Here is a 252891-nt window from a genome sequence, read left to right as displayed (position 1 = left end):
ATTTTTCCCTCTGTGAGTTTAGATGAAAATGTTTTATTAAAAAAAAAACAACAAAGCAACACACGTTTATTTGTAAATGGTTGCCAGGATTTAAATCACTGGAGAGCGAAAAAACACATCGTGCTTCAGCACTTTGAGCACCTTGGATTTGAGTGAGCGTAGAGAAGGCTAGACAGCGTGCAGTCATTCAGGTGAAAGGCCAATTTCAAAACAAAGCTCCAACAAGTCCTCCAAATGTCCCTGTATATCAACGCCCTCACTTTTCCAGGCCATTTGGATGAAAGGGGTGTATGTATGAGCTGGTGCAATAATGTGTGGCCCATTGGCACTGTTCTCTCTTTCTCACCAAAGAGCTGGAGTGTGTTTGTATAACTGACCATGAATGTGTTCTGCTATTTTAAGTTGTTTCTTATGTTGTATATTTTTTTCCCCTTTTCAAAATGTTTGATTTATTTCATAAATATACATGTTCTGTTAATTGAAATTCTGATACTAAACTAATCCTTTACGTCACTGTGAATTGTACAAAACATTGTGGTTTAAATGCTAGGTGAGGTAATGCTTTAAAAATATTTATTAATTACTTGAGACATTAGATACCACTCAAAAATCAACGCTTTTGCCCTGATTGCTTTACTTTGCGTGTGCAGCAATCGTGTGTGTGTGTGTGTGTGTGTGTGTGTGTGTGTAAGAGACTTTTTCGTACAGCAGTGGTTAATTTGCATGCAATGGGGGGGTTATGCATCTTAATCTAATTAAGAACTAATGCCTGAATATGGACTAAGAATTATGAGCTTCAAAATGGGGGAGGGGAACTGTGTTTGATCAAATCGGGTTGCCCAGCAACCCAAACCATTTATTTCAGACAAAAAAGCCCTCTAAGATTTAATAATCAGGTTGTCTGTATTAAAATGCAAAGGTGGCTGTCAGGCTGCACCTGAAGGACAGCAAAAATTAGGCAGGGTAATTTCTCAACTTACAGGTGAATTTCTGACCTTCTGCGCAGAGTGGCTGTCAAAATCAACAATCAAGCTATGAAAGTCAGCCAAAATAAGCTGTTAAATGTAACCCGGAAAAAAATCAAAGTGAATAAAAATGAATCGGCAGGTGCATACAGTGTCTTTTTCTCATTTAGAATTAAATTAAGTGAAGTCTAAACCAAGTCAATATGAACTAAATATGCCGTTCATTTATAATTTTCCACCCAGGCAGGGCCATGGTTTATGTGCCTTGTTTATTTTAGAAAACACAATCAAATATGATAGACAGATGTAATGCAGACAAGGGAAAATATATATATTTTCCAAATTTCTTATATAAAAAATAGCACCTTTTGGTACAATTATCATACAAAATAAGTATTCCAAATGAACACAGTTTTTATTCATATTTCCTCCACATATAATCACAAGCCTTTTAGTGAAACATATTTTTCAAATATCAGCCACTACAAAGGATAATTTCTGATGGCTGCTGGATGTTGAAGTGCTCCTGCTATAATCACCGGCACCCTGCCCTCTTTTGTTTTCCTAATTGCCACCATCCCTTTTGTTGGAGAGCATTCTTATAAGTGCATCCATCCCTGTTGGAGAGCACTGAAGGTTTCCTGTGGACTTCCTGTGGACTTCAACAAAAAGCCCTGTCAGGTGGATCAGCCATTAGTCACCAGCCTACATTGTCTTTGACAAATCGGACATTTAAAGTACACACATAATTCCCAAGCACCCTGTGAGCTCCCTTAAATTGCACATTTTATCCTGAAAAAGTCAGAAACAGGTAGAATTTTTTTTTTTACAGAAAACATCTTATTAGTTATTTCAACAAATAATTCCAATAGAATATATATATATATAAATCAGTATAATTGTTACCAGTGTTTAATATTTTATCAGTATAGGATGACCTAGTTTATTTCCTTACTTAATGTTTTCCACATGAGATTTTAGATTTCAATTTCAGAATTTGTGTTTACCTCATTTTTATAAAATCACATACTGTGATCCTGGAAAACAACAACAATGTAATAATAATAATAATAATAATAATAATAATAATAGCCGTTTTTGTGCAGTCATTGTAAACTTTCCCTGGGTTTGCATGTTTTGTCTTTATTTGAATATGTGCATAGTTTTTCAAGATACAATGTAATCGGTAATAGTTTTTGCCACAATAATTCTGCCACAATGCCCTGATTAAATAATGCCCTCTTGTGGTATTGTATTAAGGTGAAGCAAATATATTAGTAATATGATGAGTAGTGCAAATATATATGTTTTTATGCATTTGTTCATTTAACTTCATCTCCAAGTGTACTATCTGCTTAGAGGATTTGAAATGTATAAAAACTTTCATTAACTCTATTAATTTTATCCGTTGAGAGGTTCTCGACAGACCCCAAACACACACACACACACACACAGACACACACACACACACACACACACACACACACACACACATAATACACACGCACACACACACAGCATCAGTCACTGGTGGGGCTGAATTACTCTTCCTTCTCACTAGATGGGGCAAGAGCATCATTTAATTGGCTTTGAAACTGAGCAGATGTTGCCCCTGTGTGCATTCACAAAAAACATTTTCTTGATAAAATTGTACTTCAATTCTTTTTACATCATCTTCTTGAAGAAATGTGAAGCTGTGTCACCTTACAAAGTTTTGCATGTGTTTAGTCCCTGAAGGAGGTGTTTGATTTTTTTTTTTCTTTCAATTTTTTTATGTCCATGGCTGAGTCAGGAAGTATGCAATACTTAGCAAAGTACTTGAATACAAAAAATGTCTAAATAACTAAACAAGTGAATATTTTGTGTGTCTGTGTTTGTGTCTGTCTGTGTGTGTGTGTGTGTGTGTGTGTGTGTGTGTGTGTTGGATTCCATTAGTATTTTGTAAGTTCAATGTGAAATACTGTAGTTTGAGTGGGTGTTTGTATGTGTTAATACGAAAATAACTTCCTGAAAAAAACATATTTTCCTCCAATACAATATTTCTGAATCCATCTTAAATTTCATTTTATTCTTTTTCCCCATATATTCAGGCTCAAAATTGTGTTTCTCCTCTCTGTCTCTCCCTCATTCTACTTTCCTGGCGCCCCCCCGCCCTTCACACGTTCATTTTAGAGCAGCATATCATTAGCTCATGGTTGTGTTATGGCCCGCTGTTGTTCGTCCGGCCCAGCTCCTCAGCGTGTCTGAATTGGCATGGGAAAGAGAAAGGGAGAGCTTAACCATCAGAACTGTGAGGCTCTGTGGAGATGACAAGTAGCTCCTTGATTAACCCATAGGCTGGCTGAGCAGGCCCACACTTTGCCTGTGTTCTTTATTCATTTTCCTTGTCCTTTTCTTTCAGAAAGAGACCCAATAGGGCCCAGAAGGTGAATGTAAAGAAACGCGAGAGGACTCCCCTCCGATCAGCCTTTCAGACCTAGACAATGGGCCGGCCCACCTCTTGTACAGCTGCGTTAAAACCCTGATTAAAGCTCTTCCTGTTAGCGATTGATTGAGGATGCAAAGCTAAAACCAACAAAAACCAGCACTGCTGAGGCTTCATTATGACTGGGCCCCACCTACAAAGCACAGGCTTCAAATGATTAGTGGGGTTTTGTTTTCTTAGCATGTGTGTAGGAGTATGTGTTCGTGTGTGTGTGTCTTAAAGAAAGAGAGAGAGGTGAGGGAGGAGAGGTTGTCTAACATTACCAGGAGGTCTTCAGACAGATAACGCTAATTAACCAATGGGTATATTTAAAAAAATCTTTCTTTCTTTCTTTGAAGATCTGTATTTCTAATGACAGTGTCCATGTGCATCTGTCACTGCGTTTTGGCCTAAGCTATAGTAAACACAAATCTATGTTGAATATGACCTGTCAGGATTTATATACTTTATTAATAATGAAGAAAATAAATCATCAAGGAATTACAAAAAATATATGTATTAAATATAAATTATTAACTGGATTGCTTAAATGTTCTCTTTATAAATGATGAACATTATTATCATTATGATGATTGTGTGGTCCTGTAACCATAGTCCCTTAATCATCAATACTACTATGAGTGGTAAAAAAAAAATAAAACTCATCTCCCATGTGCTTGAGGTCTGTTAAACCTTTCACATGCTTATCATAATCATGTTTTGAAGTGTGAATTTTTAAACACTCTTGTCATTGTTATGTAAACTGCCTGTTTTGCATGTTAATCCTTTTATGAGAGAACATTAGGGAAACGCATGACGACATGGGAAATGAGTTGGAGAGAAGATCCTGCAGACTTTAACAATATGCATATACAGCCTTAGAATATGCATGTATGTGTGTGTGCGTGTGTGAGAAAAAGAGGTTCTTCAAGAATCCATAAATATTGCATTTCTTTGTTTGACGGATGTTTGACACATTTTCATGTTTCCTCAACAAATTCCACTGTCATATTTTTCCTTTTGTCAGTCATCTTCCAAACAGCAGATCCTGACAATTATCCCAGAGAAACTCCTGATCAAAACCACCTTATTCTGTCTGCTGCTGAGCTCCATTGCACACTGATTCTGCATCACTCTCTTCTTTCTCTCTCACAATCTTTATTTGATTCCAAGTCTGTATATTACACCACTCATCAGTTCAAATGCAGAAATTACATTTACAAAGTGTTTGTGTCATCTATATTTCACACATTTTGTAATGCCTGTTTGTTGATGCTGAGCACAGTTATTATAGTGTTGCTGCAGAGTGATTCTCTTAACTATAACAAAGCGGTAAATTCACAGTTTCAACAGAGGAGGGCATTGTGCCTTTGGCTTAATGTGGGTCGCTGTTAATGATGTGCCTGTCAGCAAAATAATGATAATAATGATGTAAAATTCAGTGAATTCATTTCTGGCTAATTGTTGACCTAATTCACAATTTCAAGAAGAGTCAGGAGTGAATGAGACTTGGAGAATGTATTTTTTTGACCGTAGATAATCAAGTCAAATAGGATCAACACAAAATCTAATCATGATCCGGTATTTATTGAATAAACATCTCAAGTCATGGTCAATTTTCAGAATCATTTGGTTAAAAAAAATGTTACATGTTAAGCCGTGGAATTTCCTGCAAAAAAAAAAAAAAAAAAAAAAAGACAAATTCACCTGCTTGAAACTACAAGAAAACCTTTTTTATTCAGACAACCTTGGAATGTTTCAATATTAGGAGAGTGAAAAATAGAGACAGACAGGTAGAGGAAAGCACTGAGGAGGCCCTCAGGCTACAGTGAGGGTCCTGGGCGGGTTGGCTCAGGGGCTTCACAACGATTCTTACATCCCACACATTTATCAGAATAGGGTTAGCTTGCCACACTCTGCCTACATTTACAATGTGCCCTCGCACATACACACACACACACACACACACACTTAGACCCAAACATCCGCCTACACCCACTGCAAGCCTTATAGCCTTTTTAACTTCTCCTCCGTGCACCTCTTCCTCCCACTCTACTGTTATTAGTTTCAGACAATCAGACTACATGACTCCACCTCCTGGCATATATATATGTGAGTCAGAACAACCTGCAAGTCTCAGTTATTTCCAAGAGCATAATTGTTCCGTACGTTTACTGTGCAGTAAAATGCCATCAGAGAATTAAAGAAATGATGCGGGGGAAAGACATTTGTAAGATATTAGTAAAACATCTAAGACAGCGGAGTCATTAGAGATTCTTTAGGAATAGTTCAATAATAAGCATCTCTATTGTGGTGAAAAAGCACAGGCACAAGTCATTTATTCCTGCACTTTAGCATCACGTTTTTTATGTATGGTCAGGGAATCTTATTTAGTCTTATACGTTTCCAGTGTGGCCTCAGGCATACGAAAGGGGAAAATTCAACTTCTAAACGAGAGTCTAACTCTTTCATTTGCACCTTGTACACCTCTTTGCTCTTTGGAACCTTTTGATTATAGAAATGGACAGGCAGCGAGTGGAATAAGAGCAGGGGTCTGCTGATAAATCCATCTTGGTTTGTTGTTGGACTCTAACAATGTCTACAACAAGCCCTAGGAGTGAAAAGCTATGAAATACTGCTTCTGTGTACTGCTGCTGTTCTGCATTCACACAGCTGATTTATTACAGATAGGACACAGTTTTACTCTTTTCTTCAAGTCTGGGTTTTACATAAATTTGTAGTGGGTCAGAAATGAATGACCGCAAGAATCTCAAAGTGCCATATGGATAAGAGCTGTCAGTTTTTATGAAGCTCATTTGTAATGTCCAAAAGGACATTCACTATTTCGAGATTTGGCAAATAATACCTTTTATAAAAAGTACATCAGTTGTTGTTTCACATGAGTGCATGCATTTTAAAATCCAGATAAATTATTACATTACTCTGTTTTATGTGTTTCTGAAAAGAAGCTGAAAATCAGTGAGTTCTGATGGTGTTTTTCCTTGCCCTACAGTAACCAGAGAGACTGGCAGTCTCGACACAACCCCTGTCCTCAGTTCCAACCCCCACTCTTGTCTTTGCCCCACCAACCCACCCTCAACAAACCATGGTCCTCCGCAGCACATTGTCACACACTCGACCCGTGGTGACAGCACTGGGTCACGGAAGCTGATGACGGGCGGTGTGTACCATCAAACACACATGTCAATGTGAAGGACTGCCAGATTGTCAGTAACTCTTCTCATCCAACCCTAAAATATCTCATAGTCTAACCCCTCTCCTCACACACACACACACACACACACACACGCACACACACACACACACACACACACACACACGCACACACACACACACACACACACAGAGACTGGCTCGGTATCCTGATCTGTCTGACCCTGGTGGATGTGGATCAGTGCAGAAGCACTGACAACTCAGGCTCTGGCATGCCAACATGTCTGGTGCCGATGAAGTGATGCTTTGAATTAAAAGTACGTTTGACGCTAAAGAGGAGCTAACCTGATTTGACTGGCTAACGTGATTTGAGTGGGCTCAGACAGAGATAGAGTGCTACAGTGTGTGCAGAGAAATGGATCTCTGCCAGCTGGATCTGCTTATTCAGTTGATAATGGAAGCAAATGTAGCTAAATGAACCCTGAGGTTCAGCATGGAGCTAATCTGAAATGTTAACAGTTGCCCTTGCATTGACACTATTCTAGGTTTTATCACTGTGGTTATCTAATAGTCTCTGCTAAATGCTCTTGAGCATTACAAGCATTTAGTGTGGTGATCAGTAGTAAGCTCATTCTGATACGTTCTCTGATTTTATTGTCATTCAGTAAGGGAAAGGAATCTAATGTAATCTGAATGCAATTACGTGTAAGTGTTTTCTGTTTAATGGTTTGTATTTTTGGTCCCATTGAACATCTATGTTCATCTCTGTTGCTATACTTGTTTAGCATATTCACTCATAAAATAGTTTTTTTTTTCACCCATACTGTGGCTAATTTTGTTGTGAGAAAAGCCTTTGATGAGAGAGGCTGGGTTTTTGTGGTGTTGTCAGAGGTGAGAGGCTGTCAGAAATGGTGAGATACAAAGTGCAGAAGTGTTGATTGGGCTAAGGTGGGTGTATCTGGAGATCTGGGAAAAAAAGATCTGACTATTTGGATGCCCATTTATATCTGTGTCTACGACATACCAGCAAAATGTGTGTTTCTCTTACCAGCACTTTGTCTGTGGCACTATTGTTTGTGCAGGGAAAAGCAAGGTGTTTTGCTTTGTATGCAAAGAGCATTAATCACTGGTTCGCAAAGACACAGTCTCTCTGAGGAGCAGTCACTCACCCACGAGTGATGAGACACACATGAAAGCTGGGGGGGGGGTTAGGGGGTTCAAGATGAAGTATAAAGAGAGAAATGCATAAAAAAGGGGGAGAGGATTTCCCCTCTCATTAAAGATCAACTCCTTGGCTCTCACCTAACGAGAACTCCTTCTTGAAAGCAAACAAACAAACACTCACTTGGAGAGAGCCATAAAAAGGACAGGAGGTTTTGCACAATAGGCATTACTGCGTATCGTCTGTACCTCCAATAAACTCACTGTGTCGTGCTCCTCAGCATGAGTAGTGGGCAGGTGAGATCTCAGGAGGTAAAATGGGCCAAAGCTGGGCCACCTTCTGCTCATCTCAGGAATGTCTTCATGATCTCCAAGTGTGAGGTGTTGCTCCTGAAGACCCACCCCTGTGGGGGTTTTAATCCTGTCTAAAAGAACCAAGATGGCTTCTCTGCTCCATGTCTGACCTTTGGGATTTCCAACACCTCCAAGTATGTGAGGGGATTAGCAAACCAGGCTTCAAGCATCCCTGCTGTCTCAGTGTGGAGATGACCCTGCAACCCCATGGCCAGGTGGAGATCCTCAATAGGTGGATACTCTGGACTGAATTAGCTTTGCTCTTCCTCTCTAAATAAGGTGTCCTAAAGGGTGCCAGATGAGGTGGATCACGAGGGGTTGGCAAACCCCCGTGGTGTGACACAAGAGATGTAGAAGATCACCTGCTGCTTGCCAGATCAAATGAAGGCTTAAATAGGGGGCTCATCGCTTGTCCTCCTCTCTCCATGAATACTCAGGCAGGCCAGAGTCTACTGTATGGCCTCCCCAAGTCTTGGCCTGCTAAAGACCCAGGACCTCGTTGACTGCAAACACCCCAGTACTTCAACCCAGGTCCCCTCGCAGTAGCCATCAAGCTCTTAATTCCTACTCTCAGCCCATCACTAAGTACTGTGTGCATAATGGACCTATAATCAACCCCTGGCCAATGGAACGCTTTTCTCTCAGCGTGTCTGCACTCATGTTGAGCTTGCATGTCGAGTTGCAATGAGATGCTAATTAGACTTCATATCTACAGGGCTAATCTGTGTGTTCACATTCAGGTGCTTTTAATCCACTTCATAGCTGAGCAGCTTGCTAATTTGCAGGTAGTGTTACCATGGTGGACTGGGAAAAAAGTTAAAATCGAAATATTATGATATAGACATGTTTGTAGAGAGTTGTACCGATATAACACAAAGCAGTAATGCTTAAGCATATGCACAGAGTGTTCTGGAGCTGTAAGGTTAATGGTCAGATGCTGTTTTCTCTACCAAATAACCTCATCAAACCACATTGCATGACAGAGTAAGTGAGGGGTGTGGCAATCTAGGTGCCCAACACAATGCCTCTTGTCAATCAACCTCATTCCTGGGAGTGGAGAGGGGTGAGGGAGGGTGTGATGGAGACAGCCACAGGCCCTTGGGTCTCTGCGATTGGCCTTAATCCGCCAGCTAATAAGTTCAGAGAGGGGCCATATGCTGCAGTGCAATGTGTGGGGAGGGGAGTGTTGCCTCATGTTACTTACACCAGGCCAGCGCTTTCTCAGGTACCGCCCTCCCACGGTCTGTTCCTTTGTACTGGGGGATCAGCCCTCTCCACGCTGTGAATGGTCCGAATTGATTAAACCCCACCGTATAATTGTCAGCAAATCCCAGCGAATCATTTCCCATCCATTTGAAAAGTACAATGTGCTTTTCTCGTTTTCTCCTCGCCTCTTTTCTTCCTCACCATCCCCTCTTATCAATGTCTTTCCCCTCCTGTTTTCTTCTTCTTTCTTTCATTTTTTTTTAAAATCTCAGGTTTGTCCCTGCATGCAACTCCTGGTCCCTTGCATGGGAGAGAAAGCAGTGGCAGGAGGAGGAAGAGGATAAGAGGAGGCAGGGGCGAGGAGGCGTAGGGTATGCCTGGCTGGACATTTGGCCACAGATGAAAGTAGGCAAAGGGGAGATGTTTTTAATCTCTGGCCCAAGCTATAACATGGGGTGCCAATATGATCTGGTACCTGCCTGGGCACAGCCAGGGCCAAGTCTGGTCACAGCATCAGGTCAACGCCAGGCAGTCAAGGTCTGAAGGAGGCTGAAGAGGTGGGACAGGAATCTTTTAAATTTCATGTTGGTTCTTTGTTCAATATCTCTCCGACAAAATGTCCTTCAAATGAGAACAAATCAGGCCAAGTGGATTATTATATTTATGTTCAAATGTCAAAGTCCTCAATCAGCCATTATGATGGCAGCAAAGTCAAGTGATGTTGAATGTAAGTCCATGTAGGGAGGAGGTCAAAGTAGATAAATAGGTCAACATACAAGTCCTCCAGCCAAACAACAATAAACACATTTTGTCTCTATCTTAGAATACTACCTAACCTTCCAGCAGCACACTTATCAGACCATTGTTGTCATGGTAACAACAACATATGCTATCTATGGCCATTACACTGGCAAGCGGACAACACCCTCATCATCATGGAAAACATTATAAACACAAGGGTCAAGTTGACCACATATCTCTTAGGAGAAAACCCTGTGTTCTCTGACCCATTCCTGACTTTGTTGCCCCATGTACTATACCTAATTTAAACCTTTACTGCAGTAAGTATGATGACATGTCATAATAACCTCCTGGCACAAATGCCCTATGAAATAACTAGGTTTTAAACTTCCAATACCATTTTATTTACTCCAAATCAAAGTACAATTATCTGGACAAAAATGGTTCCAGATGTTTTATTTTTTTTACTTCAAATTGTATTATTCTTGAATCAAAGTACTTGTTGGAATTAATGACATATACTTCAGAATATGGATATAGATATATGGATAGCTCATTCTGCTTACCACTCTTACCTGGGGTTTGTAAGCACATGCTATTCAAAGTGAATGGAGTGTTATCTGTTGACTGGACAAAAGGTAGGAAACCGTGACTTACCCTGATTTTATAAAACGACAACAAATTTCAAGGTCAAGAATGAACTTTCACTCTCAACACTGTCATTTAGTTTGTTCTTTCTTTTTAAACGTGTGTTTACCTGACGATCAGTTCAAATGGGTGTTCATGTACCATCATCTGAGCGTCTAACAGAGCAAAATGTCACTCGCTATAATGGATTACAGTATATGTCACACTGTTTCCTATCCAGGACCCTTGGATATCCTCTTTACATAGGGGGTCATATGCATACAAGAGGCCCTGTCAAGACTCTCATAACCTGACATTGATCTTCAACTTTGACGCTTGGCTTTCATTACTGGCTGAAGGGCATTGTTTGTGAGAGTGATCTTCATGTAAAGTACTCATAAACGATCACAGGCCATGCAGACAGATTTATGATCATAGGGGTTAGAGGAGATGTGGGACAATGAAGCATCTCATCTCTACTCATAGAAATAGGACAGTCATGTAGGTTTGGGGTTTGAATGTGGTCGTGCTAGGGGTGATGATGATGGCGATGATGAACAGGAGGTTAAGAAATATGTGGAGACTGGGAAAAGGTGGGATCAGGGCAGCAACAAAAACTGTTATGCAAGGCGTTGTAGTTATATTGTGTTTGGTTGCATAATAGAACCTAACTGCTGGGGCTAATTCATATAAAAAACTACCACATAAATATGGATACAAAACACATATTAACATGCTAATCCTAAATGTAGCTTGTGGTCATGAAAAGCTGTACCTCTGGCCCTTTATTTTCATGCAGAATAGTTAACCTTGAGATCAACGCTGGAAAATACAATCTTCAAAGACTGTCCCTCTAAAGACCCCATCTGGAGGGTTAATTATCGTTTCCCACTCACAACTCTACATTGTTAATGACATGCTGTGCATATTTTTGCCCCTTTTTTACACTAAAATACTTTCTATCATGGTGCTTTATGTTGGCAGGTGCTGGACTGGGAGTTCATTAACAACAACGTGGTCCTAATTTTCTTCTGCTTTAAAACTCAGTGTATTTGCCTACACAGTAACATCACAGTTTATCAAGGTCTTTGGCGGTTTCTGTTCACATTGGCCATGAATGAGAAACCGGTGTAATGCTCTTGCACACAGAGCATTAAAACATGCAAGTGCAATGCAGTTATGATTACAAGCTCCTGATTATTTGCGATCACTATTCTGATCGCAAATACTCAGACCACTTTTCTGCTCATAATTCTAACTACGAGGTCATCTGTGACAAAAATAAATTTAATGGCTCATCATGTCAAGGGTCATTGATCCTTCACTTGTCCAGCCTAACTCCTTAATGGTGTCCACTAACTAGCACAGGAGTCCATCAGCAATAGTCTCCTGGGAATGAGGTCATGGTGTTTGGTTTGCTAACTCTGACCTCTTGTGACCGCCAGCACATGTGCTCTTGCACCAGTGTGGTCGTCAATGGGACCCTGTCAAAGGCCTTAAGCAAACAGGTTAGGCCCACTGTTTGTAAATAGGATGACCAGCTGCCTCAGTGCTCATCACTATAATTATATATAAGTGACACCAAGCCTACTATATTTGGTACTTAAGTGGTAATAATACTTATTTGAAGGACTTGCTTTTAAAGATGTTTTTTTTAGTATAACATAATTTTAATACATAGTTTACATTGCACATTGTTGTTCTCAATGGGCAAGGGTGAAAGAAATTTTTGATTTTACAATTTGTAATGTCAAAAATGGAAAATTCAGGAACTGATTCTAATATCTATCTAATATCTATTCTAGGAGAGAACTTACACCGAAACACGGCTTTCACCCATAGCACATAAATCCTAGCAAACCCAGTCATAGCTAGAGAGGCTGGGGCTAAATCGAGCACTGCTTAGTGCCAATCATTCCCTTGTTAACCCCTGCTCCAAAACAAATTGCCCCCCTACCATTGCTCAGTAACCAGTTTGCCTGTGTCCACCCAGTGCTGGAACCTCACCCCCACTGGGACCCCTTGAAAGGCATGGCGGTCCTCATTTGACCTGCTTCTCCCATATGGAGAGAGGCAGTGGACGGATTGAGAAGAGACACTGGTCAGAGGTTAAATGACCAGGACTGTTTACAAGGCTATGGGGAATTGAGTCTTTGTCCTCATCCTGTTAAAGACTCTGTCAAGTACCATCGTGTACTTTAACTTTCACAGATAAATAACATTAATATAAGGAATAATAGAATTATTGATCTCAATTATTGGTTGATTATTATTGAGTCTTTCAGTAACAGTTTTTAGTGTAACAATATACAGAAGTGTCAGGGAAACAATATAAATATATACATATGCATATTTATAATTTTACTAAAAATGTGTTTAATTCAGTGAGATTGGAGCTACCAGTCCAAATCTAAGCTTTTCATACCTTAGCTTCCATACACACGGGTTATGAATATGATTAGAACAGGGTTTGCTTTTGTTTGGACACCCTGTGTTTACATAAAGAAGCCCAGTGGGACCAGCCCTGGAGGTCAGGGGGTCGAACCTTGGTTGTCAGAGAGCCTTGTGACATTTCTTTCCCACGTTTGCCGGCTCCTATTGTCTGCGGTGAGAAGCCCCCGTTAACGTTTGGCCCTAGGAGGTAGTGTGGCGTGAGAGGGAGGCCTAGGGGTATTGGACCCTCAGCGGGTCCCTGAGAAACGGGCGTAACCAGGCGGGGCTGAGACGAGCGAGGACAGCATGGGGTCATTTTACGGCTTGCTGCCCCTCTAAAGGGCTTTGGAGCACAGTATTGCCCCCAGGAGGAGTGCTGGTGTGGAAGAAGGTACAAAGGGCTTTGTCTGTGTGTGCGTGCATGTGTGTGTGTGTGTGTGAGACAGAAACAGAGAGAGAGAGAGAGAGAGAGAGAGAGTTGGTGATGTCAAACCTCAGTACTGTAGATTTGTGGAAATATGGAAATGATTGTTTTCACATGCTGGCTATAAATTCTAGTCTGAATTTAATAATAACTAATTGTGATAATGGAAGCTGAATGATGTTACGGTGAATAAAGAAGGGCAAGAGCAGCAACCAGTGTTGTAAAAATATGACCAAGGTGAGTGATCACAAAATATGGGATGATGATTCAATAATGATAGTAGCTAATGTTGACAAGTAGTCACAACATAATTTTCCACTGTGAGATTTACAATGCTATAAATGCTACTTTGTTTAATGAGACCTGATTCATTACCTGACTTTATCACTTCAGTTGGACTGTTTGGAGGTGCTTCTGTCATTCACTAACTAAAGTGGAATATTTCATTAAACTGCACATAAACATTTCTACTATCTTACACGATATTCTAATTATAATGTCTTTCCAGTTCTTGCATTTGTTGATGATGAATTTAGTAAATATGCCAAATGTTTATTTATATCACAACATGATATTGCAATATTAACACACTCATTGCTTATTCCTCACACCTTTCTTTTCTAAGTAGATGTGCATTTACATTTTGCCTCTTGTCTTAGGATGTGATTTGAAGCTAACACACTGAGCTATTGAATAATAAATATATATCAGTAAAACGAATAAATAAAACATAGCATGCTGCCATTATCACCCTTTTCTCTGTCTACATGCCAGAAAACTACCCCACATTTCTACTTATGATAAGGTCAGCTTTTTTTTATGTTAGCCTGTTCGTACTGTCAGGGTCTCTGACAGGTTTCCAGGAGTCTGGTGCTGCAGTAGAATCGACATGTACAGTAATGTGAGACTAGGGCTTTGTTGATCTGAGAGGGATGCGTGTTCACTAGCTTTGAGAGATGATAGAAAAGAAAGACCCCACCACCACCACCCACCCTTTACCCACCCACCCACACACACACACACACATACACACATCGGTGCTACTAGTGTTCCTGTGGAGAGGAAAGCTAGGATCAGTAGAGGATCTTGTGGGAGCAATGGTCTCTGATGTACATTGCACAGAGAGGACCTGTGCCATTTCTTTCCTCTTGGTGCAGCTTCCCTGTATGTGATGAATGGCAACCATTTTTTATGCATTAAAGATTCACTGTGCCCCCTCAAGTCTTTAAATATTTTGAGATTGTCCCTGGGGAATACAATACATATAAATAAAATCCACACACCCTAAAATTTGATCTGTTCTTTTCTTTAGGAAATTGTTTTATGTTTTCTAGTTAATTGCCATTATGGTGCCACTATATAATACAAAGCACATATAATACAGCTCACAATTTACAGTTCAAGTTATATATATATATATATATATATATATATATTTATCAGCAATTTCTCTGGTCAGATGGAACCAAAATAAATAGATGCGAAATAGATGCGGTGGGGTCCAGCACTTTTATTCCTTAAAGTAATGAACAAACTTACAATTTGCTCAAGGATTGAAAGAAAAACTTTGGCAGAGATGATCATTTTTGTGCATGGTGTAAAACAGAAAAGCATGGTTTGTTTGTTTTCAACAGACCATGCTAGCTCCTGAGTTTTATATGTAAAAGTTTCAATAAAATGTCTATTCATGCCTCTGTAAGTTTACCTGTGCTGAATGTATTACCAGTAGTATATCAGCCACAAGAACTAGCCAGATAGAATCTCTCCACTCTTCCAATTCGCAGAGAAAACATTGTAATCTAGTGGCTGATTGCAGCTATTTTCTTGCTTCTCTTTTTAGCAGAATTGTTTCCTGGCCCTTATGAATTGAGTTTATCAGGTGCTGAACAATGCTATAGGGTTGGCTTATCAGGTGTTAAACAACAGAATAGAATATTGTAGAGAAGGTCACAACTTTTTACAAAACTCAAAGCCAAACTTTGTTTCAATTTCTCTGTGGGAAGAGGGCACAGATCCTTTCGATTTGAAAAAAAAGAAAGAAAAACAGTTCTGGGTGCTTTGGAATGCACTACAGCATTTCCACGCATCTCTTGTCGAATAGCCCTGACATGTGGGAGGGTGTCATTTTATTTTCAAATGTATTTATTCATGGATCTGACATTTTAAACAACCTCTGGGTGCATGCAGAGTTGCAAAGCAAGCTAATTCTCTATCATATTCCATAGGTTTAAGACTCTATCACATTCCATAGGCTGTTCGATCTGAGGACTATTCACTTGTTGTCTTTCTTTCTTCATCTCCTGCACTCCCAAAGCCTTAACCTGAACCTGGGAGTGCAGGCATAGATTTATATGCATGCCCCTCCTTTGATGGCAGGGTAAATATTCACACAGACAGCCAAGGTGCCCCCGTCATTACCCATGTGCTGTGTGTTTGCCCACCAGTTAAATTCTTAAGGGGATTGTTTGGTGAGATGAATGGGGCCAAAGTGCTGAAGGACATATCGGAGTTCAGCAAACAAAAAATTCCCTGATTGGCTCAGGAACAGCTTGGTCCAATGGGCAAAGTTAGCAGCGAGGAGGTGAGAGGGGGAAAAAAGAGCCATTGTAGGGTTTTTGCCTGTCAATTAATGCTGCTGTGAATGGCTGGGAGGTGGAGAGCGCCCGGTTGTGCTTGCCATCTCTCTGGTCCTGTTGGATCTGTGGAGATAGCTGAGGTGCTGTTCACCTGAAATAGGAAAAACCCTGTCAATATTCATCTATTTAATAACCCTGAATGTGCTGCTCACAGTGCCTTTTGAAGACTGTGGGGTCTGCATTTCCCTTTGATGTACTTTCATTGTCAGACTCTCTATCTGAAATCTTCGAAGACGGAATTGGTGACATTTTCTCTTTTTTCATTCATTCAATCCAACCTCAAAGGTTCCAGCAGTATTTCTCTAGTCCAAGATGCTTTGTTGTATGTGGGGGGTGTGGGTGGTGGTGGTGGTGGGGGGGCATTCAAGTTGGCTGTAGTTCCCCACTAGGATTTCTTTCACTGGGTAATGGAACACCAGGAGATGTTACTGACAAAATATATATTTTTATATGTGCTTTGCCTAAAGCATAGTGCTCAGTGTGTAGATTGCTCCAGTTTAGTTCCTTTTTCTAAAGTCAGAAACACAAAGATTCACAGAAGCACATTTCAAAACACTCTGTCTGGACACACACAGTCAGTCAGTTATCAATAGTTGATTTGTGTACTCACTCACCTTAACTGCATTATAGCATGCCACTTACTATAACACGGTAACTCAATGTTTACACCTACCTTGCAAGATCCTCACTACTCACTGTTAGTACCAGTTGTACTATAGATTTAGGGCTATAAATATAAAATATAAAATGCAAGATGACTCTTGCTATTAGAAATATTATTATTCGTGATCTCATTTAAATAAAGGGAATCATTTCTCTCTTCCTGGTTATGGTAGTGCAGCATTCACAGCTGTTATGATCATATGATATATGACTGCTCTACACTTCAAATCAGAAGACTTTACAGACTTTGTTCATTTGTTCATTAGTAGAATTAAGTTTCTTTTAGTGTTTCTATACTTCAAACCTGTAGTTTTTAGAGACTAACTTCAATAGACTTTTAATGTCACATTAATATAGAGCACTAGAAATGTACCTTGTTAATTAATCAATCAATGCTGAGGTAAACATCTGCTGTGATATTAGATGTTTTACAGCCATTACACTCAAAAATGTATTTGGGAATGACATATTAAGATGAGATTGTAGTTGCAATAGCCAGAGCCACATTATGCAATCACAAATTAAGCTTCGCATTGTATGAAAGTCTAACAGCGTTGGTTTAATGGCAGAATATTTCAAGACTTTGTTAGAACTGGTGGCAAACTAGCTTTTGCAGTAAAGGAAATCACTGAGGTAAAGTTATCTCCTTTGTGCATCCTTAAATATCACTGAATCACCCATATATTAAATTTGAACCATGGTTTAAAAGTATTAAAAATAACATAACATCAGGACACATTGAGCACATTTGCAGGTTTGGCAAATTTCAATAGGTGCAATATATGACATGAGCATGAACAGCTAAAACAATCTATCACTGAATCTATCTGAGACTTTGGATACACTTCACCACTACGTGTCTGTTTCAGTATGTGGATGCATAAAATAAACCCCCTTGGGTGTAAATATTAAAAAAAAGAGTAATGTTTATGGAGTACTAAAAGCTTAGTAGACCACTGGAGTTGGCAATTATATGAATGACATTTTCACGTTTGCTTTGAATTTGAAATTCACTTTTACATTTACTTCAAAGGGATGTTGTTTTATATAACTCTTTAACTTGATGATGGAACAAATTCTTTGACCTGTCACTTCAGTATATCCAATAAAGATGCACAATGTGGTTATTAGGATGCTAATTATCTGTAAAAAAAAAAAAAAAAAAAAAAAAACTTAAAGCACAGCTCTGAGCCAAGGCAGTTGTGGTATAAAGTTTGTGTAGTTCTAGTGCAAGCAGAGTCCCGGAGACATGAATAGCACGGACTCACTATAAAATATCTTTCAAGATCTGTCTGGAGGACGACATAACTATAGAGCCCACACTCCTGAGCGTGCAGTGTAATGTCTAACAACTTCCTCCATTTCTCCTTCTCATATTCAGCTAATTTGAGTTTTCCCGTCTCTCTATGGTGCTGTGTGCTCTATACATCTTCACCCATCATTCCCTCACATTTTCACTCTGTGCACTCTCACTCTGGAGGACCTATACACTGGCAGATAAGAGGAAATGAAGTCTCGTCGGCACAATTTGAAGCGCTGCTTTGAAGCTGAATGTAAAATAGCGGCTCCGTTCCTCTCTGCTCCTCTCTGGCTGGTAAAATAAGGGCCCTCTCGTTAAAAGCACTTTACCTGTGCTCCCTTTATGGATCATTGCTCTCATTAACCAGATTTGGGGTTACATTCAAATCACAATTACTCCAAGCACTAACTGTTAATGGGCACAAGGGTTGAAAGAGTAAGGGAAACGTTTCTGACATTTTTTTTTATATCTCTCTTTGAGCAGCACATCAAAAGGTGTAAGGTGAAGCATAAACTAACCTAAACCGGAATAAGGATTGATTTCAAAGATGTGCGATATTGAACTGTACCTAAAATCAGAGCCAAAAAATTTGAACTTTACATAGATTTTATTCTTATGATCTGCTGGGAACAGTTGCTTATGCAATGATTAGATGTTTAAAATATAGACTCTCCACGCTAAACTACTAGCTGGAGCACATCCTTGCCCTTATGCCACCTCTCGGTACTTACAGAGTGAAACTTTCTGTACTTGAATATGCAACAGACATTACTGTGTGTGAATGTGCGACTGTATGTGTGTGTGTGTGTTTGTCTGGGGAGTGTTGTACATGTACCAGACTGTCGAGAACACCCCCTGGGTCCTACTGCACAATGCCAAGAAGAGTGCAGGCAAGATACTTACTTTCATCTGCTCACCACAGAGATCCTGCTGGGTGTGTGTGTGTGTGTGCGCATGTGTGCGTGCGTGTGTGTTTGTGTGAGTGGTAAAGGAGCGAGATGTCACCTTGGGCACACATTGAGGAAGCATAATATTTTGTATTGCAGATGCCGTAACTATTCCTAATTTGATTGCTTAGATTTGACATGATTTGAAGGACTGTCTGCACTTTGCATCAGCTGTTGCCTCAGATAACATGCCTCTTTAAAGCTCTCAGACACATTCCTCTATGAGCTTCTTCCAGAAGAAACCAGAAACAAACATGATTCCTCATGACACATCTTAGCATTTTGTTATGAAATAAAACATACAATAAACATGCAATTTTGTATTTTGTATCTATTTGTGAGCATGCACGTGGCTGCATCCCATTGCTAACTGTGTTCCAAGTGTTTGTGTATATATGCATTTTTACTGTATGTGTGAGGGCCTCTCCTGTGACTGCCTAGGGCAATAGCACAGGATGTAATCCCATCTATGCTTCCAGTCTCTTAGCTGCCTGCATAGATGTGGAGGAACGTTTTAGCCCCTGCAGTGTGCCGTAGGGCACAAGTGCTCACCCTCCTGTACTGCCAACAGACAGCAGCTGCCTGGTGCCGTTCCAACACAGTTTCTTCCTAACTCTCACCAATTGTGTGTGTGATTCTTTCTACACTCTGTATCTGTGTGGCACAGTTCAATTTGCAGCAATGAGAGATGCCTTAAGGAGGGAGAAATTGACTTTTGACAGCCATTATGTTAAAGTATGCACACTTTCACCAATTTGTATCAATGTCTGGAGGTGACGGGCACACTCTTGCCTGAAAATCAAATCATCTAGTTAATGTATAGCCTTATCTTGATTGGCACTTTGGTGTGCAAAAGCTAAGACATATATTAAATAAAACATACTTATAGTGAAGCTAAATGTTGTGCATTGGTTGGCATAGTGCAGACATCCCTAGTGCTCAATTCAGGCTTCACAGCAAGCAATCAAATTTCATTTGAGAAATGAATCGAAGGAAACTGTCTGATATAAATAGCACTATTCAGTAGGAAAAAAAAAAAGTATCACTTAAAGAAGCTTCAAGGGAAATATCCAGGCTTTTACTCTTCTTTAAATATTTGAAAGAGATTTTATTGTAAAAACTAACTCTCTTGCAAGATTTTTTTTCTCTGAAATTGTATTTGTTATTTTGGCCTAAATCACAAAGTGGGGCTGCAGCAGTAGAATAATTCCTATCTTCCCCTCCTGACATGAATTCTTCTTTTGGGTATTAGTGCTTCACCTTTTGGAAGAAACAAACATAAACCCAAGCCATATTATTATAAACATTGGTACATGACACAACCGTTCTGGAAAACAATCTCCTCGTACTGATCATTTCTGGATCATGTAGAATTAAATAAAAATCGCATGCTTACTGCTAAACTGCATGTGAAGTTTGTTGTAATGTGGTCAATACCCAAAAATATGTCACACCTCATGGCTTCCATTTTTTGCAGCTGAAATTTTGGAATCAAATATATTAAAATAAACCATATGGGGTTTTTCACTGGGGTTGATTGTATAGCAAAAACACCTTTACCCTGCATGATCACTACGTACTGTCAAGGTGTAGCTGATCTGCTGAATTAATCAGATGAGAGAATCGCATTTCCTTGATATTGTCATAGGAGCTTTTACCGTTTGCTGTGAAAGCTGTCATAGCATATTTCCTTCCTGTCTGTGTCCTTATCCTTTCAACTGGTTTATTATTATCATGGCCTGACCTCCTGTGGTGCTTATTGAGAGTTCTGATGAGGTTGTCGAGGAAGGCAGGAGGAGTGACAGGTGGTCTTGATGATAACTATCCATCCACCCTTTCCATCTCACCATGGTGCAAGCCTCAACTACTGATCTCGTCTCTGATGTCTACAGTTGTGACAGAACACAGTAGAAAGGTAGATCAGTAGGTACTATAATCGATAGGTCAGAATGCAGAATCACTGAAAGGTCAGCACCGATCAATTTCCACATTATTGCACTGCAACCTCTCTGCTGTTGCACGTTCATCATTATCTATGAAACCCTGCAGGATACCAGCAGCCCTGCCTGCTTTTAGTAACATCAACTAATCCTAATTATTAGTTCTGCTCTGCCTGGAGGAACAGACGACAACATTTTCTTCATCTGTGTGTGATGTGTTATGGTACGATATGTGCCTGGCTCTCACACCCCTGACCTGTGTCGATGTGAGACAGTTCCTTGTTAGGAGAAAGTTAGCTCGCCCCCTGCTGCCTGGAGCCTCTGCCATCCAACCATCATTAGTGAGTGACAGTGCTGTATGTGACTGCTAGGCCACAAGGTTCTCAAACCAGCGTTCTTGAGCTCCAGGAGGCTATCTTGGAGCTGTATGGGGTGCACATCATGAATCTTACACCACTCAACTCCGAGCAATCCTGGTCCACTATACAGCTTAGCAAGACATCCACCTGAGCTGTCGGCTCTACAGGGGAAGGGGACAGGATCACCCTCAGGAGCCAAATCTGATTTTCACCTCTGTCTAGACTGGTGTGAAGCTATGATGGAGTTTTGACTGGCTTGAGGAATGCACTGTCATGGGAGTGACAGAATGGGTGTCAGGAGTCAGCTTAGCTAAGGTGCCGTATGTCTTGGAATGCTGCCATTCTGAATTTTTAAAACATGAGTGATAGAGGTGCAACCGGGGCCCCGCTCACGTTTCGCTAACAATCTTACGTCCATACAATCATCCATACATATCAAATAAGTCCTTGGTTAACTGTAAGTTAGCACGGGAATTGAATTAAAGGAATATGCAGTACAAATTGAACAAATTGAAAACCAGACATTGACATGCATGTTCGGTGCTGAAAAAAAAGAGGCCTTTACCATGGCCAAGCAGCTATACAGTTTTCTTTTGACCCCTAAACCCGTTTTGTCCAGCACTTCTTCCTTGAAATGGCATTAGCATAAAGCTCCAGCACATAGAGGTAATGATGGTGTGAAATTATGGCTGCCTCAGCAGACCCTGTTCCCCTTTCTGCTCTCCCTCCCCTTGGGTCCAAGGCCTCAACCTTCGAATGAGACCGTCTCCCATATCTTCTTTTTCTTCTTCCGCTCCTTCTCTCTTCTCCCTTGCCTCCTAGTTCCATTCAAAGGGAATGTGTAACTGAATTTGAAATTGCATGCCCCTCTTTCAAGGACCACGGCTAATGAGACATTTTGCCTTGAAATCCAGGCTGGATGGGGGGAGACCCTGATGGGTGAGGCCTGGAGATGATAGCCACCCTGTACATCAGGTGTACGGCTGTCTGGATCTCTCACCGCTGAGAAGGAGAAAGGTGGTTTCTATAGGAGTGAGAAATAAGGATAAGCCTTTATAGATTGAGCACCCTTCTTTGGGTCACCTGGGGCTGCCATTGTGAATCCAAGAGCTGGCCTGAAATAGTACGCCTGTGTGATCTGCATCTATGTGCAAAGAAAAGCTATATTGGGAAAAAAAAAGCCCATAATGGTCTTCTGGAAAGAGATAGGAGGTGACAATTAGATTGAGATGGAAGAAAGTACACTGGAGTGGGTCAGAGTGAGTTGAGGAAGGATGGAGTGTGGCGAGATGGAGAAGAGAGTCAAAGAGAAGGAAAGGGGGTCGAGCCCATAGAAGCAGGTATACTTGACAGTTTGCGGTCCAGGGACCATCCAAGAGACGCTGCATGGGTTCAATGATGAAAGGAATCAAGAGCTTTGCGTCCTAGGGGTCCTCCCTTTAATCAGGGGCCCTGAGGAGAGAACCTTGCAGCCTATGGGCCCCTGGTCGCTGCTAGCCACTATCATGCTAATGAAAGAGGCTCAGGGTGTGAATGGAGAGGCTAGCTTGTTACCAGCGTGCTAATTAATGCATGTGGCAGGGGTGTGTGTGGAGGGTTTTATGCATTTTAATGAGGTGTCTGTGTACGTGTGAGAGTGTGTATGTGTGTCAGGATGACAGGGATTTGAAGCATGGAGTGAGACGGATGTGCGACCAGTTTTAAAAACCCTGGGCTCAAGAGTGCAGAACACAGCAGCTGCACCTAGAAAAAGTGTAGAAATAATTTGGGGATCATCTGAAGTTGAGACAGTCTTGTCTGTAACATTATGTTTTTTCAGCTTCAAATTACAGGTGAAATCACAGAAGGACTCCTGCAGATTCTCCATTCTCTATAAACCCAAAAGAGTGCAGATTAAAACAGTGCCATCATGCATCGTTCATTTTTTTATTACTATTACTGATGAATTCATAGAATCAAAGCTGCAATCTGCCGTCTTGATCATTGTATAGTGGAAACAATTCTGTCTGATTTACTTTCTCATGACTGTTTATCAGTGCACTTGTGTCTGTCACGTCCCAGACTTTATGAAAAAACATTACCCTTGGAGATTTGTTAAGGGTCTCGTCTCAGACAACCCTTTCTGTCTACCCTGCGTTCCCACGGACAAATGGATGGGGGACTTGTGGATGGCCACAGGCGCAGCATATGGCCCTAGGTCGCAGCATTGTCTAAGCTGTTTGCATTGTTGCACGTGTCACTCAGACAAGACATAGGGGCGTGTGTCATGGTAAAGGGAGAGCCACCGAAGTCCCTGACCTTTTAATTTGCTGGTGGCCTCTCCCACAGGCCTCTGTGTTGGCCGTACATGCCCTATTCTGTGATTTGGGACTCTATCAATCTCATCAGTATTGACAGGGGACATGTTTGCTGGATTCGGTTTGACTGATGTAACCCAAGAGAAAGGCCCAGAAGTTTGTTATAAAATACTTTACAGACATATGAAAGTATTAGTTCCACAAGAGATTAATTAGGTTAAATTCTCTGAGGTTATGGCCTGGGAGAGAATTATTACTATGCCTAAAATGAAAAATTAAAATTATTTTTTATAGAAGTAACATGAATATCTCAGAAGTTGTGGCCAAGTACCAATGTGATATACTAATGAAATACAGTCTGCAGTTCTCTATCAATATATACAAATTTAAACAGCCTCTTTCTACATGTTCTATGATATTTAAGGACATTTTTTTGCACAAAAATGTAGGTTTGATGGGCTAGTAGGGTAATAATAACAGAAGATACATATGAAATTGCTGTAGCTGTAAAATAAAAGCACATGTATACATGCATACATTTCTGTTGTGTCCATTTTTAAGGCAGCTGTTTTGAATTGCGTTGAGTAACAAAACACACTCATGTCTTTCTCCATGAGTGCTAAATACAGTGGCGATGCCAATATTTTGTTTCAGTGGTAGTGCCTTCCATATCCCACCCCACCCCCAACCGTGTCCACCCTGTAAAGTGCCATTATAAAAATGTCAAGAGCCCCCTCTCTCTCGTCCTGCCTGTCAAAATCATGTGCCATTATGCAAATCATTGTGTGAACACACACTCTCAAAGATTTACATAGGCTATATGGTCTATAGGCAATGCTGAATTCATACACTTACATAATTAATCTTAGAAATACATATTGCAGATGTATATTTATGAAAATCAAGGAATATTTTAGATCGGTCCTTGAAGGTTAAAACATTATCACACTATTAACATGTATCATTTTTAACAACATAATTCTTCTATTTTTCTTGTGCAAAGGCAAACGCAATTCAATTCATGTGTGCTTATAATATTTTGCCAAGATCTTTTTCAATAATTCTTAATACTAAAAAAAAAAAAAAAATCAACAAAAACTATAAATAAAAAAATTGTCCACGTCATCTAATTTTTCAATCAGAATGTGATTTGTTTAACCTCTTTGAGTCAGTCAGACACAAACTCAAATTCTGACTATATTCTTGAAGGTAAGGAGATTTTCAACCATTGATACTTTTTATTGAACAAATCTTAGTAAATGGTCCAGTACCAGCAGCCCCTCAGAGTGGGTTTAAAGTGATTTTCTGTTACTATTAGGTGGAAGTGCATATGTGATTTTCTCCTTTTACATTTCTTAACTCTTTCTTCTTTCATGGTCTTAAATGTCTGTGCTTGAATTGTATTATGTGGAGTATTTTTTCAGGTCTGCAGAAATGGAAATAATGTTCTTGCAAAAAGAGGAAAAGGACGTGAGAGGTAGAAATATGTCATTTTTGGTGAAAAGCATGAATGTACCTGAAGTAGAGGTCAACCCTATAATGTACCCATTTGGAGGAGGGATCATTAAAGCCATTTACCATGACTTCCACTGCATTGCTTCTTAAGTTATGACAGAGATCCTTCTATCGAAAGCGTACGAAAAGAGCTATGTGTATCCTTCAGCACTGGTACTATACAGAATGTTACATTACAAAAAATCAAGGACAAATAACTTCACTGCTCTATGACACATCAGGGTATCCATTAGCTGCATAAAGTGCAGAAGAGAGAAAAAGACGGTGAGAGGAATAGAGATCGGGCCTTCTGTTTTGACAGTCCTGAACCAGAGCATTGCTCCATTGTTTGTTTCTCAGAGCAGAGAAGTCATGGATGCAGTTTGAGTGACAGTGAGTCCAATGTACGCTGACATGTGGAGCTGCTTCACATTTCCTCTAATTGCTCTGCATTGCCCGAGCTTGGCACACATGTAGAGCATGGTAAGAGGCGCCTCTTTTTAGGTTGAAACAGGGGGTGCTGTGATTTGGCATACAAAGAGAAACAGAGGCATGGGAGGAGAAAGGCTTGAAGAGGAGGCATTCTATTACTCCTGATAGACTACTCTGAAGGACAGAGAGGTGATGGCCTTGTTTGTACAACTCTGTGGCATAATAATGTGCTGCATTAAATCTCTGGCCAGTTAAAGCTCAGATATAGTGCCAGCTGACTAGATATGATATATGACATCAGATACATTGTACCACTCAGGTGCAGACTATAGGGTTTGTGGAAATAACCAAATGTAGAAACAAAGAAGAGGATGTGAGGGGTACAATACAGTGGCAGACATGGTGTCAGTTTTGATTCATGGTGTTCTGAAAAGCACTGAGATTGGAGGAAATCCTTGCAAGGGAGGGAAAAAAGCCTCTATCCTTGCTGATGCTATTTTAATTAAATAGTTGCTAGGTTACATCGTGCAGAACGACAGGGGTGGGTGGTGTGGCATCGGCGCCCGGGTGGAGGGAATAGTGTGTGCGAACACGTGTGTGTGTGTGTGAGGGGACATGTCCCTGAACAATGAAAGCACATCCCTTTTTCCACACCCAATCTATAATAAGGATTTCAAATGTGAGACATATTGACGTGAAATACAGTGAGAGCGATTTTACGCTCTCTAAACTCTCTGTAGCTCTCTTCCTCTCCTTCGCTCTCTCTCCCCATATTCATCTGTTTTTTTTTTTTTTTTTGTCATTTTTCTCTCACAGATCAGAGGACGGGGGGAAGCCCTCTTTCATCTCTGTGACAGTGCTTTTCACCTCCACTGGTGACTTACTGAGGACTAGTGCCCCCATTGCACCCTGGGATGCCAGACGGTGGAGAATGCCACGGGCCTGACTGCCCTGGCAACCATTCCTGTTGCAGATACCCCTCTGAACAACATACATGCACACACACACACGCACGCACACACACACGCACACACACACGCACACACACACACACACACACACACACACACACACACACACACACACACACCCACACACACACACACACACACACACACACACGCACACAACTACTCCAAAATCATTTAGCTCTCCTCTCTCATCCTCTGTCCAGGACTCTGACCACACAGAAGTCCAGACAGGGCACTGATGGATGGGACTGGAGACAGCATAGAACCCCTTGATGTTGGAAATAAATCTGACAGGCCCTATTGGATAAGTCTAATCTTTCTCATTGACTTTAGGCTGAAGGGTGTGTATTTGTTCATGTGTTTGTCCTTTTTTTCTTTATTTTCAACAAACCTCCCTCATTTCCACCTCGGCACTTCTTTCTCCTTCCACTTCTTCCCTCTATGCCAGCAGAGATAATGCCATAATTTACAGCTTTGCATGGTAGAAGATGAATGATAGTTTCTTTTCTTGCTTAATATGCATTCACCACCACCAGATAATAGTCTTTTGTACAAAGAATAAAAGAAATACCTTCAAAAGGAATTGAGCATTTTCATGTTATAGTCTCTCTCTAATGTGCTAAAAGTGATATATAATGCTCAGTCTTTCATTAGAAACAAAATTGATAATGATAAAAGTGTGCTACATTTTTCTATAGCTGTTCCTTTTTCATATTCTTGAGTGAAATATTGAAGGATGAATTTTTTTTTCCCCCCATAGGCATGCTGGCTTTGAAAAAGGGGAAAAACACACACACATCCAGGCACACATACAAATAATTTCACAAACACCCTTTGCAAAAACACCCACTCTTGAAACATATACGACATAAATATGTATGCCATGTCTCAGTCACAAACAGCTATGTCTCTTTTTACGCTCACCCAGGGTAGTAGAAGAGACTGGAACTACAGTTTGTGTGTGTGTGTGTGTGCGTTCTTCCCTAGGAGTGGCTGGGGACCTAATGTCCAGGGGCGAGCTTCCCTTGGGAACACTCCAAATGCCCTGTGACCAGCAGGTCATAGTAAGAGGTCAGAGGTCATTTGAATCAACAGGGTGTCAATATGTGACCTTCTCATAGGCAAACACAGATCAAATGGTAAATGAACTCTCTGAACATGGTCTTGTTTTGTATTTTGTTTGAAGGAATGACAAGTTCACGAACGGAAATTACCTTATATATTTAATATCTGAAGACAAAATATAACTTGGTTATCATCTCATCTCACAAAGAAAATATACAAAGTTTTACTTAGTGTTGGCTTAAAGGCATACAGTGGCATACAGCTTCTAGATAAATAGATCTATTTTTTGAAAGTATAGGTTTTATGATGAATATTTTTCTTCCAATCCTGCGAACTATAGAAAAAAACAATTAAAGTGAACAAACAAAATCCAGATATGGTCAGATAGGCTATAATTGTTTAAATGTCGCTTTAATATCACACAATCAATGAAACACAAACACAGTGCTCTGTGAATGCTTTTAAAATATTTTCGACCATTCCTATTTTTTTTTTTAACCTACAGCTGTCCTGCAGATAAGTGAATATATTGAGATGTGGTATGTAAACACAGTATATGCAGTCATGGAGAAACAATTCACATGGAACAAGCTAAACAAGATGAAAAATAATTAAAAAAAAAAAAAATCCTGCCTTTATCTGGAGTAATGTTCAGAATTTGTCGCTCTTACACCAATCAGTTTTACATTTCCTGAAAACAGAGCAGAGTTACATTGTCTTAATTAGGAACATAGGAAGGTTTTACAGCAATGTGTGGGAGGACTTAGGGGTTGCACACTGCTGCTCGAATGCAATGCGCATCATTAGCCTAATAAAATTTAACACTAAAAATGAAGTCTGCTGGAAGAGAGGCATGCGGAACAACACGATTCCTGAAGTAAAATGATGCAGGTTTCAGCTTGTATATGTGTTTATACAAGTACTTTTGTTAAGAGTTTAGAACCACAAAAGAAGCAATTATAGAAATATGTTTGTTATTGTATTCATTCTTTCTTTGGCATAGAAAGGGGGAAAAAAAACGAGAAAAAAAGTGTGATGTAGGCTGCAGCTTCTTAGTCCTAGTGTTTTGAGCACCTCATCACCAAAGTGCATCAAAGTGTCAGCAATTCAAACATGAAAAATGGATGAAGACAATGGTGCACTTCTCACAATTTTTCTAATAAACTGTCAGTCACACTGCAGCATGAATGACACTAATATTATATGATGCAGCATTCTATATCTAAGATCTCGTCGATGCTCATTCCCCCTTTGGCTCAATCTGAGGCCTGTCCTCCCCTCTTATTATCACCATCATCATTAGAACATGAAAGGAGAGAAACAAGTGCTGCACCATTGCCAAGGAGAAAACCTTGATCTTGGAGCATTTGCATTCGCCACCTAGTTCCACTGGATGTATGAACGTGTTACCAAGGTGCTCTCTGATTGGAAGGCACTGAAAAGCTGGCATTCATCTAATGCTCAAAGCAAGCTGGCTCTCCCCCTCCCCCCTCCGCACACTGTCACACTCGGCCGGTGGCACTAGGGGGCAGTCCTCTCTGTTGGTTGTTATTGTTAAGAAGGCATCCACAGTAGGATTTTCCTTTAGAGAAATGGGCCACAACAAGAGTTTAAATAATATATAATTAATTTATTCATTCATGTGGATCCCTTGTAAAATCTGTTAGGTCTCTGTAAGCCTAATGTTCTGCCTCTTTACTATCAAAATATGAGACAGGCGTTTAGCTGTGCACATTGGTTCTGCTTTTGCTAATTCATTTGGAATGTACCATTAATCAGTTGAGCACAGTTTCTCTAGTAAATCATAGATGAATACATGTACGTTTGTATGAAATAGACTTATTTTCGTAGTGATGCTTTGAGAGAATATTAAGCTGCACTCCCACCATCAGTTTAGTTCTTAATACTGTTAAAAAAGGCCACGATTTATTAGGAACAATAAAAAATGAATAATATATATTTATATATTAAATTAAAAATAGGTCTCTAAAGACACGCAGTTAATTTATGCACTAAATATGTGGATACACACACATGCACATACACACACACACACACACACATTTAAAGGAGTTATACTATAGTGTCTGTATCTGTGTCTATCAAGAGGCTGCTAATTAAAGGGCCTGCAACAAAGAAGCATGGAAACCCCAAAGGAACAATGTTCATCTGGACATAAATTAATGTAAGAGCAGCAGTGATTACTACGAGGGCAGTCGGCCATTTCATATTTCTAGCACGAGGCAGTGGACCTCAAATTTTAACCGTGACGAGGTTTAAATTTACTTTGCTTGGTGAGAGACTTATCGCTGTTTCTTTTTCTTTTTTTTTTCTCCCCTCTCACCAATTTCCCTGTTTTGCAGTGATAACTGGTACACATTATGTACGGGAATAGCTTTATCAATGAACAATATTTCCCAAACGCAGGAGTGTGAATGATGTATTGTTAAGCATTAGTGTGTATGTCACTGGGAAACATGAATAAAAGTAAAAATAAAATTGGTCCTCCTGCTATATTTTGTTGCCCATGTGTCTCTGCTGTCTGTTTATAATGTTGTGTTCCTTGTCAAATATGGAAAACCCAGGTTCATATGGGGTTGATATAATTCTGCTCAGTTCTTCATTGTTCATTATTAAAAATAACCGTCCGTTCTATCTCACTACAATTTCAGTGTGTCTTGATTTCTGTGTTTCCCAGTGGAAATGTGAACCATTTTCTAATGATTCCTGCTCTTTTTTTCTCAGTTGTCTGTTAACTTCAATTACGAATTGCGTCATTGCAGGTCTCTTTTTAACTAGTTTTTCCTGCTTCGTAAAATATATAAGCAATTTTGAATGTGTGTTAAATAAACTCAAAACTATTATCAGCTTTTTCTGAAATGTCAGTTTTCCAAAAGCCTACTTGCTTTAAAGCATCTGAAGATGTGTGTTACCTTTTCATTGGTTGTCATGGTAATGAAAAGATGATAATTCCCCATATTACATTTAAACTGATTGCTTCGTACTGATCAGAGTCAACCGATCTGTAATTGGCACTCATTTCAGTAGGGAACCTTTTCTGTTTTTTCTTATCTTTGTTATAATTTAGAGGTATCCCTGTGAAGAAAGTAAAACATATAAAAAAACAAAAAACAAAAAAAAAACAGGTCAGATGCATTCAAGCAATTTAAAGTGTTCTCTTGTAGTCCATTCACTATGCAAGGTCAGGTCACTCATGAAGTATGGTTTCTGCTTCTCACAATCAGCATGAGGGTGGGATCACCATTCTGTGTCAGACAGAAAGCACATTATTATAGCGTCACCTCTCCACAAGCTCCTCAGTTCTTCTGGCTGTGCTGGGGACGGAGGGGTGGGAGAGGCTCTTCTCCCCTTCCCGATGTGGATCTCCACGACGCTCTATGGAGAAGGGACCTCTGTGAATAGGCCCCACTCAAGGGGAATAAAGGAACCTCTCCACTGGTTTGTTTTGGAAGCTGTCTTATTGATCTGTCTACCTATGAATGAATGCATTGGCCCAGTTTTCCCGCTCATGTGAACAATGGTACTTAAAGCCTGTATTAACTGGCCCAGTGTTATTCCCAGAGAGTGGCGTGCATTAAGAGGAGTTTGGGAGCGATTGTGATTCCATCCCTCTATCAACTCCGCTAACCTTTCCCACAAGAGTAGAGATGGTAGACCAAGAAAAGCAAATCGATGGCTATTGACTGCCTAAATCAATTCCAGTTTCCACAAGGAGATATTCAGTGATGAGAGTGATGCTCAGACACAATTACAGTATTATTCAGCACCATCATACAAAACTACAGAAAACAAAGAAACAAAAAAAAAAAAAAAACACACACAATTTAAAACTTTGCCTGAGACCTTGAAGACTCAAAAGGAACCACCGTACATGGAGAGAAAAGCTTATAAATTAGGAGTATTGCTGTGGAAAAAGAACCGTATGTGCTTGCAGTCCCTAAGAACAGTTCTGTTGTAACTGTAGTCTCCAGAATAAAGCAACGAGGCTTGAGACATGTCTAGATATTGTGACGTGACTACGTGAATGAGACATATAATCAAACGTTCAGGCTTGAATTCCCTGGCAAGGTCATGGCACAAAAAAAAGCAGCTTTGCAGTAAAAGTCAAAAAGAAACACCACTTTATTTGTTATTTAACACACTCTTCACTTGGTATAAAATCAGTCAAATTTTCTTCAGTCTGTAAAAAGAAAAACAAAACACTGTCAATTTTATTTAAGACACAGAACCAAGTATAACAAATAAACAAATTTGCAATCACAACATGCCAAAATTATTGTTCTTAGCCACAGTTGAAATACTTTTTCTCAACAAAGAGCATCAGACTGTGTAAGGGAACTATTTTACAAAAAGGTCTTTGGTGAGGTATCATATCTGAAGGTCTCAGTCATTCTTGTTAGGGCCAGAGTAACATCAAAATTCAATAGGAATACTGACTTGCTGTCATTCTGGTAATTTATTGACTTTGAAATTCATCAAAGTGAATAAGGATGTATTAAATATTCACACTCAGCTTCTCTCTTTGGTCATTTGGGAACAACTGCCAGCAATAAATGATTGTGACCCATCTGAGATGTTTCTGCTTCTTACTGCTGCAAAATTATAAGCTCTTTTATCAACACTAAAAACATAAGCTTATAGATCTTTGTGTCGAGTGTCCCAATATTTCACAAATATGTACCTAAAGTGCCAATTGCATTCGAAGTTCCATAAATGAACCCACCTCCCTGTTGTGCTTGCTCTATAGGCCATATACGAAGCCGGTGAGCTACTGGGGCATAAGGACAAAGTAAAAAGGACATAGTAAAGAGCACAATTTATTTAAGACAAATTCTAAAGCAGAAATAAATACACAAAAGAACAACAATGTGTGTAATTTACTTTGTGAGCCCAACAATGAATAATAAACACTTTCTGTGGTAACAAACAGAAGAAACAATGTCACAACAGGCCAATCAATTCTGAAAGCAGCTACTTCTTAACTGAACGGATCAGACCATTAAAAAAAAAAAAAAAAAAAAAACAAGAAAAAAAAATGGGTTATTTCATAACTGATTCATCAAACACATCCTCAAAACTGATTCAAGTCATTATACACTCCCATGACAAAATACAGTCTCTACTGTTAAAATTAGAAATGTTTACAGGTCTCAACATGTGTAATAAATACAAAGAAAAAACAAAGATAAATCAAATCAAAAATAGTCATTAGGACAGATTAGATTGTGTTTTACAGATTTAACAGATGGTAGTAGCCAAGTAAAGAGTTGAGGAAGTGCAGTGGGTGGGGGGTCTTAAATCAACTGACCATACAAATCATTTTCACGAAAACAATCTAGAAATTAGGCAGGATTGATACATTCATTATGTGCATATCCCCCATCATTTAAAAGAGACAAACTGAACCTAAGACTTTCAACATCAGGAGCTTAAAAATGTGATATGATGTCGCTTGACCTTGTAAAATGTGTTCTATACAAGTCTTTGGAGCTGGAATTTACTTCAGCTCTATGATATATTAAACAAACAAAATGACAAAGTAAAATACCAGAGAACCACAAGACTGTGCGATCTGTAATATAATCTGGCACCATGTACCTACATTCCTGCATGGACTGGACAATCAAACTGGCCCAGTGCATCAGCAGCTCAATGACTACTTGTGCATACGTTTACCCGCCAAAGAATTACAAGGACACCATGTCCTGTTGTGAAGAAGAACTAGTGATTCCCTCTCAGTCAAGATGAATTCCACCCCTCCCTCACAAAAAAAAAAAAAAAAAAAAAAGTAAGGCTGCAGAGTTGTAGTCCATATGTAGTTTTAAACACTAGTGGGCATCAAATCTACAGCCATTGGAAATTGGCACCATTTTAAAAATCAAAAACCTTTTACAAAGCCACAATTTGATCCATTAGAAAAAGAATAAAAATACAAGATTGTTCTCAAAGGAGTTAAAAGCAACGGATGGGTAAAAGTACAAAAAAAGGAAAGCAGAACATAAAGGCAGTAGCTTATCAACAGTAGTTGACATCATCTTCTCTTGATCACAATGCCCTTTCTGATTACAGCCGACTTACAGCAGAGATCATATAGATGTAGACAGACACACGGACACAAGCACAAACACTGACTGAGCCCATAGTGCTGTCCTCCCTTTGAATCATCACTGCTGCTCAAAAAAAAGATTCAAACTCTCTCATCGCTTCTACAAATGGCTCAGTTAAATCCAGGGAGGTTACACTGCAAATTAAACATCACATACTGGAGCGCCTCTCATTTAAAAACCTTTTGTCCTCAATGGCAAGTTCTATTAGACACATTTTAATACATCAGCTTCAAGTCAATGAGATGTCTCCCCATGAGTTTGACATCTGCTCTGCAGGTACAGCTCTTCTTCCCTTATCCACCCTCTAACCCTGGTTACCTAACAGGACTTCCTAACCAGCCGCGACCTCCCCCTCGTACAGACAGACGGCACACAAATTTTAAGACTATTCTGGATACCCTTAAGGGCCGTGGAAATGGAATTTTGACATTTGAGAAAAACAGGCCATATTCTTTTAAACACACATTTTAAAGTTTTGATCAAAAGACAAAAAAAATTCATAAGCTATAGTGCTTATCCAGTAGAGGATCATGGGTGGTGAGAGGCTGGAGCCAATCGTCAGTCTGTCACAGGACTGACACACAACCAGTCCTACTCATACCTATGAACAATTTCGAGTTACCAATTAATCTATCCTGTATGTGTTTGAACCATGCCCACAGAAAATCCACACAGACATGAAGAGATCACGCAAAACCCAACACAGAAAAGCGCTGGTCAGAACTCAAAACCTGTTTACTGTGAGGCGACAGTGAAAACCACTCCACCCCATGTGCTAACCCTTCCATGAACATCTCCAGATTAAATATTTGTATGCCCTAAATGTAGCTTCTATACATTCTGTCAGAGGGAAGTTATGATAAAACAGGATGCCAGACTGTGATAGAGACTGGAATATACGGTCAGGTGGCAATTTATTAGGAAAACTAATGCTGTCTAATATAAGACAGATTTATTTCTGTTACTTAGCCTAACCTCACTGATTTAAAAAGATGGTGGACAAAATAATAGACACACCTGTCTATCTAATGCACTACAAGTTACATCTTCCACGATGATCATTCACCTCAACACCTCAAACACATTTTAAACAGAAAACATTCCTGAAAGGAGGATTTTTTGCAGGATTGTTGCCTTAGCCTGTATTTGTTTTAGCTCAGTGTGTCTAATCAACTGCCAACTGAGTGGAGATGGCTGGTTACATGACTCTGCCATAGTTGACAATTATCAACCTGTACAACTTCAGTGTTAGATCATGTACCCAGTGATTTAGTTAACATTAAAAACAGACAGAGGCTGCATTTAGGGCTTTTCAAAATAAAAGAACTGAATCTGAAGATGTTGATGGATCAAAGCCACTGTATGATCTGTTGTGAATAAATATTAAAACAAACAAACAAACAAAACTCTCCCCATTAGCTCCACTTAACCTGTTGGAACTAAGCAGAATTGCCACACCACATTTCAACATTTAAGATTAACTGCAATCAGCATCTGGGTCACAGTATTATTATTATTTATAGATTATTATTTTTTTTTCACCTAATATCATTAAAATCTTATACAGCAAACTGGATCCGTTTCTCTTTATTATGCCAATACACTGACACTAATTAATCTTCTAATTTATACTTCAGTCCTGTTAAGTTTTATAAATTTTGCTCTTCAGGTAAAAGGTAGTGACCAAAGTAGTAAAAACGACAACAAGAGTTCAGAGTCATCTCTGGAGGAAGCACTGGACGTTGAACCAGGAGCTCTGATGATATGGTCAGTCAGGTGTTTCAAAGGCAGGGAGGAAGTGGTGGAGGAGTTGTGGACCAGAATCATCAATAGGCCTCTGTTGCATCCACTCAGTCCTTTCTGATGAGGCTGAAGACACATACATAAGGTACCGTGCGGGTCGGCCTGCCAGTGCTGGGTTGCCGATGCTATGCCGCCATGAGATACTGATGGTAAAAGAGGCCAAAGAGGGAGGTGGAAAAGAGGCAGGCGGCAATCCACCAAGTAAAGAAGGAGAAGAGGCCACGGAAAAGCAAGGGGCTGAAGACAGTCCGCAGGCCTCCCAGGGCCATTGACAGCTGGGCTACTGATGCCCGAGCTCCTGTTTCTGCCACTGAAACTGGTGTTGAGGCTGCTATTGGTTCTGCCCCCATTACCAAGTCAGAGTTCATTTCATGGGTACAAGGTAGGTCTTCTTCAGGATAGACCCACCAGGAGTGTCCACCTGTAATTAAAACCAAAAAAAAGGCAGAGGAAGAAATTAGCTGGAACTAAAGGAAAGCAAAGAGATATTCTAAACTGGACAATCGTGATGTGTGTGACTGACCTAATGTTTTTAGCAGCAAAGTTGTATGCAGCAGCATCACCAGCGGTGCCACATACTGTAGTGCGATTACACACAAGTAGTAAAAAACACGTGCAACCTGGTGAAATTAAAGAAGAATAACTACGTTACTATCGACTACGACAAATTTTAATAAATCACCTTCTAAGATTCGGATGTTTCAAACAAAACTCATCTTAAAGAATTTATTCATTAACATAATCTAGAGTGGTGATAAAACATGGGTCTCACCTATTGGCCAATAAATTAAGTTCTAAAATTAAATTGTAATTAAGTGTACAGTTTAACAGAAATCCAACGTGATTAAATATCTTAAATATCTTCAAAGTGATCAGTCACCATGAATAACCGAATGACATTTTTAAAAAAAAAAATTAATCTGTTGCAGACTACAACTCTTTCACCAAGTCTGGAAATAAGTGCCACATACTAATTTGGATTCAATTGCCAATTTAACTATTGCAACTGTATACAGCTTGACAGTATCATAGGAGAGGTTGATGACCAGTACTTCTGAAGAGCTTTTGAGTAGGTGGGGTGCATGCCTCTCGCATGATGCTTATTCTCCTCTCTGATTTTCTGCCAACATGCCACGTGTTAAAATGGATAAAGTTTTTTTTTTTTTTTTTTTTAACATCACAACATAACTGTAATTGGGTATAATCAAGTTCAGGAATGAAGGAATTATTATGTACCATCTTCTGCAAGTCAACGGTACTTATCCTCCCCGCCTCCTTTTTCATCTGGTTCACAGCTTTCTGGGCCAGGTTGAGGTAGGCCTGCAAATGATGTCTTATCATTGCGAGCCGGAGCATACACATCAGTATGATGGCCCATAACCGCAGCGTATCATACGTCTGCTCAGTCATCCTGATATTAATAGAAAGACAAGGGTAAGAGAAAGATGATAAAGGGATAATGCCTTTGCTGGCCCGCTAACTCAACACATCATGTATCTGCTCCATTGCTTGGATGGTGGGCAGAGACAATGAGACAGAAAAGAAAGATAGTAAGATCAAAAGAGTCATAAACAACTCATAAGGAAAAGTAAGAGAGGGTGAAATTGAGAGATAAAAAGGTGAAAAGGGGGTACTGTAACATGAAATCAGACTTAATCAGGTTTGACCTTGATGGTATCAGCGTTAGTGTCAGCGGCAGAAAAAAAACTCTGACACATGACAGAATTCAAACTTATACAACAAATGAAAGATGTTATCTTAGAATGAATAACCAGCTAACAAATGACAGCAGTTAAAGATAGAATAAAGAGCTTTCCCTTAGGTATGACTAAATATGTTTACAGTCAAATTTTAACCCAAGCAGACAACGTGCGTATTGTTGTCACTTCATCTGTGAGCTGAATACATTCCTTATCTCATTGAACTGTTGTAAATTCCATTTTCATAACTGCTGTTGCATTCTTTACATCCATTTTCCAGCATAAAAGTCACAATTACTTTTATTTTCACAGCTTGGCAATGTTGTCCCATCCCTCCCATTTGAATGGCAGGTAATTAGCTTGCTAGATATCAAGGGCATCCAACTGGCTTACCTACCAAGTACAGATCAATCAAAAAGAGGTGCGAAGATACTGGTACACTTCTAATATACTTTCAGCATATCTTTGTTTTCATGAAATGTTTGCACAATCGCACATGTGCTAAACTATTTTACGTTTAAATCACTGTCCAGGCTCAAAGATCTAAATTAGCAACTTTAATAGTTAACCTATAGGAAGCTTATTAATTTATTTGCACACTGGTTAAAGCAATTTTCTTAATGCTTCAATGGAAATAACTCTTCTCTGTACAATTTCAACACATATTTTAGCTTTAATTCACAGCTACTGCCTGCAGAACATATCATATTTATGAGTGGGAAATGTGTCTTATTGGCAACAGAACTAGCATGTAGTGTACATCTGGATCAGACAGTTAAAGGATTGTCAGAACCAGATCATTATTTCAACTTACAAAGGCACACTCTCCTTTCCCAGAGTGGGGTTCATTATGTAGTCCTTGGTAATTGGCTTCACCCACAGCAGGACCATAATAAGAGGGGACAGGAAGTTGATATGAAGCAGAGTCCTACAGAAAAGGAGAGGTGAAGGAGAAGGCATCCACTAAAAAAAAAAAAAAAAAATCTATGGGTGATTAAAAAAAATCCAACAACTTGTACATTATCTCAGAACCACCGATAAATCAGTGCATTAAGGAGAAACTTTATAATTTCAATGTGAAGTTAACATTGTGAGATATAAGGTGCATATTATCAATCCAACTTTCTCAAAGAGTGGTGAGAAAATAACTAAGGCACAGATTTTGAAGGGCTTGGAGATAATCCCTGCTAGTGACAGGGTCTCAAAATGTAAGCTTGTGACAGTTAAGAGGGGGAGTGGAAGAGGAGGCCATTTTGGAGAGTCAGTTATGCCAAAGTGGATTATATGGATGCGATGTGCTCCCTGCTCTGCACCCCTATCATGGTTAGAGACATGCCACCCAGTGAGTTCTGAAATAGAAACCTGCCCCAACTGAGGAAGTCTTCGTCTGACTCACAGGGTGCTCCTTAGTAGCTGACACACTCTGAATAGTTGGAGACAAGTACAACTGTGCTATACTTGGATTCATGGTACTCCAAGATAGGACAGTCTGATATTTGAGTACTGTGTTTGTGTCCAATTTAAGCACATCATGTATTAAATAAGCCTAGAACCTGAGATACAGGAGACCAATATAAGCTATATTTATTTACCTTAACAACATTATTATTATATTATTATATTTATTAACATGGGATAATAGTCAAGTTATTTGTGAGGTTAAAAATATGTAACTGGAACAAATAAAAGATAACACACATGATTTTTTTTTTCCTGACCAGGAATTGACCTTAAAGGTCACGTTTCAACAAAGGATTTGACTTTCCGGTTTCGCCATCCTTATTATTAAGAATAAGAAAGAAATCAAATGTATTCAATTAAAAAAAAAAAAATAACGAGTGAACTCCAAAGTGAAGACATTTGCTGCTCTGGACTCACTGTGTTAATTTGGCTGTGGTCAGATTGAGCGCATCTAGGTGCATCTGGGCCAATCGTAGACCAGGGAAAGTTAGGAACGCTCCAATCAGAGAGCAGAGCAGAGCCAGGATTAGCTTGAAGGTGAGTTTAGATATGGGGCCCCTGTGAAAGAGAAAACACAGTGTGATAGTACTGTAGTTTCATAAGTCATAAAGAATTCATGAATGCAGAGAAAACAAAAATGATACAATGAGAATACTGATATTGTACTTACTGGGACTCTAAGCCCTGGTGCACCAGAAACTGCAGAGCGCTGTCAGAGAAGTTTGCAAAACCTAGGAATAAGAAATGTTTGACAACTCACTCACTCACTCAGGCTCCAGGTAATATCATTTGGTTGCTTGTAAGAAGGTCAGCTATGAGAAAAGCATAGAGAAACACTCACCTGTTTCCAGACCAAACTCCAGGTAGCTTTCGGTGACGATGAGAATGGCCATGGCTTTGACAAAAAAGAAGAAAGCAAAAGTAATGCAGAGTGAGCGCTCGCCTCCTTCCTCCAGCTTAAAGTAGTGGGCCGTTAAAGAGAAAAGGGTCTTACTGTAGGGACAGAGTCAAGGAAAACATCCCCAGAAGCACAATGGCATAGAAAGCAAATCCAACTGCTTTGCAGATTTCAATGCTTTTACAGGTTCAAGGGAAAAGCAATGGCAGAGCAATCAGCCATTATTAGGAAAAAAAAAATGCATACACACACAGCAATTCAATGCACAAAGTATTTTCCTTTTTTTCGCACAAGCGTGTGCTCGTGCATACTCACAGATCCCGTGTGAACCGTCAACCCCGTAAACCTTGCTGCGTGGTGTGTGTGGGTACACAACATGTGGGTCTCTGGCACCAGTTTCAGTAATAGTCTTTTATTTTGCCCCCATGACACTGCTTGGTAGGCTAAGGACAGAAGATGTTTTTCCAGCTAACTCTGGTCACCACGGAGATGACACTCTCCGTTTCTGTGACATTTCAGGTGACAGCATGCCAATTTTTCACTCCTTTCAGTCCATTTCAAGAATGGTATTCAACCTGATAGAGTCTTCTTTCTTCCTCTAACCCATATTCAGTGTAGTGAAGACAGCTGTATAAACACCAGTCAGGTCAGAGCCAGCATGAGGCTGAAAAGAGGAACACTCATGTTTGCGCTATCGTGTAGTGGGCTGCAATTATTGTACCACGGAACTGGCCAAAAGATATGCAGTCACATTTATACATTTCAGCAAACTATGGCAGAAAGTGAGGTACGATTACATACAGATACTTGAAGAGCATGTTGCTCCAGTGTAATCAGAGAAAGGTCAACAGAAATAGTGGAGCTGATCTCCAGGGAAACAGTCTTAAATATGTCATCAGAGTTGAAACAGCAAAACTGAAATCAAGTTGCTCATTAACACAATTACTGAGCCAGTATATTCCCTCATTGCCATAGTCCCATTTCATCTGTTCCCCAGTCTGTCCTTTTCCCAGCATATCAGTCTGCTGGGCTGTGAAAACTGGGCCTCCGAACTCGGAGACATTGCCAGGAAATGACAAACCATCTGAACGGCCCAAACAGGAGCACTGCAAAGGTTGATCCCTGTGGTTGGTCTCTCTTATAGGCAAAGAGATGTTAATCTACAACCATCAAAACAGGTTTCTTCAGCTGAAACCTCAAACCTCACCCACAGACATAGTATAAACATGTTAACAATTTAAAGAAAAAAAAAAAACCAAACAAACAACAACAACAACCAAGAAGTAGTGACTGATATAAGGATACATGACAAATGCGAGTACTAGCAGGCACCAGACCACACTGATGTTCATCTCTCCTGAGGGCTGAGCCACACTGTAGTAGAGTTCTGTTATCAGATAGACCGCTGTGGCTGCTACTGTGAAATCCACCAGCCACTGGAACTCTGGGAAATAGTGCAATGCTGTGGAGGATAAAGAGCATAATTAAATCCAAATATTCAAGACCACATCAAAATTGTAGATTTTGAATCGTAGATCTCCCTGATTGGAGGATTAAACTTCCTTTTCCAGACATTTCTCAGCTCAGATTTATACCTAATGTGTCGACTTCTGTGATGCATTTCGTCTCCAGCTGTAAGTCTATGTCCTTGGGAACTGTTAGCGGCTTATTGTCTATGTGACCATTGTATTTCCTAGGGCAAAGAGGACAGAACAGCAAAAATAACCAGGGTCAGGAAAACAAAGCATGAAACTCCAGAATGCAACAGAAACTTCGACCATTTTACCGAAGTAGAAAAAACAGCAATACGTGGAGTTTAGTGGGGTGTGTTCTAGCAGACATATTTGTGTTTTCTCTCACCTTGCCTTTTAAACAGCTGAAAAGAAGTTATGTTTCAGTGACAAATACTGGAAAATTTAGTAGTTAGCAGGAGTCTACTTATTTTATTTATTTATTTTTTAAAATCACTACTCATAGTACTAGAATCTTTCATGGTTGAGGGGGCCCATACATGGGCAGTGCTAAATCGCCAACAGCAGGCGCATGGAGAGCTGTTCTTTAGACTTGAAGAACGGTCTGGTGGGCCTCCTCAATTCTGGGCTTTGTTTGTTCAGCCTTGTGTGTGTGCTGGATACACAGGACAATATCACTGTAAGACTCTAGGGCCAAACATGCCCTGGACAGATTTCATCTCTGAGGCACCTGACAGGAGAAAAGGGGCTCAGCTTCACCCCTCACTGGGGGAGTCAGACGCTTAACAAAGGGAACTTAGCTGCATGGCACGAGCTGGCAAAAGGACAGTGGTCCATCTTTTTCTTCAAGGGATTACTGAACATGTGGTGCTAGAGAGCCTTGACCCACCTCATACAGGGTCAGAGAAAAGACTGTGCTGCAAAACCTCCTGAAGTTAGGAGCTGGACACCATGTGGAACAGAAAGGATTAGCTTTCAGTTGTGACTGAAATTTGAATTCACAGTTAAAAGGAGAGTCTAGAGGAAACGCACTAAATTCACATGTTCAACATATGGTTCAACTTCCACCTGCAGTTCTAAAAAATGAAAAGCAATTTTTTGTTTTTAAAATTGCAAAGCAGTCTTGAAGGAAAATCATCTTTCAGAATCAAAGCTTGACATCTGACCACTTTGAAGATATAATGCTGTTTGAGAAACTTTGATTTCAGAGTGGATACAATCCTTTTAAACTGTCATCTCCTAAAACAGCCTAAATACTAATGGCTCTAAAAAACAGGACCAACTTTTCTCACATCTATTAGACAGGGCCACTTCTAAGCTGAGTAGCTCTGAGCCCAGATGAAGGGCAATAAAGGCAGAAAACAAAAAACAGACTTCTGTCTCCTTACTTCAAACAGGCCTTAAATGAGCCACGTAAACACATCAGCGTCATCTCTTCGCCGACATGCCTGTGGTCTCCATCCATCTCAAACGCCTGCTTCTCATCTTTTCTCTCTTCCCTGATGAAAGAGGTGCCTTTCATACCCACTCTGTGCCACTACCCCACCCTTACCTATGTGCCACCAACCTACCTCTCTTTCCTCTTCTGTCCTTTTTGTTTCCCAGCTAAGCTCCTCAACTCATCTTCCGTAGGATGCTGATACCACCGAAGACTGTGAACAAAAAAAAAAAAAAAAAAAAAAAGAAGTGTGAGATGTGATATTGGGCTCAGTCGTGGACAAAGGAAAAATCAGTGAGAAAAAGGACAATATATTTCAAAGTTGTGGACAAGAAAGTAACAGCCCAAACCGAAGTTTTCTACTTTGCAATTACAGGGACTTACAGAATTGAAATAATGTATCATGCTGATTCTGAAGTATGGAAAGAATAGGTAAGTGTAAAGTAAGCTGGTGAGTGGGTTGCAGCGGTATGAAAAACGCAAAGACATATTAGTCTAATTAGTATAATCACTTCTCTGTTCACTTCCATAAGGACTTCACTCAGCATTAAAAGCTTAAAATTGCCTTTCTATCATTATTTAAAGCAATAATACAACACATCTCAGTGGAAAATGCTCCTGGAAGCATCGACGTGAACTCCATTCCTTGAACATGACTCAGTTTGTAAGAGCTTCATGATTAACTCCCAAACACCACACATACACACAAAACAGATGCTTCCAAGTTTTACTTTACATCAGCAACTGTGATTCATATCTAAAAAGTGAGAAGGTTTAAGGAGCAAGGTTATCCATCGTTAAGGACTGAGCTTGAAATAAGAGCCAACTTAAGAGAGTGCTTTTGAAGAAGAACATTTCAGGCACCCTTCTTTACTTTGTTTAGAATCCCTCATGTCAGAGCATCTTGAAAAGCACTCTGAGGACGACAGAAAGAGGACAGCCTGGTTTTCCCCTTGTACATTTATTTATTATGGAAAGTTAATTATAAATTATTCTGGAGGGACACCCCAGGCCTCCTGCTTAGGGCAAAAGTTTTAGAAAAATGTTTCAACAGTGCCCCAAAAAGAAAATAAAGAATTAATTATTAAATATGCTCCAAGCAGCTGTTTACCGAAAAACATATGTGGCACTAATTAGAGGAAATGAGGCGGGTACTTCTCATGCGTCTTGGGTTATCCTAATATTTGGATACCCTTTGGTTTTTGCTGTATGATTCTTTTTCTTCTTATTCCATCCACAACCTTTGAAACATTTGAGTAAACATTTTGATCCCCATTGTTCTGGGCTCTTTTTGAAACAAACTTCTCCAAAGACAGGAAAACTGAAGAAAATGAAACTGCAGTAACTTTGTAAAACATCATGAACAGTATTCGACATTACCTGCCGCTGCAGAGTAGCCATCTTGCAAAAGAATAATGAGGTATGATTTTTTGAATTACACTGGCCATTACCATGGTAACCACCAGCTGCACACCGATCACACCCTGTGGAAAGATGATGGAGTTTTAAATTCAGTTTAAATAGTAATTATACATGCCATATAGCAATAATGCATATGAAGTGCAGGCATATATAGATTTATACATATTATAGTCATCATTCCCAGAATGGATAAAACCTGTAGTGACCATGCCCTTTGGCCTTCTATAAGATTCTACTTGCAAACAAAAGTCTAGCTGCTCATTGCCATGACATTTGCTAAGCATGTTTAGAGAAGAAGAAGGTAAACTCTTTTCAATCTGAAAAAGAGCAGAGCCGTTTCTTTAAGATCTGGTGCTGGATTAATACTATGTCATGCAATAACACAGCATAACATAGGACAGCATGTTGTCTTTGTTAATAATACTGTAGAGATTGTTAAATGCCTTGTCTCTACTACCTTGATTAAGACCCAGAGCACAAGCCTGATCTTTATTTCTGTATAAACAAAACCCACAGGGTGTGCTCCCTGTAGAACCCAGGAGATAAATATGTCAAGGTTTCTCAGTCAAACCAAAAAACATAAATTAAGCTGTGTCAGCTTTGTCAAAGCAATTCATTTTCTTTGCTATTTTCTCAATAACCAATATGTGTGTAACGTGACAGTTTCTAACTTAAGGGCCCCCAGTGGCGACATAGAACCAAATACAGACCCGCTCTGTTATAAAGCAGTCTTTCAGTACTTGTACTATATTATCATTCTGACATCCATTGCCGAGTGTCATATCTTGATTTAATGACAACACTGACTCACTCATATGACTACCGGGTTACTCCAACAGCCCTTATGTGGCATCAATGTAAACTACATGGCATGTTTAAGTACCTGCAGAACTTGCATGATGGGTAAACTTTAAGTGAACAATTTGCAGTGATGATTAGACCTGATTACCTTATACTGGGTTGAAGTAATTTTAGCTTCTATATTTTTACCTGTTTTTGTCAACATAGTTGTCCCTTGGTTCAGTTAAGCTATTGTTGGCAGTGTGGGACGTTGTAGGACTGTTTCAAGACAGAACTTGATATATTTGTAGGTTTTTAATTTACTGTATTACCAAAAAAAAAAAAAAAAAGAGTATTCAGATGTGGTTATTTTCCAGTTTGATCTATCCAAAGTAAAAATGACAAAGAACTGCTATATATATATATAACTTGATACAACAAATATAATAATTCCTACTTTAAACTCTTCAGCTATTAATACGTTTAATTATCACATTTATTTCTTAGCTAATCGAGTACTGTAACATGAGCAGCTTTAATGGTGTAAATACAGAGTTCAATAAACTACAAACTGTCTGCATCATCTGTGTCTGTGATTCTGCCAGCCAGCTCAATATCACCCCGGCACACTTAGATCAATATTCACTTAGGCTTAAGAGGCCACAATCGTTTCCACCATACTGCGCTTTTATCCATTCACTGTAGGGTAAGGTCTGATCTTGCCCTATCTCTTAGGCACTGGTATTTGTCCTGCACACACTTGAGCAAAAGAACCAATTAGCCAACTAATCCCCAATTGAATATTTTTCTCTCATCCACAAGTCTTACATTTAAGAAAACATATAGATATGCACCGTTTAATCTACTCTTACACAACAAATCACAAGAATATACAGAAATAAATCCCGTTGTTTACTCAACACATTTCCCATCAATAATATTAGGCTAGACAAAACCCTGCCCTGACGTAACTCGACTCAATAAAGTCTAATTACCCTAAAAGGGCAATTTGGATGGTTATTTTTGCAATGTATAATGTGCATCATGATGGCAATTTGAAGAGTCATGTGATTTACATAGCATGGAAAATTAATACAAGACTTCATCTTTTCAAAAAGGAAAATACCAACTCCGCTGATACGCACATTCTGAAAACGTGTTGTTTGGGTCAGTAAATCATCTAGTGGGTGCTTTAGGTATCCTAGCTATCGTGAAACGTAGTCTGTGTCCTTTAGTTGGAGGTATTTTTTTGTCTATGCTTTCTTACTGACCCACACAATTGTTTCTCCTTAGAGCAACTAACCCTTATTAAAATGGTGCCCCAGCTCACCAGCCTCTGCTTCTGGTGAGTGTTTTGCTTAAATTAATTAAAAAAAAAAAAAAACAAGCCTTCAGCATCTTTACTTAGACTTTCAGCTCATTCTTATATTAGACCTATTCCAAAACTGCCCAAAGAAATAGTCATATTCCCAATGACACCCCTTTATTTGAACATTTTACAATAGACTGAGGTTTTGGTTGAAACTCTTATAGCTGATAGCCTAAACCCACACACTATATAAAAAGCAAACATCCATCAAAAGAACAATACTGCACATAATACTAGCAAATGTATCTTGGAATGATGGTTAAATCTATGACAGACCGGAGTAGGTGTAAAAAGAGGAAGTCTACTATGTCAAGAAGGGAGAGATGATGAGTCCAGACCTGTACACTAGACCTAGATTCTGAATTTGCTATGGGGATCCTCAGTGCCATCCAGCATGAGGTAAGCTCCAAAAGCTAAAATCAATACCTCTTCTGGGGAGAGGGAGCCACAAATTTGGCAATTATACTCAATAAGATATGATGCGTGACCAAACACAAGCCTTCTGACTCCAGACATTTCTCCATGTGAGTAATGGTCATGCTATATAGGTCAAAAGCACACAGCCTTAGCTTGGTGGCTGCTGACCATTCTCTGTGGGAGACCTGCAAGGACCGCAGGCCTGAGGGAAATTGAGCCAGCATGGACCCTCTTATCTTGCCCTGTCTGCTTGTCCTCCTCCACACAACAACCAAATGAAATCTGTAGGGAGTGAAGGGTGAGTGTTGTAGTGATAACCACCATCTATAAAAGCCCAAACACCTCACAAACATTTTGCTCATGGAACTAACTTTGAAGCAGTGAAACCCCTGAGTGACCCAAAGCTTTACCAGTCTCATTCATCTTGGGTACTAGTGGCTATGTTCAATCATCAGAAATACTGCAGAAGTACTGCAGATGAGCCATACTGTATAAGAGATGAGTCACACTGTATAGCAAAAATGAGCCTATTATTCATATTGTAGTAAGACACTAGATGACATACAGGATGTTTGTCATGTTGGTGAAATGGGTGAAATGTACCTTTAGTTCCAGATAAACAATAGTGGGAACATTGGATAAGAAAAACTAACACTTATAATAACATTAATAATTATTAATTATTATTAATGACATTATAATAGATGCAATCAAACCTGCTATTTTTCACTTGCAGGCACACAAACATGCACATATTGCAGCTTGCAGTTAACGGTTTCCCTCAGACGTTCATGTTCCTGACATGTTTAACAAAATCACAACACATAAAAGTAGATGTAACTGTATGAGTGCTCTACAGGTACATTGCATCTACATCACACTCACTGAGCCATTGCAATAAATTAACTTCACAGCTCCTCTGAGGCAGGGGTGTCTAGACCTCCAGGGCCACTGTCCTGCAACCCGTCCACCCCCCACCCTCAGCTGCTGATTGGCTGAACATACCTGATACAGGTAATTAGCAGTGGACAGAGCGAGGTTAGCTAGAAAACAAGCAGGACACTGGCCCTCATTGGACACCCCTGTTCTAAGGGCATCCGGAGGTCAAACTCGGGTGACGTCAGGTAAACACACCTTGACCTCTCCCGACAGATATCCTCACATGCTAAATGCTAAGTTTGCAGCTTTGGTACTGGTATATACGCCGTAAACTTATGTGCAACCTCTACCCTGCAGGCCTATCCGATGGCAGCACTCACAAACACTGCATGTGAATGGACACCACTTCAAAACAGTTAGGTACCATGAACATCAGCAGCCTGCACTTAGCGTCCACTGCTAGCTAATGCTAACTAAACAGCTACACCCGGCATCGAGCAGCTGCTCTCGGCTAACGCTAGCACGGCGCTGCAATCACGGTGGAAACATAAACGTCGCAGTGAGCGTCCACACCACAAAATCCCTGGTGTTAGAAGCTGTGTCGGTGTAAACAGGAGCAGCCGATGCGTTCAGGTGCTTACTGTCACACTCACCATGTTGATGCAGTGCAGCTGAAACGGACTCTACCCCGACAACACTGAGCACCCCGAGTCGGAAATCAAGCGACGAGGAGCACATAGGCCCTTCTTACGATGGTTGTGCACAAAATGAAGGAGTTGGTCGTTTCAAATGGTCACCGTTTCTCTACAGAAATGGGTCACATCGTCAAAAATCAATGGATTCAACCTCCGCTCCCAAGTATTTTCAACTGCAGTAGAGGTCACGCTAAAACTCTGGGTGAGAAGGTGTCTTCAAATATGCCTGTGCCCGCAGAGTAAAACACAGAGGCCTACTTATTCACAGCCTCGCAACTTCAAATAGAAAATTTTGTATCTAAAATATACGCAATGTACATGCCATAGGTATATTTTTACATTTAACTTCAAACGACAAACTGTTCGTCATTTTCAATAGGCCCGGATCAGACCACTATAATTGGGCATTAGGACCGCAGCAACCGGATGAGAGCAGCACCACACATGACAGATCGGTACTTAAGTCTTACATGGGCTGCACCATGCCCTCTATTTGTAAATGTTCTGTGTTCAGCTAATAAGAATTCAAAACATTAAAAGTCTGGCAGCGAGCATCCAACAATGTAGAGGCACATGTGATAGTGTTTTCCAGTTTGGGCTTTTATTGATCCGCCTCCTCTGTGATAGCAGACACTGTGCATTGTGGCTGCGTCAGCTGATGGATAGATCAACCTCTATAGGCTGTTTCTGCGCCTCATTAAGGCAGCGACTGCTTCCCCCTCACAGACTGTAGTCATGTGATGTACAGAGTTAGAGTGAAAAGTTAATATGAAGTGATTAAGTCTAAGAGAGGTTCACATTGTTAAAACTGTGGTCGCAGAAAACCAACAGACGTCAAAAAGGGAGACCTTTGTCTTATTGGATCATTTTCCATTACAATGTATGGCAGTTATCGTAAAAGTTTTTTTTTTTTTTTTTTACATTTTTTAAATTTTTATCTACTGATATTAAAAAATGAGACTCAATAATGTACATATGTTACACTGTGAACAATAATTTTAATTTCTTGACATACTTTCCCCTTATCGATTTATGCAATTGAATATATACATGAAAGGTGCTAGATTTGTTTTACAGTCTCCAACATTTGCATGGAAAATATAAGAAATGTGGGCAGCACAGTGTGGCCTGGTGGTTAGCACTGTTGCCTCATAGCAAGAAGGTTCCTGGTTCAAGGGGCCTTTCTGTGTGGAGTTTGCATGTTCTCCCTGTGCTTGTGTGGGTTTCCTCCAGGTACTCTGGTTTCCTCCCACAGTCCAAAAACATGTATGTCAGGTTGATTGGTGACTCTAAATTGCCCATAGGAGTGAGTGTGAGTGTGTGAGGTTGTTTGTCTCTATGTGGCCCTGTGATGGACTGGTGACCTGTCCAGGGTGGACCCCTGCCTTTCACCCAAAGAGAGCTGGGATAGGCTCCAGCAGATCCCTGTGATCCTAAATAGGAATAAACAGATATAGATAATGGATGGATGGATATAGGAAATGAGATATTAAGCACAATTACACATAGTGCACTTTGTATCACATTAAAACACTTAAACAGGAAATTATTAATTTAGTTTTATAATACACAAATAAAACTTTAAAGTAAGTTTTAATTTAATTACATTTGAGGCTGCTGCTCATGTTTAGCTAAACTAGATTAATTTCTAAGTTAATTAATGCAGGCGTATTTATTTATTGAATAAACACTTTTTTATATACCACATCCAATAACATTTGATCTCTTTCATATTGCAATATGATCCCAATAAGGTAACATGGAGTGAGAAATTATTACTAAAATTCAATAATTTGCAGTCATGGTCATGGGCATTATTTACAGTAGCCTTAAGCATTAGATGGGTGTTTCTGTATATCGAATGCCAAACACCTAAAGACAGAGTAGATAGGTTTATGCAGTTGTCTTTGGACCTGTACACGCAGAGTGGCATGCACATCAACCTGTGGGTATATAGGGGCTAGGCTGAATTTGCACATGCGCATACATTGGCTGAGCCCTCCTCTCTTACTGCAGGGATACCTACCCCACCCCCTTTATGCATCGTACCAGCCCCTCATGGCACAGACACGCACACACTGCAGGAGCGTGTTTCCACACTGTCTCAGTATACTCTGTCTTACACATTTTCCCATTGCCATTCTGTCCTGAGGCCTAGAAGGTATCTTTCTTAAGAGTGTTGTTTACTAATGGTGATGTCAACAATGAATACAATTAATTTAAAACAATGCAGCAACTCACATGAGAGAAAACAAACATACCAAGACACATGAAATCTTAGAATTCTGGAAATAGGATGTCATTTCACAAAAGTGGCTCTAGAGAGACACAGACAGTGTTTTATTTTAGAATCTGGGTTATTCCATACATTTCACACTGATTTTCTTTTCATTTATAATTGAAGGGAGTCTCATACTGTACGTTCATCTCGTTGTATTCCATATCACACTCAGCACTATCACTGCTGCTGTTTGAACTCTATTCTCTCTGGAACTTCTGTTTTTTTTTTTCTTTTCTTTTCTTATTCAATGTTGTCTGTTCTTTTTAGTGAGGCTTGTTATTTTTAGATGAAACATAATAGCCAGGATCTTCAGTGTACTGTGAGACTTTCACACCCCTTCCTAGTGTTTAATCCATATGACATCTCCTCTGTGCCTACTGGTTCTTTTGAGTTTCAACTCACAAGCCCTTCACTATAAATAAAGATGATGAGAATGTTACAGTAAAAATCTCAGCCTAGTCAATCAAATAGACTCATTGTTGAATGTCACAATTCATTTTTAATGGCAGGGCTTTTTGTGCATCAGTGCTGGTGAGCATTATACATAGTTTCCTTCTTTTATTAATCAAACAACAGTTTGAAATGTGTGTCACTGATCTCAGCAGTATACCTCCAAGCAGAGGAGGAAAATAGAACAAAAATCCATGTCAGCTCCTCACCAGTAAAACTGAAATGGTTCAGAATATCATTCTCTTTGGTGCAGCACCTCCTTCCCCATTCTCTGTAATCTACAAGAATGCAAATTACAATGCAAATGCAAATACTACTGAATAATTTATGTCATAGAGTTCCTTTACAGAAACCGGGAGCTTTTTGCTTAAATAGATTAATGTGGCATTCGGCGCACACATTTGGTTAACCACAGAAACACACCATAGAAATATCAGTATGTAAAATGATGTCCAACAGTTTAGTAAAGGTTTTGTAGGAATCAGGATTAAATATCTAAAGAATATCTATCTCAGAATCATCTAAAATACAGAACCCTTTGTACTGTGTGTTAACCATATTGCTGAAAGCAGGACAAAGTCTGGACACAAGAATTAACCGATATTTCTTTCTCTTGCTGATCAAATTTTACATCCATAATCATTCTATGGTGTTGGGTGATTTGGCGTACTCTGACATGATTAAACGATAGCAGCAAACCACATTGTACTGTATGTTACAACCAATGGTAGCTGACTTTTTTTCCAGCATTCATTTATTTCTATGTTCACTGCTGCTGATATTTAAATACCGCCTACATACTGTATGTAAATGTCAATCCAGACCACTCTTGACATTAGATCCCATTCGCAGATACTACAATGCTTTTGCATCGAACGCGGTAATAAGGCCTTTCAAGGTCCCCGTTCAATACGTCAATCTAATTTCTGTAAATTAAATTGCAGAATGCCTTTGTCTTTTGTGTGGTGGCAAGGAAAAATATTACTTCCATTACAATTAATAACACTCATATACACTTGATCACATAGGCTACATATTGTCATTTTTTTTAAAAGAAAAAAGGGCTGTTTCTGTTCTAACACGTGGCTGTGTTCACGCTTCTCCCTCAGCGGTTTTTCCATCAGGGATGGTAATTAAGCAACAGCATTCATGAGTAGGCATGCTCATTTAGCCTGTGTCTGGGCTTAGACAGCTTTAGAGGGATGGAAGAACAAATCCTGGTGGAACAAGGCAATGTATGCTATAGCCAAAGTGAAAACATTGCATACAGAATAACAACTACTCCAAAAGTTCATATGTCTCTTTTTTTTTTCATTTTTTTAGAACAGAAATCGACTTATCTATTTACTTTGTTTTCAAAATGTATGTTTGCATAACAAAACCCAAACCATATACATGAAATAGATATTAAATGCATACTTCCATGCATAAAAACTGTCATTACTCTGATTACTTGTAAATTTGGTACAAGGTGTTTGAGCAGGCAAAGCAGCTGATTTAGGATGACGTTAAAGTGAACATAGCTTATTAATAAAAATATAAAACTTCTGGAATTGATGTTTTTATAGCTAAATAAAGAATAATATGTCACCTTAGTATTTAAAATAATGATGCTTTTATATGCCCATTTGAATATAGAGGAGGTATGGAAATTTGATGCTATGCTAGAAATGCTGACTTTGTAATAAAGTGTTCAATTTAAAGCATAATTATGAAATTAGACCAAAAACTCATTGTTAGAGCTAAAGAATTAAGAAATGCCCATGTCTTTCAGGGCCTTGGCTTAAGTCATTTACTCTGCTCCTCAGATGTACTAGAATATAATATTTCTATAGTGTGATGACACAGTTTAGTTTCTTTTGTACTTCTTCTCCTTCCCCTTCTGCTCTTTCTTCTTCTTCTTCTACTTCCATGTCGCACATGAGGAAGATCATTGCCATAAGGCACAATGGCATAGGCTTGGCATCTTATTAGCCTATTGGGAGTGCCAACAACTGTCTGAATTTCACAAAAACAATTAATTGTGTGTGTCAGATTGGGTGTCACTATGGCTGCGTTTATTGTATATTGGTGTTTACTGTATATTTAATTTTCTGTCTATTTATGCCACAGGAAAATGCCAGGTTTCACCCAAAGTGGCACTGCAGCAGCAGAAAATATTAATGCTGATTTTTTTCCCCCCTATTCAATTGAAGACTGATTTATATCAGAATTAGGCAACAGTGTGTGTGTGTCTGTGTGTGTGTGTGTGTGTGTGCGTGTGTGTGTCTGTGTGTGTGCATAGAGCAACAGACACACAGAGAAATAAGGGCAGAGCTAGAGGGAGAGAGCGAGAGAGAGAGAGAAGCTCATTATAATCAGGCAATTATGCTGGCAGAATTAGAAGCGTCCTTATTTTCTCTTGTGGCAGCCTGAGTGTGGAGACGGCTTTTTAAGTGACTGCAGACTAATCCATGGATATGACTGACTATCCTGTGTTAATATGGAGCATCTGTTGTCGTGTATGACAACAAGATTTGGAAGTGAAAGCCTGTGATTTTGGCTTTTTGGAGAACCGGTGAGTCAAGCAAGGCTCCCCAGGTTGTTGGCTCTAATTTGCATTGATGAGGATTTTTTTTTTTCTCCCTCTCCTGGTTGAGGCTTTGGTTCAGCGGTAGCGAGTGAGAGACGAGGCCATACAGAAGGTTATACATGCCTACAACTCAGGACCATGGCTGTACACTATCAGTGCCTTCCAAACATTGGTATATAATCATACTGCATGTTTTTTAGGACACTTTATTCCATTTCATGTAGCATATATACACTGCTATTGTTGATGTTTCTTGTTTATGCTAGTAACAAAGAGTGTGTATGTGTCTTTGTGCATATATGTTTTATACCTAAAACTGTAATATATTTTTAAACTTCAATTATATATTTGAACATTTTACAGACATTAAATTAATTGTGAAAAAAGGGGGTATTAAAATGTTGTAGGTTTAAGAAATATTGTAAAATACATTATGGTTAATTATTCACATTTAATAAAATTTGTAAAAAAAATAAATAAATAAAAGTCTCATTATATATAATCTGGGTGTGAAAATTCTTATCTAAATATATGCACTTTTTTTCACTGCTGAATCAAAATTTGACATACATGTGACTGTGCACCAAAGGCATGTTCACGCTAAAGACTTTGACCTTAGGTCATGGATGTTTGACCAGCATTTGACTCTTGACCTCTAATACATGACTTATCAACTCGCCTGTTAATGTGTATTGATCATCCCTCCCTTGGGAAAGCAGGCTGAAACATATTATTTTCAGTCTTTTTTTTTTTTTTTTTCTTGCTCTGAGTTACTAGGTCTTTCTGCTCAGTTTACACCTGCATTTTTCTTTTTTTATACTTTAAGAAATCTTGACTTGATTTGACAATGTTTGCAACAAAATAATAACACACAATGCCATAATGGTAATTCTGTGCATGGACAAAAGTTTACAGATAAAAATTGATAGATAAAATTGATAAAACAGATAAACACCTTTTAATATTTGTCTTGAGGACACATGGCGTCAACAACCCAGACCTCACCCCCCTTTCCATGTACAAAAAAGGTTGATTTGTGCATGGAATTTGGCAAGGGGCATTGTCTGCGTGTGTGTGTGTGTGTGTGTGTGTTGTCAGGGTCTGGAGGGGGGTTAAGATGAACAGTGGAATGACGACTCACTGAAAGTTCTCAGAGAAGTGCTTGTGTCTGGCCAAGGAGCAGGCAGCTGATTTGGGATAGGGTGTTAGCATAACAAAGGGCCTGAGCCTGTGAACTTGAGGCACCTTTCGACCCCGGTGCTGTGGATATGAATAGTCTCTGGGCCTCCCCATAGAGCTCCCCCATGGCTTGCCTGATCGTGGCTAAATTGTTAATCAGGGTAATTTAATATAGTTTTCAATATGCCTCATCTCTCATCGGGAAAGCATTCACCACCCTCTCGCCTTCTCGCCCAAAAAAAGCCCCCCCTACTTTTAACTAGGCGAGACAGGCAGCTGCTGGTCTTATAGCCCTCAAGGCCTCAGCCCTCTGTTTGTGCATGTGTAGGCATATGTATTCATGTGCATACTCACTGGTGTGAGCTGCCACTATGTCTTACCTCCAAGCTTGAGCATGGAACACTCTTCATGAATGTATAAATATACACACAAACTCACAGTTAGTGGATGACAGTCACAAAGGCCAGTGGTTCACATAAACTTTGACCTGTGGTCAGAAAACGAAAATTGAGGCAGTGTCTTTATTTGCTGACATGACAGGCAACCTCTCATACTTTTCCTCACTATCCTGGATGAGAGTGAGATCACTGTGAGCAGTAATTCTCGGCCTTAGTACAGGTGACGTCAGTTCTCCTGGTGGCAGTAGCTGAGGTGAGTCACTGGACTCTGGGCCCTGGTTTTAGCACCCCCCCCACACACACACACACACCCACACACCTTCACACATGCTTGCACACAAGGCCCAGGTCCCGACTCCACTCTCTATAAATATATACTGTAATCGAGGATGACTCACACACTTTATGGCTTTCTGTAGGAACAATGGAAGAGAAGCTAGCGAGTGTGTACCTTTCATTTCCAAGCTAGCATGGTGGCACAAAATGGAGGACAAAGAACATGAAGCAGGGTTTGCCACATGGTGTCTTGAAATTGGTAAAACCTGTGTGGAACGTATTGCCTGAAAATGCAACATGAAACCAACAAGTATGGTTAACAACGCATATGGCCCTAAAAGAATAAAAACATCCTAAAGATATATTTAATATTATCTCTATTTTGTTTGTTTATTGTAGCTTCATGAATATAAACCTCTTTGTTACCGCTTCATTAAGTATGAATTAGATGATTTTTAAAACATTTTTAAGTATAACAATCAGTATGGAAAGAGTGATAACTGTAACAGTGCATGTTTCACAGAATTTAAGTGCTAAAAAGTTGTGGCTACTTTATTTTTTTGTACTGTTTTTACCAAAATACCACAATTTTTTCACATTTTCTCAGCTTTCCTGTAAGTTGATTACAATATTTTTGTTCAAGACCTGGTCGTTTTAAACTGTTTTTTCTGGTCAGGTATTTGGTGTTTGCATGTAAACAATATAACAGCATACTGACAGGGTGGCAGAGCACACACATGTATGTGCAAACACTAATTAGCATAACACCGAGCCATGAGGAGGCTGTGTGCTAAAATAGTTATTATATGAAGAGTCTCAGGCCAGCAGACTGTGTTCCCTTGTGGCCCACTGAATAAAAGTGGCCTGTTCTTGCGTACTATGTCAAAGGGTCTATGTTAATTTACAGTGTGTGACTGGATGATAATTCAGAATCAGAATCAGAATCAGAATCATAATAATTCCTGACTAGACACCCCCCCACTGAAAATCCAGACATATATCTATGGAAATCAAGCACTCTGCATCAACATAACTCTATTTACATCACCCACCACCAACACGAACCAACTCAGTTAACCAAAGTAAAACAAACTTATTTTGACCAGACGTTGTGTTAACCTCAACACTTACTACAACAAACTTATAGTGTGGTTTCTTTTGTTGATGTATTTTTAACAAATATTTTCAAACTACTTCCTATCTGTAAAATACAACTCCCATGTTTTCTGCACAGAAAGTGATCTCTACTGCTAAGTGTGTGCCCTTAGTCCAAGTTTGAAAGTTTGGATGTCACAGCATTTCTTGTGCCATGAGTACGACAGGAAATAGAATTTATCAACATGGAAACAAAGGTATTATAGGTCCCTGGGGGGACAGGGTCTAACTGGGGTCAGGACTGTGGGGCCTTGTCTAGACGGCCTGATTTTGTGGTTGCAGTGTTTCAGCCTCTATCTCACCCTTTCAATAGGAGAACTTGACCCGTGTCTAGCTGCCGTGGGAGTCCGAGACAGGGACAGATAGACTGACATTCAGAAAGCAATGGAAGTAGCATGTTTCTGGCAATTAAGTTTTGGATAGTTGAACTTTTTGAAATACTTTGAAAGATAAACCAGGTGATTTTGCTGTAGTATTTATTGTATTATTTTCATTTTTTACTCTGGCTTATTTGTGATATTTTTTATATTGTTAAAAATATTTTGACTTTTGAACTCTCAAAATAAAATTTAATCACAGCCTCACATTACCACAAAATGCAGCTTGACTTCCTTTGAGGCTGAGCTTCTATATTTTGGGTATTACTCTAAACAACTTAATATAGAACGTAGTAGTCATAAGGAGTTAAAAACCCAACCAAAGACAATACCATCACTACACAAAAACACCAAAACACCCATTAAATGCCAAATTCAAATCAACCCCTCCTACTGTCTTAGCTTCCATCTCAGTATATGTGGAGGGTGCAGGGTGCTGCTGCTGCGGGGCATGGTATAATTGAAAGGCTGAAGAAGAATACCGCTTGTTTAAACCAACCAGCAGACAGTGAGGGCATGATGGGGAAACAAAGCTGGAGCCCCAGGAGTGGGTGGCACGACATCACTAATAGCGGAGCAGAGAAGAACGCTGCCTCTGTTTTGTTACCCTTAGTCCTTGTGACAATCAGCAGGTTGACGATACTACACAGAATTAAAATCTGAAGTTTGCACAGCTGAATTTAGTTGGTTTGCCAGAATTTAAAATCTCTCCTCCATGCTGATTCAGTAGTAATTTTAATATATTAATATATATATAAATCAATGCATCTGGGTAAATTAATAATAAGTATAAAGGAAGAATTAATTAAAAAAATAATTCATTTGCACTCTGTAGCCATAAAGACTTTACTATATATGATATATTTTTCAGGCTGCCTCAAATATATGATATTAGGACAGAGGGAGCATATATGGACACGTTTGCTCCTGCACATTCAACAAATTCTTTTCATTTCTTCACCTCCTTTCATGTACACTGCCCATAGACTATAAATATATGTAGCTGTGGCCAGTAAGTGATAGGTGAGTGCACAGATTGTAGAGAGTGTGTATAAACTATTCTATTTAAGCAATATTGAAAATCTGTGACGTTCTGTGAGACCTTTCCATTTCACATCTCTGTTGTTTTTTTTTTTCTTTCTATGGATGGGAGTTTGACATGGGCTATATCTCAGAGGTATAAGCTACAGCAGCTGTGAATTTCCCCAAAGCAAGTCACCAGGCATGTCTATCTCTTATTGACCCACATAAGGAATCACCACCCAGCTCCTACAAGATGGTGGCTCATTTTGGCCAGCAATAAATATCAATGTTACATATCAATAAACCATCATAGAGGAGGGTCGAAATAGCAGGGAGGAAAAGGGGTTAGATTGAAAGGGGGATGATTGTGGAGAATGAGGGTAGAAAGGGTTGGGGTAACAGAGAAAGAGGCAGAGAGAGAGAGAAGAAGAAAGTGAAGGCTGCTCGCCTGTTTCGGCCCTGTGGTCTCGTGCCTCCTGGGATAGCTGAACACTCTTGTCAGGATTCCACACTTCAAAATCAATCAATCTCGACTGGGCGCCAAAAGAAAGACACACACGTACACGCTCGTGCATGCAAACAAAGCACGTTCACACAACCTGTTACATGCAATGTCTTCTGTCTTTGTCCCGCTTCAACAACGCAACCTCAGCATGTCACAGCAGTGCGTGATAGCAGGTCATGGTGATGTGAAGTGATGATTATAGAGGAGGAGGAGAGAATGAAAGATTACCAACATCCCCCAAATTTAGGAAAGCACACTTCAATGCTACTGGGCTGTATTACCTTTTCCAAGAACCAGTGAGGTGCAGAGAACACCTGCGTGGTTTCATACCAGGGGTCCAAGAAATCCCCTTTAGGGAATTTTAGCAGTTTCCAGGGGTCATGAAAAGACTGTGGGGTAGCTCAGCTGAAGTATGTAGCCTTACTAGACAAATGCTGAATAGCTAAAAGTATTGGATAAATGGTGACAAAGTTAAAAGTACTAAATGAAATGGCTTGAAGTTTTATTAAGATCCCCCTCAAGTTTCCCAGCGCTGAACTTTACAGATTGGTCAAGTATGCTGGCATTTTCCATAGAATTTTTAAACCCTTGGCATTTTTGCCTTTTTAGTTTGTGGTCAGCAATAATCAGGATGCAGTAGTAGTCTCATGCTTTTACAACTGAAGGACTGACAATGAAGTCCACACACTGTTGTCCATTTTTGCAGAGGACAACAGTCAGATGGAATTTAATATATTGAATAATGTTGCATGTAAAAAAGACATGAAAGGCGACCATCACACTTTCGATATGTCAGCAAACTCATTTGCTTAATCTCTCCAGGGCTTTGGTCCTCCTGTATAAATGCAAATCACAAGATGCTACGAGCACGTTTACCCCTGGGGAAGAACTAGTTCTTGGGATACTAGAGTTCCTGTAACATATGGTGTAAAAGTGGTTGTGGTAAATGAAAACTTGATCAATCCTCCCTAAATGCTGACAGATTGCATTAAACAAAATCCATACAAAGAACACATTTTCAGTGTAATGAGTGTTGATGACAGGGTACCTGAATTCATATGACCAGGCTGTGGAGGTACATCAGTCAAAAAAGCCACTGATCTACAGGATAAATCATGTTGGTTGAGTCACCAGTCAGTCAATCACCATTTTATTTATGATTTTCATTTGGAAACACCTTCTGTTTTTGTCCAAATTTCTGCTAACCTCCACCAACCTTGAATAATCCAATCAAACCTGAGTCTCCAGCACCAGATTTCAGTTATCTTAAACAAACTGCTTTATTTTAGAAACTACAAACCTCTATGTATTTCATTGTGTAGTACTGTAACACTAGGCAGCCCACAGCCACCAAGGTTTCTTCTGTGGGAATAACCAGAGAGTTAAACACACACCAAAGGTAGTTTCAGTAAGACCTCATTTTTCTCACTGTGAAGTTTCCAGACTTGGAGTTCTGTATCTTGTCGTCTGTTGGGATCATGGGGCGGATAGTACTTGTGAATCTTCTCCCAAACAAAATAAGATAACACAAAGTCCTGCTATCTGTAGATAAAAGTGAAATACTGTGCCTTCTAGTGGAAAAAAGAGGAGGGAGACAAAGGAAAGAGTAAAAAAGTTCTATCACGTAATGGAGTTTAGAAGTTTTATTCTTTACTTTTTCTTGCCGGCAGCTACCAAGGTCATGTTCCTGGGCCAAAAAAAAAAAACCTAATGCAAAAAAGAGGTTTTTGTATTTTCTAAGCTCTGTATCAATACTAGATCTTGGATTTATTTTCTTTTTACTTCCTGTAGGAGATCAATCCTAAGGAAGTGACCCTTACACTTTGCATGTTTTTCAGGTAAAGATCTAAGTGAGAAATTTATCCTCAGATTAGAACCCAGGGTCATTAAAGCAGATTAGTATTATTGTCATGACAGGACAACAGCAGGCATGCAACGTATTCGAGGCTCTGGTGAAGAATTAAGCAAAGCATTAACCTAAAAATGCTTAGAAAAAGAGTTTACAGTAATTGTCCTGTAATAATTTTAAAAAAATAGCATATACCAATATTTGTCTGCATATATAGATTGTAATGTGTACATACAAAAAAAACAAAACAACAGAAAACAGACCTGTGACCTTTACTGTGCCAAAGCCTGAGTCCTTGTGTGTCTGAAATCAGTGGCTTTGCTTTCAATGTGCTTTTCTGGAAAGAGGTGCTGTGATTTCTCTGGCTACACAGTGAAATGTTTATTTAAATGTGAATTAGCAAGCAAACTGTCCTATGAGAGCAGCTGTAGACCAAACAATGAAAATTTTTTCAGGTGCTTTTTGAAATGTTGTAATTAAATATTACATGTATGCGATGCAAACATTTTCCCCTTTAGAAGCAGTTAATACACGTCCAATTATCACAACAGTAAGATTTAATTACATGGTGTGACAAAATACTAAATTATTAGCCAGGAATTAGATATGTTAACAATTTGACATTGTCAGAGAAAAGACTGCAGCTGAGTGACAGTTGTAAAAGTCTCAAAGAAAATAATTACACCATACACTCCAGTCTTACGCTGCATTTTGTAGCCATGACCTTATCTGTGCCATCACCACTATTACTTGGATGAATAGAAGTGGATAATCTGAGCATAATGTAAAACAGAAACCATTTTCATTATATGACTAATGTTTTATGGAAGCGAATGATTTTCCATGAGCAACAGGAGAGAGTGGATAGCTGGCTGGAATTTGTGTTGAATCCTTCAACTTCATGCCAAGACAAGTTGGAGCTATTTTAGCACTCCTGCGACACTTTTTGTTGATGTTTCCTTTATTTTGCTAGTTACCTGTAGATTTGACATTGCTGGCTCCAGGGCATCCTTTGTGTCACCACAAAAGCCACTATAGTAGTTGATACAAACATCATTGGACACTCTTGGAATACACACCATCTCACCTGTCACGCTGTAACAATCACGTCAACAACTTGGTGCAAACATGAGGTGTAAAAATGTACACAGACACAGCCATCAGCTTGGATTCCTGTCCCATACGACCACTGACGTGTGTTTTTTTGTTTTTGTGTGAGCTTGGCTGTGTGTGTTCGTGTGAGTCTACAGTATATGTGCATGTCTGTCTGCCTGTGAGGGGATAGGTGGAGGCCATCTTTCATCTCTTGCTGTGATCAGGTATTCTACATGATATGATATGATGATACAGGCCCAATTAAGGGATGGGGTTGTGTGAAAAATGTGATGACAGGGCAAGCGGAAGACTAGACTGTGATCTGACATCTGAAAGGGCGAGAAAGACAAGGGAGAGTGAGAGCAAAAGAGAGAGAGAGAGAGAGAAGAATGGGTAAGGTAGGGGCACATGGGGGGGGGGCTGACAGGACTGACGGTTGTAGGAAAGAAGGGAAGAGTGATACTGGTAAAGGAAATGAAGATGAGATAAGTGTCAGAAAAATAGTGAGAATGAATGTTAAGTAAAAAGGGACAGAGAGAATTAATATGATTAGGAAGGAAAAGAGAAAATGTAGAGACACATGAAGATGAATGGAGAGTAATGAAAGATACAAAAGAGTGAAAAAAAGCTTTTTTCCATAAGAAACAATTTGTCAGAGGGAGATATGGATCCTTCTTTTGAATCTACTTGCTACAGTGTGAAATGTTGCTGGTGCACAAAAGTAAGATTGTTCTTTTTTACTTTCAAAAACATAAACCTGACACACAGCATTGGAAGGAAACCACATTAAAATTGCCTTCTAGTCAGCAAGTAGAAGGGTATAGGTCATATATATGTGGAGATAACAACCATAATTATATTTGTTATTAATTGTTGTTTCGTGGCCTGCACATACATTTGGGATTTGACAGGCACAATGTACTATGCCAAAAACAGCACAAACTATGGAATGAAACAGCTTTTAAACTGGAAGTCTTCGCAGGACTGTCTAAGATCATTTCATAAGTCTATCTGCATAAACTACAACTGTGTCAGGTGTATGATTTTGATCAGGAAGCATGCTGCTTTGATCACCCTGCCATCTTTTATCAGCACGCACGCTCTTTTCATAACCAAATAGGACCCAATTATGTCAAGCGCATTGTTCTTTACCTGGAGTGCCAAGGCTGCACAGAAAGGAGGAAATAACTCACACTTAAAACATCACTTAAAGGAAAGAAGTTGCATTTATTTAGCTGTCAAAAAATATACTTGTTAAAATCAATCAATTACATGAAATAAATACCCTCTCAATGTGTAGAGTATTTTCAACTTATTTTGGGAAGTATTCTTACATAGATAAAAATGTTGCCTGTGAGATCACAGTTTGTCTCAGAATTACTATTTTAAAGTCACTGTGAAGAGTATTTGTAAGTGTGGTCAACAGTGCTTTAGAACCATTTGGCAGAAATACATAAATATAATTACAGTGCAGGTCCAAATGTTACATAATATAAAGAACTCAAAGAGATTTATGAGTGGAAGGTCCGGTCTTGATGAAATTCAGGTTCCTGATCAGGAGGTCTTGTTTACCTAAGAAAAAAAAAAAGAAAGAAAAATATGAAAGTGATTAAATTGATTTAAAGAAAAAATCTCAGTTGATGATTTACATGGTAGTACGTTTTGATAAGATTAAACTTTATGGAAAAACTTTATGTCATCTGCAAAAAAGAAAACCTTCAACAGAAAATTTGCTTTATGAACCACAACAATCACATATCCTCCCTGTGTACATTTCTTTAATGCTAAAGCATCAGGGACAGTGCATTCTGTAGTTTCATCACATCCCAAAGCAAGATCCTCGAATGAAACAAGTTCAGTGACCTGTGAGTTCCTGGTGTACTTGAAGTTGACAAAGGCCTCAACAATAGCCGCTGACATTAGTCCCCCTCATATCACACTGCACTTTCCTCCCATTGTTCCCCCTGCACTTCTCACATGTATTGTCTTACATGATATCCTTAGAACCTGATAAGACGCCTGGTGAAGGGTTTTGTAGCTGAGGACACAGGGCTGGGAGTGTCTCAGGGTTACAGCTGCTTATTATGCTCTCATAGAACAGACGGGGAGACTGTAGGGTCTGGGGAACGCCTTATCGGATCCCCTTTACACCCGGCCTATCGTGGGTTACCTGCACCTCCAGCCCTTCCTTTATTACTCCCATCATACTTGACCCTCCCTTCCTCCAGAAACACATTATGGTATTACATTTCCTTAAAACTACAGCGCTTGCTGACAAGCATGGGAGGGATTCTGGGGCCTAATATGAATGTATAGGCTGTACAGAACATTTGGGGTGTTTTGAGACTGTAAGGACGCCTCAGTGGTTCAGTCGATTTTTTCAGTGTATGGTGTTATTGTCTGCATTAGACAACAAAGACAAAGCAGTACATCATTTTTGAATCTCACACTCGAACCCATTTGTAGATTTATTTTATTAGACACTTGAAATGTCTTAAAAGTGGATGAGTCCCTTGGAAGTCAATAAAAGTCAGTAAGTTCCTTAAGTTTTTTCAAAAAATTCAGAATGTACAAAAATACTGTTTTGGCCAAGCTTGTCTTCTGTAACAAATGTCTCTGATGTTTGGCTGACAGTACAGAACAGTTTGGGGTTAGCAGTGGGTCCCTGGACCATCAGCAGCCAATCTTAGCCCAACTCCAAAAGATGAAGGAAGGCGGATTCAGACAACTGAAGCACACCACCCTGCCTGCTCAGAGCACCTCAAGGGCACATACTGTCTGCCTGGCCTGCCTGTCTATCTGTGGTAGCTGATCTCAGTCAAAGCTACATGTCGCTCCTTCTGCATCCTCGTCTTCTCTGCTGACACCGCAAAAAAAAAAAAAAAGTATATATATATATATATATATATATATATATATATATATATATGTACTGTGGGTCCAGCACTTTAAAAGCTGATGTGCCTAAATATATCTGATTGAAATTTCACAGTTCATTTGCACACTAATCTATTTATTCTACCTGATAAATGGACTAGCTGCGACAATGGTCTTTGGGGGTGATTAACTTAAATATCTGGTATTTTGGGCTATAAATCAGTCAGTAATGTCAAAGCAGATGTTTGCTAATAATGGCAGGTGGAATTACTTCAATCCAGGACAGCAGTGTTCTAGATATAAAGAAGGCGTGGTACGAGATACAGGAAAAACCCCTAAACAAATTCATAATATACTGCACATAAGCAACGACAGCTACTAAAGTGAGCACTTTAAAATAAATATATATTAATTTTTTTGTTCACAGACCTTTGGCTTGCCTTCATGGTTGTTACAGTCAAGCCTTCCCACAGTCCTGCACCTAGAACTGTGGACATGACCACTTCATAACTTTTAATCATCTCGCAACAACAAAATACTGGTTTGAATTCACTAATTAGGATGTCACCTGAAATGTAAAATGCTTGTGTATTTGGAAATCAAAACCAGTATAGCTAACAGCCCATCATAAAACAAATAATAGCATGAAGCTGAAGTAAGCTTTTATAAGCTGATGCATAATGTGCCCCTGCACTGTAATTATATTGTATTATTATATACCTATTGTAATTCTATTACTCTATTATACTATTAAATTTTTTCTCATTCTAATTTGGGTGATTCTTTAGTGTTAGGAGACTCATATTTTCCAAGTCTAGAGCTGCAAGCATGGATAGTTGCTGCTATGCTCTCCATCACAATGCGCATTTATGTGGAAAAATACAGGAATATTTGGGAGTGGTCTCTCCTCATCCACAAAAAAGGGTTTCATGTCAAAGTGTCCCTCGGGAAATCGACAAAGGCAAAAAGTAGTGCCTGGTGTTGTCCTAAGTCTGATAACAGGCTGGATGTGTTGTATGCCTTGCTCTCCTTCTGCTAACTACTCCCACTAGACTGTAGTCAGGTGGCTCCACTCTTCATGAGGAGGCAAGTGATGCTGCAGCTCTTCTGCAGAGAATAAGACTCAACTGAATCAGAACAGGAGGAGCTTCAGTACAGCAAAACTTGATGCATACACATGCATTTCATATGTATACTGCTAAAAAGATGTGCTTGAACTAAGTTTATAACTTCATTTACCTTATATTCTATGGCTGCATGTCTTTGGACACATACTACTATACATACAGATGCCAACAAACTGGGGGCGATATATAGACACACGTGTAAAAAAAAAAAGTAGACATGAATACCAAACAAGAGACAAGATATGACTGACATACACACAAACACATCTCTCCAACATTCCCTTCTCTCTCTCTCCTTCCTTCTCTATCTATCTCTGTCCATGCTTCTGAACCATGAGGAGACATATTCTTTTTCATCTGTCACTATGGATGGAAACAGACATGTTCAAAACACACAACAATGGCCTCGCCAGCACCAAGGAGGCTTTATGTTTTGTATGCTTGAAGCACTGCATTATCTCCTAAGTGTCTAGCAACCCCAGTATAGTAAATAATGGATGCTTCTCTTCCTTCTGAAAAACCCTGCTTTCACTTCAGGGACCAGTCAGGGTTTACCTGTATAAATGCCCTTTCTGTGTCTTTGGAGAAATGGATAGCACTAAAGGATGTGGGTCAGACGATTTCATTAGCACAGCATTTCTCCCTGTGTCTCCTTCAATCAGCCATTTGACAGAAGCAATGTCACTCAAAATGTCTTACAGACACTTTTATATAGAATTCTCTAAGAAAAAGGATGCAGAGACTGCTGATCCATAGAAGAGAATTCATGAAATATAGCCCATATAACAAGAGGGCAGAAACAGTAATGGTTGAAAGGAGAGAGCGCAGTCACCTCTGAGATCAGCTGAATATCCTTGACGTCTTTAGCCTGGAGACTCCAGTCATTATGCCATTTGTTTCTGGGTCACAATCTATGAGGTCGCCATCCAACCTAAAAACACAGGATAGGCATAACGTCAGTGCTGCAAATGTAGCAATACACTCAACAAAGGGCACATACAATAAATAAACATGCAGGATACATATTTTGCCATAAACACTTTACAGATACTACATGCTGACTTTATTAGAGGATAAGAGTTAGGTCTGACCTATTTGGATTTTGACCTGCCTGTTCTGTGATATTTTTCACAGTAGGCAAAACATTAAGTAGGATTGTTTAGGATTTTAGTGTGCCACTACATAACAAAGTCTGCTAGGTCTCCCTCACCCTATTCATTCTGAGGTTACATTGAAAGAGTTTCAGCTGTTGTGAATTATTTACTTGATTCACCATTCAGCCCTTTAACCCCTCACCAAATGTACAGGCATTTGGAGTTAAAAATACACTCCCACAGGATCTGAGTTTGACTCACATGTGCGTTCAGTTTGTATGCGTGCATGTCTGTGGGCAGGGATATAGGTTTAAAATATAAAACAATATATAACCCATGACATATAAAACACCTTCCATTCTATCTCTCATGTATCAGTATCTCTCTCTCTCTCTCTTGCAGACACACACATAGGAACTCGTCAGAGCATCATTATGTGGGTACTTTCTGAGTGAGAATCTAGGCCATCCCAGATGGGATTATTATAACACAGCTTGATCTGTCCAAGAGCTAGGAGTGTGATTGTGCAAGTGTGTGTTAGTGTGTGTGCATTTTGTTAGACAGTATGAGACCCCTGACCTGTGCTTCATGACCTGGGCAAGTGTGTGGGTACACTTTTCTGTGTCAGTAAAAGTATATAATATAAAGTACAAGCATAAAACCCTGACATGCTGAACCATTAGCAAGAAGGCGTTTTCCTAGACAACTTTCAAACTGGCTTATGTGCACCTACAAGAGTGAATATATATACAGTGGGCATATTCATTTTGAGCCTCTGAGTCAAAGGCTGAAATAAAGGTGTCTGAGATACATGTCTGTCCAATAGCAAACTGATTGAGGCTGTAGCAGCTCCCCGTCTGGGTGAGTGAATATTAATGTCACCGAGATATGTGGGCTTTAATAGATCTGCACACACACACCAACTCTACTTGGCCATGTTGCCGTGGTATGTCCCTGGCATGCAGCAGTGTTGTCATGGATACCCCCAGACACATCCCATAAGCGGGGGGATGCTGAGCGCTTCAGAGGGGCTGGCGCCTAGTCTTGTCCCCTCCTCCCCCAAACCCTCAACCCCCTTTCTCTATCCCCTTCCCCCCAAAACTGAATCCCTGTCCCTTATTCTCCCCAAAAACTGGCTCAGCCTCAAAAAGACTCTCTGCTTGGGTAGGCCTGGAATCACACAGAAGCTATCTTGGCCAAGTGTTAGGGGCCTTCCTTGCTCTTAACTGGGATTGGTTCTGATCTAAGTGGCACAATGATAGAACAATGAAGAGTAAGACAAAGACAGAGAATACCACATCAACACCAGTTTAATTCTTGTCAGAGAAAAGCTAAAATAGATGTTGAACAGGGAAATGAATGGAATCATCAAAGTGTGTGTGTGTGTGTGTGTGTGTGTGTGTTAGCCCTCAGGGCTATGGTTAAGCCTGTAGTTCATCCTGAACTGATCCTTTTCATTAGCCATTATCAATAATTGAACATTGCACTTGCTTTAATGGTTTAATGTGGGCAAACCCTTAATACGCACACATCCATACTACCTCACACACACTCTCACACTCTGCTTAATAGCACTCACTCACTTGGCCTACACCCAGTGCCACTGAGGTGAATATAGATGTGTAAATGTGCATGTAACACAGTCAGTGCACCTAAAGCTTTCAAAGGTAAAATACCTATCAATCAGAAACACCATTTTGCCCTGCCAGGCAGTCATGGGATGCCTGGATTTAGGGAAGAAATCATTTATTATTTCCCTACAAAAGTCTTTTTTATTGTATATCAAGTTATATTTGCAATAAAAAGGCACATGAAATCCTCTAGTCTGAGATGAGGACTTAAAAGGGTTAATCTTTTATGACGTGTCCCCTCCCGTCCATGCTCTCTTTTACCCTCCCTTTCATATTCTCCAGCATGGCAATGCTCACTGCTTCCACATATGCTGAAAAAATAATCCTCTTTGATTGGAAGTCTAATTTGAAGTGTCAATTATTCTTATGCAAATGAAGGTACAGTTTCTCACGTCTGAAATGGGCTGGGGCACAGATGGGTGCGTGTGTGTGTGTTTGTGTGTGTGCGCGTGTGCAAATCTCGCTCCAAAAACATACAGCAACCTTCCATCCCCCTCTCCGACTCTTCATCTATACCTCTTAGGGAGGAAAGCTGACACACAAAGACAACTGGCATAATAGGACGAGGATATTTGCATCCACATTGTCCCCACCGAGCACCAAACAGATCATAAGTTAAGAGCACAATGCCAAAACACTAGTTTAGCATAAAACTGCAAGACAGTGCCCAAAACATTTGACAATACAGAGGCATGGCACTATGTTGTAATATAAATAATGAAACGATGTTGGGTAAACAGAGACACAACTAGAGCTTGGTTCTATCATGGGAAGTATTGTGGGCCGACAAAACAATTCACTAAAGCATTTGTCATCTAAACATTTTCTACTAACATTCTCTTTTGCTATTGCCATACCAGAGGTGCAAGTGAGAAATATAATCCTAGAGTCTGTACAGAGAGCGAGGTACAAGAAGAACCTGTTTAAAGAAAAAAAGGAGAGAGAATGAGGAAGAAATTGAGAGCGACAGAGTGTACCTAAAAGCATACGTCGGTGTCTCAGCACAGTATGTGAATGAGTGCACACTCCTCTTTTTTGGTAATTAAAGCTACAGACTCCGAATCTGGATGTGAGATTTAGAATGAAAAAGAGAGACAAAGTAAGGATGAAAAAAGCAAAAGGAAAAAAGACACAGACAGACATAGGACTCTACAAATAGAGTCTGTTGTCTGACCCTCTCAGCTGATGTGGTGGTTCAAGTAAAAGAAAAAAAAAAAAAAGAAAAAAAAAAAAGCTTTTCAGGCCCAAAACAGGATCAAACAACCTGCTGTAGAGTCCAGTTACACCATAACAATGGCTTACATTCAGTCTCAGCCTCAACACACAAGCTTTTACCTCAAAGGGTGTAGAGGGAGAGAGTAAGTCTAGTTTGATGGGTGGGTGCATGCGGGAATGGAGGGAAGTATAGCGATATCTTAGACGATAATGGTGCTCAACAGATTAGACGGTATCATCCTACCATGTTTGTTTTCAACTGTCGACTTTTGCGGCTCTGCTGAGATCCATGGTCAACCCTGCAGGCACTCTCAATCTCAAGGAAACCGGGGAAAGTGAAACACTGATAGATAGCATTCAAAATTCTTAGATAAAGACAACTGGAGAAGAGAGAGCAGCTGAGCGCAGATCATTGTCTATAAAGTGGAATACTGAGACATGTTTAATACTTGCAAACCTGCCATTGTCAGAATCAGTTATTGCCCAACTGATCGCATTAAGCATTTGATGGACTTCCCTTCATTACTCCAGGATTTTAAACTCAGATACATTGACAGATTCTTAAAGATATCATATAGCAGACTACAACGGTGGTTCCTGTAAGCTCCTCTGTCCACAGCAGACAATGTTATTAATCACAGACCCACAATAGACAGCAACAAAGACCCCGCTTCTCAAGCAATGAACAGCTGCCCTGGCAATTTGTATTTGTTTTGCACTGGTTCAGTAGTTCTGGAGAAATTAGTATGCAGTCAGGGATGGGGGAGCTTGTCAAGATCAGGGGGAAAACTCTACCTACCCACTGGGTGGATGTACATTCATGAACAAGGTTGACAAGAAAGCTGACTAGTGTAAAGACAAGGAGCAAATAAAATGGCGGAGAACACCCTGAATATTCTTTTTCATATGAATGCTCTGAGAACACCTTCATAGACAGCCCTGTTCTCTATCTGTCTGTCTTGTATGTCTGTTCATCTGTCAAGACACTCAGTCTCTGTTTTTCTTTCTCACACCCTCTAGCCCCTCTTCTCTTTTCCAAAACTATGTGTCATGCACGTCAAAATGCTAAGGCCAGTCCTTTTGAGGGTGTTCTGCTGGACCATAGAGCGAATAAACATCCATGTCAGGAGAAAGCGATCTGGGGCCCTTCTCTCACTGAGCCCCAGCTCTCCTGGGAAACACACAGCTCATACAATGGATAGAGGAGGCCTTTTGTTGAGTCTCTGGGAGCTGCAGGGCTAGCTCTGGATCAAACAGGGGTGTGTGTATGTGTGTGTGTGTGTGTATACATTTCTGCATTTCACATGCACATGCATGCACACATACTCAAGTAAACTGCACTGACACACCAGAGTGCCCCCCTCCCTCCCCACACACACACACACACACATCACAGACTTCTTTCCTCATCTCCCTAAACTCAGTGTGACTAAGTAAACTTCTTCACCCTTTCCAGTAGTTACCGAGGGCAGGAAGATGAATTTGAAATTGCCAGCAGGAGGAGAGTGAAGAGACAAAGAGGAGAATGGTGACGTAAATCAGTGTTGGATTGATTTAAACTGGTTTAGTGTCAGTCTAAAGGGGCTTTTTGTTGTACTATATACAAATCACAGTTCAAAGCCTGTGGCTGGGCTCCCTCCTGGGGTCCAAGGCAGGGAAATCCTGCAGGGAAGTGTCTAATGCATGCGGGTAGCCTGTGTGTGGCACAGTTATTTGTTACATAGGACTGAGACTTTTCTCAAATAGATGATCTAATATTGGCATGAAATAATGAGGAAGGTGCTGCACAATATGGCAACACAGTAAGAGGACCAGTGTTAAATGAGAACCTGCTATTGTATCCAGGTCTAAAAAACAGACAATTAAAAAAACAGACAACACAGTTGAGTGAATGCACACTATGTGCACATTTGTTAAATGTGTAGCTGTTATGTCACCACTGACTGAAAACTTTGTGTTTATCATGGCTGGATAATATGAGTAAGTGCGGTGGCAGAACACCTGAATACAAAATTGCTACAGTTCCCTTATCCTCGAACGCATTTTAATAAATTTCCATTTGAGCCAGTGCCTTGCTCCTGGCTGTCTGCCCCTCATGTAGGATGTATGGGAATTCTCCTCACCAAAATGAACTCACACCATCTGACCCTATTCATCCAAGCCTGCACTTTCTCTGAGACTCCCCTTTTTTCAGTCCCCGGTTTCCCACAGACCCCCTCTTTTCCTCTCCCGCTCTGCATCCTCCCCTTCTTTCTCCCTACCTTCCCACTGTCCCCCTCCCATCCCAAGTCTCTGCCTTGCTTTCAACTCCAATTTTGGGCACAATGAAGTTGTTCTGGCTGACAGTTTGGCTAGTAGAATAAGTGTTGTTTGAGCCTGCTGTGTGGCCCTGTAGTGGGCCCATTCTCCCCCTTGCCGGCTCAGTTACCGAGAGCCTTGTTGGTGGGACACAGAAGCCATCCGTCCCCACGCTCCCACCCTGACCCAAACAATTAGCCTGAAACCGCACTAAGGCTCACCTGCGCACTCCTCTTTAAATTCTGGAATGCACACATAAACACACAAAAAGAGCTGCTTACTATCTAATCCTCCTCTTTACAATCAATAAAAATGAAATTAAAGTTTGCCACATGAACATTTAGAATGCATAAGGTCTTACATTTGTTCATATCATCTCTGTTATGAGTTCATATGGTTCTGTTCCATATTGCAGCTGTTATTATGCAGTCATTGCTACACCACAGCCACATTGGCCTGATTTACTCAGTTACTCTATGTCTTGTAGGATGTGTCAAAAAGGATTCTGTATTGGGGTCAGCTGGAAAGACAAAGCCTGCAGCCCTCTCTCCTCTGTCGCTTTCAGTAAGCATCAACCACCCTCTCCCCCCTCTGCCTGCCCCTTACTCCCCATGTTTCTTTTCCAGTTTTCTGCTTCTCTGTTCCAATGAGTTATCAAACAAATATAAAAATTCACACTATAAATATTCTTCGTGTGTGCATCCCTATGATATCTTCAGACACACACAAGAGCACACACACACACACACGAAAGCCAGGACTTGAGAAAGTGGCTGGGAGAGGCCCTGATGGGGGGGACCATATGTCCAGGCGTTGTATATCAGTCGGCTCGCCCCCAGCGCTCTGCCAGACCACCATAACTTAGTTTGTCTTCAGCACAAAGTTTGGTCCAAGCTTGGCTGGGTTCATTAGGAACCTATTCTCTGCAGTCAATGAAGCTCAACAGACCTCCAACAAAGGAGCTAATCACACCCACTGCTGCTCGCTCTTTCTCTTCCTCACCTTCACTCTGTTTCTAAAAACCATAATTTCTACAAGCTCTCACTCTTTTACCTAATATAAACCAAATATAAATAATCAGTCAGTTCCAAACAATAGTTTGTGTCAACCTAAACTTAGACAATACAGCACAATCTGTAGACTGTAGAGTATGAAAACTAAACAATTACCACAAAAGAGCTGCAGAATAGATAAATGATGACAAAAACAACAATTTGCCAATAGCCATAGCTTTCATTCTTTTGTGCCTAGACAGTCTATGGTACAGAAACAAACATGGATAATTGTGTTTCCATTGAAGATTCACACCTGAGACTGTTTGTGTACGTGAGTGGACTTACGAAGTGTCATGTTCTCACCTGACAGACACTTCTCTGTCTCAGATGCTAGTGTTAGTGAGAACCGATATGTAGAAAGTACGCCTACCTACAGTGTGTATGCGTTTTAGAGTGCATGTGTGAGCAAAAGGATGTGGTGCACTGACAATGGAGAGCCCCAGGCTGCTGAATGCTTGAAATGACCTTGAACCTCAGCATTCTCCATTCCCATGGCTGCAGGGACGGTGAGCATGTCTGTTTGTGCATGTGTTTGTGTGCGCAAGCATGTGTGTGTGTGTGTGTGTGTGTGTGTGTGTGTTTGAGAAGAAGAACAATGAGACTTTGCACTTTGTCTGTGCACATAATAGCTTTTCCAAAATTTGATGACAGAGAGGGTCAGGGTCGAAATATTTCCAAATATTCTACAATGACTAATTTAAGTGAAATTTTATGGCCATGAAATGTATTTAAAAAGTTTGAAATTTTTACATTTTCTGTAGCAAGAAAGCCATTTTAAGACAGATTTTGTCCTCATTACAATAGACTTCATGCATTCATACTGTTATCATATCAGAGTAACCTCTCCAGTATCAGGTATGGGCCTCACTGCTTCCCAGCCTGCAATAGCTATATTTGCTCACCCTACATCCAGCAGAGAAAGAGGCTTGCTCCATACCACGTCTCCTATTGTGCACACAGGGTACAAGCAAGGATGAATGTGGATGATCTGGGCACAGCTTAAACACACAGACACTGTATACACAGGATGGTCCCAAAGAACCCGAACACATACACATTCATGTGCACACTGATGAGGAGAACTTGGTGGGTAAAGAATGGCAGTAGGGGGCAGGGATGGTGAAGGGAGACCCAGCGTTGGATGGTAAAGGCCATGTCACTGGGCCCTGCTTGGACACAAATGTCAGCAGCATGACTACCTGTACATGGAGACCCAGCAGTGGGAGAGCACAGGAGATGATCAAGAAGAAACAGAAAAACAGATGAAGGATGGATGTTGTTACAAAAGATCGAGAGAAAAACAATATAAAGATTGTTTAATGCAAACCTAACATAAATCCAGATGTAATACAGTACAGCACACAAGCTAAATTTATTTTTTTGGTTAGCTTACAGTATTTTACCATTAGTGGAATATAATAAACTGATCTGACATTAGTCGTTAAAGAAAAGCTGTTTGTAGCATCAACACATGAGGTATTTATCCAAAACCTCAGAGATGCAATACTGTTACCCCTCCCTCTTATGCCCTATGTTACCACTCCTGCTTCTACATCCATTAGATGCTGAACATTTCAACTTTCAAAGTGGAGAGAGAACACAATGCCCTCTGCAGCCTAAAAACACTGAATACATATAGTATTTTGCACCTGCAGATACACATACAAGCATGCAAACACGTGTACAATATACATTGACAGTCTGAGGAACTTTTTTTTTTCTTCTTTGAAAGGTCAAAATGCAGCCCTGTACCATACAGAGGCACTATGAAGACCAACATAACAGCTGTTCACATGCACTCAATGTTAAAAAAGATATAATCCCCTTTACAAGGTTGTTCCTCAGGAAACAACTGAAAGTATATACATTTATGAATTTACTGTTCATCCATACATTTGTGAAGAGGCTCCTATAGGCAATGCCCATTGATTATAAAACCAGGAGCCGTATATTTCATGTACTATGCAATTGAGGTGTGTATTTTTATGCAGCCTGAACAAGTTTAGTCAGATTTCACTTCTAAACTGGAAATACAAACACGTGTATGAACAAGACACACACGAATGCATACACTGTCACATGTGGCGTTAACAATTCAAATTAAATTTCCTTTTAATGACAATAAACGGGCAAAATTGAACATCATAATAAATAAAGTCAGTGGAGAAAGGGTGAATGAGATATGACCTCCATATGGTGTTAACTTCTGCTCTATATTGTAACATACAATGAGAGTCTTTATTTTCTAATGAAGACTGAGTTTTTACATGCAAGGTGATGGCCAAATAAAACAAAAAGGAACAACAGTTCATAGTATTAATATATTTTTCTTCTCTATTTCTACTGTAAATATTATAATTGTTGTCTACATGCAATATGAATCCACTAGGTATGTGCTAAAGTATTTGCCTTGTTATCGACATAAACACAGTTGGAGGAATATCCTTCTATTACTTTCCTGTTGACCTAAAATTGCACTTTTCATTCAAAAAATTAATGTGCTGAATAACAAATTAACATTACTAGAAATACTTCATCTTGTTGCCCTATTTTCAATTTCCTTCCATCATGTCTCTTCAGTCAGCAGCAGTGTCACTATGTGTGTTGACTGCCTCATTATTGAAAACAAATAAAAGTCATTGTTTAGTAGATGTGTGAATTGTTAAAATATTGTTATTCTGTTAGCTGAGCAGATCACTTGACACTACAAATGTACTGGCCACGATAAATATCCAACATCATTCAGAAGGAAATGTGTACACAGCTATACAGCACATTGTGTTCCACATTATTCAGTATTATAGTCCATGGAGTAAAGGGAAATGTTACTGAAATACACACAAACATGTACACACACAGATACACACAATGTCCAGATGGCCATGCTGCAGAGTGCGAGCGCCTTGGCAAACAGAGCATCAACACATTCTGTGAACCCAAACCTGAGGCCATCTTCCTCTCAGCAAGATCTGTCTTCAGAAAAAAAAAAAAAGCTGCCCTACATTCCTAATTCTTAATACAGCTTTCCCTTATCCCACTTTCCCTTCATTTCCTTTTGTTTCCTCCATTTCCAACTTCTGCCTGGAATCACAGCAAAGTTCCTCAGTGAAAGCAGTGTATTCTACTCATCACCGACACTTTCACAGATCCTCAGTCAGACAGGGGTGATTTGTGCCTGTGTTAAGGCAGAACTACTCCTTGCCTCTTTCACAGTATAGATTGCTATCATTATCTGGAGCTATTTCTCTAGCAGACACAAAAGGAAGAAGAAAACATGAGGTTTGGGGGGTATTTTTTGGGGGGGGGGTGAAGGAATTTCACTCAGCCAATGTATGAATTGCTGATGGGACCTGAGTGACAATTTGGTATGCAATTGTCAGTGTCAGTCACAGAGACATTGTCATATCTGATTTCCATCATGGAGAGCTAAGCTTTAGTTTGTACAGGTATTGTCAGAGTACAGTTTAACTTAGGAAGTCCAATCAGCATTAAATGGTTTTTGTTAGCCAATAGGGCTAAAATAAGGTTTAGTTTAGATTAACTTTAGTTAATATATATATGCTGGTATATGTACACACTAATTCAAATGCACATACTCGTTTTATATTGAGCCAGGATCTTTGACTTTAGCAGAACTGGGCTAATATTCCACCTAATGTGGAGTGAATGTGGTGGAAATGCAAATTCAGCGCTGTCCCCTTTCACACCAAGGAATAAAATAAAATCTTTTGTGGCCACAGGGCATTGAGGGTGGGAAAAACGACGAGGCAAGGGTTTTGCTTGGGTCACTTGTTTGGGCTGTGAATGAGCCAGTGCCCAAGCGGGAAAGATGGTGTGCCAGTGCTGTGCGCCCTGCTAATTGATTGCCTCTACTAACAAGAACATAATGTATTCTATTGTGATCATCCTTTGCCTATGTTCATTAAACCAGGAAGCAGTGTGATCTTTTCTTTTTGTCTCGTTCCTGCCCCCGTTCTCTCCCCAACTCCTCTTCTCACCCCTCCCAATCCTCTTTTTCTTTCTTGCTCCTATCTCTCTCCTGTGTGTGGATGGGAAAGGTGATGCAAAGGTGGTATGACAGGCAAAGCATCCCTCACCATACCAAATGCAAAAACAAAAAGGAACAAAGGCCAGATGGGAGGAAGGGAGTAGGTGGCTGGTAGGTGATAAAGGAAGGAAGTATGGATGAAAGAATGAAAGGAAAAGACAGGGAAGAGAGATGATAGCTGAGAAGATAGAGGGACATGGAAACAAGATGGTGGGAAAAGAAGACACAATGAAAGTGAGAAGAAAAAAAAAAAGATCAGGATCAGAGAAGCGCCTCTCACTCCATCCCTTTTCTCCACTTCCCCCTCCCACATTACTGTCTGCCAGGTTCTCACTCTCCCTTCTTTCCTCCACCCCTTTCTCCCCTTTTGCCCCCTTTTCCCTTCCCTGCTTTTCCTCCTCAACCCATCTTTGGTTCTCCTCCTAATGAGAGCTGGTAGGACAATAGGACCATTGTTGCCCATGTTTGAGAACCCTGGACTGAAACATTCACTGTTTACCCAAGCAGTGGCACAGCCTGGACCTTCTTCTTCATTACAGCAGGGCCAGGCCTGTTTAAGTGCTACAATAAGCCACTGAGCCAGCCAGCACGACTCATCCACTCTTCTCTGTCTCTTTCCTCTGCATCCATCTCTTTCTCCAACGCTTCCTCTCCTGGCTTTCTTCTACCCCCCCCCCCCTATGATTTACTTACTCATCATTAATGTCCAGAAGAATCAGATTTCCTGAAGGAGTGTAAGTGAGAGAACAAAACAGAAAGAAAAAGAAGCAGAGAAAAGATGGAGCATAATTGACAAAGTATATTTCAAAAATCATGATTTGATTCTCATCTATTTTCACAATGACCTTCATAATCTAGGACAAAGCTAATTTCTTTATTAAAAAAAAAAAAAAAAAAATCCCACAAGGGGTGAGCATGCTGCAGGCAGTGGCAATATAAGTGACTGAAAGACATAAGAGAAAACTCTCTTTTCATAATGGTCTGAGATCATAATAAAATAGCATGGAGGTTCTGTTATCAAGCTGGTGCTTGTTGCAGAGATGCACTGGATCAGTTTATTGAAACCCTTTTCGTTCATCCACATCCCTCATCTCTGTGGCTTGCAACAGAAGTATGTTACCAGCGCTATGCAAAACAGTATCATGAATATGTGTAATTAGGTGGGACTGGTGTAATTTTTCTGGGTTATGGGATGTGACATTTGTGGGGCAGCAGCATACATCAGCGTAAGCATGACTGACAAATGCATAATCCCTTTCTCTGCAAGAAGGCATTTCACACATTGCTGCACAAAATATAAAGTTTGCCTTCATACACTTAACAGCTGCATGCAAAAATGTACAAAATCATACCAATAAACATACACACTCAGGCACATTTACCCGTGTATAGAAATGCAGTTGGACACATACACAATAAAGACACTGAAACAAGCACTGTGCATCTGGCACTAGACAAAATCTGTAAACAAATGTAAGAATTAACACAACACCAGGGACACAGACTGCAAAGTACATTTGTATTTACTAAAGAACAGGAGAAAATAAAAGTTGAGTTGTAGAAATAAATAATCAAAATATCGTAAATAAAATTGCTCAACAATAGAGAGGGAAACCAAAAATAAATAAAAAATAAAGTAACATATGGCACAGGCTTGGAAAGCAGCAGCTTTTTCCAAGCACCAAGGTTAAAAAAGGACTGATGGTTTTAATCTTTAACATAATAGGCTAGATAACAGTTGCTGAACCCACCAACTAATGCAGCTCAGCTTGTTTTTACACTGAATTACTAAGCATCTGTTATATTATCTGGTATATGTTTTTTTTTTTTTTTTACTTTCTCTCATTTTTGCATTAGTACTCAATTTAGATGACCCTTCCAAAGAACTGAACAGTTGAATGCACAAATAAGGACACTGGCAATAGCATCTATTAATAATTGGATCATATTCTTACACAATCAGCCACACACACACAGACACACACACACACTAACATTTATATATATTGTGCACACACTTTCAACACACCTCTCTAGCTCTTCAGAAAGAGCCAATTTATAGATACTGTACAGAGCACCCCTCACCACCTCTCGTCTCTCTTTGCCTTGCCATGCCCCTTTCCCTTTCCCCATTCACCCATACAGACGCGCACACACAAACACATCTGCACACACAGCACCCAGCCACAATCCACCGCCCTGCCACACACAGCGAAGTGGAGGACACATCCCTCATAGCACCCAGGAAATTAACTTGACATTTGATGCAGACAGAAAAAATATATTTCAGTAGGGGGAGGTAAAAAAAACAAAGTGTACCAAAGCAGAGATAGCATAAACCCATCCCTTGTTCACCCTTCCCCACCCCACCCCCTTTAAGCCCAGGGATGCATTTGAGAGGGATTTCAGCGATCTGCAATGCAGACACCACTGGGTGCCCATGGAAAAATGAGCTTCATCTTTTGCCTGTCCTTCTCAGTGTATGCTGTCTGTCCCTCTTTGTTTCCATCTTTTATGATGCCGGCGCTCCATTTTCATATCCACTTCCCCTCCCTGCGTGTTTGTGTCTTTCAATTTGGGAGGGAGTTGAAAAAAATATATAACAGTATTGGAGGATCACTTGATGGTGCATGCGTATGAAATTAAGGCACACCCTTTAAGCCACTCCTGTTGAATGCAAAAATTCATGTGGTGAGGATGAGGGTGCTTTAAATTGTTGTTGCCATGCCATTTCTTTCAATTTAGCATTTATCTTCTAAAATCCTAGCCACTGATGCACACTAATATTCCTTTATTGAAAATTATTTTATTTAAACATCTTTGGACATCTATGTTAAACACTTTAAAATTAACAATTAATTGAGTAAGAAAACAATAAACATATGTCCACCGGTTATAATTTTGTACAAAGCAATAACAGCAGTCATTGCTGTTCTACAGATTATGATGCACCTACAATTTCATGCAAGCAGAATATAAAATAAAGTGCAATGTGATCTTGCATGAGATTGATGAGATTAATGATCGCATCAGAGGCCTCGTGGTAACCTCAGCAAGGCGCCCAAACACCACGAGCAAGAGCAGGCCACAATTAATACATCATTATGCACTGCTACAGTTTATACCCATGAACACACACAACACACAGCAAGACCGCCGACCAGCTAGCGTCTGTCTCGATATCCTCTGCATTAGACATGCAGGAATGTTAACATCATTATGCACAATTGTGAATGTCTGTCTGTGCCCTCCCCCTTTTCTCCCCTACCATATTGTGTCTGCAGTGAGGCCACGTGTGTGTGTGTCTGTGTGTGTCTGAAAAGGGGTGATGTTATTTAAATATGATTTTTTTTTCTATGCCGGTTGAAACAAATTGCTGATTGCTGAGATTCTCTGGACATGGTATTGTTAAACCATGTTTACATTAATATCAGCATTTTGTCAAGGGGACGTGATGCAGCAGGAATCAATGTCATGGAAAAAATTATATGCTTTTCAAATTAATTCACCTGATGTAGGAGGATTTTATTGTGGAATAAGATATATCCGTTTTACACAAATTAGGATTGAAAAGAAATTTTGATTTATTTTGATACAGAAGAAATACTGACACATTACACACTTTAAACACTGTGCAATACTGTGTCATATTATAAATGATTTAAAATAGGATATATAATTTAGGATCAAAGCAATATGGATTTTAACTTTTAAATAGTCAAATTATTTTGTTTTTCACCATCCCTGTTGATGCATTTGTGATAATGTTGTAATTCTGCTGAGTTTTAATTAACCATAGTGGGAACTAAATGAAATATCAAAGAAAAAAATTACAAACATATAGTTCTTTGTGAGGGCTAGAGGAAAATTGAGGCTGACCTGGGTTGTCATTACCTAATTCCCCCAGTTACTGAACACACTCATGAAAATGTCTCATATTTGATAACGCTGAAGTTTGTGCTGGGAGAGCAAGAAGGAGACGTGACGTTCATTAGCAATACTGTTACTAATATCCGCTCTGCATTTCTCTGAGGCGGTGCTGTCTAAATCATGCTTCATGCAAACACACACACACACACACACACACACACACACACACGCACATACACACACATAGTGCAAAGCTGTTGGCAGCCATTGTCCTGCATTTGCATTCACTGCATTTGAGAATAGACGTTTCAATAAACATTACACATTTTGTTGCAGCACTGAAAAAATAAAAGAACCTATTTCCTGCAAGAAAGAAACAATAGAAAGCTATGTTGCTCAGGCATTGTGGGTAAACAGATCTATCCAGTATTTAAATGCAAGACAATCTTTGCAAATTTAGAATCAGATTTCAAACCCATGTATTTTTTGTTATTTACGACAACTTAAAAGAAGATTGTCCATGTGTTGTATACAAACTACTTAGCATTTCTCCCTCCCTATAGAAATTCTCTTCGTGCAATCACACAGTTCCTGGCTGCTAGCGATTTGCATTCATTTGCATGCTTTTACGATATGCATATCCTTTGTTCTGACTGTATGATGATGCAGTAGAGACCCTCCCTCCGCAGAGCTAGTACACAGCCGGCTGAAAGCTACTTGAACACTAAATAAAAGAAAAATAAATTGATTTAATTTGTTTTTAATTATAAATTGAGAAGATGAAATTTAAGCAAATACCACTCTTCACTGGTACGCTCATGATGATGTAGAGCATCAGAATGAGGGGAAAAAAGATGAGTATATTCTAGTTTCGTGTAAATTTTCAACAACCATGGAAAGGACACATTGTGCTATCCCTAAGAGGCATGGGCATGTGCAATATATAGCATGGAGAAAGGATTGCATTCAAGCATGAAATATGGAATTACTCAACACATAGCGTATGGGAAAAATATAGATGGAAACTAAATCATTCAAAAGAAAAAAGTGTTCACGTATTTTACAATATTTTCATAAATGCTGCACTATTTTTTTTTCCTCAGTTGGCTCTTGGTTTTAGACATTATTTCAAATTGTTTATTATTGTATTACCTGATCATAAAGAAATAAACATTTAGTGCATTCACTGTGCATTTTTTACGGTGCAAAACTGTTATTTTGATATTTGTGAATGGAGCTAATGCAAAGCCTCCCTGTGTGGTGCCAAACACTTCTTAATCATGCAGATGAGTTCATTAATTGCAATGAGCTGGCACCAAAGCTACAGAAGCTGGACTATGAGACTGGATATTTAGGCGTGTGGGCACCACACTGTAAATACTTACTCCCGCTGGCATCCTAATAGTAAGCAGCTGTTCTGCAAATATGTATGCCTGATAGATGCTTATGAGTATAGCATAGGAAATGAACTGATGTAATGTAAACAAACTATACTGTATAGTAAACATTCTGGGTTTTCATGGGTGTTTATCCTACTGTTCTGCAAATGGCACTGACACAACATTTGCAGTTAAATGTTTTTGTTTTTTTTTTTTTTGTATTGTCTAAGTATTTATAAGGACTACAGTTTTGTATTGTGTGTGTGTGTGTGTGTGTGTGTGTGTGTGTGTGTGTGTGTGTGTGTGTGTGTGAGAGAGAGAGAGAGAGACAGAGAGAGGGAGAGAGAAAGATTGAGCGAGACGGATGTCCTCATTTCAAGTTGGAACATTTCGTAATATTGTCAAAGAACATCTGTATCTGCAAAGATGGAAAGCTGTCCTGATTTCTGTTTCAGCTTCAAACCCACGACCTTGACATATTCTGCACACATGCAATGAATGATGGGAGATTAGATAGAGCTGAAGTTGTACTGGAATAACAAGACATATACAGTAAAAAAACATACAAATGCTTTAAGCTCTTCCATTTGAAGTATGGTGGCAAAATGGTAGATTGAATTCTATACAAAGACGAAATCTTTAGAAATGTACAGCAGAATTCATATAAGACACCAGCTCTCTGTGGTATAGTCGCTGACTTTTCCTACCCAGTGACTTACCCTGCCCTTTTAATTGGCTCTTCTGAGCAGTCCACCAAACGTGTGTGAGTACTGGGAGTAATTAGACGAGTAACAAAACTGCACCCTGAGGCCCACAGGCACTGACATATCACCTCTTCACGGGCACCGACATATAACCTCTCCTCTACAGCCTCTTATTTTTTTTAAGCAACACTAATAAATAAACTTTTGCATATGAGAACTCTCAGCACACAGGACATGCAGAGTCACTGGAGTGTTTTTGTTTGGTTTAATTTTTTTTCTTACCAAAATCTGCTACAGTGTGTGTGGTAATGTTTCCAACCACTGATAGTCTAAGCATGCCACGGTACCAAGTGCTACTTAGATTTTCTGCTGACAGTGACAGATGTCAATCATTGTAGTTGTGCACAGTTTGTACATCTAATATAACAACTCGTCTGTAGTCAAAGTTGAAAAAAAAAAAACATTAAATTTGGCAGCTGCCATCAGCTAATACAATACGTATTTTAGTGCCATGCACCATGTTTTCTTTCTAATGACTGGAGGTCTAATTGATAGAGCACGATGTCCTGCACACAATGCAAGTGATGCCAGGGCAGAGGGCAAATGCCGTTAAGACATGGATTTTATTGGATAGAGGAAATTTTTTGAAATCATTTCCTGATTGTAGCTTCTGTACTGTTGGTTTGTGTTGTGTTCTTGTCTTGATGGACACTGAACAGTAACCCCTGTTTCCCCTGTGCTTTTTGTCTTTGGTATGGACCACAGGACAAAGAATGGGTCATAGGATTTGATATTGCCCATGATCACATCGCCTGAGCTCCCTTCAAACTGCTGTTATTCTGTTTACTGTGTCCTCTGGACCACTACTAACATCTATGCTTTTATCCAACACACACATGGTCTAACTTTGCTGCAGGCAAACAGACACACACAGCCACAGACCCACACAACAGAGAGGGGAAAAATACTGCCAATGAGAAATGTTTCTGACATTGGAAATATTGTATTTATTGGGTTAAATGCTATATAAAGTATTGAAAATGTTCAGATAAATAATAGAAGTTTCAGAAAACCACATTTACTGTGGTAATTGAGATTTACACAATTATGGTTTATTAATTTGAAAATGTATGAAAAAAAAAACATCACCTCTTCTTTGAGTTAACACAGGTCTCAGGAAACAACTAGAAAATAATACGATTTAAGTGTGATTAGACAAAATGTAGCTTTTTGCAGTCAAATACAAAATCTAAAGTATGTCATAACATTGTACATGTGCACACCTTTAGCCCATATAGGCAAATGCCAACACACACATACAGGTTTTGGTTTATCGACCCAGGCTCACCTCATGTGGGTCCATTGAAGAGCAAAATCCCTGAGATCTGGTGTTGACCTCCACTCCCTGCAGCCTGCAGTCCTTCACAGCTCCCTTTCTCCATCTATAGAAGACATACACACACACAGGCTGGGGGTGAATATGTTTACCAAGAGGTAACCTTCACATGCTGAATAACTCTTCCTGTGCAAATCACAAATAAAATGTTTCAGATAAAACGAAAGGAAGAAAAGCAAACATGCAGTTATGTGGCATAGGAAGGAAACAGAAGTAGCATTTACCATAGCTAAGTTTACTTGCAAGAATTCAAATTAGCAATAACTTTGTGCAAATGTCGTCTCAACCTTTACACTTTGCCACAAATAGCAAGTCAGTCTTGGGACCTTTATGGCACTGGAGCAATTGGTTTACAGATCATTTGAAGGTCATGGGAGGTATGTTTTTTTTCATACTTCATGATATTAATAAGAAACATTGTTTAAATGTTAACTTAGGAGTGTGAGATAATTTTGCTCTAAGTGGCAAAACCTTCCAGTCTTATTCTGGTGTATGTAAACGCTGTTTCAGCAGCCATGCTGTTGAACCCGACCGCTCTTTAACCTCTGCCTCCTCTCACTGAGGAGTGAGCAGGTCAAAAATGTCAATTGTCAAGGCTAAAGGACAAGTCTTTTGAGGTCAAGGCTAGCCATTATAGATTGCAGCAGTCTAAGGTTAGTTTCAGGCCCCATTTTTAACCTGACACAGCAACGTGCCATTGAACTTGAATATATCCATGTCTTTTTTGTTTGTTTGTCTTCTTTTTATTTTAATCTGTTAACCCTGTAAATAGACGTGACTGCTGACATTCTCTACATGTGAAGATAGATTTAAGAGAGCCCAGTCAAAAACTGGTCAGATGTCAAAATGGTTTAACATGATGGACAAAAAAAAAAAAAATGCACTTTTGACATTAAAGGCATCATCACTTCAATTTCTTTTTCTTTTTTTTAAAAGTCACCAGTTAATAGCCTTCTTGTGGAGTGTTTATGACTCAATACAAGTCATAAAGGAATATACAATATATACTGTATGTAGTTTCTTTCTTCTGGCTTTCTTTCCTGAGGGTTTTTTGTCATGTCAATACCGAACTGACAGATGTCATGTTTTATTAGAGCTCCATTTGAAAGGGCGCACATACTGGCACATCCATGCATAACTACATACTTACAATTGCACTGATATGCATGCTGTCAACATGGCAACACAACCACTCAAGAGCCTTCTGATTTACTTCTCAATTTTATTTATTTAGTTTTATCAAATACAAACTGCAAAAATCCATTAAATCAGTATTCTTGAAAAAAAAATGCAAACATGAATGTGAGTGAAATTGCAGGAGACATAAAGAGAACCAATCAAAACAATCACGATATCTTTACACACCACACTGTTTTGGTTGTGTGGGGTTGTGTGGCAAACCAATGTGTGCGCGAGTGTGTGTGTGTATTTTGAGCCCTACGGCGGGGTTTAGGGTAACTATACAGCACTCTCCCTGTACCTCACCCCGTTCCCTTTGCGGCTTGTGTGGCTTGTCTCATCCCATCTCACTCCTGCTCCTCTCTCTCGCTCCTCTGCCCCCTCAACCCCTCTAAACCCCCCCACCACTACTCTGCTACTAGCCCACATGTGTGTAAGGTTGGGGGGTGGGGGGGTACACTGGCAAAGGCAGTGCCAAGAACCAACCTGCTTTCTCTAAAGCAGCAGCATGGTGATGCAAAGTATGCTAAATCTAATGCAAATTGCATATATACCTCACACACTCGCACACGTAGACACACCACACACAGGCAATATAAAATACCAAAGAGGAACATATATATAAGACCTGCAGGGATCGTTATCATAAGGTGTAAAAATAGAAATGATATTTAAGTGAGGTGCACTGCTTTCAAAAGTGTAAGAAAATTAAAATGGAAAAAAAAAGACATTTATCTTGGAGATGCAGTACTGACTAGGCCTTTTTTCACATTGTGTGACTCCTCACCAATTGCACCTACATATACGACAAAAAGAAGTAGTCATAGAACAAAAGCATTTCCTTTACAGGAGGTGTGTCTATTCTGCACCCCGATGGCTTACAGTGTTTCATTATCCAAAGTCGAGGTCTGCTTTGCCACTCAGCTCCCCCATGCTGCCTGTCTCATTTCCTCCCGGTAACAATCCATTAGCCAACGCCAGGCTCAAACACGCAGCCGTTTAATTATTCTCACTTCTTTGGCAGCACGCCGGGGCGTACCACTCATCAGAGGAAATGGGGAGGTAGGGAAAGGGAACAGCTGATATTGTACATATACTTTATGCATGTCAAAAGAAACAACAGGCTGACTATGCAAGGACTCACAGCTCACATAGGCGCAATTTCCACCTATCCATTCGTACACTTCTATAACATGATGATTTCCCGAGGAATACACACACAGCAAAATATATGTGTCTACAGAAACAAATATGTACATTACCAACCAATTTAAACCAAAAATCTAATTGTAGCAAGAGCCAAATATCTCAAATAAGATTCTTTCCTGAAGTGGTGAACCACATGTGCGTGTGTGTCTGTGTATGTCTGTCTGTGTGTGTCAATGCCCAAAAAATGGGGATGATGTGTGGTATAATTCATCCTGAATAATTTCCGGCACATTCTTCTTCATGCTATGCCTCAGGAGCACTTCAGGATGAAAGCGAATGCTAATGCTGTGTCTCTATCTCAGCGAACATTGTGTGTTTGTGCACTGTACATGTGCGTGTGTGGGTGTGTGTGTGCCACCTCACTAAGTACATTTATGATAATTAACAGATAGAAGAGGTCAGCTGCAATGTGTGGATGTGACAGTGAAAGTCAGAGAGGAGAACGATAGGAAGGAGAATATAGCGTTGATCTACATAAACTGAAAATATTTTCACAGTCTTTATTTTTTTCACTGTATGTTTATGTGTCGTCATTTTTGTGTGAAATAGTTTTGAGTAAAGTATAATACCTTACACTGTCACAAAAAGTGCAAGGTTTCATGGGTAAAATGCTGCACTTTTATCCTTAACGCTCAGGTAATCACACTGATACATTAGTCATCAGCTGACCTTTATTTCTGTGATGTCTTGAACTAACTATGACAAACTGTTTAATTGTTTCAAATTGTTATTCATCACATAAATATATGTAACTTGTTTGTTTCATCAATAGAAATCATTTGTGAGTCCCATTACAATGTTTTTATGTTTATTTTTTTCAAAGTAAGCGCAATATAAACCAACCTACAAGTTGCTTCCTGGGCTTAAAATACACAGAATTGATAAAATGATTTTTTTTTTCAAATATTAGTATATATCAGTTTAATTCTCATAGCTGTTGGACTAGTATTAGCTCCCGTACCAATAAACGCCTTGCAATAGAAAGCTAACCGGTCTGATTTCATAACAGTAATTGAGGGAATTATACATGCAGATGAAATGCTCAGTATGCCTTGCTGCCAATGACAATAAGTGAATAATTGACTTTTGGACCTGTGTGTTCCTGTCCATGTACTGCATTGAAATTTGTATGCGTTAATGTGTATGCGTGCGCGTGTCTATGCCAGCGGACATTTTAGGTCTACCCTCCTCACACTCTCACTACTGCCAAACGCCTTAAGATGGTGGCACCTTGAGGCAGAGAGAGACACTCATAGAGAAAGCCAACCTCCTCCTCCTTTTCCCCCAGTCTTCCACCTCAGGTCCTCATGACAACACAGGACAGGGCCCCCTTCCTAACCCTTAGCCCCCCCTAATAAATATTTAATTCACCCCTCTCTAATAAGGATATTAGGCGAGTATGCCCCAGACCTGGCGTATATGCATGAGTCCTTTCTCATCAAATTTACATAAAAGGGCCAGATGCTAATGTGAGCATAGCAACCACTGCTCACTATTCTATATGCACCGGTACTGGCTCCATAGTCCGAGAGCCCATATAATTTAATTGCCAAACAGCATATATTTTTCAAATGGTTCGCCGTATTCAAATTGCATCTAGGCCTGAATACCCTATGCTTTACAAAGAATGGAAATATGGGCATATTTTCACTGTAGTGGTAGCACATCTACAGTATTTATGCTTATTTAATGTTTTCTGAAGCTCTCACCCCCATCCCCACAAACACACACACACACCCTTCATTTAGGAACTGGTACATAATACTGACATGTTTATGCATAATATGAAAAAAAAGAAATGCATATTTGTATAGTAAATACAGGGACATGGTGTTTTACTGAGTCAAAGGTTCTTCAAACATTATTTGCCATTTCAACAATAAAAGTCGGCTTGGAAATCACATTATGTTGATAGTGTTAGGGATTTACTAATGAGACACTAAGAGAGAACTTAGAGACAATTGGCATTATCATTTAGAAACACGGACCTTGATTATAACAAACCACAGATGTACCAATAGTGTACCAAATATAAAAAATAACATCTAGACCTCATAAATGTAGAATATAGACTATAGAAGATAAATATGAGTGACACCAAATATATTATTTGCATCCTTTCATCTTCCAGCACGATTCAAAGCCTATTTGAGATGCTGTTATACTATTTTATTTATAGTGCATAGTATTTGCATAAACAAAAGCCAGTGGCGGACAGACATGGTAGAGAACAGGCTGGCACTCAGGTGTAGAGCTGTAGTGCAAACATAGCATTTATGCATATAGCATTATTGTGCACTGCCTACCACAGTACTGAAATCAAATCATGCAACCACATGGCTGAAAGTATGGCATACTATTTGTTAGTATTATTGTCATTGTTAATATGAGATGTGTGTATTGTGGCATTTGCATCTCGTTTTACTTAAAGCCCTATGACTTTTGCAGTAAGATTTGTATAACGGTGAAAACAATATACACTGTGTTGACTGAATGAGTAGCTGTATTTCTTATCATTCACAGAACAGTTATTATAGATATATGATTTTCAAAGAACAGAAGAGCTATTCCCCTCAAATCAAAATAGATAATGACCTGTTGTTTAATTCACCTTAAAAATTTTCAGTTTTTTTCATTATCATTCAAGGCTCTAGATTGAGCCTTTGTGCAAAAGAGTGATCAGGTTTTATGGTCAGTGGTAAAATATAAAATGATGTGGCAGACTAGCACTTTCACTGTCACATCCACACACTGCAGCTGACCTCTACTATCTGATGGATATTTTAGATTAATAAGGCACATTGGACAAAATATGGACTAACTTGTTAGCAATATCAATTCAGAGGTTCTGATTTTACATACTGCAATTGTCAATTTGGTAGACAATCAAGGTAATAAAAACCAGCTTGTAATTTTTAACAAGTGTGATGCGTCTGTGCGTTGAAAGAAGTGAGAAATTATCCAAGATTTGTTTTATGGTTCTAGGCTCAGGTTTCACTGATAAAACTATAAAATGAACTGCATATCATTCCGTATGTCATAGCTACTAAAGAGACTATGCCAATACCACAAGAGCTCACTAATCTCGTCATATCATACAACAAATCGACACCATACAAACAACACAATTCTATCACTTTTAAACACAATCACTTCATGTGTGGAACAGATCTTTGACAGTATCTAAGAGGGCAATATGCCTGTCTAACATTTCGGCCACGCATATCCACGTTAGCTAAAGGGGAGGGCCATACAGCATGGGAGAGCACAGCATGCCCGCTGCTCCGCACAAGACGCTCAAGTGGCCATGCATGATGTCATTAAAAAGGGCCCAACCATGACATTCCTCAGTGGATTATTGGAAAGTTATGGCTGACTGGTCTGTTATGGACAGAAGCCAATCAGCTCCCTATTAATCAGCAATGACACCATTAATGAAGCCAATGACATTTTTCAGGGTTAGTCTGTACGTGCACAAGAACAGACTTTGTTTTGTTTTATATAAACAATCTTAGACTCTCAAAAATTCATTAAGCAATTAGATTCATTTTAAGAACTAGAGAAACTTAAACAAAATCCATTAATTAATGCAGAAAACATTTAAACACTATAATATGTGCCTACACTGAGCCACACATAAACACCCACATACACACACAAACAGTAATCAGGAACCTGTCCTGCAATGATGGAGGCCGATGCTGCCATGCGCACGGTGATCTCACCTACCGTTGCCGTGGCGACACCAACCAGAGGGAAAAGCCTTATTGTGTGTGCGCATGTGTGAGTGTGTGCCTGTGATTGTGACAGAAGCTTGAACTAGAGGAGGAGGAGGAGGAGGAGGAAGAGGAGAAGGGCCTGCAGGAATTCACATTGTGCCTGGCTTGTTTAAGGTTTATGCCTCATTCACTTACTACCATTTATTGGAGGAAATACTGCCCTTTCAGTCATGAAGGCAATAAATTCAGCATGCGTGTGTCTTTAAAATAGAGGGCCAGTACTTTAATGGGGAAAGAGCCAGTATATGGGAAGGGAAACTGTGTATGTCAATTAATTTGCTTAAGTTATAAGGTGAGATCGCAGGAAGGAAAACATGCAGGGTTTTCGTGCTTTCATGCTCAAACAGTGAAGAGTATACAGACACAAACAAGCAGGCATTCAACACACATTCATGTTAAGCCCTAACACTGCTAATACACCAATACTCTTATTTGTCCTTAGGCAAACATCCTAAATAAACTGCCCTACTAGCAGCTGGTATTGTTGAATTCTATTAGTGATGAAGAGCTAACTCAGACTATAGGGGTCATCTGCTCATCAATGGGTGGCGGTGGCCTAGGCTTGCTCCACAGCCATGAATGCACTGAATTCATTACTCCTGGTGCACAGATGGTGTCTGGCTGGCTGTCTCAAGTTCAAGTTCATGTCCAGGAGACACACACACACACACATACACGCACACATAGAAAGAGACATGACCAAAGCCAGACAGACAGACGTTGTTGACTGAGACAGAGCTATTGTTCCTTTTCATCAACATGATGTAGTAGCCTCACAAGCTATCTGAGACGCCTCGGTCAGTTAATCGCAAAGACAAATGCACAGGAAGACATGCACACATGCAAAAACAGACATACATATATTGGTGCACATGGAGCCACTCAAGTCATCACAAGCGTCAACATAAATGTAGCCCTGCATTTCTGCTCAGTGAACCTTGCTGAGATAGTTTTCACTGTAGCTGGCTAGTACTTTCAATGATGTTTCAGAGTAGTTTAGAATATGATAACTTTTCCTATTGAAACTTTATGCATATATATATATATATATATATATATATATATGTATGCAATGCCTACATTAACCAATGGCACCAGTATGACGACTATATTCACATCTTTTGTCTGGCACAGAAATTACCCTGGGCTGATACATATTATAAACCTGATACTGCACCTGCCATACACAGCACAGAGGCACAGAGAAAGCACATAAAAACCCTGGGCACGCTCACATAAAATATGCTGATTGCCCATCCAATGAATATGAAAACACCTTCCATGGTTGCCATGGTTTTGTTACTCAACACATCACATGACAACAATGGCTGCAGCACACTATGTGTGAGCACACAGAAGGAGGGCACAGCCAAGCATGTAGGCCCTATGTATAAATATATCTACATATAGGCATGTGTTTGTGTGTGTCCCTCACTGAATAGACAGTATCAGGTAAATATGTAATTCAGATATGGCGGATATCTCATCACCAGAGACAGGAAATATAGTTCATCATTTTAAGGACTCTTGGCAGCAGTAATTACAGGCGAAGGCCATGCAACCATGCAAACCGCTGCCGCCCAATCCGGCATCTCTCTTCCATGCTGCCCAGGAAAACTGAAAGTGGCTAAGGTGCATGCAAGTGTGATTTGCAGCTGTTAGAGACATGTGACACTGCTCTGTCCTGTTGACTGGGTGGTTTTATGTATATATAGCTTCTTAACCTTTTCTTGTTTGATTAAAAACCTCATAAGATTTGTTAGTATTCTAATAAAAATTTTAAAAATAACACTACATTAGGTGCAGATATTGTAAAAAAAAAAAAAAAAAAAAGCATAGTGGATATGTTATTGTAAAAAGTCTGATGAATGATATGTGAGATATGAGATTGTGGATTATGTACAGAACCTACGGGGTTTTTTTCCACCTATAAGTTAACATTACATTTTGTGGACCCCCTCCCTCCCCAGTCTTGAAAACAGTGTTTCTTTCATAAAGCTAGACGACGACTTCAATCGACTTAACCGAGGACAATAAGACTTGTTTTATTCACCGCTGCTCGGCCCAAATTGTGCTCTCAAATTTTCTTTCGGGCAAACGGCCTCGGATTGTATGCCGTCTTTGACAGAGGTCTGGAACAAGAGACACTAGTTTTGTCTGACGGTGTGAGAAAGTCGACAGGAGACCTTTTCAGAAAAGGCAGTGTTGAATTCAGCCACTGTGGCTCTGTTTAACACGGCACTTCAATAATCCTCTGTTGCAAAATAGCAGATTTCAGGAACATATGCTGAACTTGAACTGGGACTTAATCAGATATTTTACAATCTAAAAATTTCAAGGAAACACACACACACACACACACACACTTTGAATGTACAAATGAAGAATAACGAATCTCGAATTGCTGATCCTCTTCATTAAAACAGTCTGACCTGTTCTAAACACGTGGTCTACACCGGAAACAGTCTGTCATCTGACAGATTCAGCCAAATACATAGCATTCACCTTAAGCTCTGTGTGTGTGTGTGTGTGTGTGTGTTGAAAATGCTCTAAGCCACATTATTAGATTTTTTTTAATCAAATCTTATTCTGGTGTTCATTTCATTGTACCTAAATAATAACTTACATCCCTTATGAATGTATATATTATTATAAAGTGAAGTGACTCTATAATAGTCTATTCAATGTTTCATCTGCACACAGATTTGTGTTGCCCAAAGCCTACTAATAATGGTCTCCTAGTACTTTTTCTTCTAGCAGTCTTAATCTCCAATCAGCCTGTGTTCACGGTCAAGTTCAAACACAAAGATTGCACTAAAATGTCACCTGTTCTTTTCGCAATATTATCTGCGCTCAGGAGAAGTAGCCCACCAGGCCTGAATCCGGGCGCTCAAGTGGGACCATGCAAGATTACAGAGCTGTAGCACATCCCTTTCTAATCCATAAACCCGCATAGGTTTAAGATAATGACCCTAAGTCCTCATTAGCTGCTACAACTGGCGAGACATTCAAGACCGTTACTACTCCAAGTTTAGGAGCGCCGCGTCGGCTGGGGCTGGGAAACGTCGCCTCTTTCTTTGGGGATGCAGATGAGTCTGGTGCACTTGACGTCTTTTCATGACCCCTGTCGGCCCCCATCCCCCTCGCCTAGCCCCATCTATCCCCATCCAGGCCCTCACGGCGCTGTCTGTCATATTGGGCCTGGGTATGGCATTGCCACTTGCCCCACCGAGCGTGGGAATGGGATCGTCCAGTCGTTCACATCTCCTGCACTGCGGTTAACGGAATCAATTAAGCAGCCGCCCCCCCCCCCCCCAAAACACTCACACACACACACACATCTCCCCCAATCCCCTCCCTCCTCTCCTCTCTCCTGTCACCTCCCTCCTTCTCCTAACCCCACTCCCCATCTCTCTCTCTCTCTCTCTCTCTCTCGCTCCATTTTTGTCAGTTCAGTATACGTCCTAATTATTAGTGTTTGGGATGCCAGCGCCGTTTCCTGGCCAGACTCGATCATGCTGAAATGAGAAGTATGGAGGTGCACACGTGGGTTTGAACAGAAGCTGTAAATGTCACTCTGTCATCTCCTGGTGCCAATGTTGAAATTTCATTCACTTTAAATAAACACTTAAATTGTATCTCACGTTATAGGATCAAATAGGCGACAAATATTAGGGAGGCTCAGGATAAGTGCGTGTTAACGAGTGTGTGTGCATGTTAAAATGTGTCTGAGTAACCGTGCACACGTGTGTACAGTAATTGTGTTATATTATGCTCCCTGAAAAAAAAAAAGTTCATTATTAGTGCCTGGTGAAAACACTTTAGAAACTGTGTGTGTACTGTGTGTAAAATAAAATGACAGCATAAATCAAGAGTACAATCAAAATGCAGTCAGTCAGCTGAATATTATCTACAATCTCAGGTCCATGGGAAAATTGAGTAATATGCCAAGAGTCCTCCACCAGTCCTCGACGAGTCTGGAAGTAGTTTTTACTTTCGGTTATCTAGCTTTATGACGAGCAGAACACTCATACAGCTAGATAACCAAAGATAACAACCCACTTCCTAATCTTCAGCAATAATCCACATGTCCACATCCTCTTCTGGTCTCCAAGTTTCCATCTCTCAGAGCTCAAAAATAATAAGAAAAGTCATCAGCGTCCTTTATCATGTCACATGGTGCAATATATTCCTTATATTTCCTTTTTTGCCTTCGAGGGCCACTATAACACAGCCTGAACTGTTACAAACCCGGGGAAAAAAAAAAAGCGGCAATTCGTGGAAAAAAATGATATGTAATCCCCATGTTAATGTCATATTCACTTGACATTACCCAATATTACTGAGTTGAAGTAGGCCTTGAAAATCGCGGGTAAGGTGCAGTCATCCTTGCACAGGGGCCCTAATTTGCAATGCAAAATAGCTTCAATCCCACAAAAGGTTCTTTCGCCTCTATTAAGTCGTTGTGGCAGTAGCAATAGATATCCTGTGAGGCCGGCGGAGAAGAATCACGGTAGAGAAGGGACAGAGAAGGAAATCCGGTTTCCTGTGGAAAGTGCAATAACAGCACAGGGAATTACGACGCAACTGTTTCGGATTATGAAGACAGGAGCTTGTTTATTTTTGGCCAAAGAGTGACAAGTTGTCCGTTCACATCCAGCACGTACTTAAGGAGAGATAAAGCTGATGACTCTGAGCCAAAGGGTCCGTTCTGTAGGCTGCGTGGTCGCTCGATCTGAAAAGAGTAGGGGGAAAAGGGCCATCCCCAAAGGATAGGGGGGCTGGGGGTGGTCAAAATATGGACCAACCCCGGTGGGGTCAAAGGCCTCGGACCACGACAATGTAACTGCGGTGATGTCATGAAAAAAAAATCGCATATGCACCCTCCTATCCATGCACAATCTCCATCCATTACACAGCGCGCGTTGGAATAAGTCCGCCTTGCAGCGAGCAGCCTGCACGCCTTCTCTCATCACACATGGATGAAAATGGATGGCAGGGAAACCATATGTTTTTTACACAGCATATGACCGATTCAACTGCTTTTAATGGAAGCTGCGACCCCAAATGGCACCTATTAAACAATAAAACGAAAGAACTCAATGAGAAGAGCATCCCGGGGCTGCCTGAGCGCCAGCGTTCTGTCTGTCCAATCTAGGCTATATTTTTCTATTCGCGATAACACGCCACGCGCTTGCTTATTGCTCTCTTTCTCGAATGAGGTATCACTGTGGGAGTTAAATCGCTCTCACGTTTTCGGTTTTGCGTCGAAATCCTTACTAGCCTCGTGTGTTTTTGTCATCGTCGCATCCGAAGGGTAGACTACAATGGTACTCGAGTAGGCTGCCGATGTCGCTTCGGCGAAATAAAGCCCAAGCGCAGCACCGTGTACGTCTGTTAACCCGCTCACTTTTCCCACAGAAATGTAAGTAGTTAACCGACAGCTCAGCCCAAATGGGTCAACATATAAGATCTTTGTAACTGAGTCAACAATAACAGGCAGTGGAACATGTGATGGATCATGCGCAGGAGCATGCAACTGCAGGTTACCGAGTCAGTTTTATGGTGTATACCCTGTGCACAACTTTGATTCTGTCCGGACCATAAAACATTCACAATTAAAAAGTTAGCGCCTGGCAGTAATTGAATTCATTAACGCGTGTCTCCATGTGACTGGAAAGCTTGTGTGTGTGTGCGCGCGTGCGTGTGTGTAATAAGAGACGTGAAGTATCAGATGGTGATAAATTAACACGGTATTATTTCTCAATGGCATCGTCAGCGTTTTTGTTTTTTTTGTTTGTTTTTTTTTCTCCAGGTGTCCCATTCACTTGCTACAGTTGGGGATCGGTCTTGCAAGTTTACTCTCGTTAGTCGGAGGGAGGGGCAAAGCTGAGGTGTTTTAATGAGAAAATGGGAGGCACAAGGCCTGAGCATTTCAGTAAGGGACTATCATCACTGTTATAACTATTATTGCTTAAATATTCACAGCCACAACTATTGCATTCCTATTTCTATGCTTCAGTCACCCCTTTCCAAATAACATACCACCTGGAGGATATGACACCAGCTAGCAGCCTGAACCTGTCCAAATATCACACACTGTAAAAAAAAGAATACTTAAAATCCATTGATTTACGCACACATTGGCCATCACTTCAGTTGTTGTAATGCATCGCCAATTCTCACACACACCTCATTCCGTCCACTGATGTGGATCTGGTGAATGATAAACTGTAAGGCCAAGCTGATATAATTAGGATCAACATTGCAAAGCGCACCTCATTAGGGTAAAGAAGGCTTCAGAATAGGCCTCCCACACAGAGGCCATGCTTTAATTATAACACACCATGTTTTTTTTTTCTTTAATTTACAACCTGCTGATCCAGTTCAAATAATATTAAGCTGCATATCCGTGAAGGTTATACACCCGAGAAGCCCAAAAATTTCATAAAGGGACATTTCTATTGTCATTATCAGCTATGGTGGTTGAACAAACGGTGCAGTCGTGCGTAATAACACATAAAATAACAATACATTGAACGCTTTGTTTCCAAGACGTCCTGTGACGATTTTGATGACGTTATTCATTCAATGTAAAGTCAACTTCTTACTCTTTTTCAGCACATTTCAACACATGTACTGAAAAAAATGAACTCGCATTTTTATGTGAGTAAAAAGTAAAGAGTCTTCATTTTTGTTCATTTCTCTGAAATGACCTCAAACTCATCGCACCCGAAATCGCACTTCTCCCACTGCATCAAGTTCACACAAACTCATACAGCCAGTGTCTTCGCTGGTACTGAAATCTGCCTTGTGTATACATTATAGTACTAATAATTTCAGCACACTAAGATGCTTGTTTTTTTGTAAGTACAGAAACAAAATCAGAGAAACCCCTGACGCTCTACTGTTTTAGGGCTACTCCCGAATCCACTCTGAAGTGGACTTTAACGCAGAAGGCAAAATATAATGAGCGAGTCCACAAAGTATTAACGTAATGATTATTCAAATATATCACTATGTTTGATGCAGAATTGAGTTACTGGTCGTCTCTAAAAGGTGCCAAGAAAGTCTAATCAGTGCGTCTTGATTCCAAAGTGTGTGAGGAAACATTCGCGTCCACAAACTTCACATTTCCCGATAAATACATAGAATCGCAGCCATTCACCGTCGGTCCATGCCAACTCTTAACGCACCAACAACATCTACTGTCAGTTTCTTCTCAGTACCTCTGTATTATAACTTTTGCGCACACGGGAAATCTTTACGCACATGATAGCCTTTACGCAGCCAATTAAAACAGGCACAAAAGTTGCACTTACTTCTTAAAGGTGAATGAAATCACTGCGATCGTTCAGAAGCGTCCCAAGCAGGAGAAGAACAGCGGTGTTTAGTTGGGTCCGTGTGTACCGTGATGGTGGTATGTGTTCCCCTCAAAAATCCTAGCCGTATTATTTGATGGTGGTGGTGGGGGGGCATCACTTTAAAATTGCCGCTAACACTCAGTAGCCTACTTTAGGCGTGCTACAGCTGCTCTGTGCAAAGCATGAGCATATCCTAAGCACCTGATAGACGAAGAGAAAGGAGAAGGAGGGAGTGACGGGGAGAGGGAGAGATATGTAGGGAGAGAGACAACTTTCCCATAACGTCTACAAGCACCAAATAGAAAAGTGCATGCACAGTTGAGCTCTCAGTGTGCAAGTTTCCTCCCCCCCCACACCCCCACACCCCTGTTGGTGGTGGGGTGGGATGAGGAGGGAGGGGGTGATGATGATGATGTTGAGGAGGAGGAGGAGAAGGAGGAGGTGGGGATGTAAAGTCCATCCTTCTGTGTGAGGAGAGGACGTGCTCTGAAATTCAAACAAGTTCCCTCGGTTCTTTTGTTGCACGCACGAACTGAGGAAGCATTGTTCGCAGTTTGGCGTGGACCTCTCCCCTCCTTCTCCCTGACCAGGTTACGAAGTGAGCCTCACAGTTGGGTGGTAATGAATTTGCTGCAGGCACTTCGCTAACACGCTTTGACAAACGGAACGCATTTACCGGTTTCCAGACAGAGGGGAAATGATTTGTTACATGCAATTCCCAAACTAAGTCTAGGATGAGATCAATAATAAAAAAGAAAAGGGAAACGCAGTACTTTCAAACTTCACTCAAAATGTTTTGATTTGATCTGTGGGTTCAGTATAAGCTTTTACTAGACTTATGAATTCACCTTACTTCCAGTAGGCTACCCTAATAAGAAGTAATCTTATAAGACTCATACACAGGCGCGTGCCCCCTCCCAAACTGGACACACACACACACACACACACACACACTAACACACACACACCGCCTAGAGAGAGAGAGAGGGAAGGCTAAAGAAAGATGAGAGAAATGTTTCACACACAAAAGTTAAAATGAGGTGACCTATTTGTCAGAGGTCTCCTGATGGCCTGTGTCTTCAGCTTATTCTCTCGGTGATGACATAGTCCTACTTTTTTGTTTTCTTTTTTCTGATTATGTTGCAATGCTCGACTTTTGCTGCACAATGAATTAGAGCGCTTTACTCTGCATGATCACCACTTCTCTCCTGTCTCTGGCGCAAACGCACCAGCCTACCCCCTGTATCATTTTCACCGGATACTATATATATATATATATATATTTTTTTTTTTTCTTCCCAAAATGTTCATTTATTTCTTAGAAAACCATCATGTGACTGAACAGACAAAACAATGCTAAGGGTACGCAAAGCATCTTCTCCCATATTACCCCCCACCCCTCCCTTCTTTGCCTAATTGCAGGCGTATCCATTAGATTCAACCGGATTCACGTTTTAGCTTAACAGCGAGGGCACGTTCAATGACGTAGACAAGCATATCAGCTACGTGCAGCCATATTTAAATACATCAAGGCAATTAGCGCATCAAAATATGCAAATCCCGCTTACTACATAGTCCGCCCGGCCGCAGTCGGAGTAATTTCCCCCCAGCCAGCTCTTGGGTGTTTGATTGCCGATTTGAAAGCCAACAAAGCCTTATTTGTTTTTTCCAAGAGGCTTCGTTAACGTGAACGGGACAGAAGGGAGACATGAAGAGAAGGGGAACCGTGGCTCCTGCGTGGAAAACCGCCCATGCGTAATGAGACGACCCGCTCCGCCATTCTCAATTCTCCGACGCCGTTGGCTCTGGTGTGCGTATTGTTTTTAATATTGATGCATATTCAGTGGTTAGATTTGCATTACGTACTTCTAGCTCAGTCTTAATTTCGACAATAGTGTTGCATGATTTTGCGTCTGAATAGACGTAAAGCCCTTGTTCAGTGTGCTATAGCGATGACATTTATCACCTACAAATTCAGACCTCTTATTCAAATTCTAGGCTAATATGACACTGAGCACAATGAGGCAGTATGAGTGGAACTGGGCTCTCCCTAATTAAGATTTCCTTTAATCTGAATAATTTAAATCGACGATAGCTTTTATAATGCTCGCATAGGCTACAGCATGCATGAACAAAGAGCTCTGTGGTGGGCTAACAATAGAGGAGATTCAGGGATAATCCTGAGGAGCTGATGCTTTAAGATCGAGGCGACTGGCTGATAAGAAGAGGGTGACATGGTATATGTGCGAAAACTAATAACCGAAAAGTCTCCTGCCCAGTTTGCAAGAAATCCAGTGACGCAGCGGTGACATTTAGGCAACAATTGCTCAGGCTGTCTCCTTGGCGTCCGTGCACGCGCGCAGCGGTGCCAGCAGGAGCGAGCGAGCGAGGGCGTGCACGCGCGGTGCGCTAAGGAGAACTATATCTCCAATTATCACGTATAATATGACAAACATTTGCATTTAAGTATCTGCACGTTGTCAATTTACCATGTAAGGAAAGAAATGCACCCAGAGCGCATTAGTGATCTTCACAGTGAAAATGTGGTCCTCAGGCGTTTCAACTTACCTCCAGGTAAGAAAATCCAATCACTCTGCTGCTGTTCCTCGCGTTTCGTTACGTGCGAGCTTTCTGTCAAGTTGGTGGGACGTTTTCGAGAAGGGCAAACTTTCTGCTGTAGCAGCTGAGACAGACGCATCCCCTGAAGGCTACTCCCCTCCTCATTGAACCTTGTTCTTAAACTGCTCGTGGCTCAACACCAGTGGTCAGGCGGGCTCACGTAAAGATGTTCACAGCCACGGGAGTCCGCTACCCCACCTATGCTGGGGCTCCTCACACTAAAGCGCGATATCCACAGAAACATTTGCTCTAAAATATTAAGATATTGCCTCACTTGATGCTATAGTTTGCGTCTGGGTGCTTAAAATCATCCTCTTCTGTTGCATTAGGCATTTATTTTTCTTAGACCATCTCCTAAAATATGAAGGTTTCACACACACACACACGCAGACACACACACACACACATCTTTAAAAAGAAAGAAAACTCATCTTCTAAACGGTGTTAAAGCTGTTCAAGCATTTGCTATAGTAAACGCAAATGGTAAGTCTTCCAACAGGCTACACTTTATATTTGTTTTCAGTGTCACGGAGGTGTGAGCGATTATTTTTTTTTAAATTAGGAAAAGGTTTGGAAAGGTGTGGCTGTGCTCAGCGAGTTAAAAAACATAACGCAATGTGAACTCATTTTCTTCGATTGGTGGTTGTAATCTTCCACTAAAAATAACCAAAGCAGAGTAATCCTTTGCCATCATCTCTATTCTGGGAGAGATCCCAATCTCTGCTTATCCTTATCTTTTTTTAAAAAACAAGTGTATTTCTGGTTGACGAGGTGAGCAGGTCGCTGTGCTGTGATCCTCATTTGACTCCTGCAGAGGAGAGACACACGTATGGTTCATCCTCTGGTCCTGATGGGGAAATCACTTGGCTGAACTGCATGTAAAGACGATTTGTGATAATACGAACATCAGGCCGCGAGATAAAGTAAAAATAAAACAAATTAAAATAAATAGATAATCAAATAAAGATGAGACGGTGTGGTTGAAAACAGGGATAAAATAAGACAGATCGACTTTACATGCATCTTTTTTTTTTTTTACTGTAAAGCAACTATGTGGAGGTGTAATCTGAGTCAATAAATCGGCCACAGATTAAACGAAATGTTTCACTGAAAATGAGAAAAGCAAAAGTATAAGTCGTCATTTTCTTTTCAGAAATCATCAGAAACCAAAGTCATACTTTAAATTATATCTTTTTAGGCCACACAGTAGCCTGCGATGAAATCTGTAATGGGAAGAGGGAAGCCTTGAACTGCAAAATGGTGTTTTTTGGTGCAATGCTTTTTAAAAAAAAGCTTTTCCTATCAGGGATCTCCTGCAATGTGAATAATACATTTTCTTTTCCATTTAGTAATAAGGGGCAAGCAAAAACCAACAAATTATTATTATTATTATTATTATTATTATTATTATTATTATTATTATTATTATTATTATCATTATTATTATCATTATTACTATTATATGTCACTGTTGTTATTACTGACATTACTTTTAGATAACAGTTTCCTTCTAATAACATCTCAGGCTCTTAAACAATAATGAGCAGATTGAAACAGTGGTGGAGGAGGAGTCTTGTCTTGTCTTGCTCTGGCCTCAAAGAAAATGTTGCTGGAGCAGTCAGTGGACGACACAGGCTTATTTAGGTCCGGTCTATCTGCATGAACTGCTGTTGAGACAGAGGAAGAGGAGGATGAAGGCTAAGAGGGTGTGGACTAGACGACTAAATGGTGACATCTAGCGGTGATTTTAGAGAATGACGGTGATGATGGAAAAGTCAGCGGTCAGTGAAGCACATGTAGGCTACACCTGCTCGCCTCGTCAGCCAATTCACATTGAATCATCTTGCACATGCTCATTTTAAAAACACAGGTGAATCGTTTCTTAGTTGAGCCACATCCCGTGTTTCTCTCTGCACGCGGCAAATTTACCCTAAACCGGATTAAAATCTAAACATAATCATTAAAAGTATTTCCATTAAACTGTTCTGTAGGGTGTAACATTTCTTGGGCTATTTGAAAATGTAAATATGCCATTGACGCACCTGTTCTTTCATATTATTTACTTATGTTTTTTGCTTTTAACAAGAGACTGTCAGCCTGTTTGCCTGTTTAACATCAGTCTGACCTTTTGATAAACTGTCAAAAGTGGTGTCACACTGGATTATATCTGACAGATAATACATGATATTGCGCACAGTGGTTTTATAAACCTTCTCCTGGATTACTGGAGTTAACGTCTTCCAATTCATTTGAAGGAATTTAGGCTTAATGTAATGAAGCAGTGGAGGAATTTCATGGATGAATTAATTAAAACCTGCGAAAATGAAGTGAAGTGAACGAATGAATGAAAAAACAGTAACCCAAGACAATTTAGAGGAACTCGATCTTTCTGGAAAAAAAAATACTGCAAACTGTACAACTTGTTCTTAAAAAATATAAAGTTACAGTGACGTTACCTAACTGCTTTTAAGCCAATTGTCATAAATTGCTCGATTTCACTTTCACTATAGAAAATTAAACATCAAGGGAAAAGTGCGTTTACCTGTGAGATCAAATCAAAAACCGCTTTATAAGGGGACAATCTACTTGACTGAGCAACCGCATGACGGCCACTGTTTTTATTTGTGTTTACGCATTTTATAAAGAAAAACAATAGAATCTGATGCGTAAAACAAAAAATACAAGGCTGACTAATAACCTGCGTTTTTGTTAGAATAAAAACCCAATTCGATGCCCCCACGAGATATAAACTACGTGACGCTAAACCACCAGGTTTAGGTTGGTATTAAGGTTGGTTTGGAGAAAGCTTTGACTGAAAAACACCTTTTATTTCTAAGAATCTGAGCCTTTACATCGGGATTTGGCTACGAATATTCCAACCTCTAACGAATAACGAAAAACAGAAAGAAACTATGTTGCAATAGGGAAATAGGCAATAGGAAACAAAACGGGAAATAAATAAATAATTACAATTAAAAATTAAAAGAAAAAGAAAAAAACACTCTCTGTAGCAATACATCGCTTATGTGATTGTTTTTGTAGGGAGAAAAAAAATGCACATTTAGCCTGAGAGAAACAAAGGCCTATAGAAAGAACCCAAAACCCCAGCTTGGTTAAAACGTCTAATTTCTGTAATCAGCGTTTGTGTGTCTGCGGCCGTCACCATCGAATAAGCGTGTACTTATTGTTACTGTTACGATTATATTTCAGAAATCATTAACGCTGCATCCACCGCCATCCCAGTTTCTTCTTGTAGCGACACTACAATTTATTTGCATCAATTATTATAATATCGCGATTGTTTCAAGTAAATCAGAAAGAAAATGAAAATGGGAAAAAAAAACATAGATTAGATATTGTCAGTCCTTCCATCATTCCTCTCTTTCTGACCTTTCGTTGTTTTCTCTTCATGACGAATGAATGACACAGCCCTGGATTAGGCCCACAGACCAATCCTGCCTATATCAGAGCGACGTTTTTCATATCTTTCTAATTTGTAGCGGCAGATCACTGTGTTTGCATTGTTTTTTTGTTTTTTTTTTTTCATTTTTTTCTTCTTCAAATTTAAGATCCTCCTGCACTATGTGTAGCATAATTAAATCAGCGCGAGGAAATTATGCCACAGTCATTTTTAAGTGAGATAAACCTTGACTTTAAACGTCAACCAAATGTCTTTTATATAGATCTTTATGATGAAGTGTCAGATTTGTTTCAAATGTGAAAAAGATAGTGTTACCATTATTTTGATGTAATTATGTCTTCAAATGAAACTGCAGTATAAAACACCATCAGTTCTAAGGTGTTGGTGTTGATTTTTTTGTTTGTTTGTTTGTTTGTTTTTTGAGTCTGTATAGTATAAGTATAGCACTGTTTTGGGAAGCATGCAGAAACAAGTCAAACACAATGAAATCACACCAAGTCACATCAGGATAACTAAGAAAGCCAGTAACTTTACTGAAATCTCTGCAAAATACAAATAGCCTTTCCCTCCAGCAGAGGAGACTTTTATTTCATCCTCATACGTTTCCACTACATACAGCTGAATCAAGTCCCTTGAGTTACAGAGATGTGGATTTAATTTAATACCATCTTAGTCTCAAGTGGCGACAAAGGCCAGCTTATGCCGCTGAAAGCCACTCTTGCGTTTCAGAAAACATTAGTTCCAAACCTCCCCCATTTTCAGGTTTATACAAGCTACATTGATACTACAGACTGACTTTTTAAGCATTTTAACACATTACTCCTTTTTTTTTTTTTTTAGATTCCTTTTCAGCTTTTGAATACAACTTAAATAAACCACAAACACGGTGGAACAACAAAGAATCCCATGTGAATGATGGGACCTAAAGCAATGGCTTGTTACTACACTTGGCTGTACAGGTGCTGTACAGGTGTATGGTCTCCCCCTTTGCACTGCAAGTGACTCAATAAAACATCAGCTGAGGTACTGCTTGGGTCAATTTTGAGGTACCAACATGTAGTCTATTATAATGACAAAGAACAACTGATCAACAGGTGATTAAAAAAAAAGAATAGTTTCAAATTGAACAAACACAAAAAGAAAAAAAAACAAGAGTATAAAGAAAATATTTCTCCATGTCTTTGGTTAAAATGGTTGATAAAACAACAGCACTGTAATTAACCATCAGGCCATGTTGGCATGTTTTCTATTAGCGAGCATGTAGGACAGTAAATGGTGTGTAATGTGTTTTGATCAAATGGGCAGTAAGCATGCATTTCACATGATCAAGCCTGAATCATTCAATCTTTTCTAAATGAATAACAAACAACATTTTTCTTTTTTTTGCTTGTATTCTTTTCAGTGCAATGCACAGGGAGACAAATGTGCAACAAGATGGGTAAATTATTGTGGCTGGTACTGACAGTGCAGCTTGATATCTAAAGCTACATATGACTGACTGGAATTGAAATGTGAAACCAATTGTACATTTTGAGCAAATTCTTTTATTGTCTTGTTTCAATGCTTGCAAAAACCATAAATGAATGTGAAAATAAAAGTTGAGTTTACAACACAAAAATGCCACTGGCTTTGGTTTCTCCACACTTATGCTGCCTGAAACATCATGTTTTATTTTTTTCTCAACCTTTTTTGTATTGAATTTAAAAAAAAGAGAGAGAGAGAAGAACACCGTTATAGAGGCTCTGCCCCTGTTTGACTACACAGACTGTATACAGTAACAACATTGTGAACCTGCATGAAATATGCACATAGAAATATCATAACACTTAAGTGACAGCAGATACGGGAGTGGGAGGCAGAGAGATATGTGGCTAGATTCAATCTTTAAAAAAGAGAAAATCAAAACAGCTGTTTATCTAAAATAAACAATTGTGCTTCTCCCATACCAGCATGATCAATTTATCTTTGTGTATCTGACGCTGAACTGTCAGTGACAAATGACGTGGAACCCTGTTTTGAAGAGCGGAACGTGAGGAGTCACAGGAGGACACAATCAAATTACGTTTGCAAATGATCAGGGATAATTAATCACAATGCACTTAGAAAATTACATTACATAAATATGATAGAAGAGAAAATTGTATCAATTGGGCTGGGGCATGTGCAACATCTTCAACACAAGCTAAGGTTGTGGTGAAGATCTGAGGTGGAACAAAAAAATTCTAATGGCAAAAACAATTTTTTTTCCGATTAACTATATTAAATTTGATGATTAGGGTTTAGAATGGCATATATGATGCATAAAATGCATTTAGACAGGGACTGAGGGTCAGTCATATTTCCTCATCAGTGTGACAATCATGTACATCATGTGTTAGCATTCCTCTCTGTGTCATCCCCAGTTCCAGTCTCATGACATTTTCCACTAACAGGCATTGAGGCCTGTCGTTCCTCCACCATACAAACCCTGGCAATGCTTTCCAGCTGGTTTTTAAGGTTAGACTAAATACACCCCCGAACAGCACTGGTCAGGGCTCAAATTAAAACAAACCAGACAACATGTGCAACTGCACATAGAAACTCCACTAATAAACCAACAAAAAAAAAAAATCATTATTATATATATTTATATATTAGAAAGCTATACACAAGCATGTTAATTTCACAGATTTTTTTTAAAGATTCTTAATATTACCATTATTATATATAATTAGAAATACACGTTTAAAAACAAACCTCTACAAAGATAAAACAGTTCAGCAAAGCATTGGATCTCAGTCTGTTTTTCATGGCTTAGGGCTTTGAAGCCCTGTCATTTCCCCATCTGGGTGAACTAACCATCTCTTATTAGCAAAGCTATCAAAAAACACATTCTGGCTTATAGAAACTACAAAAAGCCACAAAAATGCTTTGCATCGGATTCCTTTCATATGAAAATATAAGCAAGTGTATCGTACAATTGTTTTTTCTTTTTTCTTTTTTTTTTTGTTTAATACTGAATAGTTAATACTAGATCCAGAGAGTTTTCTTGATTACACTAACTTAGCTCTTAGATCAAAGGGTGGTCCTCGCTCAGCTCCGTTCTTTAAGAGGAGCGCTAATGTCATCAAAGGTTCCACACGTCTAGCATCGGATTTGCCTGTTTACCTGTACAATCCTTCAAATGTTGCATAATAGCTTGTCATTTAGTGAGTAAATAAATTTTGTAATGTCTGGCAATTTTTTTTTTACCCCTGCCCTTCCCCCCTTGACCCTTTATTTACATAAATACGTTGAACCTGCAACATGACATCATCTAATGTTAACACACATTTTTGCAAGGGAGAACTGCAGAGAAAGTATATAGCAATGAAACTGACACTGTACACATGAATTGTTTGTCCAAATCAAGTGCTAAGGTGTTTTCCACTGGACACACTCACTCTCATGTTAATGTATTTTTTTTTTTTTTTTTTTTTTTTTTTTTTGTTGTTTTGTTTTGTCTCTAGTTACTGATAATATCGCTGAGGCAAATTGTAAGTACGTTTTATGAAACAGAGTACCTGACTATTTTTTTTTTTGTTTATTTGTTGCTATGCATATATGTACACATACACGCACGTGTAAAGATATATGCATATGTGATTCTTTTTATCCACACACAATACAATTTATGCATAGTTCCCCAACAAAAGTAGCCCCCGATCCCATCCCAACCTACACCCACCCTCCCAAACTCCCATTACAACACCCCACTGGTTTACATAATGTCAATATGTATAAGCACACACACACACACTCAGCAAAAAAGAAATAATAAAAAAGGAAAAGAAATTACAAACAGATTTGTGAAAAGGGTTGTCCCTTTTCTTTCCTTCAGCGTTAAGGAGATAAAAGGAGAGAGACCATGGGGTTTGGAGGTGAGTGACTCGTGATATCGAGTGAGAAGAGGAAGGGGAGAGAGCTGGCTTGGGGGGTGGGGGGTATTGTAACGCTGCGTTGGCAGGGACTCAGGGCAACTCGGGGCACTGCCGGGGAGAGGACACACCTATCATGTTGCCCATCCTTCTGAAAGGCGCACCCGCTTGATAGAGGGGCTCTCGCGCTCATCCAGGGCGGGCCGGACCAGTCCCAGAGGTGAATGGAACTCATTCCTGTGCTCATCACGGTCGCTGCCCTCATGGGAGCTGCTACAACTGCTCAGGCTATCAACAGGGGAGCGTCCCGAGTCCTGGCGGGACGAGGGGTTCTGGGGAGGTGGTACCCCACCACCGTAGCCCCCTGGTGTGTTGCTGGTGCGATCTCTAGGAGGAGAAACAGGTTCGGACTTGATGTGCAGGCTTTGAGCAGAGGGCAGGGAGAGATTTGAACCCTGACATAAGTGAGAGCTAGAGCAATTTCTGTAGGAAGGAAAGGAAACGCAAGGGGTTACAGAGTTACAGAGCAAGAAACAAAGTGATTTTAAAGTCAGTGTGTCACACACAAACATGCATGCAAGCATACCCACACACACACACACACACACACACACACACACACACACACTCACACTCATGATAAACAGGGAGGTGTGATGTTTGTGTTGGACCTTCCAGGTGAAGGTTGAAAACAGTTGAGGATTTTTAGATTTTCTGAATGGACCATCTCAAAAATGTTTTTTAGTGATAATGTGTTACATCATGCGTTTCTCAAAACCACACCGGATTTGATGCACTCACCCTAGCTGGCCGAGAGCTGAATGCTGCATGTTCTGAAGGTGTTGCTGCTGCCACCCGCTCATTGAGCCAAGGTGAAGGGAGCTGCCACTGTTGAAGCCTGACAGGGAGGACAGATCTGCACTATTCAGGGAGTACTCTGTAGAAGCACACAGGGAAAAGAACAGGACTGTTCATTGAAGTTCAAACAAAGCTGCAAAGAGACTACATCTCTGATAAACAATGCTGTGATGTTACATGGATGTGGTCTGTCACCCGGTGAAGCAATAGCACCCTCTGCTCTTAGACTGTTGTATAACACTTAAAATTGGGAAAGAGGTTTTGAAAGCAGTGTATGCACTTTGTACTGATGCACATCTAAAATAAAGCTGTTGGCATTTTTGGTATAATACACAAAATTAAACTATATTAAATGTTCTAAAACATATATAAGATAATTACACAGACTGAGCCAGAGAGTTAATAGACAAAGACAAGTTAAACACATGCTGAACACACAGTACATGCACTGTATTACGTACCAGTACCATAAGACGTAGAGATGGCAGATGGGTAACCGCCCATGCCTTGTCCGGGTAGAGTTGGAGTTGCTACTGATACCACTGGGGTGGCCAATGACTGAGCAGACTGAGAGTTGTTTATTCTCTGGTTCTGTGATAGAGGAAAAGGAGACAAGAGATGGGAGAAGCTTGAGAACATGAAATTAACTTCCAGACAAAACAAACAAAAAAACTGCAATAAACCAAGAAAGTTTTTTTTTTATATATAATTTTCTTTCATTTCTTTCTTTCACTCAACAGATGCTGAGAGAATGAATGTGATGCCAACTTCTGGTGAAATTAATCACTTGACATGCGACACGGCCGAACCCTGCCAACCCTATCATTTACCACCGAGGGCTCACTGTCGCTATAGTAACACCATCGGTCTCCATGGCAACGCAGGGTAGCAACAGCGAGGGAGAGGCACTTTACTGTGGCAGAGAGGAGGGTTGGCAGAAAATAATGGCAGTTTGACACAAAATGAAAGTGCACACTTTGTCCTTTATTTCTGAGTAAGAAAACCTGTGATCTATAGGTGCTGAAGTCTATGTGCAGTCATAAAGATAAAAGGAAGGAAAAGAGGAAGGGATGCAGAAAGGCTGAGGCAAAGAGTCCGAATGTGTTTCCTCTGACACACCACTGGGTGGCACTGTATGCTCTCACAAAATGTCATAGCAGGTGACATTGGAGTCTTCAGCACAGTCAGCGACAATAAAAATGCTAGTGAAAGGTGAACGTTTTTGTCAAAAACACTACATACAGCTGTGATAGTATCAGTAATACCAAAAACTGAAATGCAAATTAAGAGGTTAAGAGTCAGGTGACTGCCTGCTCACAGTTATACTAGGGACGATATGCTCTGAAGAACTATCTTAACCACTTTCTGATTAGAAAGCTTTCCCAGTTTCAGTTTGTTAGGGGCCCCTTTAGGGTTGTTTTTGTTTTCTAAATTTGAGTGGCAGTCCGACTTACCAACAGCAGATCAACATCCTCGGACTGCATTAAAAGGGGAGGGTAATAAAGTCAAATTAGTGAGTGTGAGTGAGCATATAAAAGCGATGGCTAACTGTGGTTCTAAGTATGGGGGCTATAAGATCAAGGTAACAGAAACACATCTAATGTTAAAGAGGATGCTAAGAACTATTGTAACTAACGTTATACATTTCATTAGAAAAAGAGAAGGAAAAAAATATATCGGGCCTTGTAGCATAAGCGCAAGCAGATGCAAATTGATACAGCAAAGAAATCTCTGACAGCATATCAGACTCAGGCCAAAAGAACATTTTAAAGAAAAGTGTTGGTTTAAGAAGCAGCCAAAGCACCTCAGGAAACACCACAAATATAATGTACCTAAAGTTAAACTTCTCACAAGCATAACCTCATCAACTCAAGTCTGATATGAAGCGATGAAAACAGTGAAGAAGATCTACAGGAAGGAAAAAGGAGGTGGGAGGGGAGGATATGATGATGATACAAAAAGAGGAATAGAAAGATTACTCACAATAGAGGGCATGTTGTTTTTGGCGCCAGGAGGGATGAGCACACGTAGGTCAGGTTTGCGGTTGTTCATGCCTAAGTTCATGGGCGGGGGAGACTTAGCCTGCATGTTTTTGTTCATGCCACCTGGAGAGACCAGCAGACCGGGCGAGTTGCGGTGGTTCCCATATCCATTTCCTGGGAATCAAAGAAAGGTTGGGGTGAAATGGTCAGAAAAAACATTAAATATACATTTTTTCTTGAATGAAAGTTGAGCCAAAGACACAGCCACATGTTATTAAACCTTTTTTAAAAGTTTAATGAATCTTGGAAATTCTGCCGTCCATGATGTTGTACCCTAATTAAGACCTACAAGAATCCATTTTCACCTTGCGCTCCTTCCCTCGTTTCATCTGCGCTTCCCGCGGTACAAATTTTATTAGCTCACCAGTCTGAGGAGAGTTGTAAATGGTGCTTCATAAAAGTGGTACACACTGGCAGAGAAAAGAGTCAGCCATGCTGTTTTTGCCTTGATGATCACCACTGTTTGTTTGGCATTCATACAATGAAAGCATCCACTTGAGAGGACCCATTAAGGCTACATATGCCCTGCAACAGCCAGCGAATCATGTAAAAACATCTAATTACAGGTAGCAGGACCACAGAGGGATGGGACCCATCATTTGGCCATCAGAGCTAAACATATGTGTGGTTCTTCCAGACAAAGACCCTGGCTTGGGCTTGCATTCTCTTAAGTATGGAGGGCCAAGTGTAGCACCCATTTCTCCCTTAAAAAACCGGTGGGGCAAACTCCTAGCAGCATCGTTAAAAAACTGAGAGTGGAGCATTCTTTCGAGAAACATAGTCTTTGTTTCTAACCCAATCCCGCAGGCTGTTTTTCCCCTTACTTCTCCATCTCTCTTCCAAGGGGTAGAACATAGGGCACTGTGTGGATGTTCCCACTTGAAAGACGGGCAGGAATTATACGTTAGACATAAATGAATTTCCTAATCATATACTCCAGGGGAAAATGAGTCGCAGATGTCTTCCTGGGCAATTTCCCTTGCTGATCTTTGTTTAATTTGAGAGCGAGGTTTTTGTTGTTTGGAAATGAAAAGTCTCAAAAGCTCAATTTGAACAATCTGAAGAGTAAACGACCACTAGCGGTGAGAAAAAATGAGGCTGTCTGACAGAAAACGAGAAAAACAGTGTGTGTGACTGCTAGTGGTGGTGTGTGTTTGTGTCTGCTGGCACGCGTGATGTGCGAGCACGTATACATCGGCGCAGACTTCGTATGTTATCGTATGTTGTGCTATATATAATATTGCAAGCACATCAGTCTATATAAAGACCATTTTTGTGTCATGCCGGGCGTACACAGTAAGCGCAGTATGACTTGTGACTCTGTGAGACATGCTGTATGACAGCTTATGCACGAGCCATGCATATGGATGCACGTGTGTGTTTTGTATTGGACCCTCTTAGTTCCAGTGTCAATCTCACATTAGCAAAGAGGCAGCTGCCTCTTCAGTTTTCCCGCTCTCATTCCCATGGCTGGCCCTTTGTGAGATTGAGTGGGTACATGTGGAGATAGATGAATGAGACCTCATACAGACATAAAACACACACACACAGCACACATACGCACACTTTAGTAAATAGCCCAGCAGGAAGTACATCAGTGTTTCTGTACAGATGAATAAAAAAAGAGACTGAGCTATAGAGACACATTAATACACACTTTGGTCAAGATGACACGGATTTCATCTTGGTGACAGTTAATCAGACATCTGTGTATTGCCACCCTGTAGAGATGGCTGAAGTCCAGTCAATTATCTGGTGGATGACTATGATCATGAGTGGCATAGGCTGGTCCTTAAGTACTTCAGAAGAAAAATCACCAGTTAATTAAGCTAATGAAGCAAGAACTGTGACTCAAATCTTTCCATTCAGTAGCTTGATCTCCCTGACTTCAGGACAGTTGGATTCACCAGCGGCACACTGGGTTGACTGCTATATTAGATGTAGGCATGACATCCAGAGCTCATTTCAACTCTCCACCTTGAATGCTATTTTGCACCATCGAGCTACAGCATCAACTGTTTAGAGGAAGTACCAAAATTAAACACAGCCCAGCTAGGAGTACGTTCTGTCACACAGAGTACAGCATCTGATCAGAGATTCAGATAAACTTTCAGATAAAGCATTTTGCTATTTCTGAAGTGTGAGGGAACCACTGAGGTCAGTGTTGAAAAATTTGACTCTAAAGGTGCCATAGTTACAACCTAGCGCCCTTCGAGATGTTAGACAGAAACCCCCAACCCCCCCAGAGTGATCGTTCTCTCTCTTTCCCTAAAACACACACAGATACGCACACACACACACACACACAAAGAAGAGGTGTGGTTAAACTCATACATTTTACTGTTACTGAACAAATTTGTGATGTCCTGTTGTGGTCTAACAGGCATGTTCCATTCTATTCTCCATACACACACTCTTCCGTTGCGGTTTGGCCAAATGTGCATTCAACCCTGAATTCTCCAACTGAACTAAGGTGTCATACTCGCACTTACAATTTGTACAGTTGGTGTGAGTTGCTGCAAAGACTGAAACAAACATTGTTTGATCTGATGAACCTGACCTGTTGTCTCTGACTGTATGTGTGCTTTTTAACTTGCATTTCTATGTCGTCTGGACCGAAGATGCCCTAACTCGATTTAGGGACTAATTGGTGTGTGATCAGGGTGAGAGGTGACAAGAGTTTCTTGTTAATTCCTCGCAGTGCTCTGGTAAGCAGAGTGCTGATCGGAGCATAGATGACAGCTACATAATTGCACAAATGGAGGTGGGAGGTTTTCATAAGCTGGGGCCTTGGTCCATAGCTGCCTTCATCAGCTCTCTTTCTCTCTCTCGCTCACGTTCAGCCTAGCTCCTCACGCTCTGTCCTATCCAGCAAAGGAGGTGACAGATTGAACACATACTGTATATAAATGAGTGAACATACACACTTCCCACAATATTTCCATAGAAGAGACATGATGACTCAGCCTTTTCAGTAACATGCCCTATTTGCTATGGACTAAAATTACCAGGGGACCTTGTGTGATTTAGAATTTATCTGCTTGTCTGGCTTTCATGCGGTGTATTTGCACAGGATAAACAAAAAGTCTGTGTTTCAATTAAACGTACATGCCAAATCTCATGGATTATCTCCAGATATGTTTGAAACACAGAGTATCTTTGTGCTAATTCTGCACAGACAAGAATTCTCAGGTTTGTATTTTCTACAGTAGAAGTCGAGTACATGCATAGAGTTCAGAACATTGTTCCCAGGCAACTAACAACAAAAATGGACTTGGGCTTGTTCCCTTTTAAATAATTGTAAATGAGTTTGTGCTTACTGCAGCTTCTTCATTAGCAATGGTGAGGGCATCACCGATTCTCATGGAATTTAAGCCCACCTTCAAAAATCCTTTCAACCTACAAGAGTATTCCAGGTAGTGCTAATCTGGGCTTTAAAACTGTCACCTTCTGTCTTTATAGGGAGTGGAACTATGACTGCTGAGCAGTGAGGAGGTTTTCTGTGTATGTGCATGGCTGAAACACACACACCGAAACACACAGAGACACACACAAGGCCCCTCCTATGTCATTTAGTCCGCAGCACTTAAGACACTCATGCACAGGCCAGACAGATACTTGTACAATCAGCTTATCAAAACTTATGGTGAGGAGAAGAGGAGCATTAAAACAGTCTTTGTGGTGCCACAGTGGCTGGGCCACCTCACACTGAGTCACTTAGAAGAACATCATTAAAATGGCTGACCAAGTTCACAGAACACTTCCATCTGTGTTCCCCCACTGTTTCTCCTTTGCACACATGCTTCCACCATCAGTGGATATTCATCACTGGGGTTTCCCCCCCATCCCCCCCCCACACACACACTCTTTCTCTCTCCCATAGATGAGATTTAAGAGAGCTTTGAATGGAATCTTTTAGCTCCCGCATGACTCTCTCTCCACATCATGTTTTTTGCTGCTGCTGAGCGACGCACAGCTCTCACAGAGCGTCTCTGTTCGTTCTGCACAGTGACACAAAGGCTACATTTGAAGCATGCTCTGCAGTACGCCGTCGACAGAACACACGCCACAACAAATGGCCCTGTTGTGTGTATGTATGTATTTGTGTGTTTGATGAGTGAGCAGACAGAGAAACCAGGCAATGACCCCTTGTGATGGAGCCCTAGGGGCCAGACAAGGCTGCCCAGCTGTGCCCCACTGACCCTCTCATTCTCCATTTTTACACTCTGCACTGTACATCAGGCCGTAAAATTAAACCCTTTAAATGGGAGTCACTTTGCCATAAACTTCAGCCCACTGACACAGAAGTTAACACATAAGACTCCTTACACATGTTCCTCCTACATAGGGAGCTCTACTCTCGCTGGATTCATTACAGCATGGCGAGCCATTCCAAACATTGGATCATTTTGGTTGCAGACTTATGATAGCATTTACTGTGTAGTGGTTTTGTTTAGCAAAATAAGTTTCTCCAAATGGCAGCTTTAAAACTTGTAAAAAAAAAATTGAAAAAAATTTCAACTCTACATTTGAGGACAAGACCAGAATTTCTACTGATTGCACTTCTGTCAATCTGCTGCTTCAGTATATAGCACTATTTTATTTCTGTTTGCCCCCACATGCTCTACCATTTTATAACTGAACACAGGCAGGATGTGTCACAGCCCCAGCACTGGGCAAACATTCCCAGATGAACTCTATGACCACTAACATCAACACATCATGGACAAAATCTCCATTTGGGTTTGGGTTACTATTAGTCATGCATTATACAGGCCCAAGTGGATGAGTGGATACCATGTATGTTTGAACGTGGGTGTATGTCTGAGGGGGTGTTAGCAGACAGCTGTGTGTGAAAAGAGGAGACCATTCTTACCAGCACTGGTGCCTGCGCCAGTGGTGAGGTCAGCACCCATGAGGCCACCTGAAACATGAAAGAGCGAAAACCATTAGAGGATAGACACCCAGCTAACACCCGCTGTTCCTCCTGTCTCTTACCTCACTGGCCTTTAAGAAGCCAACTCAATTTTTAATCACAATCCTCTCTGTAAGTGCATTTGTGTGTGTGTCAGTAGATCATATGTGTACCGATACCAGAAGCAATACTGCTTCCCACTCAAACCTTAGCACTGGACACTGAGAGTGGATACATTATGCTGCCATCCAAGAAAAATGACACATTATTATTTTTAAGCCATGTGAGGTGGAAGAGTAGGAGGGTCCAGAACGTGTGCGGTTTGGTGTGGATGCTGCAAGTGCCAAAACTCATATTTAGTTTGTGCTGGCGCTTCTAGCATCCAGTTGTAATGACAGGGTAAGGGTGTGGGCAGCAGCCTTCAGACCAGAGGGACAGAAAAAGGACTTTGGACAACAATAACAAACCAACAGCCCTGATATGCTTATGTCACCAGCAACTCAGTCTCTTTATACCCAGTCGGCCCAGACATCCCATGTGTAGAACCTCACATTAAATCAACAGGACTGTGGGTTGGGATTTAATGGGATATTAAATCATCAACTTACTTTGAACAAAATACTGAGTAGGAAATATGTGAATATATACAGGAGGGGTGTGATTCATTCATTGCCTTTAGGTAGGAATATTGCAGGCAGCTGCCTAAGAAATGTTACATTTGATGTGTGTGTACATGGGCGCATGAGTGCATGTGAGGCCCTACCTGTGTTACCTGCACTGGGGGGTCTGTGTGTAACTCCGGGAGACATGCTGTTTCTCTGTAGGCCATGGTGTGCCAATGGCAACAGGTTGTGGTTGCCTAGGGAACCGCCAGGATGGCTGTAAATGAGATTGTTCTGGTTGCTAACAGGAATGGACACAGGCATGTCGTAGTTTGATGGGGGCACAGCCTGCTGGAAAAGAGAAAGGAAAAGAGAGGCACAGGTTGGATTAGACAATGAAATGCAGAGAGAAACTAAATGAAGACCTTTGAATAAAGGAATGGACACACTGAGACAAAACGAGACGTGAAAAGTTAGAAACACTCCAAGAACACAAAGGAATTTGACTATCTACAGTCCTATTCCAGAAGCGGTCAAAAAAATAGAGACAGCCAAGTTCAAAAAGGAGAACACGGACAACTAACCATACAGAGCCATGCATAGATGAATACTGCAGAGCACGTCTTAGAGCAACGACTAAAAATACAATACCATATGGAGGGTGAAATGGAGCACTGAACAAAACCCAAAGGATATGTGCCGAGAAAACTCCTCTCAGAGTTATTCACTGCCAACCAGATGATATATGATTTGTCATTACAACTTGGTCCAGCATTGGTAGGTTATTTGGAAGCTACCTTCCAAAGTAATCCTCTGTCAGATTTTGTCCTGGACATGTCATGACAATTTTTATTGTGAACGTCAAAAGGTTGATCTGAGAAAATATTGTGCTGTGGTCACTGCATTTATATTCCCTGAAACACATTCCTGGTTTATTACATTAGAAGTAAGAAAGCTTTGGTTTACTGGGAATAAAGCCAATGGCATCCCACTGTTCTGAAAGATAATTCAGTCTGTCTTCACCTTCCTAAAAAGTCTGCAGCATTTCTTTCAGAAGTAGCTTCAAGACCGGAGAACTGAATCTAGTTAGAAATAATTTATTTTCTGTCAATGCAAACTGTTTTAAAGTGGCAGACTCTGATCAGTCAGCAGTCTCATCAGGAACACAAGTAGAGGTAGACTGCTGACCTCAGGCGTCTAGTTTGTCATGTTTATTGTGTCCCTTGGCAGAAGGGCTTAACCCTGGGAGTGCCCTGGAAGTGGTTGATCCTGCATGTTAGCTTTAGGAAGTAGAAAATAGGACCCTAAATTACTGCCATGTGTCTCTGAGCCATGGAGAGAGTGCATCAGGGGGATCATCAGCATGGCTTATATGGAAGTGGGATGTGTGCCTTAGCACCGCTTTGTCTTCTTCAATTTTCTCCCTTTTTGCTAATTTTTCAAGCAAAATATTATTTCAAAATAAAAAAGTGCTTACTTTAATTATATGTCATTGTGGGCTTCTGCACATTTCACTTTTCCTGCAACTTTACACAGGAGTGGGCCAACCAAAAGCTATGGAGGCTGTCTCTGGTTCTGTTTTATTTTTTGAAGACTTAGTAATATCTTCCATTTTTCTCTGTGCGGTGTTTTCCAAGAGTGGGGGAGCGGTCTCTGCGTGCACATTAGCACAGACCTCCTCGCTGGGTGTAAGGGCCCCGTCAGTAAGCTGTCCTTTAACTGGTGCCATCCTTCCTGTTTTCACTCATCTTCCTCCTCTGCCTCTCCCCACAGTCCCCTCAACAGTCCCCTGCAATCCAGAGGCCCAGTGCTTGGCAGCCACTCTGACCACACACTGAACTGCCACTTGTTGTGTGCAGAGCTCCCCCCCCCTGCCCCCCTCCAACACCACCGCCCATGCTGTTCCACCCGCCATCCCCACCCAGCACCGATCCCAAACCCACCCCACCCGAGCACACCACCCCAGCTTACCAAACCCTGCCTTGCCTCTAACCACATCTCCCCTTGCTCCATGTGGCTTAGACACTACTGTTCTTTTCTGACTTATCTACTGTGGAATTATCTTTTTCTGTGTAAGGCAAGCGCGCTAACCATTGCAATATGTTGTTTTCTGAATGAAGGGCAGTTCATAAAAAGCAGCTTTTATTTTGTGGCTTTTGGCAGTTGACTATAGATTCTTCTATATAATATAAATCCAGAAAATGACGTGTCTTGACTAATAAATATGTTTTCTAAAAATGCTGGCAGGTGACAGAAAAGAGTGAAAGGGGCGATAATTGAGTTTTGGGAGTTTTCACAGATATGTGATGAGTTTGTGAATGTCTGCTGCTGTTTCATTGCCACAGTGTCTGTCCTTGTTGCGGGTGACTGAGCGCTGTGTTTTTGTGCAGGAAAAGGAAAAGCTCATGCAGACCCCACCTCCCCAGAGAGCCACACAAGGCATTATGCATAAAAGGTCCAAGGTGGGAACCTAGTAAGGTTAAAATTTGTCATGAAAGAAAGCCTGCAGTTACTGTAGCACAAATGTCTGCTAATTATGGTTACAGTTATGTCAAATTAGAGGACCTTTCATCAACTGTAATCAAGCAAAACTTTCATCTTATTCTCATTTTGACTCTCACTTTGTGAATTTATTCTGGTGATGAACAGTGGTGGTTAGCTGGGTTAGCTCAACTGTTACTGGCCAGTCAGCATTTTGTTAGCTGCTGAGGATGCTGCATGGTGTCAGCCCAGTACTTACAGGTATCTTATGAGTTTTAATCATATGATCAAACTCCTCGTTAATCTGTTTGTATTTCTCCTCAGTGCGTGGGGTGAGGATGAGAGCAGACTCGAGCTCCGGGCTCTCGCCACCTTTGTTCTCCTTCTTGCTCAATGCCTGCCAGGTCCCACAACCACAGAAACGAACGGAGGGACACACAGATGAAGAGACGGAGAGATGGATGGTAGGAACAGATGACGGAAACAAGGGGACGAGTGACAGAAAGCATAAGGGAAAAAAGGGAGAGAGAGGAAAGAAAGGTGAGAGGAAGGCTTGTAGTTCAATGAGAGGTACTTACACACAGTCTCTGTCTGCTGATCATCAGATCAATGTCCTCGTTTATTTTCCTGTACTTGTCCTCTGACTCGGGGCTGTGGCCGACCGAGTCGTCTGCGTCGGGGTCTGGGCTGTCACAGCCGTTTAGGCCCTTCTTTCTCAATGTCTGCAAACAGAGCAGTTGCACAACATAGTTGAAGGGCTTAGGGTTGGGAAGAGTGACCCAGGTGAACAACTTGGGAGGGACAAATGGTGATGAACTGTGAGGAAGTACCTTTTAGAACCTATCCTGATGAAAGATAAATCCAACACCAAGACGTTTGGAAAACACTTCACCAAACTATAACTCAGCTTTTTGCCAATGAAATAATTTCCAAAGAGAAAATGGGTCTGTTTCTGAGAAACTGTCTTCCAAAACACTTTTGCTGAATAACCTTTTGAATGAAACAATTTGCTCCATTTTAATTTCAATATGATGTGACACGAAGATACACTGGCTATGGTTTGTGAACAAGTAAACATGCAGCTACACATTTAAGATGGCACAAAGAATATAATAACATCCAATAACAAGACAAAACAAGTGATCAAACTCTTGACCAAATGACAAATCATGGGACCTTAAAAACCTCACAATTACACAGGAAGGGGGAGAGTCATAAAACATAACCACAATCATCAGTGGCTATGAAACAGAATTAAAATACAGTAGACACGCTTCAATTCATGTCTGTGTTATATGTGCTATCAAAATGTGGTAGTTTCTGTTTTGGCCACCTGATGGCCACCTGCCCCCATTAGAGTGTCCAGAAAAAAGCAGACAGGCGGAAAAGCACACGCTCTACTCGCTCACCACTCCCTGTGAGGGGAAGAGAGGCACAGACAAAGAGAGCATGAGAGGGAGGGAGCGAGGGAGGGAGAGATGCCGCTGTCCTTTTTTAGATATTGTTGACAACCATAACAACAGGGATACGTTTCAGAGCACATTACTGTGTGTGATAGCATGAGGATATGTTTGCTTGAGCAAGCAGGTATGTGCCGATAGGTGCTGTGTTCAAATGCCTTGTAAACTGAGAGACAAAGACAGAGTGGGAGAGAAGAAAAAGTACAGTAGCTGACAGTTAGAGATCTCATCAAAGGCATCCCCTCCTCTTGAACACCCCCCCCCCTTCACTCTTGAACACCCCCCCCCCCCCCCCCCTTTCCTCTCTCCTCCTGGCTTTAATAAAGGGAGATTAGTCTACAGGAGGAATATCACGGGCCTGCTCCTGTCTGTGCAGTCGTCGCTTCACACTGCGCTCTCCTACTTTCATCTGAAGCTCCATATCAGACAGACGTAATTAAATTTACTTTAGCACACCCTGTATTTGATGCTGATCAAGTGTGTGTCTTTCGCTGTATATATTGTAGTGTGTGTATGTGTCTACTGGAGTGTGTGTGTGTGTGTGTGTGTGTGTGTGTGTGTGTGTGGGAGGGGAAAGAGGGGAATGAGTCTGTGTTTGTGTGTGGATGTGTGGGTGTGTGAGAGTGGGTGTTAGCGTCAAGAAAAAAAAAAAGAAAGAGAGACTGAGCAGGAGAAAGGAGAAAGATAAGATCCTAAGATAAGTTAATCTCAGTGAACTTCTTCCTCTCATTTGTTTGTCTCAGTCAGTACTCACTCACAGAAGCGATACGAGTGCTAGCTACTCCATCACAACCAGCAGCAGAAGTGACAGGGAGCGATCTGCCTGTTTAGAAAACAAATAACAATCCAGTCATCTCTCATGTCAGCACAACAAAGGCCTGTTTTGAGTGTGGTTTTAGTGAACTTAGAGGGCTTCTTTTGTGCGTGTGATAACTGTTTGATTCCTGAGGCGTCTCGTGGCGAGGCAGCTACTGTAAGCGTGTCAACATTTGCTGGCTCTCCTCTTCTTTCTCTGAATCCTCACTTGGCCCCTAGAGTGGAAATCTGGAATTCTGAGTTTGAAAGCGACTCTCACATCTTTGACAGTCTTCAGGAAATCACACCAAACAAATCAACCAAGGCGATGCAGGAGATCTGACTTCTAACAGACCTACAGTGAATCAGGCACTCTTACTCTATCTGAGGTGGCTGAATCAAAAGAACAAAGGGGTTGAGAGGTTTAGTATGCTGTCTTTTTAGGCAAAGGCGTGAGATGTAAAACTTTTGCTGTTTCTTTTGTGTAGTTTCATTCTGGCCTTGGTGATGCATCGTATCGAACTGACAAGAGCTGAACCGCTGGCCCTTTTCTCTTCACATGAGAATGCATGGAAGAAAAACAAACAACTTTTCTTCCTTCTTGCACAGATTTCCACCACCTACCGCCACCAACACAGTGTGTGTGTGTGTGACAGATTCATTTCCATTCTAGGAAGCAAACCAATAGGGCATTGCTGGGAAAGGAGAACTAGGGCTGGGGTAAATGTGACACCCATATGGGGCAACTGAGTTGGTGGTCTGGCTCGGGGTGGGGGTGGGGGCAATGGTTGCAATGGGTGTTGATGGGGTGCAGGAAGCCAAAGTGTGAGGGTTATATGACCTATGAAGCATGTGGCCCAGGCTTAGTTTTCTAGCAGGGCTCAGCACATTGAGGGTACAGAACAAGGGCACTATGCCACTCATCCTAGCAATGCCCACCTGTTTGAAGACATCACACCTGTTGCCAAAGACTGACACACAACCCCACAACCAATCAGACCTGTTGGAGCGCTCTCATAGCCATAGAAGGACCTCTCATTCCTTTGCTTTGCACCTCACCACCCTACCGCCCTACACTCGTCATCCTATATATTTTCCCCTTCTCTAATAGCCCACTGCTTTATCTGTGCCCTAAATTTGTTATATATTTCATGGCTCTGCTCCACAGAGTCACTGACTGCTGCTCCAGACAGTGCTTTGAGTCTGTTATTCAGTGACACCATCAGTATATAAGAAACATCAAAGACGTATATCTCAAAATGACTGAGAGAATAATGATCATTGGAAAATGAGCTGCTACCACAATATTGAAAGAAACAGGACTATGGGTATGAAGAGCTGGCATGAAAACTGAGTCTTTGGGGAATATGCTAATAGGATGAGGATTAAACAAAAACACTTTGGTGTGGTTCGCTTGTGCCAGGAATTTTATGCAGAAAACATTCACTCAAGTTATCATTAGTATATAAGAATTATTTAATTTTCCAAGTAACTAGGATTCTCAGTTTTAAAAAAGAAATGTTCATGATTTTATTCTTGCGAAGTGACTGCTGGCACAAAAGGAAGTTTTTTCATAAAGAGTTATTTAGGTTTACCGCATTTTATTGCCTGTGTTTACAAAAGTGACATTTTCAAAATTAATTAATATTTTTCTAATTATCAGACAGGCAAGGTTTTTTTTTTTTTTTTTACAAAAAGACACTAAAAACCAAATAAACACCCCTGTATTCACACTTGAACCGCACTAGTTTAAAGTACCAAACAATGATCAAAGCTGAGCACATTCTAAGTGAAAAACCAGAGAAAGCAAAACTGACGGAGAAAAGAGGAAAAATACACAAAAAAAAAAAAAACTACAAACTACCACACCGTGAACAATAACCAGGTAAATGTGAGACAGAAGGAGAAAAAGTATGACAGAGAGGAAAGACTACAAAAAAAGCTGTGTATGCTTGCATGGCTTGCATGTGTCTTTCGCTGTGGCCCCTTTGGAGGCTTGCTCCTAATTAAACTCCTTCCTCATGATGCTCCCTCATGACTCGACTTGTCACAGGGCCTGTGTGAAGCAGGCACAGCATAGACACGGCGTCCTACATACTTAGACACCTGTCTCATCAGTACCCTTCAGCTCAGCACCTTCAGCTAGGTTGGCCTAGACTGGGCTAGGATAAGCTAAGTTACAGGACTACAGTAACAAGACTATGACAGGTTACCTGGGCCAGAGTGAGGTAATGAGAGGCTAACTGGAGCAGGTACGAGCTGTGAGGGAACTGATTCATGTAGTCTGTTGCTTAACATTAGCACGTTCAAATAATCCATCCAATAATACTTGTTTCATAGTTTGAGGTGTGGGTGATACTCCATGCAGCTTTTGAGAAAAAACAGTGGAGGGTATTTGGGTGTGAATTCTGGGTGGCCCTGGGGGGTCTGCTAGGGACAGCTGATGCCTGCCCACAGCTCCTGTCATACCAGGATTCGTCTGCTCGGCATTCTGCCACCCTGCTCACCCTCTTTTATCCCCCTATCTGTCTTTCTGTCCCCATCTTTCTGCCTCAGTCTGCTGCTCAGTCTGTCTCTGAGTCCTCTCTCTGTTCTCTTTCTCTCATTTTCAGCAAAACTACTATGCATCAACAGAAGCCGAGTCAAAACATTGTTGGCTTGATGGGTACATCTATATTTCTGATAGACTCTGGATAGTTGATGGGTTGTGTTTGCAAAGAGCTTTACTGCTGACCATTCCCCTCTACAGTTATCTTGGCAGTTGCTGAAGGCTATGACACATTCAATATTGTGTTTATGGCTATTGGCGACAGCCAGGCCACTGAATGTTTCTCAATGTCTTCAACCCAATGGCTGACAGCATTAGTGTATAAACCGTCTACAAAAACAGCCAGTTTATAATAGGCCTTTTATATCTTTGCCAACACTGGTCTTCAGACTACACACACTATTGTGAGCAAAACCGAGACTTATGAAGGAAGATAATACAGTACCAGGGCACAAAGAGGTTTCCCCAATAAATGCAGCAGTTTATGGTCTAGCAGTATATTCCAGTAGTTGGTGGAAAACAAGTTGCTGACAGACAAGCACAATATAAAAGGATTTTATAACTGTGCCACTTATGCTTGATCATGTTTGCTGTATTAATAAGATATAATCAAATAGCACTGAATGAGTCAAATTTGTCTTGTAGGATCTCAGGCTCTGTTTGTAATAATGTTAATGGTATAGAGAAGCAGACTGATACTGTATATTTCTTGAAAACATGCAAATTGCATATATGTTTTAAATTTTGCACAATGTACAAATGTCCAAATTGAATACTCTGGGGCTAACTTAACAAATATACAGTATATTTTGATTGAATAGTCTTTAGAATAACTTGTAAACCTAAGATGTAGATCATGATCACTTTGGGGGAAGGGTGACAGAAAGAGAAAAAGTTTGGAAGACCGCAGGACATCAGGGAGCTCCCTTGCATTACCAATTGACAAACTCAATTTTGTCAGAGCCATTTGGTAAGGAGCAATGTGGCTTAGGGTTAGTAAGGGTGAGGCAGTGGGGAGAAACATTGTCCTTTCCCATCGCAAATAACAAGATGGAGGTAGTCATGAAGTGGACCCACTGTGGATTAAGACCCCCCAGCGCCACTGCACAATAAGCACACTCAGGGTGGCCTTGCTGGCGGCAGGGATAGGGTAATAGATAGGGTAATAGTATGTTTGAGATGTGCTCTCATTCTCCTTATTTCTATTTCTTTTTCTGTCTGTGTGGCTCTTTCTTACTTGCTCTCATTTTTTTTTGTCTCTAGCGCTCACACTCTCTTACTCACTCTTTCTTTCTCTCTGCTTTTCAGAGTGGAGGGAACATCAGAGGGATCAGGCTGGCTTAGCTTATTGGAAGCAGATGGCAGACCAAAGGCAAGAAGGCCACAGTTTCACGAAGCGTGGTTTGAACATGCCAGGACCATGTCGAGGGGCATGCCCATGGATGATGGCTACATGGTGTGCATGTGTGCGTATGTTTGTTTGTGACTGAACATTTGGGGGTGGGTGGGATGGTTGAGTTTGTAGGTTACCAATATGAGGAGTGGGACCCCCAAATCACAGCCTGTCCATGCCAGTTTTTTTTATTTTTTTTATTCATCATCTGTGCATCTCTGTGCACTGGTTGAGACGATATTTGAAAAACTATTGCATCAATGACTTTTCAGTGATTTGGTGCCTTTGAAGCCCCTTACTCCCGGTGCCCTGCTGCACTATAATCAGGAATCAAAAGCTAGCATCTGGGGTCCATCATCTCAAAGCAAAGTGGTTGTGTGTTCAGTAATAATGCCAGCTAACTGTGTAATTACTGGATGTCTAAGAATTACTACATTGACTTAACATTTAAAAAGGGAGTGAGAAGTAGAGCAAGAAACAGAGAGAAGTGTTAAATTAATTGAGACAGACAGAAAATGAGGCAGAAAGAAAGGGTACTGCGTGCAACAAGGTTTCTCCACATTTCTCCAAACTGTGATGGTGCATGTGCTAAGAGCCCACTGCAGACGAGAGCCCACTCACAGACAGCCAGTCTTAGCTAGCCAGTACACAGCACAATACCAGATGGTGCAGTGTTTCCCATATGGAAGAGACACACACTAAGCACATGTCAGAATCCAACAGTGTTTGCATCCTAGCCCTGGGAACAAAGTGGTCATTCAGACTAGTCACTACACTGTATAATTACCCAGACAGACACTATGAGACACAATGCCAACTCAGTGAAACCGGATAAAGAGAGCACTTGTGTCTGCACCCTCAACCTACCCATCTTTCATCCCATCTACACTTGAATTGCATAATATGTCTCTATTCAAATGAGAAAAAGGAGAATGTGTATATATGTATTTCTGACTCAACATAAAAATCAATTTTCCAAGGCTAAATTATGTGCAGAAAGCATTTTCATACTTGCTTTATATTCTCTAAAGACCTATAAGCAGTTTATTCAGTAGTGTCATACATGACACTATATGACTCCACTGTGACGGCATCAATAAACGTTTCAATTACATGCTTTTGAGATATCATCAGATAACAATAATATAACATACTAATATCCTTAGTAGAATGAGTTTAGTTCTATTAGGGTGGTAGGTAAAACTTTCAAGTTCCATACCAGCCACCCTCCAGTTCCTCTACATCCTCCCCCCAGCAATCGTCACTTATCGTCTTTTGTCTCTCTTTCTCTTATCGCGTGGTGCCACAGCAGGAAAAAGGAGCCTGATGGAGGCCTTGAGTAACAATGACCAGCCGGTTGACCTCTATTCTGTGACCTTGGGTTTCCACACCCTGCTCCAAAGCAGCAATCATGTCAGGGGAGGAGTGAGGCCAGGGGGGAAGCTCCAGGCAGGGCAGGGAATGCCATCTATAAAAATAGATCTTCATTATTCTGAATTTTCCACAAATAGTTTCAAAGAACAAGGCATCATTTCATCTTAATGGCTGGCGTGAATTGTTTTGGGCTGTGGAGTGGAAAAGCGTTAGCTTTTGGCAGCGTAGCCTCAGAAGTGGCCTGACTTTTTCACCGCTCCGCACCACAGGGACCACATATTGGCACATTTCAAACAGTCTATTTTTAAAACCTCCTTTTGTTGTTGTGTGAGTACCTCAGACTTCCGCTTTAGCATATTGACCTTAAAAAACACCTCTGACAGAGATCCAAGTGCTACTTAGTTTCTTGTGTGAGGTTCTGCTTTTCTGGGCAGCGGGTGTCTGATGTGGAATAAAATGCTGAGCCTGTAGACCATATACATTATCTGTCATCTTGTTTTTAGCCTCTCTTAAAAAGTGGAAGAAGCATATAGTGTGTAAAATCGGAACTGTAAACTTGCTCTCTTTATGTCTGAGGCTGGCGCCGCCGACAGATGTGTTCTAGTGTGCCAGCCTGAAACTTAAAGCAGACGATATTGAGCTGTGTGAGGAGACTAACTGAGTTATGTGACAGTGACACCTCTTCAAGTGTGTTAGTTGACAGAGCTGCTGATTAAATGTAATTAAATGTATATTAGACCATCCAGAAATATGTTTTCAATGTAATAAAAAGTTTTCATAACTACCAGACAGCATCTGTTTGGTAACACGTGAGGTGATAAGGACAAGTAAATTAAATAATAGACTTCTTTATCCAAGGGATCAAATGTTTACAGGCACCGTAGGGTCTCAGACCAATGGTCTTATGCATGTGGTCGCCAAGGGCAATTTTTCATGGTTGATCCTCAGTAAAAAAAGAGAGAGACGGAGGGTGAATGAATAGCCTGACACTTCGCTTACTCACTCCTCTGTCTCAAAAACACTCCCCCACCCACTCTGTTTCAAACACAAGGGTGTGGTGGGAGTGTGTGTGTGTGTGTGTGTGTGTTTGGGAGAGGGGGCGAGAAACAGAGAGAGAGATTCCAAGCCTATTCTTCTACCCTCTCCCAGCAAGGACCGCCAGCTAGTCAACTATTTTTAGCCTCACCACAGACTATTTTTAGACCACTACCACTTTCTGATGCATTTATTAGAAAAAGAATACATCAAATAAAACTAAGTGATGGTGGTGGTTGTTTTTGGGGGTGGTGCTTTATTTTGACCATCTAAAAAAAAAAAAACTTTTTGTGTGGTAAGTTCAGTACACTGTTGTTGCCAAGTGTGAGGAAAAAGTAGTGACTAAAAGTGGATACAGCTAAATGAAAAACATGGACAACTATTTATTTATTTATTTGCTTGGCTGTCTGCTTTTTGTTTTACCACCCTTGTCAATGCATTAGAGCCAGTTATCTTTGATCTTTTTTTTTTCTACCGACCTTGTATGAACTGAAGGTGTGTGTAAGAAATCTTTTTAACAGTATCACAATCTTTCTGACCTGCTGTTCAACATGCAATGAATATGCAGTTGTGCTCATAAAATGCATAGACCTCTGGCACAATGCGAGAAATATTGGCCATTTTTTGGAATATAGAGCTGAGCAAACAAAACATGTTTCTGCCTTATTATAATTGTAATGACAACTACAATTACTAAACACACTATCTGACTAGCACCTTAAAAGTAGATTTATTTTTGTTGTCAAACATACAGGAAATAATCCATCCAATAATACTTGTTAATTGTGCCAGGGGGTATGTAAATGTATGAGCACAACTGTACACATAATGCCATATGCTGACTGGCATCTTTTAAATTTTAAAATCTTTAATTTTTTTTAATTAATGTATTTATTTTTGCAGACATGCTGTAACATGTATACCTCCTGTCATAAGAGTCTTTGTTTTAACAAACTGCTATACTCTTAGCTCGCTAATGTCACAAGGTTAATTTACTTAGTCAGTCAAAGCAGCTCCAGACCTTAATCCTCAGCTCACCGGGAAAAACAAGCCGTGTTGCCGATCTCGCTCTTCACTAGCCCACACTAAGGCTCTGTATTTTCCGTGACAACCCCACCCCTTTATCTCCACCCCGTTTGACACCACATGTACCCTATCTTAAAACCTCCAAATGACTCCACGCAAAATGACTGTGGACAGCTGTAGGACAGGAGATATGATGTGACTCCCTTATTTCTCTTGGATGCAGAGACATGTAGAAGTCAGAGAGGATAAATTAGTGAAGGCATTCAAGCCAGAGTAATTACACAGTCATTGAGAGCCATGAGAAGAAGCCATTCAGTGAGCTGATCAACACAGAAAACTCCTTAAGGCTAATGTTCTCCATGCTGTTTAGAAACCAAATAAGCACACAGAATAGCACACATGCAGAAAAATATTTTCACAAGAGCACACTGGCACTTCAGAGAGGGAGATCACATGTCCTGTTGACTTGAAAGAGTATCATGAGAAACCGAGAAAGAGGCATTTAAATTAATAAAAAAGGAAATTGTTGAGGTAAGTGAAAGTGAAATCAGTCTCTGTAGTACTTAGAATGCATGGAAAATCATGTTTTATTGCCAAATAAAACAACACTGTGTAAGGCATGCAGTGATCTGGTGTGAATATGCTACAGTACATTACTCATTTTCGTTTCGCCATCGCCCATACACATACCTGCTTGATTTACTTTCTCTTTACATTCCCTCATTCCTCCCCCCTACTTTCCCTCCTCCCTCCATCCCTCCAGTGGACTGTCACTGGACTGAAATCACACCTGTGCTTCTCACACATCTCGGCACACGGGTGAAACATACGCAGGGTGAAACATGGTGAGGGAGCTTTGCTGAATCTCATTAGCCAAGCGGGTAGTCATTAACAGAATGACCTTTGGAAATAATTACCAGCCTTCCTCCCTCCGTCCCTCTTTCCCTCCCTCCTTCTCTCCCCGCACTCATCCATTTCTCTGGCCCTCCCCTTCCCCCTCTCATTCAGCAGTTCCTTCTAGGTGAGGACAGAGGGAGATACGGGAAAAAAAAAAGGAAGAAAAATGAGGTGAGGATAGTTGGAGAGGCAGGTCCCTGCTGCTGCTGTTTAAAATTACAGGGTGAGCTGAACTTTCAGATTAGGTTAATCTGCTGGAAATGGGATTGGCCATCGGCCTTTTCTCTGGTAGGTAAGAAAGCAGGCAGATCAGCTCAGTACCAAGAGCCATGTGCCATTCCATGTGATACTTCAGAGTGTGCTGTGCTGGCTGAGGTCAACACAGTGCCGTCAGCTCTGCAGGGTTCAAGCCAATTGTCACCCTATATGTACACATGCATAGACCCATGGAGTGAGCACACTCTCACACAGGCCAAACACACGTTTGTGCCTTATCATTTAACCCATTGATGCACCTTCAAAAAAGTCAATGGGAACGTTAATGTCCCCTCGACACAAAAAATGTGCTTGGGTGAATCAGAGGGTTAAGCCAAATAGGTTATACTGTTCATGCACATACACACAAATTTTAAAACCTCCTTGCTCTCTTCCTCTTGTCCAGGCATTGAGGGGATATAGCTCCCCATCACAGCTCACTCACTGACCCTTTGGTTGTTTCACAAACCTGTGTTCTTTGTTTCAACAGAAGGGAAAACAAACACATTGTGGAACAGGGATTTGGCACGACCCAAGTATGCTGTTGGATTTGGGGCGGTTCAATCACCACAAGAGCCAGCCAGCGCTGCTTAGTTTTGGACTTGATCTGCAATCACTGGGAGGGGAAAGAAAGGACTCTTTCATGTGCTATTGCAATTAACAACTTCCATACTGGCAAAATAAATCACCAGTACGAGCCGAAAGTGATTGTTCTTAAGCAGGAATTAAAAGAGAGGAAAGAGGAGAGATAGATCTATTCACTTGTCATTTCCCAACACGGCTTCCCTTTTCTCCCCTAATGCTGTTCACATGTCCAGGAAACCGGCCTGGCAGACAGCGAGTATAGGAAATCTATCTGCATGTTTGACTGTTTTATCTGGAGCCAGACTCAGAGTGCACTGTAGACCTGCCAGGGCGACACACTTGGACTCTGCTTGGACATCCAGTGATGGAGAATCTGCCTCTGTGTCTGCTTTCCAGAAGAGTCTAGATGTGCTTAGATGTCTCTTTGAACAATTAGCATTCATTTATTGGACCTCACCACTTGTTTATGTAACAGGTGATAAAACTGTGTAGTACATGTTTTTCCACAGTCTCTTGGGGGAGGCTGTGTGAGTTTAGATACCACTCTATCCTACATGGTAATACATGCAGCTTGGGATTAAGTGGAAGCATTCAAAACAGTGAAAAAAAAAAAAAAAAAACCCAAAAAACATGCTGCCACTTTGTTTCGAATTGCCACTGTATTTATCTAAATATAATAGGTTTTGGGCTGTCATGCATTGTGACATTAATAACTTGTAGCCATTTTAATTAGTAATGCTTCTTTTGTTTTGCCACTTGTGCTGAGAGGAGGTTTAGCTTCGGTTTCTTGGTCTTTAGCTTTCACAGATATTTGTGGAAGTGTCATTCCCAGCTGAGACGGTTTTCAAGTGAGTCATCAAGACCTTTTTTACCACTCGTCTCCCCCTTTGCTTTATCTTTCTTTTTCTATGCCTCATTTCTGTGTCTCACATACACTGATGACCCATACATAGATTCAACATATTGTAAAAAAAAAAACTATCTTAGAGATTCTGTATGGAAAAAACTGGATCAAAAAACACAAAAAAAGAGAGAAAAAGACTGAGAGAGAGAGACAGAAAAGCCCTCCAGCCTCTTGTAAACATGCTGTAGCTAGAGAGGCTGTGCAACGCTCTCAGTGCCACTCTCTCAACAACGCTAATTATCAACCAAAGACATGCTAATTACATAGAGCTTTATTGCTAATGTAGCAGGCCTCTATGCCAGCCGCCCACACTCTGAGCTCTGCTCCCCTACCTCTGCCTCTCCTCCCACTACACCTTCAGGCACAGCAGTAACAGAGGAAGAGAGATGAATGCATTTCTGTATACTTTAAAAGACAAGCGCTTTATATATCTTTGAAATTAGATATGTCACTTATAAGTTGTCATTTTTAAGATCTTATTGTTTCTAAGTGGAGGAACCGAGGCTTTCTTTTCTACACCCCTAAATCCAGACTGTCGTCTTGTTGTTGACCTCCTCTTCATCCTCCTTCCATCACAACAGGAAGTCCGCTTCGCTCCTGTCTCCCATCAAAACTCAATAATCCACCCACGTTCCTGCACCTGTGACGTAGCCTAGCAGCGGCACACAAGACACTGTGGGAGAGATCTGACCCCCGGTTCCCCTAGCTGCCCCTCTCCCTCCACACCGCCTCCTAAACGTGCGAGTGCCAGACCTGTGGCCAATCCCGTTAAAATGCCCCAGCTAGGGCTGAGGCCTCTTCAGATCGATTTATCTCGCTGTGAGACGCTCAGAGAGTGTGGAGTCTGAGTCCAGGGATCAGAGTGTAGGTAGAGCTCCACAGCAGTCTCCCCCACTAGGCTCTTTAGCCTCTTCCCCTGACACAGCTGTTTACACGTTAGCCATTCTATGCACTCTAATGGAGACAGTTGAAGAGAGCGCTTCAAAGCAGGGATATATGATCACAGCTAGTTTCTGAAACATGTGACAGTGCTCTACTTAGGTTCATCTGAAGGAGAATAATACACTGCTTAGACAGTGGCTGATGGGCCTGGTGCATACAGGCCACTGGTGCATTTAGGCACAATATAGATATAGATGACTGCTAAATGGGTTAATGTAAATGATGTAATGCAAAGAGGATTATTTTTATCCCTTCTAATACTTGGTAACTGTGGCAATTCATACTAATTTCTAAAAGGGCAAAGTAAGAAGAGTCTCAGTCTTAGCATACATATATGCTGATTATTTAATGTTTGATTAAATATTATCATTTGGCAGCAGCATTTTTTTTTTATTTGAGCTTACAAAGTTATAGCCTTGACTTTACTTTACAAAGACCTCATGCCACGTGGCGAAAGAGATTAAGCTGTTATGCAGTGGCTAGTGGATTTATTTGTGCTTCTAAATACTGTCCATTATAATGCACCCAGTCCATTCCCTTTGTTTTCATCATTAAGGTTAGACATATGTTGAGTGCTGTATTGCTTGATGTATGGGCTGCATTAACATGCTACTTATTTGATTGCACCAAATGGAAATGGCAGTGGAACAAAATAATGACAACAGCAAAGCACTGTTAGGCTTGCAGGACGTTGCAATGCATTAATTTAATTTTTTAACTTTCAAACATGAGATAAAGAAAGATGAAATTATATAAAGTTTGGCCAAATCCTTAAGCTCCTAAATTTCTTCAAAGCAGTAGATATTAGGTATCAATGTGTAAATTCAAAGGGTTTGTAGTCCGGGGCAGAGTGCCTGGAATAGCAGGAGTGTTGCCGGTCGGCCTGTGCACCCTGTGGGTGGGCAACAAGCCCGGGAACACCCTTATGAAAACATTAATACATGTCCCATGTTGTTTGATCCTGTCTTAGCCAGTCAGCTCCACAAATGCATGTGTGGCAGGAGTATACAATTATTATTATTATTTTTATTATATTATTTGGTCTTTTTAAATCCTGAGCTAACAGTTACCTGCATAAATTATGACTGAGTTGACCTTAAAATTAACATGATGCTCCCATCAAGTACCTCTTGAATTACAAACTGAGCATGTATAAAGAATAAAAATAAGTGAGTGTACAAACAGATAAAAATACCAAATGATCTGTGACATATTCATGCATTTATTTATTCAACAATTCTTTGTTGGACAGGTGCGGTTTAGTCAGCAAGAATAGTGTGAGTGTAAATGTATGTGGGCAAGAGAAAAGGATAAATTACATGAATACATGCATGTCTGTGTGTGTAGCCCACCAGGTTTTTCAGAGCTCCAGTGTGAATGTTGCATAACAGGTTCACGTTGAGAGCTTAAGGATCTGGGAGGGTGCGAGCGTCATTTCCTGGTTTATCTACTTGCCTACGGGCTGGCCTGGCAGCACTGTTTAACATTGCCCTGAGCCACACTAGAGACGTGTCCAAAGCAAATCGGACCAAAATCCTCTTCTAAGAGACACATCAGTATTGACAAGACACCCAGGGCCGGTGCTTACACAGGGGACAGACTCAAAGGTCCAGATCAATGACAGGCTACTTTTATGTTACAAAGTGCACATAATGCATGGAGGCACTTCACATAAACTTATTTCCTTTAAATTAATGATCTACTATGGGGTCTTAACACACCTTTTCTAAAAGTGATCAGTGTTAGGACTGAACCCTTGGGAAAGACCAACAAAGTATGGGAGCAATTATTTCTTAGGCTATGTTAGGTGTGAAGATCAAAAGAGAGAAGTAAGGGTTGCTAAATGAGTCATAAATGCTACAGCCATCTGTCTGCTTGTGTGTTTCTGTGTGTTTGCATGAGTGTGCACGTGTGTGTGTGCACGTCTGCGTTTTCTTGTATCTTACCTCCACAATATCGGAGTTGGTCCTGCTCTCATGAGGCTCGTTGTACTCGGTGTATTTAAGCAGGACCTTGTCCATGTCTGTGCTGGCGTACTGGAACAGCTTGTTGGTGCTATTGAAGATGATCAGGGCAATCTCACAGTCACACAGCACACTCAGCTCATACGCCTTCTTCATCAGGCCAAACTTTCGCTTTGTAAATGTCACCTAAAAAGAAAATGAAAAAAAAAGAAAGATTAAATAGGTAAAAACAGTGCACAAATAATTTGTTTTTATTCTCCAGCAGAGTTAGAAGACTGTTCATACATCTCTTAAACTGAATATTTCAGTGGCACCCACCACACAAATCCACCATTTTTCTGGACAGTGGTAATTATTTAATTATAACAAAAAGTCTCCCACCATAGACCTATTCATTCACTAATGCAGGAATAAATAAGAATCTGACATAATAACTTTTTCCTATTTAAAATGATTAGAAACTGTATTGATGGAAAATGAAGTCTGCTGATGGTTCAGCACTGACTGACTCTTACACTCTCTACTGTATCAGAAAAAAAGAAGCTGGGCTTGCATTTAGGGAACTGAAAATACTCTGTCTCAGACAGATAACGGTAAAGAAGATCAGTTATTGTTTGTACATCAAAGCACACAAAAGTTCATCATGGAACATATGTCGGGTTGGCTCATCCCTTTCATATGGGCCGAATGTGCACACTTTGTCACTCCTGATTTTACAGGACAGAAATATAAATATATTTGTAATTATTTTAATTTTAAAAAATTAAACAAATTGATGTCACACGCTGTTTTTTCACACCGATTTTCTGCCTTTTGTATTACCCAGTTAACAGCCTCTATTGTGAATAACACATCACTGATATGAAAAACAGGTTCCCTGACTTGAAGCTGTCGGTGAGTCCTCAAATAGTGACTGTGCAGTCAACATAAACCACAAAAACTGTCTTCTGTAATGGGACCTTTATCTCTCTGTGTGTGTTTGGGGGGTGGTTACAAGAGGCCCAAGACCAGCACCTTTAATAACACATACACACAAGTCCACACATTGTCAAAATAGAACAGCCTCTATGCCGCTATTGTTTGGATCAAAACTAGAGCAGTGAAAGTGAGTTAATTCCAGTGAGCTGCACCTGGTTTCTTTTCCAAGCCATGTGTGCAGGCTCTTTGGCTGTATGGGAAAAAAAGATAAAATGTGCCACTGCCAGCTTCCCTCACTGCTTTTTCTTAAAATTTCTTTTATTTTCTTGTGTGTATTATTTACACTGGAGATCTGTATTGACAAAGCTTTTTACAGCAAAGAAATACTGCCAGATCTATGCCCAGCTGGTAGTTAATGATCTCAGTTTGTTGATTAACTGCATGTTTGTCTATTCTTTTCTGACACTTAAGTGGGCCAAAAAAATACAGAGTGAAAACTTCTAACACTCAGTTAAACATGCTCTGAATACAGTAATAATGACTATGACTGTAGTCTGTCAAACCTTTACAAAGAAAGCCTTTAAAGAAGAGATTTCTGTGTGTGGTTGATCAAGGTAAACCATGTATAGATTTGTGGCATAAATCTATCATGCATTGCCCTTCACGTTTTCTTCTTACAACTTCAGGACCTGAAAGAGGAGAAAGGATTGAATGGATATTGATAGATAGTTTTGGATTACCTGAAATCATATCTCCCAGGATGCACTGGGGAAACTGAATATTAAACTACTCCTCACCTCCACCCCTCTTTCCCTCTGTCTCCCTCTCTGATAAGAGTGGGTAAAACCTTGCATAAACTGTAATATCCTTCCTCACCCTAAAAGTTTTCCAGGGACGTCACCGCATCATGCCGAGCTATCTGTGAGACAGCAAAGGCTGAAACCTGAGATGGCGAACGGATGGCGTTCTGACTCCTGACAACCCGGTGCCTGCAAAGTGCTGTAAGGCTCTTTTACTCGGCACAAACACTCATCTGATTCACGGACGACATACGGAGAAAAAGCTCCCCTGGGCTCTAAATACCATCCTGACATTTACACAGACATACTGGAATGTGAAAAAAACAAGCCTCATTCTTAACGCCTTAAGATCAAAAGGCATCTTGTGACAATACGATTAATTGTCATATCCAGCCCACTCTGAGCTGCATCGCCCAAAACTGAAACGTAAGCCATCTAAAGGGGTCTACAAGTCTTACAACTGCAGACCTAAAGTAGAAATCGTACATGAGCAAGTAAATAAGATGACAGGACTGTAGGACATAAGGTCAAAGCAGAGTATTCAGGAAGAGGACATGTAGAGTGTTGTCTTCCCCTGGTGTTTTGATGCAAGGGGCACAAGGGGCAGACACAGGACACAGCTAGCTGCTGGCCCAGCTCCGTTATCACCCACTCACTCACTCACACACACACTGTGCTGGGGCCATTAATGTTTCAAAAGGTGGCACGTGGTACGCACAGTGGGCTGTGTGTGAGTCCCAGTGGTCCAGAGGTGTTAGTCTCAAAGGGGAGGTATACACATGTTGGCTCAGATAACTTGCATTTTAGTGAACCACTCGCAAACATCAGCATAACCACACACACATACAAACACAGCAGTATAATGTAACAAGCAACTTGGAAGCCACTCCACTCATTATCTGCTTCTCATTTCAACATGTAAAAAAGAAGAGCGGAATCCAGTCCAAGTTGTCTTCAGCCTCACACTTTAAATGGGGATTTGTGCGTGCATTTCCCACATATTATAATTCACACATAGCCTGACTTTAACAACACCACAGGAAGAAAATGAGTGTGATTATGAAAAGCCTTAACTGACCAAACAATAACACCTACATAAATATCACATTGCACCCCCACATCTCAATCTGACACGTACAACCTGCTACCTCCAAATCCCATATATTACTAATGCTATGCACATATGTCCATAAATACACAGCCATATATGGTGCATGCTTGCTTGAGCAAGTACATGAGCACCCATTATAAAGGATAGTTGGCTTGCACATAAATGCTTTCATAATGGTAGGCTAAATACTGGTGCAAACATGTGGGATGTGCTAATTTGTACAGTATCTCTGCTATACGAGCTTATGTTAAATATTAAATTTGAGGTAAGTTTGTCGTTTGACTTCTTGGCCTCTCATGATGATATCTTGTGTCCCTTTTAGCCCATCACCATGATGTCACCAGTAGTCTTTCCTGTACTAGCGCTCAATACAGCAATCTCTCACACCACAGCTGTAGACCTGTATTCAAGGAGCTACTACTCTGCACTCTGAGTGGGTAAAAACAGTTACTAAGAACAGTACACCTCTACAAACATTTACAGATACCCTATGGTATGGGGTCAGCCATTGTAAAGTTTGTATTGTATTGTATAGATCATATCTTAAAATAATAAACTAGTATGGCAGTTAACTTACTTTGTAAACAAAATACATCATTTCATGATTTTTTTAAGTAAAAGAATGAATAATCACTGCTGAAATCAGAGTTATTTATATTTTATTTCCAATTAATAATTTGAATTTGATCCTGTCAATCTGACAGTATATATTGTAGGTTTTGGATTACAACAATACAGATTTCCTTTATTTAGTATGGCCTTCCTTGTTGTTATACCAAAAAACAAAAAACAAACAAAAAAAACCTCACTGTAAACTACCTGTGTGTCAGTGTGGGTGTTGTCTTTGTATCTTTGGTCAGTGAGTGTTAATGACAGACAGCGTGACAATACAGCACGTTTGTATCTGTGTGTAGCAGTAAACAAGACCAGTGCTAGTGTCTGTTTGTGAACCCAGTGTCTTTTCACAGTAAACACAATTTTTTTTTTTCCAACAATCACTGAGGTAAACCCTGAATCATAGCATAATGGGACATTTAACTTTCAAACTACCATTGTAGGACAGTGTCTGTTTATTCCTGTGAAGTGGTTAGAGGCTAAAATTCTAAACCTAGCACATGTTCTTTTGGTAAAAAGATGCAAGACATGTTTTTCAGGATAACTTTCAAAACTCAATTATCACTATCTATTCTGCATTTACAACAAAGACATCATTAAGGAATGTGTGTTTGGCACTTAACTTGCCACTGTTCACTACACTAGCCAAATTTCACAACAACAGCTCAAGAGATTACTCAATTACGGAAAAGCTCATGGCAACAATAAAAGATGGCACATAGTTTTCCTTCAAAATTTAGGCTCCTTTCTTAAATGCTGTGAAAGAGACCAACTCCCCATTCCCCATCAATTCACAACCCCATATCTCCTTAAATTTTATAGAGCAGTTATCTAGTACTACTCTCACTTATTTTGGCATATAACAAGCACTCACTAATAGGCATAAGCAAGACTCATAGTGATACACATGTCTTATTCATTCACCCCTACTATCCTCCTCCACAACCCCATCCCATGAGAGAATTAGATGCATGCTCACACAAATGCATTCAGACACACAACCCTGTAAACACCTAAACATGTTAACATCACATCCCGTCTTCATTCAAGTCGCTCCAGTTCATTTTTGCTTGTATTTCTTTTGCTCCATTCCACATACATTTGTTTGTTTATTTGTATGTAATTATACATATTCTTCCATTGGAAAATTACCAAAAAAAAACATTTCTAAAAATGAAATAGTTAGTTCTGCTCTGCACAATTGACCTGTCATGTTTCGTCCGGCAAAGAAAAGGAGAAAAACGCCCAGAGAAGAAAGGAGGGATAGCCGCTGATTCTCTGCCACGAGAGGGGATAGAAAAAGAGAGTAAGGAGGAGGAGGGAGAAGAGAGGGGGCGGACGCACAGGAAGCACATTTGTATGCATTTCCTCTCATAACAGGAAGAGGCCAGTGGCTTCCCCTTCACAATGGCTTCGCTTCTGCTCCCCACCTCCTGCCTGCTTCCCTGGGGGAGGAGGAGGTGGAGGAAGAGGAGGAGTGGGGAGACAGGCACCAAAAACTGCTGGTTAGCAAACCAAACATGGCTGTTCGGGGACACACTCACGCAAGCACACACACACATCAATGTCAGTCAGCTATAGAGCAGCACAATTTGTCTTGAGACAAACACTTATCCCATTGTCAGGGACCAAGCAGGAAGACACGGGCTTACGCAAAAGGAATAAGCAGAGCCCAAGACCTGGGCCTGAACTCTGTCTCACAGCCAAAGAAGCCGTTAAGAGGGGCATTACGACAAAAGAGGCTTTGTCCTACCTCTAATATATGCTATGCTCTTCTCTCTCCTCAAAACCCCACTTATCATCCTTTTTCAGTGCACATTCATTATACAGTAGGAACAGGAGGCAGCAGACTCAGAACATTTCTTCTTTCAGTGTCTAAATCGAAAGTGTCCACTTTGAGTAGTTAAAAGCTAATCTGTGAAACCGACGGAGACCAGAGTGCTATCTTAATTATGCCAACTTTAGTTTTAGGTGCCTATCCTAAAATACACAGCAGTTTAGACTGTTCTTACCAGAACTAGTAATTACATTTCAGGACATCACTGAAATGGCTGGCTATGCTTCTTCTGTCTATGTTCCTGTTTATGCTGAAAACCGCAACTGGAAAAGGATATACCCACTGACTAAAAAAATGGATGTTACATTGCAAGGCCCAAGTTAGTGGCCGGAATGACAAAAATAACTCTGCAGCCATTCATTTGAGGTAGATAAACACTTTTCCTCTTATAAGAAGCTGAATGATTTAAACCAATTGTCACATAAGTTGTATATCCCCACTCATTTTAGTGATTTCTGCTGCAAAAAGATCCTGTTAACCCTCACAGCTCTGATTTTCCTTCTGGTTGCAGAATGGGAAGACAAAAATGGAGAAAAGATATAAAGGACGTGCAGATTATGGTCCAGTCCCTCAAAGTAATTTTTAAAACACACAAAAAACATTAAATTGTTAAATGCCAGCCTTAAAACTGTACACGCAGTATGTTTTCTAATATGATTTAAATTTTTTTCCCCATGAAATTTCACTTTCTTAAATGTTTAAAATACAACATGATAAACGAAGAGGCATTTATTTTGAAAATTCTAAGTCTAATCAGCCCAACAGCAGACACAGGAAAATAAAGAGAGGAAACTAGACAAACCATTAAGACTTTCTAGTGAGAGAAAAATAAATTGAGAGTGAGGTGAGAGAGCAAAATGAACCATGTGAAGAACATGTGAACCAGAAGCGAAACAAGAAATAAGTTGAGAAGGCAAAAGAGAATAAAAATACAACAGAGAGGAGGTGAGAGCTTAGTGAGCCCTTTTCAGGTGAGGTCTTGCAGTGCTGAACATATGACAGAGACGAGTGCCACTCGCTGTGGTAAAAAGATAGAGATGGTAGAAGGTGGGAAACAGGGAATTAGAGGAGGGGTGCAGGGGTGAGGAGCTACCCTGTGGGCCTCATTATTTTCCTGCTGTTAATTTCACTCGCACATTTTCTCACCCCGGTGCTGTTGATTGGAGAGAAGAATGCTTTGTCGTAGAAACAAAAAAGGCCCTTAGTGTAGATGCAGTGCTGCTGCTAACATAGAAGAAACATGACGTATGTAGCAAGGCATCTAAACATGTACTTTTTTAAAAAAAAAATCTTCTTCTAGCTTAGCATATGTTAGTGTGACTGTTTGTGGGAGTTGGGAGATCCTGTTGTTTTACTTCCTGTCACTGATGACCTGATCCATGTTTAACCTTTGGCCCTGGGTCCCTTCCCCCTTGGAACCAACACACACAGACACACACAGATTTGCACAAACAAGTCATCCTAAATTAAGCCCACTGAGTGTACTGGCTGGAAAGGTAACACTAATTAGACCCAATTGCAGTAAATTAGTTGACCCCCAAGACTGACTCCAGAGAGATACGTGTTTTAGATGTGTACACATGTTTACAAGAGTGTATTGGTCTATGCTGCATAGGCGAAAGACTAAATCTGCCATCGGAGTAAATTTAAAATCTGTTACGTCTCAAATCTATGCACACACAAACACACACACACACCTGCGCATGCATCTGGTACTGTAGGTGTGTGTGCCTGACTATCTGTGTGGCTGTGTGTGCGAGCTGGGGCAAGAGAGTCTGCTCTCTGTGCACAGCCCATGAGTTTATGGCACAGGGGGCTCTTTCATGTGCCCGAGGCTGGGAGAGGGTCTGAGTGGTCTGGGGGCTTAGAGCCAGGGCTCAGACACTGCTGCCCACTGTCCAGAGCACTGGGCAGCCAGTCAACGCCAGGGAGGCCTAACCCTTCTGCCCCTGCTCTGGGAAAGTGTTTCGGGGCCTGGGGGTGGCAGCCCAAAGTGGCCGCCCAGAGAGAGCCAGGCCCGGTGCCCAATATGATCTTACACACGCAGGGAACGCAGCGTAGCCCTGTAGGTGGCAAGGTAGTGTTGACAGCCGCACGGAGTGGTGCCACTCCAATGAGGGCTGCAGTCTAAAATGTGCATGGAATCAAGGGAACTATTAGAAAAAACTTTAAGCTGCCATTTTTAAATTAAACAAATCGTGATATGTACTAATATGTATGTTTTATACAACTTTGTAACATGTTGGATATTCATATTACATCATCAATCTTGCTATATATTATATATTTTGTTCAAAAGCAGAGCCAATCTCTTAAACACTGAAGACCACCAAAAGGCTTTAAGAAGACGCCCAAACTATTTAGACATAAAACAGTAAAAGTATTTAAAGAATTTGAGGTTGAAAGCAACACTACACAAACTCCCCTGGTGTTTATTTGGTTTAGGCTCTGGGATATTTCCTCAAAAAGGAAGTGAAAATATGCAAAGCCAAAGCTTCCGTTTTATTTATTTTTTTATTTTTAAGAAGAAAATTTAAGTTTCTGTGTCTTGTGATGTTTTCTTCTATGAAACGTGGTGATGTCATTCATTTATGCCATAGGTCGAATGACACTGAATTAGCATGCGGTGTTTTCCATATGACTTGATGACATCATATCAGGGGGAATCATTCACGCTAAATAAGTACTGTAAGCTATCATTTTAGAGATCAAAACAACAAATCCAGTGATATATTGATTTTCCCTTCCCGAACCCTGTGTCTCTCCTCTCCTCACACTGCTCTCTTTCCCTCCTCCTCTCCCTGTAAGTAAAGCCCGGATATCTCAGGCATCGATTCCCCTCAGGTGTCCTTCCTGTCTCCCTCTTTCCCTCCTTATCCTCAGGAGCCGAAGTGCCTGGTGCAAATGGCGGGCCAAGCCTAAGGTGGGATGAGAGAGAAGGGCTGAGATAACAGTAAGGAGGACATATGGGTGCCGCTGCAACACGATAGCTGTAGTCCTCATCGAAAACTCTGTGACCTCCTCTGTTCTTTCTCTCTAGACTCTCTTTCAGTACATGATTTAGAATATTTCCACACAGGCACATGCTCTCATACATCCTCCCTGCTTTTTAAATGCATATATTTATGTATGTATTTACAATACATTTTCCTTTCAGGGTTATATCTGTGACCCTAAAGGCACCCTGTTTCCAAGGTGGCACATTGTATATCATCATTACTGCAAGTTGTGTCTTTATCTCAGGTAAACTCACTTTCTCAGTCCTTTCTCATTATTGTCTTGTTACTAGACTTGTTGAGATCAGCCATGACAAAGGTCAAAATCTGCTTCAGTTACTTCTCTGGCATTGCCCAATCAATTCCTCGAGTCTCTTTATGTCACTTGCCTCAAATGACTGTGTATGATAAAAGTGCATTCTGAGAAATGGCCACGGAGCATTATTGTGTAAGTCACACAATAAAGATGTGGGAAATGCAATAAAGTGGGCCTGCTTTCCAGCAAGGAGTACATATATATATGTGTGTGTGTGTGTGTGTGTGTGTGTGTGTGTGTGTGTGTGTGTGTGTATGCACACACATTTTCTTGACCTGTGATCCAGGGGCCACATTAGCAGCGTATGGATCCAATTGGGCTGCCAGGAAGCTGACAAAGTGTCAGTGGTCAGTCGTGCCACAGGAAGTGATCGATAGTGGGCCTCGAGGGCAGTGGGAGAGCTCTGTCTCTATCTATTTCCTGCCACAGATGGTAGTGTCTGCTTGAATCATGCTGTCTACAATTTATTATGACTTTCTCAACTAAATCCAGCTGGTGTTAAAAGTGTCTTGTAAGAATTCCATTGTTGTTAGGTAGCTGTCAAATTACTATGTATTTATCTTTGGTGCTACGCAGAGGAAAGCTACAGCAGTCCTGGGTTTACTGATTTAGCTTAAGAAAAATATCATTTCAGTATTTGTTTCCCAGGCTGCCCTTCACCTCCACCCCATTTGGCCCAATCCAATGTGTCATCCCATCCTATCTCTGTTTGGATGTTTGTTTATATTTTCTCCCACCCTGCCTCTCCAAATCAACCACCCTCTGCCCAGTAATATTCCACTGCCAGTGAGCTAAACTGGGTGGCATGGTGTGAGAGGTTGGGTGTGAAGGGTGCTTCAGTTGTGTGTAGGCTGCATCCATCAAAGCAGGCAGTGATTTACAGACTAGATCTGGAGAATTACAAATTTACAAACGTTCTTATGCAAATCCATTTTTGGAGACTCCTGCTGCACTCGCAGTGGCTTGTGAGATTCAGAAGAAGCAAACCTGTCATTATAAGCCAATGGAACTCTTCCACCCAAAGCAATAACTCTGCTATCTGTGCACACACTCCTCTGTCCCTCAGTTCACATATTGCCCAGACTCCCAGAAGACCGTCACTGTTGAGGACTGTGTGGGGTGTAGGGTGTTTCTCCTTCCTCCCTCCTCCACCCCTCATCTCTCCCACCTTCATACTCATCCATCCTCCCATCCCCCAAGGACTTACCTGTCTGTTGCGTTCATCCATAATCCGCGTGATCTGAATCTTTTTCCTCCCCATCGTCCCCGTCTCTTTCTTTTTCCCCTCTTTCTAAAGAACTTTATGCTTTCTTCTCTCTCCCCTTTCTTCTTTCTCTTCACTCTTCTGCTCTTCCTTTATCTGTCTTTTTTCTGCTTTCTATTTGTTCCAATCAACTCAAAGATTCCAGCATCTGTACCTGCAAGAAAGAAAGGGGGAGGGGGAGGACAGGATAAGCATTAAATGAAATGAAATATAGCAAAATACTAAGAGAAAAAATAATAAAAGTGGCATCATGGCAGCCACAAGGGAGGGTGAAGAAAGACAAAGAATCTGTCAACAGTGTTGTGAGAACTGCTGTGTTTTTCACTGTCGATATCATGCAAATCAGTTTTTGCATTTTTTTCTCAGGCACCAACTATGAGAGGAGACAGCACTGTCAGGATCTCGCCTCGTTCACAGAGAGTTTGACAGTGTTTTGGAAGTGCCGCTAACTTAAATGCTCTAATCACCAACACTGTAACATTACCTCCAGACTGAGAAATACATTTTGTTTCTTCCCACGAAACTGCACTGTATTGACAGTGGAACTGCCAGACACAGCTTTTTCTACTCTATCTGCAGCCCAAAATGGCAGGCATGAGTTGCAGGATGGAGTACAGATGTAAAGCTGAGTTCAGTCTTAGCACATTCTGGCCAAACAAAGCTCAAAAAATAAGAAAAGGAAACGAACAAAGTGCCAAGACTCATCTTTTGAAACACAGTAAAAGTATGTTTCTTAGAAACTGAAATCAAAGAAAATTCCATCATGAACCTAATCCAGTGGGAGATATTGCATGGCAATGACTGCATCTGAGGAGCATCTGGATAAATGCACTTGTGCATTTGCTTGTGTGTGCACACAACGGATTGTGTATGTGTGTGTACCTGTGTTTGAGAAGAGCAGGCCAGCAGCTGATGATCTGGACTGCATGGACGAAGAAGAAAGCTGAGCTCCAAAAAGTTTGCGTGAGTTCCTGTGTGTCCATATGTAACCATGCATGTGTGTGTGCATCTGTTTGTGTGTGTATGTGTGTTCTTGTGTGAGTTTGGCTAAGCCAGAGCTCCAGTGCATCTCTCCAGAGTGCTAAAGTAGGCCAACCCAATCTATCTCAGGGAGGAGCAGAAGAACTGTTGTTGTGTTTTCTTTTGACAGTAGAGGTGATAACGTCCCTCGTTATGCAAATGAGCATCCCATTATTTAAGCTCAGTGCAATGCAGGGGAGCTGTCAGCGCCGTCACATAAAAAAAAATCCTCCATCTACCCTGCATTTTTTTTCTCTACTTTTCCCTTCTTCTCTCTTCTCTCCTTTCTGAACCAGATTTCCGGCACCTGGCAGCACAAGCATCAGACATTGATGTGGAAGACGACACCGCTTCACCAAAAGACATGTCAGTCTAAGTCTCTCTCGCTATCACTCTCTCTCTCTTCTCTTATACACCCTTGCTCTCTTCCTCGTTCTCTCATATTCTCTTTTTCACGCTCCCACACACATATATGCACATTGTAATGCACTTCCTTTCCCCTCCTTTCCTTTTTTTTATCTTCTCCTAACCTGAATCCATGTATTTATTGAGTAACATGCATGAGAAAGCACAAGAAAGCTCAAAACTCCTGAGGTGAGCACAGCACATTGCTATGAACTTGACCTCTTTGTGTTTGAGAGTAGGACATCAATAATGAAAGTGCGTAATAGGGACATTCGGGGAAACTTAGCGACAGACCAAGGCCTGTGGCAGTAGTACAACTACAACTACAATTTTTTTTATTTGCAGCAGAAAACATAGGGTGTGTTCCAGCTGTGCAAGGTTCATAGTGGAGTAGTGCTTAGTTTAGTTGGGACTAAAACTAGAATGAGGATGAGGGCCTTCAGAATCCATATGCATAAATATATTGGACTTAGTAAATATATTCCATTTGTAAAAAAAAAAAAAATAACATCACATTGATTATTTTTTATATTTTAAAATTCTCTGCCAAAAACATCCATCACACAAAAATGGAAAACAAAGTAAGACAATACAATTTGAACAATGATGAAATGCATGACAAAAAACTTCCTGAGTTGATGGTTTGGAATACGCCCACTTATGGAAGAAATGAGATACACACATAAATGAATCATTTGGCAGTTAGGACAACAGCCGGACTGCACCATCATAATAACAAGAAGAATTAAAATAACTCTGTGGCAGCTCTGAAGAGGCTATCTAAAACATTTTAGCATTGCTCTGCGCAAACACACCCATCCATAGACAGAAAAACAAAGAGCTGCCCTCTGGAAGAAAACAAAGAAGGATGTTGTCAGACAAACTAGGATTACAAGCCAACACTAAGGCGCTTGGCACAAGACAGCCAGACAAGGATATCAATCAAGCCGGCATACCTCAATCACAGGCTGACAGCATCATCCCCTCCCAGTCTTTGTGCTCAACACTACCCAGTCCGGGCAACGCTCCAAACAAGGAGGCGTTACCTCTGTGATCCCTGCCTCCTGGCCTCCACCGCCTCCTCGTTCCTCCCACAGCTCACTGAGCAGAGCTGAACCTCTCAATGTCAACACCCACTGGGGCAACACCTTAGGCCTTACGTAACATTAACACTAAGACTAAGCCCATGTCCTGAACATTTAATCCCTACTTTTGGCTCCCAGCACAAGCCAACTCTCCCTGAGGTGAGGCTCTGCTGCCGCTTAGCCTCGTGTTGGTCCCCCCCATCACCCCCACCCTCCCCCCTCAATGTTGCCTCCTCTACCTCCTCCTACACAACAACACAAGTACCCTTCCCTCCATCAGACACACACACACATTTTTTTCCTCGCACCCACCCCCGTCCCAAAGGAGTGCCAGGCAGCTCCTGGATAAGAACCGAATGCCCACCTCCTCACCGGGCTCCCTTTCGTCTCCTTCCCTCATGGATGAATAGCGCATCAGTTAAACTTAACAGATTACCACTGAATCACTCAATCCAATTTAGGCTCATGACGACAAGAGAGCGAAATGGAGGGAAATACATGAAACAAACATTGCTTAGTGAATGCAGTCAGGTGGCAGAGGGCAGTAATCCTCAGCAGGAATTTTTCACAGGGGACTGACACTGACACCCGACCTTGAGAGGGCAAATAAGGTGAGAGAGTAACAAGAGGAAAAATGAAGAGCGGAAGGCGTGACAGTAGAAAGAAGAAGAGATTTTTGTAAACCAGTTTATTAAGAAGTAGTAAGGCATAGGGAAAGAAGGAGTGTGCTTCAGAAAGTGAAGAAAACACAAAAGATCTTCTTTATCTTCTTTGTGGAGTTTGTCCAAAGGTATGCCTGCATTCACACTAGCACAGTAACTGGAAGACTGGACTGCTAAGGTCATAGAGCACACTAGCACCGAGTAGACAGAAGGACAATGGTTGTTCCTCTGCTAGTTTTATATCCTGGGTCCCAAGTCTGTGCTTTGAGTGGGAGAGGTGACAATGAAAGAGAAGGAGAATGGAGAGAGAAAAACAGAAAAACGGAGAGAAGAGAGGGAAATGGAGTGAAGCACAAAGAGGAATCTTCTGAACAGGCACCAGGCCTCTCCAGGGGGAGGGGAAGAGCTGTACCCACGACCCTCCCATCTGTTAAGCAGACGGACGAAGAGAGAAAGCTAGAGAGAGAGGGATGAAGGCTGGGGGAGGATAGGAGAGATGGAGAGGGAGCAACGATTCAGCACATAGATCTAATGAGCATTCTCTGTGTGTGTGTGCGTCTCAGAAGTGGAGCTGAGAGGACGATGAGAACATATACACTCAGTGCACCACAAGGCTTGATTCTAGGTCGCCTCTCTCCCAAGTGTTTAGTCACTAAAAACTAATATACAGCACATGGCGCTTTTTCACATTCTAATAGACAGTCTGTGGGGTACTTGTTAATGTGGCTTTCTTATTGAGGACAGATATTAAAGATGACTCGGAATCAAGGGGGCGACAAAAAGAGGAACTTTACCTTGACTCATGCTCGGAACTAATTCGTCATATTGAAAGACAGCTGCAGAGTTTTGTTTGTTAGCCAGGAGAAGGAACATGAGAGCAACTCAGAAGAACAGCACATGAACTCAAGTTCCAAGAACAAAAGCTGTGTCCATTAATTCAAAACATTATTTCTGCATTCAGAGAATTTAGAGGGAAAATGTTAAAAACGAAACCTCCATTCCCATAAATGCAAAGTGTGCAGAATTCTGCTGCTGCTGATATTCTCAAATCCTAATTCGATGCGTTATAGCAAATTGAGGAAGGTGATTTATCACAACACGATTGCCATGTTATTTTCCACAAAACTCCACTTCGGCAGTACAGCCTCAGCTCATGGTACATCTGTAACACATTTGGTAATCGCAATAAAATCAAAAAATATATATATATATATACATACAGACATATATATATATATATATATATATATACATATATGTCTGTATGTCTGTCTGTATGTATGTATAAAACGCCTGTATCGCCTGTCCTCCAAGGAAATGTAGTTGGGAGGATTTGAAATAACATATTACACTGCATTAAGTAAACCTTTTAGGAGGTGTATCGTACATTAAATAAACGTTCCCTCTTTTAAAATAAACTCCCATTTCCTCATAGAGGAAAAGGAAAAAAACCTCTAATATCATTTTCCAAATACAATCTGAATGTCAGCACACACTTGCAGAGCTCAATTTTTAAATTTGAAATCATTTTTTTACTTTTAGAACCTAATTTTCTTTTTTTTTCAGATGTGTAGAATTTTGGAGGCTTGTTTTTTTTTTTGTTTGTTTTTTTTTAGCTATGTGCTTGGTGCCAGTATACAGGTGGATGTGTTATTGAGTGTTTGTGCTTTTGATTTGGAAATAGTGGTGCACAGCAGTAAGGATGGATGTAGATATACCAGCAGAAATGAGAGCAGGGGAGGGATCAAGCAAAGGAACGAGTCGATGGCCAGGCAGGATGGGAACAGCAAAATGTGTATCAGGTCTCATTGTGCCTCTAATGTCATTACAGGCAGTGACTCCTCTATGTGGCACACCACACTCCCCATCTGTCAGAGCGAGATAGGCAGGGTGACGAATGGCTATCACTGCTACTTCCCTCAACCCCCACCACCCCCACCCAACCCACTCTAATGTCTGTATCTTTTTTTTTTTGAGTGCTGGGGGAGAAGAGTGACCTAAACCTGGGCGGTAGCCCATGCGTAGGTGGGCCTCTACGGCTCTGAATCTCAGCAGATATTAGGGCTAATTTAACATGTTAGCAGCTAAAGAGATTAGCAACACGTACATCTGGGGATTAGAGTGATAGTGGTGGATCATCTTATAATGTGTTCATTCTTTTTTTTTTTTTTTTTTCCATTGAGCGTTCTAGCTAAACTTGAATTTGAGTGACTGCAGTGTCTGTGTGTGTTCTTATGTGTGTGTTGGAGAATATGTCTTCACCTGTCTCTCTCTATTAGCGCATGGTTTAGTTGGATCATTAGCGAGACAGAGACTGTTTCACATGTATTCTATTTTCAATCTCAGTGTGCCTTAGAACTGAGACACCTGTCTATTGATGAGGAGGAAAGTGAGCCAATAGCCTGTGGTTGGCACAAGTTTTATCCAGTCTGTCAAGCACTTGTAAGAGTGATTGACATTATGGAACAAAGTATATTGTTATAAGTAGCAGCTCCAGTGCTACAAGATGAGCTCTCAATTTCTTGCCAACCAATTTCTCAACTTAAAACTTCATATGTCAACTTTAAACTTAATTGATTTTCGTACTAATGAGACTCTGCCAGCTCTGTGTCCCCTCTTATCCTTCAATCCAACAGCTCTGCCCCAGGCTCTTGGAGGACAGAAAGCCAGGAAACACACACACAGCTCAGCGGAAGGATGTGACATCAGCAGGCGCAGACAATCAAAGGTGCTAAAGGTGCTTCCTTCCCCAAATCACTCTGTTAACAGAGCAGAAATTAGCATTCAAAACCTACTCATCACTCTTGCCTTTCATCTCCTATAGCAGATATATAATGCAAATAAACAACAACATACTATCTGAATATGATGATGACCTTCAGCTTTACTTTGAGCTCCCTAAAACAGGCGTTTTGCTTTTTTTGGCCAAAGACCTCATATACTCCCAAAATCTTAACTCATAATGTTTCCATTTATTATGAGGCCGCAGAAAATAGAATTAGATAATTATTATTTGCATTTAATTATTTTCTATAAATATACTGGCTAACTGGCTTCATTGTTTTAATGATATACTAAACAAAATGTTCAACGTATACTTTAAGCACATTTTTGGTAACTACAACAATGTGATTGGAGCAGCACGAAACAAAGTCACAATAGCAGCGTTTAGTATTATTGTACTTTCTACTTTGCTTTAATAGTTTTCCATCACAGCAGTAGTCCAGTGGAAATAGGCTGAGCATTTCTAAAAAAAAAAAGTGACATTTCAATTTTATTGAATTCCACTAAACGAGCAAAAATAGGCTACATAATATGCAGAAGCACTAATACAAGGAATATGATTTGTCAGCTTTTCATGTAAATTGTAAAGTTATGCAACATTTTCATATGCTGTATGTATATCTTTATTTATATTTTTTATGGTGAATTCAAACTAGTTTACTTTTAATATTTAATATCTTTTTCAGATGGAATGCAAATTCTAAATTTATGTTTTAACAGAAAATATTGACTATATAATTTTGAGTTTTCCAATTAATTAAATTCAATCAGGCATGTATTTTTACTTTCTAGATTTCAATATGAAATTGTAGATGATGAGATACATCTACAGCTTTATAGTATCAGATGATTGTAATGAGCGAGTAGAAATAAGGACAGTAGAGCATGAAGTCCTGCCTTTCGTTTGGGCAGCTGCACATCTCACTCAGCACCAGCAAACAAAGGCCTTGGGCCATCAGAGCCCGCAATAGAGACAGGTAGCCATCCGTCAGAGTCAGCATGGAGACAGGTGAGAGCCATGTTTCCATAGCCCGCTGCTGACTTCCCCAAGGACAAAATGACTTGACACAATGTGTCAACCTCCCCCTTTGAAAAGGGGCCAAGGGCTGTAAAGCTGCAGCTGCTAGGCCAAAGGCAGATGAGCAAGAGGGCACACGTGAAAGCAAGGTAACGCCAGACAGATGGGAACAGGGAGGAACAGTAACCTGTGTGGTTAAAAAGGCATTCCCTGTCCATTGTCAGCAGCGTTTTGTTGTGACAGTGGTTTACAAGTACGGGTGATAAACCTAACTTAAAGGATCACAGTGGGAGTCTTGCCATAGACATACCCTTGTGCCATGCTAGGAAAAAATGGTATCAGAAAAAAAAAAGGAGAAGAGAAGAAAAAGCAGAAGCAAAGGCGCACCACAATTTAGAGGCCCCGGAAAGACTGGAATGAATCACTATTTAGTGCATTCAGTCTTTCCACAGCATGAGCATGAGCAGGCCAATGGACACATTCAAGTATAAAGTACTTATCTGTAGATGACAAGAGAAAAAAAAATGGTACAAGCAGGAAAGAGAGGAGTTTGGCATAAAGGATAAAAATGAAAGGTACTAAAATGGTTTTGAACATGGAAGTGGTGCAGATTGTGGTAGTACACACATGTGATGTTTATACATAAATAACTTCACTTAAGTTTCACTTTATTAACATAGTCCTAGCTTCTTTCACTTCTTCCTCTCTATCTCTTCCTCTCTGTCTCTCTCTCGCGCTTTTTCCAGCCATTGTAAGTTATTTACAAAGCTCTGCTGCGGGTCAAGTTTTCCAGTGAGTGTAAACCACTGTCTCAGTTCACATGTTGTCCCGGGTGCCACAGGCCCCAGGTGTAACCAACTGTTGACACCAAAGGAACGGGAACAGAAAACGAGCACACGTGTACACGAACGCAGTCACAAATCACGCACTCACAAATCTACGAGAACAGATAGATCCTCCCCTGCTTATAAATTATCTTCAAAAAAACAAGCAACACAGTAATGAATGAAGAACCAGTGCAGTGAAACTGTTGCATAAACCCTTAAATGAGTGTACCCAGCCCCCACAGGAACAGCCAAGAGTCATGTCACTAAGAACACAAAGCACTGACATATTCACCCAATTATGTTCCCTGCCGAGTATGACAATGTCTCAGGATGTTAGCAATGTTCTCCAGAGGGCGAGAAGGGCAGTGAGAGAGTGTGTGCATGTGTGTGGGTTCATGTCAGAGGTTTGAAACTGAGGGCTCACTGCTTCATGGGGCCACTTATGTTCAAACACAGCAAACTTCATAGTAGTCGCATGCCCCGTCTCCCCCACCACCACCACCCCCTTGCCCCCTCCATCCTCCTCTGTATCAACACCAGGCATCCTGGTTAAGATGATCCACTGATGATTTCATCACACCCCCACTCCTTACTCTTTCTCTTTGCCACAGCATTCTAATCACCCTAATTAAAAGCTTTGTTCATTTAGAAATCTCTGATGACAATTTGTTTCACTCTACCCTACAGCAGTGGTGGCTGTGAAGAGAGGAGAATTAAATTTGATCTTCTGACAGCAATTATTAAATGCTCCCTCCTGGCTTCAATTAAGGCCTGCAGGCTAATGCTAACATGGCTAACCCTCACGCAACCACGAGGTGCCAGCTCACTTCCTTTTTCTTCACCCGCTTCACTTTGTCACCCTTTTCAGCATGTACACGTACATGCGGTGGGTCCTTCTGTATTTATGTGTGACAGTTTGGTGGCTTGGAAATGAATGCGTACTTATGGGTTACTGTCTCTTTTGCATAATTGCTGATGGGAAGGGGTAAATAAAATGCTTTCCTTTTTTCAGTGTTTGTTGTAACCACGTCTGGATACTGGCAGACCTATAGGGAAGTTGTGGAATTTACTATTTTTCTTGGCCTCATCAGCAACTTTCCTTTTCAAAATAATGCTGTTACTTGAAGTGATTCTCATTATTATTATTATTATTATTATTATTATTACCTATAACCATGACAAGCAGATAATAAAGCTGTTGAACACTGGTGATCTCCTTTGTCTTCTCTTTTTTTTTTCACTGTGCTGAGGGCTTCAAATTTGAGCATAAAAATTGACAAAACAGACACTTGTCATAATTATCGCACTAATAACGTGTAGGTTCATGTTTGGTTGTGTGTGTGCCTCACAGGGATCAGATTAATCCTTAGAAACAAAGACCACAAAATTGTAAACAGTTAGCACTCTAAACAACACTGCCTCTCCCTGTTGTTTTGACACTCCAACCATATTACATGTCATGGTCGCAGCCTTGCTAAACTGAAGTGAGAGCCACACTTTTGAGTCTATGCACAGTGTGTGGGTAATTTGCAGAGAAGTAGAAGGTTGCACACTTCAACAAGGATGTCCTTCATAGAGTCGACCTTCTCTTTTTTTTTTCTTCTTCTTCTTCTGGTCCCTGTGCTCTGCAACGAAACCGAGTAACCTAGATCGTAGAGCAGGGAGAGAAGGGGATTGCGTGTGACAGACAGAAAGGAGGAGAGACAGAAGCAGAGAGATGAGCAAAAGAAAGAGTAGGACACGTTGAAGGAAGATAGAGTCACACTTTGACATCACACAACAGACCTCAACACTTAAAATGCTAAAAAAAAAAAAAAAAAACCCTCTACTAAGATGATGTCAGGTTCACTCCTCTTTTTTTTTTTGGTTACCACAAGCTGATTGTGCTGATTATTGGTGAGCATTGTTTTCCTGTTGATGCTGTGCATCATTAAACAGAAATTAGTCCACTGTCAGTGTTTGTTTAAGTGAGATTTCCAGGCAATGTCTCTTTACCACAGACTCACACATGCACACATACACTCACACAATGTAAACTTGAGACACAAGCTGTATGCTCTACATTTATAATTTATGTTACCCCTGTGATTTGTTTCAAGTCCAATTCAAGTGCCTTCAAACCTAAGTAAATAATATATGGTACATTAAAACTTTTTTAATCTTTGTTATAAAAAATGGACATAAAGTCCATAAAAATATGAATCTCCCTCAGCACAAAGCTTGAACGTTTCTACTTTCACGCTGCTTTACACGTTCCCAGAGGAGTTCTGGGGGTAGGGTGTATGAGGAAAAAGGTTGTATGGAGTGTGGAGGGAGTGTGGCGACATCCAGTACCTACAGATCTGCCTCTGTTTAGGGGAGTGGCCCCATCAAGGCCAAAGCCGGGCCAGACCAAGTCCAAGCCTCTCATTAGTCATCGGCTGGGTGCCGCGCTCCTTTTTGGAGTGGTTAAGGGGGAACCGGCAAGGGTCTGGCAGTTACACTGTACTCCACTCCCAGCACCATCACAACCCGACCTCATCAAAGCGAGCGCTCGTAATTTGTCACAGAAAGCAGCCAATTAACATATGTTAAGGGAGGAGGGAGGACAAGAAGAAGGGAGGAGAGGAGGGGAGGGCGAGTGAAAAAAGATAGTGTATGATTAAAGAGTCTGCACAGCTGCACAAAATCAAGATGGCAAAGAGAGGTTTGAAAGAGACCTCAGACCCAGTAATCTGATAAAGCTTACTGTTACTTAACCCCCATAAGCAAGGGAGAGAAGGAGAGACGGGGAGAATGAAATAATAGAGACAAACAAATATTAAATTACTGCTGTGAAGCTACAAGCTTTGGCAGAGCTCCTCTGCTCACAGTATGTGGCTACAGTGAAGGCCACTGTATCACATGGAGATGACCCCTCTTGCCAAAGCACTACTGCTGTTTGACCATGCTCTATTTTTAGCTCTGTGCTCACCATTATGCTAAAATCTGCTTTTTTAAGCTCTTCCTTTATTTTAAAACGTGAACGCCAGGTGCAGTGCCACAATTTAGCTCCCTTTCTCATGAAACAAAGACGTCCTTTTAATTTTTCATTTATTTTTCTGTCACAAAGTCTCAGACAAGTTGCTTACATTCTGACTTGTTTGTTTGCTTTCAAATTCTTGTTCCTCATGGTTGGTTTTTAACATGCTGTGTGTGGTTATTTATGCATGTGTGCATGTCTGTGTGTGACTGTGCGTCTAGACGCATGTGTCTGTGAGTGTGTGTGTGTGTGCATTTACATGTCTGTTTTTGTTGGTGTTGTAGGAACATCTTGTGAAGTGAGTTGTGTGATAGTTTGCCTTGTTGTTGGATACGGTGGCAGGCTGAATGCATTAGCAGTGCACACCGATGCCATTCTGTGTTCTGTCGTCTCTCAGCCACCTCTGCCTTGTCTCTCTACAGCAACTGATCACACGGGCTGACAAACAAGTTTGGGTCTTCGTCTGCCGCACCATCCTTCGCTACGTGGGCTCCGACTCTTTCAGTGAGAAAAATAAGAGAGGCAGAGAGGAAGCTTTAAACAAATTTGAGTGATTTTGGAATTGTACGTCAAGTCGTGGGGAAATCCCCCAAACAAAAAGGCAGCAAACTTGAACAATTCTGCATTCCTGTCGTCTTCTTCTTATTGTCATTATTATTGCTGTTCATTTAATAAAAGTTATTTTGTCTGAAATATGAGATGAAAATGGAAAGTAATACCGCAAAGGGGCAACAAAACAACCATACCCGATACTATATATAAATAATTTCTTCTCCCTCCTCTTCCTCTCTTTTGCACTCTTATCCTTGCCATCGAGCATCAATCGTTATTTATTTATTTTTTCCTATTTGGGAAGTAAAGGACTAGAGTGGAGAAGTGGAGGAGTGAAGGCCTGAGGGATTGAGAGACGACGGACAGAGGGGGCGGCGACGAGTTGTGTTCGGTTCACATGGCTCGCTCCTTCGTTGAATTTTTCTCTTCTCCTCTGTGTTGCGAGCTGGTGGTTCAGTGAAGGACCTGGCTGCCTGGAGTTCCCCCCCCCCCCACACTTAAATCCCTCTGCTGCGAGCACAGCTGCACCGTTCACATAACCTCGCCTGCCCCCTCCTACTCCCCCCACCCCTCCCAGCTAATGATAGCAGAGCACGTCCCCTTCACAAGGCAACAGCTTTTTCCACTTCATGTACATACACACAAACCTGGCGCGCACGCACACACATAAGCATCGGACACACGCGCAGACTAGCGGGCACATCATATCCCTTTTCTCTCTCTTCTCCTCCTCTCCTGTTCTTTCCCTTCAGTTTTCTCATATCATTCAATTTCTTCCCCTTCTCTTCACCCTGAGAAAAAAGTCCCCCAGCCTTATGACCCAAGGAAGGCCTGAGAACGTCCTCCCCCCACACCCCCACCCACACACAACAACATATACACGCACACACACACACACACACACACACACACACACAGCCTACTTAACCCACCCCTCCAACCCCAAACTCCACATTTGTCTCTCCCTGCACAGCAAGTGACCTGCATCACAGCTGTGTGTGGGAATTTGCATGGGTGGGTGTGTTTGTAGGAGGGTTGAGTGTGTGAATGTATGTATTTTCACATACCTGCACACGTCACTGTTAACACCACGGACGCTGCATGTACTGTGCTGCACATTTTTCCACTGTGTGTGTGTGTGTGTGTCCATATGAGCATAGGAGGAGGGAGCTGAGGGCAACTCTGGGCTTCTGCTGCGCTTACAGTGCATTATCCCAAATAAACAACTCATTACACGTGTACTTAACCAAGGGGAGCTGGCGAGCAGTGGAAGCTAATCCCCGTTATCGTTCCCAGCGTTTCACTTCCGATTAGACTACAGGGAACAGGAGTCCAAGAAGGTAGGCTGCTTAGTGCAGGAGGAGGAAGAGTGAGGAAGAGGCGAGAGGAAGAGAGAAGAAAGAAAAGCATCTGAGTTAACTTCTCACTGGTGTCTCTCTTTCCTATAATATCCTTTCTCACTCTATCTTCCTCTCTCACTCTCCCACTACCCTCTTGCCTTCTCTCCTTCCCTGTCCCTGTGGATTTTGCACAGCTCTTCCTTGTTTTCGACCATCTCTCAGAACTGGGTCATCGACAGACTGTGCAGCAACATTTTGAAGAACATGGGAGCGGGGGGGGGGACGTATTCTTTCTACAGTAGGAGAACAATCCAAGGCTTCTTTAACAAGTAGCCCGCTTATCAAATTAAGCTGTCAAAAGCACATTATTAACAGGCTGCACAATTCCCTTCACATAGAGAGGGGGGAAAAAAGCACATTCAGAAAAAAAATGAATGATTTCTCTTTTGCTGTGTAAAGAGACGGTCCACCAAGGGCTGTTAAGCTTTTCAAAGATTTCTCTCTCCCTGTATTTCACTCTTTCTGTTCCACACTTAATATGATTACAGGGCCCCTATTAGGGGCCAAGATGCAGAGAGCAACTCATTTCCAGGGTGAACAATATATCTGTCTAGGATGCGGCAGGAATGACACTCATTTTTGAAAGAATTAAAAGCTTTCCATGGACTATTTTTCCACCTTCTACTAGATGGAAACAAATACTTGTGCCAGGTGACAGTTAACTTGATAAAAGAGCATCTAAAGTTATAAAATATGGATTCAAGACCAAATAATTAAATGGTTCAATGAAGAAATATGCCCAGTTAAGAGATCATTTCCCTCTCATGAGGGACAAATTCACAGTTATTTTAACACTGGATAACATGACCCTTTTCATAAATAGATATTGCACAGACAGCCAATAATAAGTCACGTCTACCTTCAAACCAGAACCTAACATAATTATCAGTGAAGGAATAACTCACACCTTTTTTGAGTGCTCTGTCATTCCAAAACTCTCATTACCTTCAAAAATGTGAAGCCAGATCATCCCATAAGAAAGTGAGAGCAGAATGTGAGGGAAACAGTGTACAGCAGTGAGCCAAAGAGAGAAAGTTAACACTCTCACTGCTGTTCACATGGCATATGCCTGAGATGCAGAAATGAAATTAACAAGACACCTCGGCATACAGATGGCAGAGAGGAGAGAAAACCACCCTATGACCTTACACTCTTAGAGTAGGTGTTGAAAAAACACAGTTCTCAATTTGAAGAGATTCTATTGTGTTGCCATCTTGACACTCCCCTTGACACCTTATACTGTGCTCTGTGTTTGTAAAAAAAAAAAAATTTTTTTTTTTTTTTTTTAATCCTAACTTTACAAAATCTAACAGTGTCAGCTAAGGCTGCTCATGCTGAACTGCCAGGTCTTTTGTATTTTACTCCAGAGACTGATTTTCTCACACCCTCAATTAGGGTCCCATCCTGTTTGCTCGGCCCCCGAGGGGCTGCTCTGTCATAGCCTGGAGTGGGCCGGCGGTGGATGGATGTGACGTGGAAGCACTGGGACTCTACTGCAGGGAGGCTGGAGCCACGACAGGTATCCCCCCACACTTCCTTGGCTATTTATAAAACCATGAGTCCAGCACAGGGCCAAAAATACAACAGAGGCCATTTTTATCTCAAATAATAAAGACGGCGCACTCCCTTATTCACACACTTTAATCATCACACATGCAAACACCAGGATCAGGAAAAAATATTCAACCTCAGCATACATAAATTAACAACGAATACTAGCAAAGTGATAAACTCCTCACTAGACAATGAAACCACCTCTGTTCTCCTACAAAGCATGCTCCAATGTGCACATCCACACACACACATACACAGCAGACAAAAGTCAATATCAAGGCTGAGCTATTTCTGTAGAGAGCACTATTTAGTAAGTGTGGGCTGGTTGCCAGTATTCTCCTCAGTAGCGTCTGGGCGTCATTGCACTGCTGCTGTTATACAAACTCACCTCTTTCCTCTCTCACCCGCTCCTCACCCTTTCCACCCAACCCACTGTTTCATTGTCAGTGCTCTCTCTCTCTCTCTCTCCCTGTTTCTCTTCTACACACACACACAAGGTTATTTGTTTTTCCACTGGGTCGAACCCCAGTGCCAGGTGAAAGCATCTATTGGCAGGATAAAGAGAGTGGCTGGTGTGAGATCACAAGGCCCCACTCTGGCCAGTAAACCTTGAAGTGAAGCGCCGGGCTGGAGTTTCAAACAAAGTGCCCGCTCATTCATTATACATGCAACTGCACTGAAAATCTCCTTCTGCAACACCATCTCTTCTCTGCTCTCCCCCCCTCTCTCTCTCTTCTTCTTTTCGTCTTCCTCCCGCTGCCTTTTCTCTCTTTTTTTTCTTTTTTTTCCAGACAGAGCATTCATAAAGTATGAATAAAATTAATGACATCACGAGCTGCACTTTGGAAGAGCCACTGTAGGAAAAAGCCATACATCATGGGGCAGAAGGAGCTGGGCCGAGAGAAATGTAAAAAAAAAAATTGACAGAGAGAGAAAAGGGATGTGTGTGTGTGTGTGTGTGTGTTGGGGTTGCTTCACCCTTCTTCACCCTCAGGGCTCTTTATATTGCTGTGCGTTATTGTGCGTTATTAAGTTTAATTTCAGAGGCACTTTAGCTGAGAAGTTTGAACACAATTCATTTTTTCTCAAAATTCTTCATGTTGCTGCAATTCACTTTTCTTTTCTGTGTTTCTTTGTCCTGCTTTGTCCTGACTTTTTGGGTCAGCTGAGTAACATTAAGTGTTCAGAACAGTCTTGTGTGGCGCATTCTTTTACAGGCTGGCCTTTGGTGTGGGAATGGCACAGAAGACAGTGGAAAGAAACACTGGTGTGGACTTTGGCAGGACACCGTCTGGTTTAGCTGTGCGCGCTGCAGACGAGGGAGAGCACTGAGCGTGGATTCTTATACAGCTTTTTCTCAACTTAGATGGTGTTAACAGCATTTTCAACAGCATGGTCCCCTCGGAGTTGAACAGCAAACCTCCTGATGTTACAGACTTTGCTTAGATATCTGAGACTCTACGGTGAAGCAAGCATCATATTTAAGACTGTAATATTCTCCCTTAGCAGAAAAAAAAAGAGATAGATATATCAATCGCTCGCACTGCCTATTATTGGAAATTTAGCATGACACTGTTCCATTACAAGAGCAACATCACACAAAAGCCTGACTGGGTAGAATTTGAGTCCTCTTTCTACTGAATCCAGTAGGAACACAAAATCTGCTAAAAATACGCAGTAGCAGTGCTCAGCAGCAGCATGGATGTGGAGCAGTGGCAGCAGCGACGCAGACTGTGGCAGCCGAGCGAGCAGGGGTTTCAGATGGATGTGAGCTTGTGCGAGACCAAGGCACAGAGCTACCTCTGTGTGTCTCACCGGACTATGTTGCAGAATGACTCGGCTATGTTGCAGGCGTGACAAAGATAAATTACTGCCACTGGAAAACATTTCTACATTTTTTTCTCACCCCCTTCTCCACACCTCTTTTTTTTTTTTTTTTTTTTTTGGGCATTGGGTGTAGTCCAAACGTGTGCCGCACCAAAGGGAGGTGGTGGTGGTGGTGGAGGGGAGGGAAGGGGGAGGGGGTTCTCTCTGAAAATATATTAGGGGAAAAGAAGTTGCCCTTCACCTTTCACAGGTCAGGTACTGTATTTTATCAAGGATCCCTCCCGTCGCCAGATTTATGCACATGGACAGCAAACAGTTCTCCCTCAAACTAACCCTTAAAACTCACTAAAACGCGTTCCCAGTTAATTGTGGATTTACCGCAGAACATATTTAAAGCAGGCATTACAGAACTACTTGCTAAACGTGCAAAGGAAGGCAATTAAACTAAATGTCTAGTAGGGAAGTTAATAAAGTCATTTTTAAATATGTTAACTCTCGTGTATCTCTTATTTTAACATGAAACATCGAGCCTTGATGCTCAGACATTCAGCCTGATCTGAACAATTCAATGTTTAGACAAAGCAATCCAAACTCTGCTCTATTCTAAATGTTTCTCTTTTTCTTATCATTCTAAGTTGTCTGCTCCCAGAACTCCTCCAGCCTTCTCACCTCCCCAGACTCTCTGGCTGTCCAAATATTTCAGGGAGCAGGCCTCCAGTATGGTGAGGTGTTTTTGGGTGTCTCTATAGGTGGGCTGCAGCTGACGATATGATTGTGTGGTCGGCACTGCTGCACACAGACCACCCAGCAGGCAGCTGCTGCAATAATGACCAACAGGCCAGGCAGGAAACAGGAAACAGGAAGAAGAAGGCAGGACATCCTGTTCATCTAGACCAGTGTACTAAGCATGGCATTACCCGAAGCATCACTGTTTAATGACGTATACTTGATCAGAGGCCTCTGCTCTTATCTCAACCCAGCTCAAATAATTTTTAATCTACATATTTGAACTGTGCGTCTCTGTCTTTCTGTGCATCTGTCTCCTCAGTTTGCCTTTTCAGCCCTCACACTGACACTCTTTTCCAGACTACTCCATCATCCCAGACATCAAACCTCACCCTCTTCAGTGTGAGAATAAAGGAGAGAGAGAAATACACGCATTTTCATTTGAATATACACCAGCAACAACCTCACAAAACTCAGACAAAAAAAAAACAAAAGCACAAACATTCCAATGCATAAACAGAGACAAGACACAAACTTGAACGCACACACACACACACACCTACCAGACACTCAGCACATACTGACAGACAAATACACAAAGAAACAGCAAACACAAAGCACAGCACAGCCAGAAGTCTACTTTATGCAGAAATATTCTAAAGTGTGTTTTACAATACAATTAAACATCAAAGGCTGATATATTCCTCTGTGATCTTTAACACCCCAGTGAACAAACCCCATACACCCCCATCCACTTACAGCGTACAGAGAAAGTTGCTGAACGTCACCGCTAATTACTAGATAGAGACAGAAGAAGACTTTGCATCATTATGCAAAAACCAGGACATATTCAAATATATGCATTCAATCACCATAAACCATTCAAGGACTGTGTTATTTAGTTTAGATTATTGTTTTTTAAGTTTTATGAGTAATTGCAGCTCTTAGACAGATATACAGACAGTGCTCCTAAGGCAATGAAACATTTGGATAAACAGTTCTAACATGCACAACAGTTAGGACAATGAAAGGGAGATCTGTTCAAAATGAGTAAATAAACACATGGTGAGGCTGAGCCCGATGCTTTTCATTGGCACAATAAAAACGGATCAAAATGATAAAAAGGAGACTTTTCCACCCATGTGGCAACAGAGGGAACACCTGCCTTGTGCAATAAACAGGAATACAACAAGCCCTAGAGTTAATATAAAACTTAAACTAAAAAGGCAAGAAAAAAAGTTATTTTAAGCAAGTGGCTTAACATTTTGGCATTATTTGTGTCAGATAAATGAGAGTTTTTCCTTTATGTGTCACACTGAGATTTTTGGGGCTCTCTGCAACATGTATGTGAAAGTACCTACACCAAAATATACTAGATCATTTGCAGGATATAAAAAGAAGCTGATAGTTTAAAATATTTTATGCTCCTTTATATATGAGATAAATACAATTCTCTACAGTTGACTCTTATATTACAATCTTATTTGAGCCAAAGGGCACAAAGTCCAATTACAGTTCTTCAATATCTACCTCCAGATCTTGCCAACCTGCAATCTGCAAATGAGTGTTTTACTGATGTTTAACTGAGCAAACTCTGCAAACCCCTTCCAAAATATTTGAAACCATTACTGAAAAAAAAAACTTTAAAGCATAGCAAAAGGGGCTATTAAATTATTTGCTTAAACATAAATGCTGCTGATGTTTCCATTAAGAATAATGTTTTCTTAGATCTAGTTTTCCAGAAGGAGGGATCTTGAAACGTGCCTTCTGTACAGTATTAAATGTCTATGCTCTGAGGCTGCACAGTGGTATACTTTACCCTGTCTGTTTTCAAAGATGCAATCTTGATAGAACGCTAACTCTTTCTTTCTGGTCATGCTTGTAATGGCCTGCCTGTAAACCTAAAGTATTCACACATTTAAGTGTACTATGAGACATTTTGATTAAAGATATTAGCAACGGTCCTTCCTGTGCTGATTTTGTCTTGAATGCTTAGAAAAGGCATGGCAAAACCCTGACCATGGCACACAATGTGTCTCTTCCCTTCACTTAACTAAAGCTTTACTGAGCCCCTTGTGTACAGCAAAGTGCCCTGACAATCAGCTCAATGCCTTGGCCAATCACAGGGACACGGGACCTTCTAATCCCTCTCTGTGAGAAGGGTAAGAGTATGTTGTCACTGTTGGTTTTGTGAATTAGTGGACAAAAATCCCAAATGATTTGTCAAGAGAGAGACGTCTTAAGGAGAATAAGGGAAACAAAAGCAGTGCAGGCCAGATAGTGTGGGTGTCGGTGTGTGCATGTGTGTGAACGGAACAGAAAGGAGAGAAAGTAGATGAACCATGCTTTTATTCCATGCATTTGTGTGTGTTTTGCATGCAACTGTGTAAGTGCGTGCATGTGTGTAAGTGTGTGTGTGTTTGTACAAGGTCTCTGAGATTACAAAGCTTGGTTGACAGAGTCCTCTATGTGTAATCGTGGGTCCACATGCGAGCGCTCACCTTCCTCTGAGCGGATTAACCTAACGCTAAATCCCAAGAGAGCAACAGGCCAGACAGACCACATAGAACAACTTCATTGACAATGGGCAGAATAGGAAAGGCCATGTGTTAAATCTTTTTTTATGGACTAATATGTATTTTATTTCTGAGTAAATAACTCTATATAAAACAGCATAAAGGATTATAAAAAGTAAGAGGAGAACACACAGGACACTGCATCCTCTTAAAGTGTAAAAAACGTATCGCAAATGTTGAATATACTTTCTAGTGCCTATTTTTTTTTTTTTCCAAACTGAACTAACTGTGAAAAGCAATCAAGCAGTAAATGACTTGTGTGTATGTTGAACGCCTCTCACAGGCTCACAAATTAGGTTGATATGCTGTAGCACACAGCAACAATTTTTCACTTAAACCAGAATGCCTTCAAAATATCTCTCCAATAAACAGTTTTTCAAATGTAATAGTTCTTATAGATCTCCAAATATGCTTTGAATATTTTAATAGTTTTGTTAAGTCGAAGAACCTGCAGCTTAATAGTTTTTTTTTTAAACTTTTAGAATGGATTTATTTCAGAGATTAAATTCCTGTTAAACTTTAGAGCAAATTCACAAGAATATGACTATGGAGATTTACTTTTATGCTTATATTAATGAGCATCAGTTACATGCACATAGCCTAATAAATTCCACAGTCGGTCTAAATGAAAATGAAGCGTGCAGTAACTTCAAATTTCATTACCATCTTTTATGTGTATTTGCACATTTCATCAGCGGGCCTTATATTCACACTGTAAGTACAAAACAAATAAATCCATTTTACATTTCCACTGTTGCAACCTGTGAATGTTGCCACAGGTTAATTATGCTGTCGTTATTAATCCTCTCACTGCAACAGGTTCAGTTGAGCCACATGAGACTGAACTAAAGTCACCCTATAAATATATCATTTTCACTGAAGTGCAATTAAGCCTAAACAATCCCATTCAAAAAGTCACAGTGAATAAATTATAATCCAGACTGAACATGCCAAAGCTTCTCTAAAACACTGATTTGCAATGCTGTTATCACTGTGACTCTGCTCTGCGTGAATTAATGTCACACAGGCCTGACAAAGTGCTTTTCTCTATTAAACTTTAGAAATGATGTTCACTCTTTTTTTAATTGTATTAATAAAAGTTGTCCATGCACGTGTTTCCCTAATTTAATGTATGATAACAGGGTAACTGTTATCATTAATACACCTCGGTTTAGTATATTTAAATTGCTGGTAGAGATTTACAGTATATATGTAGAAAGTGAGGTCATCATATGTGTAAGGAGTCCCCATACACTCCTTTGCTTTAATTGCAACAAATTAACAGAAATTTTAAAACATCTAATTTACATTTGTTTTTTTTCTTCCCCTATAGTCTTTAACTGTTTTTATTAAGTTTCTTGTATTATTTAGTAAACCATCAGCTATTTTAAACGCTATCACATTTCTAAGCTCCTAATGTAACTTTTCATGCACCATGCCATACTGCATTACAGCAGAACATGCCTCATTATGTTATAACTAAGGAGGGCATATTCAGTAGCTGAGGCTTTGGGGCTGTGCGCCTGCATGTGGACACGAGAAAGCTACACAAGGTCGACTCAGCAAAAGACTACCTAAAAAAAAAAATTTAAAAAAACGAGACAGACCTTGACTCTCCTAATAGACCATAAACAGCTATTTAATGTCAGCCTGTAATTATGTGACATATGTCACCAGGCATAAACCGATCGGGGTCACAACAAATCAATAGACGCAGTTACTGTACTTTCTTGAGGAGGCAGCGCGCATCAAAATAGACCCTCAAGTTTCCCTCTGGAAGATTATAAATAACGATCATATGATGCAACGTGTCTTGTGGATGTTTGCGAGTGAGTGGCAAGTGGTGTGAGCGCGGTACTTACTTTATTTCGCGTGAAATCTTGTCCGGGTGAAGTGAAAGCTACAACAAGCGGTCCGCCGGTTGTTTGGTCCGGCCGATTGACAGGAAAGGCTGAAGCCGCTGCTTGATGGGGACGCACTTCGCCAAGACGCACTTAAAATCCAGGAGCGCAATTTAGCAGAGGACGTCGCCGGGAGGAAAAAAAAAAGTAACCTACAGTACGTAGTAGGAGTCTCTATAATGTCAGCGAAAAGTACTCTCTCTCTCTCTCTCTCTCTCTCTCGCTCTCTCTCTCTCGCTCGCTCTTCCTCTCTCTCTCTCTCTCTCTCTGATCGGACAGTGTCTGCTCAGAGGCGGCGAGCACGCTTCGCCTGGTCTCTCTGCGAGGTGCCGGTGAGAGGGACCCGGTGGCGCGGTGGAGCGGCTGTGGCGGTGGAGGTGGTGCTGGTACACTGCTGGACGTCTGGAGGTTGATGTTGAGAGTCTTGTTTCTGTTCCTTCCCACAGTCCTGACCTAGTCTTTCCCTAAACCCTCTCCTCTCCCGGTACGAGGAGAAATAATCGATTTTTTTTTCTCTCTTTCTTTTTGACTCCTGAAAGGGGGCGGTCTCACATTTCCCAACTCCACTTTAATGGCACGGCTCTTAATGCTTTATTATCGCTCCAGCCCCGATAGAGTGGACGCACAATTAACTGCTCAGAGAGGACCACTAGAGGAAGATGATGGGGAATGTGCGCTTTAACTAATGAAGCAACGGGGAGCACGTTACACGCCCGCAGCCGACTTTAGACGCCTAAATCTGTGCTGCCAAAGTTGATGATTTGGTTCTGGCAGATTCGGTTTTCGCGTGTTGTTTATCACATCAAATGGCATGCACCCTAACTTTAAAAGCCCCACTTTAAGAAAAGTATATATTAATATCCTCGTATTTAATGATCTAGCCTCCTTTGTTACAGAAAGTTTATGTCTTGATAGAAATAAACATCAACTGTAGGAGACAAAATGATTTCTATCTCCACACTTTAAAAAAAAGAACTTCCAAGGCTCAGTTTTTTTTTTTTTTTGCTAGTTACATTGCATTGCTGTTACTATGGACCAACTTATATCTTTTGTTTAATAAGCCCCTACCATATACCCCAACCATTCAATTCTCAACAAAATTCTTCCATGTTTGTGCAGCATGAACGCTGCCTCCTTTCTGAGTCACTACAAACTTTCCACCTCCTGCACGCTGCCAATCATCCTCCAGGACCCTGCTATCTTCTACAGATAAGCCCTGACTCAGACAGTAACCATAGGGGAATTACCAAGCCTTTATCCATCCAACCAAATGATTTCAAAACATCCACTCTATTAGTGTGAAGATAACAATTAGAACAGCAAGTTTGCCACTTCAGATAAGGCACAGACAGGCAGTGCACTGGCTTTCTGTACAGAGATGTATCCCAGATAGGCCTTGTAATCCCGCAGTTCTATTATGCTCACATTATATGGGTGCTGTATCAGTTTAAAGAATTTTATTGTCTGTCTTGATTGAAGACTTACAATACACCATTAGGTCTCATGTTGGAGCTTTTTACTCAACATGTGTGTTTGGAGTGCAGTAACAGTATTTTTGGATCGGTCCAAAGTTTACAGTTTATAATCTTTAGCGTTGCCACGTAAAATATAAAGGCCAGTGTTCTCCTTGTCAGGGTCAATTATATCCTTACCTTAATTGTTCTGGCAGTGGGGCATCATGCTCTTTTTACAGAAAATGTTCCTCTATCCGCACATAATAAATGATATTTTATGAATGTAGACAAACAGCAAAGTGTTCCCCTGGTGAGCTCAGCTTTGCAGTACATGTGTGAAGTGTAAATGGACACCAAGCAGCACCCTAATCATCCCCTTCTTTTGATGTTCACCTGTGAAGCCTAAGCCCTGTATGGAGCCAGTCCCCCAGTGTGTCAGTCAGGGTAGGAAATCAGTTAATAAATAAATCAAGCTGGCTAATCTGCTTGACGGGCAGACTTTACAGCCTGTAACTGAAGCCACTGGTGTCTGATGACTCGGAATACCACCTTCACATCACCTGACCTTTTAATCTTTAATAGCATTTCCTCTGGCCCCCCAGACCTCCATAATAATCAATATGGTGTAGTCTGTTCGACACAGTGGGTTCATAAATGCAACATGGCAGATAGCAATGGCATCACATATCAGCGTGTATGAAGCATACAGATAATGACACCCTTAATAGAGATGATTTCCTCCTTCCAGACCTTTTAGAGAGTGCTACTGGCAATTGCATTAAATCTCTCACTAACATATGGACACCTGTGGGTGCCTGTGTGATCGTACACTTACCACATTCAATGTTCCTTCTTTTGCTGTTTTCCGTATCCTCAATCTCGTTGCTTGCTGTGGTGTCTGTCAGCGATTCATCGGAGAGGTCCTTTCAGTGTTCACAATGCTTGAGGTTGTCTTTGGTTGGCACCTGGGAAGGGAAGTAACATAGGGAAGCGTGAGGAGAAGAGAGAGTGGAGCTGCCAGTGAAACGGTACCTGTTTGCATTATGTGCATGCACCTTGCACATACTGTCTTGTGCATGATCCATGTTAAAGTCTGTGTGTGTGTGTGTTTATGTGTGCATGTGTGTGTATGTGAGTGTGTGTGTGTGTGTTGAATAGCCATATGAACTACAGAGAAATAAATGGGGGGAGTTGGATTGAATATATTTGAATGGTGAAAAATCATTAAACAAGGCAAACACTGGCTCATGCATATTCATTAATGACTGGCTTGTCTAGAGGGATAAACTTATAGTGAAGGCATACTAACAGCCTCATTCTATGCTCACGTATTTAATGCAAAGTAGGGAAGACCTACTGTACATTTTGCTCTACAGAGTGGAGGTCTATGACTAAATCTAAATATGGTGAAAACAACTCAGTATATCATGTATATTATTATATTATATTGTATTGTGTCATACAGATTGTGTCACATTATACCTTTTAGAGCTAAAAAAAAATAAAAACACAACAAGCAAGCAAGATGGGTTTACTGTGAATTAGATATTACAGTTTGTATCATTTGTGTCATCTTGAGCTGAAGTGTTTTCTTTTTTAAATCAAAGTCAATTATCAGTTTCTTGCCATCTGAAACTATATCAGGTTAACTCATTAGGCATTGTCTCTCCCTTCTACTCTTAGAACATACAATCCTGAACTTATGTTGTGAGGGGTGTAAAGTGTGTCAAGTGTTGGGTTGACAGTCCCATCAAAGCCTGGTGGAGAAAAATCAACAGCTTGCCAAAACAATTATGTAATTTCAAATATGTCAGCGTGTGTATGCACACACTTTAGGCTTTTGGGTAAATGAAATTTCGTGAGGTTTGGCATCAGCCGTGCATAAAAAGAGAAGAGGGGAAGCTGTGACTGGATGTTAAGTCAAACACATAAGTGCGGTTTGCTGATATTGATCTTGCTTGGATTGTTTCTTAAGCCTCTCCTGGCAGTCACTTCACAGCATGTTTCTCACACACACACACACACACACACACACACACACACACACACGCAGTGCAGCTCGCTTGAAAATGTGTGTTTTTTTTGTAACGGAGGGAGAAAGAAAGGAATGCCTCTCTCAAGAAAAAGATAAACACAAACACATTTCCAGGGCAAACAGGAACAGCCCGGGCTCAGTGCAATCTGTTGTCGATCATGCTCACGTGAAAACACAATCTGCCTGTCACAGTAGATGATGTTGTCAAGCACTCTTCCTCACTGCTCCTGAGAATTAGCCAGCTATTACAGAAGCACTACCAAACACATGGAGTATTTTGTTGTATGTCAGATATATCTGTGGATCTTTCCAGCTTTATTTGGTATTTACCGCTTTCAGTCATTCTTCTTACGTTCATTCCCTAATGAATTTGAGAGACATTTGTTGTTTGACACTAGTTCGATGCTACAGAGAAAGATGTGCTTATTGTAAGGGCAGTTTGTAATACTATCCGTCATGGCTGTTATTTCATGTATTATTATTATTTTTCTCTTTACACAAGTGAAAACATAAGCCTCACCATGTTAATTTTCTTTGTTCATCTTAACAGATGAAATATATATTGGACAGTATGATGAGTCTGAACATCTGGGTTTTGTTCTCACGCAAAACATACTCACTTTAGAAGTCAAGAGACATTTGCCTGCCATTCTGCTCTTGGTCTTTGTGTCTGTCATCCACAGTGTTATATTACATGAGTTGGAGTTCCTCATTAATAAGTTTTATAATGAAACTCAGAGGGCAATATCATCAGTAATTATGTTCACAGGAATTGTAGCTCTGTACAGTATAATTATGGGAGCAAAGGTGAGAAAATCACTTTTAATTAACTGAAATCATATGTCCTCATATTGCAAAATATATAAAGCAAAGAAATTCTTGATTCTGGGAAGTATTTATTTGTACACTCAAATGAGCTTTTGTAATATAAAGGTGCCATTCCCCTTTCTAAATTTAGCTTGCAGGCAATATTATCTTGCTAATTTTTCCACTGAAAGAAACTGGTAAAGCGGTATGTTCAGACTGTTTTTGACTAGAGACCATACACGCTGTGTTCACTGTCTTTACGAAATATGTTATATGTAAATATATTTTGATATACATAAATATTGTGTATGTAAATAAAACACACTACCATGAAAAATGTCATCAATGTTACTATACATTAAACAGATTTTTGACTTGGACTTTAATTGATCCCACATTTCTCAAATATAAAACCAGCTCAGCAGTTTTGTCTGCAGCTGCGATTCAAAGTATGAAACAAAAGCAAAAAGAAAATAAAAGTTCTGTCTTCTTATCCTACTGCGTTCCATGATGGTATGACTCATTTTTTCAGTGAAACCATACAGAGCGCTAATTTCAATAACAAGTTTTACTGCGTTATTTGGCCATTAACAGTCTGACCAGCATGAAATTAACTGTACCATTTCATACATGTCCTTGACCTTTGAGTTTAGCAGCCTACTGGGACACGGCATACAAAACCTGAATGCAAAAACTTGAATAACAAAGTCAGGAGGCCCCTGAAACTGTAATGACCATATAACAACCCCTTACCTAGCAGTGTCAAACGAGAGTCGGCTCTGGTGATTTGCATGTGTCGTGTTTAAGCAACAATATTCTGCCCGGACACCTTTTATGCATTATGGATGAAACACAAGTTGGACAACAAGCTCTCCCTTTGTTGCCTGCCTGATGCTCCAATTACATCACAGGACGAGCTCCATGGTCCTGTGACTGACTGAGACACAGTGCCTCTAGGTGAGTTGTTGATCAGAACTGCTGCTTCTTCACTCTATTACATGTCTATGTGTCTCACACACACACACACACGTACGCACACACACACTCACACTTACAGTGCTACATGCTGAGAAATTCACACCAATCTTTGTCACCGAAATTTGTGACTGTCAAGATGCATTAGGTATACTAAATATGTATATGATTGATATATTTAATGGGACTCGACTGAGTACCTTTTCTTAATTCAAAGACTTTATATCTCAAAGTTAATGAATAATAATTACTTTCATAAGACAAACTTCCAAATAACATTTGGATGTTTAGAAGAAAGAACAGCTGTTGACTACATATATTATTTGATTATTCAGTCTTCATATGTACGGATTAATGTGATGAAAATGACAAAGCTGCTTACCGATTTTACAAACGAAACATTTAATGTCCTGTATGTTATAAATGCAAACATGGCAGGTGTATGCCATATTTCATTCACACACTGGTGTGTAATTAAATTTGTTGCCTGCAGGGGAGCTCTGCATCCTTCTCAATGCCAAATAAACTGTTTTATCGAATAGGTTAACTGGAGGGTACTGCCCATCCAAAGTTTAACCAATATTTTTTTTTTTTTGTAACCCTACATCATTTCTACTTGGTGGGTAGTTCAAGAACAATTTCATTTAGAATCATCTAAACATTCAGGCAAAGTCATTTTATTTTAACACAAATTTTTGTAACCATTAGTCCATTTACAAAAATTCACATTTTTTTAACTTTAATCTACTTGCAATTTAATTCTTTTCCCTGATACTGTCCCTTTTCTGTCCCCTCCTCCTCTCCCTGTATTATCACTACGCTGTAGAGATTGGAAGTGCCACAGATTTCTGTCTGTATGTCAGCGGCTCAAAGTTCTCTTTGTCTCTACGCAATTGCTTCATGTGAGGGGAAAAAAAGAAACTCACTTTCTGCTAATGATTTTTCCTCCTTTTGGATGGTTGGAAAGTAATCCCCTATGAACTGCTCGAACACAGGCACAGTTATTTCATTGTTTTCATTGCCCTTTCTCTAATTGTGGCCATAAAGGGGAGATGCCAATGTTATTTTTTTCTCTCTTTCTATTCAAAGGGTGCCCACCAATGTTTCCCAATGTTGTGCAAGTCTGAAACATTATTCGTGTTAAAATTGCAGCAAAATAGCAGATCCCATGTCTGAGCAAGTTCCATAATCAACAAGCAAAAGTTAAAATTATATTTATACATGCATCCATTTTCTACACAACTTATCCAGGAACAACCAGGGTTGCAGGGGGGCTGGAGCCAATCCCAGATGACAGGACACATCCTGGAATGCCAGTCTATCAAACAAACAAACTCTTGTACTCACATTCACGCCTATAGGCAATTTAGAGTCACCAATTAGCCTAACCCCAAACTGAATGTCTTTGAACTGTGGGAGGAAACTGAAGATTCTGGAGAAAACCCACTGAGACACAGTTCGAACCTGTAAACTCCACAGAGAAAGGGCCCTAGGGCGAACTAGATTCAAACCTAGAACCTTCTTGCCAAGAGCCAACAGTGCTAACTACCACAACATCATGGCACACTGTTTACATAATTTTCATAAAAATGACAGAATTGGTGATCTTGGTTAAATGCCTGCACCAACCCTATGCTTCTCTTTGCCTTCTACTAAACTATGGTCATGACTTTTATTGGTTGATAAGCAACGATACAATTGGTGTGATGTTATGTAGCATGTAAGTTGGAAAATGTATTTGTTATTTATTTGTTAGTCCAAGCAGGTAAAGTGATTTCAGATCACATGTCTTATATTTCTTTTTGTTCACCATTTACTGATGATAATGAGTGTGGTTGAGTGACCTATCTGACCTAACCTGTATGTTCTAAAACAAGCAGCTATAACGTAAGAGCCCACTATTATCAGTGTCTCCAGTTCTCATAATAACCATTAGAGAAGTCCCCCCTGCAGCTGTTGACCTCAGCCAATTCTCTTGACAATTAAAGATCACTCAACATGGCTGCGCAACTTCTCCCACACTCTCAACAAGCAGCTGATCACATCTCACTGTGAAGAAAAGCAAGCTGAGCGGAATATGATGTCTGTCTAAACGAGGGTTCCCCAGCTCTGATGTGTGAGAGTGAGGCCTAGCGACCATTGGCTCAGGCCCTTGTTACACGGAGAAACTTGGCAGACGAGCAGCAGCGTCTAAAGCTCTTTGTGCCTCCAGGATCACCCCCGACTCATTCTTATTCAGACATGATCAGAGGGGAGGCAGGCAACTGAGATTAGCTGCAGATCAAAAGAGCTGCCTCGCGCCAGCGCTCGTGTTTTGTAGATTTAGGCGGCCCCGGCACACAGGCGCGGTATAGTGGCGGCGGAGCGTCTTACTGTTTTCTGGCCTCGACAGTGCTTAGGGGGGTGAACGGAAAGAGAGTTATCATACAGTAGGCTGGACTGCTTTTGGAAATCTTCCAAAATTAAATAATAAAGACGATCGAAAAGAATGAAGAGGAAAAAGAGAGCAAAATTACTATGCCTTTACTGTAAGCCTTAACAGCAGAACAATACTTATGCTTTCTGTGCCATCGCAAGGGAAACCATTTCCATATGTGTAATAGGTCTTGGTTCAGTGATAATTTGTTTAAAAAATGAAACGCACACAGTAACATATCTTCTGTAACTCAAGAGCATCTGGCTCACTGTGGCCCACCAAAATAACCATAGATACTAACTACTAACCTAAATACTGCTATGATTTGTGTCAGCAGCTGTTACAGAATAAACAGCAAATTACTTCTATGCTAAATCGTAACCCTCCTATTCATTTTCACAAAAAATGGAAACAACAAAAACCTGCATTGAACTAAAAATACTATTAAATGTGTGACTATCCTAAATATGGATAACATTGAATTTAATCTGTAATCACATTTCAGACATCACCATTGAAGATAAACATTCCCACTATTCATACTTCATAAAGAACAGCAACAATGAAACTAATAGCAGACTGTGAAGGTGAAATGGCAAGATAAGGTGAGTTTTAAAGGCGGAGAGGCAACTGCGTAACAGCGCTTGCCACCCCACAGGGAAAGAAAACAGCACATTTCCTCAACTCCGCTGACCATCAAAGCCCTGGAATTCAGGGGCAGGAAAGCTAATAAGTGAGGACTGAGCAGTTCCTGTAAACTGGATTTCTCAGGTCTTTACTTTTTGGGTTAATAGTAACTGTTCTGTTGCTATTAACCCAAGTGTTATAGTTTTCCTCTATTTTACTTACAGTTACAGTGTCATTCAAGCTTAGCTCGGAAAGGGTAGAATTAAATTCATTTCCTTATTAATGGTAATTGTAACAGTGGTATCAGCTTATACAATAAATACATGGGATGTAAAATAAAATATAAAAAAATAACTGAAAATATGAGCATATCAAATTTAGGAATAATACTGTTTCCCTTCTTATTTTATCCAAAAGCTACAGTTAAATCAAATGTTAAAGGGAAAATATCCAACAAAGTCGTTCACCACTCATTAAAATCAAACAAAGCCTTTGCTTTAGTATGAAATTCCATTAGGTTGTTTTGGGACTAGTGCCCTACAGTAGAGACCTTCTCTTATGCCTCCTGTGAACCCATTTGTCTAGGAATAAGTCCCTCTCTGTTCATTTAATATGACAAAAGTTTCTCCTTTGTTTTAAAAGTTTGCCCAATATGTCTTACTTAAACACCAAACTGTGTGACGCATATTGCTACTGAAGTGTGTGTTTGCCACTTAGGTAGCTACCTTGAGGGAATGAGTCATTTCTAAAGCAAACAGCATGTTAAGGCCATGCTCTTTTCTCTCACTGATAATTCCAGATTGTGCAATGAGATGTTCTAAGCAATTACCCTTAAAAGTAGCAGTAACCTAAACTGACTGTGAAGAATTAGAAACAGAGAAACAGCACTATATAAAGTTCCACTTTAGCAACTTAAACCATTTGTCTTGCCTTAGAGAAATAAAAATGTAGACTTTTAAACACACAGAGTTCCAGGAGCCTCAATCAAATATTCCCCAACTGCTCCGGAGAGGTGATTGGCAACAGCTGGGACCCGACTCCTCCTTTAGTAGTGTTAGAGCTTTTCTGGTGTCTCTCTACTGTGTCGAGAGCTGGAAAAACTCAAAGTAAACACCTATTAAGTGTATCTTTTGGCGTTGTTCATACTGGTATAGTGATTTCTGTACCTGGCTACATGACAAAGACATCATTCACTAAATCTGGCATCGCTATAATGAAACAATTAGGCAATAGCACTTCAAAATAAATTTTAAAACAGTTGAAACTGAGCAGCTCAAATAGCAAAATTATGGCCTAATCTGTTAAACATGTCATGACCCACTGTGACGGTATGGTTTGAAATCCTCACCAAGACAGGTTTTCCACTGACAGAATGAGATCCAGAGCAGAAGGGAAAAAAGAAAGGGAATAGGTGCACTGTGAAAACTCACCCGTGCCGTTTCTCTGCTTCCCCAGGAAGTTACACCCAGCTGAGGCCCAGCTCAATCAAACAAATCAAAAATTTAAAAGAATAATAATAATAATGAAGAGAAACAAATGAGATAGTTGATAAAAAAGAAAACAAAAAGTATCAACAAACTGCCTAAAATAAATGTCCTGCATGTAATAAAGCCAGACCAGCTGGCTTTGAATAGAAACCCCCGATTTGGGTTGTGTGTTTGTCCCCGATCACTGTCTGAACTAAAACCAGGTCTGGTTCTTTCCAACCAACCATGAGACCCCCCTACCCCACCCCCCCCCACCCCCATCTGTCCCAGCTGAATCCACCTGCCTCCATCACTCCTGGGTAAATTTAGCCTTGTGAGGGATCAGTGACACCCCCTGCACACACACACACACACACACACACACACACACACACACACACACACATACACACACACAAACACTCCAGACCTTTGTCAGCACTGGCATATATGCCCTGGTCTATTGCCCCCCAAGAATGCAAACATCTTCACAGTGGCAAAAAAAGACACCCCTCTCCTTCACATATCCACAACTTCAAACAGTATAGATGACATTGTTATCATTACAGGTACACTATATGTCCATACCTCCATACATAGGTACTACAAACTTCAATGTGTATCTTTAGCCTATAGAAAAGAGACCATCCTACATTAAATGGCCCAGATCTCTACATTTTGGAAGTTGCCAGTTTAGGAGCTCATTTATTTTTCAAATTTGATGAAAGACCTTAAATAAACTATACTGTAACAAATACCGTTACCCTTTTCACAACCAGCATCAGGGCAATCTATGTGAATCACAAACAAATTATCCACTGGAAGAGATTAGCTTGCATTGATAGCATCTTGTCAAATGTCAAAATACCAGGTGCAATGGTATACACCTATAATTTGGTAATTATAAGCTCATTTAACTAAGTATATCTATGACTAAAATCCGCCCACAGTCTTGTTTTTTCAAAGAACCTCAATGCTCAGGAAATGTCATTTTTTTTCATTAATACCTGATAAAAATCATGCATCTCAATCCAGGAGAAAAGTTTAAAGTTTCCCTAAGCCGCTGGCACCCTGACTCTAAGCCATTTCTCTTTCTAAATGATACATTCAGTAGAATGTAAGTATCAACAAGCTTAAACTGTAATATCCTCTGTGACTGTTTGCACATTAGCAGAATTTGTGGGGGTGGCACAGAGGTAATTGTATTTTTATCAAGTATTTTCCAGTCAGGGTCTTATACCTGATGCCAAAAATCTAACGTAGATAATGCAGTGAGTGATACACCCAAATCAGTGTTTTATATATACCTCTTAAACCAGTCAATTTCCTAATGTTGTGATTGATGATATGAAGGAAAGATGAGTAGAACATAGATTGATTTTTTTCCCAGAATACATCCAAAAGAGAAAATTCACTGTGAGAGGAGATAAAACAGTGGCGTTCCCTTGACGGTAGCCATTCACACGTTTCTGACAGTGAAATATATTTTGTATTGATTTAGCTGTATTGTTTACACATTTCTGGGCACAGATAATTAACTAATTTGTTTATTTTTGGAAATGTCGGTCACCAAGACTACCTGTACCCCTATACATTATGTCTGCCCAGGCTGGTATTTGTGATGACCTCATGGACAGGAATTCAGTAATCTTTTTGGGTGGGTGTGGAGTCGGGGAATGGTTGATGGATGTTGGTGGGAGTTCATTTAATTATGACATCCCTAGATGAGGGATGGATATGGTGTCTTGATCAAAGTAACTTTAACGCGATGACATGACCTGTGATGTAGCTACAAAGCCAACTGCTCTGAGCCTCCAGAGCCTGAACAATACACAAGGGTTTGCATGTACGCAAACATCCACTCTGTGCAGTGTGTTTATTGGCTTGTGTACTTTGGCTAAAATCTCCCTCTGAATGCTCTGCTTTGCCAGTAAGGACCTGGCGAGAAGGCATTTTAGCTCTGTCTCCCTTTAATGGGGCAATGGAGGAACTAAGTGGAGGGACAGAGGACTAAAGCCTAGTTGTCTTTTTAGAAGTGTGGCAGGGTCAGGAAGGGTAAAGACAGAGAGCAGCATGGAAGTCTGTGGCACACTGTTAACCACAAGAACCAGCAAGGCTGCAGTACAGTCGGTAAGCTTTAAGAGTACAGCCTGTCCTAATGAAATGAGAATTAACCAGATTACATACAGTGTGTTGGGTTAGGATATACAGATTTTGTGTTGCCAGTTTATTTACAGTATGTGTGTGTTCACGCGTGTGCTTTTAAAATATGGAATTGGCTCATTAGTGTACATATGCGTGTCGTTGTGCATAGTAGTGCACATCACAGAGGGTGCAGCTGTGTGTCCGTGCTATGGCTCATAACACTGTGGGCTATGCCAGTGGTAAAATACAAAGTGTTCTGTCAGCTGAGAGGTGACAGGGGCTCAACAGGAAACGTGGCATGGCGTCTCCTCTGAAAACTCCTTTCACTCCGTTTTATTTTCTCTCTTATTTTCTGTTGCTTTATCATTAAATCATCAACAGAAAATTAAAGTAATTATTGTAATGAACCCACTGACAGGTTTATGTAACTCTGGGTGGATTTATGAGCACTTTTATAACAACTCCACAGCAGTCTGGGGCAACCCTACAGTCTGGCTTGGAGCTGATGATTATAAGAATGACTTGTAAGAATAGATACGTGTGTATTCTTTCCCATGGTAGGTAGCTGCATTTTGGTGAATTTGTGTGTGTAACCAAGATGGATCATTTGCCTACAGTGAACAGCATGGAGGGAGCTGACTTCAGCATGCCTGCCCAGCCCTCTGTTCCACACAAGGTCGCTCTGTGTGTGTTCAGCCTCTGAGAATGAGGAGAGGCCGAGAATGAGGGGAGGCCGCGGCCACCACTAAGCACATACCTTTCTGCCCCACAGCCCCACCAGTCCAGGCACAAACCCAGGGCCTGTATGCTTGTCAAGCGTCTCAGGGTAAAACTGCTGATTTAGGACCACTGCTCAGGTCCTCTAACCATCGTTTTCATCACAGATCACTCTCAATGAAAAAGATTTGCAGTGCTGACTTTAAATCAGCACTCCAAATCTGATATGTTTGATAAATAGCAGCACAGGCCTCAGTCCAAACCAGAATGAAGTAGATTAACAAGGGTTGACCGAACCAGCTTTCTGGAGCTCTATCCTGATGAGTTCTGTTGGTTTTATAAGAGGACCCCGGTGACAGGATCTGATAAAACACAGCAGGAGGAGTGTTTGAATGAGAGCTAGAGAGTACAAGAGAATCAGAGAGACAAGGACGTATAGAAAGACTGAGAGAGCACAAGAGGGAGAGAGCAAGTACACACCTCAATCCAAAGACAATATTTTGTCTGAAACCTTAGCCTCTCCATCTGGCTCTTTTGAAGGGTGGATTATGACTGCTGCCATGGCTAGTTCTCTATTCCACACTATTCATCCTGTAGAGATTTTTCTTCGAGGGCCGTTTTACACAAAAGAAAAGTTAATCCTGTGACCAATATCGAGCATTCAGAACAAACAAACTTACACAGTGTGCATAATTTATAACTGAAAAAATGTACAAAAAAATTGTCCTATATAATGTATGTAATCTAAAATTAAACTGAATAATATTCGGAGCTACCCAGCATGTATTCGTTTCCTTCTGCTTCCTTGTCTGTTCATCCTCTCTTACACTGGAGAAAAACAGAAAGCATTTTCAGGTGGCCATGGTAACAAAGTGAAGCACTTACCCTTGCACTCACTGCTCTGTGTTCCCTTTACTTCCACATAAATCTCCTTCATGTTTCTCACTCTGTTTCCAGGGGACTAAGCACAAATTGTAATAGAGGGCTCTTTTGGCAACTACAGTTAGTATATTTCCATTATAGAAATATGATAAAAACAGCAAAACATATTATATGGTGCTTTCTGAACTCATAAGAGCATTGTGAGTGTCAGCGGAAGCTCTCGTTCTTTCTTCCCATACTGTGATTCAAACTATGGCCTGAGGCACCATCTTTAAAGTGATGGGCCGTCCAATTGAAACGTCAGCTGCATATCTGCGATTTAGGGGAGGCGTCAAAGATATTAGCAAACGAGTAAGAAAGGGCAAAAATAGGATGACTTCTTGATTAGCCACATCTTCCACAAGTAGATTGGACAAATTCACAATATCAAAAATGAGCACTTGATTAATATTCACGCTTTAAGTTTTAATCTCTGATGTTGGTTAAAGTCCAACGACATCATTCAATTAGATCTCAGTGCTTTAACTCTCATTTTCTCTCGTTGAGCACTTTCACCCCTGTGTAAACCTCCGTGTCAGATGTTTTGACTTGAAAGCCAATAGGAACTGAGTCAGTGATGAACTTGTTGTGCCATTTGAACCCAACTTAACTACATACTGTGCCGCATTCAGTAATGCCACATTAACTAAGTATATGATCCTCACTTGCTTTGAAAGCATGCCAAGCAAGAAATTGCCTATTAGTGTATTTTTCAAAGTAAGGCTATATTTAACATCAACACTGATCCTTAGCTTGTTGAAACCGAACATGACAGATGCTACCATTACCAGATATGTTTGTTACATCAGTGCATTTCGCTGCATTCAAAATATGGTACATTATTACATTTTTACATAAACAGGTTATTGAAACCTAGATAAGATATTGCAAAGATGGAAAATCTCACTTTTTTGAAAGAATCCATAGTTTTTTAATTAGAAATGAACACTGGTGCAATAAAAGATTATAATTATTTTTACTGTTAAATACTAACTGACAAACAATTTATTTACATATGCTGACAAAAATATTCAATCTTTTGTCTGCCTTATGTATTTTACAAATAATTACTGTTTACAAAGACCATTTTAGTTTGGAATTTTTTCATTTTAAAACTGGAAAAAAATTAATATTTTCTTTTCAAAAAGGTTTGTGAAACTTGATGTAGTGCAAACTTCAAATCAACATTGTTTGGCTGCTACAGTGAGTGTGCATCAAGTGATTTTACTTTACGGATTATTGACATTCGTTAAGCAAAGCACATTTGCTCTGTTGCTTTTCATTTCTCCTTATTACGCACCTCTCTAGAGATTCACACTCTTTCAGGTTCTCCAACCTGTTATTTTCATGTTTTCTTAAAGTAGTGCGTCACATTGAAAGCTAATTTTTGTGAGTATGGATTCAGTTAGTAAACATCAGATGAATTTATCACCTTTAACAGCCAAGCTTTTTATTTCTATCTGTTTGGCTATAATTCTTTCTCTGACTACAGCTCAAACTGCAGAGGTCCTTGCCCTTTTGCTTCAGCTTAAATTTTATGAAGTCTGGTGTGAGTGATAACGTTTAAGATGGCCCCTGGATCTTACTCACTACTTGAATAAAACATTAAAAACGGTTTGCACCAAAGTCTGAAAAAAAAAAAAACAATCTGAAAAATTTGCTCATTGGCTGATTTGTGACTTGACACACACAACAATGGATAATTAAGTTTTGGTATAACTGGTACACTATGGCTCTATGAGGTCTAAAGACAATAATTCACATCCATAAAGCATGCACTAAAGGGCACGCTGCATACACACTCTGATCGGAAACTGAATGAACAGCCATATTAAAAATTGTAGTAGTAATACAAATCAATTTAAGCAGTAATAAAAATCAAAATGAAATATGGTAAAGTGTCTAAAGTGTCTTTGCCAACACAGTAGTATTCACAGTGATGTCAGTATTTGTAGTAGGTGCGGGAAAATATCTGAGGTAAAGCCACATTTTGCCACATTCTTTCAGATCATGATGACAAACCTACTTATGTCTAATATATGACAGAGTGGATAGTCAAACAGCCATAGATGGCAGTTCACAGCAGACCAAAACCTGAAGGAGTACAGTGCTTTGGTGCAGGGAAAACAAAGTCTCAGGCCAGAGGTTTAGGGTGTTGCCTGGCTCTTCTGTCAACTGCATTTAACATGACAGAACACAACTCAGACTCAGACCACATAGATATAAAACCTCTGACTATGTCAGGGGAAAAAGTGATATGTCAGTTGTTTCATTGTGGAATATACTGTAGGACTGCCACGCACGCAATGCAGTGGAAGACATAACTTTCAAAAAAGCCATTGTGAAAATGTCCTGTGCAAAAGACAAAAGAAAAAAAAAATAAACAAAAGTTGAAGTATTTTGGTTAAGTGGAAGCAATTTATTGAGGTACAGTAGGTGATTACGACAGACAATAAGAATATTTGTCCGTTGTCTGAATTCATATAAAGACATACACATTATGTAAACAAAAATCTTTTGTATAACAAGTTTTTTTAAGTTTATGCTAAACATAAAATTTAGATTTGGCAATTTAGTTATGACTTACAATTATTGTTTAAAAAATAACGATAATTTAAAAGGAAACAAAACGTCATTTGAAAGACGTTGTATATTGAATACAACTAAATAAAGTGGGACATCCGTGTGTCAGGCCATCTCTTTCCTCCAATGTCATCTTCATCTCGTTTATATTTATATATCTGATTTATATTTCAGACCACAGTGTGGCATTTCTTAAATTAGGATCTTCATTAAAAGGTGTCTTGTTTTTTCCATTAGACGCTGTCATTGTGGTAGTGATGTAGTATGCATGATGGAAATCTTCTCTGCTTAGTGCCGACTGAGTAAGAAACTCTGTGGGGCTTATATGCATGCCTGCCAGCCATATCACACGCGAATTCACGCTACTTAGAAAACACATGCAGGCAATGAATTACATGGGTTTTTGTACAATGCACACAGAATCTCATAAAGGGCACACAAAGAACACAAGCATATATGTATATACATGCGCTGACACTGCACAGGTTCACAGGGAGAGAGAGAGAGAGAGAGAGAGAGAGAGAGACTTGTCATCCACCTGTCAGGAGCAGTAATCATTTCAAAGGGTTTCTCTGTGTGGCCTCTGCCACACGCCCTCCATGTTGAACACTAGAGAATAATCATTTAAATGTCTCCCAATCAGCCCTTTTGCCATCTTCAATTACACCTTTCCACCCTTACATTTCTATAATTTTCTAATCTAGCTGAGGCGTGGGGCTGTCAAATGTGCCAGAGAAAGCAGCAAAGCACCAGCAAAGATTGACAGATGGATCCACCAAAATGGAGAGGCATGTCTCTGGATCTTCCATATGCCCTGGCACTGCTGATGGATTATGGTCACATCCGGCTAAATTTTTGTTTTCTCTCTGTTAAAAACCATGTATTTCTTTTCACAAATAAAGCAACACAAAATGTGAAGCTTCTCCAAGGCTCGGAATGTAAAAAAAACAGTATGTAATTAATTTGCACAAAAAAGTGATTTCTACTACTAATTCCTTACTAGGTTTGACAATAGTTTAGCATAACACAAGTTAATTGGTTATTTATAAGTACAGCCACATGATACCAGTACTACCAGTAGCTCTGAGTTTACCCAGTATTGATTTTCTGTCATTTCACAAGACCAGGACTACATTTGTGTCAAGCCTCTAAGAGGTAAAAGCATTTCAAAAGGGCAGCTCTTGGTCAAACTTAGTATCTGGTAGTGCTGTTCTACTTCTACTAGATGGAGGTGGTTACAGTCTTTTAGGTTAAAATGGCCAACTGCCCACTACTCTCCTAACTGAAAAAAATCACCTAAAAGGACAGTGAATGATGCCCCCCCCACCCCCCTCATCTCACCCTTCATACTTTCTTTCTTTTTCTCCTCTTATTTTCAACTAAAATTCGTAGACACACACTGCATGGCTAATTACTTTATACACAAATTTTTTCTCTCCTACTTTCAGTGATATTGAAAATTACATGTGCAATATACAGAGATACTCAAGTCTCCTGGGACTACTTTTTAGGTTTACCTGCAGGACGTCAAGCTTTCAGAAGCATCATTAGGAGGAATGAAAATGTACTCTTTGAGATTCCCTGACAATGTAAATAACATTTCAAATGCTTCTCCAAGGACAGAAACACAAGCTCAGTAGCTATCACTGTCATAGTAATTTTCAAACATAGTACGAATGTGCACAAAACCACACAGACTAATCGGTTAATGCAGCTTCGTATGAACGAATGTAATGCTTCAGTTCTGCTGGCAAATCAAGCAGCTTTGGATTGCTGTTTCAGACTCATTAGAAAAGATCTAAGAGATCTGTGAAAATGGAACATGTGTCCTTGGTTTTTACTCAAATACCTGATCCAATCTATTAGCTTGCTGAGTGAGTCAGAGCCAAGACCAGCACATGAAGGCACATTAATTGACACTAAAATTGTTAATGAACAAATGTACAAAATGTTTCATTCTGCAGGAGGAAATGCTTTGTATGAACACACATACCTATAATATATAATAAGAAATGTAATAAGCCTCAATAAATGTTTTTGAACTCAATGACAAAGTACAAGTATGATTATATATATAAATATTTTTGTTGTACAGTATGACTTTTGCAATACAGCAAAGACATCATCATGTTTTTTATAATATCTATTGCATTTTGCTGTGGAACAATGCACTGTAAGTGAAAAGAAGGTAGAGAGCTTTTATGAGGTATAGATTGTCGGTACTGTAATTTCTTTATTCCCACTGAATTAGAAAGAAAGCTCAATACAACTGTGTTTCTATTTCACAGCTGCAGCTCTACTTTAATGGTCCTCTGTAGTCTCCATGTTTTGATCTCACGCTCTTGTAAGAAATTATTGTATTATATTGCTTCCTGATTGTATAGCCTACTTACAACATTCTAGTAAGCAAAATAATAGGGTGAAGTAAAGTTGTATGTATGTATCTATACCGAAATTAATCATACAACACACTTATTCCTTGATTTGAAACCTTTAGCAAATAAAGCTACATTAAAAAAAATGTTCTGTATGTACAGCTATAATGTTCATTCATCTGTCATGTCAAACAACCAGAAAAAAAAAATTATGAGCAGTTATATTTTTCAAAACTTGCATTTGTATAATTCTTTTTGTGCAGTTAATCCGTAAGAGGGGCTTAACTTATCATTTAGCTGGTGTAACCTCAAACATCGGAAAGCTGTTGTGGTTGCATCAATTTATAATTTAAAATGAATATCTGCTTCTTGTAAACATGCTCATTTTTTTTTCTTCTTTTATTCAGTGGGGTCTGTGTATCCTCCTGAAAGTGGAGGATATCCACTGATATTCTCGCGTCTTTCATTTTCTCTCTCTGAACTCCATTTCCTTGTGAGTTTGATTAGATTCCAAGGAGCAGGATTGGCTGTGGCTTTACAACACAGATGTGACAATTTAATAAGGCAAACGTGTGGTCTTCCCATCAGAAAACAGCCCTTCTTTTGTAACCATCTGTTTAGAGTAGTGTTAAGCCAATGCTACATCTTATATTTAGTGTCATTCCTCATTTCTCACAGGCAGTTTGATATTGCTGAGTGACAAGTATAATTTTGCCAAGATCTGTGTTTTTGTTGCAAAGTAAACAAATCAGCCATGGATATCATTACCTTTGTCTCAGAAATAAAAAGCAGAATAAGAATACTTACATTTAAATAGTTACAATTTTTTAGCAGCTGTCTAAAATGCATCTGTAGATTATGAAAGTGAGACAGTGAAAGACAAATACTGCGGCTTCAGCTTCAGTGACCTCACCCTCATCAAACCTTTAATTATTTGTTCCTTTTTTCTCACATTACTCCTGTCCTCAAATCTTGTATACATGCAAGAAGTGGGTTATTTGATAATTTGATTTGCTTCCCCTCATAAGCTTTCTGTGCTGAAAAGCTTTCTGTTTGAGGACAAGTGTAGCTGTTCAGATTTTTCCTACTGGACTTCTGACAGACACTTACACAAACAGAAATGCAACACCTCTGCATCAGATTCCTCACCACTGCTGAAGGAAGGCGTGCGAGAGAACGTGAGAGGGAGGGAAAAACAAGAGGGAGGTAAAAACAGAAATAGTGTAGGTGCTAATGCATATATACCTGACACACACACATATACATTATATATATATATATATATATATATATAATATATGTGTGTGTGTGTGTGTGTGTGTGTGTATATAATATATATATACACACATAAATATATTATATATATGGGTGTGTGTGTGTGAGAGATGTACTTCCTTTACTTCATAATTGACCACACATATAAGATAAAATGATATACAATTACACTATATAATATGAAATATGAGAAAATGTTGTTATGCTTATTCGGGAAATGCACAGAATCATTGCACTAATAAACATTTTAGTCTCACACTGCTCAAAACAGCCTTGACTGGCTATGAATAAAAGTCATCTGTCAACACTGTTTTCAGACTCACTCTGCTGTAGGTATCAGAACTAAACTGGGCTTTCCTCTTAGAAACCAGGAGAAAACGTCATCACAAATCACATAATATTATCTTTATGTTCAAAGACAGCTGTACTGAATCCGAAAGTTGGAATCACGTGTACCATGAATGATCTCCTTTAAAAGTTTAAGGTAGCACACTGAAATGTGGATAAATCTAATGAAGCTGTTCTATGTGTTAAGGAGCCGCAAAGCACTTTTATGCTTTTCCAATAATGTAAAATGACACTAAAACAGCATAACCAATGTTTAACACTGACATGTGGAGGCTGACTACTGTTCTTTACATGAGTTTTACATTGCAGGGTAGTCATAGTGACTCATCGAGTAACTCACTCTCCTGCTGTTTAACACAAAACCTGTCAAATGGTGAATGTTTTTTAATCCATATTATCAAGCTTAACTTGAAGTTCAACTCAACAGCAACATAATGTTCTATTTCCTATCAAATCCGAAAGTTTAATGTTTTTGTAATGTGGCCCATTTTTAAACATAGGTTTTGGCTTGCAACACACAAATCCTGTGCCCACTTTCCTTCCTGTCCTCAGATTTTAACAAAAGATGTTGTGAAAAGTCCAGAATTTTAAAACACACATTTCAATGGCTCATTCACTGAGCCTATTCATAATGAGTGCATCACCAGCAAAATCTGCTTTTTACTAAATTTACTCAAACTTAAATGGCAGGTCTACAATGTCAAAAAGTGCAGCATTTGGCTGGCTAGGACATGGTACCAGAGGTAAGTACATTTACTTAAGTACAAGTTTAAGGTACTTGTACTTTACTGGAGTATTCACATTTCTGAATCGATTCCACTACATTCCACATTCAAATATTGTATATCTTACTCTACCACATCGATCTGACAGCTGCAGTTAGTGTAAACCTACAATATCATGTAGGACAAAATGGACTGCTACAGATTAAGTTATCCACAGTTTATAAAGTACTAAACACAGTGTTCACTTACATGGTCAACAACGCCATGTAATTGGATTGAGGTGCTGGGTTTTGTCTTTGTTTTAGTAGAGAGTTAGGATGGGTAAATGTTTTCTTTAACAGAAAGCTTGAGAAGCTCCTACATCCATGTACCTCTGCAGTATGGAGCGAAGAGTCTGGGGTTAGGTCGATGATGTGATGTGATGTTGCTGTACAGTTCGCACTCTGAACACTAGAGTTATTTAAAAAAAGAACTACATAAGATTATTGCTTGTTTTAATTTGTTATATTCCTTGAAATTAAAGTGCACCATCAATCAAACTCCTGTTAACGTTAACATTGGTTGACTCTATAGCATTTCTCACTTGCATCTATGCTTTGGATGATGATTTATACTGAAGATGTATTTCTTTATGTAGTTATGGACAGTAACTTAAAAACTTTTGCTTTTAAGTATATTTATACAAAAGAGTTAACAAGGTAAAAACAACATATTTAACTCAAGATAAATGCAAAATGTTCCCCATAGACAGACTTGATATTGCTTATATAACAGACAAACTATGCTGCAAAACAAACACGCAAACAAATGATCATACTGCACAAATTTAAAAAGCTGGAAGCGTAAAAGGCAGGCCAGAAATTAACTGCCACTAATTGTCTCAGCAAAAACTTCCTTCTTGAGCTGAAAAGCGACGGCTTGGACCTCTACCCAGCTGATAAGGCTTTGTGTGGAGTTAGTTGTTTTTTTTTTTTGTGGGGGGGGGTGCAACCCAGCTAAGAGACTTTATTGATTCAAATTAATTAATCCACTTACAGAGGAAGGGGATTCTCTAGCTCTGGAGCGACTTAAATAGTCCGCACAAATTAAACTGTAAATTTGTTGCCTTTAATGATATTTCCAAGTAATTGAATTGCAGGAATGTTTCAAAATATGTGGCATTAGCATGCAAAAATCATGTGTTTTAGGAATGGATAACCCAAATAAATTTGATATTAATTAATTTTTGATACGGTTCAAGCCTATTTAGTGTGACTGTTATTACCATCTCAGCGGTGAATAAAAACATGTGGGTTTATGTAGGAAAAGTAGATAAAGCTAATAAAAATTGTTTCAAATGTTAAATAATATATAGAAAAGTCTATGTAGAAACTGTTACTTTTGCATTTATCGCTAAAATACATAATTTCATTTTATATAATAAATGTTCAACATCCCAAGTGTGTTTTGTGTTGTCTGTCGCTGTGCACTGAAATGGCAAAGCATTATTTGACAAGGTGCTACGTATTTTTTAACCTTTTTATATATATCCTGAATGTGGCAGTAAAGTTGTTCATGTGCTATATTGCTCCTATTCCTCCTTTTTCCTTCCTAATACTTTGTGACAGCCGTACCACAACATCCTTGGCTAATCCCAACAGGAAAAGCGTAGATTAGACATTTTGTACCTGCACAGATGATTTTACATGCACTTCATGTCAACTGCCACTACCCATGCCAAAAACAAAAAAGTGAAAAAGATAGACACAGTAGAAAAATCAGTACGACATAATTATCCCTTTCTAATTTCCTGAGTGAAGTTGGTGGGATAATTGATGCAGTGTTGTTCATCACGCATCTGTTTTCCGTGACACATGCAACACTGTGTATATATGCATCTGTGTATATGTGTGTGTTTGCAGGGGTGTGTGAGTCTATGTGAGTGTATGCAGTTTTGGTATGCTCCCGGCTTGAGACAGGTGAGAGTTCCTTCACACCTTTGCTGTGGATGTTTTTGCTACACACATGCACACACTCACACACATGCACACACTACACATAAAGAGCAGGGACACGCAAGCCTTAGTGAAAAAACATCATCCCACACTCCTATTGTGTTTATAAATACAGTGTGCATTGCATATATTGCGGAAATATACTGTTCAATAACTTAACATTTGAACTCTAAAATACAACCCATATTTGTAGTGATGCATTCATATAAACAACATTAGCATGCCATAAAATTGTTAATATGCTCAATCAATGTACAACTGAGATCTTTACTATTATAAAATTAATTTATAATAGCTGCCGGGCTAGCTAACCCTAATGCCTAATTCCTAACCCTTACCCTAACCCTAACCCTAACCCAAGTTCTTCCATACTACCAAAATCCATTCAAAACACACTTTCATTAAATTTAAGTTTGATATGTGGGCAGTCAGTAATTTCTGGGCAGGCGGGAAAGGCTCTTTAATGCAGCACCTTTCTGAATAGCTTTTTAATGTTCTCAGCACTCAAGTATGATTGGTGAGATCTGAGAGTAATCGTGGAGTGGCTGCTGGGAGAACAGGAACTGTTCCCACTGGGTACACAACACAGAATGGGCAGGCAGTTCAATGTAGAAAAAAAAAAGAGAGAGAGAGAGAGAGAGAGACAAAGGCAGCGATAGAGAGAGAAAGACCATGAGTGAGAAGGAGCCAGAGAGAGAGAGAGAGAGCAAGAGAGAGAGACTACTGTCTCATTGCCCATTGTGGTTCTGTCTGGTCAACAGCTACCTTATATTTGTCTTATGGAAGTATATCAATAACAAAAGCTTTGTATGAATGTGACAGTAAAAATATGGGCTGCACTGTAGAGTTCAAATGTTAAGTTACTGAACAGTACAGTTCTGAAAACAAAATTTCAAGCACTAATCAATCTGCAATACGGCATCTGAAAGGTTGCAGATATGTATCTGTAAGAGAAGAATTAAAGTAGATCATGGCAGGAGAACAGCATCCTGAGCGTACAGATGATTTGAGTGCACAATAGAACCTGTTTAACAAATATCTGCTCATTGATCGAATCACCTAAGCAGAGCATCACCTGTCCAGCTTGACCTGGAAGTGAAGAATGATCCTTTCAGTCTTTGTATCCAAGAAGTCCTCTCACTTCCACAACTACACAGGTTTCTTGTCTCAAATACAACCCAGAGAGTTGTTCTAGCTGCACACTTAGGAGACCTTTATCGTCATGGTAACCATAATATGACCCAAACAATCATTCAAGCGGCATGCATACCAGACATTTGTAGTCATGGAAAGAATCATAAACACTTTGTTATAGTTATGGTTAAGCTTATGAAAACATCATAGTTTGGTTAGATCTAGGCACAAAACCTTAGTTTTAGGAAAATATCCTGGTTTGGTTTAAAACAAAAAGTACTTCTTTAAGATGACAGGGCCTTCACCAGCAACCTCCTAATACAGACTTTGTTTCACTTTTTGCTTCATGACCAAATTTTCTCCTTTGTTTGTGCCATAATTACTAAGCTAAGTCAGCTAACAACAACATGTAACTGTTGGTCATAATAAGCTGCTTGCACAAATGACCTATGGACTTATGTTTTCACATAAGGACACTCAGTCTAATTTTGCTCTTACAAATCCATGCTTGTGTGCTCTTAAAAGTTGTCTTTCAGACTGAGAAGCGCTCAATATCTGGTTTGTGCTGGATTGTAATGTGAAATTGTTTTTTTTTCCCATTACAATAATCATCATGGATGATGTTACAGATGTTGGAGTTTTCCCTGGAGATACTGTTTGTAATGTATTTTCACCAGCAATGCTGATTCACGGTTGACGGCATACCATTACAGCAGACGCAACAGGATGACCTCCCCCAGTCAAAGCTTAATCCTCCCTTCTTTTAAAGGACCCTATGGTGAGGGCTAATGAAATGCAACTCCTCTCCAGCTCCCCAGTGAGTGGAAGAGGATTTTTCTGATTGAAAACTTCCTGGAGGTGTCTTGCTTGGTTTGTGAAACGTTGTAATTACTGCTGGGGGTCTCCTCCCGCTCTGTTTGCAGGGGGGCTGAGCAGCGTTTGCTTGCGCTCCGGGGTTCTCCCTCAGTTCAGCACACTTAGGCCCGTCTAATTAGAGTCTCTGCCACGTCTCCGTACTGCTGTCTCCCAGCGCAGCTGGGGACAACCTCCAAATCAAGCTGTGGCGCACAAACATTCGCCGACCTATGCAAGCAACAACAGGAGACACTCAATGTGAACATTTGCTCCTTCCCCCTTTACCTCAATCATCCCCTCCTTTCTCCTTTTCTCCACCACCACCTCAGTCCCTTTTTCTCCCTCCTTGTTTTTTTCCCTAGCTTTGTTCTCCCTGTTCTCCTCACCAAGTTCAGGCACAGCAGCTACAAAGAGCCCCACATAGGAAGATGAGAGGGAGCAGGGAGTGAAGAGGGTTCAGATGCTGCTCAGCGTTTGTGCGCTCGAATGTGTGTTTGCGTTTCCGTGTGTGAGTGAAACTCTGAGAATATGAGGCGGCAGGAGATCGCCAGGGTAGTGAGAGTCGGTAGTACACCCAGAGGCACTGAGAAAGAACAGAGAGAACACTTGCCCCTCCATAAAGAGCAGTTGTTCAACCCCCTGAGGCGAGGTGATGCAGGGATGGGGGGAGCAACGAAGGGCGGAGAGGTGGCAGGCAAAGCTACACTCGTCTGCTTTTCTCTTTCACCTGTTCACCTTTACAGTCTCTTCAAACTCTCCCCCACCCATTCTTTATACCCAGTGGGTTCAAGGAGGCTGGTGGTGTACTTCATTTTTTTATTTATTTCTTTCAGTTCCCCTTGTCTCAGACAAAGTTGAGAAAACATCAGCTGCCTGTATACTTGCACATCTATAAGGTGCAAGCAGATGTGCTAATCTCTTGTACAGGTGAAATTCCCATGGATGCGTGGATGTGTTTGTGTGTACTGTACATGTGTTCATACAGTTCCGCATATCTGTAAATAATCTACACTGCAAAACCAAAACACTCTTAGATTGACCAAGCTGTATTATTCTCTAAGTATTCACCCTTTGTGACCTTTGATAATAGCAAAGAAGTTTGTGACTGCTCCTGTCAAATCTCACCTGCTGAACCCAGGGAGGGGAGGACGTTGTTCCACTCTTAGTCACTGTGTTCATTATGTATACTGTTTGGTTCTACGCATGTGTGTGTGCAAGTGTGTTTGCAACTAATGAGGCTGGGTTTGTTTCGATCAAGAGGGAGGGGTGCATAAACACACATGGGAACAGCAGTCTTTGAGTTATATAGAATGAGGGATGAGACTGTGCAACGTAGTGCATGATGTCCCCTCTGGGACTCACGCACATACACCCATACTGTACACACAACCACACAACCACACTCACACACACACATACACACAAAGACTAGCATCTTAATCAATTGGGAAAAGTAACACGAACCAAAAAGTGTCTATGTTTTGAAGAGGATGTCGTTTTGATTAGTTAGATCACGTATGTATCCTATATGTATGCATTTTTCTCTCTGATATATAGTTTTGAGCTTAATATGAAAAGAAAATGAGAATGAGTAGACCTTGTTTTTTTCCAACATTGTGATCATGCACCTGGAGAGTTGAGGGAAGTGACCATATGTACCAAGTACACTCTCAGTTCTGCTCTGGCTTTTTGTTCCATTTTTCTCTCTAACTCTCAGGTTTGAGAACACACACCTGCAGCCACACTCCGACCACGTGCCACACTTCAGTAATCTGCTGACTCCCTCTGATTTACAGCTTTATGTTTGGTGAGTGGCCAAAGAACTCTGGCTGCCTGGAACCTTAACACTAATCACCATTTATTAGACCAGCACACCTTCACAATATGCCATACCAAAATATGGCAACAAACAGCTTGTTTTTCATGGCTTTGAATTCTGACTTGAAGACAATCTTTGTAAATGTGTGATTTAGATTGTACAACAGCACACTTTCATACTTCTGGCAAAGTATGTTGAAACTTTGGAGTGTCAGCACTCCTGATTCCTGGAAAGACTTAACTATGTGTTTCCAAGCATTTTACTTTAATCTTTAAACATAAAATGATGATGTGAGAAACAAGAAGGAAGACCTGCAAAAAAATGTTTAAAAAGTCCAGATCCTAAAGTAGTGATTTAATGGACAGTGTCTTCAATAGGCAATAGGGGTCATATCTAATTAGGGTGAGTATAAAATATAAACAAAGATTTAATAAGAAGATAAATGTCTGTGGAGTTTATTTTGGATCTATAAAAAAGAGAAAATGATAGATATAGGGAATATACAGAAAAGAATATATGGAACATAGGTAATAAAAAGTTGTCTATAATTGTTTTTGACCAAATACAACTTCCACTCTGTGAACACAACTTGTAACTTGGACTCCTCTCCCTCGTGATTTCACCAGTAGCCTAACACTGTCATTAACACTGTCAAGAGAGCAGCTTTTAAAACTAAGCGTCTTGCTTTTTTCCCTCCATGGTGTAGGCCGTGCGGATGGAGTTGTCATCAGTTTAGTCCTCGCCCTTGTTTTAACACATCTCCAGGGATCACTGCTTCTTGAGCATTTACATTTACTCTTTTTACACTGATTTTTTTTTTTTTCCTCTTCAAACTTGTTTCTTGGCAGGTTGACCTGTCGAATGAAAGCCCACGGTGCCTCACAGCCAGTTGAGCTCTCCTCAAATACTGTTAGAACTGTGTTCAAAATGCCTCCTGGTTTCAGGCTCTGGGGAGCTCAGAATACTCTAGAGAGCAGCTATCTACAGCACGGTAAAGAATATAGAACATAACAACTAAAAAAAGACAAATTTAAAACTCAAAAAGATGCATTTGAGATTGTTTGTATTAAACAGGACATGAGTAAATATGTCAATAGAATAAGAACTCAGCAGTAGAGAGTGATTGAAGTTGTACGAGCATGAATTCCCATGCAGCTACGTATGCCAGCGTACGAAAACACATACATGTGCAAAGACATTCTAAATTGGCAACCAGCTTAACTAAGTAATAAAATGTGTGTTATTTGTTTGCGTGTGTGTGTGTATGTGTGTAAGACTGAAAGTGAACGTGAAAGAGAGAAGCAGACAAAGAGAGAGCTGCATGGCGTGCCATCTCAAGGCGGGAGAGTGATATAACTGAGAAAGCAAGAGGACGTGGGAGGCGAGCGGGTGGGTGAGGGGTGAAGGGGAGCCCATCTAAACTCATTTTGAAAATCAGAACTTCTTTTCTAAAGTCAGCATTTCAAATTCGAGCGTGTCCCCTCTCATTTAATGCATCATTTTGCGAAGTGATAAATTTGTGAATTAGACATACATCCTTTTTGCTTTTAAGATACTGGGCCTCATAAGGGAGGGCGCAGTGTGAAGGATTTAAGAGCGTTTCGCCGTGTCAAACATTAAAACCCACAGGGAGAGCATCAGCACAATTAGACTGGGGTGAAGGGAAGAGAGAAAAAAAAATCCACAGACAAAATCTGGATCCTAAGAGCAGCGGCGTTATTCGTCTGTACAGTAACGTGGTTATCTGTCGCGGGTGATCCTTTTAAACGCTTCGTTTGCAGGGATAAAAGCAGAGCGAAGGAAATAAACTTAGTTCTGCCTCCAATCTGCAAATCCTTGGTGGTCATGGAAGATGATCCCAATTTGCTTCTGAGGAGCACTGTCAGATCTCACAATAATAAATAATTTAAGACTTTAAGCGGCAATTATGCTCGATAAATGTGGAAAGCCTGTAGACCACTGCTTGCCATAGCCAGGATGATACTGAGGTTCCTGCAAAAATACACCCGTTGCTACTTATGTCATAGCCAATAAATCAGGCAGAAAGGCTAACAAGAAAAATTTGATTTAATATCAGGTACATTTCCTGAATCTTCTGCATATCTCTAAATTCACACACCAAGTCTGAAGATGTATTCATTTTTCTTTGATAAATGGTGCTTGGCCTGGCAATACAACAGCTATTTAATTAATTTAAATCAGTGATACCCTTAACCCCAGGGCTCCGGTTGGGCTCCTGGGAACCTTGTACAAAAAACACAGCTTGGTATTTGAGTTTACATGATATGTTTTTTTTTTTTTTTAAATGGGAACAGACCTCTGCTACAAATGATGAAGTAAACACAAAAGCTCACACATTAAACTGTGGTTAATTACAATGGATTTTCATGTTCTCAATATCTTTGATTCATGTCAGTGGTACTTTTAAACAACCCATACTACCCCCAAAGTCCAAGTAAACTAATTACTAATTACTAAGTTACTAATTGTAACTGTTGTACAGTTTGTTCATAAAATAGCAGGCAGATAGATTTCTCTGTTATTCACTATGTATACTGATCTTTCTGCATCTATGAATGACTATTTCACCTACATATCTCCATGTATACTACTTATAACATATGGAACCTATTAGGTAGGTTCAATGTATGTATGTACAACAATGTATTATGATAATTGCCATAATTTCATTACATGTATAGTCCCAAAAATGGTTGGCATAATATTTAAATATATAAGAAGAAAATAGAGGGAGGGAACTGGTTGAATTTACAATTGCACTTATTACATATACATAGATAGACAGTAGGAATGTACTGACTAAAGAAACTGTGGTGAGACATTTTACTTTATGACTTTTTTGTTACTGACTGAATCCCAGTCACACACCCCTGACGGTTGAGTCGGACACTTAGGGTGCGGATGTGCAAACTGATGATGTCATGTCATGTGTCACGCACGTCCGAGCTGATAATTCAAGCTAAGTTGTAGTTAATAAAGGTGTTGGTTTGCCTGAGAACTCACAGGTCTACTGAATATGAAAAAAACAAAACAAAACACTATGCAACAATGACACATAAATACATGTTAGTGCAACAATGAAGCAATCTTTTGAAGATTCTTTGAAACCATGAAACATGTAATTTCAGATCATGTCTCTCCCATTCTGGATTGGAGCCAATGAACCGATCAGCCAAACAGCCAAGCAAACAATAACTAGAAACAATGTAAGACAAGGCGTGTAGGGAGATAGGGCTGTCTGGTTCCAGAAAGCTGTGCTTAGGTTTGATTTTTCTCTCTGTGGTGTGGTTTGTTCTCTCATGAGCTGTCTGCCTCTTCTGTAGCCCCATGTTTGTCTTTTGTTTCTACCAAGAGTATGCCAAATCATCATGCCTCATCCAGTTTTCATAGCTGCTTAGGTGAGACACTAAATGTAGAACAATAATTAAACAATTACGACAATAAAGAATGAGAAATTACTCTCTGTTGCTTAACATCTTTTTTCTTTTTACAACATAATGTCATTCTTTTTATAAATGTAGTCTTGACGTAAACCTCCCCCCAAATCATCATTAGTTCTTTTCTAAAAAGAAAATAGTGCCAATGCAGCATTTAAATATTTTACTGACTGGGAGTATTTCATTCCAGGATGTGAGTTGTGAGATCTGTTAAACAGCATGCTCATTTTCATTTTAGGCTGGAGAATGCTGCAGAGGGAAACAAAGCCAAAGACAACCAGAAACCAAGATAGAGATACTAGAGAGAAAAAAGAGGCTACACGGTTTAGGTTTTGGCAAAGGTCACTATTTACCTTGAAGAGTCACTGTGTCTGTTTGGGTTAGATGTTTTGGTGGCCACTGGAATCCAGTTAGTGAATACCTGCATTGAGCCACTGGGGCTGAGGCAAGACTGTAAGCCCAACGGACAGGCAGGAGCCACTGGTCACCACAGTTTGAACATGGTGCCCTCATGCTGTTTGCTCCTCTGCTGCCTCCTCTCCTGTATGGCCACCACTGTGTTTGCTCAAGCATGGATATGAAATAGCAGCAGAAATGATGAGATGTATGCAGTGCCATCTTAGAGACACTGAGATGCATGTTTATTTTATTAAATTGTTTTGTGTTTAAGTGTGTGTGTCTGTTTGTGCGTATGCTTATCAAACTCCTGCCAATCCTACTATCCGTGTATATAAAATAATTTTATTTTGTTTAATTTTAAAAACAAGTTGTGGTATATCTGTCTGAATGTTTTTTTTTTTTTTCAGATTCAGATAATTTTCAGTTTGTATATCTAGATTTTTAAGTTTTTTTAAACTTAAATTAACTTTTAGTTATTTTCAAATCTTGCATTTTCGCTTAAGGGCAAAAAAGAAAAGTTTTTATGCAAATAAATATAATAATTATGTTCACCATCACTAATCACAGCAGACATTAAGAGTTCTTGTAATTCAGTTGTCTCAACAAATAATCCATCCATCCATCCATCTATACCCACTCCTATTTGTCATGTGGAGCTGCTGGAGCCTACCCCAGAACAAATAATCCAGTAGTTTAATTATTATTTCAGAGCACTAAATGGCTATATCAAGTACCATAAAATAGGACCGAAAAGCAGACTAGTTGCACCAGTATCTTGAACTAAAGGCAGACACAAACAAGCAATGAGCCTGAGTATTCCTGGAATACCATCATAGATATGGCCACAGGGGAGTGAAGAGAGCAGAGACAAGAGAAGGAGACTAGAGTTTAGGGGTTTGAAAGAGAGACAAGAGAAAGAGAGATGACTCCCAAAGACTAAATTGTCCTTCGTCTTCTTTTCAAGGCCAACAAGGGCTTGTTTTTCCCTGTCATTAGTAGAGCGAGAATCCTACAGTGAACAGCAGCGAATTGAAATGACACAGTGACACCATGCACTGTCGAAAGATTCTTAACAGGCCATATAATTCATCCACTAAAATATTAGTCCCTTTTCCCATAGGCTGGGGTTAGTCATGGAGAGCTGGAAGGACTGCTTGTTGTGATGTGTTGTGGTGGGGGCTGAAATAAGCTTATTATCAAATTTGACTCTGAAACTGCCTCATTTCTTGGATGCATAAAATGCCCTGTCTCGTCTGTGAGGGTGGTTGTAATGCTGAGTGGCAGGTACTCCAGAACAGCGCCAGAGTCCAGTCTGTCTCCAAGGTGATGACGTTATGGCAACCAGCTGTCAAACGACTGGATAACCACCGTCATCGACAAAGACGCTCACCAGACCCAGATGCTGCTAGCATTTCCACCAATTAGGAGTAAGGAGCTGAGTTCCTGTCGGAGGAGATGGAGGCCAACAGTGAACAGAGGAACAACACCATCACTGTCAGACACAGGGCTACGACCACTGAGGAACAACAGCTACAGCTGCAGTAGGACAAAAAGGAAGGAAAGTTAAAAACACCAAAAGCGAAAATGGACTTCAGCAACAGTTGCCTGTGATTATTAATTAATTAGGGAACTTCATCAACTTGTTCCATGAATGAAAGTCAGAAAGGGGAAGAAATTAGATGAAAAAAGCTGAATCTGCCACATAGGCTTGCTGATGTTTGCATTTTGGATTTGTTTTCCTGAAACTGTGTGACTGTCCACAAAGTCTTTTTATCTGTCATTTGACATGAAGATAAATAGATATAAAAAAATTAAACAGAGACTAAGCAGAGAGATGGAGAGATAGACTGACATATAGACAGATAGATAAATAGATAGATAGATAGATAGATAGATAGAGAGAGAGAGAGAGAGAGAGAGAGAGAGAGAGAGAGAGAGAGATAGATAGATAGATAGATAGATAGATAGATAGATAGATAGATAGATAGATAGATAGATAGATAGATAGATAGATAGATAGATAGATAGATAAGATAAAAACAGCAAATTACCTGAGTCATCACTGCGAACATCATTGTAGTGTTAGCAGAGCACTGGAGTAATGAGAGGGAACAACAGGAAGAGATTTTGAGTCTGGCTTTTGCACAGCATTGTTACAGCAGAAAAATGTCCTCTGAACATGAAGAGCTCTGTTGTCTAGTCAAGCATGTTCTGAATGGAGCGTAATTTCATGTCCTTGTGTAAAAGTATACCCTATTGTTTGAGAATTAAGCACAGCATATAGGCCTGTAATTATACCTCCACAATAGTGGGTTTTCAGAAAAGGGATGGAAATAGCATTGGAGGGTTTCCGGTCTGAGCTTCGAACTACAGAGCTACTAACAGGCTGACAGGCTGTAAAATGGCAGAGAGCAGAGAATAGAATCAGAGACTGCTATCGTTTTACTGCTTGTGGATTGGAGAGGGCAACTGCCATTGTCCAGTAACTTCCTGATTTGCACTGTGGTGCATGGTTTATAAATGTGGGTGCAGTGCCATGAAAGCTATTGTTAAGGCAAATGTTGAGAGGTGAAGACATCAAAAAGAGAAAAAGAGAAAAGTAGATAAGAGGACTGAAGAGGAGGCAATTAAATAAAGACAGAAACAAAATGTAGAGAGTCCAGGCAAAATTTTCTATTAGCCTCACTCCATAGCCATTCTGTATCCTGAAATAACATTATGCTTTTACCCCAATTTCATAAGTGAGCTGCCTGGCATGGTGCCTAACTACCCAGCAAATAGAGGGAATAATATCATTATATCATATACAATACAGGGAAATCCCAGTGGTGAGCAGACTGCATGAGCAGCTGTCTGATAGAGACAGTAGGCGTGTGCATGTGTGTGCATGTGCTGTAAAAAAGAATGGGAAGAGGTGTACAGTAGTTGCATGTGTGTGTGTGTGTGTGTGTGTGTGTGTGTGTGAGAGCGTCATCATTGACTTTGGCTTTATAGCAGGCTTGCGGGCAGTGCTTTACCTGGGACCTAATCAGTCAGTGAGCCTCACTACCTCCTGGGACCTCCCAGCTGGAGGGGTGTGTGTGTGAGAGAGAGAGAGAAAGAGAGAGAGTGTGTCTAAAGGAGGCCTGCAGACGGCAGTGCTGAACAGAACAGCCTTCTGGGAGCTGGTTCAACTCCGCCTTCTCAGTTTCAGTGCCCACGGCTCTCTCCGACTGGCCACAGTCAAGGTGATCTTCTGTTTTACAATACAAACCTCCACAGGTACACGCACAGACACACACACACATGCACAGGCCACTGTGCAGAATTATTACAGCATTATACAGACAGCTGAAATGTTGCTGTTGACTTAGTGTATCTGAGGTAGTTAAACTTCATTACACTTAAACATCATACACTGCCCATTCACACCCACACATACCGCGCACAGCCAAACACACAAGGCAAATGACCAGAACAAATTAATCAGCCATCAATGTAGTGCCTAACTGCTTCTGACAGTATTTACAGAATATGGCAGCATTTGTCTATGAGCTGTGAGCACTAAGCGTGGCCAGGCGGCAGGCTTGCTCGATGAGGAGATGCTGGACGTCAGCCACGCTGAGCTTCAAGATCACCCTGGGCCTCTCTCCCTGGGGTGAGCACGGATTCTTGGGAGAAACCATCACCAGTCAACTGCCAGGCCACAAGCCTCCAAATGGCCAACCTCCACCTGGAGAATCACTTCACATGGAGAAAAAGACGCGACGAGGTGAGTAAAAAGAGACCAGGGACAAGAAGGATGGTGAGGAGAAGAGGAAACATAGCAGGTTGCCATGACGAGGAAGCCAGGGAATAAAACACAAACAGAGGCAGGGAGCACCAGGGTTGTCAGCAGTGAGAGCAGTGACAGCTTCTCTGGCATGCCTAGCACCTTCTGTTGCTGACTAGCGGACAAAGAAAAACGAGCTACCATCTCCCGTCCGATCTCTCGCTAAGTCAGACTGGGAATTTCTCTCAGCGTCTCTCGATCGCTGCCCCCCATTCCAACGCCCCTCCGTAACAGCTCCGCTCCTCTCCTCGTACAGAGCGTATCTCCTCCCCCTCCCCTCCCTCCTCTCTCTCATCTCTCCTCTCATTCCCCTCCTCTCCCCCTCTCCTCTCCTCTCATTTCCCCTCCTCTCCCCACCTCTCCTCTCCTCTCATTTCCCCTCCTCTCCCCACCTCTCCTCTCCTCTCCTCTCCTCACCTCTCTCCTTTCCTCTCTTCTTTTTACAACGTGAAGTTCAGTTCCACATAATACCACCCTTTTCTCTTGTTTTCTTTGAAATTTAAGCTTCTCTGTCGCTTGTCTAAGATACACTGTGTTTTGTGGAACTGTACCTTTTCCAACTAATCCTCCAGAGTCATGGTTCATTGGTCGTGAAAGGAAGACCACCTGTGACCAGACAGACTGTGACCTAAATGGAGCTTATGGCAGGTCATGTGTGTGGGTGTGTGTGTGTATGCAGGGGTGTGGGGAGAAGTGTGATCTGTGCATTGGTGTGCAGCCTTGTGTTGTTACAAAGCTTGCTGAATGTTTGCATGTGTAATGCATGTATGTAAATGTGATTTTCTTTGTATATTACACAATTTCATCAATTCCACATATGGATTTGCTGAATAACACTGGAAAGACAAGAACCGCTGAGGACTGTGGAGGAACGGGCAAAGGAGAGCTGGCTATTTGTAATGGGGGAAAACAAAGATGATATAAGATTTATTGAACCAACACAGCAGAGCAAATGAACAACAAATGAACAGAGCTCAGTGAAGGATAAAATAACACAGTGGAGAGGAGGCGTCCACAAACAGCAGTAAAAGCAGTCCTGTATCGATCTGGAGCAGTGAACCTGCCAGATACTGCTACCTTCCCCTTTCTAGGAAGATGCTGCACATAGGATAAACCTTAAGGCATCTTGGTGTACCTTGTTTGTGTGTGTGCATGTGTGTATACACAAGTTTAAAAATGTGTGTATATATTTCACTCTGCATGCAATCTCAGAACTCAGGGCAAGTCAGTAAGTCTTTTAGATTACAGATGTGCTCTACATGCTGTAACTGTAGGCTTTATTGTGTATTATATGACAATAATAGAAGACACTCACAAGCATTTTGTCCATAATGGATATCCATCACTGGACAGGCCTGCACAGTATTAGCCGACACACAGTATAACCATGAGTGCATATGAATTAAATGGAAGTGGGTTGAAATGTCACAGTGCACGCAATGACTCAGTTAACCACCTGGAATATATGACACTACGTCTCCTCTGGTGAAGAAAGGACAAGGACAACTGGGTCAAGGCTGAAATATCCATAGTGTAGGCTGTAACGCATGCGCGCGCGCACACACACACACACACGCACAATTACACATATTTACACTGGGATAGACCTCAGACCTGGGAACTGCCAGCCTGTTGCTGTGGTGCAGAGCTGGGCTGGGGCATCTTTGCTAAACATTGTGTGTGTTTGTGTGCATGTGTAATGTGATCTGTTGTCAGGAGATAAGGTGACAGCATCTGGGTATACAGACATATCCATTCTGACTCTGATCAAGAATGTTTCATCGCCAGCTCGACCCGATCCCTGCAGAGCCCGAGGTTATTTACATTTCAGTGCCAGTTGACATCCATTTTCACATGCATAGTGAGGTTTTGGGTCAGGTCTGAGCCTTAGACACACATATTATTATTTAACATCACATGTTACTATTAAACCACACTACTGTGGTTTGACTATTTTGAAATATTAGAGGGGAGGGTAATACATGTCATAATATTAATAACTTTGTGAAATGTTACCTTCACTACTGACTTCCTCCTATAATAAGTTCCATACGGTTCAACAGGACTGAGTCCCTTTATTTTTGGAGCTAGTTTTTCTCTTTTTGTTGTCTTAAACAAGACCAAGCACAGCTTCCAGTTCCTTTGCCTGTGTGAATGATTCCATGTCACAGAAAGACCTCACTTTGTGACTGTGTGGTGTTTTGTCAAAGACAGACAGTATACCATGCAATTCAAAAGCAATTCTCATGATGGAGGGACAGGGAACAAATGGTTAAACACGAGGAGGCCAGAAATTGTTTCCTTTACGTCAACAAGTTTTTTACACTTTGTATGGCCTCTATGAATTTCTTATATGCATATAAACGAAAAATATCTGCACTGATAGGTACACTCGTCATATTATAATATACCACATAATGTATAATGCATAACTTAATGACCATAGCTCCGATATTTTAGTTTGCAAACTAACTTCTAGTAAGTTAAAAATTGGCAATTTTCCACTTATAAGACTAGACATCACATTTAATATTAGGTCTATTTAGTAGCTGTTCTGGGGCTTTTGATAATATGAAGTTTGTCCACTTATCATTTTCAAATGTTCAAATTTCCATTTCCACAAATAAAAACTTTACAACACTATTAATATTTGCATTATATTATAACTATATGTTTATATATACCGTCACTATGGCCTACACTTATAATAAGAAAGTGAGTTTGCAGCAAAGTTTGAATCAACACCATCTACTGTACCATCACATCCTTACATTATGCAGTAAGATTTTTAAATATCTTGTTGTTTCACCTCGCCTGGTGTTCACTCTGTTCAACACTGTAAACAGATGTTATTGCTATACAGGAATAAAGTTTGTGCTTCCCAAATGCCACAGTGGAACAGAAAGAATCAGACTCAGCACTGTTCCTGCCTCTCCTTTACACCCGACATGCACACATGCCACACACACACACACACAGACACACAGTGAACTGAGAACACAGCCCCGGCACAGCGGCACAAACAAACACACTAAAAATACAAACTACGCATATCCAAACACTCTCACTCCTTAATGAGCTAGCACTTTTAAGAAAAGACTCTGCCACAACTCTATACCACACACTGATACCTTGAGGAGAACTTGCGATCGGAAGAGACGAACAGAAGAAAAGAAGCACTCTGGGATATGAAAGAGGGAGAGAAAAAGAGGAGGTGAGAGGAGAAATCAAAAAGCGCCTGGAGAGAGGGAGGAGAGCAGGAAGAGGAAAGTGTTGCACCGCGCTCCTCATATCTCTAAGGAAGATGATAGAGGGGATAGGAAGAGGGGGGAAAGAAGCTGTAGCGGAGGGTGGGAGGGTGTCTGGGTGGAGGGGGGGTGGCAGTGTTGGTGGAGGAGGGGTGGTATGCTGTCGCTCTTGGCAAACAAGCGGGTGAGTAAATAGACTCATGGGCGTAAAGGGTGGTGAAGGTAGGTGAGGCAATAGGGGGAGGGAGAAGCACAGATGCTGCTGTGCTGAGGGAAACTAAGGTTTTAGGGCACTATATAGAGACCCAGGCCCTATATGTTGATGCAACTGGCGTATCTGTCTCGTTTACACTTACATCGCCCGGCCCTTATATCCCTTCCCCCTTCTTGCAACCCTTGCATTGCTCTCCCATCAGCACTTCCCCCCACTGTCTTCAAACATCACTAACAACCATCTTCTCCATCCTCCTAGGCTCTCTCACCCACTCCCATCCTCCCTAGCCCTGCAGGCCCTTAACCTAGCTCTCATCTGCCTTACACCCTCCTACTCCTCACCATCCTCCTTCAGTTCCCCTCCTCTTACACTCTCTCTCTCCTGTTCCTATCTGTCTCTCTCTCTCTTACTCCCTCTTTTCACTCCCCTCCTCCCCTCTGCCCATCATATCCCTTGGGTTTGTTCAATGCTGCTCGGCTGATGAGGGGGAGGATATTGCTGCCAGTGCTTTGATCCTATGAAAGCTGATATCCAGAACAGAGCTGCAGATCCCGCCACTGGGCACCCTGGCATTTGAACGACATGGCTCTGTGTAAAGCCTCTGTGAGAGGGCCATTTCCCTATAGCCAGCCAGCTGGGAACATTAAGTCTAGACAGGTGGTGCTGGTTGGTAAAGAGCCAGTTATACTTGTTATGTGTGTTATGACATATAACACACATAACATTGTGCTAATCCATCCATCCATGCATTATCTCTTCCTGCTTATTGCCACCAAAGGTCGCAGGGTGGTCGGCTGGAGCAAATCCCATTGCCATCTCTTTGTGAGTTACCTGGTAGTCGTTTAGTGTGATTTAAAAAAAACAACTATAGAAAAACCACAATGGGATTACTACTACTGCTCATTAACTGTCCAATTGTTCAACTCTAGGGCATCATATACAGATTGGCAAACTCTGAGTACACAATTCTGCTTTCAATTTATTTTTGCCTAATTTAATTATAGGGGGCATTTTCTTTGTTGAAGTTTAAACTGATTTTATGAGCGCTTGATTTCTTCTGTGGCTTGGGCATCTGCTCTCACTGTAAACTTTTCTAAATATTGCAAAGTGCTGATCAGGCAGCCTGGGACATAATGTTAACCGAGGAATGTGCAGCCTGATTAATTACAGAAAGTCCTGTGAAGAACACAATGCCTTCCACCCAGCTCACTCAAAAAGCTGTTTCTGTGATTTCACTCATTGCCAGACGATTGATATCTCAATTTGGTTTTACAAGCACAACCAAAGGATGTAAATGGGTACTTACTAAAATATAGATAAAAGAAAACGCTGTCCAGCAATGCCAACAAACGAAAACTAGAAATATTTGTCAGGGGAAATAAAAATTTGGAATATGTTTAGGAAACTATGGTGGCACATTTTAGAGCAGGACATAGAGAATATCTATTTAATTTACTCAAATTCACATGTGGGAAACAATGAACTAAAATAAACTTTAGTAGAATGACACACAATAATTATATATTAAAAGAGTCTAATGGAAAATATTCAGCTTTCGACAGACTTCTGTAAGTGTCTAGCTGGTTACATCAAAGCAATTGTGAGGAAAATAAACAATTAACCATGGACTGGGAATATGTTCATAAATAATGGATTTCTTTTTTCTCTTAGAAAATAAGTTCTGCAATGAGTAACCTTATATAGATCTAAAAGTTTCATGCTGTGAATTGACACACAAGATTTTAGCCTTTCCCCCACAGGCCACCATAAGGGGAGAATAAAAGAATGCCAATGACATTTGTGAATAAGCAAACAGCCACTGAAAACTTAAGAATGAGCCATATAGCAGGATTAGAAGCAGTAATAAAACTAATACAAAGGAAAAAAGGGGGGATAAAGGGAAAATTGATTTTCATTTCTTATTAAAAGTTCTTTGTTTGGGTTTTTTTCCCCTACTGCTTCGAATTTCAGGGAGACTGTTTTCTTAATTCCAGGATTCATCAAGGCGAGATTTCAATTTATAATGTAGTTTCAAATAAAGTCCAACCCCCAATCAAGAGTGCAAATGCACGCACACACACACACACACACACACACACACACACATTTGTATGCTACAATGGATACAGTGGATGGGGAAAGGAGAGCAAAAGGAAAAAAGTTTCCTGGCTGTCCATCACTGAGCTATCAGAGTGTTATCTGTGCCAGACGCCCACCATCCTCAGCAGCGATACCGAGACAGCATCCAGGACCTCAGGACGCTGCGGGAAACACAGCAGGACACCAAGAGAGGTGTGACAACGTCACTGAATACAGCAGGCGCAGAACACTGAACACACGTGCACACGCACACACAGTACACACAAGGCCACACAATAGATACACATGCACATACTCATGCACACATACAGACACTCCAAAGGCAGACACAAAGACAAGCACTGACACCATCTGATATTGCAAAACTGTCACGCCTACACAAAACAGACGCTAGGAATACTGTAAGACAGATATCTGAGATTCTATATCATAAATGATTGTTAATTAAAGTCCCTTGGAAAAACAATACTTAATAAACTACCATACATCACCGTACCAGCCTATGGAACATACATATTGTGAAAACCTTATGTTCCTTATGTTTCCACACCAAGTTAAGTCAATTGGCATAGCTTTATACACAAATGAAACAAAAAAAAAAAAAGGTGAATAATTTAGTGCATAACATGAAATAAAAACTACTTTTAGGTTGTTTCTAATGTAACAGTGTGCTATCTAACAGAGACAGAGAAAACTAGAAAGAAGGAAAACAGAGAGAAGGCAGGTAGTGCACCACAGGAAGAAGAAAACCATGACAGTGAATCCAAAAATCACTTGGGAAAAACAGCTACTGCATGTTGTTCAATATTTGGAAGACTTGCTGACTGTCTGCTCAAATATTGCCCCATGGCTGTAGGGCTTGAGAGATGAACAGAGTGGCAGTGAGACTGACAGTGAGATCTCTGTCAGTAGCCAACACTCTGTTTATCCATCTGTCTGTCTGTCTGTCTGTTTATCTGACTGTCAAATTATCCCTCTCAGCAAACAGCTCACCATGAACTGAATGTAAATAAAACGGTTGATGGTGGTCACATGCGCTCGGCTGGTTGTGCTCCTCTCTGGTCAGCGGGGCCATCACGCTGGCCATGTTAAAAGGAAACACACTTGGTTATAACTTAAGTGGTAAACTGAATTTTCTTTAGGATATATTTAGCTAATTGTGATAGCTTGGTTTTTTTTTTTTTTTTTTTGGTGTATCATATGTAAGGCATCTATAGACTGTAAACAGTGTAAAAAATATCTCATGCACTGTACACAATCACAAAGAGGGACTATCCACTACTCTAGGCCACGCTGCAAATTCACAGTGTTAGTGTGTGTGTGTGTTTTCCTTCTTTTCAAAGCTTGGTCTCACCTGAACATTATGGGCCTGTTCACCAGCCATTTTCCCTTAAGCTACAGTATATACAACGCATTACACAGGTTAGCCTTATGAGTGACAGAAGCTTTCATTCAAATCAGATCATCCCAGATGAAAATATCCTCTGCTGAAAATCTCAATTCCATGCGGATTACACAGCAAACATACAGCAAGGAGACGTAAACAGGCACATATCAGTGCACTGATTCACGAACACCCTCATTGTTGTCAAAATGATCTCTTTTTACAGAAAAAAAAAAAAAATCTACATCAATTTCACTTTTGTAAGCTTTTGGAAAAATTGTTTCAATACACAGCGTGTCAGAATTTGTCCTGAATGCCTTTACTGGTGACTGACATGGGTTTAATGCACAGGTCATATTAAAAGAACTTAACATCAGTTGAAAGGTTGGAAACATGTGTAAACAGTAAAGTTATTTTTGTTCTTAAAGAAATAAAATTGTATCCAGCTACATTGAGCACTTTCTAGTGCATAAAATTCCTTTTTGTTTAGCATCAGGAGTTGCTGCTCAGGAGTTTTTACTGTATATTGACCAAATGTCTTGTTCACTCACCGTTTGGTCTTGGTCACTGTTTGTCTTAGTGACTGCACAAACACACACGCACATGCCTATTCAGTAAGTAATATACAAACAAACATTTTGACACACGTAAGGAGACATTTTTGATACGTCACCAACAAAATCTGTCAAAATCGCTTTAATAATTAACAGACGTTTCCACTGATGGAAGTTGTCAACCACTTGATTTAATTAGGTTTATCAACCAGTCTCAGTGTCCAGAGTTTTATCACACAGCACAATGCAAATCCTGTGCAAATGCACAGTCTGCCATTGATTTCAATAGAAAACTTGTTCTTTTAAATTTTAAATACATGGAAAAAGGTTTCACAAATGCAGACTGAGAATGACTTGAATTATTCTAGACAGTACAACTGTCTATTAACTATTCAGTTGAGGCCCAATATCAAACTGAGATGATAACTGAGACATGACTAGTGAAACTCCTGGTAATATCACTTAACAATAACTTTAGGAGCCGTGATTTGAACAGTACAAAGAGTGCTTTTGTGTATGTAAAATATGGTGCTATAATACACTTGTCACAATGACAATTGTTGACTTTTGTCTTTTAAAAGACAAAAGTCGGCACTCCAACGGAAGGGAAAACTCAATTCCACATTTTTCTGTAGATTTCCATGCAAACCACAGAAGATGACACATTTGCTTCATTTTGGCATTATCAACTCACAGGATCTTTTGAAATAGAGAACAAAATTATACAGTCTGCATGAGTTTGAAAGGCAGACAGAGAGAGCAAAGGTAAAAGGAGAGAATGAAGTATAGAAGAAGTCAAGAAGACAGCCCTTTGACTGAGGCTTGAGACCTGATGCCACCCAGAATGTATGGCAGTGTGCTGAAAAGGGGGCAAAGAGAGAGAGGGACCAGCATCCGACCACTTCACAGGCATGAGCAGGATGTTTGGACACAGCTCTGTACTTCACAAACATCGCTGGAGCCTAAATCCTCCACTGCCACCATGTCAAGGCCGACTTGTAGTATTGGTCCAGACAAAATATATGGATGTCTGTGTGTTGGACTGTCTACCTATCTATGTACATCAACAGACCTCTATTTACCAGCGAGACCTACTGGCGGGGCTTGTCTGTCAGTATCTGTGCATGGTTATGTTTGAATATGTGTCTCAATGTGTGTATATATTAATGAAATAGACATTTTGACTTGTACGTGTTGGTATGCTCATGCATATGTGTGTCCGCATACATTTATTTGTGTGTACAGTATGTGTGTAAATGATGGAGGAGGAGAAAGATGGCGTGTGGAAAACTAGTCTTGCTCAAAGCTGCTGCAGTCTGAACCTGTGTGGCTGCCAAAGAAAACTGTGGTCGGAAGAGTCTGCTAATAGAGCATGAGGCATGTCACCTGAAACTAGAATCATCTGAAACCCAGAAACCACAGCAAGCAGGCATCTCCGTGGTCCTGTATTAAAGGGCCGCCAGAGGCTCTGGGTGTGTGCCACCATCCCACCAGGGTCCTCCCATTAACAAGGCCTCTTCCGTTCGCGTGCCCAGCTGCACCATGGGACATCTAGTGATGTTAGATGCACTACTAATGCCTGTTCCAACATCTGAGCTCACCTTACCACCTTCATCCCTTTAACACAGGCTCACGCATGCAGTGTCACATTTAGGCATTCGTGCTTCTACACATACGTGTGCTTTAATATATATGTCTGTTGTGGTCTGGAGCTAGACCTGTGTTAAGTCAGATGTCAGAACAGAACTGAAAACAACAGTGTCTTTGTGGAAAGGCCAGGTATTTAGGACATTGTGCCTATTCATTCACATCCCGTCATGGGTTTCTCACCGATCTGCTTCGCTTCTTTTATTTCAGCAATCGTGTAACCTTAGCTTTTAGCTCTAGAGCTCTTTTAGGCGGAGAGTAATGATTCAGAAGAAAAGGACAATGTAGTTCAAAGTCACCATGCCATAAAATCACAAGTTTTTTCAGAAGCTATTTATCAAATCAAGTATTGCTCTCAGGCAATACATGAATAGTGGAAATTCAAAGACTTGACTTTTAATCAGTTGATACCATACTGCAACAGTTTTTGACAACAGAAATGACCACTTTCTCTATCTGCTCTCAACACATGAATTACGTCTTTCTAGGCAAAACTTCTTAAAGCTAAGAATGCGCACATCACGTATGAGTGCAATAAAATGTACCCCTGCAGCAACAGTAGCAATTTGGTGACAGGCTGTGGGTGGCGGAGAAGACGAATCGTGTCAATGGCGGCCATTAAAAAGGACCACACACTCTCCAGTCACTGGCGAGGCATGATGGATGATTATCTCAAGGTGTGACAGGTGCTGCAATGGTGGGGGAGCTTTCGCTATCCTTCCCACTCTGCCCCCCAACCCCCTTCTGCCTTTCTCTGCCTCTCTCAGCGTATCTTGGTCAATGCTTTAACACCCCACTAACATGACTCTATTGACACACTCCAGATAGCGTCTGGTGGCTAATGAGTGTCTGAGTGCCTCTCTCTCTTTCTCTCTCCCTCTCTCATTCTCGCTTTCTTTCTCTCTCTGCTCCTCATCTCCCTGTTATCCTCTTTTCACTGTCAGAGCAGTACAGTCTGGCCTATCTCACACACAAAGCCATTAGAGCTCGGCTGGTGACACACACGAGGACACACACACACACACACACACACACACACAAATGTTCATATATAACAAACCCCTTTTTCATTCAAATAAAAAAAACATATAATTCACACATAGCTTATATACCATAATAGAATACCTAATTAACGTTTTGTTGTCTTTTCATTTATTCACACTAAATGTTGTTGAGAAACAGCTTTCTCAGAACAGTCTTTCTGTTTCACCCACCAGGAAGTTTGTGCAGTCTTTAACATCTGACCCCAGACAAGAATAAATCACTATGTACTATATCTTCCCAAGTGACATGGAATCAGGGGAGTTTCCAAAATGGAAAATTAAAATATTTAGGAAGCAGAAGGATAACAACTCCCAGTTTGCAACAAATATGACAGGGTCATTATTTGCTTGGCTATTTCCTATAGTGCAGTTATATCTAATGACCATTGATAACACCATTGAGAACCTGAACGATCGTAACCGAGAACTCTGGTTTATCAAGTAGAGTATAGTGTGGAATAGATTTAAGATAACAGTCTATAAAAGATAAAAGTTGACTCTTTTTGGTCTGGCAAAGCAGAGGCAATGGTGTTTGCTTGGATTAGAGATGATTTCTGGAGACATATAAAAATGATTTCTTTGCATTGAATTGCATTGCCTTTAATTTGTTAGCTACATATTCTTAACACAACTTTAAAAACTTTACTGCTTATGGATGCAATTAAATCCATTGATTTTGCTTTGGTAATTGGTTAAACTTCCATTTTCAGTGTCAGATGTTTTAATCACTCAAATCAAATTGTAAAATTAAATAAAGAGCTGGCCTCCATGAGGCTAAATGATTAGTGCTGGCTGAAATTGTGTAAATTTAAATTTGCAATGCACCACAAAAAAGTGCAAATTCAAGATCAGTTTTACAAATTCAACTTCACATTTCTAAATTCCTATTGCAATAGGTTTCCTGAGCCACTCAGCCCTGACTGTCGACTGGATGGTAGCCATCTCCTCCGAGGCTGCCAACAGTGGGCTCACAGTCTTTGGCCATGTGGCACTGTGCCTTGCTCATTTTCTGTGCCAATGATCAAGACACATTCTCCTCACTTGGTGAAAGAGTTGCAATTCTTGTCATTTGTGTTACACTCCCAAATATCTAATCTCATTCTTTCAGCTTGGGTCTCGAGGTCTGGAGAAAGTTAAACTGGTCAAATTTTGCCAGAGCAGTGTTTAAATCTTGCCACAATTCCCGTTTATGTATTTGAGAGAAACAACTTTGAGCTATTTTAGCTCCATGGTTGAAACTTTTGTGTTGATTAATCCCTAGTGTGGACAGTCACAGTACCATTTCACTGCCAAGATCATTTTTATACCAGAAAACCTTGATCAGCATTGTTGTACAAATTCGAAAAACTGAAACTGTATTAAAATTGTCACCTTTATAATTAGTTTTACTCATGGTTAGTTTCACCAGGTCAAGAGGTACAGAATCACATTATGCACAGTTGTATCATATACCAGCCTTGAAAGGTAGAAATAGATAACTCTTTGCCATTGTACCATATGCTCTTTACATTTTGTTTATACTTGTAGAGATGTTTGTATTAATTTCTGTGATTTTGGCCACATCAGTGTTGTTTTAAGGAGATTTAAGGTTCAAGTGTAACAAATGTGGGATATTCAGTGCATTTAGCAGTGAAATACATACAGTTTATAGTTGCATTGTTTATATGCTGCATTTATTTGATGGCCAACCTGATATGTTTACTGTTAATTCACTCATGTTTTTGATTGTTCTTTCTGCAAGGTGAAAATGTCATATCAATAAGTAAACCACCAATATATATTTTTTCAGTTGTCAGTTTCAGCTTTAAAGTTGCACTGAAATAAACAAATACGTCTAACCTCTAATTAAACAGCAAAAAATTGAAGTAATTGCAATGCCCTATTTTGGAAAAAAGAAAAAAAACACAGAAATATGAAAACAGCCAATTAACATGAAGAAAAGACCAAAAATAACACAAATAAATACAATACATTCATTAGTCAATGTTGAATAATGGCTTTTAAGAAAAGGAAAGTGTTAATCCCCAGACAATAAGATCCTTCTGATACCTTCATTAAAGACTTCTTCCCTGCACTGTATGCTAATAAGATGTCTTAGTCATACTATTATTTGGGAAGAGAATATTTTAATTTCCTTGTCCTCAGTTTCATGAAGAAGAAATGGTGGTATTTTAGATTAAGGTTTGTCAACCAGAGACCTGTGTTTGAGGTCAAGCATGGACTGAGGTGACACACACTGTACTAAAGTGATCTTTGCTTATGTACATATCTGAAATAGACGTCTATATGTAATAAATAACTTGTATTTTAATGTATGTATATATATATATATATATATATATATATATATATTCTTGTGTTATGACATATGTTCTTATTAGATTTATTAGAGTACAATTGATGCTGTTGAACTGAAATTCTCTATGGCTACTAGCTAGCTGGATTTAAGCCATGAGGACAGACTGTGAAATAAGCACGGCCCACCACTCCCCACCCGACCCTTCCCTGCAGGCTGATGGTATCTCCCGCACTATATCAATTTCACTGTTACTGCCCAAATTTCCAGGCTCTGTGAAATGGTCCAAATAGCATTACAAATGGTGAGAGATAAAAGGGTTAAACTAATTGCAGTTAGGTAGTAATAAAAGTGATTCTTTTTATTCTATGTCTGCTATACAAGACTGTCTGCACTATATCCCCAATAATACCCAGGCTTATTAACTTTTTCCCTCGTCTATTTCATTATTAAATGAAACATGGCCCTATAAGACACATTGCTATTGCCTATCTCAAAAGACAGAGAATTCGGCATGCTAATTTTGAATTATCACACTGACAGTAGTGCCATATAATCAAAAGATACATGCCCACAACTATCTCTCTTATTCTCTAGTTAACAAATCCTATTGTTCTTGGGTTTTTTAAATCAATTCCACTGACAAAACGTGTCCAATTTAGAGTCACATATGCAAGTATCGCCATTCAAACTACAATATGCTGACATGGCTTTGATGTTCGTAAATTCAGACATTTTCTTTTTTATCCAGGTTTTCTTAGGGCTTTGTTTAAAGGAATCATTCAAATGTCAAAGGAAATATTAGAAATGATAGCTGTCATCAAACTCTGCTCAATGATTCAGACTCTGCAAAGAAAAGGAAGCAGAACAACAAGCTGTGTGGTTTGCAGCTCATATTTTATTTCGTGACAACTTAGTTTCTGCTCATATGTTTTTAATGCACTATAGCAACAAATGGTGGTAAATGGAATTTACAGTACTGCTCATTTAAATCACTGCAACCCAGATTTGTAATTGCCAAGAAGTTGTCTTGTTCCCTGACAGGCAATTATTTTGTTGGTAATAAATGTTAAAAAAAAAAAACGTATCCAGATTATTTACAACCAGATTTGAGTAACAGGAGGGCCGGTAGGTCTTTGGACAAACAAAATCTTAGCAACCTGCGCCACACACTGTGCCAGTGCTGTCAGTGTTTATGTAATACTCGGCAAAAATCCATTATGTCAAAACTCATTTCCTGTACAAGAAAACTAAACAAGACCTGTCTAAAGAGGGAAGAGAAAATGGTGAATATTGCGCTTTGAAACATTGATTCAGCTTCTCAGACCACCACTGTATAATGAGCTTGAGAGAGACATGGCTGGGTGCTGTTTAAATAATATCCAGGTAGAACACCATGTTTATGCTGCGCTCATTAGTGTACATGACAGCAAAATGCAGAGAAAACAAAATATCACTCTATGACCACTGAATTAGTTATGGACAATATTGTTAAACAACTTTTAAAATCTCCTTAATTTGCTTTATTGTGTTTCCTGTGTTTTTACATTTGGATATAGTGTAATATTTGTTTAAACATTTTATTTTACATTTTCCAATGTTGTAGCTGAGTAGTTCACCTGAGCCTTGCATTGTTGTTGAAGTTTGCCTCTAATCTGCAGTCCCACAACAAAGGAGCTGTCACATTGCAAACATTTCAGGAACTTACCCACCTCAAATAAACTTTTCGATTCCCAAACAGAACTAATGACCTTGAAAGGAGAGCAAATTAGCAAACATACAGAGCCATCTGTGTGCCCCGCAGGCAGGCGAATTATTCCGTCTTTGCCAAGGTAGTGTAATGAAGCTCGTACATTTTACATGCAAATCTCTGCCTAATCTTACTCCTCTCCCTGCCAATGTCTCCACCAAATAAATATATAAAACCCAATTATGATTTAATTAATAGAAATCTACCGTTCCGTGGAATTGCTACTTTGGCTGGGTCGACTCTGGGACTTGGGCATATTAGTTGCACCGTTAAACCACTATGTGGCTTCACAGTAAAGCCTCATCAGCTCTTACTCTTCAAACAGGCCCCCTGGGCTGTATAGGAGGCATCCTGAGGTCTAAGCACCCCAAACCAACAGACCCTTACAGTGGATGTAAGACAAACCACTGGGATATGGCTGTCATTTGTGCTTGATGCCTCTTTTTGTTCTTTCTTTCTATTGCAGATGTACAAAAGATATTTGAATACACACTCACTACAGTGACCTCCAGAGAGCTCTTGCTCTGTGTGTGTTTGTGTGTTTGTCCGCCCTCTCATTCTCTGTCAGGATGAAGAAAGCAGACATGCTTCATTAGCCTCTCAATGGCAAGGTGTTATTAGAGCAGCCAAAATCCCAGAGACACAGTTTTTTTGCCTCTTGTTCTACTCCACAGAGGACAGCAGATTCACTGCAACACACACTCACACACACACACACACACACACACACACACATATATATATATATATATATATATATATATACATACATATGCACACACAGCAATTTAAAACTTTGCTTTTACGTCCAGAGTCACTCAGCTTCAGTGAAGTCAGCTTAAACTCAGACTGCCTATTTGAATGTGCGTGAGTCATTCACTCAATCAGATGCCAGATAGGCAGCTCCTCCAGACCTCTGTGGTTTCCACCTTATATGAGTCAATCAGTCATTTGCTGACATAAATGTGACTCAAAAGAACTCCCCTTTCAAAATTTAAACACATACACACACATACACTTACAGAGGTGCTGTTTACATGCAGATAAAGCAAAAACACACACATTATTGTGTACAAGGACACACACACGTATACGCACGTGCACATATGCACACACACAAAGTTTATCCTGGACTGTTCTCTGGAAGTCATCCACTAAGTGCCCTGGAACTGGCTGCTCTTGTGTTCCCACTGATAGCAGGCCATACACAAGCTTAGCACCACTGAGCTGGCCTCTGCCATGCCAGTCAAGTGTCTGTCCATACAAGGACATACCTTTGTACCCTGTTCCTCTGTACTGTCCTGTCCTCCACCCTGCTCTGGCCTGAGCTGCAGACCCTCTGCCCTGCAACCTAAATCACTGATTTACCCTGTAGGCAGTGAGAAAGATGATGGCCAGCACACAGAACAGAAGCCTGAAAAAGGAAGGATAACTGCACTGCAGAAAAGCACAGTTTTCTACATCTGATATCTTTAGTTTGTGTCACTGTGAGATGCATAAAACCCTGACACTTTGTGTTGGAGGATGGGATTCTTCTCTGTCAGACAGTATAAGCTTTGACTTTAGAAACACTCATGTGCCGTTCCTGATATCAGCTACTGTCTCCCCTGGTAAACAGCATGTAGACAGTAAGACAAAGACTCAAAGACACTTATTCTTCCTTTTGTCTCTCTCTGAATTTTTCTTTGACAGTCTGTGTCAGCTTTCTCTTCTTCATGTTTCCCCTCTTTAACTTTCACTAGGTGTCTAACCTGCCTTTCATTCTCCTTTTCTCTGTGCTCCTTCGTTCCTTTTGTCTCAAGTAAGGGATCCAATGACTGATACAGAGTGATTTTCCCAGGACTGTGGGGATCGCAGAGCAGCTATCAGGGCCTTTCAATCTCCCTGCTGTGGAGGGCGATAGCTGGATCCTAATGGGCCTGTTCTATCAGCGAGCGGCTGGTTCCTGCTCTGGAAGGAGACAAGGGGTAAGAGAGGGAAACAGAGACAAGGAGAAAGAGAGAGAGTGTGTGTTAGTGTGCATGTGTGTATGTGTGTGAGACTGATCACTCTGACGCCTCCATCTGATAGCACTGGAGAGGTCCCCTGTCAAATGATACAGCACAGGCTCCTGTCTTTCTTGCTCTCTCTGTGCCTCTTTCTAGATTTCTCTTTCTGTTCGGTTTTTCATTCTTTTCTCTTTTTGTTGCACATCTTTTTACCATCCTCATATGAGCATATTCAGTCTCAGGTGCTCACTGGTGTCATCTTCTCTTCTTCTTCGTTTAAGCTTCTGTTAAGAAATTTTTCACAGAACCCAAGTCATATTCACAATAGGACCTTTTAATTAGCTGTGATTCAATATTTTTGGAAAGACGAGACAGTGAATAATGGCAACAAAAACTTAAATTGGCACCCACCATACTATCAAATTCCTCATTACACCTTTTCCATTTTAAGTGTAATGCTGTAAATGTAAAATTTGACAAATATGCTATCTGTATCCCCTCTACAGCACATAGACAGCTACTTATCCCCCCATAAACACCTTCCACCCACTCTTTCTGTTCTCACTTTGCAGCAATTATTAGGAGCTAATAGATTTGCAGTGTTGCCATTCAGTGATCCAATTACTAGGATCTCCATTAGCAATTAACTTCTAGCTAAAAATAACAATAATGCCAATTACATGCACACTTAATCACATAATCAGCATATTCTGTCACTACACAGTTATTGTGATTACCTCTATGTTTCATGAATTGCCTTGCCAGAGGGACGAGAGCACACATCAATGACAATTTTGATTACATGAGAATTACAAATGCAACATCGTATGCTAGGATAATGAGTGGGCCAGAGAGGCCATTCTCTGGTTCCTAAATTGATTTCTGTGGATGACAAAAGAGGATGGGGTTTGGTTTTTTGTAAGTGGATGGACTGTAAATTAATTGTGAGTGCTAAGCTGACAAATGTTCATAGACAATCAAGCAATATTTTCATATTTCTCTGATTTGGGCTAGCTACTCATATTCCCAGTCTGTTCATAAAATGTCTTTTTATTCTTGCCAGAATTTAGGATTCAAGATGGTTGTAAGAATAGAATCCAAAATATACAAAGGAAGTTGAAAGTGTTAGTTATTATACTAACAGGCATCTGTAAGTTTAATGTTAATAATGTAAAAAGTTCAACATCCTTTTATTTACTTTAAGGTGCACAGTAGCCAATAGCATATAACAACAATTGATCCGATTGAAAAGACTGATAAAGTAAATGTGTGATGTAATGCTTAACACAATGCAGAGTTTTAGTATTAATACATTGCAGGCTTGGTCAAAAATTGCAGAAGAAGACAAGATTTATTTCTTGTGAGTAACTATCTTTTGGATTTGTGACCCTACTTTTCACCCAAAGAAAGCTGTTATAGGCTGTGATATAGGCTGTGTGCACTGCGACCCTAAATAGGAATCAGCAGGTATAGATAATGGATGGATGGATGGATGTTTTGCACTCACAAGACTGTGATCACTTTTGAGTGTAAAAAATTAAATTAGACCATAAAATCATTTAAAATTATTCACACAGATGAGGGAAAACCTTGATAAGCTTTTTCTTTCAGCCATGATTTACTGTTGGGGCTACACTAGTCACTGGCTGAACTTTGGGAAACTCATGTTTTATTTATTTATTTATTGTCCTTTTTTTGCTTTGGATATACCCAAGAGATTAGATTGACATCCAACATGGGACTTTCCCTCTTCACTTCCCAACAGTTTACTGACCATGGGTGGCATTGGCAGGAGACCTGGTCTTAAAGCACAAGAGATGGAATGTGTCTGGTCTGTCCAAGAGGATTGTGGAAGTATAAAGTATAAGCTCTGAAATATGAGCCCTTGTCAATGTCTTATACAGAGGAAATACTGCAGTAATAGTTTGAGAAGTGGCCTATTTTTTTTTTTTTTATCCCTGCTACTGACTAATTACATGCATGCATTGTGATAGGCCTTTTTTGTACTCAATCACACACACACACACACACTCTATCTCTCACACACACACAGAGGACATCGACTTAGGATATCTTATAAGAGACTCTTGATCAATCTGTGTCTGTGTTTCTGTGCATTTGTGCTATTGTGTGGTGCAAGGTGTGAGTATGAGTACATCTGTCCAGAAAGTGTCTCTCTCCACAAAGTCGTGTATATGTCAACAGCAGCCATGCAGGCCCCCCTGTGGGGATTCTGGGAGTAAGCCTGGTGTGTCTACATGGTGTCTGGTGTCTGTGCAGTAATGACCAACAGGTGCGTTCTATTGTTAGTGCCTGCAGTGCGCTGCACTGACGGGAGAAGAGCACACAGCCATACACGGCCACAAGAATTTGTGCAAATGTGTGACTGCGTGCTAGCCATCCTCCACAATTTTTCTCCTTGTCTCATTAGAGACGTGTGATCACTGCCTGTGCTGCAGACGCCATGTCTGTCTCTGTTTTGGTCTCCTACTCATCACTGCCTTTGGGATCAAAAGATTCTTGGTTGAAAATTTAACTAGAGCCAAATACTTTTCCCTGCCAAAGTGTGGCCTTTGATTAAGGTTTAGCTTTGAACACCATGTGAGTGGTGGCTGTGACAGATACAAGCCTTCAAGAAGCCACTGGGGTAAAACTATTGGGAATGTGTATCATCTCCTTTTGGAATGTGGAGGTACTGGGAAAAGAATTCCTGGTGGCAGGATTTGAATTCCTCAACCCAGGCTTGCGTATAACCAGACCATTCTGGTTGCATATGTTCCAGAGGTCAAACTGTTTGTAGGGCATGCTGGAATGCAAGCCTGGGTGCATATCTACTGTAAACACATGCACAGAGGAAGAAACTTTCCTCAATGAGAATGATTTAATGCAAAATAGTTTATCATTTTTCTTGTTTGTATAAAGTATATGTCCACAGATGGTCACAATCTTTAAAACAAACAAACAGTACTTGTGTGTTTCATGCCATGGCATTATCCCTCCACAGTGAAAATATGTTGCCCTTTTGTCCGTAATTACCCTGTGATACCATGCTATTACAAAAATACACTGGTTTGTGTTGGAACAAGTGTTTCAATCTCTTTTTTAATGTGAAAAGCATGCTTTGTTCATAAGCCATTAGAGCCACGGTGGGTGTACTGTAGTAAGGACCAGTGAACCAGGGCAGGAAAGTGGGTTGCGAGAGTAACGAGGAAGCACACACTGCCGGAGTAAATGAGGTGGCAGTGAGCTGGAATTTGGTGCGAGAGGAAAGAACAGAGGTGGAAGCTGCAGCAGGGTCCTGGTGTGCTCTGGTGGCACCATTCAGCCAGAAAGAAAAAGAGAGGGCCTGTGTCTGAACATGCAGATTGGGTATACTGACTCTGTAAATAAAGCTGTGGTAGCCTGTTTCTCTAAGCCAGTGGACTTTCCTCAGTCTCTCTTTCATTGCTGACATGTGCTGTCTGCTCGGGACACACTCCGTCATTCAAAGGAGAGTTTATTAATAGGCCCTGAGCAAACAGAGTCAAGTGTAAAAGTTTCCAAAGGGCTGTGCCACAGGGTAGAATTTCATAATGGGATAATAACATGTATGGATTATTACACATCCTCTTTATTTATCTGTAATAATATTAGCCCAGCTAAGAGATGTCACTCATTATGAGTGGCAGCTTGTAACATTTCATGGTTTGTCAGTTTGAAAATGTTTGATTTTATACAATATGAGCAGCAGACAACTAAGCACTCAGATTGTGGTGATTCAGATTTTGATGCCTTGCCAAACAGAGAAAAATGGGAGTGTTTAGTAATTACTCTAAAGAGGTAGGGGCATTTGTTGTGGTTATTAGATCTCAATCACCTTATCCATCTACTCTGAAATCACCACTTGCAGTACACTGATCCAGTTTAAATGGGGAAGAGGAAACCTTCAAAAGCATCCACAAAAATCAAAAGAAATTCCCATTTGCAAGAAAGCAGTAGGTTTGTTTCACCTCATATAATTTTGGGTTTTGGCCTGGGAATAATTTGTAAGCTCTTATTTCAATTGAAAACCCTTTTCATGCACACATCATGCTGTGTGCATGGTTGTATAAAGTAATAGCAGTTATTTGGTCCGCATCATTTATAAGACCAGCTATTAAACATGATGCATTACTATAAGAGATGAACGCCGAACAGTTTAATAAAATGTCTGCTACTAAAATGTTTGCAGCACCTGTGGCAGAATGACAGCGCTCACAGGCAACGTTATTGTTCTGAGTAGTGTGATATCTGAGAATAAAAGGTCACAGAAAAGGAAAGATAGTAAATGAAAGTAAGATAGTAGTGTCCGCATGTTCTAGACAACAAGGCGCTCTTCAGTCATGTCAAACAGACTTTCAAAAACACACTAAACTTCAAAAGCTCTCTGTTTACATCTGAAGAAAGGCTGCTGTATTGTTACATCTTCCTTTGACCCTGATCACAATTTTTGCTACATAAGGCAGCAGACCGCAGTGTCCTCAGCTACAGGACTGACCACTGCTCCCACCCAGACAAGCTAGACTATCCCATAACAGTGTGCAGGATGAGTGAGCCAAAGAATGAAGCGTGCAGTCCCAAAGGAAGTAAATCATCCCTTGGTGAGAATTCAAGACTAACCCCCTGGGGCTGAGATTATAATGAATCCAGGCTAGGCTAGAAGAGCTCTCAGTGAAGCCTATCTAGGATCCATATGATGTTCTCATTGCAACCACTATGTTAATCCTGACCACTATGACTGGTGCTTCCAAGGTGGATTACATTTTATCACATATGGAGAGCGATTTCCTGAAGACGCATACACGATAACCTACAATTATTGCTGTCACATGATCTTAAAAGGGCTCTAGACAATGATACAATCCCATCAACCTTAAAGGTTAGTTTTGGCATGATTTTGCTGTAGTTTGTGGTTCACAGTTAGGTTGCAGATATAAAGGGGTTATTAATCTAAAACACACATGATCAAAACCATACTGATGTTCTTTCAGAGAGACGAAAATGTTCTTATTCTAACTTATTCTTACTGTCTTTTATGGAAGAATTTATGTTTAAGATCATAATGAAACACAGGCCTCCTAAACATGGAACATATATACCTCTATGTTAAAATAGTCAGGGAATTCGAAATGTACTTTAAGTTGAAAGTTTATTGTTGATGGAAAGTCAGCAAACATGAATGAGGTTTTACTTTTTTTTTTTTCTGAAACGGGGGCAAGAAGCTCTGTCGTCGTCTGACCACAGGAATCTGGCCATCCATGCCGGCCTCTCTAATGTGGCCCGCCACCACAACCTCATGCATTCCAGAGCGCACAAACATGTTGACCAAATGGGACTCATCAATCCAGATTATTCCAGCACCCAGCCTTTAAACATCCACACTGTTTTTCACTTGTTCCCTTTCACCAAACCACCTGCCCATCAGGGCAATATGGTTCTCATTAAGCTGACATCATTCTCAACACTCCATTTCCTCAAGCCGTGCTTCATTATTTTCCGTTAAATGCTCAGAGTGATAGGCCTGTGATTTTGCCTAAACAGAAATACAAAACGGGCTCTAAGTTCACATAGGAGGAATCGTTTGTTTTTCACTTAATTATGTCAAATGTTATTAATAATGCTCTATGAATCAACTTGAACTTCCCCATTCTTGAGTATACAGAGATTTATTTTTTTGTTCCACGCACTGTAATGAAGTGCTCTGTGCTGAAACACCAGTCGCCTCATGCATTGTCAGAACAATTATATTCTCAGTGCAGATGACAGTTTGCACTACAACTAATAGAAATATGTCAGCAGTGATGCTGATTAAGGTTGCTGGATAGGGTCAGCCTTCTTCTATCAGTGAGCTTCAAGATCCTGTGATGACTCTCACATCAGGGTGTCTGAGTTCTAGCATTCCCATTCTTCTTTGAAATTAATAGCTAATCAATGAGGGGCCTGGAGGAGGACCAGCTGAGTTCAGACGAAAGGATCCTAATTGAATCTGACAATAATTTTCACATATTTCTCTTGCCCTGTCTCAGATGCCATTAGTGACATCATTGTGATAATAGTTGCCATGACAGCATGAGCAATGCTCATTAATGACCCGGCTGGTGGTAATGTTCTCGGCCATATTTCCCTTTCCTTTTCTCTTTTCCCTTTCTTTCTGTGTAGACCTTTTCTTAAAGACGTTTTAACACACAGCCACTACAATGTTGGTTATAATGGATGGAATTGTCTGTAAACGCTCATATCATTTTCCCATAAAAATAATGTTGCTTTTTTGTTATCTATTCTTATGTTTAGCTATTTTCTGGAGTGTGAAATCTTTAAGCGCAATAAAATGACTTTAAACAAGGGGCCTGGGGATAATTTCTGCTGTTGATATAATCCAGCAGCCACAGTCTCCACAGTAAAGTGGCAAATGTGAACAACATCCTCCATAAGGATTCTATTCTTATTCTCTAAATGCAACAGAGCAGAGTCGACGCAAAACAAACATCTGTTGTGGACAGGGCTGTGTTTTCAGTGTGGTCTGGAGCCGCTTAACGAGAACCGTGGACAATTTCCCAAGAGGCTTGGAAGGACAAACACCTCCTCTTTTACTAAGGACAAACATTTCTAGAGGGGACTATGTCCGTCTGTGCTCACCGTAAACACGAGGGTGTCAGGAACCAATGTCACATGCGACTGGTAGGGGACTTCCGGCACCGAGGGCCAAGAAAGCAACCACAGAGACACTCTGTGGAAATAAGCAAACAGCTGTACTTATACAAAAAAAACATGCACACTTGCACGTAGAGTAGCGTACAGTATGTGCATGCACACCCATGCCCACACACACACAGACACACATGCAAACTGTCATGCTGTGAAATACGCAAAACTGCAAAATAAGAGACCTTTAAGAAAATGTTCCGACTGTTTTGATTTGAAGTAATCTTTGAGAAGTTGCATTATCAGTTTAAGTAACAGCGTGCTGCCAGTAAGAAACACTTACAAGTGCTGAAATGAGGAACTGAGAATGTCTGTCTCTGACTGTACTTCATGACAACCCAGCAATAGGAGACCAAAACGTTTAAACCAAGTTCACCACCCTGGTTAGAGAAAATAAATGCATTGCAGTACTCATTATGTAGTGTATTAACAAAAAACAGAACACAGACAGAACATGCAATATATGCTACACAAAGAAAGATGACAGGTACCAGCATGGTGGTTACTTCAATCTGTTTTATAGTGTTTAGGTGTTGAGTAGTATGTATAGAAACTGTCAGAGACCAGTAGGTTGGTATTTAAAACGTAAAAAACACAAATTAAAAAAAAAAAAACTTGAACCGATTTTCAAATTTAAGTGTCAACATTGGCTACCTTGGAGCAACATACTTGAGAACCCAGCTTCATAAAGGAAAAACATCAAACGAGAGGGGATGGGAGATCTCTTGCTGCTTGAGTGGATGCACGTTTGAACCCCTTTGTTGCAGCACAGAAAGAAATGAAAAACATTTTGAAGTTGGCTGACAGATTCCATTGGTCCTGAGGCTGTTTGACGTGCCGCATCCAGGCAAATTAAGGTTAAGGCAAGGTAGATGGAATCTATCAGAGCTTGACTCTGCCTCATCAGTTGGAACAAGCAGCTGCAGGGCATTCCTTGTCTCGGTCTTGTCGTTACACACTTGCGTTCATATACATGTGCAGCCACACACTCATCCACACACAGACATAAAATATCACTGTATGCACTCAGATTTTTCAAGCATTTGATTTTAATCTCACTCTGTAGACATAAATTCTGTGTCAAATATGCTAAAGAGAATATAGCAAACCAAATCTACACATTTGCATAATATATACATTATAGTTATAGAAGCTCATCAACACTGGATTTTATTGTATCTTCATTTGCCACCACCTCACACTATACAGTAGTGCAGATAATGAGAGTACAATAATAAAAGACCTAAAAACCTACCCTGTCTCTGTTTAAGGGGAAGTGAGACAGGAAGTACACATGTACTGTAAGGGAAGCTACTGCAGACGAAGTAACCAGCATGTTTGTCTTTCTGTGTGTCACATAATACTGAAACTGACTGAAAGAACAAGAAATAAAGATGGCAATAATAATATTTTTATTGACACGGATTTGTCATATCCCTCTACATGAAATCATACCTAAATATGGAATATGCACAGACACACATGGAATACACAAAAGCACCCTGCTGGACAACCTCGTTACTGCATCTCAGGAAGTGAAGTGTTTGAACAGAAAAACTGGACAGACAATGCGCGTGTGTGTCTGTGTGTGTGTCAGGGGGGAAACATCACCTTTAAACTATCTGAACACTTATATGCCCAGATTGAAAACCAGACAGACAGACAAACAAACAGACGTTCACACACTCTCCACCCACACCACCGCAACCATTACGAAGAACACACTTCCCCTTTCTGTGAAGGCTTTGGTACCACTGAAAGCCAATACACCGCAACCAACCCTCGCAGATAAGCCACTAATACCACCCACTGAATACAACGAACAAAGAAGCCTTGCTGTTCTTTAATTTGATGAGGCTGCTCAATTTGAACAAAATTCAACCAGTTTTCCTTTTTTTTTTGTACACTAACCAACTGCATACAAGTCTGACGTAGACTGATGTTTAAACTTCACTGAAGGGCATTTGGTCTTGACTATTTACAGTACACAGACCACTCCTCTTCCAACGCCACAACTGTCTATGTTGACAGAATGAGGATAAGTGGAATATAGGTTTGCTCTGCTACAATTACATAATTTTGTGAATGACAATCTGCTCATTTGCACATTTGGAGTGTCTTTTAGCACCATCAGAAACACTCATCTGATATAACAAGTATGTATGAATGTAACAAGCAATGTGTGTGTCACTCGGCCTTATGTTTTATTTTGTTTATTTTGTAAGTTTTATATGTTGTTTGATTTATATGATGTTTTATATTACATTAAATTGTTAACATTTTTATTAAAATACCTCAACTTTACCTGAAATGATTAGTATTTACAGTTAGAAATTTCAGTTTGCAATGTGACAAACTATGATGTTATTGTGTTGATAATACAATCAGTCTGTTAGTTTCTAGAGGGGATGTAGATGTAAACTTCATTAAGTCTTCCATAACTGGAAAAGCAGAGAATAAGTCTTAACAAAAGGCATTCACAAAAAATGTTGGCATCCCATGTAACTGTCTTTTGTTTAAATGAGCAAATTAAATATCAGGGCTAAGACAGGAGCAGCACAGTCAGTTAATTATGTCTAATAAATCTTGGTCCAAATTGCCCTCCAGGGGTGGAAATGGCTGCCGGGGGAAGTAGGAACCAAAGTGGCACTTTGGTATTTGTTATTCTACCTTAAACAGATTACGCACGCTGACTTGTCATCCCTCATCCGGTTGGGCAAGTGAAGTGAAGAGAGAACGTCAACCCGCCATCGGTCTCTGCTTGTTTACCTCTCCTTAGCCTGAGGGTAATATGCACCAATCAGCATCCAGAAAAATGCTCTGTAATTGGCTGCTTTTACTCTGTTTTATCATGATTGCATGCCTGATTGGATTGTAGTATTTTATTTGAGGAAAAGGGTCTGCCTCTTATAATGTATGAGTTTGTATGTGCATGTGTGTTTGTGTGTGTGCATATATGAATACATATGTGTGTTGGGCTGGGCTGAGGTGCCATCCAAGGTATCAAGTGAGAAAGTTTTTTATCAATGTAATTTTGAAACTATCCTCTAAAGACAAGACATAGTAATTATAACACAATCAAGGATGGACATTAGGTGTAATGGTATGCAGAGCAACAAAGTTTACTGACTTTCCCCAGGACAGAGCTGTTTGATTCCTGCATCAAGTGTGTTTTTATCAATGACTGTTTCACAATGTTAATCACTTATTATTATTGTAACCATGATGAACAAGGCTCTGCAACTTCAAAGATGTACATCACCCAAACTATGGTCTCAAATGGTGATGGTGGGTCGTATTACTAGGCACCTTCAGACAAAACAGTTCCGAAGGACGTACTTCCAAGGGCTTTCTCTCTGTTTGCACTTCAGCCAGAAGGAATGCTGAAGTGACAATGAGACGGCAATTTTTCTGTTACGTTTGAACCCATTGAAATCTCTTTCAATTTCCTTCATTGTGCAAAGGCTTAATAAAGTCTAGACTTCAATATCAGTCCATTTGGCTTATGTTATTTTTCCTATTTTCTAATGCTTTACATGGCTAACATGTCTTTTTTAATGGTGATTGTTGGTGCTGCATTGCTCAGTGTTCAATAAAACTGTCCCTTCTAGTATTAGATCACACTTGTTTGCACTATCTTGAAATCATATCGATGTGGCTTTACTGAGGCAGCATCTACATAATGACAAATTCAAACAAGCTTACATTTGACTCTAAAAGACGAGGCTCTACTGAACGTTCATGTTGTGTTACATGCAAATATCGTATTTACTCAAACAGTAGGACCCTGCCTGTTCCTGCGGTAAGTGTATCGTATCACTACGGTTGCCAAAGCACTGTGCTCACAGATTTTGTCTGACTGGCTACTTTGTCTTGCTCAGTGTGCCACATGTTTAGTTTTTTGTCTACCTTTTTTAGTGATTATGATATTAGTATTATTCTCAAAGCATTGGAGGTACCCAACCTAACTAGTCTAGTGTAGTTTCTTTTAGTCATCTCCTGGAAGTGTCTCCTAGCGGTGACAGCTCGTAGGAGACATAACAGTTAGCAGACACCCAGGGTTCACCACCATCCAGTTCATGTTTCAGTAAAACTGTTTGAGTAGAGCAGGCTGATGAGGAAAAGGGTTCATTGTCAGTGTTCTGGGTTCAGTCGCAATTATCATTTTATAGTTTGTGATTGTAGGGAGGCATCAGCATTGATCACTCTCTGAACACACACTCTAGCAAATGTAAAGGTCATGAGTTCATTTTGAATAAAAATCTTACATGAAAACATAATAATTTTATAACATAAAAAAATAGATGTGTATACTGACAGTGAAAAAAAATGTAACAGGTTCCTCTTTTCTTCTTTATAAACCACTATCTCAGCTAAACTCTATGCAAAATATGTCACACTGCCCACAGAAATATATCTAAAATATAAGAAAGAAGAAGAAGAAATATCCCCTTTCCCCTGGTGAGGTTTAAGGCACACATATGCAGATCGTGTGGGCTCTGAGGTCTGTCCCCTTACAGTAGGTTTTCCAGAACACTCAGCTCTTTGTGCAGCAGTATGTAAAACGAAACTTGATAAATGTTCACCTCATACAGTGGATCATTGGTGTCCAGGTTTGGGGTTAAAATTCTGTTGAGAGATAGGTATGTGCCGTGTCCAGCTATGTTTTTGTTGAAGTAAAAAACCAAAGCTGTGGATTATGTTCAGAATCAAAACTTTGAGAGTTCAGCAGACCAAGCAGTAAGTTGTCATCCTGACAGACGACCCACAGGACTACAGTGAGAAATAGTGATTTTTGCTATTTTACACACAGTCACTAGGAAATGGGTCTGTTGTTATGTGAATTTAACACCCAGGAAGAAACTTTCAGTTAGACCCACCCAGCCCTTGTCTATGTGTAAAATCTGACCTTCTCATACAGTTTTGAACAATCTGTTGACAGTAAACTTTCTTTTACGATAAAACTCGGAATAAGCTAATTGCTGGTCTCAAAAAAAATAGATACAAAGCAGTAACAATAATATCTCCAGAGAGTTTCAAACATATTGGTTCACAAGGGGTTCCAAATGTTTTCCTGTTTTTAGCCAAAACTGATATGTGTCTTCGGGGTATTTTTTCATCCTGTCTGTTAATGCTGCATTTGAGAGATGCCTGAGTGAAAACATCTTGAACTGCACCTTTCCAGAGGCTGTCAAATGTTTGAATTGGGAGCTATGAAGGGGGATAGGTGGGATATAACTCAGATGGGATTTTGCCATGAGGTAAATTGGCAACAAACCAATGATGAAGAGATGTCATAGATATGATTTAGAGGTTGGTTTTAAGGGGTGCAGTGAGTAACCTAGACAGATTCTTCCAGATCTTGAGAGGGACATAACTGCAGTAGTTCTAAACCAAGAGAGCTCAAAATCAGATCAATGAGTAACTTGAGGCCTACAGTATAGACAAAAATAGACTATCTGTAAAATCTGTGTTGTGAAAATTGTTACTTGCTTTGGTGGTGATTTTTTTTGATATTGTATTTGTATTTATTGTAAAAATATCTAGTTAGGCCATCTGTTTAAATTACTTCAGTGAAAGAGTGATGACTTGTACAGTTATTATATAGAACCAATTAAGAATAAGCATCTTAATTCAGAGATAATGAGGGCAATGAAAATTATTTGACAGTCAAACTATAAATGTACACTCATGCAGCTGAGAAACTTAAGTAATTACTTAAATAAAAACCTATGAAGTGGGCAATGAAGCGGATTGTTGCTGAGTACTCCAACGAGAGTATTTACACTCATTATTCAAATTAACCCCACCCAAGTATCTCTCTGGGTCTGCTGTATGGCTGTGGTGTAATTGGGTTGTTACTTAAAACAGGAATTATTTCTTCTCTGATTTTCCCCTCTGTTGTTTTTATTGTGCCCCACACTGATGAAATTGGCAAAAAAATACCTTCAGGGCTAATTTGTAAAATTACCCAAGTTCTCCCATCAGCCACCAGCTCAGGTAAAGTAACTGCCTTTATTTCTTATGATTTTTAGGGGCTTTGATCAGAGAGCAGTATATAATTGATAGAACAAACTTTCATATCCACCTTTTCAGTAATATCCAGGGTCTGGTACTGAGCCCAAAGTGCAGGGTGGGGCTGATGGGGAAAACTAGTAAGCCACAATGACCAGTCTTCTCCAAACATGTCATCCTGAATCCCCTTCATGAGCTGTGCTGAGCCATACCCAGGGCCCTGTTAACACTCCAAACATTCAGAGTCACAGACCCGTGTCCCCAGCCATGCTCTTTAAACACTTGTTAAAACTTACACTTTTCTGCAATGTCAACAGCCTGAGAACGACCCTTCTGGGACTGCTACTGTACTATATGCAATGTGGAACCTCAACACAGAAAAGGGGAGAAAGAAAGTGAGAGAGGAAAGCAATGGTGGGATGAATACCTTTGTACAGTGGAAGTAGCACACCCGCTGTGCTCCTCCTCCCCCCGTCTGCTTCATGAAGGGTCTGATTGAGAGACAGACCAACCCAAATCAGAGACATTCAACCAAACTGCTTCTATGCCCCTGACCTGCTGTCTAAACCCCCTAAATTAGACTACTGAGACCCCGGGAGCAAGGCTTACATTACCAGTACCTGTGAAACCTTGGCAGGCCTCATCACCCTGAATGGAAATGTTGGGCAAATAAAAGCCTGTCTGCACTCTCTCTCTGCCCACAGATGGATGGTGAAAGGCAACATGAGCCTCCAGAGCAGAGACTGGAGGAATAGTTGGCGGGTTTCCCTTCTGGGCCCCTATAGGTTCTGGAGTCTAGTTTAGTATACCCCATGGAAAGTCTAGTCTGTCTGAGGAGTTTCCATTGTATGCCAGTAGACAGGCTCAGGCAGTGAGAGCAACAGGGACTGACAAAGGAAAAAGGCAAGAGATGAGTGAGAATGAGGATGTGAGAGCAATCAAAATAAGGAACAAAAGAGGACAAAGAGGCCACCAAGTTAGGGTTCCATTTAAGATGAAAATAAGGGATGAGGTAGGTCCCAGGACCACTTTGTAATCTCTGGGTGAGGTCTTGCTTAGATCCTACCCAGAGCTCACCCAGAGTCGTGGAATAGTGTGAATAATACCTTCTTTTTGTCACAGTGTTGGTTTCAGTGGTGAATCTGTAGAAAGTAGAAAGTGCTCAACCATGCAGCCAAGTCCTTTTACAATTTCCAGGCCTCTGATGTTATTTCATTGCATCATAGCAACTAGTGCAAAACTAAACACAGACAAACATATGTGTCTACACATTGTATGCACACACACACGCACACACACGCACACACACACACACACACGCACACACACCCTCACACACACACACACACACACACACACACACACACACACACACACACACACACAGCAGGGTGTTACATACATACAAAGTTGAAAGATTTTGCAGACAACCAGATACTGAGCAGGTGAGATCACTGGCCAGTGTGAGTACATGTGTGTGTGTTTTAGGCACTGACCACGTCCTCAGTTGGAAACAGGAAAAAGCAGTGGTAGGGGGTAGATTAGCACGTATCCCACAGTGTGATCAGCAAGAAAAAAACATTTATTGTGGACTAATAGCGTCTTTTTAAAATTGCCCCCACAGCCAGCTGTAATTCCGTGCAGCGAAAAATGGCCACCACTTATAAATGCATGTATGAAATCCAGTACTTTTTCTAACTCTTTACTTTCTTATTAATATGTTCTTCACCCTTGATGCGATGAAGGAGAAATGTAATTCATCTATGGATGGGGGTAGACAAGCTTCCTCTCCTGTGCCCACATAAGGTGGCGGAAATAAGAGAAATGATTATGGAAGGACAGAGGAGAGGAAACTTAATGGGAGGAAATCACTTAACTGTTACAATCATTTTCATGTCCTCATGTCTGTTTCAAATCATCCTGGCAGGGCTGGACACACTAGTCACAACACACTAGAAATGGTGTTAATGTACTGCAAACTTGTTGAACTCACAAAGACTGGTATAGAAATTTAACCTTATATTTTATTGCTTTACAAGCATGATCAAAGGGGGAATCCAGGAGAGTGGCTGTTTGATACAAATCTCTAGATTGCCTGGAAAAGCAAGCCATAACATCCAAAATATTTTTTTTTAAAAATGACATCATTTTATTGTGTCACAAAACAATGTACTGTAAAAGGAAATATATAATGTGGGATTGTTTCTTTACAGTATCTTTCAGACATGCCCTTAAACCTTTCTTTTGCACGTTAAGTAAAACACCCTCGAGTCAGAACCTGAACTGCTGCCTGTGTCTGTTCACCCTGCCTGAGGCCCTTTGTCTTCTAAAGACCTTTTTGCTCATGAGTAGAGCACAGCAGGTGTTTGTGCAAAGTGCAAGGTGGAAATGTGGCTCCCATTGCTGCTGTGAGACTCATTTATTGAAATGTTCTCAATTTCTCAACAAAACACAGTATATTTTGAAGAAAGGATGTGCAACAGTGCGTCCTACCTGTTAAGCACAAGAAAAAAATGCCAGTGGTGGAAAGACACATCTCAGTGGGACTGCACACCGTAGTTACATAAAATATCATTACAGTCTGTTCCAAAGCAGATTATTCAGCTGTACACTTTAATTTTACTTGTCAATAATGTATTTACAGCTGTGAGGCATGGTTGATTTACAGTACACCTGCTTTGTCCCCTCGCTACCAAATCTGTACATTGTTTGAATGCAACCATTACCATTAGTAAAGTGGAATCCAATCAAAGCAAATAGACTAGTGGATCTTTACCTTGTAATTGGGGATCTGTGTAAGTGTTAACCTTGGCTCAGTGCAGGAAGTTAATGAATCAAATCAATACCTCTCTCTACTGATCCATAATTATTTGAAAAGAGATGAAAAATTAAACAGGCCGAGCCTATGAGGTTATCATGCCATGCAATTAGTCCGCCGGAGGGAGATTATGTTACCTAGATACCACTGGGGAAGTGTAATTTCTCTTGCAGATGGAGTTTTTTTAATGAAGAGTGCAATTACCTAAATAGGTCAGCCAAAGACACGCTGCTGCTGTTGCTGCTGCTGCTGCTGCATGCCGCTTCACAGCGTACCTGAGAGGAAGCTCCTGGAGAAAAAAAAAACAAAAAAGCAATGAGCGCTGCACCAAAATAATTGACTTGGTTCTGTTTTCAATGTGTTTGAAAATATACTATTGTGATTAGCATGAAATTGCCATAACTACTTCAATTTCATGTTTATATTTTGCTATGCAGTTGCAAAAACGTATAAAACACACACTGAACTCAGCAGGCCTCGAATACTGAAGAGTAGGTAACAGAGACCAGGTATTTAATGGAACACAGCTTAGACTACATGGTGGCAAACTCATTATGATTGAAAGGAGAAGTTGGCATGCTTTCTCTCCCCAACACAGAACGAATGACCTTGTGAACCACCAAATGGTGCCTGTTTCAGGTTCTCAATGTGGCAGGTGCCTTGATCACGATTCAACCAACTTGTCAACAAGCGCTGTTTTCCTGAAACTTGGCAGGGACTCCATAACAGATTCCAAGTTGAAACTTGGATGATCACATTCTGAGGCAAGGCAGGAGGAGTGCTTTTTTTGTCTTCTGTGATGTACCCTTTTATTGTTGGGCTGACCTGCATGTAAAAAATACACATTACCAATACAGGAGGGAAAACATCAGAGGAGACTTCAGGTATCCTGATAGACAGTAATTTGATCCAGAGCGATAAGATCCGCAAGTGATAGAGACCATGTATTCATCCTGTCTTTTTTGATGGACAGGCTCTGCCCATCCCTCCTACACACTGACACACAGGAAATATGTTTCAGGGAATGACACTAGCATACCCTCTTACACTTAATCATTGTCAATCACTGCGCACTTGGCTCGTTGGGTAATAGGAACAGATCCAGCATCGCATCCCCCCCAATCTGTTTGGCTCTCATACGGGAGGTGCATGCTGTTTTCATGCCTGTGTGGGATGGCTTCAAGCTGTTTTCTTATCAAAAGGCCCATTCAGACATTCTCTTTGAGAGGCATCACAAACCTCAGATCTCACAGCCTCTATTCAACCACATGTCTTGATTTAAGAGGCCAGAATCAGATTTGCTGCCACTAAGAGCTGTCACTGTTAAAGAATGAGATGTGATTTATCATCCTGAACCACCCACAGGACTGATAACCATTGCACTAGCATTTGTGCACATATGTGCACACACACCATCTCCCTGTCCCTTAACCCTTCCACCTTACATAAATACCTAAAAAAAAACAGATCAACACATGTTCTCAAGCTCACTCATCCTCTGGCTCAATCACTCCTATATGCTTTCACACAAAACCGCAATTTCACACAGAAGCTGTCTTGCCCCTCGCTCTCTTGCTCTCTCGCAGTGTTGAGTTGGATCGCATGCTTTTTACAAACTGCTACTACATCACCTTCCACCCAGGGATCCTCTCTAAACGCTCCCTTTTAAACCTCCACTAACAGTCTCATCATTGATTTTATGTCTCTGTGTTTTTTTTTCCTCCTCGGGTTGTAAGCAAGCACACACAGCTGAACCCTAACACCCCGTGTCCCGCTGCGTCTCCCTCAGGGTGTTCTCATCACAAAACAGCTACACAACATCTCAGAGTGAAACACCCTCAGCAACACAGGCCATAGAAAGGCAAAGGTGACGGGAGTAAGTTTTTCACCATTTCAAACGTACAGAGCCATCAAATAAACTACTCTCTCTCTCTCAACATTCAGAGGTTGAGCACAGTTACTTCTCCAAAGAAATAGTTTCTCTTAACTCTCTCTAACCATTTCTCAGTCTTTACCCTCCCAACTTTCTTTCTCTGACAATTTCATTCCCCTTCTCTCCAGTTGCTGCTTATTATTTCTTTGCGGAAGAGTGTGTGTGATTGCCAGCATTGCTTGGTGACTGTCTCTTTTGAAGTTGTTAGTTTCAACAGAAAAGCAGAGACTCAGATTCTCCTCTTCTGATCTCTCCGCCTCTCTCTCCTCTCTGCCCTTTTGCGCTCTTTCTGGCTCTTTTTTTTTTTTTTTTTTTTTTTGTCAGCCATCAACAAACTGTTGCAGTGCATAGTGGTTTAAGTGGGATGAATAATCATCATAAGGTGTGTTGTTGGGGAGGGTGAAGAGACTAAACTTGCCAAAGGCTAGGGAGTGCAAGTGTAAACCTTGCCTGCTCTCCTGTCCCTGTTAGCTCAGCCATTTTTGGGCGGTCAGGCTGTCTTGCCACAATCACACGCTGGCGCCACAATTGCCTAGCCCCAACTGCAACCCTTTCACTGTGTAATGAATACATCCAGAAATAAACTTTAACCACTCATGCCCCGCTGTTTGCCCCCCATGCGTATATGCACAGAGACAAGACTTGTGCCCTGGATAGTGGCACGTTCACCTGGCGCAGTGATGGTGTGGTTATGGTTCAACACAGAACCAGCCAGTGAGAGACAGATGACCACTGACCGCTGTCACCCAGTGGTGGGACCATACGCATCCCTGGTCCAGGAAATGTTGGGGAGGGACAGAGACGACCAGTGAAGTAGAGTGGTGTTTTTGTCGACTTTAAAATTGTGTTTGTGTACTTGTGCTCATGTTTAAATGGCATGTCCGAGTTTGTGGGAACATGCGAAGGTGCATGTACGTGTGTATGAAAATTATTATTATTTTTTTGTAGTAGTAGTAGTAGTAATCAAATATGTCTGTGAGTCTGAATGTATGTAAGATTCCATGCCACGAGACATAAATATACCTGCACTAAGCCCACAGGCTTGAGTCTCGATTGTGCAAGGGGTGCTAGGATCAGAGCAGTAATTTTCCACATCTGCACACAGCCCACTTGAGTCTACCTTGAAGGGTGTTTCTATGAGGGTAGGTGCTGTATGGTTCCGTGTGAGTATGTGTGTGTGCATGTGTGTGTGTGTTTGTGTGTGCGCGCGCGCATGCGTGCGTGTTTGAGGTGTGTGTGCATTGTATGTACCGTCTGCTTACACACATTTTTTTTCTTGTCTACATCTGTGTTTTTCTATTGCTGCTTCTTTATTTATTTCAGCAATACTTGCGCGGCAGTAGCAGCTTTCCTTCATCTAAATTGCTGCTGCAATTTTTGATTAATTTATTTTCATTTCGTCTCTCTAAGCAAATAAGCACACCTATGAAATCAGATAGCACAACATTTGTTTTGCATTTCCATCTGTAATAAATGAAACCAATTAAGCCGTACTTTTAAATTAGGGAGGAGGCAATCCTAATTTTCTCCTTAAGTGCGGTTTCCACGGCAATCAGAGGTCTCTGCAGGGGGTCGGGAATAGAGGCGTTGGGTGGGAGCGCACACAGCAGGGACAAACTGACTGAGTGTGAGAGCCTACTGCACTCACGGCTGAATCTTCTGCTGGCATGCGCTTTCTCTCTCACATACACACACATATGCTGAAGTGCGCACAAACACACACACACAAATTTACACAGAAACAGCTAATATCACACAAACATTTGTGCATATTCTCTGTGTGAATTCGGCCTCATCCATAGGCTTCATAGAGTAAAATTCTAAGTAAGTACTTTCTTACTGCTGTGAATTCGATGAAGTGAAAATCATTCCATGATTTACACAGTTTCTCTCTAATGTGCTGTATGTCTGACATTGAGAAACAGTGACTTATGCATGTAGGCCTGTTCCTATTTTCCTATGAATGAATTTGTCCCCTGGCAAATGTGGATATAAATGCTTCCTCAATCTGTTAACAGAGGAAGTTTTTACAGTTCCAGTCAGAATATTAGGGAACTTGGCCTTTGTCATCATTTTTTGTCATGTCTGACTGGATTCTCCCTTTTCCCCTGATGAGAACAGCCTTTCATTTTAAACAAACACATTTTATACATTAAAACATCAGACTAAACAAGCCATGCCTGATATTTTTTATGACTTTAGCTGAGACTAGTGAAAGTCTCTTTTGGAGCATGACAGAGAAACACAAACTGTTGGAAGCTGTACTGGTATAACCTGACGTGACTGTTTCTTGAATTAAGCATCGTGCCTGACAGTTTCATGTTGGAAAAAAGTCTGCAAAATTAATAAACTAACAAAATGAATAAATAAGAGCTGTGTTGAAATGTTGACCAAGTAAACAGGCAGAAAAGCAGAGTGGCCTGTTGTGCGTATTTATAGCTTCTGTTTGGCAGCTCTTACAGGAAGCTTAGAGCCTTTAATTGAAGATTTTCTATAGTTTGGAGCATCACTCAGTCCTCCAGCATGCGCCTTTTAGTCGTTTTCGGCTCAGTGTCACCTTGTGATTCAAACATATATTTTCAGTCTTTTTTTTATTGCAGCTGATCACGGTGATATTTACAGCAATTAGCATTAATGTTAAACTGGAATAAAATCAGACTAACAGCTGCATTCATTAGTGTACACTTATTCAGAATGTGTGACAACATATAAGATTTTGCTTAAAAGGCTGGGCTTTTGTGGATAAATTAGAGCTACTAGAAAAAGCTAAAGATAAAAAACACTGCACATTTTCTAATAACACAATGAGTGTTTTATTTTTTAAAAGTAAACAACATGGAAAATATTGTAAATATCGAGACAGCATGATGTTTTGTGGCCTGATTTTTTTTTTTTTACAAAAATGCACCTGATTCTTGGGAGGAAAAGGCAGTGAGTGAGAAGTCCCTGAAAAAGATGGCCAAAAAAAAAAAAAAAAACTCTGACTTTAAATCCAGTTTTACTTTTGCAACTCAAGAGAACTTTACCTGTAAACAATTAAAACTTTTCCCTTGTACATGGCTGTGATACCTGCAATTCCTTTAGTCTAGCAGGCGGTTTGCTCTTTCGTTAATAAAAGGAAAGAAAGAAAAGAAAAGGCGGGATTCAATCCGTCACATTGGATCTGGCACAGCCGTCTTATAGTTTGAGAAAGCAGAGAAGAAGTTGAAGCTTAGACACAACAGTTGTTAGTCAAACACAGAAGTGTTCCACAGGCACAAGGATGGAGAGGAAAGGAAAGACTGAGGGAAGCATAGAGAAAGAAAGGGATGAAAAGAAAAAAAGAGAGCACAGGCCTCCCTCAGAACTGTATTCATGGAGCCTGGCTCTTTCAGGTTCATCTCTCATTACTCCTGGGTGCACTCTCAAGCTTAGCGGAAATGGATTATGCTACACAAAGAAAGGAATAATCACCCTATTCTCCTCCTCCTTCTCTGATAAACACACAACACACGCAGACGCACGCGGACACATCAACGCACATGCACACACACACACACACACACATACACACACACATGCACACACACATACACACTCTTTCCAGTCTGTTGTTTTGCCATACACACACTGAATGTGCCAAGCTTTGTGTGGCTGTGAGTTTGACTGTGGCGCTCGTTCACTCACTGCATGCCAGGGGACTCGTCAATTATCTCCCCAAACGCACCCAGTCCTCGGGGGGAAAAGGCGGTGAGGGAGACGTCCCTGTTTTTGAGGGAACCTGGAGTTTGCAACATTCAGTTGAGTGACAATACATTCACGCTCTAATTCTAGGCTAGCAGATGTAATGTTTTCTCTCTCTCTCCCTCTTCTTTTGTCTCACTCCTTTCTGCTCTCCTTGTACTTCTTATCATTCCAACTTTGAGAAGTTGCAGCTCCTAAAGGCTTTAGTCAACGTGTGTGTTTTGGGTGGTTTCGAGTGGATTTTGAGTGTGTGTTTATGCTCGCATGCGTGTGTCTCTGTGTATGTGTGTGTTATGCATTAAAGGTGTATGGTTACAGTTTGATCTTTTTTATCTAATGCAGGCAAGGTGGTATTCCCTAAAGATTTTTTTTTTTTATTTCCTGAGCAAATTTAAGAAATGTCTGCAAAGGAAAAAAAAAACAAAACAAAACAACAAACAAAGAAAAACAACAATTTTATCATATTCATGTAATTAATTGTGCAGTCATTAGCATTTTCTTTTTTCAAGCATGAAATACAGAAATAAAGTTTAGTACTTTTTTATTAATATAAACAATCATATCAAGCCTCTCATGACTTCAGAATTTGAGCTGACAATAAGCTGATACAGTAATATTTTTGATAACTTCGTGCAAACTCAAGGCAATATTTTGAACAGATGACATTTATATCATTACATTTTTGAAGTCCTGGATTTTGAGTTGAACAGATAATTGCTCTGTCTCCTGACAGCCAGCAAGCTGATTATCTCACTGGGAAAGGCTTCAAATAAAAAACTTCCTGTCCATGTTTGTCTTGCTGGGGTGATTCACTGAATCTGTGAGCGCTGGGCTCCGAGGCCACTTCTACCTGGTTAAATTAAAGAGAATATGAATAATAGATGGAGAGAATGACACTTCCGTCGCCAGGGGTAATGAAAGACTGACTCCCAGCTCTCTCTTGTCACTCCTCTGACTCACCGAGAGTGCTAATAAAGATGACACTTGACAGCTAACGAGACCCATCATGGGCAGGGACATGCACACATACGTACACAGAGGAAGACAGAGAGAAAGAGAATGAGAGAAAGAGTAAGATGGTGAGAAAACAAAATATAAAAGGAGGGCAAGTGTCATTAGGGCATCTAACCTGTGACTGGCCAAACTACTTGGTCTCCTGTCAGGGACCGAATGGTGATCTGCTTTAGCTTTCAGTAACCTGTTTTAGAAAGTTAAAAAAATGACAATCACTATTGACAGAAGAGGCAGGAAGGAAAGAATGAAAAGAAGATAGAGGAAAGCTGTTAGTAAAAAAAAGAGCAAAGGGTATACAGGGAGTGGAAAAACAAAGCAGATGAAAAAACAGCGAATGAGAGTATAAGTCTGTCCATGAGTTCCCAGTGCTGTGTTGGAACAGTACTGGGAGGTTGGAAGTTGGAAGAGGCTCTGCCCATAGCCTGATCTCCAGGGTCAGCTACAGCTCCAGCCTCCACCACAGAGTGCCCAAAGTGAGGGCGTGCCATTGTTTACTGTCCGCGGTGCAGATAAACAATAAACAATGAAAAGACTGAGGGGTTGCCAGCTCTTTACCCTAATGTTGCCATTTTGGGAACTCAAACACGCCCCCATGCTCCTCACAGTCCCCACACACCACCCACTCCCTTTCTCCCCCTCTCTACCTCTGCCACCTCCCCTGTTCAGATCCATCCCCGGCCCCAGAAACCCCAGAGGGGCGGTCGCCCAGCCTGCCCACGCTGCCCTCTAAGAAACCACGGGAGGGTGTGGTTCTGCCTAGAACAGGGAAGCCATTTATTTTGGGCGCATCTCTGCTGACTGACTCATGTGTTGACTGGAAAGTTGGCTGCATGCACCATGGACCGAGGCTCCACCAGCCTTGTGGGCTATCAGGCCCTGACCTGGCTTACCTCCTTTAGGGCCCCCTGCACCTCAGCCCACCACAAGTTCAAATGCACCAATAGACACCCACTCCCATCCTTCCACCCACTCTAACCAGTCCTCATCATTACTCTATTTTTGTCCTTATGTCAACCCTGCCACTTACCACCCCGCTCTTACTCTCAAATTGAACTGGCATTGTTTCACAGTGACCTTCAGCTTGTGTTTTGTAAGAGCTGATCATCGTGGTTGTTTTGTGACAAACATATGACAGGCATCGGTTTTACCCTGAGAATATGCAAAATAACAACAGAGACAAAGCGACAGAGAGCACAAGAGCAGAAGCTGAGATGGACTTATTTGTTGCTATTATATGAAATTCTATGTCTTCATCAATAAATCTAGAGATCCATTTTAGAGATGTGGAAGAAATTTACTGGTGATAAAGACTCACCCTAAAACCTTAAATATCTCTATACATATGTAAGTCCGTTTTTCTTCAGTGGCTGAAATAGACACAGCACTTTCCCAGTCAACTAAATGGAAAAGTGTGCCCAAACATTTGACCAATATTGTACTGTACACTCCCTAAATACATTTGTACACCCTTGTAATACATCTGAAGTCATGATTAGCTGTTGCATGCTGGCTGTACTTGAAATTAAGAATTAATTCAATCAATTGAGAGTTAAAAGACGTTAATTCAATAAAGTACCCATTAAATGTCAGAGACCCATTGAGAGCTCTTATAATTCTTGGTTTAGTCATCAACTATTAAAATACGCAGATGTTACTGTTCTTTGTGGTAAAAGAAGTGACCTACATAGAAACTGTATTTATATCATGTGTATAATATATTAAAACTGCTGTTTAAGTCATGTTTATCCAACTGAAGAAAACGTGTGTACTTTCTGTATACAGTATGTTCATGTCTATGCGAATATGGTCTGACAAAAAAACCCAACCCAAAAACTATAGTAGACAAAGTTTTCACAGCTAGAGCGTTCCAGATGGTGTGAGTACTCAATTATATGAGAGGATGAGGTCCCATAAAAAGTTTTAAAATGCCCAACTTTAATAGGACTTTTATTTATCTGGCTGGCAGTGAATACAGTCTTTTATATAGTTCAGATCAAATTTATTCTTCCTCGATATCACTAGAGGATGGAAATGCGGCTTTGGATCAGAGTTCTTTTCCTTAATATAAATGTTTTTACATTAATTATATTTGATAATATACATTTTGTTTTGATACTACAACAAAGTTAATGAGGGAAATTATTAAGAAAATGATGGATGAGATTTGCCATTACCTTGTACATGCCACTCGATTACTAAAACATACTGACCTACTGTACTGCATCTGCTGTCTTTGCCTACTTTTTATTATGTAGTGGTCAAAGGAAGCCATGAAGACGGGTACTCTTCATCTTCTCTGTTTCTCCCCAGGGTCCTCATATTGCTCTGGAGATGTCTGTGGGTTCTCTGCTATGGCGTGGCGCTCTGACATTCCCTCCACACCCACACTGGCAGCCAATGTGCCAATTAGTGGCCTTCTCCACAGGGGTGGGTGTATGGGAGGTGGAGAACACAGAAGAATGAGAGAGAGAGGAGAGAGAGAGTGTATATGAGTGTTTCTGGATGTATGTGTGTGTAACAAGGCCTCAGACCTCAGACATTCCTTTTGCTATGACCTAGGGTACAATTAAGGGGATGTCCCTCCCCTGCCTCCCCTCCTTGGTGGACCACATCAACGGAAGTCCTGGCCCAGCTGGAGGCTCTAATGACGGGAGGGAGGCCAGGTCACGACCCTTGTGTGCCACCTCAGCGCCACACCCTTCCTCTTTAGGTCCAGACAGGGTCTACTCCAAGTCAGGAGGAGAGGAAAGGGGACAGGGGAGAAAAGAAATAGGAAAGTGTTTTTTGGATTGTGAAGATCTGCAGAGTTAGTTAAGAGAGATTGCAAAAACAGTATGGTAGTTGTCATTATGCTAAAAGAGCTTCAGTAGGGTTGCTTCTCATCATAAAAGTAAAGCGATGACTTCTTTTATATTGATTGCTGACCTAATTCACGAGGGTTGCAAACTTATGTCATTTCTTCCTCTTTTACAAACCTTATTATAAACTAGGCACATTACAGACCAGTATTACAGGTAGTAAAGGGTGAGATGAAAGGCACAGATGGGCTCTACAGAATGTGTAGGTGTTTGTGCGTTTGTGTAGAGAATTGTGTTAGAGTATCGTGGGACTCAAAGCTGTGGTCCACAGCCCTGAGATCGTCAGACAACCCACCCTGATGGAAAGGCTCAGATAATGATATGTCTGTGAGTCTGTCTGTCTGTCATGTCTCCGGATTTACTTGCTTCGGTCTTGTAACTGTGGAACAGCAGGGGAAATGTGGGGGTGGTAAAGTGTATATGTATGTGTGTGTGTGTGTGTGTGTGTTTGTGTGTGCATGCTGTATCCAGCTTTGTATGTGGATGGCATAAAAAGGATCAATATTCATGTGTGTGACTGGTATTACATTGTGGATACCAAAACCTGTTTTTATACTCACAGTGCACAGATTTGGCCATTTTGTGATCCCAACCATGCAGATCATTGAATCTGAGGACTTGGTTTAAGGGCAGGGCAAGGTTAGGTGAGGTTAGGGTAAGAAATGGCAAGAACTGGTTATGATTAATCAACAGAAAATGAATGTAAGTCAATGGAAAGTCCTCAAAATGAATGACAGAAAGAGAACAGAGAGAGAGAGAGGGAGAGAGGTCCCCACAGATTATATATGCATCTCCTCTCAGCTTGGAAACCCTGTAATTGTCACCTTGCTCAAGTAGAGGAGAGGGGAGAGATACACATTGGACAACCACATGCAATCAAAGAAAGGGAAAGGTAGAAAAATATAGAACAAGATGAAGAATAAGAAGGAAAAACAGAAAACCTGACCATAACTGGAAATTATGAGGTGGACATCTCAGTGACTAAATAAAACACATCCTGCTGGTGTGATTTTTATGTGCTACAGTACCCACGCTATATGTGAGCCCATGTGTGGTGTGCATTCAGCCGATTCTATCTGCATGTCAGCTTCTGCATGCATGGAGAGAGAGAGAGAGAGAAAAAAAAACAACTGGAGTGAGAGACAATGAATGCTTGTCCAGTGATCACAGTCATTGCATTATTAGCACCTGAGTGACCAGTAACACTGACAATGTTTCCACTTTGTCTCAGAATGAACCAGACCAACATGTTCAGGGTGACTTTCTATGCACTTCATTAAGCCACGAATGTAACTAAATGCTGTATGAACGAGTGGCTATGCTTAGCTCTACAAAATCCTGAAGCATGTAATATTATTCCATAAGTGTCCATGCATATTGTTATGCATTACAGATTAGATCTTGACTTGTCAGTAATTTAATTATGTTTTGTTGCTCAGGTTTTAATACACTGTCATTAACAATTAGTGCACTAATAACTTAAACTGTTTCAGCCTCATTGTCTTCCTGTAATTTCTTACAGCAGTGAAACAGTAACGATAAGACAAACACTAGTTTTTTTTTCTTTATTGACTATAGTGCTCTCCTGTCTCTCATTAGCTTTTATTAATCTATTTAGCCTTCACAGTGCCCTGACACCACCCCCAGAACCCCAGCCTTCGCCAAAACCAAAGTGACACTGGGTCCGCAGGCGAGGTTGTGAGGCCATGAGGTCATACCAATGATGGCACTAGCTGTCGACCGGTGAGATATGGGGCCCGTAGGCGGAGGGGTGCTAGGAGCCTGCAAGGGGGGAGTGAAGGGAGTGTGCTGGGGGAAGTGAGACATTCATTAGGAGAGCCAAGCTGACGCTGTCACCCTCACCCTCGCCTGCTTCTAAGGAGCCTACTCAGACACACGCCAGCCTCAGCTGCTACCAGACCACAACTGTGCTATGCACCAACATGCCTTCGACATTCAAGTCACAGTTTTTGTGTGCAATAATATGTGTGTGCAATTAAGTGTTAAAATGCTGGTTTTGGTGCAAAACATTGTCAAACAAATGCTGTTTCATCCAAAGAAGATAGAGTGATGAGTAAAGAAATATATATAGAAAGAGAGAGACACAGTGAGCTTATTATAAAATGCAAAAAACCAAGTTCATGGTACATCTGATGAGGCCTCATGCTTATTTCAGGCAGTTCTGATGACAAATGAGACAAGTTCCCTCAGTCATCTTACACGGCTGTGAAAACACAGCCCACTTTACTGGGCCTTTAATGCGATGAGAGAGGCCAGGAGTCAATTACTGTGTACTTATTCTCCCTCTGCCTGAACACTGACTTGTTAATGCTTCCTAATAACGAGCTGCAGCGAACAAGAGGTTAGATTAGATCCTTTTGACTTACAAAAAGGAAAACAGCTTCCATTTTTTTGTGGCCTATCACTGACGCCTGATAAAAAAAATGAATAAAAAGGTGAAGGACATGGGGAATGTTTACCTTATAATTATAATGATGTCTCGCCTGCTTTTGTTGTTAATACAATGGTAGCAGTGGCAAAGCTGTGCACATCACTGTACTATAATACCGTCATTATCTATTTGCAAAAGCAGAATACTGACAGATTAAAGGTTCTATTCGTATTATGTTTACTCACAGCAGACAAAGATGGCCTTGCCCTGCACACAATTCATTAGTGGCCCAAAAGACTTGACTCACACCTTGAGTCCTCTTGAACTGACATTTTATAATTAGTCAGCCACTAGCTAGCTGATGCTACAAGAAGTTCTTATGAACTCCCTATATGCATCATTATGCAGTATGTGTGTAAACTAAGTTGCAAATTCTTTGCTGAAATTGCAGTAGTGGTTTATCTTATTTCCACACTTGCTGCTCATTTACAGGTGTGGCTTCTTTTGGTGTCAGCTAGTTCCCTTTCTTTTGGATATAGGCAGAAACTTTAAGATATCTTTATTAATATAATAGATAGATAGATAATAGATAATAGAATTGTACTTTTGCACTTTAACAAATTTCTGCAGACAGTATTCACTGACTAAACCACACTCTTTAGGTCTCATACTTTATACAAAATATCCAAAATGCTTTTGTATCAGTACTTGTGACTGGTTGGCAAATGTCTCCCCCTGCTATACGGAGAGTCTGGAAAGGACACGCAGACCTACAGTCTGTGTCATATAACATTACACTGATATCATATGACAGAATTTCACTGTTGAACAACAATGTTCACAACAGAATCAAAGCCACAAACAAATAGCTACAAGTACTTCAAGGTACATCATGAGCTGTAAATAGGAGAGAGTAAAAAGTTATTATGTGAAGGATTAGATATTATATGCAAGTTATTTTAAATAGGTCTAGACAGTTCATATAAGAAAATATAATAGAATAATATTGTACACAGGACCCCCAAACAAAACTGTGCCCCACTTCCACCAGTATCTCTGTTCCATGATTGACTGTAATCAATATAATTTAAAGACACTAAGTGTACATTTTATATTTTACACATTTATCCAGACCCTTTCGCCAGGAAGAGTCAGAATTACACAATTTCCTCAATGGCAATGTGTTAAAAAGATGTTCAAAATTTAGCTTACTATACTATTTGTATCATGCAACCAGTTGACGATTGGTTTAAAGGACAAACAAAAGTTTAGACAAGTAAACAGTTATAGGAAGGATCACAGTTACAATTAATAAAAAGTCAAGGATTTACAGTAGGTCAGTTTACATTCTCCACCACTCACCGTGGTCTCTAAAACTTAAAAGTAATTGCTAGGTTAAAATTCTCTACAGTTGTGGCTACAGCTACAGCTATAATAAATTGTGAATTGGCAACTCCTTCCTAAAACTGGTTGTTTTACTCACAGTTTCAAGAGCTTCAGAGCACGCTGTCTTCACACATTTGGTTTAGAAAATTACATTGTTCAGTGCACCTTATTATCTAGAATGTTCTGTCAGTCTTTGGTTGTCACACATTTTTTAATGGTGTGACTCTCTTTTTAGTAATGATACAATTCAATTCAATTGGCCATGTAATAAAGGAGACACTTGAAAGCCTAAGCCCTACAGCGAGGGTATCTGGTGGCATGGTTAGGGTTCACTTCTCCCCTTAGAGGGAAGGGTCATTGCAAATCAATGCAAAGTTGCAAAGACTGATCACTGAAAAGTTTTATCTTATAATGAAACATTTTTATTCCAACGGGAGTGGCACGTGCCAGCCTAACCACTTAAGACACTTTATGTTGGGGTTTCTCTTAATTTCTCACCTGTTTATTTCTCAGTGTATAGAATATACAATAGATACAAGATAATAAATTCCACTGCATTATATTTTAATTCACTCCAGATGATCTTTGCTAAATCAGGTTATGAGAACCCATGGCTTTGTGAATTTGTTTTAATTAACCAGAAGAAAAGAGGTGAGAAAGAAAAAAAAAAACACAAAAACACCGGTACATTGTAATTAAAGATTAATTCTGGAATATTATGTGTGATAATGTCTCTAATGTTGAGGAGAAATGTCCATATTTTACAGAATATACATTGTGGTTAATTTTAGATAATTTAACATAAAACCTGTCACAATCACTCCTACTCCTATTCAGTTAGAATTAGCTGTGCGTCAGAGACCACAATTCATGTGTCATTCCTCTTGTCGAAAATATGTTTTCATGTGAGGATGAACCTAAGGCAGCTGCGCAAGTACTGAGACATTGTAGAATTAAGTGAATAGAAATGTTTTAAGTTAAATACCTATTGTGCTGCCATGACAGAACAGCATCCTAAAGATCAATTCAGATGTTTTGTTGATTACTGGATGGGAATTCATTTTCCACACATCTTTAAGTTTTCATTTGACAGTCCATGTTTAATTTCTGGCCATGGTATCTCCATCTTTATGTCAAGAAGAAGAAATGTTTTAATGAGCAGATCTGCTTAGTCAACAAAATGTTAATAATCAATGTATCTGCAAAATGTTCATGAACAGTATAAGCCTGCACAACATAATAATATCAAACAAGCAGTGAAACTTTTTACGGCTGTGTTTATGCACTCACTGCACTTGGTTAGAGAAGGCTGTGGCCTGGGTTTAAATTGAGCAGTGGATCGTAATAGAAAGCTATAATGCATGAGTTCCTCCTTTGTAAATACATTTTTGTAATTTAATTTTGCTATTATTTTTTTGTGCAGCTGCCCAAGACATGTTTCTGAACATATCATAAATAGAAATACAGTTATCTGAAGGATAAAAATCTAAAACCATTATGTATCTTGATCATTTTGCCTCAACAACATGAAAAAATGCCTCAGGCGTATTCATGGAGCATTTTTTTCATTCCACCTGAATGCTTAATTACCTAAATTAACTCATTATGTACTTCACTTGACTAATTTAATTCTTTGTCCAAGGTCAAGTTTGACAGAGATTTAAAGTGACCAGGCTGTAGGCCTGGGAGACAAGGAACACTGTTGAGAGCCAAGAAGAGTGAATAGAAAATGAGAAGGGAAAGGAGATGATTTAAAAAAAAAAAAGTGTAAAACAAACCCATGTGCCATACCTGCAGAGACAAAGTGAGGTGCAGGGGCCACTCATGTGACTTATTATAAGTGAGCAAAAGAATTTACATTCACTGACCATTGATGCAACATATGGGCTATATATGGTAATGGTAGGATACAGATAATTGGATTTAGAGTTTAGAGGGTGAAACTTAGAGCACTAGTAAGTAAGTAAGGAAAAATGAATTAACTCAATAATCATTTCACACAATGTTAAAAACAGTGAGTTCATGTTGGTGAAAATATTTTTATGTCATCCAGCATTATGGTAGTGGATCACAAAAAGAGCCGCAAAATCTCCTGAGCACTGGTGCTCAGGAGATTTCCTGAGCACTGGTGGTTTGAATGATTCACCTCACTGTTTCAATTTGAAAACAAATGTGCCGCCAAGATGAAGGACAAGTAAACAGGTCTGTTTGGATATTATTGTAGGAGGGAAATAAAAGATATAACAAGTTGCAGATGCATAAGATAAGGTTTATTATAAACTGATGTGGCATGGATATTTATTGTTTAAATTAATTAATTGTTTGGCCTAATGTCATGAAGCATTAGAGCATTAATAAGATGTCAGTTGACAAGCCAACATGACAGTTTCTGTTTTTTTTTTATCATAACCGATTACACCTACATCAGAATCCTATATATACTGTTAGTCTTTCAATGTGTATCCAGGGACTTTTTTATTTATTTATTTATTTTTTTTTGAAGAAGAAGAAGGAGCTGCATTTTGTATAACAGACAAAAACACTATTGGGTTTTGTTTGTGGGTCCATTACAAAAGAGTTGTAAATCATGAATGAGAGTTATTTTGCATTTTGTCATGTTGCTCTGGGCAGGATGAGTGTGATGGATAGGCGTACAGTGTAGGGGACAAATTAGTGAAACAGCAGTCAAACAGTCATAGGTCTCACTAAATATTACACTATAATAATAGCACTGTTTCTCCCCCAAAAATGAATGTTTGTGTTTTCAGATAACAATAGTTACAAGGCAATAGAGTTAATAGATTACTTTGTAATATATGTTTCATATTGATTGCTTTAATATATGTATGCCGCTTCATGTTTTTCAAGCAACCCGGGCCGTCCGCTCTCACTATCTCTTATCTGGCTCCGCTCGACTCCTGTTCCTGGGGACCATAGGGAAGGACAAGTCCTGGCTGTCCTGGCTCTTGACAGAGGAGATAAATCACTCAGCACACCGGAGGATAGCCTTCCAGTCGGCAAGCTGGGAACTTCATTATCCCGCCCCTGCCACACATTACCATGCAGATCGTCACTGATTGGACCGGCGCTGCAGTGTGTGCAGCCTACTTCTGTCACCACCAGAGGAGTCTCAGATCTGTCTCATAGCTGAGAAGGGGAGCGGAGGAAAGAAAAATGTTATAATGTAAGGGTAAAGTCAAGAGAAAAATAAAGATGGAAGTGAGAGGTGATATAAGATTGTAAGAGGAAGTGGGAAAATTTGACTGCAATACAGGGACATTTGGCTTAAAAACATTGCCCTACAAGTTGGTTTCTGTTGACGTCTGCAATAATCTGCAAATTCAAGCAAGCATATTCTGTGTAAATTCCACTATGGTGTAGTTTCCTTAAGCAAGGAGAGGCCCAGGAAAACCACAGTTTCGACTTTTTTGCTCACTCTATTCTGCATCAACACACTTTCACTTGCTCTAACACCTTGTATGTTTTGAAACTGTGTTATTTTCTTCACCACAAACCACCCATCTTGAGAGCTCATGAGAACATTTAGATTTATTTATAGACTTCAGACCTACATATGATTTATGAAACACAAAAATATTGAATTTCAACTGCTAGGAATGATGTGTTATAATGTGTAATTAAATAAATATACCCTGGTTTTGTTAATAATCTTTTACATGGATTAATGAAAACTAACATTGTTTTACAAAACAGGATATAACATTACTGTAGCTTAATTAATGAAGATGTAAAAATATATAAAAAGCTAATGATAGACAGTGTGTGTGTCTGTGTGTGTGTGGTCCTGAGGTGCAGGGTAATATGATCCATGCTTGTCTTTGGAGTCAGCATGTGGAGGACTGGTACTCTCCCATCTCACTAAGTGAGCACCCCCACACAATGTGAGAGGGGAAGAGTTTCTTGGTAGAGATCACCAATAGATCAACAAAACGTTCAAATTATTTGAATGCCAGCATATACTTGTGTGCTTACACTGGGAGGACCATTTTGAATTTTATATCATGGATGTGAGGACATTTTGGGAACTTCACTTTCCAATAGATTTTCAAAGGATTATTTGTGTGAAGAATTGGTTGTAGGGTTAAGGTTATAGTTAGGTTTAGTGATTTTCATATGTTTTGAAGTTTAAGGGTAAATTATGGAGATATAAAATGCGCTATATCACTAAGGGTCCTCACAAAGATAGCTATACAAATGTGTTTATGTCTAGCTGCTTAAACATACAGTTCAGTGTGCTGTGTTTGTGTGTATGTATGTGTGTCTGTGCCTGATATTACTCACAATGTGGGGACCAAAACATGTCTACACACCAACAATTTGGAGACTCGTTATTCTTGTGGGGGCCATGTCAGTCAATGAATTTTATAGTGGCGGCTTGGTTAAATGTTAGTGTTAGGGATATGGCTATGCAAGTAGCAGTTACAGATAAAGTGAGTCTCCATGAAATGAATGCATATTAATGTAAAGTCCACAGGAGGGATGAAAACAAACGTGTGTCTGTCGTTTTGTGTCTTGCTACGCAGGCTTCACCGGCATACGTGGCAAAGTGAATGTGACAAAAGGACAAAAGAGGTACATGAAATTAGACTTGAGTACAGTGATCCATGCAAAATACCATAGCATTTCATTCTACTTTTCTCAGTAACAAAACTACCCATGGAATTTGTCAAAAAACTACTCTGCTGTTGTGAATCATGCACATTTTTAGTATTAGGACCATACACTGTGATGTAAAAGTTGTACCCAGAGTTCAATGGGGCCAGTTTGACTGTGTGATAGGTTTACATCTATTCCACTTTTGCTAATTCTTTCCCATCCTCTGGGCATCATGCATCGATGAGTAGTAAGTTGATCACACTGACACTGTATTCTTTCAGTTGTTGGCTTCCCAACTGTGCAAAAGACTGAAAAGAGAAAAAGAACTCTGTCCAGAATCTATATGTATTCACAAATGTACAAGATTACAACAAGTAAATAAAAACATTTTATCCATAAAAACATTCATCCATCCATCTTCTTCCGCTTATCCAGAGCCGGGTCGTGGGGGCAGTAGCTGAATCAGGGATACCCAGATTTCCTTCTCCCTGGACACTTCCTCCAGCTCTTCCGGGGGGACACCGAGGCGTTCCCAGGCCAGCCGGGAGACATAGTCCTTCCAGTGTGTCCTGGGTCTTCCCCGGGGCCTCCTCCCGGTGGGACATGCCACAAAACACATGTGGACTGGTTGGGCAAACTCCCATGAACCCTCAAGCACCCTCGAGATGGTGTACAGCTGGTCCAGTGTTCCACGACCGGGATGGAAACCGCATTGTTCCTCCTGGATCTGAGGTGCGACCACCGGCTGGATCCTCCTCTCCAGCACCCTGGCATAGACCTTCCCCGGGAGGCTGAGGAGTGTGATCCCCTCTGTAGTTGGAACACACCCTCCGGTCCCCCTTCTTAAAAAGAGGAACCACCACCCCGGTCTGCCAATCCAGGGGTACTGTCCCCGAATGCCATGCGATGTTGCACAGGCGTGTCAGCCATGACAGCCAACAACATACAGAGACTTGAGGTACCCGGGGCAGATCTCATCCACCCCGGTGCTGTGCCACCAAGGACCTGCCGAACTACCTCAGTGACTTCGGCTTGGGTGATGGATGGATCAGCCTCTGGATCCCCAGCCCCTCCTTCCCTTATGGAAGACGTGTTGATGGGATTGAGGAGATCCTCGAAGTATTCATTCCACCGTCGGACAATATCCCCAGTCGAGGTCAGCAGCTCCCCACTTCTACTGTAAACAGTGTTGGTACAGCACTGTTTCCCTCTCCGGAGGCGCCGGACGGTTTACCAGAATCTCTTCGGTGGTGGATTGCCGCCACGACAGGTACCCAAAACCTTACAGCCACAGCCCCTAGCCGCTGCGTCGACAATGTAGGTGGAAAACATGGTCCATTCGGACTTAATGTCCCCAGCCTCCCCCGGGATCTGGTAGAAGCACTCTCGGAGGTGTGAGTTAAAGACCCCACTGACAAACATTCCCAACAGACCCTCACAGTACGTTTGGGCCTGCCAAGTCTGTCCCGCTTCCTCCTCTGCCAGCGGATCCAACTCACCACCAGGTGGTGATCAGTTGACAGCTCTGCCCCTCTCTTCACCCGAGTGTCCAAGACATATGGCTGAAGGTCGGACGACACGACTACAAAGTCGATCATCGACCTCTGGCCTAGGGTGTCCTGGTGCCATGTGCACTGATGGACATCCTTATGCTTGAACATGGTGTTCGTTATGGACAAACTGTGACTAGCACATAAGTCCAGCAACAGAACACCACTCGGGTTCGTATCGGGGAGGCCGTTCCTCCCAGCCCGCCCCTCCAGGTTTCACTGTCGCTGCCCACGTGAGCGTTGAAGTCCCCCAACAGAATTATGGAGTCCCCAGTAGGAGCACCTTTCAGCACCCCCTCGAGAGACTCCAAAAAGGCTGGGTACTCTGCACTGTTGTTTGGCCGATAGGCAGAACAGTGAGAGACCTATCCCCGACCCGAAGGCGCAGGGAAACGACCCTTTCACTCTGGGGGGAAAACTCCAACACGTGGCGGCTGAGCTGGGGGGCTATGAGCGTCCAGCCCCTCTCAAGGAGCTGGGTTCCAGAGCCCAGGCTGTGCGTGGAGGTGAGCCCGACTATCTCTAGTCGGTACCGCTCAACCTCCCGCACAAGCTCAGGCTCCTTCCCCCCCAGTGAGGTGACATTCCATGTCCCTAGAGCCAGTTTCAGCATCCAGGGATCAGGTCGCCGAGGTCCCCGTCCTCAACCACTGCCCGATCCACTAGGCACCGGCCCCTTATGGATCCTCCTGCGGGTGATGGGTCCACAGAAGGGCGGCCCCACGTCGTTCTTTCGGGCTTTGCCCGGCTGGGCCCCATGGGGGGAGACCCAGCCACCAGGCACTCGCTAACGGTCCCGGCCCCAGGCCTGGCTCCAGGGTGGGGCCTCGGCTTCGCCATGCCGGGCGGTGTCACGGTCCTCGATTTTCGCTTCATAAGAGGTCAATGAACCGCTCTTAGTCTGGTCCATCACCTAGGACCTGTTTGTCTTGGGAGACCCTGCCAGGGGCATATAGCCCTTGACAATATAGCTCCTAGGATCATACGGGCACTCAAACCCCTCCACCACGATAAGGATGCGGTTCAAGAAGGGGCCATAAAAACATATAAATAGAAAAAAAAAAAAAATCAGTCACTCAATGATTTACAGTATATCATGTATATATAGACGACACCTGGCACCTGGAAGAAACAGTTATAATTACTAAAGCTATGTTATTAGATGTGGAGGAACATGAGGTTTAAGCCAAGACACCTCAGTAAATGAGATAGACTGTCAGGCTTGGATTGTCAAAGACAACACCAATGAAATGTACTATCTCTGAATGTGGGAGGAAGGCAGGGATTCAACATAATCTTTACAAGAATAAAAGTGACATCTGAAATTAACAAACATTTTATTCAACACTTCTGAACCTTGGGGTGAGTGCAAATGAAACTGAGAGGGGAGTGACTCCTCTGACACCTTTCAACCTCCAGTTCTCACCACTGTCAGCAGATGTCAGTTAACCTCTGCCTGCACTGCTGCCTTGGTTTCTCTCTCTCTCTCTCTCTGACTCTGACTCATAATAGTGGTCTTTCATCAGATATCATCAAAAAAAAAAAAAAAACTGCATTGAGTAACCACAAGGTTCCATCCTCTCAACCTACACTTTTTTTTCCTTAACTTTTGCATGCCCTCCCCAGTTTCCCCATGTCTAACCCTCCCCTCCACACCCTCAGTCCAGGTCTTGTGTGTCAGAGGATCCCCAGGGTGTGTGGGGGCTAATTAGGGTGAAGCAGATCGGAGAGAAACACAGGTGTTATCCAGACCGTACTCCTTGCACAGAGTAATGATTGTACCAAAGCCCCTTATCCCACCACCCTCCCCCCAGGGTAATTTGTCGCTACTCTGTATAACCATGCATCTCTCTGCTCCACTTCTGTTTGCTTTTCATTAATTCTTTTTATGTGGTTATTTGTTAGCATTATTTATGGCCCACACAAATATTAGCGCCATTAGCCAGAGCTACAACAATGACTTTGCCACTGTGGTCCTTACATGAGCCGTGAGGGTTGATGCGTCTTTATCAGGTCAAGGTGGTCTCTTAATGTGTGCGTGCATGCTTGTCTCTTTGTTTGCTGCTGTGATAGCAGAAAGTTTTGTTTTCCACCAACTGTAACACATAGACTTTAAACTCTTTACCATATCTCATTTTTCTTTTTTACTTTTTATTGCTTATGACAGACATATACCACATTTCAAAGTTGAAACAATACAGATCCTCTTTCAGTGATGTTCAAATATCTCTGTAAATCTGATTGAACATGACCATGCAAATCTCGAGGAGAGAGCTGAGCAGAAGAATGTTCCTGTGCGTCTTACTCCTGATTGTTAAATTATGACTAAGGAGCTGTGTAAAGAATTTATGAGCACAAATTGACAGTGAGTTGGATTAACAGAAAGCAGAAAAGGGTGAGTGAGGAGAGGAGTGTGAGATGCCAAAAGACATTTTTTTTGAGACAACTGCAAGATCAAGAGAGAGCGGATAAAGAGGGGAAAAGTCAGAGCACGCTACTGTTAAGTGCATAAGTGGCAATATGTGCCCAGTGAGGTGGAACTGGACCTGGTGAGAGAATATTGTCCTAGGTCAAGCTGAGTCAGAATCACTTGGG

The 252891-nt window shown here is 40.6% G+C and overlaps 2 protein-coding genes and 1 long non-coding RNA gene across 18 annotated transcripts; all 3 read right to left on the bottom strand.

The window, feature by feature from the left end:
• Positions 1-32478: 32478 nt before the first annotated feature.
• tmem161b (transmembrane protein 161B) lies at positions 32479-48301 on the bottom strand. Of its 3 annotated transcripts, XM_026321833.1 has the most exons (12): positions 48074-48301; positions 43934-44037; positions 42687-42767; positions 41239-41336; positions 40949-41105; positions 39587-39738; positions 39416-39476; positions 39163-39303; positions 38099-38212; positions 36821-36995; positions 36108-36204; positions 32479-36005 (listed from the first exon to the last, which is right to left on the bottom strand). In XM_026321833.1, the coding sequence occupies exons 1-12, from the start codon at positions 48074-48076 to the stop codon at positions 35710-35712; spliced, it is 1479 nt and encodes a 492-aa protein (XP_026177618.1). In that variant the 5' UTR covers positions 48077-48301; the 3' UTR covers positions 32479-35709. The 3 variants fall into 3 exon arrangements, with proteins under 3 accessions (XP_026177618.1, XP_026177619.1, XP_026177620.1); XM_026321834.1 differs by lacking the exons at positions 43934-44037; positions 48074-48301 and having other exon boundaries at positions 41239-42057; XM_026321835.1 differs by lacking the exons at positions 40949-41105; positions 41239-41336; positions 42687-42767; positions 43934-44037; positions 48074-48301 and adding an exon at positions 39740-39807 and having other exon boundaries at positions 39587-39640.
• A 14395-nt stretch (positions 48302-62696) lies between these two features.
• On the bottom strand, positions 62697-84001 carry LOC113139324 (uncharacterized). The gene is made up of 3 exons (XR_003296542.1): positions 83922-84001; positions 66112-66210; positions 62697-62847 (listed from the first exon to the last, which is right to left on the bottom strand). It is a non-coding gene; the product is annotated as an uncharacterized LOC113139324 (long non-coding RNA).
• Positions 84002-104049: 20048 nt separating this feature from the next.
• On the bottom strand, positions 104050-174696 carry mef2cb (myocyte enhancer factor 2cb). 14 transcript variants are annotated; one of them, XM_026322694.1, is made up of 12 exons: positions 174452-174696; positions 166997-167126; positions 143313-143523; positions 133495-133698; positions 118913-119056; positions 118594-118731; positions 116015-116204; positions 115213-115260; positions 110278-110450; positions 108756-108885; positions 108238-108373; positions 104050-107919 (listed from the first exon to the last, which is right to left on the bottom strand). In XM_026322694.1, the coding sequence occupies exons 3-12, from the start codon at positions 143364-143366 to the stop codon at positions 107571-107573; spliced, it is 1566 nt and encodes a 521-aa protein (XP_026178479.1). In that variant the 5' UTR covers positions 143367-143523; positions 166997-167126; positions 174452-174696; the 3' UTR covers positions 104050-107570. The 14 variants fall into 14 exon arrangements, with proteins under 14 accessions (XP_026178479.1, XP_026178482.1, XP_026178484.1 ...); XM_026322697.1 differs by having other exon boundaries at positions 108762-108885; XM_026322699.1 differs by having other exon boundaries at positions 116024-116204.
• Positions 174697-252891: the final 78195 nt, after the last annotated feature.

Source organism: Mastacembelus armatus, chromosome 9 (genome assembly GCF_900324485.2).
Source record: "Mastacembelus armatus chromosome 9, fMasArm1.2, whole genome shotgun sequence".
Taxonomy (NCBI): domain Eukaryota; kingdom Metazoa; phylum Chordata; class Actinopteri; order Synbranchiformes; family Mastacembelidae; genus Mastacembelus; species Mastacembelus armatus.
The sequence above is the reverse complement of the archived record's forward strand: the minus strand, read 5'-3'. Positions and strand labels throughout refer to the sequence as shown.

Excerpts from the sequence above, each read along its gene's own strand:
- tmem161b (XM_026321833.1), bottom strand. Across the intron at positions 39,477-39,586 it reads GGAGTTTGGTCTGGAAACAG|GTTTTGCAAACTTCTCTGAC; the intron begins GTGAGTGTTTCT and ends TCTTATTCCTAG. Across the intron at positions 39,304-39,415 it reads CACCAGGGCTTAGAGTCCCA|GGGCCCCATATCTAAACTCA; the intron begins GTAAGTACAATA and ends TCTCTTTCACAG.
- mef2cb (XM_026322694.1), bottom strand. The coding sequence starts at position 143,366 with ATGGGGAGGAAAAAGATTCAGATCACGCGGATTATGGATGAACGCAAC. Across the intron at positions 116,205-118,593 it reads TTAAAACTCATAAGATACCT|CAGGCTGTGCCCCCATCAAA; the intron begins GTAAGTACTGGG and ends TCTCTTTTCCAG. Across the intron at positions 110,451-115,212 it reads TGGCGCAGGCACCAGTGCTG|GAAATGGATATGGGAACCAC; the intron begins GTAAGAATGGTC and ends TTTGATTCCCAG.